At 43.8% G+C, this 288358-nt stretch overlaps 3 protein-coding genes and 1 long non-coding RNA gene across 14 annotated transcripts in view; 1 reads left to right on the forward strand and 3 right to left on the reverse strand.

Moving 5' to 3' along the window:
• Window positions 1-41116, reverse strand: part of LOC129397910 (uncharacterized) — a 162204-nt gene extending 121088 nt beyond the window's left edge. For 2 of the 6 annotated variants that reach the window (XR_008625536.2, XR_008625533.2), the window contains exons 1-2: window positions 40888-41113; window positions 39924-40111 (exon numbers count right to left, since the gene is read on the reverse strand). This is a non-coding gene — a long non-coding RNA (uncharacterized LOC129397910). Of the gene's footprint in view, window positions 1-39923; window positions 40112-40887 lie in introns of all 6 variants that reach the window. The other 4 variants (XR_008625534.2, XR_008625532.2, XR_008625535.2 and 1 more) reach the window with 3 other exon arrangements.
• A 28732-nt stretch (window positions 41117-69848) lies between these two features.
• Window positions 69849-172159, reverse strand: MYLK4 (myosin light chain kinase family member 4). 3 transcript variants are annotated; one of them, XM_063605121.1, is made up of 14 exons: window positions 171410-171511; window positions 170048-170165; window positions 167175-167267; window positions 155199-155469; window positions 98959-99034; window positions 95032-95137; window positions 91671-91764; window positions 91484-91593; window positions 89234-89375; window positions 86431-86501; window positions 85494-85622; window positions 81248-81326; window positions 77492-77567; window positions 69849-74115 (listed from the first exon to the last, which is right to left on the reverse strand). In XM_063605121.1, the coding sequence occupies exons 3-13, from the start codon at window positions 167258-167260 to the stop codon at window positions 77517-77519; spliced, it is 1215 nt and encodes a 404-aa protein (XP_063461191.1). In that variant the 5' UTR covers window positions 167261-167267; window positions 170048-170165; window positions 171410-171511; the 3' UTR covers window positions 69849-74115; window positions 77492-77516. The 3 variants fall into 3 exon arrangements, with proteins under 3 accessions (XP_063461191.1, XP_054969107.1, XP_054969108.1); XM_055113132.2 differs by lacking the exon at window positions 170048-170165 and having other exon boundaries at window positions 171410-172159; XM_055113133.2 differs by lacking the exons at window positions 170048-170165; window positions 171410-171511 and adding an exon at window positions 169055-170006.
• Window positions 170793-191803, forward strand: WRNIP1 (WRN helicase interacting protein 1). 2 transcript variants are annotated; one of them, XM_034961353.3, is made up of 8 exons: window positions 170797-170929; window positions 171086-172507; window positions 174759-174950; window positions 176187-176428; window positions 185331-185560; window positions 189463-189618; window positions 190385-190464; window positions 191065-191803. In XM_034961353.3, the coding sequence occupies exons 2-8, from the start codon at window positions 171686-171688 to the stop codon at window positions 191338-191340; spliced, it is 1998 nt and encodes a 665-aa protein (XP_034817244.1). In that variant the 5' UTR covers window positions 170797-170929; window positions 171086-171685; the 3' UTR covers window positions 191341-191803. The 2 variants fall into 2 exon arrangements, with proteins under 2 accessions (XP_034817245.1, XP_034817244.1); XM_034961354.3 differs by lacking the exon at window positions 190385-190464 and having other exon boundaries at window positions 170793-170929.
• Window positions 191804-237746: 45943 nt separating this feature from the next.
• Window positions 237747-246744, reverse strand: SERPINB1 (serpin family B member 1). Of its 3 annotated transcripts, none has more exons than XM_003805563.7 (7): window positions 246533-246744; window positions 245131-245306; window positions 243261-243398; window positions 242594-242711; window positions 240822-240964; window positions 240570-240737; window positions 237747-238735 (listed from the first exon to the last, which is right to left on the reverse strand). In XM_003805563.7, the coding sequence occupies exons 2-7, from the start codon at window positions 245296-245298 to the stop codon at window positions 238331-238333; spliced, it is 1140 nt and encodes a 379-aa protein (XP_003805611.2). In that variant the 5' UTR covers window positions 245299-245306; window positions 246533-246744; the 3' UTR covers window positions 237747-238330. The 3 variants fall into 3 exon arrangements, with proteins under 3 accessions (XP_003805611.2, XP_034817248.2, XP_008971005.2); XM_034961357.3 differs by having other exon boundaries at window positions 246317-246739; XM_008972757.5 differs by lacking the exon at window positions 246533-246744 and adding an exon at window positions 245928-246530.
• Between the last annotated feature and the right edge of the window lie 41614 nt (window positions 246745-288358).

Raw genomic sequence — 288358 nt, forward strand, 5'->3', positions numbered from 1 at the left:
TACCAAGTGGGGTCCCAGTGCTGCACCCCTGCCACTGGCAGTGGGAGCCCCATCACTAGTTGTAGGTTGGCTCTGGAGCAGAGTGGCAGTGGTGAAACTCAGACTGGAGGAGGCAGGGATGTCACAGTGATGGAAAGAAGGTACCAAAGGGCTCACTGTATCAAGTGTTGGAGGAATACGGAGGGACTAAAAAATTATAAGGGCAGTGGAATGGAAAGACTATTGCTAGAGGTGGCAGGTTCTTCAGAAAACAAGACGAAAGGCCGGGGAAGATCACGCAGCTGTGAATGGCTGGGCCTGAAAGCCAAAGGCCACCTTGGTAAAATAGGAGACACTTCCATGTGCTGCAGCCAAAGGGCGACAGAGGTGAGTGCCAGGCTCAGGACTCAACATCAGAAACACCAGAGAAAAGCTGAACTCTCAACCTAGGCCGGGCTGCTAAGCCAGGGTCAGGGACCCGCCTGGGGAGGAGTGGGACTCTAAGTCCTAGGTTGGGGACATTTGGGAAGAGGCACTTGGAAGTTTTGAATCCCCAGGTTCCTTTGAACCCTCTGGCTGCCAGAAGCAACCCACTTCCCCCTGTTTGAGGTGTGCACCTTCCCCTTGTGCAGTCGGTGCAGAGGCCTCTCCTCATGAGACAGTGCAGGCCTGCTCTGGATCTGTCCTGAGTCCCTCTCTGCACCTGGACCACTCACTAGGGTTAAGTCACAGCCTAATCTGGCTGGAGGTGTGCTGGTCTCGGGGAGCAGGTTAGGGCCTATTCTGAGGACAGCTGCAGGACCCAGCCAGTGTGAGCTGGCAGGGATTGGGAGAGTATAGATGGGACTGGATGCTGAGAAGGCTGGAGCCAAAGTTGGCTGAGGAGGACTCTATGGATACACAGGAATGCTTCCTGATTCAAGACTTGACCCTGGAGATGGTGCTGCACACCAGTGATGGTCCACGTCAAGTGAGGTGGAAAGACCCAAACTTCCACAGCTCATGGTAGAAGAAAGGATCAAAGCCTCAGGAAATGGGCCTGCTAGACTAGCCGCATTAGGCAAGGCCAGAAAACCCACCCGATGACCACGTTCTGCAGGAGGGACTTGAGGAGTCTCTGTTTAGGATAGTATTGAGGAATGCCACAGTGAGGGAACCAGCCTCCCGGAGAAGCTTGGTGGCAGCCCTCCTATCAGGCCAGGGATAACCCTGGCAGGGCTGTCACAGAACCGGGTTCCCTGATGACACTGGTGAGGAGGCCCCTGGAACAGCAGAGGCCAGGTGAGAGGGCTTCAGCATCAGTTATCCTAGGGAGTGGCAAGACTGGAGGCAGCCAGAGGCCTGCCCTGTAGACAGCTACTGTGGTAACAGAGGCTAGATCCCTGAGGCAAGAAGGCTGAGCAGCCAGCAAGAGCACTGATTGCTCAAATCAGAACAACAGACATCAAGGGTGGATAAGCAGGAGGCTGAGGACAGCCATCCCCATAAAAAGTCAAGATCTGGCTGGGCACAGTGGCTCATGTCTGTAATGTCAGCACTTTGGAAGGCTGAGGCAGGAGGATTGCTTGAGGCCAGGGGTTCAAGACCAGCCTGGGCAACATACTAAGACCCAATCTCTACAAAAAATGTTAAAAATTAGCCCAGTGAGGTGGCACACACCTGTAGTTCCAGCTATTTGGGAGGCTGAAGTGGGAGGATTGCTTGAGCCTGGGAGTTTGAGGCTGCAGTGAGCCATGATTGCAACACTGCTCTCCAGCCTGGGCAACAGAGTGAACAGAGTGAGACCCTGATTCAAAAAAAAAAAAAAAAAAAAAAAGCCCAGGCACAGTGACTCACACCTGTAATCCTAGCACTTTGGGAGGCCAAGGCAGGCAGATCACTTGAGGTCAGGAGTTCGAGACCAGCCTAGCCAAAATGGTGAAACCCTGTCTCTACTAAAAATACAAAAGTTAGCCGGGCATGGTGGTGGGTGCCTGTAATTCCAGCTACTCAGGAGGCTGAGGCAGGAGAATCGCTTGAACCCAGGAGGCAGAGGTTGTGGTGAGCTGAGATCGCACCATTGCACTCCAGCCTGGGAGACAGGGTGAGGCTCCATCTCAGAAAAAAAGAGAATGTCAAGATCCCCTTGCCTGCTTTCTAGTCTTGCACTCATTGACTGAAGCAGGGCCAGGCCAACAGGATGAAAACCTACAGCACCATGACAAGCGTGTATAATCATTTCCTGTCCTTCTGTAAAGGGAGCTATGGCTGTTCACTCAGACAAGTGAACACTGGGGAAATGGGAATGCCCAACTATTTTGAGGATGATTGTACAGAAGACCCAAATTGATGTTGATACCCAGGTATCCCGAATGTCATTATGTCCCACTGCTACCTTGATAGAGCAGGGCATGTAGAGGCCAGTTAATAAGTGGAGTCCTGGCACAGGTCTGGGCTACAGGAGTCCACAGGACCCACAGACCCACCCCGTAGTCATCTTCGCTGTCCCTGGGTGTATAATTGGCATGGACATATTTCATAACTGGCACAACTCTCATGTTGGTTCATGGGCCTGTGGATCGGCTATCAGGGCAGGAGAAGCCAAGCTGAACCCTCAGAAACTGCCCGTCCCCAGTGAAGGGAGCAAGTCAGAAACAGTATTGCATTTGGGAGGATGGCAGAGATAAGTGCCACCCTTCAAAACCTACAGGACTTGGAATTAATAGTCCTCTATCAAATCTCCATGTCACCCACCAGTCACTCCCCAGAAGAACAAGACAGGTCTTGGAAGACAGCAGTGAACAACTGCAAACTCTGCCAAGGCGCTCCCTGAGTGCAGCTGCAGTGCCAGATGTGGCATCTTGCAGAAGCAGATTAACAATACAGCCATTGATCCTCTTTTCTATGCCTAAAGGATTAGAAACAATACACATTCCTTTGGATCAGACAAGAATGCACATGTACGGTTCCGCCACAGAGCCATGATGTCTCTTCTATCCTCTATGATCGTATAGCCTGGGGAGGCCTGGACATTGGACACCTGCAGAAACTCACACTGGCCCACTGTGCTGATGACTGCTTGCTAATTAGAGCAGATAGGCAAGATATGGCAAGTATGTTGGATGCTATAGTAAGACCCATGCACTCTATGAGGTGGGAGATAAATTCCATGATAATTTAAAGGCCACCACATAAATAAAAGTTATAAGATCCAGCAGTCTGGGAATGCCAGGACATCCCTCCAAAGTTAAAGACACATTATTGCTTCTTACACCTCCCGCCATGAAGGAGGCATAGCACCTGAGAAGCCGTGGAGACAACATCCTTCATACCTAGCCATATAGCATTATGGTATTTCCTAGGACTGCTGTAACCAATCACCACAAACAGGGGGGCTTAAAGCAACAGACACCTGCTCTCCCATGGTTGTGGAGGCCAGAAGTCTAAAATCAAGGTGTTGGCAAGGCCATGGTCTCTCCAAATGCTCTAGGGAAGGATCCTTCCGTTCAGCTTCTAGAGGCTCCTGGCATTTCTTGGTTTGTAGAAGCAGCACTCCAATCTGCCCCCATCTTCATGTGACCTTTCCCTTGTGTATTTCTGTATGTTTCAGGTCTCCCTTTCCTTTCTCTTGTAAAGGCATTTGTCATTATGTTAGGACCCACCCTACATCCAGAATGATCTCATCTCAAGATTCATAATTTAATGACATCTGTAAAGACTATTTTAGGGTCACATTCACAGGCACTAGAGGTTAGGGCTTGGATACCTCTTTTGCATGGAGCGGACAGTTTAATCCATTATACCAAGAAAAGCAAAGGGATGTCAGCTTTGAGTGGGGTGAGACCAAGATGTGGAACAAGGAAGTGTCACTTAGCCATACAACCTTGCAGACTCTGTGGTATGGGGGTATCTGTGGGGAAAGATGCTACATAGAATATATGATAAGCCCCAGTAGGAGAATTCCAACATAGTCCCAAGGGCTTTAGACCAGGGCCGTGCCACCCGAAGAGGAGAATTATACACGTCATGGAAAACAACTCCCAGTAAGCTAGGAGACCCTGGTAGAGTGCCAAAGTTGTGTCACCAAGTGACCCTAGAGCCAGAACTGCCCATCATAGCTAAGTTCTCTTAGACCCCGCCAGGTTGTAAGGTTGGATGGGCCCAGCCAAGTCATCCATCATAACATGAGAGTGTGCAAGGCTGGAGGCATGGGGGAGCCACTTGGGCAGGTGCCCAGACCCCAGGCCGCCCACTGGGTGGCAGCAGTGCCTCTCCCTCAAGCACCTCTAGACCCTTATGGGGAGGGGTCCTTCCTGGCCAGCTCAAGAAGGAGGAGCAATGCTGAGATATGATCACACAGTGCATGAGTGTGAGCCAGAAATGAACTCCAGCTGCTCTACAGAGCTCTACAGCCCCTCTCAGGGCTGGCATCGAGAGACGGTGCCACTAGGTGAGCCACCAAGGCCAGCAAAGGTGCCCGGTGAGCATGGGGAATCCTGGAATGGGGAACACCTGTTGTTGCTTTCCCACCCTTTGCAGTGGCCGGGGCTGTGGTTTGTCCTTTTACACATTTCCCCCCAGGAAATCAAGCCCACCAGGCTCATGGAAATGCTGCCCTCAGATGTCTGGGAAGAAGTAAGGCCCAGCCATGCAAGGCTTGCCCTTGGCTGATGACATTCAGGGCTGGTGGTCCTTTGTTGTGGAGGGCCAGCTGTGCATTGGAGGGTGCTCAGCAGCCTCTCGGGCCTCTACCCACTGGAAGCCCTCCCCAAGTCATGACAACCCAAAATGCCCACAGACATTGCCAAATGTCCCCAGGAAGCAGAATCACCCTGGCTGAGAACCACTGCACCAGGCTGGAGGGCCGCCTTGCTGGGGAGCACACCTCCTTCCTGCCAACCTGCCTCTAGTCACTGAGCCCCAGCCACCCCGAGGGCCCTGCCAGCCTGCATGGGGGCCCAGGCACTCTTTGTGTGACTGCACCACCCAACCTGTACCTTGGCCAATGCTTGAGGACTCCCTGAGGATTCTCATACACAAACCCCCATGTCAGAGTCAGCCTCCTGAGAACTCTGGAAGCATTGCTCATCTTCCCCTCTTCCAGAATCGGCCTTAACTGAAATAACCAAGTTTGTCCTTGCTCATCTTCATGAGTTTATTCAGTAACAACTTTTAACAATCACTGTGTGTTTGCTGTCCACACGGTGCTGAGCCCGGGACACAACAAAGACAAGACGGACTTAGGTCCAGGGCCGGCTGCTTGATTTGCAGGGCCCTTAAAAAATTGCTAAGAATTTAAAGACAGGCTTATTTCAAGAATTTCATGGTGGCTCATGCCTGTAATCCCAGCATTTTGGAAGGCTGAGGCAGGTGCATCACCTGAGGTCAGGAGTTTGAGACCAGCCTGGCCAATATGGTGAAACCCTATCTCTACTAAAAATACAAAAGTCAGCCAGGTGTGGTGGCAGATGCCTGTAATCTCAGCTACTCAGAAGGCTGAGGCAAGAGAATCGCTTGAACCTGGGAGGTGGAGATTGCAGTGAGCCAAGATAGTGCCACTGCACTCCAGCCTGGGTGACAGAGCGACACTCCACCTCAAAAAAAAAAAAAAAAAAAAAAAAAAATTCAAGACAGCAACAGCAGAGCATTAAATCAAGTGAGGGTCCCTTCAGGGACCCTGTGCGGCTGCACAGATTCTTTGCCCATGATGCCAGCCTGCATAGGTCATGTTTTCATGAGACAAGTATTAAACCATTAATTAATTACACACACAACTGTTTTATTGCAACTGTGAGAAGTGTTATGTTGGAGAGATGCAGGCTCCATGCAAGCCAGTGAGAGAGTTACACCCTTATGGGTGGGAGGGGTTGTGGGAGAGAGAGGGATTAGGGGCCACGGAGACCACAGCCCCTCACCCCAATTCCTCATCACCTGACCTGCCTGCCTGACAATTGGCAAGCAGTGTTTTTTTATTTGAGACCACTCAGTCTCTCCAGTCAAAGAAAATGGACCACAGACATATGGCTTCCTCTAGATGCTATACCGCACTTCCTCCACGTAGAAACAGCTCCGGGGGAAAAAAATCATTAAAAGAAAAAAAAATGCTGTTAAAATAAAGTGAATGGAAACATAAGGAGGTCCTTTACTGCTTTAAGAAAATAAAGCCAGATCCAAAATATTCTGAGACACACATTAGAGAATTAGAGGGGATCAAAAAGTCCACACAAGGGCCAGTTATACGTCAGGTTCGGAGACTGATTTAATTCTACACTTAGAGCAAGGAGACCACAGTTCTATTCTCAGCACTCTCTTCTAATTCTGAGAAAGTCACTTCACCTTTCTGTTCTTTGTCTGAATATGAACAAAAAAAAGTGGGTCTGTCATTTTGGATTTCATGAGCATTATAATATTAGGAAGATTCTTTGAGGACACTTTGAACTAACTCTTGTGGAAGCACAAACACTGTATTTATTCAAAGAGAAGGCAACCTAAGTTTAGTGTCCACTGCCCAGCCACACACAGCCACAGGTTGTGTGTGTGTGTGTGTGTGTGTGTGTGTGTGTGTGTGTGTGTGCGCGTGCTGGGGGTCACCGGACCTTCCTCAGTGCCCATGCGCTCCCTTTGGGCAGGGCCTTTCTGAGCCAAGTGCTGGGGAGAGGAGCTAGCTTTTGGTGGCCTCTGTGTCTGAAGGCCTCGTCCATGGGTAGGATTGGTCCTGACATTTATTTTTGTTTTCTCTTAAGTGGAAATATTTTAAGCCATTCTTTTGTCCTGGTGATCATTTTTACTTGTCTTACAGACCTGGGCAGCCACACAGGCACACAGCAGCAATGGTGGCATGGGTGACATGACCGCAACAGGAGTGGCGCCGTGTGTGGCTGACCTCAGGGCCCCCTGCAGGTGGGTCTGCCCCTCACTGCTCCTGCCCTGTGTCCAACGCCAGCGCTGTTCAACCTCCCCACGCTCATGGTCACACCCATCTCTTCTGTGTGTGGTGCATGAGGCAACAAAGTCATGGGAGATTGGGGAGAACTATGGAAAGGAAGGTTCTTTGATGGTTCAGTGACACAAAATAACTTTGCAGGGTTGAGAGGATCACAGTTCCATGTTAGTCAGAAAGGGTGGGAATAAGCTTCCGGGAGACTGAACTCACTAATATCATAAGCAAAAGTGTGTGCACATACAACGGATGGGTGTATGGGTTTCTTCTGAGGACAGAGTATTTAATATTTACCAAATTTTACCTCAGAAATGCCCAAACACTTCTTCTGCAGCATCTCTATTGAGTGGCCTTGCAAACAAGAAATAATTGCCTCTTGTGGGGCCTCCTACATTAGTCAGGGTATTCTGGAGAAGCAGAACGGATAGGATTGCTTGCTCTCTCTCTCTCTCTGTGTCTCATCTATCTATCCATTGAGAAAGAAATTTTATTTTAAGGAATTGGCTCACACAGTTGTGGGGCCCTGCAAGTCTGAAGTTTGTCAGGCAGGCAGGCTGGCAATTCAGTTAGGAGATTGATGTTGCAGCGGTCAGACTGAATTCCTTCTTCCAGAAACCTCAGCCTTTCCTCCTAAGTCCTTCAGCTGATTGGATAATGCCCACCCACATCATGGAGGATCATCTGCTTTACTCAGTCTACTGATTCAAATCTTAATCACGTCTAACAGATGCCTTCACAGCAACATTTAGACTGGTATTGACCAAACAACTGGGTACCACGGCCTGGCCGAGTTGACACATGTAATTCACCATTGTACTACCCCATCTTGGTAAAGCTCTAGATGTCCTTAACTGCAATGAATAATTCCTATAATGACACCACCAGTTGACAGTTGGAAATGCTCTTTAATTAGCTCATGGTTCTCATGCTTACCCAAGGTCATGGCGTCCTTTCTTATATGGCCACATCCCAGCAAAGTCAGCAGTCACTTCTGGTGAATGATTTGATGAGCACGAAAAGGCAACATCCACCCCAACTCCCCCCAAAATATTTCTCCTTTTCTCTTCCAGAAACCTTAACATACTACATCACTCACTTTGGGGGTTAAATTGTGAACCACAGAAGTCTAAGCTGGTGGACATTGCTCTGGCAACGTGAGGGAGTAGGTGAAGCTGATTTTTTCAGAGCCAGTGGTAGTCATTGGTGCTGTTGCTCTCACTTCCAGTGCAGAGCAGGTTTGTGCCTCACCCTCTGTGAGTTAAGTATGGCCACAGGCCTGCTTTGGCAATGGAGGTGAGGATGTGGTGTGTGTTGCTTCTGGGCAGAAGCTGTGAGTGTCAGGCCACTATTCTTTACATCCTGTCCATGGCCAATGATAACTGTAGGAGCCTCGTCTTCCTGGGACCCTGGGGGACTTTGATGAGCACAGCCTGTCTATAATCCAGATAAGACATGGAGCGTGAGTGAGAAATTGTGCTTGTTACTGCAGCATACCCTGGGCCATCCTGGCTACACCAAGCTGTGTGTGGCTTTCACAGCATACACCTCCCCATCTTCATTGTGAGCAATCGAGACACAGGGCTGAGCTACTAGAACCCTCTGGCTCCTTAGGTTTCTCAACACCACAGGGTTGCATCTCACTGAGGCCTGGAGAGATGTCTTACCTTCTTCCCTCATTCTTCTTCATGTTAGCCATGTCCTCTATTGCTTTGGTCTGAAGGTTTGCGTCCCCCAGGATTCACCTGTTGAAATCCTAGCCTCCCAGGTGATAGTCTTAGAAGGTGGGGCCTTTGGGAGGTGATTAGAGAGGAGCCCTCATGATGGAATTAGTGCCCTTACCAAGAGAACCCAGAGAGCTCTTTATCTCTCTTTCTGCCTTTGAGGATACAACAAGAAGATGGCCATCTGCAAACTAGAAAGAGGGCCCTCACCAGGTACAGGATCTGTCAGCACCTCGATCTTGGACTTCCCAGCCTCTAGCACTGTGAGAAATAAATTCCTGTTGTCTATAAGCCACTCATTCTATGGTGATTTGTTACAGCAACCTGAACAGACTGAGACGTCTATGAACACAGAGGCAGAAATAAGCCTTCACATTTTGATAATTATATTATGAAAAAGAATTATGTATAACTCTGTGGTAATAAAATGGGAAATTGAAATGCAATTGAATTGAGAAGAAAGAAATATAGAAAATTAGAACAGACCAATACCATGGAAGAAATTGAGAAAAGATGTGAAATAAACTGCTTCAAAAAATTCTATAAACCACTTTTTTTATGGGCAAGTTCTTTTGAGTATTTAGGGAATAATAATAATGAATAATTTAAAAACAAGTAGAAATAGGAAAGTCACATCAGGTAATTTTACTGGCAGAAGGAGCAAAAAAGAAAAGAATCTATAAGTAAATCTAAACTTTGAATATCAATGCATAAACTCACACTTAAGTAGGGTTTATTCTAGAACTTAAGGCTGATTAATGGCAGCAAATCAATCTGTGTCTCTGATCAAACAGATGAACACAGGATGCCCCCATTAAGGGTCTTAGCGGATAGACTATAGGCACTTGGTAAAAGTCAACATCCTTTTAGAATGAAAACTTTCAGAAAGCGAAAACTGGATACTTCTTTAATATGATAAAGAATATTTCAAACCAACAGCCAACATCATACTTGATGGTGTCAGTTAGAGACAATTCTATCAAAGTTAAGAAGAGGAGGCTCATGCTGACCACTCCTATTTACTGTTGTCAAGAAGCAACAGGGTGAAGACAGAGGAGTAAATATTGGTGAAGTGACAGAAAATTATCCTCAGGGATAAGGAAATTCAGAGCTATTCACAGATACTAACAAATGAGTCGAACATTGCCTAAAATATTTTAGGACAATTGGCTCTTGTAATGAGGCATCTAGCTGCAGCAGAGAGTTATGAAAAAGAAATATGTTGAAAATGTTAAACAGAACTGCAAAAATGTTCACAATAGCTTTAAAAATGTGAAATGTCTGCAAATTAAACTTATTTTAAGAGGAAATGTAGAAGGTATTTATTTAGAAAAAAGCCTTAAAAACTTTATTTTATTTTATTTTATGAGACTGAGTCTCACTTTGTCACCCAGGCTGGAGTGCAGCGGCGTGATCTCGGCTCACTGCAACCTCCACCTCCCGGGTTCAAGTGATTCTCCTGCCTCAGCCTCCTGAGTAGCTGGGATTACAGGCATCCGCCACCATGCCCGGGCAATTGTTGTATTTTTAGTAGAGACAGGGTTTCACCATGTTGGTCAGGCTGGTCTCAAACTCCTGACCTCAAGTGATCTGCCCACATTGGCCTCCCAAAGTGCTGAGATTACAGGCGTGAGCCACTATGCCTGGCCAAGAACTTTATTAAGATTAAAAAAAAAAAAAGGCGGTAAAATGGAAAGGCAGATCATGTTGCTGAGTGAGAAGATATAGTACATCCATGTAAATTATCCTCAAATGGAACGTAAAGTGTTAATGCAATCTCCATTACAACCCCAATATTTTCTTTAACTTTAAAAATTGATTACAAATTTAAACTTGAGGAATAATTTGGGAGGAATAACTAAGAAAAATTAATAATAATACCTGAAAATGATGATGAGTGTATTTTCATTACATATTAATGTGTATTTTGCTACATAGTTAAAACAGGTTTCTGTTAACGTAAAAAGAGAGAGAGCAGATTTAGAAAGATCATTCAAAAATCCAGAAACAGGCACAAGTGCATATCATTATTTAATATACGATAACTTTGGCGCTTCGTATAAACAAGGAAAGGAAAGATTATTAAATGTACCAGGAAACCTACTTACCTATCTGGAAAAAATTAAGCTTTTTACCTTACTCCAAATATCAAAATAAATTCCAGATGGATTAAAGAGATAAAGTGTTAAAAATGAGACCTTACAAGTAGTAGAAGAAACTTAGCTAAATATTTATATAATTTGGGTGTTTGAAAGGCCCTTTCTAAAAACAACATTGAAGGCGGAGATTGTAAACTAAATTACCAGTATCTCTGACTGCATGTGATAAATTCCATAAATCTCCTGAGCAAAATGAAATGTCACTTCACAAAGCAGAAAAATACCTGCCATATGTATTCCAGATACACGACCAGCGTCCTTAAATATAAAGAGCTATTGCAAGCAGTATGTAAAAGACAGATTCTTTGGCCAACAATTCACTTCCTGAAGTTCATCCCAAGGAAATAAGCCCGGAGGTGGTCACCACAGAGCTTGCCCTTTTAAACTCCCTGTAGTGTTGGTCAGAGAATCCACCTTTCTCAGGAGAGAGCTTCAGCAAGACCAGAGTGAGGGGGAGTCAGGGGTGCTGATGATGGTCTACTGGAAAGGATCTTTTGGGGGCAACAGTGTACACCTCCAGTTGCTGGAGAAAAGGACACTGGGGAACTAAAAGAAGGCATCATGTAAATGGGGTGTCATGCTTGGAGGGATGTCAGAATCTAAGGACAAAGACTCCCACTTTGGGGGCCCAGTAAAAAATGGCAACACTTGGCCAGAGTGGCATAAAAGGCTGCAAAGAATCCTTGAAACAACCTTATGACTTACGAGTAGTTAGTGTCACCTCTTTTGTTTTTGTTTTTATTTATTTATTTATTTTTGAGACGGAGTCTTACTCTGTTGCCCAGGCTAGAGTGCAGTGGCATGATCTCAGCTCACTGCAACCTGTGCCTCCTGGGTTCCAGTGATTCTCCCACATCAGCCTGGCGCTAAGCCAGGCCCTGGGAATGCAGCAGTGAACGAGGGAACATAGACCCGTCCGCTAGGAGCTCTCAGATGTTCACCAACAAGCACCACAATAATGGTATAATTACGCCTGTGGCACCTGCCGTGAAGGGAATTCCGGGGAGCCACATGGGCATGTGGCAGGGGTCCCAAGTGCATTCAGTTAGCTCCCACCAGGGTGATAAATTTATTCAAGGACACAGATTGGGCTGGACACGGTGGCTCACGCCTGTAATCCCAGCACTTTGGGAGGCAGAGGCAGGCGGATCACGAGGTCAGGAGATCGAGACCATCCTGGCTAACACGGTGAAACCCCGTCTCTACTAAAAATACAAAAAATTAGCCGGGCGTGGTGGGGGGCGCCTGTAGTCCCAGCTACTCTGGAGGCTGAGGCAGGAGAATGGTGTGAACCCTGGAGGCAGAGCTTGCAGTGAGCCGAGATCGTGCCACTGCACTCCAGCCTGGGGGACAGAGCGAGACTCTGTCTCAAAAAAAAAAAAAAAAAAAAATTACTCAGATTGCCCTCATATCACCTGCTGTCCTGCTGTTTTATGTAGCTGGCCCAATTGGGACCAATAATTCTGATTTCTCCGTCTTGTCTCTCTAGAAGGAAGTCCCTTCCCATAGCCAGCCACTGCCATGCATGTGGAGTGACGGCAGAGGCCCACGTGGCCTGTGTGCACTGTGGCGTTCTCTGCATCAACATGGACAGAACGTGTGGGAAAAGTAAGAAAAAGAATGCGATGTACACCATAATGCCATTTATGTAAATTAAAGCACATACACATACAAAACAGCCCAATATGTTATGTAAAAAAATCCATGATTATTCGGTTATTTGAGGACTTGTATAAAACACCTTACACTGGGTCTGGGGGTAGAAGCAGGGGGATAGCCAGGAAATCAAGGGTAAAAGAGAAAAAAAAATACAGCAGGAGAGGAGCCTTGAACAGATTATACTGATAAATGCAATTGATTACATCTGTCTGTGAGGTCCCCAAAGTAAACAGAAGCAAGAAATCATTTGGCAAAGCAAATAGCCTCTTGTACTGTACAGAGGGTGATCTTTAAATGCTGGCCCTAAGCTTAAGGCAGAGAAGTTTCATGATGGGAAACCAGGTCAGGAAAGATAGAAGCAGAATGGAGGAGAAAAGAAAGAAAGAAAGAGAAGAAAGAAAGAAGGAGGGAAGGAAGGAGGGAGGGAAGGAGAGGCAAAGAGAAAGAGAGAGACACAAAGAGAAGAGAGAAGAAAGAAAGAAAGAAAGAAAGAAAGAAAAGAAAACACAGAGAGAGGAAGAGAAACAGTAGGAGGGAGGGAAGGAGGAAGGAAGGAAGGGAGGGAGGGAGGGAGGGGAAGGGAAGGAAGGAAGGGAAGGAAGGAAGATGACCAACCTAAGTGAACTCTGGGAACAATGGTGAATGTTTGCGTTTATATAAACATGTTACTTTAAGATGGTTAACTCCTTACAGACAAAGGCCATATTTTCATCACTTCCTATAAAACCTCTCTACAATACCCAACAAAGTGAGAGGTCCTTGGTGTTCCCAGAGCATTTAAGAGATAATAACAGTAATGTGCATGTGAGATCCTCGCGCTGGTGTGTGGTTTCTGAAGTGCATCCTGCAATGTGAAATGGTAGCTGCTATTCGGTGTTGATAACCTCAGTTCACTGTGGATCCCATCCGACAACGCGTGAAGTCAAGAAAAGCCAACTGCGACCCCACAGAGGGGGAAGCATCTAGTCTCTGCTTCCTGAACAGACTGTTCCAAAAACGGGGCTGTCGTTTCAGTTACTTGCAGTAATAAAACCACTGCGACCCCATATCCATCTTTCCACATTCCCCACCTCCCATCCTACCCAAGGTCATGAATATCAAACTTGGAAAGGAAAAGAATGAAGGACGTCTCCCCCAGCAATTAAAATTAAGTCCTTTTTCTTGCCTCCAACTAAAATCTTGGACGTGATGGCAGTTGCATTTAGCGGGATCCCAAATGCTGCTTTTATATGCCAGCATTCCATTCGGGGGGCTGATTTGTAGGTTTAAAAATATGCAATGTATGAAAGAGAGACTCATTTATTTATTTCCTCCCTTGACTGACCTTGGGCCTTGATTTATCTCAAAACCAAGAGAATTTTCCTCTTGGTAAAGGAGGACTAATTCTTTCAGTGAGTCCTTGATAGTTTCTGCCATCAAAAACAAACCATAAGCTGAATGTACAGAAATGCCCAGCATTTAAGAAAGATGATATGGGGAGTAGTAAAAGCAGGAGGAAGAGAAGTGTGAGAAGAAAAAGAAGCAGGGAAAATCAAGGGGAAAGTGATGTTGAACAAATCATGCACATTTCAAGATTTTTTGAAAAGCAATGCGTTTGGGGATGGATAGCTGTCACCCTTGCCACCTTGGAGGAAAGTTTTGCTGGCTAACTGGCTATTGTCAAGCAGGCTGGGGTGGTGGCCTCGGCGGGCTGGCTGACCTTCCCCTGACTCCAAGAGGAAAGAAATAGTGAGGCTCTGTGTCCTGCGAGTCGGGCCTTCCTGTGACCTGAGTGCAACGTCTCAGCCCCTCTCCGACAACCCTCCAGCAAAGCTTGCTGGAGCTCTTGGTTTATTTTTTCAGGTGAGTGAATGCCGTATCAAATACTGGTTTCTCAGTTGCTTTTAATTAGGCTTCTGGGTTCCACTCTTTCATCTTGCCTGAAATCTGCATCACTTTTCTCCAGCTATTTCAGGTTCTAAAGCCACGGGTTTGCTTTCATTCAGCTAATTGAAGGCACACAGGAAAGGAGAAGGGGGATAATCCCAATCATTGGACATTTTTTAGGGCTGTGATAAACCACACATTTTTTAGCAACAGAAAACCACTTTCAAAACGTTAACTCTGCGGCCTCTGCTCAGGGGCTGGAGGGCCTACCCCTGAGGCTTCAAGGTTCATGTCATGTGGGATTCTCTGAGACCCCTCGATGCAGGTAGAGAGCAGGAGGGCAGGTGAGATGCCGTGATGTGACCGAACAGGCCCCATCACTGTCCCTTTCTGGTGTCGAGCTACTGGGAACATCGCTGTTGAACTGTGTATCTGCAAAGCTCTGGGGTGGAGGCCCAGCGACACACAACATCGGAGAACAGAGCTGATGCTGATGTCCCCTGAAGTGTCAGCCAGCAGCCAGGTGCTTGCTTAATCCCAGAAAGGGCAGTATATATTTTTCAGTAAAATTTTATTAAATCCTAATAGCAGATCTTTTTTTGTGGAGCAAAAAACTCTTGAAAACTATATTCATGAGGTATGTATAATTTGTTGGTTTTACCAAGGCTTTTTAGTAAACAAGCTTTAGATCTTGCCAGAGTATTCAAAATAGGTTTATGCAGAGCAAATATTTAAATTTATCTGTTATTCTATTTTTATAATTAATGAATAGGATTATAGGCATTTAATAAAACTTCTACAAAATAGAGCAGGGTGGGGGGGTGAATCCTACTTATTTGCTACCAAAAGAATCAAAATAACATTTATATTTATATCTCAATATATGGTTCTTCAAGTCATTTCAGGAGATGAAACAGTATATGTTACCAACGGCTTTTAATTATAAAAACAAAGTGTTTAAATGGATCCAACACAGTCAGTTGGCAATAAATCTAAATTCCATGTTATACATACAATAAATCTAAATTCCATGTTATACACCGTCAAAGAACACCTGATACCTAAATAGCTCCCACAGTCAATTGAAAAAAGACCAACTATTGGGAAAATGACACTTTCCAGACAAGATCACAGAAGTTTAGATAGGTGAGAAGATACTCAACCTCACTCATGATAATTAAAATGCAAATTAAACTATACTGAGATTTCATTTTCCAACTCCCAGGTTGTTTAAAAAAAAAACAAACCTAACAGGTTAATATGCTGGTGGCAATGGAGTAGAGGAAAGACATTTATTAAAAGCTGAAGGGCCCAGCACTTTGGGAGGCCAAGGTGGGCTCATGATGAGGTCAAGAGATCGAGACTATCCTATCCAACATGGTGAAATCCCACCTCTACTAAAAATACAAAAATTAGCTGGGCGTGGTGGCGCACACCTGTAGTCCCAGCTACTTGGGAAGCTGAGACAGGAGAATCGCTTGAACCCGGGAGGTGGAGGTTGCAGTGAGCCGAGATCATGCCACTGCACTCCAGCCTGGCAACAGAATGAAACTCCATCTCAAAAAAAAAAAAAAAAAGCTGATGGGAACATATATTGGTTTCAATTTCTATGGGAATTTGGCAATACCTACTAAAATTATAAATGCAAATGCCCTTTGACCCAAACTTCTTTTTCTAAAAATTTATTCCACAAATACATTCACCTAGAGGAAAAGTTCCTCTATGTCCCCACTTTCCATATGGTGCTCTTTGGAGGGAAGTCATTATCTGCAGCCCACATTTACGGGGTGGGGAGTTAATACTCCCCATCCTTGAGGGCAGAGTATCTACAGAAATTATACGAAATTTTCTGCACAGAGCATTTGTCTCTTTTCTTCAATTCATTTATTTTTTCAATCATTTGTTGATATCAGTATGAGTTCGTGGTTATTTATTTTATACTTTATCATCCAAAGCTACTTTATTTACTTAGCTGAGTTTTTGATTAAATGGAATGATTGTTTTGGCATCCAGTAAAAATTGGCTTAGAATCCAGAGCTCATCACACAGCTCTGTGACCTAGTAGTCTCTCTGTATATGCTCATGGAGCACCCATGTCTCTAGTCGTTTATTGGTTTGTCAAGGGTGTACCATGTGCCCTTTACTGTGCTGGGGGTACAGCAGTGAATGGAAGAGACTGCCTGCCTGCCTGCCCATGGGAATTATCAACCTAATGTCTGATTGATTTACTGTATACATAGCATGGCACTAGAAAATCTGGGGCAACAGCAGGGGCAATATTATTCCTTTGGAATGATACTAGTCATCTGGGCAGGCTAGAGGGACATCCAGACTCACACAAGACTAGAGAGAAAATAGGTGTAGAATAAATATAAGCCAAAACACCAACACCTGTCTGGTGTGCTGAAGGATGAGGTGAATCAAAGACAGATTTCTTGAGATGGCATGGAATAGACGCTCTTATAAAAGTTTTGTTAAAAGGAACTAGGCAATCGTTGGAAGGATGGGGTCAGATGTAGATTTTCCTATGCAGCATTTAAAAAAATAGAACAGACAGACTATCCATAAAACGCAGGAAGAGGAGGAGGCCATAGGAGACTGAGGCTGTAGCTGAGAGGTCACCCATAGAGCAGACACTTCCAGCCACAGGAGGGGCAGAGGGTTTAGTTTTGGAGAGAGGATGAATGTGGAGAAAAGTAAAACACTCAACATTCAATGTAAAAGGGAATATGTATTGTTAGGCTCTCTGAGAGGCGAAATAGACCATGAATTCTTAACAGCTTCTTGTGTGTTGGAAAGACCTATGAAAAGTTTCATTAAGTTTTGGGGAAAAGCAGGTAGGGTAACTCCATAAATCTAATGCCGAGCTGCTGTGGTGTTTCTTTGAATGGTGAAAGATACATTTTTTCCCTTTAGTTTGCCAAATTTTACTGCCCACACTCCTACCATTGCTGCCGGGAGATCTGATATGTTGAACTCTTAACATGATGAATACATGTCTGAGGATGGAAAGAAAAGCAGTGGCATTAAAAATGTCAGAATAACAGCAGTGTAGTTTCAGTGTTCTCCATGAGCCGTCACTCCTAACAATGGGTTCTTGCTTGTCAAACCTCATACGTTGCTTTGTAGAAAGCAAATACACTGACTGGGATCTGCCTTGAGAAAAGAAAACAAAAAACAAGGTTGAACGATGGGCGTTTTCGTTTTCAGTCTGAGCTTTGAAGGTAAATTTCGTCCTTGATTGTTTTGTTATTTTCTTCGGGCTCAAACTCTTGGGCTCCATCTTTCTTTGGCCAAGTCCAAGTTTCTTGGGTTCTTTCCATTTTCTCCAGGATTATCCACACGTGTGCTTCCTTTCCCACTGTCTCTACTAAACAGATACTGGACGTAGAATTACAAAGTTACACAGTCTTCTTTAAGACTTTAATTTTTTAAAGCAGTTTTAGGGCCATGGCAAAATAGAGAGGAAGGTGACGAGATTTCCAATACACCCTCTGCACAGCCTCCCAGTGATCAACACCCCCACCAGAGTGGCATACATGTCACAGTCAATGAACCCACCCATATTCACACATCATCACCACCCAGAGTCCATCGTTCACATTAGGTTCACTCTTGGTATTTGGACCAATGTATAATGATATCATCCACTATTACGGTATCATACAGAGTAGTCGCACTGCTCTAAAAATCCTCTGTGCTCCACCTATTCATCCCTCCCTCCCCCTAACTCCTGGCAACCACTGATATTTTTACTGTCTTCATAGTTTTGCCTTTTCCAGAATGACACATAGTTAGAGTCACAGTATGGAGCCTTCTCAGATTGGCTTCTTTTAACTAGCAGCATGTACTTAAGGCTCCTCTATGTCTTTTCATGGCTTATTAGCTCATTTCTCTTTAGTGCTGAATAATATTCCATTGTCTGGATGTACCACAGTTTATTTATCCATTCACCCACTAAAGAACATCTTGGTTGATTCCAAGTTTGAGCAATTATGAATAAAGCTGCCATAAATATCTGTGTGCAGGTTTTTGTGTGGACATAAGTTTTTAACTCCTTTGGGTAAATACCAAGTAGCATGATTACTGGATTATATAATAAGGGTATGTTAGTTTTGTAAGAAACTGCCGAACTGTCTCCTAATGTGGTCGTACTGTTTTGCGTTCCCACCAGCAATGAATGAGGGTTCCTGTTGCTCCACATTCTCACCATTTGATGTTGGCCATTCTAACGGCTGTGTGCTGGTATCTCATAGTTTTAATTTGCATTTCCCTGATGACTGTGATGTGGGGCATCTTTCCATACAGTTATTTGCCATCTGTATACCTTCTTTGGTGAGGGATCTGCTAGGTCTCTTGGCTCATTTTCTAATTGAGTTGTTTTCTTATTGTTGAGTTTTAAGAGTCTTTGTCTATTTTGGATACCAGTCCTTTCTCAGATGTGTCTTTTGCAAGTATGTTCTCACAGTCAGTGGCATGTCTTCTCATTCCCTTGATAACTTTTTCACTTACAGCTTTGCAAATGTTAGTAAATGACCATAATAGGGCTCTGGAGCAACACAAGCAATGTCCTCTCATGAGGCTCCAGGTGGCAGTGATTGCTCTGAATCCCAGCATTGCTGCTGCAGCCTGGCCAGCAAGTGATTCATCACTGTCAATGTTTTCATATCTTAACTTCCTTCTGAGGAGTGTCTCAGAGTCTGGCAAATGGTACCATGAAATCTCCACCCTCAGTCCAGCTGGCTTCGTGTGGACCAGCTGAATGGTGTGGGGGACCAGGAAACTGGATTCCTACCCAGTTGTCATTCTGTGTCCAACGTATTGGTAGGAAATAGGCATCAACTCAAGAAACCAAATCCCCCTAAACTAACATCAATTAGTTTGAGATCAGCTCTCTCCCCTTCTCCAAGTGTTATAGGTACATTTACAGTTTTAGTTCTGGATTTTGTAAACTGCATTCTCCTGATCATAGGGGACAAGTTCCTATGCCACTTACTGATATGTGATGACAATCATGATTAAGAAGAACAATAGTGACAATTTACATTTCTATGCACATTAGACATACAAAGTGGCTTCACATGTTTCCTCATCTTGTGATTGTGGGACCTTCTTTACAAGCTTTGTCTTTGTAATGATCATAGTTAGCATTTATGGAGCCCTCATTGTGTTCCAAATTCTGTTCCATGACTTTTATTTGAACTAATTCATTTAACCCTTATAATAACCTCTGGCAGGTACTGTTACTATTCCCATTTTACAGATGAGAAGACCAAGCACGACACCTTGCCCAGAGGTTGTTTGTTTGTTTGCTTTGAGACAGGGTCTCACTCTGTCGCCCAGGCTGGAGTGCAGTGGCGTGAGCAGGGCTCACAGCTCACAGCAGCCTTGGAGTCTTGGGCTCAAGCAATCTTCCCGACTCAGCCTCCCAAGTAGCTAGGAATACAGGCATGTACCATCACACCCAGCCAATTTTTAAATTTTTTGTACAGACAAGGTCTCTCTATGTTGCCCAGGCTGGCCTTGAACTCCTGGCCTCAAGCAATCCTCCCATTTCAGCCTCCTAAAGTGCTGGGATTACAGGCGTGAGCCACTGTGCCTAGCCCTGCCCAGAGCTGAACATACCCAAGGCTGTCCGGTTTCAGTGCCTGCACCCATATCTGCTCTGCTACCCTGCTTGGGTTCAAATCTCGACTTGCCACTTACTCTCTGCATGAGCTTGGACTACTTATCTAACCTTTTTTATCTCAGCCCCTTCATTTAAAAATAAGGATAATAATAATATCAGTTACATAGGGATTTGATTGAATGGCATAATTTTTGTGAAGTTTCTGCTATGTGTTAAGTAGTGTTAGGTATTATTTTCATCCTGGACCATGTATTCTTCTGATAAACATTGAGCATACGTTCTCTGCCCGGTGCTAGGCTTACACTGAGGGTCCCAGGGTATATGAGTCTCCTACTGATGCTATAACAAATTGCCTGAAGCTTGGTGGCTTAAAACAACACAAGTCTGATTTATAATCCTTTGGGTATATACCCAGTAATGGGATTGCTGGGTCAAATCTTATTTCTGGTTCTAGATCCTTGAGAAATCTCCACACTAGACTGGATGAAGAAAATGTGGCACATATACACCATGGAATCCTATGCAGCCATAAAAAGGGTGAGTTTATGTCCTTTGCAGAGACATGGATGAAGCTGGAAACCATCATTCTCAGCAAACTAACACAGGAACAGAAAACCGAACACTGCATGTTCTCACTCATAAGTGGGAGTTGAACAATGAGAACACATGGACACAGGGAGGGGAACATCAGACACTGGGGCCTGTCGGGAGATGGGGGGCTAGGGGAAGGATAGCATTAGGAGAAATACCTAATGTAGATGACGGGTTGATGGGTGCAGCAAACCACCATGGCATATGTATAACTATGTACCAAACCTGCAAGTTCTGCACATGTACCCCAGAACTTAAAGTATAATAAAAATACATATATATATGTACATAAAGAAAAAAAAACATGAGTCTGTTGTGTGAGAGTGGAGGTCAGAGTCTGAACTGGGTTCCACTATACTAAAGTCAGAGCATCAGCAAGATGATTTTCCTTGTGGAGGCTCCAGGTGAGGATCCATTTCACTGTCTTTTCCAGCATCTAAAGGCCACCTGAGTTCTTCAGCTTGTGGTCCATTTCCTCCATCTGCAGTACCAACAATGGCAGGTTGAGTCTTCACATCCCATTATTCTAAACTCTGCTTCTACGGCCATATCACCCTCTCTGGCTCTGACCCTCCTGCCTCTCTTTTACAAGAACCCTTGTGATTACATGGGACTCACTCATACAGTCCAGAATCATCTGCCCCTCTCTGGAGCCTTAACTTAAGTATACCTGAAAAGTCCCTTTTACCACATAAGATAAAATATTCACAGGTCTCAGGAACAAGGATGTGGATATCTTTGGGGGCCATTTTTCTGCTTTCTGCAAATGGTAAATCAGACACTGTCTGACTTAATGAGGTTTGCTTATGATCACCAAAAAAGGTTAACAATAAGAGGTGAAATGGTTTGCAGAGGCCACTGAGAAGGCCAGGGTTGCTAAGCATTGTCAGACCAACTATTTTAAGATTTGGGAAATTGAGCTTTTACAAACTACTCAAGGTTCTTCTCTAAAAATATAACATCTCAGATTAAAAAGAAAGAAAAGAGAAAGAAGTTAGTGTTGTTAAAGATGTCTATTATGATACTCTCATTACCTGCCCTTTTAAAAAATGTTCCTGATACTTAAGATGTAGTGTTAATACACTCTGATACATTAACTCTGGAGGTGCTATTTCAGGAAGATTTTGAAAATATAACTAAAATTCTTCCTCTGAAGATTGTTTGAGCTATCTTACTTTGTTCCTAAAATTAGTCACATTTGCTCTCCTGTCAGGGGGTTTAATGTACAGATTACTTCACCACTCAGGTACTAAGCCTAGTACCCAATAGTTATTTTTTCTGCTCCTCTCCCTTCTCCCAGCTCCACCCTCCAGTAGGCCCCAGTGTCTGTTGTTCCCCTCTTTGTATCCATGAGTTCTCATCATTTAGCTCTCACTTGTAAGTGAGAACATGATGAATTTGGTTGTCTGTTCCTGCCTTAGTTTGCTAAGGATAATGGTCTCCAGCTCCACCCATGTTTCTGCAAAATACATGGTCTCATTCTTTTTCATGGCTGCATAGTATTCCGTGGTGTATACGTACCACATTTTCTTTATCTCGTCTTTCATTAATGGGTGTTTAGGTTGATTCCATGTCTTTCTACTGTGAATAGTGCTGCAATGAACATACACGTCCATGTGTCTTTATGATAGAAAGATTTCTATTCCTTTGAGTATATACCCAGCAACTGGATTGCTGCATCAAATGTTAGTTCTGTTTTTAGCTTTTTGAGGTGTCACCACACTGCTTTCCACAGTGGTTGAACTAATTTACACTCCCACCAACAGCATATAAGTGTTCCCATTTCTCCACAACCTTGCCAGCATCTGTAATTTTTTGACTTTTTATTAATAGCCATTGACAAGTGTGGGATGGTATCTCATTATGGTTTTGATTTGCATTTCCCTAATGATCAGTGATATTTGAGCTTTTTTTCATATGCTTGTTGGCCATATGTAAAAAAATAAAGTTCATAAAAGTGAGAGTCCCTCAGCCTTGCTGTACTTTGTAATGACTACAATAGCCCCTCTGCTATTGTTTGAAATCTCTGCACTGCCAGAATTATTCAGTTCTGCTTGTATATACTTCATGTAACTCCTTGTTTGTCAATTAATGTGATATTTTGACAACTCCTTCCAAAAGAACATTCTTGCTAAAGAAAAAATGTAGCCCATGACCTCTGCTTTCCACGCACTGAATAAACATGGACAGATTTTTCATGAAGCAGGCCTGCCACCGAGGGCCACAGAGACGTAACCACGCCAGCGTTTCCCTTTTGGTAGTTAAGATGCCTGGGACCTAAGAATTGGCTTTCTCGTAATAGATCCCAACTGACTTAGGTAAGAGGTTGCAGCACATAGAATACCATGTCCACAAATCAGAGGGCAACTGATTCTCAAGGGTGTTTAGTGTGTAGGTCAGTAAATTTGAGGAAATTGCCATTCAGTTAAAGAATTGGAAGAGATCATAACGATCATTGGCCTCTATTTTATTATTTTCTGAATGGAGTAACTGGGGCCCAGGAGGCTCAGGTGACTTGCCAGGGCCACCCCTCGAGTCAGTGGCAGAGCCAGGATGTGCCTGGGACCAATGACTCACATCACACTTTCCTGGGTTCTAAACTCAGTGGAGGAAACTCTTTGTTTTAAAAGTTAAATTTTTCTCTTTCAAGCTGCTGAACTTCCTGCATCTGTAGGGAAAATAACGTGTGCGTGTGTGTGTGTGTAGCCAAGAAAAAGTAGGATAAACAACACTCCATTTAAGAATTTTGATGATGATGTCAAGGACAAGAAGAAGAGTAGAGAAAGACTTTTTTTAAATTAATTTTTATGACATTCTGGAGAGAAGTAAAGGTTTTAATATGCAAACATTATGCTTCCTCAAGTTCATATCTGAAATGTACATTAGCTCTGTGCTCTCTTCTCCTTGTCCTGCTCCTTAGCCTCTACCTTTCAAATCCCATATTCCCATCCTTCCCTCAAAATAGGCTCCAGACATGCCTGACAGTAGTGCTCATCAGGTGGGCCACCTGTTTGCATTCCCATCTCACTAGATATTTTCCACTTCTCTGCATGAACACATCTCTTCTACACTTGCTGAATTCCAGCTCAAGCATCACCTCCTCAGTGCAGCCTTCCCTGATGCTGGGACAGAATTAATCAATCCCTCCCTTGTGCCACCATTGTACCCATCTTTTTTTTTTTTTTTTTTTTGAGATAGAATCTTGCTCTGTTGCCCAGACTGGAGTGTCTGATGTGATGTTTGATGTGCAGCCTCTCTAAGCCTCCAGTCTTTTCTCTTTGAAATGGGAGATTACTGAGAATGTTGAGAAAATGCAGCTAAGGCATTAAGCACAGTGACTGGCATACAGGAAAGTGACCAAAATGTTAAAAGCTAGAGAGAATAATCTGGTGACAGTCATGAAATAAATTTTCTATTTCTGAAGAAGCTAGTGGCTTGAAACACGTCTCTAGATAAATGAACTATATAACCAAGACTACTGAAATGTCAAGAAAATAATCCTTTTCTTATAAGTCATGATTAATGATTAATTTGCCTCTGTTAATTTTTTGGTTATCTCTGTGACTGGTAAACGGATTTTCTTGATATTCCAAGAATTTTGATTATCTGTTGCTGCATTAAAATACTGCCCCTAAACCTCAAAAGCATATTAGTAAGTGAAAGAAGCCAATCTGCAAAAGTTTCATACTGTGTGATCCCAGTTATACAATATTGTGGAAAAAGGCAAAACTATGGAGACAGCAAAAGGATCAGTGGTTGCCAAGGGTTAGAGGGAGGGAGGGACGAACAGGCAGAGCACAGAGGATTTTTAGGGCAGTGAAAGTGCTCTGTATGATACTGTAATCGTGGATACTGGACGTTATACATTTATCAAAACCCATAGAATTTTAACACAAAGAGTGAATCCTAATGTAAACGGGGGCTTTAGTGAATAATAATGCACTGACACAACCTCCTTAACTGTAATGGCTGTACTACCCTTAGTGCGAGATGTAATAATTGGAGAATGTGTTTGCAGGGAGCAGGAGGCCTGAGAATTCTCTGTACTTTCCAGATGAAAGCCCAGATTCTAAGGGAGAGCAAGTAGATTCCATTCCCAATATAAGGGGTGGCCAAGAGTGTGCGGCCATCTTCAACTGGCTCAGCAAGTTGGTTATGTCTTCAGTGAGTAAGGTGGTTCTGCTGGAAAAGAAGGTAAAAAGACAGAGTTGCTCTTCTTAAGTCAGAATAGGGCAGGTTTCCCAGGATGCTTTGTAAAAGCTCCAAAGTCACATTAAAGGACTCCTGCCATAACCCAGCATGACATAATGTACAGACGAAGGTTGATCAGTGTGTTTAAAAAATTCTGTTGCTAGAAAATTGTAGGAAAGTTGCATCGTTTCCAAATAGTTAGCAAGAAGGGTGATTTAAGTTAATGAAAATTCTGAATTATAGCCTCGTAAAAAAGCAATATTATTACTTTCAAGCAAGAGTAGTCATTAGACACAGGCTAATGGTATTTTTAATTAAGTCCTTAATACCGCAGCAAACATCTCTTCCATTAAAACTACTAGGAAGGAATTGGTGGGTCCCTCCCATGGCCTCCAGGACAGCTGAGCAGCTCCAGTTCTGGCCACAACAGGGGCCCTGGAGTGTTGGAGAGATACCAATGGCTCAGTGGCCCAAATGCACCATTCCACCTGGGGTCTCCTGGAAAACCTGCCGGTTCCCTCCCCACTGTGCTCCTAGCCTCATGGAGTCTCTTCTAGTCTGTGGGGGAATCTGTACATCATACACTCCAGCTCTTGGCCAATGCATTTGCCTGTATCCTAACTCTTTTCTTCTCTAATGACTTACAGTTTTTGTACTGAAAAGCCAAAAGTGTTCCTAGACCATTTTTCTTTGTGATTTGACATCACCTCCTTCGAGACAATGAAGATAGCCTGGCAGATATCTGCTAGAGTTGAGAGCAAGAGGAAAACACAGATGCAGAGGGGAGAAGCATGCATGGGTTAATATGTCAAAAATACCACATTTCCATGCACAGTTGTGTCAGGCTTTCCCAGGGAGGAAACATGGCCAGCTGGGACACTGTATCATTGCCTCACTAGGAGTCCATATTTCCAAGCCATGGGAATATTCTATCAGAGAGACGTGAGAGAGTGAACAGACCACGAGGGATGCATATGCTGCTGTTCCTAGACCACATGCCAACCCAGCCGAATGGCAGAGACTTGGAGCAGAGATGTAGAGAACGTTGGAATATCCCATAACATTCAACGCCATGAAAGGAAGAGACGCCAGGATGGACTGGGATGGAAAAATCCACTGGCCACAGAAGTAATGGAACCACAGGGCTGGGGGAGAACTTGAGTGCACCTATCAAAATGGGGCTCATTTCAGAGCTGACAAAAGGCTAAGAGAATCTTGAGAGGAAGAGAAGGCGGAGGAGGAAGAGGAGAGGACGGTAAGGAAGATAGGCAAACTCTGTGCACAGTAGTTGGAGGAATTCTAGCAAATTTTGACACAAGACAGTTTGAAATAATATGCTGTCCAAAAAATGCCTTCTTTTCCAGGGTGATAGGGGCCAGCAGTACGCAGAGAACCACGAAAGCAGGGCTGGGACTTCAGTGGCTGGGGCGAACGGAAAACAGCTAAAAGGTGAAGGACAGCAGCGAGGGCGGCTCTCAGGAAGCGTGTGCCCTGCCGACTGAATGGCTCACATTCAATGGTAAGGTTGGCACTGCGGCGGCTCCCTGCTTTACAACAAGGGACTCAGTACAGAAGAAAGTCACTGGGAATGCGGAGAGAAGAGAAAGACCATACATCCATCCCACCCTAGACCCTGTTTTTGGAAAGAAAACCTTTCCTTATCCTTTTTCTGGATGGTAGTAGCCAATCTTATCCAAAATAAACGAATGAAGAATCAAGCAGGATGAGCCGCCTTCTCGGTGCCTGAGCAGGCAGGCAGCAACAAGAACTTCATTTAATAAGCTCAAGGTTTGTAGTTAGTATGTGAACTACCTAGAGATGGTTTTCAATTGTTTAGAGTATTTTATTACTGTCAGTAGGTAGATATTCTACCACATTTACACTATTAACAGAGCCCCTTTCTTTGGAGAGAACAAAAGTAAATGTTAGTTAATGCTTCCAACCCAAATCTCAAATTTGGTAATCTGCACACTTTTCCTTCTCTTTGTACTATTTCCATTAGCATGATACGCACCTATGACCCATATCGCAGCGCAATCATCACGCATGTCACTAAGATATACTGCATGCTTTGAGAATATGCGGGAACTGATGCCAAATGGTATTTGTAACTAGCTAGTAAGGGGTTTGCCTCTGGAGCCCAGTTACTCAACTTCTGAAAATCACTTCCATGTGAGGCAGGTTTAGGGGCCGAGTTTGACAGGAGGGGAGAGAGTCAGCCAGTAATCTGATCTCAAAAGAAATTGTCACAATTATCACCTATGCCGGTGGTCCTGGCCCGGGTTCACACTGACCAGGAACAGAGAAATAATCCACTACTCTCCTTCGTGTTCTCAGAGGCATGGATGGGGTTTCACAGATGTAATTAAGGTCCCAAATCAGTTGACAAGATAGGGAGGGTGCCTGGTGGGCCTCACCAGCCCCACGAGCTTTTCACACCTGGGTGTAGAGGCCCGAGGTGGAGGGGGTCTGAAGTGGAAGGAACATGAGATTTCCGTGCGCCACTGCAGACTTAAAGATGGGGGGGCCACATGCAAGGAAGGGGCCTCCAATTGCAGAGGGCGCCCCCAGCTGACAACTAGCAGAGAAATGGGGCCTTCAACCCTACAGCTACAGGAACCAAATTCTGCCAGGCACGAGAAAGAGCCTGGAAACAGATTTTCCCCCAGAACCTCCAGACGAGAACTCAGTCCAGCTGACACCGTGACCTCAGCCTTTATCCTGGGCAGAGAACTTAGCCATACCCTGTGGATTTCTGATCTACAGAAACTGTGAGATAAGAGATGCTTCATGGTCATAAAGATGAAAATAATAGGCACTCAGGACTCCAAAAGTGGACAGTATGGGAGGGCAGCAAGGGCTGAAAAGTTACCTGTGGGTACAATGTTCACTGTTTGAGTATTGGGTACACTAGGAGCCTAGTGCCCACCAGTAGGCAGTATACCCATGTAACAAACAAGCATATGTGTCCCCCTAAATCTAAAATAAAATAAAATAAAATAAAATGGAAACAGATCCACAGAAACAGTTGAGAAAGAAGAGAGAAGTGTGTATTGCTTCAAGCCGCTAAATCTGTGGTCATTGATTACTCTGCAACAGAAAACAAACACAGCCACCTTTGTGTCTTCCTGTATTTGTCTTTCTCCTTCCACCTCACTCTCATTCTCTATCACTGATGTACAAAAAGCAAAAAGTAAGCCAGACACACAAGAATAATTTTGTCTGTCGAGGTCTAAAAGGAGAGCCCTTCATATGTTTTAAGATAGAAGTCATATTTACATAACAAGTTTTTGGCACTTAAGATTTTGTGTCTTAAGAAAAATATAACAAAACAGCTCGCTGACTGTGTAAAGTGTAAACAGGTGATTCCCAGTGATGTGGCTGGCTCTCCTCTGACACCCACAGCCTCAGCTTCCTGGAGTCAGGAAAGGTGTGGCTGGGACTGGGGTGCAATGAGTGAGGCACTTGCCGTCAGTGCAAAGTTTAAGGGAGCACCAAAAACTCAGTCATTAAGATAAGTAACATTTTTTAATTGCAGTAAAACATACACAACATAAAGTTAGCCGTCTGAACTATTTTTAAGTGTACGGTTCAATGGCACTAAGTATTCACATTGTTGTACAAATATCATCTCCATCTACCTCCAGAACTCTTTTCACCTTCCAGAACTGAAACTCTGTACCCAGTAAACAATAACTCCCAAGATTAAAGTTACTTTTTCTTAGGCTATATTTTTGAGAGCAGTTTTAGGTTCGCAATAATATTGGGCAGAAGGTATAGAGAGTTCCCACATATCACCTTCCCCAACATAGCACAGCCTCCCCCATGTCAACATCCCCAACCTGTGGGGTTCATTTGTCACAGCTGATGAACCCATATTGACACATCATGATCGCACAGAGCCCACAGTTTATAGCAGGGTTCCCTCTTGGTGTTGTCCGTTCGGTGGGTTTGGACAAATGCATAATGCCATGTACCCACCCATCGTACTATCACACAGATGTAGTCTCCACACCCTAAGAACCTTATTTGTCCCTTTCCGACTTATTTTTTACTCTTTGCTGATCTTTTTACTGCCTCTCTATTCTTGCCTTTTCCAGAATGTCATATAGCTGGAATCGTATGGTGTGTAGACTTTCCAGATTGGTTTCTTTCACTTACTCATATGCATTTACATTTCCTAATGCAATATTTTTTAAAGATCAAAATTAATGCCAAAAAAAAAATTCAGGATGAACAAAATACCATTAGTGTCTGCCCTGTCTTCACACTTTAGCTCACACTGCTATCTGATAAAGTAACAGGGTCTGTCCCCTAAGAAAACTGGGGCATTTCCCTTTGACCATTTGCTGCCAACATTTTGTGCTTATTTCAGGAGACCTTCTAAGTGAATTACTAGGTCGGCCGTGACAGTCTGGAAACAGAGTCTGGCGGCTGCGCAGACCCTGCCAGAGCGTTGGGTGCATTCTTTCTCGTTCCCACCCCTCCCCTGCTGGACGTTTCTGGGAAGTTTCTAGGTGGTGGGTGGTGTAGATTACAGCTGAGAAATTAGCTCAGATCATGCAAATAAATAAGAGGAATGGAGAATCAGCATGGAGCTCTGTCCTCGGCTTCCAGCACAAGCTCCCATCACAGTTTCCAGAGCTTTTACTGGCGTAACTTCAAAATAAGTTCTTTCTGAATTTCAGCAGAAAAGTGCTTTCAAGGATGAGAGAATTACTTAGTGATTGGGGAAAAGGAAAAGTACTGAGCCTTCACCAGCTGAGTCTTCTTCCTTTCCCACTCCGCACCCAAAGGGTGCCATCTGAGGTTAGGATCGAGGGGCTGCCGGTGCTGGCAGGTGCTCGTTCTCTCTTGTAATGAGGAGGGGCTCAGACCGGGATGACATCTTCAGCAGGAGACAGCCGTGGGGCCATGGCTCCCCTGAGAGGTGTGTGGGTCATCAGGCCGCACATTTCAAATGAGTGTGAGAGCTCATTGCAGTGAATGGAAAGAAAGGATGAAATTCCTTTTGAGCCTGGTACAGGGAGAGACGTCAGAAAGCTTCATTGCTAATCTCCCTCTGACGGAAGATGGTTTCTGGGCTTCTCAGATGGCAGGGAGTGGCCTGGTCACTGTTGATCTTGAAGGGTGTGGGACCCGTGAAAGTGAAGGAGGAAATGCTCCAGGCCTGACAGCAACCGCAGTGGGGAGATGGGGCAGGAACTGAGGGGTTGGGGCCGACAAGGCCGGACCCGGGAGGGGAGAGGAGCCTGTAGCAATCTGAGGTATGCTGTAGCCCCCGTAGAGCGGGCCTGGCCCCTGGCTGGCAGAGTGGCTCCATGCCATCAAATGCCCTTTCTCCCTCGGGAGACAGGGAAGCAAAGCACTTCCCCTGCTTCCAGGGAATGTTCCTGAAGAGATCAAGTGGATAGATCATCAGGGACCACAGGAAAGACCAATACCTGCTACTTTCTTATGTTGATTCTTCTATGTCCATTATGAATGTGCCAGTTTCAAAAGAAATGCATATCATTTTCATTGTTGATTTTCTGGAAATAGCGCTCAGCTTTTAGGGCAGAAGCTACTTTAATTTTATAGTATCTTATCAAAGGCATGGCTGAAAACCTTGCATCTGTCAGCTTTTATAAGTCTTCATGGGCTGTTGGAGAGATAGATTCCACATCCCTCCCGGGAGTCGTAAGCCACTGTAGGCCGTTCCTCAGAGGCAACTTCCCTGCAGAAAAGGGAGACGGAGGCAGAGCGTGGGTCAGAGCCACACGCCCGTGCTCGGGCACTTTACATTGATTTCATGTCTGCCCTAGACAGCAGATTCGTCTCTGGATTTTACTGACAAGCAGACGAGTGCTCAGAGAATTTAAAGTCAGACAGTGAACGACTAGCGTTGCTGGGAGCCCAGCCTTAGGAGGGCTCAGGCCTCTGTGCTGGCTGCTCCTGGAGAGTTGGATTTCCCAGAACAAGGGCAGCATGGGGGCGGGAGGGAGAGCGGAAGGGATCCAAGGGACATGGGTGCTTTGTGAATGAAGTCAAGTCACACAGTGCATTCGTCCAATATTCTAAGACTTCCTTTTGAGAAATGGAATATTTTGTTATGCGTAGTGCTGGCCTGTGTGCAATAAAATTAAAAGGGAAATCTGGGCTTTTGGTTATTTTTCCAGAAATGGCCATTCTGGGATTCTCAGGACCTAAATCAAACTGGGCCTTCCCTCAGAGAAAGCAAAGGCCTCAGAGATGCTGGTGGCTGATGCAGCTCCCCAGTGCCACCCCACGGCTCCCCATGACCCAATCCAATCCCACCAATGCCCACAGTCCGGAGGCAAGAAGCAGGACACTTTATCCCCTTTGATGCAAGTGAAAAATGAGGTTCAGAGGGGTTAGCAGATTTCCCCCAGTAGCGGGATTTCAGCCCAAGTTTCCTGACCACAGGTTTCTACTCTAGCATGGTGCACTGAGAACGGGCCACCTGTTCATCTCGAGGGCCTGAGAGAGGGCTTGTTGTTGAATGGGGAATCTGGGATCCTCTGAGTCTCTGTCCCAGGACTGAAGGATCCAAATTTTCTTTCCTGTTCCTGAGAGAAGAGCCCAGTGCAGCTCCCCAAGCCTGCCAGATGGGCCTAGACATAGGGCTGGGAGATCCAAAGAGCCCTGTGACATTGAATCCCTCCAACAAGGTGAACACGATGCATTCATGTTTCTGCAGAAGTGAAAACTCACCCTTGGAGCTGCCCAGGAAGCAAATGCAGTGGCTTTTTCCCCCTGGAAAATCGACCCATGTTGAAGTTTGTCATACAATGAGTGTAGCAGCATGCTGCCATTCATTTAATTAAAAATAGCAAAAATGCACCGGGCTCTCAATCATCTATGTTCCCAACAAGAAACTTCGCTGAGACAATCTTCAAAATGGCACATCCCTCACCGCCGAGATTATCTCTATTCCTGAACATGAATGGCAAAGAAAAGAAGCCAAGGCCAGAAGGAAAAGGGAAACCCTTCAGACCACACAGGTGTGTTTCTGTTTCATCCTCTTTCACAGGGAAGTTCGTACAAAAACAAACAGCACATAAAAATACAACCTCAAGACTTGTATGTTTGTTCCAGCTCTGTCCCGATTTGCATTCCTGTTTTGATTCGTCTTTGCAACATCCTGGGCCTATGATAGTGATTTTTCTTTTCTTCCTAGCAGATTTTCTACTCTTTTGAAGTTAGGAAATGTCCATGGTTTCTTTCAAGCATCTTTGGGTGAGATTTTTTTTCTTTTTTCTTTTTTTTTAAGAGTCAGAGCAGGAAAAGGCCATTCAGCTTATCTTGTCCACTTCCTGAAATCCAAACAAACTCTCAGAAAACTGCCTCACACCCTATCCATTTAGCATATGTCTCAGTACTTGGACAGGAGATTTCAGAGCCATTTCGACTTTATAAAAACTTTTGGAACTGGTTTGAATAGCCTCCAAAGACTTTGAGAAATAACTTAGAAAGTTTGAGACTAAAATTGGTGTGGTTAGTTCCCTCCTAAGGAAATGATTCAGAAAAAAATCCTTTCTTTTCTCAGAGAATTCCATCCAAGTTGGCTGCCCAAAACTTCCCAGCAAACTGATGGCTGATATTTTCAAACTCTTGTCCAAATTCTATTTACCCGTTGAGTGGAAGATCTCGGCCTATTCTTAGAGCTTCCTTTACCCTAACTGAAAAATGGGTTGCGTGATTTGCATGTGATAAAAATGAAGGCTCTTAAAGGAATCTATAATACTTGCCCGCATCAAGTAAAATGTAGCTTAGACTCATTTACAGAATATTAGCGTTCTCACTACGCAAAACAAACAAAAAAGGTAAGAATTTCAGCGCAAACTTCCCCACCAAAATAGTCAAAGCTATCTATCTTAAAAAGCAGTTACCAGAAAGCAGGTGATCTGTACAAACCAACTAATTTTCCAAACACAGTACCATCTCTTGGTGAATACTCAGTGCCTCTCCTAACAGATTTTTTCCCATTCCAATGTGGAAAAGCAAAAACGTCCAGGAAAGCATATTGCTAACGACTAGGGAGCGGGAAACAGACAATGACGAATTTCTCATTCGACAGACGGTCTTAGACCATACCTGCTGTGGTCTTGGGAACATGACAAACTGTGGGTTTGTGTGAGTAAGTTCTCAAAGCCACTGCCATTCTGATAAAATTAACTCAAACGGCCATGTTGCTGAATCAACGCGGTTACTCTAGAGGCCTGTGAGGGTTGTGTCCAGTGCTTGCCACCAGGAATCTGTTCGTTGTTATCAGTCCAGACAGTAAATGTATTCATCCATCAACCCTGGCTATTCATGTGGAAACCCTAAGCCAACACTCATCAGAGGAGTCAGGCTGGGCCTGGGCCACAGAGTGAGCCCAGCCTTACAATGTGGGATTTTTTTTTTTTTTAAATCACACTATCAGACCACAAGATTTGCAGCCATATTTCATTGTCAGAGTTAAAAATAAGACCCAATCCCCAAAAATCATGACATCCAATTCCTTCTATCAAAATATGATTGTTTGGTTTTTTTTTGAATGAATGAATTCCAGTGACATTTATCAAGCATCTTTGATGGAGGAGAGACTATTTATGAGTGAATCATTAAGATAACTTTTGCAAACTCTTGAAGGAGCACATTTTTATTTTTAATCTTAGAAATTTTGGTTACATTTTTTTTCCTGAAATATATTACAAAGTTCCTAACTCTCTTATGAACTGATTTCTTTATTGTGGTAAAATACACAAAACATAAAATTTACTATTCTCACCATTTTGAAGTTTGGAGTTCAGAGTCATGAAGTATATTCGTCTTGTACTACCATCACCACCATCCATAAGAACTGATTATTTTAAACATAAATTAACCTTGTCTGATGAGTTTTGTGCCATGATTACAAATATCCAGTCCTGTGCTGGGTCATTATGGCACTCACAGGGATGAATGAAGTGTTTCTGACACCTTATCCAAAATATGGGGTAACCTCAGGATGCTAAGCTTTCTGAGGTCTGGAGATGTTTTTGTATTGCCCTTAGATTTGTTGTTGTTCTTTGTCTTCCTCCATCAGGTTGTAGGCAGTCGTTTTTATCTACTTTCAATGCACTCGCCTGAGGCATCTACCCTTTCCTAATGACTGCAGGGGAAGCCAATAATCAAACTGGTTAGAATTATACTCAACCAGGAGTCCCAGTGTGGAGAAAGACTCCCTGTGAGTAAAGGTCAAAAATACCCTGGCAATGCACCCCATGATGTGCATCTGGGCACTTTGTAAAATATTTTTGCTTCTTTCAGGATCTCAACGTGGTCTCAGAGTGTAATGATTGACATATATCTGACCTGTGGATGAAGGAGGACTGATTCTTGTGTTATCTTGGTTGCCTTAAGCTTCCCTTAACATCAAAAGGCAAAATACACTAATAACATCTGGCAGCCTAGTCCCAACTGTGAAAGCAAGAGAAAATTCAATTTAAAAGACAGAAAATTTAAGCAAACCTCCCCTTTAGGTAGCTATCATTTCCTGCTGTAGAAATAAAAGACAGATCCTTTCTATATTTGCTCTCAATTTGTCATGAACATAATATTTTTCTCCTGAAACTACTCCTACATATGTACCCAGGTAGAGAAATAAACCCTGGCCAAAGCCTAAACATTCAGAGCAACCAGAAAGCAGCCAACACTAGAAGGGACTGAATCAGGTGGGTCAGCGACGCGTTCAAATATCTTCTCTCTTTTCGGTTTCAGTATTTGCTGGACGGACAAGTATTTTCTCTGAGTATCTGCCACCAGCACTTAATTTTGGTCTTTAATTAAGTCAGTGGTTCTCAACTGGGAGTGACTTTGTCTGCCCAGGGGACATCTGGCAATGTCTGGAGACATTTTGATTATCAGTGCTGGGGAGGAGGTGCTCTCGGCATCTCCTCTTGGTAGAGGCCAGGGATGCTGTTAAACATCCGCACAGGACTGCACCCGTAACAAAGAAGTGTTTGGCCCTGATGTCCGAAGTGCTGAGGGTGAGAAACCTCACTGAGCCGCCGAACTAAGCGAGCCAGGGAGTAGTAGGAGGAAGAGGTGGGAGCCGGGGGAAGGAGAGGAAAGTGGGCACCCTAGCACTAGGAGGAAGAGGTGGGAGCCGGGGGAAGGAGAGGAAAGTGGGCACCCTAGCACTATCAGTAGGTCACAGAGGTGCAGCGAGATTTATGAAATGTTTGTGGGTAGGAAGAGTCCCTAAAAGTTGATTTGTGAAGCTAGAGGACTATTGCTTATTGAGGTTTGATGCTCAGTGTGAATGTGAATGGTCATGGTAAGGAGTTGGGGCTGCAGGGAGGAGCCCAGCCGAACACTCCAAGAGCTGCCTCTAAGGGCAGGGGACAGACGTTGTCTCGGGTCTGGAAAAGGGACTTGACTCCAGCTTGATCTTTAAAGAATGTGATGCTCAGAAGAAACCCAATTAATCAATAATAATCAAAGAAACACTCAAGCTCTTCATAATCAAGAAAACACAAATTGAGAAACTGGAGTGCCCTTTTCACCCTTCAAATGGCCACATTCCTTTTTTTATTTTTATTTTTTTGAGACAGAGTCTCACTGACTCTGTCACCCAGGCTGCAGTGCAGTGGCGTGATCTCAAATCACTGCAACCTCTGCCTCTTAGGTTCAAGCAATTCTTCTGCCTCAGCCTCTCAAGTAGCTGGGATTACAGGCGTGCACCACCACACCTGGCTGATTTTTGTATTTTTAGTAGAGACAGGGTTTCACCATGTTGGCCAGGCTAGTCTTGAGCTCCTGACCTCAGGTGATCCACCTGCCTCAGCCTCCCAAATTGCTGGGATTACAGGCGTGAGCCACCGTGCCCCGCCAAAATGGCCACATTTTAAAAAGTCTGACAATATCAGTTTGTGTTGTTTGTCTCTCAATATGGTTTTGGTTTTGCAGAGACTGTGTACTTTTGTATTACTTGTGTACTGAAACAGTCATAATTGTTATCTACAGGATCAAGTCCATCTGACAAGTTATAAAATGCCAGTCAGAACCCACTACATTTATTTTGTGATCCGTTCACGTTCGTGAACCGTGGTCTGAAAAACACACCCCTAGAGGAATGAAACTTGTATGAGGACGTGGTTTAAATGTTGTGTTGTGTGATGGTTATTTTAGGTGTTCATTTGGCTAGGCCACAGTACCCAGACATCTGGTCAAACACTATTCTATGTGTTTCTGTGCAGGTGTTTTTTCATGGATTAATTTACATCAGGAGACTTTCAGCAAAGCAGAGTATCCTCCATGATGTGAGTGGGCCTCATCCCATCATTTGAAGGCCTTAAGGAAAAGACTGACCTTCCTTGAGCCAGAGGGAATGTTCCCAGCAGATGGTCTTTAGACTCAAAGACAACTTCCCTAAGTCCCCAGCCTGCCAGCTAAACCTGCACTGTGGGAACTTGCCAGCCCCACAATGGCATGAGCCAAGTCCTCAAACTATACTTCTCATCCTCTCTCGAATGTTGAATTTTGTTATGAAAAATACCTGGGTCACCTAGGATAGGATGCTAACATCTGTCCTTTCTAGACGGTGGTTGTAGTGGGTTGAATAGTGTCCCCCCGCAAAAAAAATACATCCACCCATAACCTGTGAATGTGATGATATTTGGAGTCTTTGCAAACATAATTAAGTTGGGGATTGGAGATGAGATCATCTTGGATCAGAGTGGACCCTAAATCCAATGACAAGTGCTTACCATCACAGACTCCAGTTTTGCTTCGAAAATTCTGAAACTATTCTAAAAAAAATGTTAATGTATTTGAGAGAAAATGAAGACACAACTTAAAGGTGTGATGACTCTATCTGACCTGCACAGCAGCCTTAAGCAGCCCTTGTCCCTCTTGGGTAGAATAAATTTATACAGTAGAATGTATACATTCTAGTTTATACATTAGAATATGGTCTTAGACCTTCCCGCCAGTCCTCTCACCCTCTCTCCCTCACTTTAGCAATGCTGGAAGCCAGGGGCTCCAGACGGCCCAGCTACAAGATGGAAGTGGCAAGGATCCCGCTCACCCGAGGAGAGTTGGCCTGGAGAGCTGCCTGACCCAGCCTTTAATGAGCAAGAGGTAAACTTTTCTTACGTCACTGAGACCTTGGGGTTTGTTTCCACAGCATGACCTGTTTTTCCTGACTCATACGAGCCCCTTGAAGCATCTGACTCACTCATCCATTGACCTTCTCTAACATCAGCATTCACGGATCCTGCCATCAAAATTCTTCATTCATTATGAGGGCTCAGTCAGCTCTCCTTAGGATTATTAAACCATTAGTAAAAGTGCATTAAAATCAGCTTATAATCTCTTCCAGTGGGATTTCACAAATATCACTCCATAGCCAAATGGTTTACCGTTCTCTTCTGACTCAGAAAAGCAGATTGTAATTAGAACACTTTTTGCACAATAATAAAAACAAAACAGCTTTCACAGGTTGCGCTGGATGTCAAACGTGGGGAAACCACTCAATTTTGAGCTCAGCTCGGCACAGGTTTATTTATTTACAGGCACTTCAAAAAGAAGGGGGTAGGCCACATCTACACAGCCCAGGGTGTGGAGTGTGGATGTGTCTGTCTGTTTGTTATGACTAAGTCTTGCTCAGTCCTAATTCTTCCTGGTCAAAAATTGTTATTTTTAAAAGACTCCTTGAACACAAAACCCTTCAGATGTGATGGAGATGTGGCCAAGGGAAGCAGGGAAGTGTGGTGATGTTGTGATGTGAATGCAGGCTCTGAGCCCAGATCCCAAATCCTGACACCCACCAGCAGCTGTGCATGTTTGAACTTATGAACCCATTTCCGCAGGTGGAAAATGGGCGAGTAAGCTTACCCTCGGCCTTGTCAGGAACATGAGAAGGCCTCAGTAGGGAGCCTGGCTAGTCCTGCCCCCAGGCTTAGCGGCGGCTCTTCCTGAAGTCCTGCTGACCAGAAGGAACGTCACAAACATCTCCTGCCCACAGGTGAAGGAGGCCTGGGGAAGATGGAGGAGGCGGCCCATCTCTAGGCACCTTCCACGCAACACTGGCCCCCACACGCCAACCGTGCAACAGCCCCGTCCTGGCAGCTGATCCCTTAGCTGTCCGGGAATTCCAAGCACATCTTTGGAAGAGCTAGTTGGGTCCTTTCTGGGGGCATGGAAAGGAGGACCAAGGTCTTATCTGACTGAGGTGAGGAGCAGACACCACGGGGAGTAGGGAAAGAGAAAACTGCAGCCCAGAAGGCGCTTCCTTTACAGAATCCCGAGGCCAACTCAGGCAAATGTCAAGAGCAGGAAAAGCCACCAACTACAATTCAATTAAATGCATAGGACCGACTTTCAAGAAGGAATAATCTGGGTATTGACAAGCTTGAATTCAAGTTAATGCAAGAGAGAGAGGTCTTGAAGGACATTCATTAAACTGTTTCTGGTTATCCCTGGATGGCGGCATTTGGGGTGATGTTCACATTTATTTTACAAAAGCAATTAAGCTACTTTGAATAAAGGAGGAAAAGGAAACATGAAAGAAGTACCCAAGTTCTGAGTCAGAGATCTGACTTCAAATCCCAATTCCACCACCACCAGCTGTGACCATGAGTGGTCCCAGCATTAATGAGGGCCTCAGTTTCTGCATCTGCGGAACGGGAATAACAGTATCTACCTCCTAGGATTATCAAAGCTTAAAGTGGATAATTTAGGATATGCCAAACATCTGGAATCGGGCTCAAAAAGTGGTAAAGAATTTTGAAGATATTTTTCTTTAACACTCCAAAACAACTTTCAGGGAAAGTCATTTTTCATGGAAGGTGCTGACTTTATTGGAGACTGACCATCTCCTCATCACAGTCTACTCCAGAAAAATCAGAGGGAGGTGGGGAATGTTGTACCCAACTTTCTAATGTCTCTAAGACGTGGGTGGCAAGGGTAGGCTGTTAGCACTCCAGAATAACGTTGCTATGCACCCATTCAGGGCTTAGCCTCACAGCCAAACTGAGATCCAGACCCCAGAGAAGCCGCGTGAATCAACAGCAACTCTGCAGCCCCCCACCCATGCAACCCCACCCCAGCCCTGGCGTCCCACTCACTGAGGCTCTGGCCAGGTGGCGGTGACTCAAACCTTCTCCATTTTAACTTGGCATCTCAGAGCTTTTGGACAGAATCCACAAATACATGAGACAAAAATAGGCCAGCATACCCTCCCTTGCCAGGCCCTCATTGTTGAGGGATGAGATGAGGGCTGGGCAAGTGGTTACACAGCCGAAACCAGGACCCTAGAACCCAGCTCTGCCAGCATGGGCGCCCCACAGCTCTGCCCACAGTGTCTGCTCTTTATTCTTGGTTTCTCCTCTGCTGCTCTTCCACTTCCCATTCTTTGTGATCCATCTTTTTCCAAAAGTTGACAGGTTGGCTGGAGACAATTCCCCCTGCCAGCTTTTCTGTCTTTTCCACCTTTAGTTTAAGTTGTCCATGAGGGCTGGTGATCCATTTTCGGTCCTCCATACCTTCCTGGGCAATCCCTCTGGGCCCTCACACCTCCACGCCCTCCACCCTCCCAGCTCCTTCCTCCCGGGGCCTCGAGCTTTTCCCTTTTTTCATCCTCTGTGCACTGTTTCACCCCGACATGTATGTTATTGTTTGATTGTGGCATCAGCCATTCTTGGAGACTTTTCCCAGGGCTTGCAATTTTGTAGCAGAGAGAGATTTTCTATCTAAAGCAAAATGCTGGTCTTGTTTAAATAAATAATAAGATAAAAGAATCAGGCACTGTAGGGGTATTTGGCCCACAGCCATCCTGTCTCAGCAGGGTCCTTTTCATTGAGGGAAGCATTTTTCATATCCATAATTTGCCCCTTTCTCTGACCCAGGGTGCACGCTGCCGTGGCCCTTGGTGACAATGTCCCCTGTGGCCTTCCTCCAAAGCTTGCTCCAGCAAGCTCTGACATGGTGTCCTCCCTCCCCTTCTGGGCTGCGGCTTCTCCAACCTCCCCCAGCTCCTGCAGACAGAGGAGAAACAGCAAGTCACAAGATAAGACAAAGACCCTCTAGGCCAGGCCACTCCTCGCTGCCACTCTGGGACAGCAAGGCAAAACGCAGACGGCCCCAGCTCTGGACACCTCTCCTCCTCTGGACCCTAACCCTAACCCTAAGCCACTGGAACACTCACGGGAGAAAGCTGGACCTGCTTTGAGGCTCACCTCCCTGCATGCACATCCATCCGGCTTCTCTCAAGAAGGAACCTGGTGTCTGAGAGCCGTTGAGTCTTCATGCCAGCTCTGGTATTTCTCTCATGTGGCCACATAACCTTGAATGTCTGACCTTCCATTTCTTCATCTGTACAGTGGTGAAGATGATCCCCACTTTGCTAGGTTGTTGTGAGCATTACCTAAAAGAAAATAGGTGCTATGGCGGCATGTTTGTTGAGCCAGGAGGACTTGGAACAAAATTAGCTTCTGCACCGGCTGTGCTGGAGCCAGGCAGGCCGCTCCGGTGTGGCCCTGTTTTTCCTGGTTTGTGTCCCAGGAACCTGCCAACCCTCATTGTCCCGGATTTTCCCTTTGACTCCAAAAGCCGTGTCTTTCTTATCAAGCCTCTTTATTTTTGTTATTATCCCGTCAACATACTCCCCTCTGATTCGCCCCCACTAATGACTCGCGCCCTTTCCAAACTCCCAGCACACCGTGCTTATAATCTCTTTCAGCTGTCCTTAAAAAGGATCTATTTGTCACCTCCGCCCCGCTCAGGGGCGCCCGGACCCTGGGGCCCGGCCTTCGCGGGCTCCCGGGTTCCTCCCATCGCTTCCCTCACAGGCCTGGCCGCAGGGCCGGCCCCGCGGGTTTCGCACGGGAGGGAAGGTTTGGATGGCTAACGCCCAGGGTTGGTCTTCCCTGTGTCTTTTATGGGAACACGTTCCTGCCTGCGCCCCACGGGACAGAGCCGTTTTCCCGCCCCGCCACGCCGCGCCCGCAGGCCCCGCTGCCCGCAGCCTCTTCCCGACGCCCCAGGCCGTGCGCCCCCTCAACCGGCCCACCGCGTGCTGTGCGGGGCTTCCGCTCCTGCGCACGAATGCTTCTGCGAGCTTTCTCGGAAGCAGCTGGGGGGCGGGGAATCTGCTGCGGAACGGCGCTTTATAAATCAAAAAATAATAATAACAGAGCTTACGGTGAGCACCGGAGGCTGGAAACGGGGTGGCATCCGCTCGGGGCGGGGCGGCGTCGCCAGCGAATGACAACACTGCCCCCTGGTGGCCGATGCGGCCAGGCCCGAGAGAGCGCAGGCCGGGTGCGAGCCAGGCTTCTTCACCACGCGGCTTCCCCACTCATCCCGTAGAAACCGTAACTGAGCAAATGACAATAATTCCCCAGGAAGCGTTAAGGCCAGGAAGCAGCACAGGAGAAAAATCCGAATCCCATTTTTTTAGAGTAGGGATTTATTTGTTGTCCCCAGATAGCAAGCTGAATTTCTGAATAGTTCAGAGCTCACAGAAGAAGTCAAGACCTTTCAGGGCATTTTATAATGTTGCTTTTTATAAACAAAATATTGAAACCATTACTATCACTGTTACTGGGGGATTACTGTTGAGCAGAAATGCTTGTGAAACTCCCAAAAGAAAGGGTCGTTTGTGCTTCTTTGGCATTAAGTAAAAATGTCCTGTTTGGTGTGTACACGTTTTCATATTTAATTATTCACACTGTGCACTTTATATATAAACTCAGCACTTAGGTTCTCTGTGAGCCAGAAACCTGGCTTCTGTGCTCCTCCATAGACCCAGTGAGAGCGTAGAAGCCAAGCCTGGTGGAGCCTGTGTCTACCAGAGTATTGCAGTAAAGCTTCTACCACTCCCTGTAAATATCTCCCATCGAGGCTGAGGAAAAGTTGTAGCATACTTGGAAATTGGGGTGGAGTATTGTCATCCAAAAAGGCGTATTTCTTTTGGTGTTTTCCATACCCGGCTGTGTCATTGTGAAGCCTCGGCTCTCCCAATCTCCCCATGAACTGGAGGAATCCTAGTGTTTCCTGTCCTGCCACATTATGTGTGGGAAAGATTTTTTTTTTTTTTTTTTTTTGAGACAGAGTTTCACTCTTGTTACCCAGGCTGGAGTGCAATGGCACGACCTTGGCTCACTGCAACCTCTGCTTCCTGGGTTCAAGCGATTCTCCTGCCTCAGCCTCTGGAGTACGGAGCTGGGATTACAGGCACCTGCCACCATGCCCGGCTATTTTTTGTATTTTTTTAGTAGAGACCGGGTTTCACCATGTTGGCCAGGCTGGTCTCAAACTCCTGACCTCAGGTGATCCACCCACCTCGGCCTCCCAAAGTGCAGAAAGAGTCTTAAGATGGATTTTTAGTAAGTACTCCAAGCGGCTTTATGAAAGCTACCGTCAGTAAAGTAGAAGACTGTATATGCACATATTTAGATATGGAGCTCCCAGGGAGGCAGTGCTCTGACAGGTCAAATCTGCCCCCAAAATAAGTTGATAGAACTTCAAGGAAGCATGAAAGCGGCCTTGCTGTGCATTTCACTTTATGGAGCGTAAGTGCCTAATAAATGAATGTGTGGGTCTGAAGAAAGTGATATTTTCTAATGAAGTTATAAGTGTCGCAGTCCGGAAAAGTAGAACCCAAACAAACACAAAAAGGAGCGTGCAAGGCCCAGGCCGCGCTGCACAGACTCTCCCCACCTGGTGAATGCTGACCTGGGGCCAGGCCACAGGCAGGGAGAGAAAGGTCGGCGGCATGAACACCAGGTGACCCCGTGAAGTGTGTGCTTCTGAGAGCAGGGGTCCCCCAAGTGAAGTGGGCGATGGCCTCCACCACCTTGAGAGCTCGTCTTCCACTGTTTTTAACACTGCCTTCTGTTTTGTTTTAGTTCTGCTAAGATACACCTAACATAAAATGGACCCTCTTAACCATTTTTAAGTGTGCAGTTCAATGGCATTAAGTACATTCACATTACTATGCAAGCATCACCGTCATCCATCTCCGGGACTTTCTCCTCTTCCCAGATGGAAACTCTGGCCCCACTACACACCAACTCCCATCTTCTCTCCCCCGTTCCAGTTGCTGTCTTTGTGAATTTGACCACTGGGAACCTCACACAACGTTTATCCTTTTTATCACAGGGTTACTACACTTAGCAGGATGTCCCCCAGGCTCATGCACGTTGTAGCGTGTCAGGGTTTCCCTCCCTGTTAAGGTGAGTCGCGTCCCATCATACGCACCCATCACGTCTTGCTTATCCGTTCATCTGTCCATGGATCCATGGACGCTTGGGTTGTTTCCACCTTCTGCCTAATGTGAATAACACTTCTGTGAACACGGGTGTACGGGTAGCTCCTTGAGACCCTGCTTCCGATTCCTTTGGATATATACCCGGAAGAGGATTGCTGGATCACGTGGTGATTCCGTTTAATTTTTGGAGGAGCCACTGTACAGATTTCCGCGCGGCCGCACAGCTTTTCCGTCCCACCCGCGGTTCTAAAGGGCCCACTTTCTCCACGTCCTCCCCAGCGTTGTTGTCTCTGGGTTTTTGACAGAGGCCATCCTGATGAGTACGAGGTGGTAGAGCTGCCTGCTTTTTGATTAATGTGACGATCACACCCTCTGCCTGGGAGTTTTACAGACTGGTGATGACTTTTTGTGGCATCTCAGGAATGAACATAACTTCGTGGACGTCCTTAGTCAGAATCTACTCAGTGTATCTACTCAGTATAGGCTCACATGGGCCCTCACCTCCCCAGGGAGTCACAACCTCTACTACACTTCTTCCTTCTGCTCTGCCCCCCACAAACGGCCCTGCCAGCCCTCACCACCTAGAGGGAGATTGGGAGCCGGTAGAGGAAAGACACCCTGAATCCCCGAGGTCAAGCAAAGCCCTGGGGAGGCGCCGTGGGATCCCTGCCTCGGGCCTGCCTAGACAGTATGTGAATGAGTATCCCAGAGATTCTCCCCGCTGTGACCTCGAGGGCCAGCCTGCCTGTGTGGCCGTGAGCTGCTTTCTTCCCAGAGGAACTTGCTTGTGGCAGCAGGACTCCACAGCCTCAGGGGCAGCTTGGGTATGTGTGTGTTCCTGTGCCATGGTTATATGTCCGTTTGGGTGTGTGTGTTTCTGTGTGTGTGTGTGTGTGTGCACGCGTGCGGGGGTGGGGGGGTGTTTGGCAGGACCAATGTGTCTTGTATACTCAAGGGCGGATTCTTTCAAGCCAGCCTTCTTTCTGATGCTCTGCTCCCTGCGTTTCCACTCGTGCTGTGTGGCCGGTTAACATTTGTTTATCGTGCGCTTCCCATTAAAATGTCTTTAGGCCAGCCGGGTGCGGTGGCTCACGCCTGTAATCCCAGCACTTTGGGAGGTTGAGGTGGGCGGATCATGAGGTCAGGAGATCGAGACCATCCTGGCCAACATGGTGAAACCCCGTCTCTATTAAAAATACAAAAATTAGCTGGGCATGGTGGTGCATGCTTGTAATCCCAGCTACTCGGGAGGCTGAGGCAAGAGAATCACTTGAACTCAGGAGACAGAGGTTGCCGTGAGCCAAGATTGCGCCACTGCACCCCAGCCTGGTGACAGAGTGAGTCTCCATCTAAAAAAAAAAAAAAAATTTCTTTAGGCCGTGGCAAAGTGGGGCGCTGCGTCCGTTGGGTGAAGGTCCAAATCACCTCCCCATCCCAAGGGGTCACTTGTCTACAGGGAATATGACACACACAAGAACCAAAACCCCAGAAGAGCTGCCTGTCCAGCTTCAAGAAAGGTTCAGACAGATGTCCAAGGTGGTGGATGGAACTCCGTTTCCCCTTTTCCTCTCCTTGCAAAATCTAGCCACACCATGGCCCAACAATGGAGAAGAAGCTGAGAACTTGGCAAGGATCTCTTTTCCTCCAGCTGTGGCCTTTCTGGCTAGGCCGCCGGTTGGGCACTCATTCCCAGCTCCACACGGCAGTGGCCTTGCTGCATTCTGCCTTGCTCTTTTTCTGTCTACACTGCCCTCACCCTTTTTCTGTCTTCCATGTTCCTGCTGGGCCTCAATTTTTCCTGATCTGGCTCAGGGTCTTCAACCAGCCACATTTCCCAGTTCATCCGGGATCTTTTTTTCCTTCTCCAAACCTCTCTCTGCATGGTTGGGCAGGTGGGAGGATCCTGGAGCTCTGGGTTTCCATATCTGTCGCCCACACAGACATTCCCTTGGTCTCCAGGGTTCAAGCAGACGGCAGCATGACCCTATTAGGATGAGCGGTAGCCAAGCGTAGCTGGCCTTTGCCTTCTAAGAAAGGTGGAGTTTCCTGGCATGTACAGTGCCTTCGCCACTCTTGAGGGATATCCAGCCCCTCTGCTCCCGGGTGGGACTGCCTCCCAGCACTAAGTCTTCTGACTGCCACGGATTTCACTGAGCCAAGTGGACTGAGGGTTGGCCTGCTGCAGCTGAGGGTGTGTGTGCTGTCACCAGCATAGGGGTGGGAGTGGCTGGCATGTCACAGGAACGTCTTAGGTCTTCTGGCAGGCATCCCTGAAGGTGGCTTGGACCCCAGTGTGGCCCTCTTGGGGTCCCCAGGTGTGCTTGGCCTTTCCTTCACTTTATTGGTGAGGGGGTCGTCAGTCTTGGAATGGCTCTATACCTCCTTGGAGACACACACTCACTCCACCTGCTAGCGAGCCTGGTCACAGCGCCCGCCTCCGCTGCCTGAGGGTGAGTTCCTGAGGCTCGGCACAGCAGGAGCCCTCTGTGGCAGTGCCTCAGTGTCGTGCTGCTGTGGCCTGTTTTTTCCAGGGTGTCGCCGGGATGGTCCTGGGATCTTAGGAGTCGCAGAGGGCCGACCAGGATGAACAAACGTCAATCAGAGCCCCAGTGATGCACTGCGGGATCCATGTCTCAGTCCTGCCTAGGTGATGTGTGGATGAGTCTCCCCTGAGATCGTCCCACTGTGACTTCGAGGGCTGGCCTGCCTGTATGGCCATGGGCTGCTCTCTTCCCAGAGGGGCTTCCTGGCAGCCGCAGAACCCCGCAGCCTCAGGGGCAGCCTGGGTGTGTGTGTGTTTTTATACCACGGTTGTATGTCCGTCTTTGTGTGTGTGTGTATGAGTCTGTGTGCATGTGTGTGTGTTTCTGTGTTTGTGTGGGGGGGGTTGTGTGTTTGTCATGTCAGGCAGGACCAATGTCGCTTGTATACACGAGGGCAGATTCTTGAAGGTCACGCTTCTTCCCGGTGCACAGCTTACTGCGTTTCTGCTTCAGCTGTGTGGCCGGTTGGCATTTGTTGATCTTGCATGTCCTGTTTGGGTTTGTTCAGGCCTCGGCAAAGTGGGGAGCTGCCTCGGTCCAGCAGGGGTCCAAATCACCTCCTCATTTAGAGGGACCACGTCTCTAGAGAGATGACATGCCAAAAACGGAAACCTCACAGGAGCTTTTTGTCCACCTGCAAGCGAGGTACAGACACGTTTGAGACGGTGGATGGACTTTTTTTTTTTCTCTTTTCTCTCTTTCCAAAATCTGGACACACCATGGCCCAGTGATGGAGAAGAAGTCGAGGACCTGTCAAGGATCTTCTTTCTTAGGAGTGGCGGAGGGCTGACCAGTCTCAATAAAGCACAGGGGGAGCCCCTGTGACCCAGCGTCTGGGTGGCAGCCTGTGGACAATCTGCAGCTCATCTGGATCATGCAGCTCAGCTGAACTCACAGCCCGAGGTCCAGCACTGCCCAGGGGCTGGCAGCCGTCTTGCTTGGGTGGGGCTCTGCAGGATGGGCAGCCACACCACGGTCTCCCTGGGAGCCTGGGAAAAGGGAGGGTTCACAGATTACAAGGGGACAAGACCCTGTTGGACAAAAATGACCAAGTGGGAAGCTGCCTGGCTCTGACCAGGTCTGGGAACACATTGGGATTGGAAGTCATCTAAATATAGCCTGTTTATAGACTGCGATCTGACTTTCTCAGGCACTGTTTGTATGAGAGCTGGTAACTATAGCACAATTTTTCTAAACTGGTCATTTTCAACACTGACTTTTTATTTGCATTTGAAATGATTTTATTATTGGCACCAGAGAACTAGAACCTCAGACTATTGCTGTGGCTGAAAGCTACGCACAGCTTTCCATGAAATCTTAATTTATCAGCCTGTTTGGGTGTTTGAACAGTTAAAGCAAGCAAGATAAAAGAATCTGAAGGGATTGCTTCTTTTCACATCTCGTCATTCATCCGGCGTTGTTTTTAACTGCTCAGTTCAGTTCACTGAAAGTCTGTATTAATGCTTCACCCATCCACAGAGGTGTAAATATGAATGACAGTGGGAGGAAGATAATCCCATAGTCTTGGGACAGTGGGGCATCCAAATACCTGCATGACAAAGGAGTAAAGAGACTTAGTAGGAAAACCAAGTTACCCTTTTCCCCCTCACTGCAGGCATTCCCCAGGTTTCAGGAATCAACGCCTGCATTTGCTTTCATCCTTTCTCTTAGCCAGTGGTCCCCTCAACCACGGCTATCTCTGAGAATCCCCTGGGCAGATTTTCAAAGTTCCATGCCCAGCCATGCCCAAGGTGCACCCCAGACTGGTCATCAGGTCCCGACCCTTGGGGTGGGTGTGCAAAAGCTCCCTAGTGGATTCTCAAGTTGTACCGGGTGGAGACAGCCGCCCAGCAGGCCATAGTACACGGAGCTCCAGGGTGAATGTAACCATGCAGACAGGGAACAAAAGCAACGAACATTTTAAAAGAAAATAATGGAGCAAAGATTCTTTGACTTTGGGCAGTGACTAGTGGATTTCTGAGAGAGTCGTGATATTTTAGGCAGTTCTAAAGTAAAAGCACAGAATATAACCACAAAGACCTGAAAGCCAAAACCGAGAGGAGAGTCTTCTGAAGCCCTTTCCGGCCATCTGGTTTCCTCCTCAACACTCAGTGCCCATGAACTTTCCTCCTCCATCCTCGTTAAGTACTGCTCTCCATGTATGAATGTAGTTAATTCACCCCAAAGAGTAAATCACCACTGAGAACCAAAGTGATATGTTTTCTGGAGTGTTCACACTTGACCCCTTCTCTCCACACTCATCAATACACATGCACACACCACACACACGCACAAACACACAGATGTAGGCCCACGTCCCCACACATGCTTGCACTCATACACACAAGGGTGCACGCACGCATCCATGTGTACACCATGCACACATGCATGCACACACACAGACAGGCACACACACACACACACGCACGCGCAAACATAACTAGGACAGCAGGCTGCTCTCCTAATCACCGTGGTATAAATCGCCTTTTTTCTTCAAGTCTCAGAAGGTTAGTTTCCTTTTTGCCTTTTTAAAACCATCTGCTCTTCCCCCTAAATTAGCTATATCCCAGGGCTCATCTCCTATAACTTCTCCTAAAAACAAGTCTATAAGACTTTTTTATTTCAGAGAACTTAAAAAAACAAAACAAAACAGGGAAATAGACAAGGTGGTAGGAATGACAAGTGTGGGAGAGGACAGAGAGTCAAAAAAGATGGAAATTTCTTTTCCCGTGGTTCCCACACTCCTAATTGCCTTTTCTAGGAGATTAGAAATATTCACCTACCTCTGGCTCCAGTGTGTTTCCTAGTGGCTGGCTGGGAAGCCCAGCAGCTTCAGGTCTTTCATTTCATTCCTGCAGGTGGAACTCACTCCTCACCCCACCCCATTCTCTTCCATTCACTCGTTCCTACGTCCTGCAGGATGTGTGTGTCACAAAGATTCCCTTTTTAGCATCTCTGCTTGCAATGTTAGGCATTTACTCCCACTGGGCTTACAGTTTCTAGTTAAAGGATCAACTCTACCAGGGCAGAAAGCATTTTGGCCATCAACCAAGAGGGGAAGGAGGATTGAGTGACCTGGACCTTTTCCATGTGCTCCCAGGATAAGGGAGGACAAGTGGAAAGCTTCCTTCCTATAAATGCTACATGGGCCAAGATAGTGGAGGGGAATACTTCACAGCAAGGTGACTCTCAACACTTACTAATTAAGCACGCGGCAGTGCCATTTATTAAGTCTGGTAGGAATGGTTAGAGGCTCCACAGCTTAAAAGAAAAAAAGTAGTAATATTGAATAGTTCTATTTATGTCAAACTATGACAACATATTAATGTCAAAATGTGCAGCCAGTCTGTCACCATTTGAGGTTACTAATATGTCTGCAAGGCCCTTTAAGAACAGTTGTTCCCAGCAGTGGAGAACATGTGGCCCAGTCTAGGAAGCTTCAGCCCCAGTTCTGCCAAAAGGAATGCAAGGCAATTGTGCAGCCACTCTGTGCCTCAGATCTTAACTGCAAATTGAGGGGAATAACATCGGCCTTAGGGTTGGTGCATCCCTGAAGAATATTTCAGGGCTGGGCATGGTGGCTCATGCCTGTAATCTCAGCACTTTGGGAGGCTGAGGCCAGCGGATGGCTTGAGCCCAGGAGTTCAAGACCAGCCTGGGCAACATGAAATGACCTCGTCTCTACAAAAAATACACAAATTAGTCAGGTGTGGTGGTGCATGCCTCTAGACCCAGCTGCTAGGGAGGCTGAGGTGAGCGGATTGCTTGATCCCAAGTCAAGGCTGCAGGGAGCCAGGATCATGCCACAGCACTCCATCCTGGGTGACAGAGCAAGACCTTGTCTCAAAAAAATAAAAGAATATTTCAGGATATTGCTTAACAACAATGTTAGCTGAACAGTAAGTGCATGAAAAGGTACTCAACATTAAACCACATTGAGATAGCACTATACTCCTACTAGAATGGTTAAAGTTTAAAAATTGAGTGTATCATGTGTTAATGAGGAGGAGGGGCAACAGGAACTCTTCTATACTCATGGCAAATTGGCACAACCACTTTGGAAAACTGTGTGGCCATATATACTTAACCATGACCCAGAAATTCACATCTAGGTATTTACCCAAGAGAAACGACTGCTAAGTTTATGCAAAGACTCAAATGCGAACGTTCATGGCAGCATTATTCAAATAAGCAAGAACTGGAAAGAACCCAGGGGCCCATCAGCTGTCAAATAAATAAAGTCTGGGATATCTATACAATGAAACTACTGGGCAATAGAAAGGAACACAGCATTAACACAAGCCACAGATGAATGGAGCTCAAAACCATTCTGCTCAGTGAAGGAGTCAAACACACAGCATTACATATCACTTGATTCCATTTATATGAAAGTCTAGAAAAGGCAAAGCTATAGTGGCATAAAGGTCCTTAACAGTTGCCAGAGGCTGGGGCCAGGAGAGGGGATCGGCTACAAAGGGACTCAAGGAAATTTCTAGGGTGATGAAAATGTTCCAGATCTTGATTGTGGTGATGGCTGCTTTATAAAATAACCAAAACTCACCATACCGGGCACTACAGTGTGTGTTAACTGTACCGTGTGTGTATTTCAAATGCCTGAATTTTATTATATGTAAATAATGTCTCAATAAAGCCAGAAAAACATTTAAATGAATTTTCCCTCACGCAACATCCATTTTAATACTATCATTATGGTATTATCTTTGGGCAGACCATATTTGCTGACTTCCACTCATGGCTGGTGTTACCTACTTCTGGGGCACTTGGTTGAGTTTAAGGATCACGTTGGCATGGCTCTACCACTTCTGTGCTTTCTAAGGGGGTGGCTGTGTCTTCCACTGGCCAGGGGAGCAACAGTAGTGTGACAGCCTTCTGTTTCCAGCAGAAGAACCAGCAGCTGCAGGACTGAAGCTGCCCTTTGGGTCAGTGCTCAAGGAAGAGAGGCTGGTGGTAGAGAGGTGTTAGACACCCCTTACTGTTCTCAGAGAGCTCTGGCCACTGACTTGGATGGCTGGAGCCTCACAGACAGACATGGTGGAAGCTGAGTGAAAGGGGAGGTCCTGAGTCAGAGATTCCCGAAGCAGATCTCAAATCCAATGGGACACATGCAGGGAGGAAAACCACTCAGAGGAAGCAACATTCATCCTCCCATTGCATTAAAAATAAATATAAGACCACCATTCATTCAAATAACTGGGCCCATTGTGTATTCAAATAACCACTGACTGACCTTCTCTTCCACTTCGTCGAGTGGTGGAGAATTAGCAGAAGCGACCTGGCCAACTGGTCATTTTGTTCACATGTACATAGGCCCAACCTCAAGGACATTGGGGTGGTATCTGTTTTGAGTTATTTTGAAAGCAAAGCCTGAAACACACGTGTGAATGCAGGTAGCTTCCATGGAAAGTAATCGCAGGAAGCAGTGGGAAACAGAAGACCAAAAGGGAAGAAAGTCAACATGGACTATGTTATCGGGCTGGCTACTGCAGTGGGCAACGCGGCTCAGCTCTGCTGGGGGCTTCTGAGGAACTGGAAAGAATATGCCTCATAGTTCTCTCTCCCAAGGGCAGAAAGCTAGGCAGTTCCCACTGACTTCCAGCTCCCCTTCATTGAGGGTCCCCATTCCAGGGCTGTGTGTGCCTGGACAAAGCTACTATCTGAGGCTTAGGAGAAAGTCCTGGGGCTGAAGAGAGACCCCTGACGCACACATGTGGGGGGCACGGAAATCAGGTTGGTGAAGTGGTGTGGCACCAGCTGCAGCACCAAGGTCCAAAGGAGGGTGGCTGGGGGTGACAACCTTTCTGATAAAATAGATGCAAACCCAACATCTCTGGAGAGGAAGGGGTGGAATGGACAGTTCACTCTGGGAGATGCTTTGGGTGCCCCTCAGCACTGCTCGGAGGAAGGGGGGTGAGCTTTCAGCCGTGCCTAGGTTGCCATTGGCCCTCTGATTCTCTTGGACCTTGGTGGTGTGGGTCTCCTCAACCCTGGAAGAAACAGAGATATGAGATTGTTGCCATGTGCCTGTCATCCTGAGACTCGGACCACGCCATTGCACAAACAAACATGTGGAGGTTTAATGGTTTAACTTTAATCATATCCAGTTCCCGCCAGGCAAGCTGGGGGCACACTTCCTGCCCTTCTGCCTTGCACCTGCAATGAAGGCCCTGGATCTAAGTGAAAGACAAGGTGTATTTGAGACCATCTGATACTTCAGCCTTATTCCTGGGGTGGGTGTGCACGGTATGCATGTGTGTAATAAGAGCTCCTGGGGTGACCAAACACTTGCCAAATGGCCTGGGGACACTCTGCTTTTTGAATTTTTCTCTGGAGACAGGCAAGAATCAGCAGGTTTCTGCCATTTTTGAAATATCAGCTGACAGTGCCCTGCCTGCTCTATAAAGGTCATTCCAGCTGGAGGTTTGAGTAAATGTCTCTAACTCTCTGAAAAGCTCACATCCTGGAACAAAACTCTTGCCTTCCCAAAGGAGGAGAACAAAACCCCCCACCCAGCTCACAGAGGGCAAATCAGAGGCAAGAGGAGGGATCTCAGATAAGCTCTTAATAACAAAAACCTTTTATTAACAATGGTGTTTCCCCGTCTCACAAATTTCCAGGACCTGGCTGAGCACGTTGGGTAACTGTGAGGCCAGCCTATCCCCAGAGTGTATTTGACACTCAATAAAAAACCTGCACTAATTTAAACAGCTCCAGAATAGCTGACAATATGGACAACATTTTGGACTGGAAGGAAAAGTAAAAAAGGAATGAAACACTTTCATTTTGAATGAACAGATTGATTTTCAAAAATAAATGATAGATAAAGTCAAGCTCACAGACACGTCTACAATGAGTAATTATCTGGTAGACATTGACCTAGTCTGGGAAAAAGCTGGGATATTATGTTAGCTCAAATGTGCTTCCTTGCCTTCCACTTGGAATGGTGGCCTTTCATGACAGGTGCAAGGCAGTGGCAGATTGTGAGTGTGTGTGTGTGTGTTTAAACAATTTTCCATCTCTAAGCCAATTTTACTGGATTCCAGTATTTTACCTATGAACTCATGATTATTTAGCTTAACCTTTATTTACATTTGCTCTGAGAGTGAAACACTGTGTGTGTGCATGTGTGTGTGTGTGTCTGTATAGTGGGTGGGTGTATGTGTGTGTGTAGTGGATGGGTGGGCATAGGTGTGAGTGGATGTCCGTGTGTAGTGGGAGGGTGGGCGTAGGTGTGTGTGGGTGTGTGTGTAGTGGGTGGGTGGGTGTACATGTGCACATGTGTGTGTAGTGGGTGGGTGAGTGTAGGTGCACATGGGGGTGTGTGTGTAGTGGATGGATAGGCTTAGATGCGAGTGTGTGTAGTGTGTGGGTGTGTATAGGTGTGCGTGGGTGTAGGTGTGTAGTGGATGGGTGAGTGTAGGTGTGAGTGTGTGTGTGTAGTGGATGGGTAGGCTTAGATGTGAGTGTGTAGTGTGTGGGTGTGTATAGGTGCGCATGGGTGTAGGTGTGTGTGAGTTGATAGAGAATAGAAAATAATAGCAGGGAGCATAGACATAAGGAGATTGTCTGATGCCATAAGGGCCACTTTGGTGCTGGCTGCTTTTGTGACCACAGCTACCATTGCTGCAGTGACATGGGTCAGAGGAGCAACTTTCCAGTAACCTCTAAGCAGAGGCATTTTTCAGAATAGAGAGATTTTCAAAATTTCTCAAATGATCTCTTTCACACGGTCTTTCCTGTGCCCCATGGTTTCGATGGCATTCTCACCAGGTCAGCGCCCACAGGCTGCAGGTATGCCTGTGAACAGACATTGGAGGAGATAAATGGAATGGCTTTTGGGTTAGAAAGTTCTTAGGGTAAATCTCAACTTGGTTGCTTTCTCACTGAATAAACTTAGCTGTAACACTTAGCTGTAAAAGACTGTTTCCTTATCTAGAAAGTTGGTATTACAGCAGGACATACCATTTTGCAAAGTTTGTTATAAAGTTTAAATTAAATAGTGAGGGTGAACCTCTCAGCACAGTGTCAGACACAAAGTGTCTGTTCAATTAATGATGATAACTAGGAACCCATGGTATACCAGATGATTTTTTACAAACAAGCACCAGTGCTTGAAACTGTCCTTGATTTGTTTGTCTTGGGGGCCAGCCTGCCTCTTTGGGCAGCACATTAGGACTTTATTTTAATATGGTACATGACAGCATGAAACTCAGCAACAGTACTCTGCCATGGATTGTTTCCAAAGGAGCATGGCCATGAAGGAGTTAATGCAGTTTTGCTTCCAAGGAGATGCCCTGGAGTGGATCCCATAGGCACTGCTACTGGGAGAGTGCTGGTATTTTGTTTTATATTGTAAGCTGGGTCGCTCCCCAACTGTAGCACAGACTACTTTGGGGTTAATGCTATAACAGGATTTGAGGAAATTATTAATGTTAAATGACTATATGAGAAAAGAAAAAATAGTTCAAATCAGTGATCTAAGCTTCCTCCTTAAGAAACTAGAAAAAATACAGCAAACTGAACCTAAAGAAAGAAAACAATAAAGAACATAATTCAATGAAATAGAAAATTAATACATAAAACCAATGATGCAAAAGCTACTTCTTTGAGAAGATCAGTAAAATGATTAAACTTCAAGTCAAATTAATCAGGAAAGAAGAGGTAAGTCACAAATTAGAAGTGAGAGAGGTGGCATCATCATAGATTCTACAGATGTTAAAAGGATCATAGAAAATATTATGAACAACTTTATGTCAATAAACCTAGGTAAAAATCAGTTAAGTTCCTTAAAGGACAGTAACTACCAGATTCACTCAAAAATAAATGGATAACCAGAATAATTCTGTATCTATTAAAAAAATTAAATTAAATTTGTAGTTTAAAAACCTTCCCACAAAGAAAACTCTAGACAAGATGGCTTCACTAAATAATATCAATTCTACATACACTCTTCCAGAAAATTGAAAAGAGGAAATGCTGCCTAATTTTTTCTGTCAGGTCAGCACTGCCCTGAAGCCAAAAGACAACAAAACTATAGTATAATATCTTTCACAAACATAAATGTGAAAATTCTAAATGTAATTTTACCAAGTCGATTCTGAGAACACATAAAAGGAGATAAACCATGACCAAGTTGAGTTTATTCCCGGGATGCAAGATTGGTTTAATATTTAAAAATCAATAGATGTAATTCACCATATTAATAATCTAAAAAAGAAAAGCCATATGATCATCTAAATAGATTTTAAAAAGTACTTGACAAAATCCATTGCACAGCACTAATGAAAACTCTCAGAAAACCAGGAATAGAAGGAAGCTTCTGTAGCCTGATAAAGACCATCTACAAGAAACTTTCAGCTAACATTAGGTATAATATTGAAGGAGTGAAAGCTTTTCTGTAAGATCAGGAATGAGATGAGGTTATTTGCTCTCACTACTTCTATTCAACATTGTACTAGAGGCTCTGGCCACCATAATAAGAGAAGAAAATAAATAAAAGGCATTCAGATTGGAAAAAAGTAAAATTGTTCTTATTCATAAGTGACATGATTTCTATGCAGAAAATTTAATAAAATATACAAAAATGTGAGAATTATTGGGCTCAGCAACATTGCAAGATATAACATTGCAAGATCAACATACAAAATCAAGTATTTCTTAAATAGCAAAAAAAATCAGAAACTAAAGTTTTAAAGATACATTTACTGTAGCACTAACAAATATGAAATACTTAGTGATAAAATCTGACAGCAAGAATGAAAGATTAGCACACCGAAAACTGTAAAACACTGGTGAGAGAACTTAAAGAAGATCTAATTAAATGTATAAATACACTGTGTTCATTTGTCAGATGACTCAGTATTTTCAAGGTCTCAGTTCTCCCCAAGTTAATTTGTAGGCTTAATGCAATCCCAATTAAACTCTAAGCAGATGTTCTTTGTAAAAACTAACAGACTGCTTCAAAAATTTATATGGAAATGTTAAGAACCTGAAATAGCTAAAACAATTTGAAAAAGAACAACATTATAGGACAAACAATATATGATTTCAAGATTTCTTATAAAATTCCAGTAATCAAGACAGAGCAGAGCAGTCCTAGCATCTAGGCAGACAAGTAGATTTATGGAGCAGAATAGAGAGTCTAGACCACACATATGGTCTTTTCTAACTGATTTTAGAGAAAGGCATAAAGTTAGCACAAAGCAGAAAAGATTTTCTCTCTGGAAATACTGTTGAAACAATGGATAGCCATAGGTTAAAAAAATAATAATAAGTAAATGACTTCTATCCATATTTTTCACCATGTGCAAAATTTAACTCAAAATGTGTTATAAAGCTAAATATAAAGTTTAAAATAATGAAACAGCAAAAACCATAGGATAAAATCTTTAGGATTTGGGGTTAGGCAAAGACTTCTTAGTTGTGGCACTGAAAGCACAAGTCATAAAGGAACAAGTTGATAAATTTGACTTTAAAATTAACTTTTGCCAGCTGGTTGCAGTGGCTAACGCATGGAATCCTAGCACTTTGGGAGGCAGAGGTGGGTGGATCACTTGAGGTCAGGAGTTCGAGACCAGCCTGGACAGCATGGTTGAAACTTCATCTCTACTAAAAATACAAAAATTAGCCGGGTATGATGGCGGGCGCCTGTAATCCCAGCTACTCGGGAGGCTGAGGCATGAGAATCGCTTGAACCCAGGGGGCGGAGGTCGCAGTGAGCCGAGATCACACCACTGCACTCCAACCTGGGTGACAAAGCAAGATTCCATCTCTAAATAAATAAATAAATAATAAATAACAAAATTAAATTAAGTTTTCCTACTTAAAAGATACTATTAAGAAAATTAAAAGAAAGCCACAGATTGATATAAAATATTCACACATTGTATATCTTATGAAGGATCTATAGCCAAAATATCAAGAACTCTCAGAACTCAATAATAAGAGAGGAGACCACTCAATAAAAGAGGACAAAAAATCTTATCAGACACTTTATTAAAGAAGATAGGCAGGTGGAACTTAAGCAAATGGAAAGATACTCAAATTAAACAGTCATTAGGAAACGCAAAATAAAATAATGATTTACCACTACAAATCTATTAGAATGACTAAAATTTAGAAGGCTGACCATAAGAAGTGTTGGCAAAGATGTGGAGAAACTGGTGACAATGCCAAATGGCACAATTAGTGTGGAAAACAGTTTGTCAGTTTCTTAAGAAGTTAAATATTCCTTTATTGTATGATTCAGCCATTTTACTCGTAGGTATTTATCCAAGAAAAATGAGGGCGTGTGTCTATACAAATACTTGCCCATGAATGTTCACAGCAGCTTTATTTCTAATAGCCAAAATGTGGAAACAATCCAAATGTCCATCAACAGGTGAATGCATTAAAAAGGTGGTATTTCCATGCTATGTATTAGTACTCAGCAATACAAATAAACTATTGACATCACATGGATGAATCTCAAAATAATTATCTTACATGAAAAGAGCCAGACAGAAAATGAATACATATATATGATTCTATTTATATGAAATTCTAGAAAATACACACTAATTCATAGTGACAGAAAACACTTCAGGATTTGTATTGGAAAGTGGACATGGATGTGATTTAGAAGGGGGCAGTAAAGAAGCCTTACAAAGAGGCTTGAGGAAAGTTTGAAGAGTAGTGGCTATGTGCGTTATCTTGATGTGATCATTTTGTGGATATATACATGTTTCAAAACTTCTCAAATTGTACACTTTATGTACAGTTTACTGTATGTTAATCATATCTCAATAAAACTCTTAAAATCATGAGTATATTGGTTGTCTTCTTTATGAATTGCCTATATGCATATTTTCAAAGCACAATGTGTATAGATTTTTATAAATCTTTTTTTTTCTATTTTGTTTATTCTGCTTATTTTCAAAAGTAAAATTTTGGCCGGGGGCAGTGGCTCACGTCTGTAATCCCAGTACTTTGGGAGGCCGAGGCAGGTGGATCACAAGGTCAGGAGATCGAGACCAGCCTGGCCAATATGGTGAAACCCCAACTCTACTAAAAATACAAAAAAAATTAGCCAGGCGTGGTGGTGCATGCCTGTAATCCCAGCTACTTGGGAGGCTGAGGCAGGAGAATTGCTTGAACCCAGGAGGCGGAGGTTGCGGTGAGCAGAGATTGTGCCACTGTACTTCAGCCTGGGTGACAGCAAGACTCCATCTCAAAAAAAAAGTAAAATTTTATGTCTGTTGATTCTAATAATGAAAAATTAGGACTCGTATTTTGAATGTCTTGTTTTTTCTCATTTTGTTAGTAATTACCTTTTTCTGTAATTCACAGACATATCAGTTTGAAATGCATTGAAAATTAAAACAAAGAGCACAAACTATAGATTGAAAAACACTATTCTAGCACAATTGCTCTCTATTGATCAGAATTGTGTCTGGAAGAGAGTCTGAAAAAGGAAGAGGAGCAACCAACTCCTTTCACAATATCTGGGGTCACAGCATCGAAGTGGGTGTGGCCCAGAATGATGAAATAAGGACTTTGAATATCCATTGCTTTGTTAATTTAAAAAAATCCAATAACTTTGGCAAAAATTGTCAAAATCAGCTTTTTCAGAACTCTGGAAATTAATAAAAGGCTTACAACTTTGCAAGATATGTTTATTCAAGAAGAACAGCTAACTATCATAAGAATGGTCAGTTTTGTGGCATTTTAACTCACACTATTCCCATTCTCCTCTCCCCACTTCCATGGTTGTCTTGAAAACCAGCAGCCACTATAGAGGGGAAAATGATGGATTTGAAGTTTCTCAAAAAGTTCCATCATGAGAGTATTGTCACTATTAGACCTAACAGCTTCTGGGAAAATCCCCAATGGAGCACTTGTTATTTGGCCTGACTCAGAGCTCATTCAGTAGGAAAAGCCCTATCCCCAAGGCATTTGTCAAAAACAATCAATGGCAATTATTCAACATCTCAACTGCCTGAAGTGATGTTACCAGTTGGCACAAACAAGAGACTGGCCAAAAAAGAATTAAAAGAAAGACGTGAGAAATAAAATGTTCATAAGGGTTTTGAAAAACTCTTTCGTATTCCAGGGATCTAGAAAGTTATGCATCTTTGTAGGGCTGTGTACATGCCTACAAAATATCTGAGAAGGCCCCAACCTCTCACCTCTAGCTGACCTTGGGGCCCCATGAAAACAGAAAATGAAGATCTAAACTGTTATTGCATTGAATATGTGCCCCAACACACAGAGAAAAGACCCTTAACAAAGGGTGGAAGGCTTATTGTTTAAGAAATTTATTAAAATCACTGTTCAATCAGTAAGCTAATTGAGCAGAGACTTAAGTGGCCATATATGACAAGGAATGCAGACTTTTCAGAATTAGTCCAAGAAAGCACTAAACAGATATTATCATCAACAGCAATAACAACAAACCCTGAGGAGGGAGAAATCTGATTTTCAGAGTAACCACATTATATTATTTAAAATGTTATTCTTTCAACAAAAAACTATAAAACACTGAAAGAAAAAGGGAAGTATGACTCATATAAAGGAACAAAGTAACCAATAGAAATTATCCGTAAGGAAGTCAGACTTGGGGACTTACTAGAAAGCTATTATAAATTTATTCAAAGAGCTAAAGAAAACCATGTCTAAAGAATTAAAGGAAAATGTGAGAATTATTTCTTGCCAAACAGAACATATTAATAAAGAGATAGTGGCCAGGCGCAGTGGCTCACGCCTGTAATCCCAGCACTTTGGGAAGCTGAGGTGGGCGGATCATGAGGTCAGGAGATCGAGACCATCCTGGCTAACATGGTGAAACCCTGTCTCTACTAAAAATACAAAAAATTAGCTGGGCGTGGTGGCAGGTGCCTGTAGTCCCAGCTACTTGGAAGGCTGAGGCAGGAGAATGGCATGAACCCAGGAGGCAGAGCTTGCAGCGAGCCGAGATCAGAGCTTGCAGTGAGCCAAGATTGTGCCACTGCACTGCACCCTGCTCGACAGAGCGAGACTCCATCAAGAAAAAAAAAAGAGAGATAGAAATTATTTTTTAAAATTGGTCATTCTGAAACTGAGAAGTTACAATAGCTGAAGTGAAAATTTAATGAGATGGGCTCAACAGCAGATCTGAATTGGTGGCAGAACATATCAGCAAACTGGAAAATAGATCAACTGAGATTATCCAGTCTGAGGAACAGAAGGAAAAATGAATGAAGAAAAATGAACAGAGCCTCAGATATCTGTGGAGATTGTTCAAGCATGCCAACATATGCTTAAAGGGAGCCCGACCTGAGAGAGAGAGAGAGAAAGAGAGAGAGAGAGAGAAGAGAGAGAGAAGAAGAAATAATATTTAAAGAAATAATAGCCAAGAACTTCTAAAATTTGATAGAAAACATTAAGATACTCAAAAGACTTCATGTAGAATAAACTCAAAGAGATCCACACCTACGAACATCACAATCAAGCTGCCAAAAGACAAAGACAAAGAATCTGGAATGCAGCAAGAGAAGGCAAGCAACTCATCACATACAAGTGATCCTCAATAAGGTTAACAGCTGACTTATTTTCAGAAACCACAGAGTCTAGAAAGCAGTGAAATGGCATATTCAAAGTGCTGAAGGAAAAAGACTGTCAACCAAGAATTCTACATCTGGTGATCTGTATATCAGAAAGAGTAAAACATTCCAAGATGAACAAAAATTGAGAGTATATATTACTAGCCAAACTTCCCTACAAGAAATAATAAAAAGAATCCTTCAGGCTGAAATGAAAAGACACCAGACAGTAACTCAAATTTATATGAAGAAATAAAGAACACCAATAGAGGTACATAGGTAAATATACTGTCTCCTGATTTAAAAGACAGCTGTGTAAAGTGATAATTATAAAACTATGTTAATGGGCTTATAGTATATAAAAACATATTAATAGTTTGCTTGATAATAAGAACATAAAAGAGAGAGTTGACATAGAGCTATTTGGTGCAAAGCTTTATTTATTATTAAAATTAAGTTGATGTTAATCTAAAATAGATTGTTGTAAGTCAAGGTGTTAATTGTAATCACCAGAAAAACCTCTAAGAAAATAATTCAGAAAATATAGCTAAAACTGGACAGGCATGGTGGCTCACACCTGTAATCCCAGCACGTTGGGAGGTCGAGGTGGGTGGATCACCTGAGGTCAGAAGTTCGAGATCAGCCTGGCCAACATGGTGAAATCCCATCTCTACTAAAAATACAAAGATTAGCTGGATGTGGTGGTGCACACTTGTAACCCCAGCTACTCAGGAGGCTGAGGCAGGAGAATCGCTTGAACCTGGGAGGCGGATATTGCAATAAGCCAAGATCATGCCACTGCACTCCAGCCTGGGTGACAGAGTGAGACTCTGTCTCAGAAAAAAAAAGAAAAGAAAAATGTAGCTAAAACTTTGAGAAACCAAAATGGTGCACTAAAAAAAAAAAAAAAAAAAAAAAAAATCTGTTTAATAAAAAATGAAATAGTAATAGAGAAATAGAGGATGGAAATGATATGACATATGGAAAACAAATAGTCAAATAACAGATGTATATCCTGCTTTATCAGTACTGACATTAAATGCAAATGTGTTCAATACTCCAATTAGAAGGTGGATATTGGCAGAATGACATTTAAAAAATATGATTACCTATATGCTGTCTGGAAGTGACAAACTTTAGATTAAAAGTCAGTTTGCATGAAAAAATATACATACAAACAGTAACCCAAAGAAAACTGGAGTGGCTATGCCATTATTAGACAAAATAGACTTTAAGACAAAAACTTTTGCTAGAAAAACAAAGGACTTTTCTTAATCATAAAAGGGTCAATCCATCAGGAAGACAACAATTATAATTTATATATGCATAACAATAAAATTCCAAAATACATGAAGCAAAAACATACAGAATTGAAAGGAGAAACAATTCACAATAACAGTTGGCGAGTTCAACACACCATTTTCAATAATAAATAAAACAAATAGAAGATCATCATGAAAATAGAAGAATTAAACAATACTTCGAACCAACTACACTTAACAAGCATCTGTAGAACACCACATCCAATAGCAGCAGAATACACATTTGCCTCAAGCCTACAAGCAACACTCTCCAGGACAGTTCACATGTTAGGCCAGAAAACAAGCCTCGATAAATTTAAAAGGATTGAAATTATAGAAATTATATTCTCTGATCACAAAGCCATTAAACTAGAAATCAATAACAGTAGGAAATTAGGAAAACTCACAAACATGTGGAAATTAAGCAACGCACTCCTAAATAACCGAGGAGCCAAAAAAGAAATCACAAGGAAATTAGAAAATACTTTGAGATGACTGAAAATAAAAACAAAACATGTCAAAACTTACAGGATGCAGCTAAAGCAGTGGTTAAAGGGAAACTTATATCTGTAAACACCCGTATTGGAAATGAGCGTGGTTACCATTATGGAAGTAACCTGCAAGTTACATCTATTCAGTTGTACTACCATATCTGAAAACCATTTTGGAACTGTTCCAGAATAATTTTTAGGGTAGCCATTATAGTTTTTAAAACATCTTGAATGATGATAGTTCTTTACATTTGAATGTTGTATGTAATTTTTGAAAGCATAAGTAATTTGGAGATGCATTAGTGAATAAGGTGATTAGTGAGGCTCATGATCCCTTTGTTGGGCTAAACACTAAGAGTGGTCATTAAATAAATTATACGGATTTCCAAAGAGGCGTTTACAAAACAGAACACAGGGTGGTTCCTGTAGAGGAATTTCAAATATGCCTGAAGTAGAGAAAACATAATCGGATTAAGTACCTAGCCATCAAGGATGACTATTTTGAGTACAAGTCATTCAAATGTATAGGTTTTAGGCATATTTCAAAGTAAGTATCTTCAAAATCTCATTGTTTCCAGGTGGTTATCATTATATCAGCCTCTATTGCAATAAACAGAAATTGGAAATGATGAGTAGGCAAGAATTGGTCTAGGAGTTTGGCCCTTTAATTCAAGTTTATATTGATTAAATCAGTTTCTATTTGATCTTAATTGAATTTTTCTCCACAGTTTTAACAGTAGACCTTCTATTCATAAGTGTAGGTATGTATGTGTATGTGCATAAGTTCATACAAGAAATACAATAAACTTTTTAAAGACAGAGGATCCACGTACCATATATACCCTCTAAGCCTGATTTTTTTTTTTTTTTGCTTCCCTAGGTGTCTCTGTACTGTTACTACACAATAGGTAGCAATCACTAATAAAAATGACTGTTAAGTTCGTATGCAATATAAACTACTGTATAAAGGCTAAGCAATAAACGATTTACTACTTACTCTGAGCAAATGGAAACCTCATTTTGCCAATATAAACAAGACCTCCTCTTATCCTATACTTTATAGTGGTATTATTTTGAAAATCATAAGTCCCAGTAGATTGTCACAACAGGAACAAGCATTATCTGATTTGTTCCTCTTTATGGTATTAACAATGTTCTAATGTTGTGAAGCACCTTAACCGAGCAACATCTGATGTTTTAAAAAACATTTGGATGTTAGCCACATTTGTAAGACAGCACAGCCTAGAGTGATAGAACTGTTGAGTGAGGCAGAAGGAAAGTGAAAACTGTTGCAGCAGAAGAGTGACCCAGAACGTGGAATCTGACTTAAGGGAAGTTGGCAGAAGGTAGGTTTGGCAGGGTAGCGAAAACCATGTTTCATCTTGGAAATCTGTGAGCTACTGCACACAAGACAAGCTGCTAAGTTAATCATGAAACAATAAGATTTGGGACAAATAGGAAGGTGAAAGAATTTTTTTTAAAACTATTTTAAAAGCATTTCTAAAAGCAGACCATACATGATCTTTTGAAACCTTAGGAATACTTCATCATTTTTTGAAATATAAAGTTCAATTTTATTAAACATATGGGTTAGCTTGAAATTATCCAGAATATTAAAATTAATTTGAAAATAATTAAAATTCAGAAAAACTTCAGGTGTGCGTCCAAGTTCTGGGTAGTATTAATATGATATAAAAATTGCTGAGAAAATTTACTGTGAACAGGTGTGTGAAATAATTGAGGGGGGAAAAGTTCAGACATTAATTAGCAAGAATTATGAATTTTCACGTTAGGTTGTTCTCAAGTTGATGTATTTTAAAGCATATATATATAAAGGAACTATTTTAAAATTGTGGATACACATGGAAAACAAAACATTATTCATAACATTCTGTACTTTTGTTATCAATCACCTGATGAGACATGGAAAGAACAAAAATGTCTAAATCAAAAGAAAAAATAATTCTAAACAGTTTGGAAGTTTATTCAATAAGTCTTGCTAGTAGTGTTGAAATGTTCTCATTTCAAATTCAGCAAAATAAAGATACGCACTCAAAGAATGTCTCTGTTGAGACTTGGGGGGAAAAGGGATGAATATGCCAAAAATAATACCCTAATTTCTGTACTCAAAGAATTTATGGTGGGGAGGGAAGCCAGGACAAAATTAAAAAGCATAATGTTAGAAAATAATGTGACAAATGCTATTAAAGTAACCTATATTAATAGGAGATGGATAAGGACATCAGGACTTTACCCTGGGTTGGGAAGGATGGTGCAATTTTGGTGTTTGTCAGGTAAGATTAGTGGACAATATTTTAGACAAAGAGAAGAGGATGTATAAAGCTTGAGAATTATAAACAAGACTATTGTACTGATGTTGTCAGGATTTGACAATACTCAGAAGAGTACCACCATAACAAAAACCTAAAAGGTGGGAGAGACATTGGAACTAGGCTGTGGAAATAAGCTGGAAAGACTTTGAGAAAAGTATTAGTGAAAGCTTGAAGAGGCTTGAAGAGTGTTTCATGACATCTTAATGATCTTTGAGGAGGTTGTGAGTGAGAGTTTGAAGAAAAGTAAAGAAAATTTTATTTGAAACTGGAGAAAAAAGATTTTTGTTATATTGGTGGTAGAAAGTTTAGCAACACTGTCATCTGCAATAATAGAGAAAGTAGAAAATTTACCTAATTAATTGTGTGATCTAACTAAGGATGTTTCCAGAGAGTGCTGAAACTCTTCCAGGTTTCTTTTTGCTGCTTATAATAAAATGTGAGAAGAAGGAGATAAACTAAAGGAAGGACTTTTAAAGAAAAAAATATATTAAAAAAAAATTCCAACCTCTAGGGCAACAAATGATGGTACAATTAAGAAATGACTTCCAGGTAAAGATCAAATCCAGGACACCGTAAAGAAAACATGGTCTAAACATGAAGCCAAGAATTTAAAATTATTTGTTAAGACTTCAGAAATATTCAAGACAGTGCATTAGAGAATTATTCAGTCAAACAATAAGGCTTCCAAGGTGTTTAAGGGTGTTGGCCCTCAACAGGCCCAGCAGAAGTCCAAGGTAAAGAAGAGCTTATCTTGAATGGTGAGTGCAGTCCTTTTCTGATGAAGCGAACCTCAGTAAAATTCGCAGGAGGTCTAGAACGTTTTGATTTACGTTGCTTGAAGCACCACCAGTTTGGACTGACACAGGCAACAACCACAAAGAGAAAAGAGGCCTTTGTCCTCCCAAACTATTCCACCAGCAGGAAGTAAGTTGAGAAACCTACACTGCCACATGCAGAGACTAGCCTTCATGGAAAAGGGAGAATGACTCAGAAGGTGAAAGCAAGAGTCCAGAGGGTGGATCCAGGAGTGGGTGACCGTGCCTTGCATGGAGAAGGACATGTGTCATTGGGGAGCTGGGGATAGACAATGATCACTGACCTACAAAGTAGTCCCCAGTGATTCTCACTTCCTGTTTTTCTTACCTTGTATAGTCCCCTCCCACATTGAATAGGGCATTGTGGAAATCAGAGAGTGTGACGGCTGCTTGGGGTTAGGACATAAAAACGTGGAGATTCCTGTCTTACTCTCTCCTCGATCACTCATTCTGAGAAGCCAGCTGTCACACGGTCAGCCCTATGGAGAGGTCCACCTGGTGAGGAATGGAGGCCTCCTGCCAACCACCTCAGCATCAATTTGCCAGCTATGCAAGCGAGCCATCTGGGAAATGGATCCTCCTGTCTCAGTCATGGTCTTTGCTGGCACTAGTTGTGATAAAGAGAAATAACACTACAAATTGTTCCGAAGCCTTTGTTAGTGCCTGAATATTCTAAAGGCATTCAAATCCGAAATTTCAGCAATCATGGTGTCCGAAAAGATCCACATCTGTAGGCCAACTTGGGCTAGGGATACCGTATTAGGACCCTGCTGGAGGCCTAGGACATCGTTCCTGTGTGTTTAGTGTGGAGCAGGATGGGAAACATGTGGCAAATGACATTGAAAAGTAAGGCCAGCTGCATGAACAGGCATCTTAAACATGACGCTAAGAAATTCAACATTTTTTGAGCCTAAGTTTCTGACCTTTAAAGTTATCTGATTAGATTTTTCTTTTAAAAATAAAAAGATCATCAGTGTGGAGGAGACTGGAGAAGAAAAACACAGCAGTCCAGTACACCAATGATGAAGTCCAGTGAGATCTATGAAGTATGAGTGTGTCCCAGCCAGGGCCCCCAACAACAAAATGGGGGATGAGGGATGGAGAAGAAGGAGCCAGACAGTTACTTGAGGAGGGTATTTGCTCATCACTAGTTCAGCTCTCCACAGAAAATCATGAGATCTTAGTTTTAAGAGAAATGGGAACTCAGAAGGGCCAGTCCTCTGGAAGGGATGGGCATGGCCCTAGATCCTTCCTTGCTGCTTCATAGCTGCTTGAGGGGCCTGCATCATCAAGACTGTTAAGAATGACAGCAAGTGCTCATATGGAATGGTTCTGTGGTGACTCATGGGTGCCAGCTGACTCTAGAAAGCAGACAGGCACTATAGGTAAAGGGCAGGGATTCAGACAGGCCTGATGGGCTTTCTGAGATGTGTGTTTTGGGGGAACAAGCCTTCACGGGAGTGAAGGAAGAGCAAAGAGATGTGTGGCCCATTCTCAGGGACTTGTGTGTTCCTCAACCCACTACCTGAGGGGCCAAAGGCAGAGCTGAAGAGCTTTTTTCAGGAAGGATTGTGAGGTGCTGTGGCAAACAGGATGAGTTTGTCCATGGTTTGTTATAAAATGCTCTGGCACAGAAGTTAGTTAGCATTTAAAGAATATCAACCTCATCAAGAAGGTACACTCCAGCAGCTGGTAGGTAGCATCTAAAATTAGCATAAGCAGACTGGGTTTTACAATCTCATCTTCTCTCCTTATGTCTAACACTGGAAAATTATAAAAAATAAGTTTTTTTTTAATTTGTGAAATATTAATAGTGTTTAAAGTGTGTGAATGGACTAGAAATGTTGTACAGATACCTGCACCCTGAAATGAATAATAAAAATGTAATAATAATAATAACATAATTTTAATATAATAAGAATCTGGCAAGCTCGGGAGCCTATTGTCTTGGGAGAGGTCCCAGGCCTTAGAATTCCATGGAGTCCTATGTCCAGCCATTTATAGGGGATGCTGTCATCTGATCCTACTAGACAGGTAGCTGGACTTTGTGATCAGAATTGCAAGCTTCACTTAGAACAGATATTGCCACAGCTGTGTCACCTGGAGCTTATTAAAAAGGAAGAGTCTGAGGCCCCGCCCAGAACTTCTGAATCAGAATCTTTTCATTAGCAAGATCCACAGGTGATTCTTACGCACATTGAAGTGTGAGAGACTGTTCCTGTGGGTAAAGGGCATGAGCTTTCGGGTCAGACTCACCGGATGAAAATTTCAGTTCCTCTACTGATTTGCTATATGTCCTTGGGTCTGTTACTCAACTTCACTATCAGGGGCTTATTTGTAAATTGGGTTTAACTGTCTCGCTGGCTTGTTAGTATTAAAGGAGGTAACATGGAGAAAGAGCTTAGAAACATAGTAAAGCACTTAAACATCAGTAGCTATTAGTGATTTGATAAATAATATCCTAGGATAATTTAGTAGAATATGAAAAGAGAGTGCAGGATATCATCAGGGCTGACCCAGCCATGAAGTGTGAACTGGTGACTGAGAAAAACATGGTCTCCGGAGTGCACAGGGCAGGAGTCAACCTTTCATGCAAGATGCTGTCAGAGGGGGCTAAAAGGCCAGAGAGCAGAGGCTTCACTAGGCTCCCCCAACAGTTTGTCTAACTGTGGCTGTCCTGACTACTCCTCATTTGGGTGTGTGGCAGAAGTCAGCCTGGCAGAATTCAACCTTGCCCTCATTGTACCAAACACCACCTAGCAGGCAGGTGGTGGGGGCTGGGGGGAGATCTGTTGCCCTCACTTCCCATGGCTCCGGAGAAGATTCTAACAGTTGTGATAGAGAGTTGACCTGGGTCTGTCCGAGCAAGGCTGAGCGGTGGGCACCTCTGCGCTTCTGCCTGGCTTATGCATGCAGCCTTAGCCTGACAGGGACTCCAGGAAATACAGCATCGCTGCTCCCTTGAGGGCCAGCCTCTTGGGGGATGCCAGGAAGCTGCACCCTTGTCGGGGGGGCTGTGTCTGTCAGGGTGGACCGGGAAAGTGGCCAGGGAGGTGCCCAGGGGGTGGGGGTGTATCCTGCCAGAAGAGCCCATTCTCTCTGACACACTGGATGCTAGACTTGTATTAGAATATTTTGGAGGTCTCTAGTAATAACCATGTGAGTTCTGAGGTCCTGAGCCAGCCAAATTCAGATGAGTATCTTTCATGAGATCCTATGTCCCCACAGTGCTGTTTGGAGAGTGCTGATTACAAGCTCTCGGGGAAACCCTAAATTAGGAGTGGGAGAGAGGAATGACTGAAGGGCGAGGACCGAGAACCAGTCTTCCTAATGGCTCAGGATCATGGGGTGGGACTGGTGTCCCCTTTCCAAATGGGGAGTGGGGAGGCGAGTGGTGAAGGGGTTCAGCGCCTCCCTCTGTGGGCATGGTGAGGGAGACCCCCCCAATCCACCTTACCCCGGGAGAGGCCAAGAAGGGCCAGGGAGGAAGAAGATGGCTGACCCTTCTGAGTCGCAGGCCCTGAAACTCCAGCACTGAGAATCTGTTCCTGGGAAAGGGCGTGGTCATCTGCTAGAACTGCACCAGTAATGGAGGGAGGCCCAAGAAGGTTTCCTCACTTTGGGGAAGATATCAGGATGCCTCACCTAGAAGTCTGAGTGGGAAAAGACTAGATTCAAGACGAGATTGCTTCATGTGAGAACACAAAGCTCCATCCCTCCCCACTGCTTGCAACATGGGCAAAGGAAAATCCGGCGGGCCTGCCTCAAGCCCCACCAGGGTGGGGGGTCTTGTTGCCGCTGGGAGAGCTGACCACTGCTGGGCTGAGAGAGGAGCGTTGGCCTAGATCCAGGTGTCAGCCACAGACTCACATGCAGGCCTGGGACAGAACAGTCCTGTCTCCAGACAAGAAACAGGCCCAGAAAGTGATCCTGTGGCCTGTGGTGGCCGCTTTATACTGAAGTCCTTCAGTGTTGGGACTTTGGAAGCAGACACTTTTCAGTGCTTAAGGAATAATCACTAACGGACATGAATAGGGTTGAATTGCTACTAATTGCCTTAATAATTTATTAAACACCCTCTGAAACTAGACACTTTACATAAATCTCAGTCAATATTTTTGTATTAATAGGGGAAAAAAAACACCCTGAACCTTGTCTTGGTACATTGGAACCACCATGCTTTCAAATGGGAGAGTTGTTTTTCCCCGACGTGGCTGGCCAGTGTCACCGTGGACTGCGCTGGGGCCCCTGTAAGTGTGAGGCTCTTTTAGGTAGCTTGGGTTCTGAATGTCACAGGAATTGACACGTTAGACCTGAAGTAAAGGAGTTTGCATTGTATTTGCCAAGTCCACATCTGATATGGTTTGGCTCTGTGTCCCTGCCCAATCTCATGTTGAATTGTAATCCCCATTGTCAGGGGAGGGGCCTGGTGGGAGGTGACTGCATCATGGGGGTGGATTTCCCCCTTACTGTTCTTGTGATGAGTGAGTTCTCACGAGATCTGGTGGTTTCAAAGTGTGTAATGAGTGAGTTCTCACGAGATCTGGTGGTTTGAAAGTGTGCAGCACCTCCCGCTTCGCTGTCTGTCTCTCTCTCTCTCTCTCCTGCTCTGCCCATGTGAAGACAGTGCCTGCTTCCCCCTCACCTTCCTCTATGGAGTTGCAAGTTTCCTGAGGCCTCCTCAGAAGCAGAAGCCCGGACAGCTGGCAGAACCATGAGCCGATTAAACTTCTTTTCTTCATAAATTACCCAATCTCAGGTAGTTCTTCATAGCAATGCGAGAACAGACTACTGCCATGTCTTTGAATGATTGAGTCCATTAATCAAAAGATAAATAAGGTCCATGTTTATTCTTCAATATAATACATATACATGATTGTTATACATCTTTAGAAAGCAAAGAAAAACAGCTAAATGGAAGTACGTTCAGAAATTTAAAATATACATGATAGACACAATCACCATGTTATGAATCCTTTTTTTAACTTCTTATCAACACCAATAAACCTAGTCAGAAAGACTCACTGACATCTATTAGCTGAGACGACAGCAAAATACACATTAGGTAACATATGAACGCTCACACAGCAGATGCTTTCTGCTCTTCTGAATGGGTAGTAGCGGTTGAGTTATAAGCCTTCATGGAAGGTGAAACTGCCCATAGAAAGACCACTTATACAAAGCACAGCGCACTAAAATGGAGCAAAAAGAAATATAGGACACTTCTAACTGAGAAACTGCAGACTCCAAGCCATGTGAGGAAGTCATCTTAATCCAGGGACCCAATATCTAATAAATCCAGCACCCACTTCCCTTTAGGACAGACGGAAAGTTGCCTCCTGGTAAGAAAATTTCTTAATCTCAAAAAGGCTTTCAGGGAGCATGGTGATGGATAAGAAGACAAACTTGGAATCGAACTTAAGAAAAAGGAAAGAAGTAAAAAAATGTAAAAGAGAGTGCAAAAGCAAAGGCGAAGCTTTGTGGATATTGAGAAGTAGGCCGTGGTGATGCTGCAGCACACAGGGATGACAGGACGGCCAGGGGACAGGAAAGAACCGAGTCTGAGGACCACAGCCCTCCAGGGGCCTGATGCTGCCTCTCACTTGTGCTTTTACACGCGGATTTTCAACCGGGGTTCTGTCATTTGGCCCCCAGCACACGCATGCACACTGGCACCCGTGCTGCATGGCTGGGGGAGGGGCAGAGGAAGCAGAAGGGACAAAAAAGGAATGAAATAAAGAGCAGATTCTGTTCCTAGTATCAAATCCATATTTTGATTCTTAAAAGAGAAAAAAAAATTGCTAAGCTAATTTCCATAAAATGGATAAAAATTAAGTATTCACACATCTTTCCAAACATACATCAAAGCAAGCCACAACAATGGCAACATGCCTACTTACGTTTTTGAGGAAAGAAAGCAAATTAATATCAAGTTAGAGGAAATAACTGAAAACAAACTTATGGCACTCAACAGACATGAGTGTTACCAGCTTCAACCTAGAAATTGTTTCCCCAAGTTAGTTCAGATGAGAGTCTCGTCCAAAGTTTGTAATGTAGCAAATGGGGACATGTGCCCTCCTCTCCCTGATTTTTAAATAGCAACAGATTCTGGGTAAGTGTTGGTGTCTTCCAAATTACCAATGTGGCACGCCTTCTCCTTAATAACTTGCGAGGTTTATTTCTCTCCAGGCAGTGGGAAGTGCTACATTGGTGCTTAATTTCCTCCATTTGCTAAAGAAAGTGGGAACTGCCTAGTGAGTGAGCAAAGCCATACCATCCATTAAGAGGGTGGAGGAGAAATACAGCCTCGCAAATCCTAATGACCTGTTGGAAAAATTGATCTCCATAGCCCTGGTCTAGCCAGACTCAGCTTTTCTGAGTTCATGCTCGCATCTGGCTTGATTCCTCGGCTTTGCAAAGCCCCCTTTCCCCATTAGAGCAGCAATCTACCTAGTTACCAGCTCTCGCTGGAGCAGGCACACAAGGACATGGAGCAGGGGCGGGATGAACACTAGACTGATAATCTCCCATTTCAAGTAACTCTAGACTGTAATCATGAACTCTGCAATGCAAACTACCCTCAGCACTCATATAAAAGGCACCCTGCTGGCATGGAGATGCCTTCCCATTCCAAATGTGGAAATTTAACTACAGAATCAAACAAGATCCATTTTCAAAGTACAGTCTCCTTTCTAAACCTCAAAACAAAACAAAAATCACACCCACTCACTGCAGGGTCATCAGTGCATTAACTTGGCAAAGAAATCATGCCTGTATTTGGCCTGAGCTGTCTCTTCCATGTGTGGCAGGGTCTGGGGACAGTTTATCTGCCAACCTGAGTCAGAAGGGAAGGTGGATGCAAATTGCATATCGTGCAAAAGATCTCCTGCTTGATTTGGTAGAGAATGCACACCACAGGACAGAAAACGCCCTTCCACGAGGGGCTTCAAATCAGACCCCTGTGTCCTGTTTAGCATTTGAGTGAATGCCAGCTCTCTGCGGTCTAACTAAGTATTAATGCATGCACTGGCTTGTATTTTTCCAGGCTCAATGAATATCATCAGCTAAAGATAGCATAGTAATATAACACTCCAGTCACAGGGGTGTGTGTGTGTGTGTGTGTGTGTGTGTGTGTTTTAAGCAAACTAAATTAAACATTTAAGCATAGTCACATCACAGGAACATAAGAAACCAACCTCGAATAAATGCAAGGCCAAAGGAGAAAAAGAAACGCATCATAATGTAAGAGCAAAGGCTGGAAAGGAGTCAGTTTTATAACTAACACGACCACAAAATTCGCATGTGGCCTTCACCAAATCACGTATTTCCTTCTATCTCTACTTCCTCCTTACCTTAAAGATGAGAATAAGGATGTTGCACACATTCATGGCATGCTGTAAGGATTCCTTCAGTGGATCTGAGAGATAATGGGGTAAAGCTGATGCAAAGTGAAACTGCCATCCCTCATGAGGCCACCAAGTAATTCTTATGCCTTTCATTGCTATTGCGACAACAGTAATTGAGACCATCCTGGCCAACATGGAGAAACCCCATCTCTACTAACAATACAAAAATCAGCCGTGCGTGGTGGCGTGTGCTTGTAATCCCAGCTACTCGGGAGGCTGCAGGAGAATCGCTTGAACCTGGGAGGCGGAGGTTGCAGTGAGCCGAGATGGGGCCACTGCACTCCAGCCTCGCAACAGAGCAAGACTCCGTCTAAAAAAAAAAACAAACAAAGAATAAAGGCATTAACACAGCTGATTCAACACAACAGTTATTTGGAAATGGAAAATGTGAGGAAAGCTCATGAAGCTGGTTGGTGAGCTTGGAGTTGAGCGGGTAACAGGAATTTTGTGGGGCTTTTCCTTGCCTCTCCTTCATGTGGAAATGACACACTTGTTTCGCTCTTTAAAGCCCAGTGCCTTTCTGGGCCCCATATGCTGTCTACAGTAGGGCCATTTCCTTTCTTACATATCTGCCATGAAATGGCACACGGGCTAGGCATAGGAACCTTCCAACTGGAACGTTCCAACATTCTCACGTCCAGCAGGTGAGCTTGCAGAGTTGCCCCCACCTCTGGTGTCCGATTGAGATTTCTTCACCACCATTGAGTCCCATGAGACAGCCCAGGCGAGAGACTGTACTTGGTCTTTGCCACTGTTTGTATGTGTTTACCCAGAAGCTTCAATGTTATTTCCCAAGTCACTTCAACGTTGAAAGCTCAGTGCTATCTTGCTCCAGGAGGTGCAGATCCGTCTCTTTTAGTTGACAAATGGGGCTTGAGGAAACCTGTTGTGACTGTTGACATTATTCCAAAGGTCGGAATTTCAAAGACCAACCATAAACAGATACTTTTTGCATCACCTCTCAAAACCAATGTGTTTTGTGGGGATGAACTGTCAGTCAGAAGGGTGCAGGGAGTATAGATGTGAAAAACAGAATCAGCTACATGGAAGAAAACGCGCGCTGGGGACAATTCAGAATAAATGAAAGACACAGTGGCTGATGCCTCTTGTTGGAGAATTGAAAGATGGCTTCTGTTCCAGCAAACAAATTATTTATCCATTGTAGTCACGTGACCACAGACCAAATCAAAATGACAGAGTCTGTGAAACTAAGTCTTCAAGGGTGCATGGGAGTCAGAATTCTCTCCGGCCATCTAATTGCCCCTTCCAAAGGCATAGTCTAATGGCTGGAAGTAGCTTTCTCCCTCTAAATGCATCCTCCAGTTTTAAAATCTCCAATCAATCTTAAGTGTCATGGCTGTAGTCATTTGAGAAATAGCAGACATAATGCACCCCCTGCCCCAGTGACTAAGATCAAAAAAATTTTTTTAAAAGAGTAAAAAATCTCATGATGGCAGGGAAACATCTTTCCAACATCACTACCACCGGGTGCAGGGATGTGCTTGCGCCCTGAGACCAGACGGCAGTGCTGGGTGTTCCTCTGAGCGCAGCAAAGGCACTCCAGTTCAAGTTCACATTCAGGGTCGAGGGCTCCCCCTGCTAAGACTACCAGTCATCATAGGGGTCAAGGCATCAGAACTGCTGATTTTTCAAAAAAAATGTCTCGAAGCAGCAGCAACCACAGCAGTTTTCCTGCAAAGCAAACAAAATATGAATCTTGTTAATTCAGCAGGGTTTTTAAAATTATAATTAGTTGGTTGTGCCCCTTAGGAAAACCACAGATGATTTTTTTTAATAACATATGTGTGTATATGAGTGGGGGAAAAAAAAAGAAACCTCTTGATGGATTCCACCACCAACCAGAGTTGGGCTTTTTATTTTTCAGTTTGTGCAAGACATTTTTTTTTTCTTTCCAACTTTTATTTTAGGTTCAAGGGGTACATGTGCAGGTTTGTTACATGGGTACATGTGTGCAAGATATTTTAGTACTATTTGCAATATTGAAGGACAAGGCCTCTTTGTTTCATCTGAAGTACAGCCACTCCGTCCATCTGGTCAGCTTGATTCCAGCATCAAAGTGAGAATGTAGCCTCAGGTGTGGGGACGTTTCCATGTGCTTTATGACCACGTCTGACCTGGGGCCCGCACACGGCTACCTGCCATCATTCCTGTGGATCTGAGGAGTACCCTAAATTTATATCCCATAAGTTGGCAAAAGATATGACAGAGGTAAGCAGAAACAAAATGCCACCAGGTTGATTTTGGGAATGTTTCCTCTAACAAATTGCAGGAGACATATATGCCTCAGTTGACATTGTGAATTATGCCTTATTTATCGGCCTGGAACTCTTTCTTTTTCCACAGGAATAATCTTCAGCCACCAGATTTTTAAAATCAATATTATCTCAAATTTGGTTTCCATCATAATACATCCTGCCATAAACCCATCTCATCCTGGCAGGGAATATTATCGTGAAGAATAATCTTTTTTTCCCTAACTTCTCAAATGAGGCTGCTCCCAGAGTTAAAATCTTACATTAAGTTTTATTTATTTATTTATTTTTTTAAGTAAGAAGGTAGGCGGGGCATGGTGGCTTATTCCTGTAATCTCAGTGCTTTGGGAGGCAGAGGCAGGAGGATCACTTGAGCTCAGGAGTTCAAGGCCAGCCTGGGCAACATAGTGAGACCCCATCTCTACAAAAAATTTAAAAATTAGCCAGGCGTGGTGGTGAATGCCTTTTCTCCCAGCTACTCAGGAGGCTGAGGTAGGAGGATCACTTGAGTCCAGGAGTTTGAGGCTGCAGTGAGCTATGCTGATGACACTGCACTCCAGCCTGGGTAACACAGCAAGACCCTGTCTCTAATTAAAAAAAAACAAAAACAAAACAGAAAGCAAACTAGGAAGCATCCAGATTGTGTGTATCTGAAATGATTCTTCCTTGGCCTGTGGTGTGACTCAGGTGAATTTCTGAGGCCAAATGGGGCTGAAGAGTGCAAGAAAGGAAGGCAGCCAGCTCCATGGCTGTCAGCAGCCCTCCTCAAGCAGTTCCAGCAGAGGCTGTGTCCAGCTGCCCCAGCGTGGCCAGCCCAAATGCTGCTGTCTACGTCCTCTGCACAGCCGTCACTTCGTAGGCTGCTGTGGTCTTCCATCACATTGGGTTCGAGGCACCCATGTCTGTGTGGAAGGACTCTACCCCCTCCCATCACCATTTCCTCCTCATTCTTCCCCCACCAGACCCTGGCAGCAGGCCCGCCTTGGAATGCAACCCTGTCACCCAGTGAATTCATTCCCACCAGGCCTCCAAAGTGGCTCCGGTCCTTATGGTGGGAAGGTGGTTTGTGGCAAACCCTCGGGGTTTGTGGTCGCTAGGGACAAAACTGCTTCTGGGGGTGAGGGTGAAGGCGAGGGAGAGAAGGAGTGGACACAGCCTGGTTGTCTGTGGATCCAGGAACTCACGGTGCAGGACTGGGGCACCTCGCTGAGTGCCATAACCTAGGCCTGGGGGCACGAGGGTCCTTTCTTGCTCCAGGTTGTCCTCACAAGAAACAACTCTCTCCTGCCTTATTGAGACTTTCATGTCCTTGCTGTTTTTGACAAAGAAGAATGGTCTTTGTAAATGGAATGCACAAGCCTTCCTGTTCACTTTTTGTGGATTTCTAAATAAGTGACAGGGCACATGTAAGCGTCCCTTCCTCCGAAGGCTAAGTGTTTTCCTAGCACTGATGTGTGGCCTTTACTATGAGGTACTGATTCATTTCTACCCCATCTTATTCTACAAAAAATTCAAGGCAGCTTACAACAATATGTACAATCAAAAAGACATGCAAAAACCTCAGGCCCAGAAACATACCTATCAGAAGAAAGGATTAAGACCAGGCCGGGCCCGGTGGCTCACGCCTGTAATCCTAGCACTTTGGGAGGCTGAGGCGGGCAGATCACCTTAGGTCAGGAGTTTGAGACCAGCCTGGCTAACATGGTGAAACCCCGTCTCTACTAAAAATACAAAACTTAGCCAGGCGTGGTGGCAGGTGCCTGTAATCCCAGCTACTCAGGATGCTGAGGCAGGAGAATCACTTGAACCTGGGAGGTGGGGGTTGAAGTGAGCCAAGATCGCACCATTGTACTCCAGCCTGGGTGACAGAGCAAGACTCTATCTCAAAAAACAAACAAACAAACAAACAAAAAACAGTGAGCAGCAAGAACTCACTCACAAGTCATCAACGCTGTGCAGTTACATGCATGGAGCTGTGAAAATGGCTGTGGACTCCCCGCCCAAGATTAGGGAGCTGACTTGCTGCAGGGTCTAGGCCCCCAGCAAGGACATGAATGTTGGGTTTTCTTAGAGTCCTTCATAAGTACATGAGCCTCTTAGTCTTCTCCTTTAGGGCTACATTGGGCTAGATTATTGATATCAAAGAAGGTATTCATGTGTAAACCCATCTCTCAATAATTCCAAAAACACCTGAGCTAGGCGGAGGCCCGCATGTGTCAGGGCGTATGGGAGGTGGTATTCTTTGGGCTCGTAGAGCAGGCCAAGATCAGGAAGCAGCTCAGGGGATTAAAAAACATGGGCTTCAGCTTCAGAAACACCCGAGGGAACCACACTCCACCCTTTACAAGCTGCATGGCCGTGGGGGTGTCTCTGAGTCTCTGAGACTCTGAGACTCAATTTCCCTATCTGTATAGAAGAGGGTGTCACTTCCTCTGATCTCACACATTGTCGTAAGGACTACCCCTAGATGGTTACCAGCACCCTCTGAGCTGGTTATTGATTCCTCCCATGCACCAGGCTCTGGTCTCGGGGCTTTGCTTGGATGATCTCATGGGAGCCACTCAACAAGCTTAGGAAGTGAGACTCTCCCCAACCCGCAAGTCAGGCACTGAGCTTCCTCCAGTAAGAAAGAGCAGAGCCAGGGTGCAAACACAGCAGTCTGATTTCAGGGCCCTCCACGCCAGCCAAAACGCTGCTCTTCTTCTTGCATAGTCTGTGAGCAAATGCTCCATTTCTTTCTTATTCCTATCTCTTAAGGCCTTCACAGACACCTCTTCAGGAGACCCAAGACTAACCTTCCAAATGGGTGCCTCCTGTAGACTATTTGGTCACAAAGTCCTGGGCATCAGAGCCACGATTCTTCTTCTTCTTCTAGGGAAAGCAGAAGGCATATGGGAAGGATTAGGACTGTTTCCTTCAGGTCCTGACTTATGAGCTCACATGAAAAGACAATCACTTGCTACTGAGTAGAAGGTGCTCTTCAAGAGAGGTTCTTGAAGCCTACATTCCCAACAACCCCCTGGCAGACACACCGGCCAACCTCAGAGTCCACTCTCCCCTGAGGCCCCTGTCACACGACCCTTCCTTCTCACTTAGAGTCAGGGCCAAACAGCTCAGCACCTCATCACACTCAGGTATGTTTTGCCAAAACTCACGCGTGTATAGCACAAGAATGCTCTATCACTTGCGATACTGGGGCTACGATGACTGCAAAGATGAGTCAGACACAGAAATGGCTTCGTCCAAAAGTTTTCAAATTGAGTAGACAACGGTAACGTGAATTCCACAAAGAGATTCAAGAAGACAGAGAAAGAGTCTCCAGTTTGAGGATTGGAAAAGCTGGGGCATTTAATACAGGCCTTAGACAAGTACTGACTTGTGGGCTGATCTAGAGGCAGCAGTGAAGACGAGGCTCAAAATAAGAGCTGGGGGTGTCCTGGAGCAGGCCCTGACTGCAACCGGGTTGGGTCTAGTGTGGACAATGGGGAACGCGTGAAGATTTTTTCAGTCAAGGTCTGAGCTGTAATTAAGGAATTAATGATTTGATAGATTAGGGAAGAGGGTGAGTAGAGGTTGGATATCAGCTCATGGGTTGTTTTATTAGTTCACTGAGAGGGCATGAGCCAAGGCCACAACACTGAGAATGGGAAGGAAGGGTCAGAGGCTTCTTAGCTCTGGGGGAAAGAAAACATGTCAAATTTGTGTCGTGTTCCTTCCTCTGGCCCCAGAACCCTGGCTAATTCTGCAGTAGGTGCTGAGTTCTAGTAGATTCCTAGTTTGGGAGTGCTTTGCCCCACCCCAGCTGAGAGCTGCTTCTGATGGAAACAGGTTATGCACAGAGGGCTGGGGACGTAAGAAAGGCTGCAAGCCATCGCATGTCACCTTGAGCATAATACAGAGGGCAGAGAACTCTCGGATGTTAACTTCTAAGAAAAAAAATCCTTCTTAAATTTAGTGACAGTCAATATGCTACTCAAGTGGTTACAAAATAGTAAGTGCTTTTAAGCTTGAAGCAAAAGAGACAAATAAAAATATACGAAAGACTCAAAAATAGAATTTAGATTGAAATGGTAAACAGTTTTGGATCAGAATTAAATTTTCAACTTAAAGGTAAATTCTGATTTTGTAGGACCAATATTAATCTAAAAATAAGCCTTCAGGAAAACTTTCGTCTCAATATTTCCTTGAAAAGTAAGATATACTAACTTTGAATATTGACTTTCAGTAACACTAAAACTGTATGGTACAAGAAAGGCTCTGGAAGCATCGCTCAGGTCCCCTGTACCCAGCAGCCCATCACCGGCAGGAGAGCAGAGTAGTGAGGCTCTGCCCGGACTCCAGAGCTCAGCCCTGTCCTGAGTGTTCTCAGCTACAGACACTAATGTGCCCATTTTGTGCGTTTCTATGAGGAGTCAGTGAGTTATTTTTTGTAAAGCAGTTAGAAGAGTGCCTCCACAATACTGTATAATTATAGCTGTAATAACTAGATTTATAAAATGAAATTTATTTTTCATTAAAAAAAACCCATCATCACTCTTGAACTATCTATTCACCTCAGGTACCAGCAGATAGATGGATACAAAAGGTGATTTTACTTGTTGTTATACGGTTTAAAAAATATTCTTAAACACTTTTTAAACTGTACAATGTCATTAATTATCTGCTATGGTTTCTATACTATCCTGCCATGTCAAAGTGTATTTGGACACCAATAAGCTTGGATAAAAATACATCGGTGGAAAATTGGCTCAAAATAGGTTAGTAACCCTAATAAGCAGTTTATGTAGTCTGGGTGAGGTACCCACTAGGTAATAAGTCTATTTTTACTTGACATCAGTACCAATTATCAAGGAAAGGTATATTCAGACACAAATAAAACTTAGTGCCGATGCTGAATTTAGAAGTAAAGTTAATTTCAATAAAAACTGGATGTGGAAAAAGTGAGTACCTAAGGCATAGTCATTCCAAGGTTTGTTGGTCAGTGAAAAAGTTCCATTCCAAAACCTCAGGAAATGGAGAGGATGAGGAGCAAAGGTGGAAGAAACAAAAACGTATCAAACCCATGCTATACCAGGGCAGGGCACCAGCCACCCTAACTGATGGGTACATCAGACAGGTCCTGGTGGGCCCGAAGGTTGGCATGGCGTCTTGCCTGTATATGCATCTTGCCAGTTGAACATCCTAGATGTTCAGTAAAGTTACTTGGGCATTACACATCTGTTTCTGTGTTAATTATATAATCCACAATTATTTGGATGGAGACAACATGAAGGAGGCAGAGAAGCCAGTTAGGAGGCTGCAGTCACTCAGGGGAGGCATGTCCCAGGCCACGGTAACCATGGGAATGGAGAGAAACAGACAGCTTCCAGAGGTAATTAGGGGATATCATGTACACAACATGGAGGTAAATTAAACATGAGATGGGGGCTCGAGGGAGAGGAAGGAAGCAAAGAAGATGCACGGGGGCTGGCTGGGGCCGCTCCACGGGCATCCTTCCCTAAGAGGATCACTGCTGGTGAAGCAAGGGGCAGGGAGATGAGATTAGTTTAGGGATGGGAAGATCCTGGTGGAAACATCTAGTACACAGATGGACATATGGATCTGCAGCTTAGGAAAGATATCTGTGCCAAAGAGACAGATGAGGAAGTCGGAATATAAACATCTGGTAATTAAGGCAATGAGAGTAGGTGAAGATTTCATTGTAAGAAGTTATTACAGAGAGTGGGCTAGGTTATTCACAATACTCAGTCTGTAGTCTAAGAGTCTCCTACACATAGACTTGTATAGATACCCGGACTAAGCTGAGTATTAGAGTTAAGATTTGGTGCCCAGAGCAGATCAAGCCAGGTGAGCACAGAATTTAGAATTCTGAATTCTGTTTTAAGGAGGCATATTTCTCCTGAATGAACATTACTATATATTCTCCAGAACTTTATATGTTTATAGGTTATATGTGTGTATGTATGTGCACATTAGACAATGAAGTAATTCATTTTATAATGGATACAATAATAATAAACAGTTATGCTGAAAATACTGTGTTAAACAACAAATACATTATTTTTAAAATGTAAACTGCTCAAAAAAGCATTTTAAGGCCGGGTGCAGTGGCTCAGGCCTGTAATCCCAGCACTATGGGAGGCCAAGGTGAGTGGATCACGAGGTCAGGGGTTTGAGACCAGCCTGACCAACATGGTGAAACTCTGTTTCTACTAAAACTACAAAATTAGCCAGGCATGGTGGCACACGCCTGTAATCCCAGCTACCTGTGAGACTGAGGCAGGAGAATCGCTTGAACCAGGGAGGTGGACGTTGCAGTGAGCTGAGATTGTGCCATTGCACTCTAGTTTGGGCAAGGAGAGTGAAATTTTGCCTCAAAAAAAAATTTTTTTTAAAAAGCATTTTAAGTAATTTAATACTGCACAAGATTTGCAGTCTGTGAGAAAAGGAATGAGAAAGAATCTTATTTAAGGTTAAGATGACTCTAGCATCTGATCTTCAAAAGACAGGCAGACAGGAGAAAAAGAGGAAGAGCAAGAAGCCGTGGTCACCTGGGCATTGAGTCTGGAGTGGAGCTTGTGGTCTGACAACCAGGGGTGCTTGAGAGCTTCGCTTGCACTTATTCGCCAACTAGAAGGAAATTCAGAAGGTGATTAGTAGAAACACACCGAAGAAGGCCTGTATCTGCTGTTCAATCTCAGCTCCAGCTTCTGCCTTCGGGAGACCAGATGGCCGAATGTCAAACTCATGGTCAATTCTGCCTTCTCTTGAATTGTGTGTTATCAATGATGGCATAGGTGACTATCGAATCCAATCAGGATAACATTAGTAAAGACAAACAAGGCAAATAATAAAAATTCTTGTTAATAACTGAACATTTACTTTCAAATATAAGTAACCATTTCTGTAGTATAACATCTGAGCTTAGTAAAGTGGATTCCTACCAGTCAGTTGAAAAATAAATATATATTTATTATTGTAAGAACAAAATGCTACAATGATTCTTGATGATTGCCAAAGCAATTTGTGTATTAAAACTTTTGAATAATAAATATTACTAACTTTTGAATTGAGAAGTTTTGAGTTAAATAGGTAGGGAAACAGAGTCGATGTAATTATTAAGAGAGGGACCATTAGATACTTTTATGAAGAAACAATATCCTTTTGGAGCCAGCAAAGGTTTATACGATTTTGGGAAATAATATGAGGAATAATAATATAGATTTACCATATTTAAATTCTAAGTTCTATACATTTGTTTGATGTGCTAACATTTATCACATTAAAACAAATAACCTTTCAAAATAAAAACTGTAGGCCAGGTGCAACGGCTCATGCCTGTAATCCCAGCACTTTGGGAGGCCGAGGCGGGTGGATCACGAAATCAGGAGTTCAAGACCAGTCTGGCCAAAATAGTGAAACCCCGTCTCTACTAAAAATACAACAAATTAGCTGGGTGTGGTGGGGCACACCTGTAATCCCAGCTACTAAGGAGGCTGAGGAAGGAGAATCACGTGAACCCAGGAGGTGGAGGTTGCACTGAGCCAAGATTGTGCCATTGCACACCAGCCTAGGTGACAGTGTGAGATTCTGTCTCAAAAAAAAAAAAACAAAAAATGAAAAAACAAACGAGCAAACAAACAAAAAACCTGTAAGTGAATGTAACAATCTGAAGTCAAAGAGGTAGTTTCAAGCAGTAATGAAGCTTCAGTTTGTAGGATTGCTTCAATGCAATCGCTTTATCAGATACCAAAATATTTAAGTATAAGATTTGAAGAGGAGATAAGTCTTTATTACAGTCAATGAATTGGTGACAACATCACCATTATAGTGCCAAAAACAGGCAGAGATAATTTTTAAAAACCTCTTGACCTCCATCAACCTCAGTTGGAAGTGTGGTTCTGCTTAGTGTCATAAATTTTCAGTACTGGATCTCCAGAGCATTCCAATGGCTGACCAAGGTGAAAAATGATGATTCTGCACTCTAGTGTCGAACTTCTTAAATCTGGCTATTAAAAAGTTAACAATAACATTGTACTAATAATTAAACTTAATAACATTTCCAGTTTATTTTTGTACCCCAGAAATTTATTCTATGATAGTGGTGTTTGGCTTTTGGCTTTAGTTTCATCCAAGCATTGACTGGAATTCTAAGCCAGTTGCCATCGGCCCAGATGGGTATCTGATGCTCCCTGGGCATTCATGAAGCCCTCAGACTGAAGGAGTGAGCGGCACTGGAGCCCACTGGGCCCACCTCTGCATCTGCTCTGAGATAGCCATGTGACTGCAGCACTGCTCTCAGCCTCAGTTTCCCCATGTGTAAAATGATGGTCTCCACAGACCACAGGATTATCCAGAAGCCAAATAAGATAACACATGAAAGTACACATGTAAAACAGGTTCACAGTAAATGTGGATTTCTCGTCCTCCAAAGATTTGAAAGGGTTGACAGTTTCCATCTGTTCACTGCCTTGGGTAGAGTAATGTGCTCATAATAATAACCTTGGCTGTTATTGTGCCTTTCCATCAAGGCACAATAACAGCCAAGGTTATTATTATTATTAATTCATTATTTGTGAATTGTCCCTCCTGTCGGACTGATACCCCCAGTCTGGCTAGGTTCTCTTCATCCTCTAAGGATGGCCTTATCTTTGTGTTAACCACATTTTATTACATCTTTTTTAAAAAATATCTATCCCTTTTATTAGATGGTGAGTTACTATAGGCAGGGACTGGATTTGTGCATCTATTCTTAGCACATGACACATTTCCTGGCACACAGTAGGTGATCAATACTTGAATGAAAGCATCTCCTGCCAAGCTGTGTGCCAGACCCACTGCCCACACTGTTTCCCCACTCCCTGTGACACCCTTCTACCTGTTGATCCACGGCCATGTGTATTAGTGACTTTAAAGCCATAAAGATAATAAAACGATAAGGCAAGTGCTATTGGCCCTGAAAATCTTAACTGCTTCAATCATTATGTGGCTCAGGTATAAAGCCATCTGAAACAGCGTGTTTGATGGGTTAATCACAATGCCCTTCCCCCTCTATGATTCTAAAATGCAAATCCCTATATTTCAATGTCACTCTTTTTCATTCACTGAATTTTGAATTAATGTGGTTTTAGCATAACAGAAAATAGAGGGCCATGTAATAAATAACAGCCAAGTGTGTGGCCGTTGGGGAAGGAGAACTATCTGTTTGAGCCTCCGTTCTGCCAATTACTGGCGGTGTGATCATGGGCAAACCACGTGGGATCTTCTACCCGATTTCTGCCTCATGGAGTTGGGGTCAGGGGTGGTAGTTAAAAGAGATGATGTCTACAAAGCACTTGGCATGATCTGGCCCATAGTAGTTTCCCAAATGAAATGGTAGTTAAAGATTCAGCTACACAGAACCATATACAGCTTAGTAGAGGTGAAAGGAATCCTAGAAATACTTCTCCCAAGCCTTCCATTTTGACAGTGAGTCAACTAAGGCCCAGCAGGAGTCCGTGGCTGGTACGGCCGCATGATAAATGGCAGGAAGAGAAAGGTTTGTGTAGCTTCATGACCAAAGCAGTCCCAGATCTCAGTAGACTGGGTCAAGAGGCTCAAACCTCATTCTATCCATGACTTTGCGCAAGCATCACAGATGTTAGTAAGAGAATAAATTCGAACAGCCCTGGTGGTAGGCCCTGCTTCCTTATCATCCCTACTGCGCCCGGAGCACAGGGCGAACTCGCGTTACCTCTTCTCCTTAATCAGAAGCTTAGAGATGAACCCCTTGGCCTCCTCTGAGATGTCCTGAGACTCTTCATCCTCTAAGTCCTACCTGCAGGCCAGGATGTTGTTCAGCGTCTCAGCATCATTGTCACCCAGGAAAGGGGACAAACCGCTAAGTCTGGAGGACACAGGGTCCAGAGTGAGTATTTTTTAAACAGCCTCAACCCCTTTCCATACAGATTGCTTTTCTGGTTCTGCCATTTAAAGGTGAGAGAAGGAAAATAACCTAATCCTGAAGCATAATTTTATAATATATTATTGGAATCAAGAAAATGCTTGCCACCCCCACCCAACTCCTAACTGAACAACTGCAGCAATAACACAATATGAATATGAATATCAGCTTCCTTTTTAAAGCACTTTTCAGCTTGCAAAGTGCTACTACATGCTCAGATGGCAAACGCTAGGCATGTCACCTCTGAGGGGTGAGGCTAGCCTGAGTCATTTAGGAGATCAGTTTTTTTTTTTTTTTTTTTTTTGAGACGGAGTCTTGCTGTGTCACCAGGCTGGAGTGCAGTGGCGTGATCTCGTTTCACTGCAACCTCCACCTCCTGGAAGCGATTCTCCTGCAGCCTCCCGAGTAGCTGGGATTACAGGCGCATGCCACCACGCACGGCTGATTTTTGTATTTTTAGTAGAGATGGGGTTTCACCATGTTGGCCAGGATGGTCTCAATCTCTTGACCTCGTGATCCGCCCACCTCAGCCTCCCAAAGTGCTGGGATTACAGGCTTGAGCCACCGCGCCAGGCCATGTGAGCTTTTTAAATTAATTTTTGGCTTTTAGGTTGTGTCCTAGGAGTTAAAGTGATTAATGAAGAGGACACACATTTACTTTTCCAAATGATGTGCAGGGAAAGAATTCACTCCTTTCACCCACAGGAGTCAACAAAACCTAGAAGGCAACTGAGGATGGGACAGTGTTATTTATTTTTTAAATACCCCAATTGGGGCTTTTATTTAAAGTGGCAAAACCTCAGAAAATATGCATGGAGTTGGAGAAGGGTCAGAGACAGAGGAGAGCTACTCACAGCATATAGGCGATGACCCCCACACTCCACATGTCAGTGGGAAATGAAACAAAATCATAGTTCACAACTTCAGGGGCGAGAAATTCTGGGGTTCCAAAGTTCACCTTCAGCTTCTCTCTGGGTTTGTATCTGCAATTTAAGAGACAAAGTGGAAGGGTGGACGTGTCGATCAAAAATCGTGAACACTGAAATGATGTAGTCTATGAGACAAAATGACTTCAGCCATACAGCAAACTTCAGACAAACAAACATTGAAGGAAATCAAACAATCAAGCAAGAGGCTCAAAAACTTGTAAAGAGGCCCCAGAAAATTTAAAAGTCAAAATTCATACTAGGAAACCTTAAAAGCTGAACCAGTTGTTGGAGAAGCTGCTGTGAATAATGAGAACATCTGAATTACAGAAGATGACAAGAGGAAAACTGATATAGTCATTGACATGGGGATGATGTGAATAAGCCTGTATAATGAATAAACACAGTACTGCAATAATTTACAACATCCATTTTATACGTGTCGTTAATGTGCTGAATTGTTAATGTGTCCACGTAAACTCTTTGTTCCCTGAAGAATCTTGTATGTGCCAGAACCCTTTGCAAACTTGTTTACGTTGTTAATATTTTTAAAGGAAATCTCTGTACAGATGGAACAAATATGAAAGAGGGACAAACTCTTGCAAATGCTAAATTAATGGCTTCTAATTTAATAAACTTCACTGTATTAGGTTTTAATTTTTTATACTTTTTACTGCATGCATTATAGAAACTTGTAAACACTCAAGTCTCAAATTTAGCAAGTTAAGGCCAAACATAATTTTTGTTAAATTAATTATAAATGAGATCATGAAACCAAAGAGCAGATCACATATATGTTTGCAAAGGAAGGGCAACCATCATGTCCCCCAGCTCCATTCGTACACCTATGTCCAAATAGACATACCTTCTGGCCAATCCAAAATCAATAATTTTTATTTGCTTAGCATCCCGATTCACACACAGGATATTCTCAGGCTGCCAGGAGAAAGAGACACATTAGCAATGAAAACAACCATCATTCACTCAAATTGTCCTTGAACCACAACTAAAAATACAACGATGCTCAGAAAAAACATATCAGGCCTTTCACTTCGGGGCGGGCTTGTCCGTGTGGGTACTTTCTCCTTTAATTATGTGGTGGATGAGGTTGCGGGTATCCTGCCAACCCTGCATTATCCAGCCTGTCCTCTGCACGGCTTCACAGTTCACCATAATGCCTGAGTTCAGGCAGAGGCCTTGAGGGGAGCAAGAAAAGGAGGTTGCTTCAGTCCTTCCCAAATGCGCTGTGGAGGCCCGCTCAGACCTGACATCTGCCCCTCTAAATTATTCAGTATGAATTTCCCCTTCTTGGAGAAATATTTTTCCCAAGATTGATGAGTTCCAAGGGAATTGACCTGCTCCATTCAAACAGCCACACTGAACATGCACTGTCACGTGAACGTTCCGGCCTCCAGAGCTTCCCTTTGCTCAACGCCTATGGGAAAGTCGCACGGCAGAGGAGGGCTTTTCTCTCCAGTCGTTCTTCAGTCTCAGCAGTTCCGAGGTTTTGCTGAGTTTGGTCTCAATGCCTAAAACCCCTGACTAAGTGTTCCCTTGGAGCTAGGCCCTGGTAAGACCTTAGCCTGCTGACCTGACAGTCTTGGGGTGCAGGGGGAGAAAATGGGGTGTAGTGCAGCCACTCAGTGTTCACAGAATGCCTTACAAGTGCACCTAATGTTTATTGGGGTAGAAAAACAGAGGTCTTGGGAAAGTAAGAGATTTGATTTAAAGTCAAGGCCATTTATAAAAGAGAAAAAAAGTTTTCAGAGTTAAGAACCCTCAGTCCCAATTCTTTACAAGCTGGAGGGCACCATCCCAGAAGCCAAATGCCCAGGATCCCGTTCCTCAGCCTTTAGTGGGATCAGGCTCCCCTCCCCAACCTGTCCAGGTGGAGAAGAGGTTCCAATGAGATCAGAAATTCAGAAACACATTATGAAATGACATAATGTCTCCTTATCAATATTCAATAGTACATTTGGTTGGGCAGAATATCTTTGGAAGCCCTTTTCTAACCTATCTCTAAAACAGATGTTTGTGAGTAAAAGTCATTATAGAGAAGGGGGTGCTATGTGAACCATTTGGTTTCATGCTTAAATCACTGATGGATCATGTATAAAGCTGTCCAATTGTGAAGGAGTACTGTGGCATCAAAAAGTTTGCAGGATATAGAGAAACCGTTTTGAGGGCATTTCAATAAGTTAGCCTTTTTATGACGATAAAATTAAAGAATGTTCACTGGATAAAATTTGCAAAACAGAAAAATATAAAACAGACTGTTTGTAAGTCACCTATAATCTCCCCCCACATACTGACAATCACTCAATATTTCTGGCCCTTTTCCTTCCAAGGAGCTTTCAGAAAAGCAGCTCCTTAAGGACCCATCCAGCTGTCACCTTTATGATGATCTTTGCATCCAAGCCATAACTAAAACTGCCCACTGCAGGTCCTCAATCAATGTTATGAAGCCTCATATGGAGTCATTTGACTTACAATAGGTTTGCTCCTAGTTCCAGTTGCCAATCAAAACCCTGTAGGGATATCTGCAGAATATCTACATTCAATGAAAATGCTCCATGAAAGCATGCATTATCAAACTCAGTTCATAGTGAGGGTTTTGCTAATGATTTTTAGCCTCTGACTTTGTCATTTTATAAACCACTTCCTCCTGCTCTCCTCCTGCTCAAAAGTGAATGGGAAAGGCAAGGCACATAAATCAAGACAGTGAGGGAAGCCAAGTTATAGGAAGAGAGGCCCATGGAAACCTATTTCAGGAGGCTAAATTTATTTAGCTATGCAATCCCTAGTGAATGCAATAGATGGGATGTTATATAGATTGTATATTTTATGTTACTGTCACGCTGTGCAAACAGGGAAATGAGAAAATGACCAAGCCACACAAGACGTACTTTATGATACTTAGTCCCAATATGGGACTCGATCAGGGTTGTTGGGCCTAGGTCTTTTATTGGTTGTAACTAAGACTACATACAGTCCGATTCTAGGAACTTCATAATGAGACATAATGAGAGAGGTAAAGAGGGAAGGGGCAATCAATAGGAGGAGAAAGAAAGGCGGCTTGGCTTCTGTGTGCTTTCCACCATTGGCAGTGGGGTGCCCGCCCCACCCTCTCTCCTCCTTAGCACTTTGGCCCCATCCTTCCGACTGTCCTCTGCTGCATTCTCCATAGGATTCTATTCCACGGGGCAGCAAACCCACAGAAAAACAAGTCCCAAAGTCCGGAGCTTCCTGAGTGACTCGAGGAGCTGCCGGCGATTCTTGGAGACCTGGAAAGGTTGACTACTACTTAGGGAATTCTGAGTTAGCTAAAATCCTCTCACCTACTTGTCCTGATGAGAGGGCTACCACGTGGATACCGCTGTGGTGGTGGTGACTGTTTTCATTCTAAACTTTTAGGGAAACCATTGCCATATAGATTTCCTTAACGCAGGCAAGTTACAAGAATCTGAATATCACCCCTGAAGATGGAACATGCAAATATTAGGGAGTGACAGAAGCTGAGAATAAGGAGATGAGGGTAACAATTCAGATGTTTATTCATTTCTGAAATGACTGTACCAATTTCCCCAGCTGGCATATAATAGCAGACAGGGCCCACTGTGCAAAAGCTGGGAAGGGCTTACGTCTCACAGCATACAAAACACCCTTACCTTCAGGTCCAAGTGGAGAATGTACATCTGATGCATGTGCCTTATCCCCTCACATATCTGCTTCATGAACAGGATGGTATCAAGCTCTGTCAAATTGTAGTTCTCATCGATGATGCGGTCAAACAGCTCCCCACCATCCACACTGCAGAGGGAAGAGGAGTGAAACCCTCAGTCCCGATTTCCTAACCACCATGTGCTTTTCTCGTAGTGACTTGTCGTGCAAGTTCTGCTACCTCTTCTGAAAGGTGTATGTGCAGTTATTTCTCTGCCTTCTTTACTATCTTACTTAGATGATTCTTATCTTGAAGGCCTGTATTTTATATACCTTTAATCTCACAAATGGAAATCCTCAAGCCAACTCCCCACCTTTTGTGTGTGTGTGTGTGTGTTTTGAGATGGAGTCTCGCTGTGTCGCTCAGGCTAGAGGGCAGTGGCAGGATCTTGGCTCACTGCAATCTCCGCCTCCCAGATTCAAGCGATTCTCATGCCTCAGTCTCCCAAGTAGCTGGGATTAGAGGCATGCGCCACCATGCCCGGCTAATTTTTGTATTTTTGGTAGAGATGGGTTTCACTGTGTTGGCCAGGCTGGTTTCGAACTCCTGACCCCAAGTGATCCACCCGCCTCGGCCTCCCAAAGTGCTGGGATTACAGGCATGAGCCACCGCACCGGCCCTCAAAGCCCCTTTATCCAGTGTCTTCAGCTCTGGGGTGAGCCCACATGTATCATGTTCTAAAGATGTTGAAGAGAAAGAGGACCCTAAGAACTCCAGGAGGGGAACTCCAAGCCCTGACTGAAGGTAGTCAGGATCTCAGCCCTCTAAGTCTCCAGACTGAATTCAGAGATAAAGTGCTTCTCTGTGGCTGGTGCTAGACACAGTAATTTCCCTTATCCTTGGGGACACCTTCCAAGACCCTCCGTGGATGCCTGAAACTGCGGATAGTACTGAACCTGTATATACTATGTTATTTCCTATAGACATATAACTCCGATACAGTTTAATTCATAAATTAAGCACAGTAAGGGATTAACAACAATAACTAAGGGTAAAATAGAACAATTATAACAACATGCCAGCTGCACTACTCTTGTGTCTTGGGGCCATTATGAAGTCAAATGATAGTTCCGTGAACACAAGCATGGCGATGCCTCCACAGTCAATCTGATGACCCGGTCGGCTACTAAGTGACTAACCGCAGGGAGTGGTGGAGACGCTGGACAAAGGGATGATTCACGTCCTGGGTGGGACCGAGCAGGACGGTGGGAGATTTCATCAGGCTACTCAGAACAGTGTGCAATTTAAAACCTGTTGATTGTTTCCTTCTGGAATTTTCCACTTAATATTTTGGGGCCGTGGGTAACTGAGACCATGGAAAGTGAAAGTGTGGGCAAGGGAGGACCACGATACTATACTTTTTATTCAAAATGCCTTATTGAGGAATGAAAAACAAAATGGAATCACAATATCGATTCAGTGTTGGAATTGCAGTTGGCCCTCCCTATTCGTGGGTTCTGTTTTCACAGGTTCAAACAATCGTAAATCAAAATGTTTGACCAAAAAACAATAAAAATTGACAATACAACAACAAAAATAATACAAATTTTAAAAAAATACAGTATAACAACTGTATATGTGGCATTTACAGTTTATCAAGTATTGTAAGTAGTCTAGAGATTATTTAAAGTACTTGGGGGGATGGGCATAAGTTATATGCAGAAGACTATGCCATTTTATGTCAGGAACTTGAGTGTCCTCCGGTTTTGGTATTTGCGGGGATCCTGGGACCAATCCCTCTCAGATACCAAGTAATGACTGTACTCGGTTTCTAACTAACCAGTCCTTATGTTTTTATAAAGGTGACTTTAAATGGAAGCTTCTTAGCCCTAATCATCACCAGTTTTTGACATGAACTTTGTATTAGTGAATGTGTTGAAAGTAAGATGTAGCTCAAAAACCACTTTCCTCCAGGTTGCCCTGGCTAATATTTAAGCTTGATTTTTGACAAACAGCGTAGATACAAAGCTAGATCTACTTGGTCCCACTACTTCTTAGCAATAAAATCCCATATGGAGATTTGTAACCCCAAGTGTTTCCCTTCTAGAACTGATGTGATTGTGTGATCCACGCGAATCAGAGTCTGCGGGGGCGAGCTTGGTTCTGGTCCCGCTACAGCAGGACGGAGCTACTGAGGCACGGTCACGGTCGTGAGTGCCCTTGGGGAGGTCAGGGAGGGGGCGGAGGGGATACGTACTACTCCATGACCAGGACAATGTCGTTCTTAGACTCGAAGGCATCGTACAGCTGGATGAGGTTTGCGTGATCCAGCTGGTTCATGACGCTGATCTCGTTCTTCACCTCCTCCTTAGAAGCAGGAAACAGTGCATTAGTGTGGTCAAGACGGGGCGGGGAGGGAGGGGACCACCTCCCACAGGCTGTACCTTGTCCTTCATGCCTCTGGTCTTGATGATTTTGGCTGCCAGCTTCAGACCTGTGGCCGTCTCCTCACACTTGTGAACCTGGCCGAAACGCCCTCTGCCAAAAAGAGGAAGCGGCGTAGCATGAGGCCCTGTGGTCAGCTGCCGAGTGGACAGCGCACAGTGGCCCCAGTATTTCTCCTGCTGAGTCTGGATGAGCAGCCGTATGAGGAGTTCTTTCAGTAAACTTCTAGAGCAGTATTTGTCAACATGTGGTCTGTGGGTCACTTGCATCAGAATCACCTGGGAGCTGTTAAGAAAGCAGGTTTCGGCCAGGCGCAGTGGCTCACACCTGTAATCCCAGCACTTTGGGAGGCCGAGGCGGGAGGATCACGAGGTCAGGACCAGTCTGGCCAACATAGTGAAACCCCATCTTTGCTAAAAATACAAATACAAAAAATTAGCCAGATGTGATGGCATGTGTCTGTAATCCCAGCTACTCGGGAGGCTGAGGCAGGAGAACGGCGTGAACCCAGGAGGCGGAGGTTGCAGTGAGCCGAGATCACGCCATTGCACTCCAGCCTGGGCGACAGTGCAAGAATCCATCTCAAAAAAAAAAAAAAAAAAAGAAAGAAAAAAAAAGAATCCAGGATTCTGGGCCCTACCCCAGACCTCCTGAGGCAGGAATCCAGGGGTAGGCCCCAGAATCTGCATTTCAGCACATTTCTTGGGTGATTCATATGCACCCTCACATTTGAGAACCACCTTTACAGACAATGCAGAATCTTTCTGAATACATATGAATGTTATGAGCTGGGCTTTGCCAGCATATGAACAAGAGAGCCCACCTTCAGATATATAAAATTATTTTTGGAAACTGCATATGTAACAATACTGCACATACATCCATATAGTCAAGACTGCATATTGCCAAGTCACCTATGAGCTTGAATATAAACATAAGACAGCTTCTTACCTACGTAATCACATACAGATGTGCACACTTGTGAGCAGTTTTAAATTTAATTTGCTTAGTTTGATTTCTTATTTAGTAAAATAAGCTAGAACACGTGTCCCTGCTCTGCAATGGTGGATGTCACAGTAGGGAGTGAGGAACAGCTTCCCTAGCAACACAGTGAACCCGAGGCAAGCCCTATGACAAGGCAGAGGACTTCAATGATGAAAGTCATGGCAACGCTGGGCAGATGCAGGGGCACTGGCGGCCGCTGCATCCTACTGTGGGGCTGCACACCCAGCACAGAGGCAGATGAATCTTGGAGAACGACACAGGATTACCATAAACGTAGCCACGGCGTGACTTCAATTCCAACCTCTGCTCCAGATAGAGTCTCTATGGGAACACACGGACACAGCCCCAGCCACCTCTTAATTGGTTGTTATGGAAATGGTTTTTCCCCTTCACTAGCAATGGCCGCAGAACCTCCTGAGCCAGCAGTGGTGCCCATCACTGTCTGACTTCCCGGCTCCCTCAACCCTCTGGCTCTTTCCCCTGATTTATTGTGCAAGGGCCCTGAAGGTTGAGGCCAACTCCCAGGATTCATGCTGGTTCAACACAGTGATAACCTTATGCTCATTGAACATGGCAAGCAGGGATGATGGATACCCTCAAGGCCACAGGGCAAGAGATGAACTCCCAGGAAAATTCAGGGGCCTGCCCCTGTGGGCAGGGTTTTTGGGATCCAGTGATCCTTGGCATGTTGCAATATTTCTGCCAAAAGTAAAAGATAAGTTGCTACATCTTGAACCTCCTACCACTTAAAAGGAGGTGCAGCACTTGGTGATGTCTGCATTTTGAAGGCATCCATGCACATTTGATCATGCTCCTCTCACTTACTTGCTGAGTGAATTATGGCTGCCAATTTTGGTGAAGCCCATAACGAGAGCTGATGGGCAGCTGGTCTAGACTGCAGTACCAAAGAGAAGATCCCATGGTGCCCAAACAGACAGAAAGGAAGTTTCAAAGGAGCAATTGACAAACCTTGACCAGAAAAACAGCACAAACCCTGGGAATTCTTTCAAAGCTTCTTCTGCAAATAACTATTCTCGGTTAGAGAAATAGTTGCTGGCTTGCCACTGATGTCCCTGAAGGCCCAAATACCTCAGGCTTCCATGGAGCCAGTTCATGCTGTGGAATTCCTGTTTCTCCCTCAGCCCATCCCCGCAGTCTCATGGGGCATTCTATGAGATCAGCCAGATCTGGAAGGGAAAGTCCAGGTGGTTCCATTCGGCACAGGGCAAAGAAATACGGAGTGGGAAGAGGAGGAAGGGACTTCACAAATATCAATGACTCCCTGAAGACCACTTGCAGACGCCTGAACTGCAGTAGCGATGCGTGCTTTCCTTGTGTTGGTGAGTACATTTTGTATGTATACGTGCAGATGTTCGGCTTTCCTCTTCCTATTTTACACAGACATGCCGATGGCAGCAAACGTTATAATTTAGACTTTGAGTTACAAGATATCACGGGGGGTTGTGAAAGAAGTAAACGAAGGAGAACACCCTCTCCCCGCCCCCAGCAGGAAGCGGGTCCCTGATGGACTTTAATTTTCCTTCTGGTTTTTTTTTCTTTTCTTTTCTTTTTTTTTTTTTTTGAGACAGAGTCTTACTCTGTCACCAGGCTGGAGTGTAGGGGCCTGATCTCGGCTCACTGCAACCTCCAACTCCCTGGTTCAAGCGATTCTCCTGCCTCAGCCTCCCGAGTAGCTGGGATTACAGGCATGCGCCACCATGCCCAGCTAATTTTTGTATTTTTAATAGAGACGGGGTTTCACCATGTTGGCCAGGATGGTCTCGAACTCCTGACCTCAAGTGATCTGCCCACCTCGGTTTCCCAAAGTGCTGGGATTACAGGCGTGAGCCACCGCGCAAGGCCTTTAATCTTCCTTCTTTAGGGAGAATGTGCATTTAAATGTCCCTAAAATAAGTTATTTGCTGAGCAAAGTAATCAATTGAAATGAATAATAGTAATTAATATAGTAACAACATAAATGAAAAACCAGCAGCAATGACAGAAAGACCTAATACAGGCCACAAAAACTACACGCAGTTGACTCATTTCTATCTTCTGTCTCCTGGAGGCTGCGCTATGGCTTTGGACAGCTGGTCAACCTTCTGGTGACTCACAATGGGTTTTTCTTTCTTTTAGACATTACAACATGGGAAGTAAAGCAGATAATAAATGTGGAGTTTAGTCACCACATTAACCTTTCTGGCATCAGTGACAATTTTCAGAAATGGTTACTGTTTCTTAAAATGTTTGTTTCTAACATTTCTAGTTCTCAGGTCAAGACAGGCAGACATTTACGAAGTCATTTGCACGCTCTCTTCTTTTGTTGAGAGAATGTTAACATTCAGCCTTACTCACCCTCCTAGGATTTCTGTCTTGCTCACAGTATAGAAGCTGTTGACCGCTCCTTGCTTGGCTGTCACAATACGATGATCAAATGGGGCCGGAGGAGCCGGGATGTCAACTAGAAGGTGAGAGAAACAGAAGGGCCATCTGTCAAGCAGTCTGACCTCGTTAAGGTGGCAAGCCTGGGCCTCATAGTAAAAATGTGCTCATTTAATAATAAAATACAAGGAGCCATCTGTTTGATTCCTAATGATCCAGGGATATAGATTTCCACTTGAGATTATGAGCTGTGACTCATAAAGGTGATCCTGACACCTCTGAGAAAGAGTGTCAGGGTGGCTCAATGGTTGTCCATACCATCTTCAGGATCACTTTTAGAAATGTCAAAATAGTTGAAAATTTCCAACCCAACACAGTCCAGACAGGTAATACTTCCAAGCCTGAGACCATTCAAATTCAAATATGAGAAATTGTTTGATTCATTTTTAAAATGCATTACTGATATAATCCATTATTTTAATTAAATCAGAGACAAAAAAGAAAAATGAAACATTTCTTCATGTTGTTGAAATGCTAGATATTATATATTACTTTCAAAAATCTCTTAGACTTTATTTAAGACACATTTAAGGCACAAAGATGAATTTTTCCTGGCTGGCTGGAAATAAAACACCCAATAAAACCAGGTAAGTGTGTATTCAACAGAGATCAAATTTCTCCCACTTTCTCCCCTTCCACCTTAAGTGTTTAAACGCTGGTCCACATCAGCACCAGCTCTAACATACAGAATTACTCAGGGATATTCCTCCCAGTATTCTTTCACCTTTCCATGACTACTGCTGTTGAAATTGGCTTGCCATGAACCTGCTCATTCTTTGCTAATTCATTTACTAAGCGGCGACTGTATGCATACAATAAGAATACAAAGGGAGGTAAGTAAATAACAGCTTTGCTTTCAAAACACTCTACATTTATTTGACATATGTTTCTTGAGCATTTACCTTGTTCCAGGCACTCTGCCAAGTGTTAATATTTTAAAAATTCAGATAATATAAATCTCTGGGAATCTGATTTGATATGGACATCACCTCTCAGAGCCTAAATATGCTGAAAACTGAAGTCACCAGAGAAGCATCTTGATAACATTCACTGTTTCAGATTAATAGAGGGAGTTAAATACACAAGCGGCATCGAAATGGCATTATATCTCCTGCAGGCTGTTAGACTAAATGAAATTTAGTCTGCAATGCTTGCTGGAGAAGGTTAAAAAGCCTTAAAAGGCCCATACAAAAGCCATTTCCTACCCAGTGGGGTCAGGCCATCTTGCCCTCGGGAGGTCTTCATCCCAGCAGACTCCCTGAGTCGGCCCTGGGAGCTCCTCAGCTTGCCTGGCTGCCTGTGTCTTCTGATACGTGTGTTCTTCCCCTGTGCCCACTATGTCTACTCTGCGCCTTTTGCTGTCCTCGTTGACGAGGCGCTCCTCTGCCACTCCACGCTTACTGCTGCCCGGGCACTCTGTCTGGTCGGCATTCCAGAAAATGGATCCTACTGCTGAACTTCCAGGGATTCGTGGGGGTAGAAATGGCCCTTATGCTGCTGACACACCTGGAAAGTAAAGTCCAGTTGCAGCTCTCAAAGTTTCAAGAAGAAAACATTCAGATGGTGGAAATTCTTAGAACGAAGGCTTTCTTAAAACAGTGTCTTGGTGATGAGGACGTGAGCTCCGTGACAGAGGTGACCATTTCGGTGCTGGGGGAGGAAATGGAGCAGCACGCTCCCCATCAAGTCTATGGGTGTAGAGAACCAGGGTCCCAGGGGATCTCACCACTGGCCAAATCATGACCCCAAGTTATTCCACTGGAACTTAACAAAAGCCGTCATTTTATGAATACCTAACTAATTTGATCTTCATTTTTTCACTTCCTTTCCTTAGAGAGAAATTATTAAATTATAGCATGATAAAAGAAGCAATAATCTCTCTGAATTTTTTTTTTTTTTTTTTTTGAGACCGAGTCTCGCTCTGTCGCCCAGGCTGGAGTGCAGTGGCGCGATCTCGGCTCACTGCAAGCTCTGCCTCCCGGATTCAAGCAATTCTCTGCCTCAGCCTCCCGAGCAGCTGGGACTACAGGCGCCCGCCACCACGCCCGGCTAATTTTTTTGTATTTTTAAATAGAGACGGGGTTTCACCGTGTTAGCCAGGATGGTCTCGATCTCCTGACCTCGTGATCCAACTGCCTCAGCCTCCCAAAGTGCTGGGATTACAGGCGTGAGCCACCACGCCCAGCCAATCTCTCTGAATCTTAATGGCAGTGAGACTAAACCTTTATCAGTGGAAGAATTGACCTAATTTCCATTTCTCAGCAGCTCTCGACCTTACTGAACACATCTGGCAGTGCTGAAGTTTCTTTCTTAGCAATCATTAATATTTATGCTTAATTCTTGGAAAATTAAATTTCTCCAAGATGTGGTTTCAGATACATTATTAAAAAATGAACTAAGAATTATGTTTTAAATCCCTAAAAAAGACCACACAAGTGGTTTGATACTTTTGGTTCCAAATAGATACTGTGATATGTGATTACTCATAACTTAGAGTAGTTCATTTTAATTGGCTATAATATTACCTGAATCTATAAGTGAAACTGTGTAGTTGAGAAAGAAAGTCATTCAATAATCTATGTCTTACTTCATCCTCACAGTATTTGGGAAAATAGGCAATTTATTATTTATAATGGAGTAGGTAAGCTTTTTCAGATTTAGGTTTTTAACTTACGGATAAATCTAGTCATTATTTAATTCTTGTCCTTAGGAAGGATATGTTCTGTATTGCTAAAAATGAAACTGTTTTACTTCATCTTTAAAAAATACTGATTCCTGTGGGCACTATTAATCATCATCTTTGTCTACCAGTTGGTAGAAAACATAGAAAATAACAAAATGCCTGAAAATATCACAGGCAAGAAGAAAAAATAATGGCTAGAAAATGTGGCCATGAAAAATTCATGTAAGCTGGAAAACCAAGTTATAAATCATTGCTTCAAACTCTCTTCATTTATCCTTTCAATAAGGCCTTAAACCACAATGGCACATAGCTCTAGAGAAAACATTGCTGTGGATACGCAATGCTGTAACCCTACCTTTCGTGAAATTGGTCACCATTAGTTTGATACACGTATTGATTTTTATTTTGACATTGGTCCAGCACTGTCTCATGTGCAGTTGCCAGTTCTCTTTTCTCCTCAGCTTCTTATCCACTAGTATCTTCCTTAGAATGAAACCCGTTTCTCTCTTCTTCAAACACTGGGTGTTCATTTTTATCCGCAGGGGCTTGCTGTCCATTCCCAGCACTATCACTTTCCTGTGTATTCAGGCTCTCTGTGCATGAAATGTCTGTTCCATCTATATTCTCTCTTGGATTTATAGAATTTCTTGGAGCAAAATCTTCTACTTTGTCTTGTCTTTTTGTGTGAAATATGGCAAAACTTCTATGAACTAGAGAGGCATTGGTCTTCTCAGCATTTTTCTTGTTGAGTTTATTAACCTTTTCTTTCTCAGAGGAGAGCTGATTCTTCTGGGTAGATCTCTCTAGAAGCCACCATAGGACACAAAATATTTTAATGGAGAATGCAGGTGATCAGTATAATTTTGGCTTTCTATAATGGCATCTTTATCCAGGTTTCTTTTTATCAGCAGATATAAGGTTTTAAAAGCTAAGTAGAAGGAAATATGACCAATTGGGTTCCAAAAGATTTTCTTGTTTGTAACTAGTAAGACCCAAACACAAGCAAAAAAAAAAAAAAAGGGGGGGGGGCATTTTTTTATAAACATCACTTCTTCCTGCACAGGGCTTTATGAATGTGCAACTTCCTCTGAATAACAACGGACTTTTATAACAGAACTTTCTTCATCCATAACTATCTAGTTTTCTAAAGATGTTACCTGCGAGGGCTGATGTCCTTTTGCTTTTGACGGGCATCCTTTCCGTCAGGTCGGCGTTTGACCACACCTCCTTCGCCTGTGGAGGCACAATTGAGTAACTGAAGTTACATATCACATCTGGGCTTTTCAACCTCAGCACTCCTGACACTTGCGCTGGATGATTCCGTGTGGTGGGGAATGTCACGAGCATTACAGGACAGCAGCATCACTGGCCTCTATCCACCAGATGCCAGTAGCACCCTCCCTCCCAGTTGTGATGACCAAAAAGGTCTCCAGAGATCTATAAATGGGGAGCAAAATCACCCGTCACCCCAGGCTGAAAACTACTATATTATATGATTCAAACATAGAAAAAAGCCCAGTAAAATTAATAGTAATGTAGAGGGCAGAACAGTCTGAATTAATGAAAGCCTGTATAGACTACAGTATCTGAAATGAGCTCACTATTTTCAAAGAAATTCTGTAAAACTGTCATTATGGGAAAAAGCCCATCTTCATGAATAGATGAAAGGATGTTAATGATGTGTGCATCACCCTTGACCTCTGTGTAAGTTGTCTTGATATGGTTGACATATAAATCAAATAGAAATGAGAGGATACATGTGAATGGGCTCTGTAAACCAGAGAGTAGGAGATGAAAGTCAGCTTTATAAATGGAACCTTTGCAGTGCTTAGAACAGATGGCCCTTTTCCTAAGTGGATAAACATTCTTCTCACAGTCCTGGAGTATCTGAATTAGTTGAGCAAACCGTTAGCTAATGTACCCCATATAAAAGGGAAACATTAGCCCAATCCATCCAAATTATCACAACTTCTAAAGTTTTGCATTATTAATTAATGACATTGTGTGGATGTCCAAAAAAAGTATTTATTTCCCCTTTGAAACAACATAATCTGCCTTCAGCTGATTTGCAAGCATGAAACACCATGTAAGTTCAGAGCAAGATATCAAGACAAATTGCAAATGTGCTTTTTTTTTTTTTTTTTTGAGATGGAGTTTCGCTCTTGTTGCCCAGGCTGGAGTGCAATGGCGCAATCTCAGCTCACTGCAACCTCCAACTCCCGGGTTCAGGCGATTCTCCTGCCTCAGCCTCCTGAGTAGCTGGGACTACAGGCATGCACCACCATGCCTGGCTAATTTTTTGTATTTTCAGTAGAGACGGGGTTTTGCCACATTTGCCAGACTGGTCTTGGACTCCTGACCTCAGGTGATCCGCCTGCCCCAGCCTCCCAAAGTGCTGGGATTACAGGTGTGAGCCAACATGTCCGGCTGCAAATGTGCTTTTACACAATGCAGGGGGCAGCTCCATGGATTCAGAGTATTTCCGTTTTTTAGATGGTGAACTTAAAACATAAAGGCATGTTTAGTAAATCTGTGGAAAGCCAAGGCTGGAAGTGAGAGCTTCAGAGTTTCTCTTTCTCTTAAAGTTTCTCTTTAAGTGAAAGTCCAGAGACGGCACTTGCCTACTTTTCCCTCTGCAGGGACAATGGGCTGCCGCCTCTTCAAACAAAGCCGATTGCTCCCTCCTCTGTGCTTGCACAGAACTCAGCACATATCCCAACCCCTGGTGTCCCCTATAACACTTTAAGCCTTTTTTCCTGTCAATTTCCCACTAGACTGTGGACTTCCAGTGGGCAAAAAGACTGGTTCATCTTTGACTCCCTGGTGATTACTTCAGAGACCAGTACGTAGTGATGATGATGATGATGGTAGTGGTCATGGTGGTGGTGGTGGTGGTGGCGGTGGTGGTGGCGGTGATGGTGGTGGTGGTGGTGGTAGTGGTGGTGGTGGTAGTAGTGTTGGTTGTGGTGGTAGTCGTGGTGGTAGTGGTAGTGCTGCTGCTGGTGGTGGTGGTGGTGATGGTGGTGATTGTAGTGGTGATGGCGGTTGTAGTGGTGATGGTGACGGTCATGGTGATGATGGTGGCAGTGGTGACAGCTACCATGTATTGTGCACACACATTATGTACCACTCTTCTAAGCACTTTGTTTAACTGGTTGCTCCTGCTAACAGCCCTTTAAGATAGATACTATTAGCCCCATTGTACAAATGAAGTTGGGTAATTTCCCAAGGTTATAAAGTTTAGAAATGGTAGAGCTAGGATTCTGACCCAGCTGTCTACTTCAGCCAGTGCACCTAACTACCACCCTATACTGTCTTTCTGGGGGAAAAAAAAAAGATAGAAAGACTATAGCCAAGTTACATGATTCCTATTTATTGAGATCTACTACATAGTTGGCACCACAGGAGATAAGAAAAATGATTAAGAGAGAAGGTCATAAATCAAAAACAAATTAGCAGAGTGAAGAGATAAATATTTGTCGAAAGATTACAATTAACATGGAAGAGAAGCAAAAAAAAGGAGAGAATTTAAGTCCAATTTTGAAAGCATATATCCAAATTAGTCGAATAAGACAGTTTAACAAACTGTGTTTAAGATGTTTTATAACTGTCTTTCAGTTCTTCCCTTTTGAAATGAAAACTTCTGGTGTATCAATAGACATTGTGCTTCTGGGTTTATTCTGTGTGGCATGAACGCAATGATATAAGCATACGTGGATTTAATAATGAAAACTGGTATGTATCAGTCAATTTCCACTCATAAAAGTATATAAAATTGAGCAGCTGGCTGTAAGACTCCATGGAGCACTGATAGATCCACGTTTGCCCCTGAGGCCATCTGAGTATCAGGTGGAAAAGTCCACATGCTAAGCCAATATTCTTTGGGTTCGGAGTTGGACTTGACCAACAGGAGAAGCTGTCAGTATTGAGGAATATAAGAAGCCAGCTTCCAAGAGAGGTTGCTTTTTTCTTTAGTAATTATATATCACATATGTTTTTCCATTTAAATAATGTAAGAAGGCCTTTATTCATTGCCAAAGGCTGTTATAGTTTCATTTCCCTATGTAATACTGACATCTAGAGGAACTTTGAACCGAAGAGTTTCCAACAAACAGAAGTTGTATTCTCCTGTTCTTTCCAGGACAGACGCTGTATTTCTCCTTTTCTTTTCAGGACTGCAACCAAAAATATGAAACATTTTTACTTTGTATTTCTAAGTTATGCCTAGAAGTTGCTAAAATAGAAAGCTCAAGTTTGTAGATACACCTTGTTTATTGTCCAAAAATGAAACATGTCTTCTACCGATTAAAGAGCACAGGACCAGTGCTCTTAAGCATTAAGTTTCTGACCCAATCCTGACCATCCCCAGTTAATGGGATGAAAACCATGTCAGTGACTATGTTTCTCTGCTGAATTCACATCGATGGCTGGGATGAACCTAAGGACCTCTTTCATGCAAATTCACTTAAAAATATTTCTATATTTGCATATGGATTACTTTGGAACTGTTTACCAATTCCTTTTATAATAATTTATCAGTTGATGTAGAATGACACAGGGAAGAAAGGCTACGTGGTCCAGATGTCCAAGTATTCAAAACACAGCTCAGCTCTCTCCACTCTGTCTGGCTTCCTAGACTGGTCTCGTAAGTGGGGTATACGTACCCAGGGAGTGTCCATAGTAGTCCTTTGGAGGGTATCAAGGACATGCTAGAACTCATTTCAATTTATTCCATTCCTTATGGATTGAATGTATCCCCCCTGACGATATATGCACACAAATTCATATATTAAAATCCTAACCCTCATGGTGATGCTATTAAAAGGTAGGGCCTTCGAAGTTGACTAGGTCATGATTGGAGAGTCCTCATGAATGGGATTAGTGCCCTTAGAAGAACCAAAATGAAAGTTTGCTCACTCTTTATGGGGAGAAGCCCACTACACACTAGTAACGGGGCCCTCGCCAGGCCCTGGATCTGCCAGTAGCCTGATTTGGGACTTCTCAGCCCCCAGAACTGTGAGAAATAAATGTTTGTTGTTTAAACCACCCAGTCCAGAATAATTTGCTATAGCAGCCCAAGCTAAGGCACCACTCTTTTAACATTTATATTTTACATATTTTTTAAAAATATATTGATACAATTGGACACATATAAAAGTATCTCTGACATATTAAATGTTATTTATAAAAATAAAAGTGCAGCCAGGCGCAGTGGCTCACGCCTGTAATCTCAACACTTTGGGAGGCCGAGGTGGGCAGATCATGTGGTCAGGAGTTTGAGAACAGCCCGGCCAACATAGTGAAACCCCATCTCTACTAAAAATACAAAAATTAGCTGGGCCTGGTGGTGCACACCTGTAGTCCCAGCTATCAGGAAGCTGAGGCAAGAGAATTGCTTGAACCCTGGAGGCAGAGGTTGCCGTGAGTCAAGATTACGCCACTGCACTCCAGCCTTGGCAACAGAGAGAGACTCCGTCTCAAAAATAAAATAAAATGAAATAAAATAAAATAAAATGCATGTAGTGGTTATCAATGTATATAATTATAAATAAATATATTGCGGAGTGCTTTAAAATATTTTACTGATGGCAGCACAAAATCAAAATAATTTGGAGACAATTGTAGATAACACCGTGCTTCACACACTGATTTTCTGAAGTGTGTTTTGGAGCAGGATCATTCTAATTAGTCGGTTTGAGTGCAAGAACATAATTAGAACTATCAGCTCAATTCTTGCAAACTCTTTTTCTCCTTCTGCAAAGTACTGCTTTTAAGAGTTCAGTATTCATCGCTTGCGTGCCAGTTTTGATTATTTAAGCAATTTTGAGTCAGCACTTTATCCTCTTTTCTCCGTTAACCATTACATTTACTGCCATAGGATCCAGATTCGAACAGCAGGGCGGCCTCGGTCCACAGGCGCGTGCCGGCTACCTGGGCATGAGTGCACTCTCGCCCTGCGTTACAGACCTGTCCCAGTACTACATCAAAACCCTACTTTTCCTGAGAGTGGCAGAATAGCTGAAAGGGAAATTCATTCAACTGAACAACATCGTCTAATCCTTCTTTCATTCCAATTCAATAAAAATCATTTAAAAAATCAATGGTAAAACGGATTTGTCCTTGAAAGAACATAAAGGCTGAGATAAGGGCTGCTCCTCTGGACCTCAACAATGCCACCATCGTTTTCCGTGTTACTGCAGTGTTCTCAATGTGTCTGTCTGCCCGCTGGCATACGGACCCTTCTCTTCCCCTTCGTTTCCCCAGCACCGAACAGAGGGTAAGGTTCTGAAGTGCTTGGTGAAGCAATGTGTGATGAAGAAAACAGTGCTTTCTGGAATGGCACGTTCACTGTGAGAACACTCTGTCATCAGGCTGCACCCCTGAAAAGCCAGGCTGCCCTGGGGGCCATCTCAGATGCATCCCTGCCACGGTGGCTCATATCCACAGCCCTGAATTTACATAGCCGATGGCCAGCAATATCAACGGCCATGCATTTTGGGATTACAGTTGCTGCAGAAAATTGTGTTCATAACATAACATATAGAGAATTCCTGGTTCTTTTTAAAACTGTTGCAAACAGGCCAGATAGAAGAATGGAGGAGAACAAATATTTGTAATAATTTGTAGCTGTGACCCACAGCCTGGACTCTGATGGTGGCAGGTAGATGTCAGAGGTCGGCCACCCTGTCCTACAGCTCTGTCCTCTACTGCCAGGCTCAAGTGTTGGTATTTTCAAACCTCCTCAGCTCTGAACGTATCACCTACATGGCCTTTCTACAACAAGGGGGTTATCAGGATAAGAAAACTCGGAAGTGTATTTAAATTCTAAAAGTTCAGTGTCAAAAAGGAATAGCCTAATGGAATAAATCTGACCAGTCCTGGGCTCCACAGTCTTTTCTTGCTAGCAGAGGACGCTGGGTCATGTACCCTGAATAACAGTTTTGCATGTTACTGTTTGTGGAAATGCCAAGATGAACAATTTTTGGCCATTTTACCTAAGTTCTAGAAATATCTAAACAAAAGTATAACAATTTATAATGACTTTATTAAACTTGGATTAGATTCCTAATGGGGGAGAGAACAATAAATAAATCCTACAAGAATACAAAGAGATGAATTTTCAGAAGAAATATGAAAATATTTTCTTGCCTGAGCATAGAAGATACTTCTAGAGATTGTTTGTAAAGCAAATCTATTTCCCTTCGACCTCAGCACACACTCAAACTCTCCATGTATGAAGCGAGAAAACTCTGAAGTCCTGGGTGATAAAAGGAATTCTCACTAAGCAAAGCCTGTTTCATGGTCTGTGGGGACTGGCATGGCTCAAGGCAGGACAGAATCTGACTGACCAAATCCAGAAAGGGAAAGTGTTCACCTGTTCTCAGAACTCAGTAAGTGGATCCTCCCCAGGCTGCTGATGACATCAGGTGGAGTCAGTCACCTGAGAAAATAACCCCACCAGGAAAATTAAAGCCTTTCCATGCACACACAATTATGTGCACAGTGCTTCACTCGGAAGCCAAGTAAATGGGACCCTCCAAGTACATAGACCAAGAAAGGGCCTGAAGTTAAAGGTGTGGATTTAGGAAAGCCTAACTGGATCATCCATTGAATGAAGATGCACAGATAATTTTACTTTATTTTATTATAATATACATTGAGCTGTATCATAAGAGAAAGCATGCTACTACTTTTCTTTTCTTTTTTTCTTTCTTTTTTTTTTTTGATATGGAGTCTCTCTCTGTCGCCCAGGCTGGAGTGCAGTGGCGCAATCTCGGTTCCCTGCAACCTCCATCTCCCGAGTTCAAGCAATTCTCTGCCTCAGCTTCCCCAGTAGCTGGGATTACAGGTGCCCCCCACCACACCTGGCTAATTTTTTTTTTTTTGTATTTTTAGTAGAGACGGGGTTTCACCATCTTGGCCAGGCTGGTCTTGAACTCCTGACCTCGTGATCCACCTGCCTCGGCCTCCCAAAGTGCTGGGATTACAGCTGTGAGCCACCATGCCCGGCTGCTACCACATTTAACAGCCTCTGCTAGCAAGAAAAGACTGTGTGGAGCCCAGGATGGTCAAATTTACTCCATCAGGCTATTCCTTATTGACATCAAAACTTTTTATAAATATACTTCCAAGTTTTCTTATCCTGATAACTCCCTTGTTGTAGAAAGCGTTATATGTTCGGAGCTGAGGAGGTTTGAAAAGATCAGCGCTTGAGCCTGGTGGTAGAGGACAGAACTGTAAGATGGGGTGGCCAACCCCTAACATCTACTGGCCACTATGGGGGTCCAGGCTGTGGGTCACAGCTACAAATTATTACAAATATTCTCTCTCCTCCATTCTTCTATCCAGCCTGTCTGTGTAAATTTTAAAAACAACCACTTAAAATGAACAAATTAAGAATCTTCACCTACCTATGTGGCCACAGTGAGTAGTTCGATAACACAGATTTTATTTTCCCCCATCTTATACCCATTGGATGTGCTGACACCTTATAATGAGTGTGATATTGTTATTTTCTTCCCACTGCCACCTTACCTGTCCTCCCCACAGAGAAAACGCTGAGTCCTCTGACTTGAGGCCGCTCTTTCTTTCCCTCTCAAACTCGCATTGCTCACCCTGCCGCCCCACAACCCCACCTGTTTTTGTTATCCAAACTGTTCTAAGTTCTAATATGTGGCTCTCAACCATCTGGGGATGTTGGACACTATTAATGCCTGGGTCCTCCCCTGAAGATTCTGATAAACTGGGTCTTGAGTGGGGCCAGAACACCAGTGTTTTTTAATCCACCCACACCCCAGGGATTGTAAAGTACTAAAAGGGAGGGGACCCACTTCCTCTGTCGCCTCCGGTCACTCTGGCCTTTGTTCTGAGGCCTTCTTACCAGCCAGGCTCCCTCTGGTCACAGATTGGAGCAATTGTAACAACACTGGAACCCCTCTTCCTCCCCCCGATAAGCAAGGTCTTTGATCCTATCCAGGATGGACTATCTAGCAAACCACTGCCTCCTCCTTATCCTCCACCCAGGGATACGTGTGTGGAAATGAGGCCAAGGTAAACGGCCCTGAGACCCATAAAACCTCCCTCCAAAAATGATCTATGGGGCATCCTGGGAGGGCAACAAATAAAAAATCCAACGTTGCCAACCATGCCTCTGGTCCTCTGCCTGAAAGCTTTCTGCCTTGCTTCTTGGCCAAAATTTAGTAATTGAAAGTGATTTAATTCCTCCATTAAAATGGAGGTAAGCAGAAGAGAGGAGGACTCAGGCTGAGGTGGAGAAATATCACCTTTCAGGGCATAGAAGTATTTATAGCACTTTGCGTAAAAGTATATCTAAAAACTATACATCAAGGGATGCTTTGCCTTCTTGGGATTCCGTCACCAGAATAGCACCTGAGCACTTCAAAAACCGTGCAGTGAGGCTACTAAGAAATTGAGAGCGTGAGTGCGTGTGTGTGTCAACCGACTTCAAATGGAATCACAGCTCCTCATGTTCATTTCATTAAAATGAGTCTTACTTTGTAAAATTTCCCTTTCATAACGCAAGTCCAAACTTTGGAATGTTTTCGCATGAAGTTTACAGTGTTTCTTCATCACCCAATAAAACTCTTTGATTTCTTCCCGCCGCAGACAGTTTTAAGAGCCTTCATTTCACATGGGGTTCTCGGTATGCTTTTTAATTTTTATTTTAAGATCATTTTTTATCACTTCATCTCCTGTCTCCCACTCTGAGCCTAAGTTCAGTTCGGCCTCCCCGAGCCCCACTGCCTCCCTGCAGTGGGGCGCGCCGGCCGAGGCTCAGAGGGGCTTGGTGTTTCCTAATGTGAGGCGAGGTGTGGTCCCCTGGACTGCAGGAATATTTAGAGATCTGCGCTTAGACTCATGGAGCAAAATGCTTAACCTCCTAATGGTTTACCTTTCTGCATCTTCCCCTACACAGGAAACACACACTGCAAAGCAAAGTGACTTTTGAAAAGCTACCTCTGAAAAGCAAAGAGATACTACAAAGCTCTTAAAAAATGTCTCTGAATGAATGAATTTGTCTGTAACACAAACTGCGTAGGTAAAAAACTAATCAGTTATGACTGTCCCCAACATTTAGTCGCCTGGTCCAGTCTATGCAAAGTGGGCTGGTGAACCCGCAGCAGCAGCATCTCCTGGGAACCTGCTAGCAATGCAGAACCTCAGAACCTCAGCCCCTCCCCACCACCCACCCAATCAAAATCTGCTCTTTAACCAATGGCCAGGTGGTTCCCATACATGTTAGAATTTCAGAAGCGTTGACCTAGTTAATATACTTCACGAATTGGTGTGAAGAAGCATTTTACAAAATATGTGTCCCAGCCTTGTGTGTCTATTTACATCTTGCCTCCATCCACAAGGCGTCTGAAGAGCGAATCTCGTACTTGGGTAAACTCAGAGGGAAGCCAGTGAGGAGCGGGGAGGGAGTCGAGACAGCATTCACTGGGGGCCGCATGCCGCTGGCCTTGCTGGCAGCAGTCGGTGGAGACCCAGCACTGTGTGGAACATCCGTGAGCTGCTCAGGAGGCCCAGGACTCCCGCTGGAGCTCAGGGAAGAGCATGCATGACTAGGTATCATGTGCCTGGAACTTTCCACTAATCTCTGGGGTTGACAGATTGCCCAAACTCAGGCCTCAGAGAAGAGCAACATTAAGGCCCAAAGACAGGATGAAAACCAAGGCAAACCAAGTTCTGGAGAATTAGGAATGTATTCTGATGGGCCCCAAAATGCAAATTATGCAGTCAGGATTAATGCAAAGAATACAGTTAGAATTAATACAAGTGCTGTAACCTGGCTACAATAAAGGTGACTATCAACTTGAAAGAAAATAAAAGTATTGTGTCTAGCACAGTTCTTACAAATCAAAATTTAGAGGTTGAAGGGTGGGGTGGGGGAGGAAGGCGGAAAGATGAGCTGTTGATTAAAGGGTACAAAGTCTCAGACTGGAGGGATAAGTTTTAGTGAACTACGGTATGGCTTGGTGACCACGGTTGTTAATAACATACTGTATGTATTTCAAAATTGCTAAAGGAATAGATTTTTAACATCCTCACCACAAAACAGTGTTAAGTTGGGGAGGTGGTAGATGTGTGAATTAGCTTGATTGACCCTTTCTACAATGTATACATAGATCAAAACTTCACACCGTGCCCCAGGAATATACACAACTGTTATTTGTCAATTAGAAATAAATTAATTAAAAATGTTAAGTACACAGCTAGTACATACCCTCCAACACCCCCGATCGGTCTGTGTTTTACTCCTAAGATATGCTTAAGCCCTCAATATATGAAGAACATGAACACCAAGCTGAACTCTTCGGGTTCTTGTCTCATTGTCCTTTGTTTGATTGTGGACGTGGGGGAAATATTCAGCTGGTATGCTGGTACCATCCTAGTTATTAAAACATGGAAATACCTCCAGGCTGGCTGGTAAATAGGGGATTTTCTGAGACTCCCAGGAGCTCCTCCAACCTCCCGACCTCACCTCCTTTCAGCCTCAGGACCATCCTAAGACCAGTAACTATAGGGTCAATATCTAGCATGGAGGGGGCCCCCAGGACCCTTGTCCAATGCAGTACACCTTGATACGTGAGCAACTGTGGACTCCCAGTTATTAGTGTACAGACCAGGGAAAAAGAGTATCATATGAAGGCACGTGGCCACAACAACAGGCTGTTGGCCATGTAATATTTAATATTTAAATAAGTTTTTAAAAATATTTACGCTATCCCTGCAAGTTCATTATTAGGTACGGAATCAAAGTGTGCTTTGAAAGTCAAGGAGAGAGCAATGGACAACAGTGAAGAGAAGTAAAAGAGTTACTACCAGCAATGCCTTTACCTACCTTAGGCCCTGGGACGGTGGCCCTGAAATTATTAAAGTTCCTTCCCCAGAAATTCTTAATCTGTGGGTCTGGGTTGAAGCCCAAGGACATTTTTCATGAGCTCTGGGAGTGATTCTGATGCACATGGTCCAGTGACCCTACTTTGAGAAAACAGGTAGAACTCCTACCCATTATTCAAGACCCAATTCAGGAAGGTTTCCCTTTGTGAATTCTTTTTTTTTTTTTTTTTTTTGAGACGGAATCTTGCTCTGTCGCCAGGCTGGAGTGCAGTAGCACGATTTCGGCTCACTGCAAACTCCGCCTCCGGGGTTCAAGCGATTCTCCTGCCTCAGCCTCCCAAGTAGCTGGGACTATAGGCGTGTGCCACCACGCCCACCTAATTTTTGTATTTTTAGTAGCGATGGGGTTTCACCATGCTGGCCAGGATGGTCTCCATCTCTTGACCTCGTGATCTGCCTGCCTCGGCCTCCCAAAGTGCTGGGATTACAGGCGAATTCTTTCTTAAACACTCCCCTCCCATATGTTCTACCTAAAGAGGAGTCCACCTTCTCTCTGCCTCTGTTGGCCACACATCTTCGTGGATTTATCACACTGTGTTGAATGATTTGTTTGCATTTCTGACCCCCTCAAGGCATCTCAGTATCTCTAGAATCTAACTCAGTGTCAGCTCATGAGAGACACTGATTGATTGATTTGTTGATTAGAAGGTCGGGTGGGGGGAACTGATGCCAGGCTGCATTTACTGATCATCTCAACCACCTGTATGAAGATTTTTGTCAAGGACTGCCATTACATGCCCTTTATTACATCCTCCTCAGCATCATGCTTTGATGTCCAGCTCCCAGACTCCTGTGGTACCTACGAGTCCCACGTCCATGCAGCGCAATCTGTTGTCCTGGACCTCCAGAAGAAAAGCTAAGTCTTCTCAGACCTTTGTAGAAATTCAAATGTTTGTGTCACCAGCAGCATCTGAAACTCTATCCTCAGTATGGTTTTTGAAGTAATTTACCATTTGATCACCTTCTCAAATTTCTTAGACCTACTAAAAATCAGAACATGTACTATAAACATTCATTTGCTTAGTGTATATATTTAAGATCTATTATTCATATTTCTGCATTGGCCGTAACTTCTTTAGCATGCTTTAACATGTTTGCACAGAGAGATACTTCATGAATACTTTTGATCATGGGAAATGAGGTTAGAGTTAGGGATTGTTGCTGCCACATTTTACTTTATTATGATTATGGAAACTAATTTTTTCCAGAAGGCAAGAGCAGGGAGTAGCTCTTTCCTTTGAAATGTCTGATTAAATTTCTTTGTACATCTCCTAGCCCAACATCAAATCAGGTGCTAAATAATGTCTTTGCATTTTACTATTAAAGTCCTTTACAATATATTTCTAATGGCAACTAAGTAGCCAGTCCAATTATACATCATATCCATCACTCTAATGTCCCCTCAGCTTTAAAGTTCTAGGATGTCACAGGAGCTAGAAGAAAGCTTAGCACAGCGAAGGAGCATCCTCAGAAGCTTTATATGGTTGCAAGACACCGCTTCTTGGGTGCTTTTCCAAATATCTCCACCCTTGGAATCTGTCTTCTGTTGTGATTATGATTTAGTAGTAACCAGATTGCTAAGCAAAAATGTCTTTATAACAGATCGCAGAAGAAAGCAAGATGCTGATTTGGGTGGCTGTGTGCTGCTTATTGATTTATTTAGTGTTTTCAGTTCTTCCCCATTTCTCAGCAGGTGAGGCCTTCACTTGGGTTCAGTTCTTAGGTTCTCCTTACTGCATTAGGAACTGTCAACATGGAAATCGTTCTACTGAGGACTTTCTCAACAAAGTTTCCCATTCCCCTTTCTACAAAGGGAAGGGAGGGTGATGGGAGTAGTCTCAAGGTTCTTCTCAAGTTTCTTCTCAAGCATTGCTTGGAGGTAGTAATGAGTGAAGCGGGATGGGGGTATACAGAGTCTGAGTTTGTAACACATGCCCCTCCATGTCCTTTTCAAATTCCTGGTCCCAGTCATCCATGGCAATGAGCCTGTGTTCCCTGTTTAAGCAGGGAGCTTGATTTATTGATTCAAATAAGAATAACAATCTCTTATTCTCCAAGGCAGGATATTGCTGTTTTGGTGAATGAAACCAAAACAAACCCAAAAAGCAGCATTTTTTGTTGTTGTGTAAATCAGCCATTTATTTTCCATGTTGGCTGAAGGCAGAACAAGAAGAAATCTGAAAAAACAACTTAGATTTAACATCGCATTTAAATTTTATATTACAAAGAAATTACGGGAATGGAAGGAGTTTGCCTCCCAGTCCATTGGGTTAGAAAGGTAACTGTTTTGTATTCCCAACCATACAATTTACCACAAAAGAACATAGTATTTTAGAAGCTCAAAATAAGACAAAGAAAGGGAAAATTTCTCAAATTATGTAATCCATTTGAATTCGGGGGAAAAAAAAAAAACCTTAAAGAGCACTGTAGCCCAATCAGCTCAACTTGAAATGAGATTCTACCCAATTTCACCTAATTACAGGAAATTTTAATAATGTTTAAAATGTTCTTGCCAAAAGGGATGACCGTCGATAACACTGAATAATATTGATGATCTTTTTCCACACTTTCATCTTTAAAAATGTCATACGACATTGCAATATATGATCTTTTCTCTCATTAAACATCCAGCCATCACAATGCATTTTTCAAAGACACACAGCTCTGAATATTCTATCTGTTATTGTATACTAGTTTTCTGTGATGTTTAGAAGAGTACGCAAGTATAGATTAATTTGTGTTAGGTATTTGTATAAGCATAAGAATTAATTTATGTTTTGGTATCAGGTTGCTATAGTGAGAAGCACGTTATTCGTCACTCTAAAGTGACTTTTTTTTTTTTTTCAGAAAAAAAACCCCACAAAAGAACAAAAGGACATTTTTGGAGGTGATGGATAAGTTTAGTAACTTGATGGTGGTGATGGTATCACAGGTGTATGCATTTGTCCAAACTCATCAAAATGTGTATATTAAATATGTGTAATTTTTTGTATATAAATTTATACCTCAATGAAACTTTTTTTAATATAGATATAATAATGGACAAGATTATGAAAACTGTATTAGCACCTCTGGTATCTAGAGAGAAACTTTAGCTTTGGACTACACAGCGTGTGGGAGCCAGGAGGGGCTGGCTTACTTCCTTGATTGGCAGAGGGCCCCACCTGAAATTCTTCGAGGAGGAGAGAGGTACAGTATCACCCAGGGCGTGCATTTCCACAGGAAGCCACAGCAATGCAGACTGGCTCTTCCTCCTTCACGGAGAACATGCTAAACTACACTCAGAGCAGTAATAAGTAAATCAATGCCTACGACGAGGTGACAGTTGGCCTGTGCAGCAGAAACACATGATCACAGATGGAAAGTTCAATTATGGGTATTCCAAGAACAGAATTAAAGTCTGTTTTCAGTTAGGAGCCCCATATAAAATGGGGCTCCATCTGTATTTACTACATGCAGCTGCATCTTTCTCAAAGTGCTTAATGAACTTTTTCTTCTTTGTGAACGTCCACTTGCACATAAAGGTAGCAACCTGAAGTAAATATCACAGGAAGATACCTGCACAAAGCAACACGGGACAGTATACGTTTTTCTTCCTCTGTTAACTGAGAGACATTACATACTCCATACTCAGGTCCTAAGCTATTTCACCCAACTGCAGAAAATAGATCTAAACTGTGAAATTAAAAAAACTGCTTTAAGAATAGTAACTTTTTCCAACTATTCTGGCCATATCTCATTATTTTCATGTATTAAAATTTAGGCCACAGTATAAATATACTTGAATTTCACATTTAATGAGATCAGTTCAATTTGGCATTTAACAATCACTGTAAAATTTTTCATTTTGATTTAATTCAGTTATACAGCAATATATTTTCAAACCGATCTCATTATTGGTGGCGCACATTTACACACACACACAACTTACTACAGCAACATCAGTCAAATCGCAACATGAAAAGTTCACATGCTATTACTTTGCTGTTGTTCATTTTCTATTCACTCCCACAAAATTAATCATACTGGCACGAACTTCTCCTAATAGAGAAGTAGTGTTATTTAAAATAAGTAAGTTCAGTTCCCAGGTAGATGCTATAAAAAGTGTTAAGCACATTTTATGAATTCGACTTTCAGTTAGTATCACCCCCAAATTTTTCTCCACTAAAAGTTGTGACAATAAATGTCAAAGTCAAATGTGTTTTTTCTTTTGAATTTTAAAGAAAACAAACCAAATAAGGATTACAACACCTAAGAAAATCTGCATTCTATAAAATTGAGACTTCGGATGCAAAAAAAATCAACAAATCAAAATCCTAAAATCTACTTTTTTCAAGTGATTAAGTAACTAAGACTAGTTTGTTATAAAATGTGGATATGTATTTTTAGTGAAATAGCATACCATTCATAAGCGTCATATTTTTATTAAAATATTGCTCCCATCAATACTCATTTAACCATATTCACATTCACAGAGTATATATAATCTTTTCCCCTGGATGATTTAATATCTTCATTAAAACTCAAAAACAGGAATTTTGATGGTATTAATCTCAACCTTATATGGAAACACACTTTCTCAAAACAATGTTTTATTTTAATAATTAATAATGTTAAAGTCAGTTTCATAACTAAGTTCAAGTAATAATCAAAGAACACCAACTCCAAAATAAAAGTTGGGAAAGTTGACACTGAATCTACAAACATATTCATACTCAGAAATAAAAATGTGTGCTTCTGAGTACTATTCCCTGATGAAAACCTCAGTTTTAAAAATTTGCCTTTGAGCATTACATTTTGTTACATTCTCCTCTACTGGGTTTGGGAATGATTTTTCAGAGAATACCAAAGTGCTGATCTTTGTTCATCAAAGTTCATCTTCACAGATTTGCCATACAATGTAACCTTCATCATCATTTTGGCTATGGGAGAAAAAAAAATCGTGGCTCACCCTTCCATTTCCTCTGCTAACAAAGTAGAGAAATTATCCAATCTCAAAAAACTTATTTACTTTGACTTAAACTGTTAGTCTCAGGCAGCCCCAAAGTAAATCGGCTATTCTAGTATGCTTAGGGATTCTGGCAGCTCTCAACTCTCACAAAGGTTGTTGTTTTGGTTACACCCAGGACTATATGTTCTAGTCTACTTAATCTTTTGGCCTATCACTTTGTACTCGACTCATAACTAAAAGTCCTAGTTCCCATGAAGAAACATCGTTTCTTCAAGGCAGAAGTCAACATTATAGGAAAGCCTGGGTTCATCTTCTGCCTTTTGCGTCTCCGTATATTCTCTCATAGCCTTGAACACAGTATCTGATTTCTTTCTAAATAAGCTACTATTTTTAAAATTTGAAAAAGTTTAACCTCCCTTCTCAAGCCATGTACCTATAAAATTTCAGATTGTCCCCATTCTTTTAGAAGATATTTTGCCTTCTTCAGCTTGATAATAACAGAATGATCATGGTTGCTATGGCCTTTATCCTGTTAGTGGTACTCATCATTTATGTTTAATCAGAACAACTCACTGCTATTTGACATTTCTTCCCACTTTGGCCATCATATCCCTCTATCGGTCATCTCATCTACTGTCTACTAGTCATCTATGAACAGTGAACTGAGATTTTTTCCTCTTGGAAAACTCATGAGCCCTTTCTATTCAACTCTGCACCAATCATTCCAAAATTTGGTCTTTATTTCTATCACACAACGATGAGCAGATCTTAACATCTGGTCATGCTGTAAGGATCTCAAACTTTACATATCAAAAAGAAAACATCATTTTACATCAACATCTTAACACTCCATATTAGCTTGCCTTCCCGTTGTTTCAATTTCTGTCAGTGGTGCCATGAGACTTGCGTCTTACTTGTGGATCTGCCCGTGAGGCATGGCGTCCCACTCAAAGCCATACACAGCCAGATCTGTGCCTTGCACCTTCCCACTGGGCATAGCTCACAAAGGAGGTTCACCACCTTAGAATTCAGGGCCACAGCAAGCCCCAGGACTGAGGTTCATGAATGGCACCAGGAATTCAACAAACAAGCAAGTACAGCACATGGCAACCCAGAGAAACGCTGTTTGCAATTCCATTTGAACTAGTGTTCTGCACGTTTTTCTTTGGCAACCTATGTGATTCCAACATTCAGTCACAGATTGAATTGAGTTGAGAACAATTGCCCTAGGGTTAGCTTGCTAATGTACGATCTCTCTAATTTGTAAAGCTTGTGCTAAATGGAAAGTGAATTCTGTAGCCCCAGCCAAGATTTCCCTTTCAGGTTTGGTTAATGATGGTTTAATTCACCAAACTTTAAGAGTAGGTGTTGGGAGGTGCTAGGATTTGACAGCAGAGAAATAAACCCAAAATACTGTCTCTGTCCCCAAGAAACTAATAGTCAGGAGCTGAAATAAAATAAAATCTTCCATACTTGAATATATATTTTATTAAAACAAGAAATCATTTCTTTAAAATATAAAAATATTTAAGTAGTAATTGGCTATGTTAACATTTCTGCTTATGAGAGATGTCCATTTGGAATAAAACATAAATAAAACCCTTTTACATGGAGGCATCAAAAATATATTCTTAAAAATTAATAGCTTTTAAGTACTAATATAAACCTTCTCTCACTTGTAAGTTTTCTGACATTGAATGCTGCTTCCGGTTTTCAATGATGCCTCACTCCTGCAGGCTGCGTTGAATAAACATAGAAATTGATCCCCCAACATTGGTATTAAAGCTCTCAAGCCATGTGGTTCCTTAGGAGATTGAAATCGGCCCAGTTGTCCCACAGAACTGATGTTCATAGTGTCTTATTAGAAATTTACAGCCCCCACTCCCTCCCCAAGTCTTAAAACTTAAAAAAGTTACATTTTTCTTCTCTGAGTTCCTTTCTCAGGAAACCAACCATCAGGTCTCCCAGACAGTATCAAAGAACTAAAACTCACCAGGTCACCACATCTGGACAATGAAATGCCAGACTCCTTATCCATCATGATTGCTTAAACAACCACCTCCTTCCTGTTGACCAGCTCTGCTTCCTTACCCCTCCCTAATTCCTGTTTTACATTTCTTCACTGCTATAAAAACCCCTAATTTCAGCTGGTTGAGGAGATGGATTTGAAACAGATCTCCCATCTCCTTGGCTGCAGCACCCAAATAAAGCCTTCTTCCCTGGCAAGACTCAAAGTCTCAGTGACCGGCTTTCTGTGCTGCAAGAAACAAGACCTAGACCAAACCCCTGGTGTTCCGGCAATAAAATTAGACACATGGCTTTCAGTGTTCTTTAAAGTTGGTGTTTAAAAGCCTGAACAGGATGAAGGGCTGTGTCATAGCACAGACTGTCTTACAGTAGCTTATACTATCACCAATAATTTGTTATCAGCAATGTCCGAGGTAATAAAATTTGCCAGCCTTTCTTTTTTCAAATCAGTGGTTTCAAGTTTATTCCTTATAATAACATTTCTTGCACTCACTTGTCTCCAGGAGTGTTTTCCTGAGTGGGAGACACAGGGGAGGAACTGTGGCCATTCTGCTGGCTTACGCATAACCACACACAGCTGTGTACATGAGACCAGGGTGGGAACATCCTCCTCCGTGTGTGCCACAACAGAAAATGGCAAGAACTGCTGCTCAGGTTCATATCAGTCCATTAATTAACACATATCAGTGCCACAGTTTCACCCAGCTGTTGTTATCCAGTTTCCATGCCTCTGAATTTCCCACAAGGACATGGTAAGAAACTCAATTGCAGAAATTAATCTAATCATGGTATTACCATCAACAACTAGTTTAGTAACCATGGAGAAAAGGAAGTAAGATGACTTTAGCATGATATTTTCTTAATGAACTCAAGTTACAAATTATTGTTAGTGCTCTGGATGTGTTAGCATCCTCCTACCTTCACACTCAGGTGGTTCCATATTCTAAATATTCTTAGATTCCAATTACTTCAGAATCTCCTCATTAAATGTTCTTGCCTATGGCTCAATAAAGATAAAATGAAATGGGGGGAAGATGCTCCTTGTATTTTCAAACTTTGCACTACTATGACATAGGAGGACAATTTTCTGTTTATCCTGCATGAGCTTTGCTATGGGGTGTCAGCCCTACGGAAGGACCACGACTGCACAGCAACACACTTTAATGGGGCAGCACTTATCCCATAAGCTAAGAAGTGCAAAGATGTTTTGGAAAGGCATCTGAGACACACATTTAGTATGTGACATTATCCATGAACTGAAAACAACTTTTAACAATGCTAAAGTTGGGTATCTTTTTTTTTTTTAAGGCAAATTTTAAGGTATATAACTTTAAAGTAGGCTCTAAGCATTTCATCCAAAAAAGCAACATACAAATGATAAATGTTTTTCAAAATAACTAAAGCTCTTTCCTCCAACCATGATATCCTTGACAAAAGGTGCTTCTGTAAAGATGTAAATCATGAAAATACAAGTTATACATTATGCAGGTAAATATGTATCAGGATATATTCAGAGCTGGCCATTTGAAGTAGATTTTTCTCATCTTTTGTTTTAAAGCAGAAGAGGGACTGCTGTTAACTGGTCTATTCAAAAAAAGCACCACGTTTCCACTAATGCTCACTGTAATCTAAAGTCCTCAAGCACGGATGCCACTCTCCCTTAACAACAGCTTCATCATGTTCTGGGGCTCATGTTCAGCAGAGGCCACCTGAGATGATAAATGACCTTTGTGGAGAGAAGCTATAAATCTAAGCTGGCTCCCTTTTGTCCATCAACGGCAGTCACCAGCTGTGTTCAGTAGCACTCACGTACTCTCTCTGACATGCAGGTCCTGGCTAGCAAATTCCAGAAGATAGGCCACATATGGGTAGGCTTGCCCAGACCCATGTGTCTACTTCAGGCCCTTCAAACTCAAGTAGAGAGCCAACAGGCATTCAAAGTACATCGCCAGTGATGTAAAAGGTCATCTCTGACTTGCACTAAACAGAACAATGGTGACAATGAAAACCCAGCAAATTCACTAGTCTATGACATTCATGTTTTGAGAAACAGATTTAATGATCACAAAAGTCATAAGCAATAGCTTCTAAACTTAAGCTAAGCAGAATCAAACAAACAGAACCTCCAATGATTTTGAGGTACACTAAGTGGGACCCACTGAGGTTCAGAAGGCCCAAATGAGATGTGCCTCTCTTCACAGAGCCAGACGGCTGCATCGGGCTTTCACACATCAAGACTTCATGGAGAAAAAATTGGACACAAGCTACTCTCTGCCCCTACTCAACAGAGTACCTTGCTTCAAGCCCTGAAAAGTCCTGAAGAAAGCAGGCCATTTAAATCCACAAAATGTTAACTCCTGGATGGGATCCTCTCTCTCAAAACCAAGGACTGATCTACAGCCAGGATGCTGGGTTCTCATCCCATTTCTGCTAACCAGACATGTACCCTTGAGGAAGGCATTTAACATCTCAAAGACTATGCTTCTCTGTCAAATGGGCATAGTTTCCATTGGATCCAAAGATTATTGTGAGGCCAAGATACAGTGACACATGTGAAAGCGCTTTTGGAAAAAGAAAAGCAACATAGTCCCGGCATGGTGGCTCATGCCTACAATCCCAGAACTTTGGGAGGCTGAGGTGGGTGGATCCCCTGAGGTCGGGAGTTCGAGACCAGCTTGACCAACACGGAGAAACCCCATATCTACTAAAAACACAAAATTAGCCAGGCATGGTGGTGCATGCCTGTAATACCAGCTACCTGGGAGGCTGAGGCAGGAGAATCGCTTGAACCCAGGAGGCAGAGATTGCAGTGAGCCAAGATTGATCGCATCATTGGACTCCAGCCTGGGCAACAAGAGTGAAACTCTGTCTCAAAAAAAAAAAAAAAGAAAAAAAGAAAAGAAAAGCAACATAAATACTAACTTGATTTAGTCTTTCCTTCAGCAAGCATTTTCAAGTTCTGCACAAATGGAGCAGTGCACAGAATCCTTTCTCCATGGCCAAAAGAGAAGGTTCTGTGTGTGTCTCAGTGTGGAGTCTTTGCCACTGCTTGGTGAAATAGGAGTCGCATCCATGCATGGCCCTGATACTTGGAACAACGCTGTCCCTTTACGTAACAGGAGGCACAAAGCTGCCCTGGTATTACGTTAAAGAGAACTCACTCCCCATCCCATGAGTCAGGGCAGGATTTAACTGTTAGCAATGCCCTGGGGAGGTCATTGAGGACCAGCAGGGCCAGGTGGTACAGCCAGTACCTTTTAAAGGTTGTATCCCATATTTAGGCCTACGCATAGGCTGGCAAAGCTGCCCTGAGCTCCCATTCAGTAGAGAAACCGGCTTGGTAAAAATTCCTCTTCAAAACACAAATAAATCATGGCCACTCCCACTCAAACCCAGGATGAAGAATGATTTTTCTTGGGTGAAAAATAATACAAGCCCAAACCACAATGAGATGACACCTTATACCCATTAGGATGTCTACTGACAAAGAAAATAGCAAGCGTTGGCAAGGATGTGGAAAAATGGGAACCCTTGTGCACGGTTGTTTGGAATGTAAAATAGTGCAGCTGCTACAGCAAGCAGTGTGGAAGTTCCTCAAGAGACTGAACATGGAATTGAGGTAGGAGACCAGCAGGACTTGTTTCCAGGACCCGGTCAGAGGAAGTGAAGAAACCAGCCAAAACCAGCAGATGGCAACCAAAGGAATCCCCAGCTGGCCCCATTGCTCATTAGCATAACACATCTCACCAGCCCATGACTCCATGACAGTTCACAAATGCAATGGCAACGTCCCAGAAGTTACCCCCCCTTCTTAGAAAGTTCTAAGTAACCTGCCCCTCAATTTGCATTAACTCACCCCTTAATTTGCATGTAATTGAAAGTGGGTTTGAATGAGTGTAAATACAGTTGCCAATACCCCATACATTGCACTCTGGATGCACTGCCTATGAGTCAGCCCTGCTCTGCAAAGAGCAGTACCATTCGATTAAAGATTGCTGACTAACGTCACTGGCTCATCCTTGAATTCTTTCCTGGGCATAGCCCCAATTTGGGGGCTCGCCTGTCCTGCATCAGAATTATCATATGACCGAGCAATTCCACTTCTGAGTATAGATCCATGAGAACTGAAAGCAAGGATCTCAAGAGCTATTTGTACACGTGTGTTCATAGCAGCTTACTCACAATAGCCAAATGGTGGAAACAAACCAAGTGTCCGCAGACAGCTGAATGGATAAACAAGATGTGGTATATACACACAATAGAATATGATTCAGCCTTAAAAAGAAACGAAATTCTGATCCATGCTACAACATGGATGAACCTTGAAGACTTTATGCTCAGTGAAATAAGCCAGACACAAAAAGATAAATACTGTGTCATTCCATTTACAGTAGTCAAATTCATAGAGACAGAAAGTAGAACAGTGGTTGCCAGGGGCTGGGGTCAGGGAATGGGAAGTTGGTCTTTAATGGGTACAGAGTTGGCTGGGCGTGGTGGCTCACTCCTGTAATCCCAGCACTTTGGGAGGCCGTGGCGGGCAGATCACCTGAGGTCAGGAGTTCTAGACCAGCCTGACCAACATGGAGAAACCCCGTCTCTACTAAAAATACAAAATTGGCCAGGTGTGGTGGCAGTCGCCTGTGATCCCAGCTACTCAGGAAGCTGAGGAGAATCACTTGAACCTGGGAGGCGGAGGTTGCGGTAAGCTGAGATCCTGCCATTGTACTCTGGCCTGGGCAACAAGAGCAAAACTCCGTTTCAAAAAAAAAAAAAAATGGGTACAGAGTTGCAGTTTTGTAGGAAGAAAAGAGTTCTGGAGATGGATGGTGCTGATGGGCTGCACGACAATGTGAATGTACTTAGCATCATTGAATTGGACACTTAATGGTTAAAACGGTATTTTATGTTATGTGTCTTTTACTACAATTTTTTTAAGTCATAAAAGCCAATTTCATCTATGTCGCTGTTTGGAACCTTTCTGAGAAGAAAATTGGCTGATCCAAACAATGTTGGGCAGAGAAAAGCGTGGTGTTAACATTACCTGTTGTATGAGCGGAGGTTTTTCCCTCCTACCTGAGTACAGGGGACTTGTTCGATCTAGGGGAAAGGAGCGCCTCCCTACAAGACATCTAAATCAAAGTTGACTTCCAAGAATTAGCTAGTCCTGCTTCACGTGTCTGGCTTACAGGTGAGGGTCAAAACCGCTAGCAAACATGCTTGTCTCAGGTTCATGAATGCAGAAATTCTTGCTGTCTCCCCATTTCTGAGAGAGGGGCCTATTTGTAGCATATGGAATATGAAAGGGTTTTCCCTGCCAGAGGAGATGAAATGTTTGCATAGTCAAATAACTCAGAACACGTGTGAAACTCCAGGCCCTTGGAAAGTCCAAGATTTATGGGACCTGTTCCGTGCTGACCAGGATTCCACGGTTCCTCGCGCACTGCCACCACCCAGGCTACCACGACTGCTGCCCCAGGGATTCCAGAACCTTTGCACTCTGGTCAAAGCTCTCTGCTGCCTATTTTTTTTTTAAACTCCAGTAAATGTTTCTTTGTAAATACAGAGTAACAGACAATACAGGAAGAATCCTTTAATGAGTCTGAACATTGTGGACAAGCACATTGGTTAAGACAGATAATTATCTCTCTTTCCTAATTTATTTCCCTCATCACCAAAGGATTTGAGGTTACTATCATGTGGTCAGGACAACTATTTTTATGGACACAAAATCAAAGGATTTTCAAGTATCATAGTTAACCAAAACATCATAAATCACCCCTTCATTGGGTTTTCACTTTGTCAGAAGTTGAAAATTATCTTTATACCTGTATGTAGTAGCTAGGAGCAGAATGTGTTTAAGTGTGATCCTGTTTGGGTAAATCCTTTAAGGAAAATACATATATGCTGGTGTGTGCATTAAAACATCTCAAAGAAATCACAAGAAGCTATTGACTGTGTTTGTTATGCAGATAGAAACTTAAATCGGGGGCATCGAGTATTCTATTTCAGTATTTTCTGTAGTTTGAATTTGTTAGCACGTGCTAGTATGTGGTATTCATTCATTCATTCAAGATACGACCTGGCTATGCTCAGAGGAGTAAGACAGAGCCCTGGCAGAAAACTCCTTACAACCTAGTAGGGGAAACTGATCCACACATTATCAGTTACCATGTGTGTACTGTAATTGGTCAAGAACCTAGGTTCAAATCCTGACTTGGCCATTTCTTAGCCATGTGATCTTGGACAAGCTATACCTTTCTGTACCTCAATTTTCACCTGTAAAATGAGGATAGTAGTTCCTATCTGACAGAGTTTTTATGAATATAAAATGAATGAAAATATGTAAAGCAGTTAGGATGTGCTTGGAACACAGTGAGCTCTCAATAATGCCTGATGTTACTATAGTAAAGATAAGAGACAGGCATTACACCAACAGAAGAGGGATTTCTTCAGTCTGGGCCCTGGGGTATCAAGGCTCTAAAGTGGAGATGCTGCTTGAGCTGGGCCTTAATGGAGAAGTGGTGTTCTGCCAGGTAAGAGGAGGGAAAGGGCATTCCAAGAGAAGGGGACAGTATGAGCATAAACAGGTTGGTATGACTGCCTGGTTAGCAGCCACCGCAGGCAAGGTGAACTCCTGAACTTTCCTTCCAGGAGCGTCTTGAGGAAATGAGAAAGAAAGAGCAGCTTTGTTCGTTTTGAAAGTCCAGTACGTAATTTGTGTAAAGTCTGACCCTTCCTATGCCATTTCAGACTCACTTGTTAAATTTCCTTTTTACGGTCTTCTTGGTAGAAGTTCACACCTGATCAAACATCTGTAAATGAGCTAGTATAAAAAATGAAAATCCTGAAATATAAAGCAGGTCCCTAAGCAGACCTCCAGAGCAGACATGCAGAATGCAACAGGCCTCACACCTCTCGAAATCCAATTGACACCTGCTTCTGGGGCCAGGGAACGTACAATATGGCTGTTGGGCGTTGGGAGATCCAGTTCAGCACCCCCTAAGTGGGGCTGGTCCTGAAGGTCACATTTCCCTGGCTCTCCCCAGATTTGGGATTAGACTGTAATCTTGGGCTTCTCAACCTAAGGTCACACTGAATAAACACCTATATGTTTGAGATAGTGCACTAAGACGCCCTCATCCAATCCTCAGCAGAAGCTTGTGGGTAGACATCATTTTTTCCCTTTTATAGGAGAAAAACTGGGCCTCTGAGAAGTCCAGAAATTTGCCTGAGTTCCTGATAATAGTTCAGGATTTAGATCCATGTCTTCTGACTCCACATTCAGTGCTCTTTTCACTGCTACATGCTGTCTCCTCTGAGAAGTGCTTTAAACTCAGCATTCCAGGATGTCGGCTTCATAGAATCATTGTGTGAGAGATATAAGAAATCCTAGACATCGGCCGGGCGCAGTGGCTCATGCCTGTAATCCCAGCACTTTGGGCGGTCGAGGCAGGCGGATCACCTGAGGTCGGGAGTTCGAGATCAGCCTGACCAACATAGAGAAACCCCGTCTCTACCAAAAATACAAAATTAGCTGGCCGTGGTGGCGCATGCCTGTAATTCCAGCTACTCCGGAGGCTGAGGCAGGAGAATCATTTGAACCTGGGAGGTGGAGATTGCAGTGAGCCGAGATCACACCATCGCACTCCAGTCTGGTCAACAGAGTGAAACTCTGTCTCAAAAAAAAAAAAAAGAAAAAGAAAAGAAAATCCTAGACATCTAGTGCTGCGGTCTCTAAACCTATACCAAGAATCCCCACCATGCCCATGATTCCAGATGCACTTCCAACATTGTCTACAGACTGAGTGAGTCATAGATTGCTAGTAGCCTAGCCAATATCCTTCTCCCTTCTTCTATTCTAACAGATACCTGGATAATGTGCTCTCCAAAAAAACTACATCCTTTAGCCTCTTTTGAAGAAGGGGTAGCCATTGGTAAATAAGCATAAAAATTATAAAAACCTTTCAAGGAAAACTCTTTGCCCTTCCATCATCCTTCCTTCTTCAAGCTGCAGGAAAAGCAGATATGGTAGGAGCTCCAGCAGCCACTTTGGGACCATGAAGAAAAGGTCAGAGAATTTCAGAGACCTTGGCTATAAACCAACACCTCTGGACTTCTTTATTGTGAGGGCCGATATCTTTATGTATAATATTTAATCCACCAGGCATAGAGCTCTGTTTCTAGAAGCTGCATACAATTTCTAACTAAATATTAGCACTACTGAATGTATTACCATTGTTCAGATGTTTGTTTATACTGGTGTGGTTAGTAAGAATCAAATTTATTCAAAAGAACAACTGAATAAAAATAGCTACTAGTCATATAATTTCTCAACAGGAAATAACAGAAGTATGGCTGCGATGATAAGGAAGTCTGTGAATGTTTTTCTTTTACATTAAGACCGCCTTTAGATATGGCTAGAAGTCACGAGTCTCCTTTGATCCATAAAGTAACTTTCTAAGGCCAGTTATCTGGACTCACGATGTGGTCCTCTTTCCACCATCCCACTGACATTACTTTGGACTGTTCTTGCAGACAGACCATATTAGCAAGGAATGAGGGAAAATGGGGCGCTCATTTTGAACAAAAGTCCTAGGGCTTCTTAGGGAAAGCTAGAACTCTCTACAAAAGGCTCTTCAAAGGGCAGGACGTGCAGCTAAATCTTGGGTTACATTCCTGAATCACATCCACCCACATACACGAAAAAACACTCCCGTCAGCTTCACTCATAAAGACCAGTACATTGAATTTTTATCAGTGAGAAAGGTGGGGAGGGGAGGAGGACCAGACCAATGGTATTAAAAAGAAACAAACCAGCAGCATTTCTGTAAACTGGAAGGGTGAGGCATAATCCCCCCAACACACGCACACAAACATCTCATGTTTTATAATAGTTCTTGAAAGAGTCAAAAGAGGGCCACCCTTCCACAGGTAAAATTACGAGTTTGAAAGCAACTAAATACAGTAACTTCCTACCCAGCTACAGAAGGGTCTGTGCCAAATAATTTACTATTAACTGTCTGTGAAAATGTGTGGCATTTTATAGCCCTTGAAGTTTGTGCCTCTGTTTGGTGATTTATTAATTATAAATGGCATGATATATCTCACAGTTTGTCTTTCTGTTATTTTCATTAGCGTAAACCCTCAACAAATCCAAGTTCAGGTAGATTACAAGTCCATTAGAAAAAAAGTATGAAATTTATTTAAAAAGAAGCACAAATTGTATTCCAGGCCTGTAAATTCAGTAACACAAATTAATAGCTAACAAAGTGAGGCTCAAGTGTGTGCCATATCAGAATTCACATCAACAAGCAGCATTTGTCATCAGAAAAATTAGTCTGGGCTGGATGTGGTGGCTCACACCTGTAATCCCAACACTTTGGGAGGCTGAGGCGGGTGGATCACCTGAGGTCAGGAGTTCGAGACCAGCCTGGTGAACATGGCAAAACCCCGTCTCTACTAAAAATACAAAAATCAGTCCTATTCCCAGAGATTATAATTTAATTTACCTGGTCCTTAGAATTTTTAAAGATTTCCCAGGTGATTCTAATACACAGACAAGTTTAGGGACCACTGTCCTAACATTTTTTTAAAAAAAGCAGAGACTAGGCTGGGCGCGGTGGCTCACGCCTATAATCCCAGCACTTTGGGAGGCTGAGGCGGGTAGATCACGAGGTCAGGAGATCGAGACCATCCTGGCCAACATGGTGAAATCCCATCTCTACTAAAAATACAAAAACTTAGCTGGGCGTGGTGGCTGGCACCTGTAGTCCCAGCTACTCGAGAGGCTGAGGCAGGAGAATTGCTTGAACCCGGGAGGCAGAGGTTGCAGTGAGCCAAGATCGCGCCACTACACTCCAGCCTGGAGACACAGCAAGATTCCATCTAAAAACAAAAAAAAAAAAGCAGAGACTAAAACTAATGAAACAAAGCAAGTTGGAGACAACAGAGATTATGCAGGGAAATGAGAACTTTAAAAATTACTCATTGATATTAGGCTAGTGCAAAGGAAATTGCAGTTTTTGCCATTAAAAGTCATGCAAAAACTGCAGTTACCTTTGCACCAACCTAATATCTTCAGGGAAATAAGAAAATGTATTAAATCTATGTCACAAGAATAGGATTCGTGTAAAAGAAACATTCAGAGAATAAAAAGAAATTATTGGAAATTAAGACTATGATAGTAGATAAGAAAATTTAAAGAAAGTTTCCACAATAGAGTAAAGAAGTCTCCCTGAAAGCAGAGCCACTAGATATAGAGAAGAAAAATAAAAGCAAAAAGACAGGAAACGTAAAGGACTAGACTAAGAGATCTAACATCCAAATATTAATAATAGGAGTTCCAGAACAAGAATAAGAGAATGTGGGCTGGGCGTGGTGGCTCACACCTATAATCTCAGCACTTTGGGAGGTTGAGGTGGGTGGATCACGAGGTCAGGAGTTGGAGACCAGCCTGACCAACATGGTGAAACCCTGTCTCTACTAAAAATACAAAAATTAGCCGGGCGTGGTGGCACATGCCTGTAGTCCCAGCTACTCGGGAGGCCAAGGCAGGAGAATCGCTTGAACTTGGGAGGCAGAGGTTGCAGTGAGCCAAGATCACGCCACCGCACTCCAGCCTGGGTGACAGAGCAAGACTCTGTCTCAAAAATAAATAAATACATAAATAAATAAACAATAAGAGAACATGAAACTATCCAAGAAAGGTTCCTAGACTGAAGGATGTGAGCACCCAGCAAATGTCCAGCACAATGAATGAAACACTCATACAAAGCCTACCACTGTGAAATTTCAGAAAATCCAGATGTTATGAAAATGCATTCTGGGTACGTGACCTCAAAGTGAGTTGCAGGACACAGTGACTGGGGGACCAAGATAACTGCTGCTGCCAGGAATATCTGCCCCTGCTTTAGGAGTGTTGATCAGATTGTAGGGGATCCAATTTCTTTCAGTAGAAAGTAAATAGATTAAGAAAGCAACTGATGGTTTAACACACCATCTATGCCTTTTATTTTCTTTCCCTTTTCTTTTTGTGTTATAAAAGGTTAGAGAGGCATGCATCGCAAGCTCAGAGATCTACCCCTTCTTCCTGCTACCCAAGACTGCCTCATATGTAAGTTCCTCCTGAATAAACCTTTGACTACCTACCAACCTAGAGTGGTTTTGCCTCTTTCTTCGGTCTGAACTTCCCTCCACTTACGGACAGTGGTTCTTGGTTCTGGCAGAAACTTTTCCCAATACAAGGACAAATAGAAGGTTTCCCAAGTTGCTAGAGAGAGAAAATATAGGCCACACAAAAAAGATCAGGATTCTGAACTTGTTTGGACTTCTCAACAGCTGCATGAAAGCTAGAAGACAATAGAAAACAAAGTCAAACTATCAATGTGTACATGTAAAATTAAGACACTTTCAGAAATGTAAGGTCTCAAAAATATACAATCCTCCATCATTCTCAGAAAACTACTGGAAGATGTATTACATCTAAACAGGGAGTAAAATAAGAAAGGAAAGCAAAAGATATCTAACAGAGGTGATGCAACATAAAGAGACAGGGTCTTTCCAGACTGTTGGAGAGTTGAAATCCTCAGATACCAGCTGTGCTTCAGACTTAGAGGGCAACTACTGTGGAACAGAATAAAGCCCAGATTGGTTAGAAGTCTCTTGGAGAAATTTCTTCAAGAAGATAAAATTGATAGAATATTTAATAAATCTGAAGGCATGTAGAAAGGATTTTGACAATTAGTATATAGTGTGGTTTAGAGTAGGAGATGCGTCTTTCAAAAATAAGCAAGTTTTTAAAAATCAAGGCAACCAATAACTCCAGGGAAAAGAAAAAGCTGAGCAAGAAATAAAAATTTATAGTAGTGCTTTACATAGCTTTCAGCCATGAATAATAACATTTTCAAAATCACAATCATTGAAGCACTTTTTATTTAACCAAAAATTATAATATAACTATGTTGAGAGAATGAGAGCAGGAAGTAGGACATAAAAGGAGTGTGTGTGTGTGTGTGTGTGTGTGTGTGTGTGTTGGAGGTGGAAAATAGAAGAGACCTAATCCTCATCTTTCTCTCTACAGAAGTCAATTTTCAAAACCCAAATATGAAAAGAAAAACGAACACATGCATATTATTTAGACACATGGAGGTAAATAACAAAAGAATCAGATAAAGGAAATGAAAATGTTTACCTCTGGTGAGGGGGAGTGGAGACAGAATGGGTAGGAACTGCTGTGTCTTAGCAAAGGCTTTGTAAAACGTTATAACTCTTCAAATTATATAAATGGATAACGAATATAAAAATACAAAGATTTTTAAGTAAAAATATTTTATACACCCTATATATAATGTTTTAATTATGAATGAATTGCCCCAATTCTTAGCATGACAATTTGAGAACCTATTGTATCACCTTAATATGCATTTTTTCAATAATATACCAGCTTCTCATATTTTTGCTTTTTTAAGTTTTTTTAAAAAGCTGAGTCTGGGCATGGTGGCTCACACCTTCGATCCCAGCACTTTGGGAGGCTGAGAGGGGAGGATTGCATGAGCTCAGGAATTCAAGCCCAGCCTGAGCAACATAGTGAGATCCCATCTCTACAAAAACTCAAAAAAATTAGCTGGGCATGGTAGCACATGCCTGTAGTCCCAGCTAATCAGGAGGCTGAGGTGCAGTGATCACTTGAGCCTGGGAAGTCAAGGCTGCAGTGAGCTGAGATCACGTCACCGCACTCCAGCCTGGGTGACGGAGTCAGACCCTGTCTCAAAAATAAAGAAAAGAAAAAGCTATGTGAGTGCTGATAATTATTAAGATAATTCAGTAAGGTTCTAACTGAAAACTTTCTGTTCTCCATATTTGTGAAACATGGGGAAGAGTTTATTTTAAAGCTCTAATTTGAAACAAATTTGCTGAAGCAATTGAGCATTCAAATATTGGGGAATAAAACAGATGCAAAGATCTCTCAAAAAAACTGCTGACGTCCCTCACACTGAGTTACCTTGAGGTTCTCTCGCCCTCGCTGGCACCCCAGGGTCTGCGTTTGCTCTTTCACTTAGAATCAATTTTCCATATTTCCTTTTCACTCATGGCCCCATCAGAGCACCTCGTAAACTTATGGTTTTGGCTTTTTGCATCCTCAATAAGAGCTCAGGTAGAAGTGGTCGGGCTGTGGGTAGCTCTGCCTCCAGTCATCTCTGGCTAGAGAGACACCCTTCATTAGGTTGGCAGCACTTTGGAGCCCCGCTATTTCTGGGATCTAAGACAACTTGGTTGTCTTCTACACAGTTATTTTGTCAGTTTCTAATGCCCTTCACAACGGCTTTGGTGATTGATTATTTTATTTTATTTTATTTTATTTTATTTTATTATTTTTTTTGAGACAGGGTCTCACTCTGTCACCCAGACTGGAGGGCAGTGGCGTGATCTCGGCTCACGGCAACCTCCGCCTCCCAGGCTCAAGTGATTCTCCTGCCTCAGCCTCCCAAGTAACTGGGATTACAGGTGCGTGCCACTACCACTGGGATAATTTTTGTATTTTTAGTAGAGACAGGGTTTCACCATGTTGGCCAGGCTGGTCTTGAACTCCTGACCTCAAATGATCCACCCACCTCAGCCTCCCAAAGTGCTGTGATTACAGGCGTGAGCCACCATGCCTGGCTGATTGATTATTTTAAAGATGACCTTGTTTTCCCTCCCTTACCCAGCATCTGCTACAGATGGGCGATACACATAGAGGACTTTCCAGTGACTGCTTAGTCATTGTCACCAAAAACCCATGTCTCCCAGTGTTCCTGCTCCTGAGGTTCCCAAAAAGAGTTGTCCTGGATAGGGGCACATTAAGAAATCCCAGAGGGTTCAGATCTATAGGAGCTATGAAAGGGTTCCTCCAGCTGGATCCGGCCAGGGAGAAATCAATCACTAACGCAGGGGGAAAGGTATGCAGGGACCTTTCGTCACTTGGTGCTGGAGAAAGGAAGTGTGAAGGGTCGGTAAAAGCCAAAAGGGAAATCATGAAGGGAAGGATAAAGCTTTTTACTCCCAAGTTAAAATCACACTACAGAAATCCATCCTTCAGACTTTTATGGTCAGTTGCTAAAAAGTCCAAGACATTTGAGCCTACTCCAAAGTGCACTTCTTGCAGGATATTTTGAGGGAATTCATTTCGTAACGATGCGGTGAACACAGAGCCCAGCCGGGTCTGTCTCTGAATATTGTACATAGCACAGAAACACACAAATAGAAAATCAGCGAATGTCTTGATGATTAAGATCATGTGACAGGGAGACCTCGTATTCTATTAATTCAAGAAGCACAATTTTCTAAGTTAAAGCCCATAACACAACTCAAGCATAGTAAAACTATATATAATTAAGAATAGGCTGGGCATTTTGGGAGGCCAAGGTGGATGGATCACCTGAGGTCAGGAGTTTAAGACCAGCCTGGCCAACATGATGAAACTCCGTCTCTACTAAAAATAGAAAAATTAGCTGGGCATGGTGGCACACACCTGTAATCCCAGCTGCTCGGGAGGCTGAGGCAGAAGAATCACTTGAACCTGGGAGGCGGAGGTGGCAGTGAGCCGAGATAGCCCCACTGCACTCCAGCCTGGGCAGCAGAGTGAGACTCTGCCTCAAAAACAAACAAACAAAAATAGAATATGGGGCTAAGCATGGTGGCTCATGCCTATAATCCCAGCACTTTGGGAGGCTAAAGTGAGAGGATTGCTTGAGGCCAGGATTTCAAGACCAACCTGGGCAAGATAGGGAGACTCCATCTCCACAAAAAGAATTAAAACAATTATCCAGGCATGGCGTGGTGGTACACCCCTACAGTCTGAGCTACTTGGGAGGCCAAGGTAGGAGGATCGCTTGAGCTCAGAAGTTCAAGGCTGCAATGAGCTATGATTGCAATGATTGCACTACTGCACTCCAGCCTGGGTGACACGGTAAGGCCCCATCTCAAGAAAGAAAGGAAGAAAGAGAGGGGGAGAGAGAGAGAGACAGAGAGAGAGAAAAAGAAAGAAAGAAAGAAAGAGAGAGAGAAAGAAAGAAAATTTTTAAAAAGAATATCCTGTAGATAAGTAGAATGTAAAGCTTATCGTTTAACTATCGATAGGCAGAGCACTTCTTGAAATAACCTCATGTGTTCTGGGAGAATATACATCAGAATTCAAAGTACGTCCAAATTTAACATTTTTAAAAATCAAAGAATCCTGCAGTCTGGAAGGACACGTGAGTGCATCTCACTCAGCCTTCTGTGATATTAATAACATACCTGATAACTGATCATCCAGCCATGAGCTCTCTATTTCATAAGGCGCTCTAGCACGGAAAAAGCTCAGTGTTTGGAAGGTCTGTTTTTATATAACAAGGTGAGTAAGATAACCCTGGTCTCTTATCTTTAAGACAGACTTTGAGGGGTTTTCCAAGGAGTAAGCAGTGGCCAACAGCGCTGAGTCATCCCTTTGTCTGGCTGACTTCTCTTGTTATCAGTTGCAAACATCTCATGGAGTTAAGGCATTAAAAAGACTGAGAAATAATCTACATATCCAGTGTGTTTGGAAAACATATACTGTTATTAAAGTCCAAAGATTACCTGGAGACTCTCTAACAGCAAAATCGCAAAAAAGGAAAATGTTTTGGGTTATAGACCAATGTAATAAAAAGCAGAAAGATGTAGTAGGTGAGAGGAGAGAAGGAGCCCAGGGCCAGCAGAGTCGTAGCCATTTTGCCAGGAAGTAGCTTTAAGTGTTTGTGGACTGTTAGGCGAGTAGCTGGCCTGAAACCAGATCTCAGCGTTCAGGGGCTGCTTCCGTCAATTGCATCCTTTCAGTCATTGAGAAAATTACTCACTCCAACTTAGAGGAGACAAAAACCATGCCCAGAGTTGTTAGGTCATTACCAAATATGAGAAGTCAAAGTGAGAAGCCAGGGAACTCCAAACTAAAGTAGCTCCCACATCCTTAGCTGTGTGCCTACTATACAATTTTTTTTTTTTGAGACAGAGTTTTGCTCTTGTTGCCCAGGCTGGAGTGCAATGGCGGGATTTCGGCTCACTGCAACCTCTGCCTCCCGGCTTCCAGCAATTCTCCTGCCTCAGCCTCCTGAGTAGCTGGGATTACAGGCGCCCGCCACCATGTCAGGCTAATTTTTGTATTTTTAGTAGAGATGGGGTTTCACCATGTTGGCCAGGCTGGTCTTGAACTCCTGACCTCAGGTGATCCACCACCTCAGCCTCCCAAAGTGCTGGGATTACAGGCGTGAGCCACCGTGCCCGGGCACCTACTATATAATTAGCCAAATGATTACCTGGGCTAAAACAAATTTCTGTGTAAATATCTTAAAACTGTATTATTATCTCACAGCAGGAGAGATCGGTTTTGTGACACAAAATACTTTGACATTGTGAACGTGTCAGATTCTGCCATCTGAAAGGTGGCCTTTTTCAGCCCACTGTGTGGCTTCAGAGATGCGGGCAGAACAGGTGGAATCCAACTTACAGGATTTGCTCTTTCTGGTCTCACTGTCAGTTTTCACAGATCTTAAAGAAGTGGCTGCATTAACTAAGTCAATCAAAGCCTGCTCCCTTTTAAAGCAAAATGAAGCCACTGCTCAGCCTTCAACATAAAAACTTGGATTCTACTACTCTAAGATTCTGCCCACAAGGAAAGAGAAGACCCCGGAAAGCCCTGCAGTGCTGTCAGCCTTAAATGGAAGTTGGGAGAGCTGGAGGAATGCCACGGAAAGGGCTGCCCAGAGCTAGAGGCCGAGGCACTGAAAAACTCTGCCTTCTCCTCTAGAGTCTCAGGAGGGGCCCTGATCCCTGCCCCCATGCACAAGTGAGTGGGAACCCCCCCAAAGACAGCCGCTCTTCATAGAAAATGACAGTCATACTCCAAAATTGTAGAGTGCCTACAAACCGCTCGAGGTTGCATCTGGACAGAAGGATCAGAAGTTTTAATTTCATAGACCTGGAACAGGGTTCTAAAATAAAAACTAATAAGACGGTTCATATCTCATCATCATCATTATTATTAATAATAGCTATCATTCACGCCTGTAATCCCAGCACTTTGGGAGGCCTAGGTGGGTGGATCACGAGGTCAAGAGATAGAGACCATCCTGGCCAATGTGGTAAAACCCCGTTTCTACTAAAAAGACAAAAATTAGCTGGGTGTGGTGCGCCTGTAATCCCAACTACTCAGGAGGCTGAGGCAGGAGAATCACTTGAACCCGGGAGGCAGAGGTTGCAGTGAGCCGAGATCACACCACTGCACTCCAGCCTGGGCGACTGAGCAAGACTCCGTCTCAAAAAAAAAAAAAAAAAAATGCTATCATTTACTTAGGGCTTACAGTAGCCCTGGTATAGCCCTTTTTTAATGCTCACCTCAACCTTGTATGGGCTCCATTTTCCCCCATTCTACACACAATTAAACTGAGGCACAGAAAGGATAAGTAATGAGTACAAGGTCACTGAGGTAGTAAGTAGCAGAGCTGATATCTCTATTTTTAAAAGTGATCCAGGTACCACAGTTTGAAAAACAAAGTCCCAACAAATGGCATCAGACATTGGGCAGCAAATACTGCTGCAGGACTTTGTATATGTTTCTCCTTATTTGTCTTTAGGTGTTTTTCGTATGTAAGACACAGGCAGTGCAGGGGAACCTTACTGTTTTCTACAGAATGAGAGGGGTCTGAGTCCCTGTCTCTCTGAAGAAACCACTTTTGTGTCTTTTATTTAACTCATCATGTACTGTCTGAAGAGTTTTATTAAAAAAACAAAACAGTCTGATGATGCCCAGCCCTGGAGAGGTGGGAGCTCCTTTGCCAGGATCTCTGTGTCCCACAGCCGACCTGCCTTGGCATCCTTGTCTCCTGCCACTTCCTGTTTTACCCCATGTGCTTGCTGGTCCCTGAATTCTCTTCCATCCGTCTTTCCTCATCCTCCTGGCCCCAGTGGCTCCCCAGCCATGCCCAGAGAGGTTGGCACTCCAGCTGAGGCTGCAGCTGGGAAGCCCGTGGAGGCCACAGAATGTGTTTTCCTTCTGTCCTTCTGTCCTGGTTATCACAGTGACCAAAATTTCACCAACCTGGAAACCAAGCACATTTACATCTGCTTTGACTTGATCTGTCAAACCAATCTGTCAAGCACCCACCTCCCAATCACAGGGTCCCTGGCATCTCTTCCTTCTTCCATCCACGCCCACCCCAAGAAGCTATCTCTGCTGCTGACCTCAGAGGAAAGAGAGCTGAGAATCTCCACAGTGGATGGCAGATCCTGGCTTTCTGTGTCTCTGCCTTCTGTTGCTACCTCCCCATTTTGCTATCATAGGGCTTGGCAATAGAATGGAGTCTTTGCTGGTTGCTATGTGTACCCACATGCCATGGTTCAAGGAGATACCCACTCCCTCCTGGCTCACTGTCCACCAACTGTGCTCACGCTTGGGCTCCCAAGGTTCCAGCTCTTTAGCTCACACTCCTGCAAAGCCACAGTTATGACACACACTTCATGTGCCAGCCCCACTTACAGGCCATGCCCCTATTATCATGCAAATAAAAATACAGGATATGCAGCAAATTTCAAAGACTCCATTCTATTGCTCAGCTATAGTGCCAACCTCTCTGGGCATGGCTGGGGAGCCACTGGGGCCAGGAGGATGAGGAAAGACAGATGGAAGAGAATTCAGGGACCAGCAAGCACATGGGGTAAAACAGAAAGTGGCAGGAGATGAGGATGCCAAGGCAGGTTGGCTGTGGGACACAGAGATCGTGGCAAAGGAGCTCGCACCTCTCCAGATATGCAACAAATAACTTTGGTTTGTGTGCCGATTATTACAAACTTATACTAAACACGATCCACCATTATCTGATATTCCAGTTTCACCAAGGGGCCCTGTGTTTTTTCCTTAGTTCCCCGACCCTAAACCCTGCCTGCCGCAGGGGGCCAGGCTCCCTCAAGGAGTGTTTCTCTTCTGCCTCTCAGGATGCTTTCCAGACCGGACTTTAGTGGATCAGATGTGTTTTAGTGACTTTGAACCTCACTGGGGAGGGGGTGAAGGCCTCATGCCGTTTCTCTCAAGGAGGCATTTTTCAGCATTTACCCACCAAGACCATTGGGAGAGAAGTTTCTGACAACCTACAAAGAACCCTGTTAGGACCTATATGAAGGCAGTGGCTTCTGTGATCTTTTTTCATTTACATAAGCAAGAAGGGTGGCTGGAGCAATCCCTCCCAGCTGGGCCACTGGGCCGAAAGCAACTTCTTCCCTCCAACCAGACAGAAACACAGTTGGCAGTCTTCAAACGCTGGATTTTCTCCCTAAAGCACATCGCCTTACTGAAAAACTCACTATACTTCCTTTAAAACTTCATGATCTGGGGTCTTTCAGATAAAATGTCAGTGGTTCGACAATAATGAATGGACAGGTAGCTAAGAACAGCGTGCTGGGGAAGCGTTCCGCAGGCCATCTGCCTGCAGCGTGTAGTTCACACCCTCCACGGAGCTGCCCTTTGGGGAGGTGAGGGGCTGAAAGCAAGCGTGTGCTCCCTTGGCCAAACCCAAGGAGGGGAAGCGCTGTCAGCTGGCCAAGATGTGAGCCAACAGGGCACGTAGAAGGATATCCCTCCCAATCTACTGCCCCCAAGGGAGCCCCTCTTTTAATTTTGTGCCTGCTGGCTTGGAGTGATACATTATTCTTGGAGAATTGTCCAGCATAGCGGGAGGAAGGATGCAGAAACAGGGGCAAGTGGTTGAACCTGAAAATTCCAGTTTTCCTCCATTGCAGCATTGAATGAGGGGCTGTAAGTAGCCACAAGAGCAGGTCCCCGTGTGGTTAAAGGCCCCAGCATTCACTTAACAGGCGAATTTCCAGGCAACATTCTCTTACTCAGCACTTTTAATCAAAATAATCAGTCCAGTGTCTGAGGAGGAATGAATAGGGCAGTGTAGGAATCCCCTGTTGCTAATGAAACATTTAAAAATCCAGGACAGTAATGGCCTGTGCTATTTAATACAGAGGAGATGCTTACCACAGCCCCCCCATACCCTGTTTTTTTTTCTTATTTGCAAAAGGAAAAGAAAATAGAATTTATTCATCTTAAAAAAATACGAAGTGAAAAATTATCCATTAGCACAGCAAAGACCTATTTCCAGGAAACGAGTTTTAAAAAGAAAATTCTTGACGTCCTAAGGTTGAAAGCGGGAGGTGTCATGACTTTGAACGTGAAGGATGAAAGGGCCACTGTGTCCAGGTGCAGTTCAGCCTGGCCTCGTTCCATCTGTTACGGGAGGCTGCTTAAACCCCTGGTTGTGGTCCAAAAATATCCTGGCAGTTAGCATCCTGCATTAAAATTTATAAACCACGAAAGACCTTTTCTTACAGAAAAGCTAATTCAGGCTGGATAGCCTTTTTTAAAAAAAGATTTAAAAGGGGTAGTCATCAGAAGAGGTTATATGGAAAACTAGAGGTAAGTAAGGCTTTTCAGTCCCCCAAAACATACTAAAAATACAGCAACAGTAATTTCAGAAGGAAGGGAAATGGTACCAAGCATAATTTCGTTTCTAAGAAGTCCCAGGAATGAATCCTGGAACTGCTAGAATGAACTTTTAGGGGTGACAAAAAATGGTTGGAATATTATCAGGAAATGGGAACTCACAAGAGGATGGAAACAGGCTGCACCTTGGTGTCTCGGCTCTGGGGCTGGATAAGGGGCCCCAGTTTCTCCGGACTCTAGGTAGGCAGGTCTGAAACCTGGTCACTGAGCCATGGCTGCTGGAGGTGCTTCTCCCTCTGCCTGGCCGCATTCCTTCACCCCATGCTGAGCCTTTGCTGAGCGCCTCCTATGTGCCCTGGCTTTAGTCCCTGCCATGCTTCAGGTGCAGATGAAACTTCACCTGCTCAGAGATACCTTCCTTAATCCCTACAGATTAGATAAAATTCCCCTGCTCTGGACTCCTATGGCACCTGCTCTGGTCTTAACCCTGAGCACACTTTTCCACTGCTGAATTCTCTCTAAGATTGGTGGGGGAGGGGACTGTTCCTTTCATTACTCATTGTATTCAACCTCCCTTACTCATCCAGCCCACACCCACCCGTTGGGTGCTTAATGAATACTGGTAAAATGAATCAATGCTATTTTCTGTGAGTCCAGTTTTATATGCCTAGGTTATCTTTTATTATAAAAGGACCTGGAGATTTGGCTCCAAAGTTGACATTTTAAGGAGACTGGTGAGGAAGAGCAAGTGGCAGCAAGTAGGTGACCATGGCATCATTCTTTGAGTAGTGGGGAGGCCATCCACAGGCAGTCAGTCTGACCATCTCCAGGGAGCAGAGAGTGCACTCCATTTCTGCAGAAACTTAAGTGAGAGGGAGGAAGCCTAAACAGACCTGGAAATTGACCTGGACCAGCCTGCTCATACACCTGCAAAATGCACCTGGAGGATTATAGCCTCCAAGACGCATGCTGGCCTTTGGCCAGCCTTGTTTTCTTCCTGATTCACATAATCAGACATGCCAGCTTCCACAAAATGATAAGCTTCTGGAGTGATGGTAACAATACCATTAATAATGATTTTAGCTACCATTTAGTGAGTGCTAACCTTGAGCCAGGCACAGTCCAAGCCTTTTATGCACAGTATATATTTACCTGCACAGCAGCCCACATGAGAACAATGGCGCTAACCCCATATTTCAAATACCCACTCAGCAAGCTGCAGAGATTTACATAGGTCCAACAGCTCATCGTGATGGGCACTGGAAACCCCATTTCTTCGGCCTCTGCTACAGATCCTAGTGGATACCTGGGCACTCAGGAAGCACTCAGTAAATCCTCTCAACTTAGCCAGAGCAGGGTAGAACAAGTCCTTGTATTTCTGTTTACAGAAGCTTCCACCTGGGTCTACACATACAGCCACAGAGTTGGCCTGAGTGGATCCTGGGCTGACAGAGTTTATCGGCCAGCTCTGCAGTGGCCCTAGGAACATCACACTGTGCCTATCATGCCAAGTGACCCCCGAGACCCACTGGAGCTGAGAGAGCCTGAGGAGGGTGTCAGACCAACATCCTGGGTGGTTGCTGTAGTTTCCTCTGATGCCATAAAACTGAAAATCTAGAGGGTTTGCAGGAACGACCAAAGGGACTGCACTGTGCTTTCTTTCTGCTGGGAGTGACCCTACATCACAGAGAGTTTGGGCTTCACTCCACCTAGCCCTGGCTGTTCCTTCCAAACATTCTTTCACTCACAACCTTCCTTGACCCTCTGTCCCCATCTGCTCCCTTGATCTATTTGTGGACGTGCTTAGAGCTAAATAACACTGGAGTTGGATTTCATTCAATTTCTCAAGTCGATTCAAGGAAGGTTGACTTTATTATAACTATTCAGGCAGAGAATGGCCCTTCTATCTGCTTTCACACAGAACAAAAATGGTCTCAGCTCTTCTTTAAACTGTCAAATTATATCCTTCTTCTTTTTGAATTATTTATAATCTGTTGTTTTTACCCTGCAAAAATGGGCTTTTGCTACTTCAACCACATACTAGGTCTTTTATGCAAACTGTAAAAGAAGCCAGCCTTCTGTCAGAGAAAGGCTTCTGACTTCACTAGGTATAAGAGAACCAAATTTTTATCCCCATAAAATTTTTCCCATTTCAGTCATAGCACAGCTGATGCAAAGGCAGAAGAGTTATGGTGGAAATGGAAATACATGTGTAAAAACTACAGTCCCTACAGTTTTCTGTGAATTCATAATCCCCAGAGACCAACAGACCTCAGAAACCAACCAAGCAATGGGAGGAGCCAGAAACTCAATGGTATCAGCCAAAATGAGCATGGAGTGTTCACTCAGAACGAGGAACCACCGAGGAGGTGTGCGTCATCAGCCTCACTCACAGAGAAGGAAGCCTGCGTGGTCACAAGACTGAGCTGTAAGAGGGAGGGGCAATGCGTAGCCAGCCCAGATAGAGCTCAAATGTTTTAAAATTTAATACGTTTTTTATTATAAGGTCTAACCAATCCCTAGCAATGACACAATATCACTCTCTCAGCTGTCAGTTGGCACCTCCTGGTAGGAGTGAGTTTAGAAGGGTGAAGGAGGAAAGGGAGAGGATAGCAATCAAGTGGATTCCCTTCAACAGCACGAACCACACTTCTCATGAGACCCCTGGAGGGTTATCCAAAGCACAGATTCCCAAGCTTCGCCCGCGGAGACGCTGCTTTGGTGGCGCTAGGGGAACCTCGGAATCTGGATGCTAACCTAGTACCCCAGGTGATTCTTATCTATGGTGGTTCTCATCCCCGATACATAAATAATAAATGTCAGCGCATCCCAAAACTTGCTCAAAGTCAAGGTCACTTATCTAACGTGAGTGCCAAAGCCCAAACGGACCACAGACTCCAGACACTAGTGACCTTTCCATTCAACCCTGGGAACGTATGAGCCAAAAAACATGCTAAAACCAGCAACAGTAGAATGCAATGGTATTCAGCTGCTCCATGCCACACGTACTCATGTCTGCAAACCCTTGCTAGCGGGCACCTGCCAGAAGCAACTCTGTTACAGGATGGAATCTCGCAGGTTGTTCCCCTACCCAGCACATATGCGGCTTTCGCTAAACCATCTGCTGCTTTGCTGACAAGGACAGACCAAGGAATTTCCATGCTGCGGTCTGTCAGCATCTGTCACAGGGCCACCACCCTTTGAATGGGCGAGGAACTTGGAACTGAGACCTGCCCTCCAGGAGACCAATGTGACCCTCCCAGGGCAGAGGGAGTGCTGCCACTTCACACGTCCTCTCACCCGGGCTTATCTAACTGGCCACAGGACAAGTTCTGTGTTTTGTCGGCCTGGGAAATCTAATGGAAAGGACTATTATTAGAAATATTTATCTTATCAAGGAAAATATGCTCTTAAAATGTTCAAGAAAGGATGCTGCCTGGTTCCCAAGGAATAGCCTGAAAGACTATATTATATATAATATACACTCATACACATATACATATTATACACACACATACACATACATGTATATATGTGTGTGTATTTAAATGTAATACGCATATGAATATTACTTAGGTAAGCATATATTCACAACTGCAGTAGTATCTGTTACCTTTATTTTTCTTTCAGCAGTTTTTTGAAGTAAACTTCATTATCTGACCGCAGGGGTTAATGAATATTCTAGTGCTTCTCACACTGTGATGTGCACATACATGAGTCATTCAGGAACCCTGATAAAATGCAGATTCCTATTCAGCAGGTTGGATGGGGCCCGAGAGCCTGCATTTGTAGCCAGCTCCCAGGGAATGCTTGAGGCCCAGGCAGGAGCCACTCTGAGCAATCAGATTCCAGCTTGTGATGATGTTTGCCTCACACATAAAACAGCACGTGTCAAAGCTTAGAATATGTAAAACAAACAAAACTAAGTTCAAATTCAGGCACTCTTTCTTAGATGATTCAGAAGGAACTTCAGAATCCGGGCAATGCCTCTTAGCCATCATTACAAACAATTCTTCCCGTCTTAGAGCCATTTCAGTAATAACAGACAAGTCCTGACATACAAGAATCAGGTTGCCTTCTTCTTCATAAGGGGACAGAAAGCACCCAGAACTACAGGTATTTTTCTCTCATTTTTGATACTCTGATCTGAAGGTAAATGAAGAAAGCCAGGGCATGTCAGGCCACTTTGACTGCTCAAAATTGATTCTGCCAGTCTAGAAATGATTAAAATTCCAATCTTGGAAGCTCTTGGGAAAAAATATACAAACGCTATATTATTCCAAATATTCTGCTATATGAAGGCTGGCCCTATTCATCACATTGTTTAAACATTTGAAATAAGTACATTAATCATTATCCTCACTTCTAAGACATCAAAGACAAAATTATGCCTAAAATGTATTGGTAATAACTAGTACACAATTGAGAATGGACATGTCTCTTGTGAAGGATACAAAGAAATACAGAGAATGATCCCCATGGGGACGGAGCTGCAGCTTTTCAGGAATGGAGGTCCAAACCCATGACATAGTATTTATCACACAGGGCCCCAAAACTATGCACACACCTGGCTCAGCGTATGTAGTCAATGCAAACTGGGGAGGTAAAATTAGAATCAACTGTGGTGGGATTTAAATCTGGCATAAAGAGGAGAGAGAATGAGAGCAAGTTTGGGGAAAAACAATGAAGCGGAACAGAAATTAAGGTTTTGGATCACGTCTCTAACAGACAAATTGCTAATTTAATCCTCCCAATAATCCTGCAAGGTTGGCATTATTACATCAATTTGGTGAACCAAGAACTGAAACTCAGAAAAGCTAAATGACTTAGGTCACACAGCCGGTAGGTGGTCTCCAAGGGGATTTGAATTTGGGCCTATTTGATATCAAAGTCCATCATCAGTCCACCCTAAACCAGCACGCCCCAAAGCACATCTCATAGCTCCCTAAAATGTTAATAATGAGTCAGGAAAAAGAAAAGGTCAGAAGTCAAATAAATTTTGAAAGCTCTCAGGATAAATAATAATACTGTTACGGATATAAGTTAACATTTATTACATGCTTCCCATGTGCTTGGTTTAAAATATTTGTTATTATCGTTGTTGCTGTTGTTGTTTTTGAGATGGAGTCTCGCTCTGTCACCCAGGCTGCAGTGCAATGGCGCGATCTCGGCTCACTGCAACCTCTGCCTCCCAGGTTCAAGCAAATCACCTGCCTCGGCCTCCCAAGCAGCTGGGACTACAGGCACCTGCCACCACACCCAGCTAATTTTTTAACAGAAACCTCTCAGAGCCTTTAACACTCTAATCTGCATTGAAAATCTCTAATATTATGTGTTGGAATAATATTAAAAATCTCACATAAGAGAATATTGATCATGCAAAAACATAATACTGAAATAGAATAATGGGAAGTAGACTCTGATGGGTTTCAATGATAAGTCATTATGTTATGGTGAACTAGCTTCAGAGCTAGACTGTACGCCTGGTGGCTTTCCATTCTTCTTGACATCCCCAGCTAATTTCATTTAAAAATACACTCTAACAGACTGTGGCAATTCTCAGGGGAAAAGGACAGAGACTGAAGGTGGAAACACAGCTTCTGCTGTGGTATCTAACAGCTAGGTAAGTCAGGTCTGGTGGTTCGGCATTTGACACATTAAGAGACAAAGGTTCTGGACAAGACACCAAAGGAATCTCTCCTGCCCCTTTTGTTAGTAACTGTTGTAATTTCCTAATTTATAAATCTTTGTACACTGTCTGCATCAGGTGTAAAGTAGCCATCCATCACCTGGCTCTCATGACATACTGAGTTGCATTTGTCCAATAAAATAGTCTCTGCCTTCTCTCATGTTCTACGAAGCCTACGTTGCTAAGTTCTTATGCACATCAAATAATACACCTGTAATCCCAGCACTTTGGGAGGCCGAGGTGGGCAGATCACGAGGTCAAGAGATTGAGACCATCCTGGCCAACATGGTGAAACCCCATCTCTACCAGAAATACAAAAACTAGCTGCGCATGGTGGCGCCTGCCTGTAGTCCCAGCTACTCGGGAGGCAAAGGCAGGAGAATCGCTTGAACCCGGGAGGCGGAGGTTGCAGTGAGCTGAGATCATGCCACCGCACTCCAGCCTGGCGACAGAGCGAGATTCCATCTCAGAAAATAATAAAAAATAATAATAAAACGATCCTACCATTAAGCCTTGCTTAATGCTTTTGATTTTCCAAGGCATTTTCACACCTGTGACCTTGGTAGTACATGGGCATCTTATTCTTGCTGGACTGGATGAAGTTCCATTCTCCTTCTTCAGTCTCTGATGGTAACTCATCTGTTCACATCCTTAGAGGACAGTTGGGGTGGGGAGGAACGAACACATTCTGCAGTCATACCAGTAGGAATGAAAAGGAGAGATGTGAGATACATTTCAAGAAATCATGTGCAGAATTTGGTATCTGACAGAATATGATGGGGAGGGAGGGGGAGTCCATAGCTCCAGGCAATGTGGCATCAAGATGCTAGGATCCCAGGCCAGTGCCTGAGAAACCTGACAGCATCACCCACAGAAAGAAATTAAGTGTGGAAAGACATGAAAGAAGAAAATGTCCTTCAGGAAACTAGATCTGTAGGACTCTGAGCAGGAAAGATATTGGGTCACAGACAATATGCCCTATAAATTACTAGAACGGTAGATGGTGTAAAGTTTAGCTACATTAGCAGTAAGAGTGTATTGTTTTGTTCATGTAGCTTTTTTTTTTTTTCTCTAAGCCAAGCACTGTGTTAACTGCTTTATACAACAACTCTGTTGGGGGCGGGGGGGCGGGGGGGGGTCATTTTATTAACCCCAGATGAGGAAATACTTGAGAGAGGCTAAATAATATCCTTGATGTCATAGAAGTAGCAAGAGGCAGAAATGAAATTCCAGCTGGTGGTCTTATGTGAAACTAGATTGCACAGTAAGAATGTGTCACATTATAACTTCTCATTATTAGGCAAAACGTGAGTAGGCAACCCTGCAAAACTAGCAAGTGGGTGACACTATAAAAAGCTAAACAGGATAAATTTTGGATTACCCACCTTCCTGATCTATCTTTAGTGAAATGTCAGTTCCACTCTGTAGTCAAGACTTATGACTAACAAAGTACTGAGCATAGGAAACATCTTAATACATTGTTTAATGAAACAAAGTATTTTAGAGCATGCTGGCAAACTGCATTTAGTTTATAATCTTCCAGCCTTATTCTATATGCATGAGGGAATCATTAGTTCCAGTGTAGTCTTTCCTAGCAGCTTCTGTGTCTACGAACAGAGAGCTGAGAGTGGCCTGACATTCGTTCCAACAATTAGGATTAGCTTAAAATGCTGGGACTTCACTGCATTGCCGCAGTAACTTTTGCAACTTTTCCCCACTGGAGGTCACTGTCACCTTGCAGTTGCAGAGAAGAACCTCAATCTGTGGTGGTAAAGAAAGTGGACGTTTTCATCTATCTAGGCTGGCTGTAGTTGCTTAAAGAAATCAACCAACCAACCAAAGCAACAATCATTAAAACATACTTCAGATCATGTGGCAAAAAACTGTCCTTAGAAAATTCATCACTGATAGCGCTTGTTTTCAAATAATGTTTCATCTTGACACTTTTTAATTTTTAGGTTACTATAACAGTAGATACATGTTATTATATATTTGTCCAAACCCACAGAATGTGCAGCAACAAGAGTGAACCCTAATGTGAACCATGGACTCTGAGTGATAATGATATGTTAATGTAAGTTTATCCATTGTAAAATATGTCCCACTCTACTGGGATTGTTAATAGTTGATAAATATTTTGAATTCAGTTAAAATTTCTACAAAGAGACCTAAGCACCTGTTTCATATGTTGGGCAAGCGAATGCATTCAAAGATCAGATGGTATATAGCTTCATAACTTTGAGCCAATTCCTGACCTCAATAAGCCTCAGTTTGCTCACCTACAAGGTAGAGATAAGAATTCTACCAACTTCGGCCAGGCACAGTGGCTCACACCTGGAATCCCAACACTTTGGGAGGCCAAGGCAGGCAGATCACTACTGGAGAGCCTGACCAGAACCAACACAGTGTCTTTTGTGCAGTGGTGGCTCAGTAATGATTTGCTGAGTAAATTAATACAGAATCTAGGCATAAATATTTAAAGGAAAGCTGAGACACTAAGGAATCTTGGGTGAGTCCATCTGACTTTTCCTGGACTTTCAGTTTCTCTTCAGAGAAGGGTTTGAATGAGCTGACCCCCGAAGTTCCTACACATTAAGGTCCCTAATCTTTGAGTTACAACCTGTGGGTCAGAGCACAGCCTTCAGTGTCCCATTCACTATGGAAACGCCATGACAACCTGTGTGAATCTGAAACCCCAAGTGGAGGCAGCCATGAGTCATGGATTATGTTTATACTGGTATCCAATTGAGCACATAGCATACTATCACCCTCAATGGACTGGCAAATCAGATACTTTTCCCCATTAAAAATGGCAAATGAGGTTTTAAAAAATCATTACAATTAATACAAAATGCCAGGAGGCACTGTACAGGTTGTATCTCCATATTTAAGAAGGCCTAGGGCCTAAATATACTTAAGCACATAAGAGAAATGTACTGATAGCAGTACTAACGTACTGCACTTTACATTTTACACAGAACTTTCACACATGCATGGTACTTTATTTGGCCCTAAGAGCAACCCTGTGCAGTAGATGGGGCTGCAGAAACTGAACTGCATATACTGCTGTGTAAAGAACTTAAAGAACTCCACTGGGAAGGCAGAGCCAGGACTGGAAGCTGCATCTCCTGACCCCAGTGGTTCAGCTTGAATAGGATATTTAACTGTGAAGCACGAAGTTGGGTATAGCAGGACAATCCTTCATGGTGGCATAGAGTGCAAGCTAGGGGCCCACCATGGGGTTCAAAGCCCAGCTCTTTTGCATGTGGGTTTTGGGCAGGTCAGTGAGCCTTCCTGGGTCTCCACTGTAAAGTGGAGGAAATAGTACCTACCTCATGGCTGACAGTGAGACTTTAAAGGCATCAGAATAGGTGCACCTCTCCTTGTCCTCCGCACATGCTCTCCCCCACCTCTGCTCCAGCCAGTACTGTGGCAACCAGCTCCATAGAGGTGTAGTCTGAAAGTGCTTCACCTCAGGCCACTGCATTACGCCTTCTTCCCAGGGTTCTCTGGCATTGCTGCGGGACCTTCTTGGGAACTGGCATTTATGCATATGCAACTGAAAATGCCAGGGGGATAGTCACTCCACAAGACCCCCCGATGGTGGAGATGGCGCCTGGGGAATCAGTGCCAATTGCCTGCTTCAGTCCTATGGGCAGGTGGCTCTGAGGTCATCCTGTCTGAAGTAGCCAGTTTGGCAATTCAACCTTGTTGGGGCTTCTTTCCTTCCCTGTTTCACACTCCTCAAGCCCCCACACCTATTCCCTGGAGTCAGTTCACAAAACAAGCCACCCTCATGCATGCTTGGGATCTGCTTTCTGGTAGGAACTCAGGTATGACATCGTAGAGACATGGTGCTGGGCATATAAGAAATCCTACATAAACTTTACCTGTTCCTCATTTTCTATACTAAACGCTGCCTACGATCAGTCTTCTCCATGTCTGCTCTCTTGAAGGAAGTGGACTTTGTTGTTGTCACCATGTGGTGGGCAGAAAATGACAAATAAGTGAAAGGGCCAAATACCACAGGGCAAAGACCTGGAATAGCTTCCTGAGTCAGATGTCCAGAGACTGACTTTGGGCCACTTCATTGCGAGAGACTTCAGGTGGTTTTAGATCATACAGTAACAAACCATTTTTAAAACTTATGTGTGTGTTACTGTGCATTAGAAATCTATAAACAAAACATCAAAACCATGATTTCACTTTATTTTTGCTTTGGCTAAAAATGTTTTAAATGACTCAACATATGAAAAATATTAATAGGAATAAAGATAGCATGTAAATATAGCAAAAATCACGATAGTGGTGTGTGAAAAAAAGATCTGGGAAACTAATAGATAAATGTGCCTTTTATAACCATTATGTTTTAGGTAAGTGGATAGGATTGTAGTTTGGGCATCTATATTTAGGCATTTTGTTATCAAGTATGCTAACCATTCTCTTACTTAGGTACACAGACTTGATTTGCCACATTTGTATTTTTGACGACGTTGTTCTAACTTTCAGAGAGAGCAAATAAAGGTCTTTTTCTCATATTAAAACAACAGAAATGGCATAAAACTATCATAATTTTAATTACTCTAAGAAGCTGAAACAACATACACATAAGTTGACTCATCTGTGCATTTGGTCAAGGACACTCAGAATTTACATGGGCAGGTACCTATACACAGTACATTGGAAAACCTTTTTACTGCTCTCTGTCTTGAATGGAGATAGAGCACATTCATATCATAAATAGGATTCACTGATACTGCTACAAAAGACAGTTCTTAAAACTGCTGTGCTTGTAGATATTTCAAAGACAATAGTTTGCTCACATTTCTAAATATTCATTAGCAATAAGAAAAGCTATGAGGACATGTTGTACACTCTAATTTAAGAGAGATTTTCTTTATGGCTAAAAAGTTGCAAAAACATTCTGAAATATACATCCACAATACTCCTAATTAACTCACATAACTTGTTGGCCTTTTCACTGGGAAATGCCCTGAGGGCTACAATCTCATCGCTTGAGTGAGTAACACATTCTTTTCCACGTGGAAGATGAAAGCCCTTAGTATTTCCCATAGGAGAAATGTAGTCCTCTTGGCATCTCCCACACGAGATACGATAACCAGCGAAAAATGATTAACACTTGGGCAACAGCGACTGCCTAAAAACACAGACTTAACTATGATGTTAGGTCAGACCTAAAGAGAATTATAATGTTTTATGATTTCTTACTTAAAAAAAAAACTCTTCCTTTCTTCCATCTCTTTCACTTTGTCCTCAACTAAGACAGATCAGATGATTGACAAGCCATTCCAAGATTGGGCAATTCCTCTTCATATGAACTTGATGCTCCAGAAATATTTGCTGTGGAAAGGTCCCCGGGAAAAGGCGCAGGCCATGTGGAAAGGCCGACTCCTAGAGCTCTCCGACTTCTGAACACCAACAAGATGCCGAGTTGGTGGCTTCTTGTTGAATAAGAATAAATAAGGCATTTGACTCAGCCATCCCATTACTGGGTATATACCCAAAGGACTATAAATCATGCTGCTATAAAGACACATGCACACGTATGTTTACTGTGGCACTATTCACAATAGCAAAGACTTGGAACCAACCCAAATGTCCAACAATGATAGACTGGATTAAGAAAATGTGGCACATATACACCATGGAATACTATGCAGCCATAAAAAATGATGAGTTCATGTCCTTTGTAGGGACATGGATGAAACTGGAAATCATCATTCTCAGTAAACTATCGCAAGGACAAAAAACCAAACACCGCATGTTCTCACTCATAGATGGGAATTGAACAATGAGAACACATGGACACAGGAAGGGGAACATCACACACCAGGGCCTGTTGTGTGGTGGGGGGAGGGGGGAGGGAGAGCATTAGGAGATATACCTAATGTTAAATGACGCGTTAATGGGTGCAGCACACCAGCATGGCACATGTATACATATGTAACAAACCTGCACATTGTGCACATGTACCCTAAAACTTAAAGTATAATAATAAAAATAAATAAATAAATAAGGCATTTATACACAGGTGTAGGGATAGATTGTCTAACTCCCCTAGAGAAATTTTTTTAACTGCATGCATTGTCAATGGGGCAATAGCACCCTAAAGGAATGAAAATTGGTTCTTCTGGGGGCATGTGAAGAAAATCTTACTCTTTTTACGTATAAAGCACAGAGATACAAACAATGCATCAACAGCTATGCAGTATACATGTGGTATTAAAATTTAATGGGAGGAGTCAACTAAGGGGAAAAAACCCTAAAAAGTCTAGGAGGGGGTGGATGATAATGAAAAAAAGGCTGAGAAACACCGCCATAAACCCACCTTCAGACAGGAACAATGATTCAGACTGTTTTCCATAGTGCTTTCTAAACTGTTGTATATTGTTTTAAAAATAATTTATCATATGCTAATTGATAAGAGAGTTACATATGTGCAAAGAGCTGTCTTCCCCAAAATGAATACCCTCTCTTGAAAAGTGCTAAAATTCTTAGAATAGGAATGATTTGTCTTCTTCCAGAATTCTGCTACGCTTCTGACTGAATTCCATTCCTGGAATAGCTATGGTGTTACATGAAACGCATTATCAGGAGACAGCTCAAAGGAGAAAGCAGAGAAGGCTATGCTCAGAAGGGCTGATCACTGCAGGTGCTGTGTTTGCAATCGATTTCTTAGTAAGAGTAGAAGCACTTTTGCTTATGTTTTATTTTCTTTTCATAAGTCATGTAAGAAGTAGGAGAAGGAAGAGATACGGACATTATTTTTAGCTCTCACAAACAAAAACAGATCACTAACTTTAATATGCACAGGGAATCCCTGCCCGTGAGGTTCCCCAAAAGTTGGTGCAAGTGTTTGAAAGGTTGAAATGTGCCACATGCCACTATTATTACCTCAACTGCCCCTAAGACCAGGGTCCTGGGCAAAGATTCAGCCAGGGCATGCATTCCATTTACTTTGGCAAGCGTCACTCCCAGGTTGGAAACATTCAAACAAAATCAATCTGTCTTAGATAAAGGTGATTTTACTACCTGCACGTCCTCAAGAGCAGGAGTCTGCCAGTGGCCTCCCCGGGTCATCACGAACCGGATGAAGCGCCAGAGAACTGAAGACGAGAGAAGGCACACGCTACCTACAACCCAGACGTCTTTTCTTCTGAGTGTGAAGTCCATTCTTTGGGAGCAGCTGTGGATGTCGCTTGGCTTATATGTTCCTTCCCTGCCCTGATCTAGCACCAGCACTTCTCAAGCAGTGTCACCCTTTGCTCTGCCCTGAGGAGTGGGTGTCACCGAATTACAGAGGGTTCTTGCAGAGTCCTGCACTGGACGTCTCCAGTTACGTGATCAGCAAATAATCTGCCTCTTTAAAAGGAAAAATACGATGGCCTTGAGTGACAGATCTGAAACAGGTGTAGGGGCATTGGGAGACTGCTGGCAATAATTTACGATGCTGTGAATGCGCATTTGTTCCCAGTTCAAGGACAATTAGCACGACTGTATCTGGCAACTGCTGGCTGCCGAGGCTGGGCCACTGCCAGGGAGCTTTCTCCTGCCCTTACAGGGTGAGGAGCACAGGGATGGGGGTGGCGAAATGCAACTTGAAAAATCACAAAACCTCTGCCCTCAGCCTTGTTATTTTGAGATCTAAGTTATAGTCATTATGGATGGTGCTGATGGTACAATTTCACAGCAGATGGTCAGGAAATGCCACCTGGTGTTAAATCCACCAACTGCAATCAAAATAGGAAAATCCACACTTTACTCCAACTCACTCTGTCCCTCTGCACATCCTGTTAATAAATATTTTGCTTTGTTTGGTCTTGGGAGCATTTGTACCGGGCATTTAAACACTCCAGGGACAGTGGGGTCCCGAGTCTGCTGGGGCCATGCTTGTTTCTACCCCCACAGCTTTGGGATATCCCCTGGTTGGGATATGGAAGAACTTAAGCCAGGTTTTAAAAAGGAGTTATTCCCTATGAAGGAAGGCTTTTAAACACAAATCAACAAGGGTTAGGATAAATTCAGAAATGATTTACTTAGGGGTCTTCCAGGCGCGGATGTGGAACGGTGGGCTATGCTGACATATTTTTGTAGAGTGAGCATTCACAACCTGTGTCCTACTTTTATACCCTACTTTTATACTTGGGACCATGCCTTTTGGATGGAGGATGAGTAACTAGGGGTGAACAGGCAGGTGGGGAAAACCAAGGGAGGAGGAGGTGAGCACAGACAACCCCGGGCCTCAGGAGCAGGGATGGGGGTGGTACACGGAGGAAAGCAGTGAGAAGCACGCAGGGCCGAATGGTTGGCTGAGAATATCACCGGGCACATTTGTGTTTCATTAAGCAAAGGGGTGTGGGGGTGTATATGAGACAGAGATCCTACTAAATATTCAAGTAAATCTGAGGGAAATACAACACGAGGGCTATTTACTATATAGATAACAGAGAACTGACAAAAGAAAAAAAACCCAGATTCAACTGTACAAAAATAATACTAAATATAGTTATGAAACCTGTTCATCATTTATAACTTAATGGTATGGACACAGTAGCTATCGAGCTCATCACTCATATGAGTCAGACCAATTTGGTCTTGTAAATTTTACTTGATTTCAACACCACACCGTGTACGTATGTTTAGATCTAGTTTATTATGGCATATGGTTATCTGCTGAAAACTTTTAAAATTTTACACGGTAGGTAGAATTTAGGTGATTTTGAACAGCCTTTGAAACATAATAGAATAAGAAAAGTCATTAGAAAACAGAATAAAAAGGAAAGTAGGAAAAATAGGCCACACACAGCAGCTCATGCCTGTAATTCCAGCACTCTTGGAGGCCAATGTGGGAGGATCACTTCAGCATAGGAGTTCAAGACCAGTCTGAGCAACACAGGGAGACCCCTGTCTCTACAAAAAAATACAGAAAGTAGCCATGGGTGGTGGTGCATGCCTAGTCCCAGCTACTTGGGAGGCTGAGGCAGGAGAATCACTTGAGCCAGGGAGGTCAAAGCTGCAGTGAGCTGAGATCACACCACTGCAATCCAGCCTGGGCGACAGAGTGAGAACCTGTCTCAAAAAAAAAAAAGAAACAAACAAACAAGAAAAATTAAAAGAACAAGGCCGGGCACGGTGGCTCACGCCTGTAATCTCAGCACTTTGGGAGGCCAAGGCAGGTGGATCATGAGGTCAGGAGTTCAAGACCAGCCTGACCAATGTGGTGAAACCCTATCTCTACTAAAAATACAAAAATATATATATATAAAAAAAATGAGTCAGGCGTGGTTGCGTGCGCCTGTAATCCCGGCTACTCAGGAGGCTAAGGCAGGAGAATTGCTTCAACCTGGGAGACGGAGGTTGCAGTGAGCTGAGATCGCACCACTGCACTCCAGCCTGGGTGACAGAGCGAGACTCCGTCTCCAAAAAAAAAAAAAGAAAAAAAGAAAGAAAGAAAAATTAAAAGAACAAGAACTACTTAAGTAGAAGGAAGAAAAGAAGGCTATGAAGTGTTTCATAAACTCAGTAAAACATAGAGGAAAGAAGGAAGATGGCTAAAAATAAATTCAGTAGAAGAAAAATAAAATAAATAGAAAAATCTGATTAAGAGCAGGAAAACAAAAAGAATCTGAGTTTTATCAAACTATTTTAACAAATATAAGTTGTTAAATCTATATAAAATTCTTCCCCTATTAGGACTGGAGAGTAGTTCCAGACTCTAAAGAAACTGCACTGCAAGCTTCCAGAACAAAGCTTTCATGTCACCAGAGTCTGAAATTCAGAGCACATTCTTTCCAGTGCACCACAGGGGATGTTTCTACTATGATTAGCCGTGCTAATCCCCTCAAAGAGAGAAGGGATGAGAGAGAAAGGGGAATAGGTGGAGAAAATCGACAAGCATGTTTTTATAGTCCCTGGAGAGAAAAGCGTGGCATTTTAAAGGTTTACTGCTGCCCCAGCAGAAGATGAAGACGTGTTAATCTAGCTCTGTCTGCATACCTGAAGACATCTGAGCTGCTGGAATGTCCTTCTCCACCCACCCGCTGCCAAGCCTGCTGGCTGCCCTGGCACCCACCAACTGGGCAGGCAGGGGCTCCAGGCCACAGAAAGGAGAACTCTGTGCCTCCGACACGTGCACCTACGCATTCTCCACGTGGACGGAGAGAGACAGGGAAATTTATTGCAGACATCTCTAGGCCCTTCTCCGTTTACAAGTAAGAAATTGAATGGGACACATGGAGCTCCTAGTGATTCCTTCCCACCTTCCACAGGGTGTCAACTGCAGGACCGAAGCCAGGAGGCCCAAGTTACAGAAGGGATACGAGACTTACTACAAAGGACATTCTCTGACGGTTTCTAGGGGTTAAATAACAGTCTCAATTTTTCCCTCAAAAACACCCTAAAAATATTTAACTTCCAAATCATCAACTTCTGGATGTAGTTGGCTGCACAAAAGTAATATCCCTACATATATTTATGTTCCAACTTAGCACTATCACACTCTTTTTTTTTATCTTCAGAAACAGGGTCTTACTCTGTTGCCCACGCTGGAGTGCAGTGGTGTGATCATAGCTCACTGCATCCTTGAACTCCCGGGCTCAGGCAATCCTCCTGCCTCAGCCTCCCAAGTAGCTGGGACTACAGATGTGTGCCACCATGCCCGCTATTTTATTTGTATTTTTTTATTTTTGTAGAAATAGACATCTCACCATGTCACCTGGGCTGGTCTCAAACTCCTGGCCTCCAGTGATTCTCCTGCCCCAGCCTCCCAAAGTGCTGGGATTACAGGTATGAGCCATGTGTCCAGCTTATCTCACTCTTCAGAGTGTTGCCCATTGATAAAAATTGTATCATAGAATTTGGAGGAAAACAGTGCTTGAAAGATAATGAAGTTCATATAAACTACTACAGTTAGTTGATGATTTCAAAGTTATCCAAGAAGAATATTTTGTCTTCTCTGTCCTACCGAAATTAATAAACAGAAAAAATTATCCTGTTTGTACCACGGAAAACCCTAATAAGAAAGTCATGTCTCACTTAATTTTGCCTGTAGATATTTCTCCTTGGTCTATATTGAACTCATGGGGAAAGCAGAGGTCTCAAAAAAATCTGTTTCAATCTGACTCATTTATTCTCTCCAGCACATTTTGTCATTTCTTATTCACTTACAATAAAAAGCCTCCTAGACCTTGTATATACAATCTCTCTATTTCATTGTCTATTGCATTGTTAGAAACGCCCTTCCTACCTGAATAGTGTTTTTTAGAACAGTAGCTGGGCAAAGAAGGATGTTTTCCAAACCTGCCTGATAAGAATCACTTGCTCTGATTATCAAAAATAATGGTTCCCAGCCCTCAACCAGAATTCATTTAAATAGATCTGTGCGTTCCAAAAACACTTTTGGTGCCTATTTGTTCCCATTACTGGGAAAGCAACTGAGAAAACATGAACAAATAACACGAGGTTCCCCAACCTTAAGGAGCCTTGTCTAGAGAAAGGTGATCAACATGTTCAAAACCACCGCATGTGCTGGAATGAAGGCACGGGCAAAATGCTTGATGCTCCCACCGGGCAAGGAGCCAACGGATGATGGGCAGGAACTGACTGGGCCAAGGCAGGGGAGGTAATTGCTGCTGCTGCTAACACATATTAAATGCTGACTCTAGTGACAGATACTAGGCGGAGTGCTTTACAGACGTGATCACACTTAATTTTCACAATTGCTATTATCTCACTAATTCAGATGTGGCAAGCCCTTGGTTAAATTAATATTTTTCCCAAGAACGAGCAGCTGGAATGGGGCTCAGAACTCTCGTTCTGCACAGAGGAGGATACAAGCCCCACCGTCGTGCCATCAGCAAGTCTTTCTTGTCCCTTCTCTGGACTTCACTATCAACAGCTCTGCTGTCTACCGCGTGAGGAACTCAAGATCTGAAGGAAAGGAGAAACTTCTTTCTGCAGAACAGTGTGCCTCTCAGAGCCCTTTCCTGAATTTCAAGCCCAAATCCATCATGTTAAAGGATTCTTCTTCATTTCTGCAAGCTGGCTGTATAACTCCTAAGCCACTAACTATAAAGTGAAGTCGACTGCTGGCAGAAATGCAGTTTCAAAGGCCTCCTAATTATTTACCAAACACAATTGTATAGTCGACACACACAATTCTCACTGAAGCAAAATGGAATCGTGCCTATTCATAAACTTTCCTTAATTGTACTCACAAGCGGCTCCATGACATTAGAAAAGATAAGATAGAATGAATACTTTTTAGGAGACTAAATTAGAACATGATTACCTCATTATGTCCAGATCTTGAATCCTGGTCCCCAGAATTTTCTTCCAGAAAACACTTCACTTTCTCCACCTCTTCCCTGCACTGAAAAAAGGCCATTTTCTCCAGCTGGTTGCTGTTATAACACGTGTTGAATTCTTCCAGCCTCTTCACTTTTAACATCTTAGTAGTGAGTCCGATTACGCTACTTTCTGGAGTGTGGTTTTCGTCTCCCTCTGTCTCCGATTTATAAATCAGGACACAATTATGACTCTTCAGTGCTTCTTTCTCTTGACTGCAAAGAAAGGAAACACAGAAAGTTCTCATCACGTATTCATGCATTTGACTTCTTGAGAAAATGACCAGTGAGAATTTGGAAGTCCCTTCTGTTTAAACTGGAGAGAGGATCCAAAATCAGGAAAAGAAATACTAACATTCATATTGAGTTTCCAACTTTGGAACTTTAAAAGGAAAAAAATTTTTTTCGCTTTAAAACTACAAAAGCAAACAGTAAGAAGCAATGTCAAGATTCCCTGGGTGATGAAATATGGTCCTCATTGCACAGAACAAGCTGTAGATCAAGTGGCCAGCTTGGATGTCAATTATAAAGTATCTTTGGGTTTCATTGGAACCGCAGGTTTTGCAGCCCCGTGGGAAGGGCTTATCACAGAAGGGGTCTCTCTGCTTCCCCTGGCCTCCCTCTCCAGAGGGATCGCTCCCGAATGAGTCCTTTTCCAGAACTCTTCTCTACCTATGCCTTAAAATGTGTGGTGTTTATTTGTGAAAAGAAATTTATTTCCTTACAGTCTTCTCACGTGGACAGCACTCCCAGATACCTTTCCTTGCACCTGCATTAACAGCTATGTACCGAGAAGTTCAGAGTCTTTTCACTCTCCTTAAAATACTTTCCTCACAAATGAAGTAATGCAGCATACATAATTCGCTTTGATACTAGAGACATATACGCATGTCTATATGTACACATCACTTGATTGCATAGAGAGGCAGGGAGAGGGAGAGACATTTGAATTTGTGCTAGTTCCGCATGGCTGACAACTGAGGCCCCCTGGTGGAGATTTTCTGAAAAGCGCCTCTTCGAGCATTTTCTCCGCTTAAAAACCGTATTGTGATTCTCATCAGAAAACTTAATATTTTGTTTTGTCAGTTCCTATAGTAAAATGATACTCTTGAGTTCCAAAGTGTTTAAAATTCACTGCTCTAACAAATTATACTTATCCACATAAAGAGCTTACATTCAAACAAATAAAAATGCAAATATTAATACTATCAACCAGAGCTCTACAGATATATTACAGATCATTCTTAGCATTCTTTCAAATTGCCCTGAAAAAATTACTAAAATAAGGAAAAAAATGCATGGCTATTTCTAAGGCAAACTACGACTAAAATACTATGGTTAATTGCTGATGAAACTCAAGTTGGATCAGGAAGCCACACAAAATTAATGTATTAAAACAAAAGCTTAGGATTAAGATACAATAATTTTGCAAAGAAATATTAAACATTAAGCTCTACCTGAAGTTTGGTACAATTTGTTACTGAAGGTAACTTAGAAAAAAGGGAAGGAGATTTGAGAGGTTATAACAATAAACAAAGATAATTACCATTGATAGGATCACATCGAAGAGCTTGAGCCACTGCAAGTGTAGAGCATACATTCCAGAAGATAAAGAGAAATTTTGCAGAATTCAAACTGACTATGAAAGTCTCTGGTAAAAGTTTTGACTCTCAGTCATATAAATCTTCTGAAAAGACAAGTGTCCACTACGAGAGGAAGTATCTTCTCTCTCAAATGCCACTTTGAGCCCCTGTTTAAATTAATATGGCTCTTGATCTCATGTTGCTCAGCTGTTGCCTTCTTAGTCAGATGGGGAAGAATATTAATTTTAGACACCAGGCTTTTCAAGGCCAATGGCTCCATTTCAGAGGTCAGGTAAGGAGAGGATGAACCGGGAACACTGGGTGAAATATCACCTTCACCTTTCCCTAGTATCATTGTGTCAATACTCTTGGATTTACAAAGCTAGATTTGTTCTCGGCAATCATCTGCCTGGACCTTCTGCCCCTTTCAGACTCAGGATTATTTAAGTGCTCATTAAATTTCCCCCAGTAGGGAAAATGCCAGGTGTGGCAACCCCACAGCCACCTCTGTTTGCCCATCTTACGCTTTGAGCATATCCAACTGCAATACAGAAGATCTTCTGAAAGCAGTTAGCAAGTTTGTTTTGTTTTTCTCAGTTCTTAAAGATGTTTGCAAAGTCTCCAACCATTTCTAGCTCTAGGGAAAGGTCAAAGCCACAGGCATCCAGGAAACAGGAATAAATTTTTCATAAATTCTCCTTAAGCAACACTAGGACTTCATCCGTAGTTTTTTGCACAGACCAAGAAAGGGGAATTTCAACCCACCTGCCCGACTCTCACAGTAGTGCATCCCTAGATTCACTGAAGTGGCATAAAACTTTGATTGCCCAGAGGCTGGACTTTGCAGTCTTGACAACCCTGCAATTTTTCAGGGCCTGGCCAATTGTCACCTCTTATTTGGAGCCTGTGTTAGCCCCTCTATGCCCCATTATAACACCAGCCTCTGCTGCTCTTCTGCTTCTTTTTTAAAAAAACCTTATTTTTAATTCAGATCGATGCATTCCATGCGAAATAAAAATACATATTTTTCCATTTTATGTAGTATTAATGAATTACAGCAAAATCTTTTTTAAAACACAAAACGCTTGTTATTTTTCAGATTGGAGAGCTTTGTTCTTCAGCAAAAGTAATGAAGTGGAACTATAAATTTGTGAGAGATAAATTATCTGACAAAAGTATTATACAAAGACTAAGCTGGTTTGAGGTTACCAATTTTGTTAGTATAATTAAATTGTGTAGAAGTACTGATAAGGCAACAAATGCCCTGCCAGAGGCAAAATGTGTGTGGGCTGCTGCTGATCCAACCACATCCTCCACCCAGACCACCACGACGCAAAAGCAGACTTTCTATCTCCTTGGCTCCAGCAAACCAACCACAGGCTTGAGTGAGCCAGAGGCCAGGAGAATCTGCTCCTTAGCTTATTTTTTTGTAATAAACTTTTCCTTTTAGAGTAGTTTTACATCTACAGAAAAGGTACAAAGGTAGTTCAGAGTTCCCCTTGCCCTGCACCCCGAATCCTCTGTTTTTAACATCTTACGTTGGTATGGTATACTTGTCACGATTAATGAACCATGGTGAATGTTATTATTAACTAAACTCAATACTTTATTGTTGCTGGGGTTTTTTCCCCCAAATGCCCCTTTTCTGTTCCAGAATCCCATGCAGGATTCCACAGTACATTTAGAATCAGTAGGATTTATGATAGATTGGGTATGGGGTATGAAAGAAAGATGGTAGACACCTTTGCAAATTTTCTTCTGAGCACTTGAAAGACAGAGTGAACATTAACTGAGATGGAGACGGCTGTGGGAAGGGCAACTCTGGAGGGAAAGATCAGGCATGAAGTCTTTGGCAAGTCCATTAAACGTTCAAGTTGAATAGGCTGTGGAGATAGAAACTGGAGTTCTGGGGAGGGGTGTAGGCTGGAGATAAGAATTTGGAAGGCATCCACATATAGACATTTCCATGCACAATATACATTCAATACATATTTGATTAATGACTAGATAGAATGATCTTTAATTGTGTCTACTTGCCCTAAAAAGCAAGTCAATTAAAATAATCCATGCTAAAAGTGACTGATTGTCTGGTTCTGCTGCATCACACTGTTCCCAGCTTCCGATGGCATACAGGACAAGCACACTGCTGGCACAACCCTTGACCACAAAAAAACAGGTTATACATGCATACTCATTCTGGTCTATCAGCCTAGCCTCAGGATCCTAAGTCCATACCCATAAAATGTTCTGCATGCTTAAAGATGCTCTTATACCCGGAAAAATTCATTAGTGAGGAATATGAGCAGGCCCAGGAACACTTTTCCAGTATTTCCATATTTTGGAGTTATACTTCTTTAAAAAATACCAACATCAGGAAAACAGCACCCTACAGAGCCATGGAAAAGAATCCCTTGATTTTTTTCAAGGGACATTTCCATTAGCTGAGTAAGAGACTGTGTTGTCAAAGGAGCCACATGAAGAAACATCGTCGACAGCTCTTGTCTACGGGTTGGCATTGAAACCCGGCTGGATTACACTAAGAGTTTTTGTTTCTACACAGCATTCTGAATGTTTCCAGAACAAGACCTCTTGAATGTTTACACACAAAAGCGGAGCAACAGTACAAATACCCAAATGCAAATAAAAAGCTACTGCATCCCTGTTATCCACATTACAATAGAACTTCCTTACTTTGAAAAATCACCACTAAATACGACCCATAAAAACAAAGATTGATAAATTGCACTTCTTCAAAATTCAAAACGTTTGCCTTTGAAAAAACACTATTAGGAAAATGAAAAGACACTATTATGAAAATGAAAAGACCAGCTACAGATGTATAGAAAATACTGTGAAGTCACATATTTGACAAAGGACTGCATCTAGCATATACAACTTAATAATAGTATGACAAAACATTTCAGTTTTTTAAATGGACAAAAGATTAAAACAGACCTCACCAAAGAAGATATAAAAATGGTTAATAAGCACATGAAAAAAAATGCTCAAAATCAGTCATCAGGGAGATGCAAATTAAAACCACAAGGAAACATCATTTCACACCCACTAGAAGAGCTGTAATAACAACGAAAAAAAATAAAAGATAGGTTGGGTGTGGTGGCTCACACCTGTAATCCTAGCACTTTGGGAGGCCAAGACAGGAGGATCACTTGAGTCCAGGAGTTTGAGACCAGCCTGGGCAACATAGCAAGACCCCATCTCTACCAAAAAAAAAAAAAAAAAAAAAAGACAGAGAAAAGCAAGTGTTGACAAGGATGTGGAAAAACTGGAACTCTCATCAAATATGTTGATGGGAATATAAAATGATACAGGTGTTTTATAAAAGAGGTTGGCAATTTCTTAAAAAGTTATTTCCCATATGACCTAGAAATTCTTCTCCTAGGTATCTACCCAAGAGAAATGAAAACATATGAACACAGAAACCATGGCACATGAATGTTCACAGCAGCATTATTCACAATAGCCAAAAACTGAAAACAACCAAAATGTCCATCGGATGATTTGGGGACTGGGAAAAGATAATGTGGTATACACATACAAATGGAACACTATGTAATTAAAAGGAATGAAATACTGGTATCTACTACAATATGGATGAGCGAAAACACTGTGCTAATTGAAAAAAAAAAAGCCAGAAACATAGAGCACAGATTGTATGATTCCATTTGTATAAAATGCCCAGAAAAGACAAATCTATAGACATAGAAAGCAGACTGGTGGTTGCCTGGGGCTGGGTGCAGGAATGGGGGTTAATTGTAAACAGAATCTTACCAGATGATGTGTGGTAGTGATGACTGCACAACTCATTCAGTTTCTTAAAACAATGCAGAATTGTGCACTTGAGATGGGTGAATTTTATAATATGTAAATTATACTTCAATAGAGTCATTAAGAAAAAAGAAAACCCAATAATATGATTAACAAAAAGTAGCTTGTTAAAAGGAGAGGAAAAAACTGAACACTTTGTGGCCATCTGTCCCCAATGACCAAGGCTGGGATCCAGGGAAACATAAATTATATTCCACACTTGCCAGGTCACCTAGGGCCAAAGAAAAGGAATGGTGAGCAGGAGACAGTTAAGAGTCTCACGCTTTTCTTCTCCTGGCATGAATATCATGCAATATAAGATTTTGTAATTAATAGAAAAATTAATAGTAATTTTAAAAGTAATTTCTATCTTTTATTTTCTGCTTGGAGATAGGATACTTTGGGCAAGAAAGATAATGATGTTATAGAATATCCAGATTTTACAGGAAATTTTGATATTAGACCATTAAAACTTCTAAGTGACAGCAATTAGCTAAGTATTACAAAATACAAAAATGAAAATAAAACAGGTTTTAAAAATTAGATAAAAATAAGGATTGGATCATTTAAAAATTAATATTTTTCAGAAATATTACATAATGTTTCAGTTTATTACCTCTACAGTGGCTACACAAATTGTTCCTTTAATTATATCCCTTAAACTTTCTAAGGGATATTTGCAAGCATAGTACAATGAATACCTATACATCCTTCACCCATATTCACCAACTGTTAGCATTTTCCATGTCTGCCCTCTCTCTCTCTTTTGCGAGTAAGATGCATATCTCATGAAACTTTACCCCTATATGAATTGGTATATGTTTCTTGAGAAAAAAGACACTTTCTCACATAACAGAATCTACTCAAAAATTACATAGCGCATTTAATCACCATGTCTTCTTAGTCTCCTTTTATCTATTTAGGAAATGGTCATTCCGTTTATTTTATTTTATTTTACTTTTTGAGACAAGGCCTCACTCTGTTGCTTGTGCTGGAGTGCAGGGGCGTGAACACAGCTCACTGCAGACTTGACCTTGGCTCAAGCGATCCTCCTGCCTCAGCCCTCCAAGTAGCTGGGACTATTGGCAGGCACGACCACACCAGGCTAAGTTTTGTATTTTTTGTGGAGATGAGGCTTCCTAGTCTCTCTCTCTTTTTTGTAATCCTTCATGACATTGATATTTTTGAAGTCTTTGGACAAATTGTTTCATAAAATGTCTCTCAATTCTAATTTCCTGATTTCCTCAATTCTAACTTCATGCTTGGAACCAGGTTATACCCGAGCATGAAAACTACAGAAGTGACACTGTATCTTTTTCAGAACATCACAAAAGGTGGCACATGATGTCGGTTCGTGCCATTATTCGTGATATTAAATTTGGTGATCTGATTAAGGTTGTGTCCACCAGACTTCTCAAATGTAAAACTAACCCTTTTATTTTTGTGATTGATAAATAACTTGTGGGAATTTATAGGTATCATGTTCCCCAACGATGCATCACCCAACGTTTCTCAGTATCTATTCTTGAGAATCAATGATTACCACAGAGACTGTGAAATGATTTTCTAATTCTGCCATTTCTTCTATACTTCTTAATTGGTATTCTTTTATAAAGAAGAGCTTTCCATCCCCATCCTGAACCTCACTCTCTTTAGTATCAGGATGAGCTCATGGCCTTTTAAAAATGGACATACACTCCCTACATTCTTTATTTTGAAGCTCAAATTGTCCCATATTGGCCAACGGAAGTGCCTTCGAGCTGGCTCCTATGTACTTTTGATATGTCATTATTATTTTTTGAGTACTTCCTTACTTTCAGTACTATTTTCACCCTGTTTCTGAATTCTGCCATTTCTTCAAGGAGCCCTCCTTCCTCTTAGGCAGAATGGTATTTAGAAATCAAGCCCTGGGCACCAGGAGTGTTTTTTACTACGGGGGTGTCACTGTAGACACTTCAGAGGACAGAGAGAGGAAATATAATTCTTTCTAAAAAATCATGAGTTCACACTCATACTGATATATTTCTATTTCCAAACCAGCACCATAGGATTCTTTCCGCCCTTTCCCTATACCACATATGTAACCCCCTCCCACTGATACCTTAAGCCTAAAAATTTTAAACATGAGAAAACACAAAATAAAATGCTTGCTACAAGGTAAAATTCATACTACTGTTGTGACTATCCATTCTAAACAATTGAGGAAACTCTAAGGATATTCATTTCCAATATTTAAAAATCCCATGCTACAGCATGAATCATCATTTTCTACTTTTAGGAACTGGAGGAACAATGTTTATGTTTATGTTCTCGGGAATGCTCTCCTACCTTCTAAATTGGAAGTAGATTTCAGAGCTAGAATAAGCTTATGATAGTAACAAGGCATGAAATTACAGAAGTGCAAAGTCCAAGTCATGCTCTTCTGACCAAATGTTGGCCTCCTTGTCCCAAGAGGGTAAGGTTGAGAGGAGAAATTTTCCACATGGAAAAACACTGCCATAGGGCGTGCATTAATGGCTGATGGGCAGTTTGGTGAACTCTCAGAGGTGTGTTTTTTTTTTTAATTAAAGATAAAAGTTGTATTTTTAGGTAGAAAATAAGTTGAGCTATTATGTAATGACTCATAATAGGTTGCTAGCTTTTATTCTACATGTCCAAAAGTATTGAAGAATCTGGGGTACAAAAGGACCATGGCAGCTCGTAAAATTGTAAAAAGCATTATAAGCACCAGTTAGTGTATGGAAAACATCTTCAGTGTGAATGAAGCCTGGGAGGCAGAGGGCAGATAGGCAGCCTTGTATACTTCTGGTTAAAATGCATATTGCTCTGATTTTTATGGAAGGCAACTTGGTCATGCCCTTTGACCCTGCAATCACATTTCTAAGAAGTTTACCTCAAAGAAACAGAGTTGTACGCAAAATATTATCTCTGAAGATATCATTATAACATTGTTTGTTATATATAAAACACTGAAATAGAACCTATGTACAAGAGTTATAGATAGGATACTTCCATAAAAAAAAAAAAAAAAAACACTAGGGTTATTGGTCATGTGTCAATTTCATAGTTAGGGAAAAAGGGACAGATCTGGGCACAGTAGATGCAATAGGATCCGAATTTTAACTAAAGAAAGATGCACTGTCAATACATAGCAGATGAATGATAATACAGAGATCCATAGCTAAATAGATAAGATTGCTATACCAAATATGGTTTGTGCTTTCCTGGAATTATCCATTTTTCTAAAATAAACATATATTTCCTTCTTAATGTAAAAAAGTTGCCAAAATAAATTTCCCAGCCTAGTGGGAAAGTCATGGGCATTGGAGACACATAGCCTAGGCTTGAGTTCAAGCTCTACTAGCTGTGTTGACTCAAGAGCTGCTCAGTCTTCCCGAACCTCAGTGCTTCCTATTTGTTAAGTGAGGATAACAACATTTACCTTATGGGGTTGTTGAGGGGTAAACAATGAGATAAAAATGGTTGATGCATTAGAGAAACTTAATAAATAATAGCCTTTATGGTTATCATTGGTAATATTATTGTTATTCATGTTATCAGATCTCCTAATAAATAAAAGATTATTTGGCTGAAAAACTTAGAGCCAAGATTCTAAAGACGAAAAATATTCTGGAGTAGCTGTTTTCTTAATCAACAGTGTAACATCACTTACTGTTATTGTATACCAGGGCCTTAACAACTACGAAATGAAGTCACAGTAATTTATAATATTTTTTCTTTTATCAGGACATATATATTACGTACATATGAAATACATATTTTTGATAATATAAATAACAAAAATGTCATATAAGTATACATGACATATAATATGTAAGATATATAACAATAAAAGATATATGTATCTTTTATTGAAAGATATACATATGGAAAGTATATAAAAGCATACACTATTTAATAAATAATTATAAAAGCAATACTCATAAAGCCACCACCAGGTCAAGAATCCCCAAATTCAAAAATCCCATCCTTTTGTCCTTCCCAAGCTAACCACTAATCTAAATCTTTTCAATAATTTCCTTGATTTTCCTTGCAATTTTATCATTTACATGTGCACTCTAAATATATAGCTTCGTTTTGGCAGTTTTAGTTTGTTTGAATGTATTCATACTGTTTGTATTATTTTCTTAGTTTTTTTCCGAGTTAAAACTGTCTGTAACCCATCATATTGTTGTATATAGTGTGTATAGATGTCTCGGTGAGTTTTCATTATTATATAATATTTTGTTGTATGAATATTACAAAATGTATGTGTTTATTCACTGATGGACATTGGGCTGTTTTCCATTTAGGGCTGCTATGAACACCAATGTGCATACATGAAGTACACACACTTAAATGTATACACCAGTTTACACTCCCACCAGCACTATAAGAATTCTCCTGTTGCTCTATAGCTTTAAAAACACTTAGTTTTTGCTAATCTATTGGGTGTGCAATAGCATATCATTTATAAATTCAAATTGCATTTCTCTGATTACTAAAGAGTTGAAGGGTTTCTTTTTTGTTGTTATTTTTAGAGACAGGTCTTAATCTGTCACCCAGGCTGGAGTGCTGTGGCACAATTATAGCTCACTGTGGCCTTGAATTCCTGGCCTCAAGTGATCCTCTTGAGTAGTGAGGACCACTGGTGCACAACACCACACCAAGTTAATTGTTTAAAAAATTTTTGTAGAGATGGAGGTCTCACTTTTTTGCCCAGGTTGGTCTTGAACTCCTGGGTTCAAGTGATCCTCCTGCCCTGGCCTCGCAAACTGCTGGGATTACAGGCATGAACCACTGTGCCCAGCTAAGATGTTCTCAAATACATATTTGGTCACTTGGTCTCTGTTTTTTATGAAGTACATATTTATGTTCTTTACTCACTTTTAATTACATTTTCTCCTATTTTCTTATCATTATGTAGGACTTATTCTACATCCTACACACTGTGCTTGATAGTAATGTGTGTTTAAGATGTCTTCTCCCTCTCTGTGCCTTGTATTTTCACTCTTGTAGTATCTTCTGCTAAATAAATAGATGTTGATTTTCATGTAGTAAGATGTATTATTCTTTTCCTTTTATGGTTAGTGCATTATTTTTTAAAAAATAAACCTTTCCCCTCATCAATGATGTTTTTACCATTCAACATGATAATGGTGCTGGTTTGAGGGCAAAAACAAAAATCATCATGTTAAGAAGATAACTTTCTCTATTTTACTAGAGATTTTTTAAAATCAATAATTGAAGTAGACTTTTGTCAAATGTCCTTTCACATTCCACTTTATAAGATACAGAGAACTGATCTTTCCAATAATTTGACAATACAGTTGGCCCCCCATTTCCACACGTTCTGCACCTACTCATCCAACCAACAGTGGATCAAAAATTTGGGAAAAAATTAGAAACAGCAGTACAATTAATAAAAAATAGGACAAATAAAAAAGCAATATAGTATAATAGCTATTTATATAGCATTTACATTGCATTAGGTATCACAAGTAATCTAGAGATGATTTAAAATATATGAGCATATGTGCATAGGTTACAAAAAATAATACAAATAAAAAAGCAATACAGTATAATAACTACTTACATAGCATTTACATTGTATTAGGTATCATAAGTAATCTAGAGATGACTTAAAATATATGGGAGTATGTGCATAGTTGTATAAGTTTTATTATAAAGGAGACACATGGGTGAGGGGCAGGAGGGTCCCAGACATGGAGCTTCCAAGCCCTCTCCTTGTAGAATCCAGGCACACCACCCTCCCAGCACATCAGCATGTTCACAACCAGGAAGCTCCACTGAGTTTCTATGTCCAGAGTTTTTATTGAGGTTTCATTGTGTAGGCATGATTGATTAAATTGTTGGCCAAGCAATCAAATTCAATTTCTAGCCCCTGAGATTGAGCTGGTCCCAAGTTCCAACCTTAGGGAGCCACTAGGAGTTGCTTCATTAGCATTATATAGGCACTCCTAGCACTCAGGAAATCCCACGGGATTCTGAAGATCTCTGCCAGGAGCCAGGGAGAAAGGCTGAATATACTCCTTTTTATACTATGAATATCAATGGAAAATCACCTAAAACGAATAAGAGTTCACAAAAAGGCCAAGTATGAAATAAATTAACAAAAAATCAATGCATTTCTTTCATACCAATAAAGGGCAGTAAGAAAATAGAGTAAATAAAAGGTTCTACTTACAATAGTAAGGAAATATATAAAATGTGTTAGAATAAACAATACGAAATGTGGCATAGATTCCAGAAGATGTAGTGGAAAGTCAGGAAGAGAGAGGAACATGAGTTTGGGTTAGGGGGCAGTAATCAGAGTAGGAAGAGTAGATAACCATACGACTAACTTTTAAGATGCTGACTAAAGATGGCAGGGATGTGAGTCATGTGGGGTTAACTGGACTCAACTGTCCAGCATACCTTAGGTATGAACATGAAGGTGCGCAAGATCATGCCCAAAGGTTCACTAGTAGTAGATGGCTTATAAAATACCTGCTCATAGGCACTGCAGCCAGGCTGACTCTACTTGTCGTTACTGACAGGTCTATTTGAGTCACCACCGAATCTATCCTCCCCATTCTGACTCTGGGGAAGGAAGACAGAGAAGATAGTTACACACTTAAAAGTAAACCACCGAGGCCAGCTGCAGACAATTAAACAGGTATTAAAGGAGAAAATGGAAGCCTAGGTTTCTGCTTTACATTGATTTCATTTCCTGGGACCTTATACTATACGACTTTAAATTTATTTGTATTTATGCTGATCTGAAAAGAAAGTTTAAATTTGATTGGCAAAGCAATCTAAGAGGAGGGGTCATTTTTGAAGTACGTTTTTTTCATTTATTTTTCTACCATCACCACCTAGTGGAGAAAACCTTGAACTTCAGACAGAGGGGACTAGGGTTCAGGAAAAAATATTACTACAGGACCTACCGGGTGCCAGGCACTTTACTAAATACTTTCACATTGACAAGTTCACTTAATTCTCACGACAGACTGTGAGGTAGGCATTCTTATTCCTCCTTTAGATTTGGAAATTGAGTGTGAGAAGTTATGTAGCTTGCCCAAGGTCACACTATGGACAGCTCAAAACCCGGGTTCTTGAAGTCAAGGTCTAGAGTCATTTTCACCTCATAGGTCATCCAAACAGCTCAACTTCATCCATGTATGTAGCTGTGGGAGTCACGCGCACACACACACAATCTTTGCTTTGTATTTTTCCTTATTATGTATATAATATAGGATAGAATAGCACAAGTAGAAAAAGGAAATGGCATTATACTATATACATTAGGTTTTGTTTTTGTTTTTTGAGACGGATTCTCGCTGTCGCCAGGCTGGAGTGCAGTGTTGTGATTTCGGCTCACAGCAACCTCCACCTCCTAGATTCAAGCAATTCTCCTGCCTCAGCCTTGCAAGTAGCTGGGACTACAGGCGCGCACCGCCACACCCAGCTAATGTTTGTATTTTTAGTAGACAGGGTTTCACCATGTTGGCCACGATGGTCCCCAACTCCTGACCTTTTGTGATCCGCCCGCCTCAGCCTCCCAAACTGCTGGGATTACCGGAGTTTATATTGTCTCTCTTAATTTTTACTCCCATAGTACACAAGTTTCCCATGACAATACTTTTGAAAACACTATTAGTTAACAATAAAGCTGGACATAAAATTATGTCTATATGCAACTATACTGTCTAATCTTGAAACACGTCCTAAGAGACTTAAGGTGCTGAAATACTAACGATTACAAGTAGATTTGTAGATTTTCCACAGTATTATTTTTTGAAAAAAGAAATCTTAGGCCTTACATTAAGAGATTCAAAAAATTTCAGCTTGTTTCCATTTTAAAGTTTTTTGGATGGGTTAAGTGATCATGTGTCCACGTTATCTCTATAAATGTTTAAAATCAGTGTACTGTATTTCCGCATTTAGTAACACTTTTCTTGAAAGCCTTGCTTTGTCAGCCCTAAAACTTGTTTCGCAAGTATTCACTTCTATGATGCTCCTGCAATAATCCTTATGTGCTCGCAATTGATGAATTTTTACTCTCATTAACTTGATGAATAAATGCACAGACCCTCACGGAAACTGTTAACAGTTCTTAAACACAACACAGTCCAGAGTTTCTTCCTTCATGGTGGCTTCCCGATCTCACTGGCTCAGAAGTCAACCGGCTAGACCTTCCCAGAGACCATGACAACTCTTAACTCAGCACCTCTGAAATTAGCCATTCCTGCCAGTGGGTTTGTGGTCTGACTGCCTTCAAAAATAAAGCTACAAGTCTCCATAGTGAGTATCACCACTCATTAAAGCAATTCAAACCCAAACAGCAGCAAGCTCTAAAACAAAAAATAAAACAACAAAGTACCCACCACACTGAAGAAAAACCGAGGGGGTCGCCACTGCCCGCTCCAGCAGCCTGCTTTTATTCTCTTATCTGGCCCCACCCACAACCTGCTGATTGGTCCATTTTACAGAGAGCCCATTGGTCTGTTTTACGGAGAGCTGATTGGTCCGTTTTGACTGGGTTCTGATTGGTGTGTTTACAAACCTTGAGCTAGATACTGAGTGCCGATTGGTGTATTTACAATCCCTTAGCTAGACATAAAGGTTCTCCAAGTCCTTACCAGACTCAAAAATCCAGTTGGGTTTTCCCACTAGATTCTGAACTGAGGCTGCAGTTGGAGCTGCCTGCTAGACCCGCGCAATCGCCTGCATTGCTCAGCCCTGGGGTGGTGAATGGGCCTGGGTGCCGTGGAGCAGCAAGCGGCGCTCGTCAGGGAGGCTTGGGCCGCGCGGGAGCCCCTAGTTGGGGGGAGGCTCAGGCATGGCAGGCCTGAGCCTTGCGCTGCGTGGAGGCAACTAAGGCCCGGCGAGAAGTGCTGGCCCAAGTGCTAAGCTCCTCACTGTCCTGGGCCGGTGGTGCAGGCCGCTCCGAGTGCGAGGCTCACCTGAGCCCACGCCCACCCGGAACTCGCGCTGGCCCGCAAGCACCGCGCGCAGCCCCGGTTCCCGCCCGCGCCTCTCCCGCCATACTTCCCTACAAGCTGAGGGAGCCAGCTCTGGCCTTGGCCCGCCCAGGAAAGAGCTCCCACAGTACAGCGGCAGGCTGAAGGGTTTCGCAACCACGGCCGGAGTGGACGCCAAGGCAGAGGAGGCGCTGAGAGCGAGCGAGGACTGTGAGGGCTGCCAGAATGCTGTCACCTCTCACTGCTGAGGGACAAATGAAAAAAAAAAGCTCACGGCCGGGCGCAGTGGCTCATGCCTGTAATCCCAGCACTTTGGGAGGCCGAGGTGGGCGGATCACCTGAGGTCGGGAGTTCGAGGAAGAAACCCCGTCTGTACTAAAAATCCAAAAAAATTACCTGGGTGTGGTGGCAGACGCCTGTAATGCCAGCTACTCGGGAGGCTGAGGCAGGAGAATCACTGGAACCCGGGAGGCGGAGGTTGCCGTGAGCTAAGATTGCGCCATTGCACTCCAGCCTGGACAAGAGTGAAACTGCGTCTCAAAAAAATATTAATAAAAGCTCACGATCCTCTTTTGGTAGTTTCAGATTATATGATGATTAAAGAAAGTTAATCTCGTTTCTCTAGCGTTTCTATTAATCTTATTTTTGAGCCTTCCTTTTTTAGTTAGAAACAAGTCTTAACCATCCAGCCAGGCGTGGTGGCTCAGTCTGTAACCCCAGGACGACTCCAAAGGCTGAGGCGGAAGGGTCCCGGGCGCCCAGGAGTTCAAGGCTGTGAGCTCTGGTCGTGGCCCTGCACTCCAGCCTGGGCGACAGAACGAGTGAGATCCTCAATCTGCTCTTGCCCAGATGAAATAAAAATTCCACTTTTGGCCAAATTTCTGAAAAGTCTTCATTCTCCCTCAATTCATTTACCTCCTCTAGTTACCAAAAATGCATGTTTTGAGATACATGTTTTAAAACGGGAGACTTACAGAAAAGCAAAAAATAACAACATGGTAATTCATTCAAAGATGCAGAATACCACACTTGTTTTAATCTGATATTCTTTCCATTTCTATCCGTCCACGACGTAATTGCACACGGGCGCCTCCCATCATTTGGTTGCTAAGGAGACAGAAGGCTGGTGTTTCCGATTTGCCACTATTACACAGCAGCCCGCGAGAAGCATCTCTTGGCTCGAAGCGCGCTGTAGGTGAACCGCCCTTGACTTAAACGCCAACACATCTAAAAGGGGGCGAGGGACGCTTTATTTTCATTTCCCTGACCACTACTGAGGTGAGCATTTCTTTCACTCGCGTGCTTGTTTGTATTTTTTCTGCTGTTCACGTCCAATAGAACACTGGTTTTCTATTGGAGGCTTTTGGGTTTTTCCCCCCATTTCCCTTTCGTTACAAACGACCCGCTGCGGCCTCCTCCTGCTTGTCCCCACAGGCCCATTCAACAGCCCAGCGCGGAAGGCCGGGAAAGCGGCGCTCGCCGCTCCAACAACCTCGCGCAGTCCGTGGCTCCTCCCCGCCCTCGCGCGACTCGCAGGCCTGGGCGGAGGGCTGCGTCCGCCACCGCGCCACCTCGCGCACGCGCACCACGCTCGCCTCGCGACCCCCCCCGCCCCCGCCCCCCCAAAGGCTGTTCTCAGAGTCGGAAATGGACGCACGGCAGCTGGGGCGAATGGCCGCGGACTACACTTCCCGAAGTGCCGCGCGAGGTATTCTCGGCGGTGATTGAGGCAAACGGCCACGGACTACACTTACTTACATGCCGCGCGAGGCGCCTCCACCGCCGGGGCAAACGGCCACGAACTACACTTCCCGACAGGCCGCGTGAGGCGCTGCCAGCGGCCGGCCGAGGGCGGGCGGACGCGGGAGTTGCGGACGTGAGGCATGAGCGGCGCCCTCCCCCGGCCCGCGAGCGTCCTGCTGGTTCCCCGAGCGAGGGTCGCGCGGCGCGGGGCCTAGCGGAGGGCATCGGAGGCCTCCGCGTGCGCACGGGTTGCTGCGGCCGCGCCGGGCGCCGGGGAGGGCGGCGGCCGCCATGGAGGTGAGCGGGCCGGAAGACGACCCCTTCCTTTCGCAGCTGCACCAGGTGCAGTGCCCCGTGTGCCAGCAGATGATGCCCGCCGCGCACATCAACTCGCACCTAGACCGCTGTCTGCTGCTCCACCCGGCGGGGCACGCGGAGCCCGCGGCCGGGTCGCACCGTGCCGGGGAGCGGGCCAAGGGGCCCTCGCCGCCCGGCGCCAAGAGGCGGCGGCTGTCGGAGAGCTCGGCGCTGAAGCAGCCAGCCACCCCGACGGCAGCCGAGAGCAGCGAGGGCGAGGGCGAGGAGGGCGACGACGGCGGCGAGACCGAGAGCCGCGAGAGCTACGACGCGCCGCCCACACCCAGCGGCGCCCGCCTTATCCCCGACTTCCCGGTGGCCCGCTCCAGCAGCCCCGGGAGGAAGGGGTCGGGGAAGAGGCCGGCGGCCGCCGCCGCGGCGGGGAGCGCGTCTCCGCGCAGCTGGGACGAGGCGGAGGCGCAGGAGGAGGAGGAGGCCGTGGGCGACGGCGATGGCGACGGGGACGCGGACGCGGACGGCGAGGACGACCCGGGGCACTGGGACGCGGACGCTGCCGAAGCCGCCACCGCCTTCGGGGCCAGCGGCGGGGGCCGCCCGCACCCCCGGGCGCTGGCTGCCGAGGAGATCCGACAGATGCTACAGGGCAAGCCGCTGGCCGACACGATGCGTCCTGACACGCTGCAGGATTACTTCGGGCAGAGCAAGGCCGTGGGCCAGGATACTCTGCTGCGCTCGCTCCTGGAGACCAACGAAATCCCCTCGCTTATCCTGTGGGGGCCGCCGGGCTGCGGCAAGGTGAGTGCGGCCTTGGCCGTTGGGCTTCCGTAGTTATCTCGGCGGTGGATGCAGCTAATGGTCGGAGAGCCGGGTGTGCTGCCCTCGAAAGAAGCCGCCTGCCTCTCCTGGATAAGAGGGTCCAGGGGTGCAGACTTGGGCTGGGCTGGGGCAGTGCCTGGTCCACAGGTGGAGTCTGTGATGGGTGTGAAAAGGGCACACACCCCCAGATTGGTAAGGCAGGCTTGCCGGGTTTTCAAAAGGACGATGTCTGTGAATCCATAGTTCTACAAGATGTGGACTCTTAGATTTGATCTGCCTTTATCTTCCATCGGTCTCCCCGCCCCCTCCCCAGACTTTGATTTAGTAACCGAATTCGCAAGGAATCAGCATGTTTAAATTGTAAACAAACATTTGTATATTCCGTTTGTACATAATAACGGATTCAGCTTTGAAAAAAAAATCAGATTAATTCTGTTGTGTTTCCTTCCCTTTCCACTAGTTGTTGGTTTAACAGACTGGTATTTATTCTTGAGAATAAGTTTATTTAACATTCTTATATTCTTGAGAATATATTGATTTTACTAAATATAGTCATGTATTTACAAAACATAAAAACTTTTTCATCTGCAAGTCATTTTCATCCGGTATTTCCGTAACTTTTCTCATAATGCCTTGTACTCTAGAGAAGAAACATCCGTGCATTTTGGTGTCCAGTTCTGTGTCTCTTCGTGAGGCGTTAGCGTTCCAGACGAGGGCAGTTAGGATATTGTGAGTCTAGAAAGCATGTCATTGGAAAAACACTTGAGAAAAAATGGAGGAGGTGAGCCAGGAAACAGAGAAAGCTAAGAAGTGCTTAAATATAGGATGCTTTTATCCATAATAAGGGAGAAGAACCAGCATCAGGGAGGGAAAGGGAGAATTCAGGGATCAAACTGTAAAGAGTTCTTGTAGCTTTGAGATTCAGACTCGTTTGCACACAAGGCTTTTATGATTTTTCTCCTATTTTTCTTTCTAGCTTTATCTCCCACAACTTAACCACACCCCCTTTAACTCCAGTTCCTGGAATGAATTGCCCTTTTTGTGCCTTCTTGTTTGCACTCATGCCTTCCCTTTGGCCAGGAATAAACCACATCTATCCCAAATAACGTTTTATGATGATGGTGGTCGAATTGTTGACGTCTGTCCCCATGGATTTAGTTGTTAACCCCATTTAAGGGATTGAGCAGTATCATTCTTAGTAATTGTGAAGTCTTTACATAAGATCATGAGAATGGATAATCAGCTGTTGGTGGCCCCAGACAGCAAGAAGGTCCTTAGGGAGACGAGTGGGTGAGCTCATCCCACCTACCAAATGCCAGGCAAGAGGTTTGGGTGGTCCAGGCTGCTCAGTGAGATGGGCGTTGGTCATTTGCAAGCCTAGGCATCTGTGACTTGCGAGCCTGATTCCAAAAGGCAGGCAGGCGGGGATTTCTGAAAGAAGCAGCCACAGAATGGGTGCTCTACAACTTTTAGAAAACAAAGTACCACCTTTCCATTTAGGTGCAGGTTTGTCCCACTCATTAAACAGTCTTCAGTTTTTCTTCTCATCCTTTAGTACTAATAACAACGTTCATATTAATAACAGCATATACATATTTGTTGAGGACCCATGAAGTGCTTTACTTGGGTCTCCTTGGTTTTCTAGTAATTGCTAATGTGACCACAGTGCTGCCCTTCATCTCCTACCAGAGTGAACATGCAGAAGTGGCCTGCAGTCATCTCAAATGCTAGGTGGATGTCATTGGTCTCAAGGCAAATGCTCCCTCACTCTCCTTTTCTCAGCTGTCCTGAGCTTCCAGTTCGGGCTGTGGTTCTGCGATGAGTTCTGCACCTAGATCCTTCCGTGCTGTCTCGGCTAGAGGAGGGAGAATTTTCTCTTTGGTGAGAGGTCACAGCTGTCACTCTGCTAAATCAAGACAGCCGTTCTTTACTGGGATTCCAAAGATCTTAAAGAGTCCCCCAAAAAGGAATCAAAGGTGGTTAGGGACAGAGGAGAAAAGGTCAGGATTAGCCTAAGGTTTAGCTACTTTCCTGTTTTATTTATAATATTTTTTTTGTTGTTGTTTTTAAATGTCCTGTGGTATTTTTGATTGTTTCTGTGCTGCTCAGCATTTTTCCGAGTTCAAGTTGCTTTTGGTAAATAGTGATGCTGCGTGTGGTGATTCCTATGGGTGCTGGTCTCTCTGTGTCTTACCAGCTTTTCAAACTCCATGTATGTCATCTTTTCTAGACCACTCTGGCTCACATCATAGCCAGCAACAGCAAGAAACATAGCATAAGGTTTGTGACATTATCTGCAACAAATGCCAAGACAAATGATGTGCGAGATGTCATAAAACAAGCTCAAAATGAAAAGAGCTTTTTCAAAAGGAAAACCATCCTTTTTATTGATGAGATTCATCGGTTCAATAAATCTCAGCAGGTATATTAACTTCCTTCTACCTTTTGGTCGTTGTGAACATCAAACAATATAAAGTGTGTGAGATCACTATACAAATGCTAGAAACTTATTATGAGCTTTGTTTACAAAGAAGCGTAGGCTTGTCAACCCATCTCCTTCAAGCCTATTTCCCCATACATTTCTTAGTGTTTTTTGGTAACAAGAAAATGCTTTTTCTATCTGATAAATGAAATGGTTGTTATATCCCTGAGCTATACATATCAGAAAAGCAGCTTTGAATCAAATTTCCAGTTTTAGGAATTTTTAATCTAAATACTAGGAGTCATTGTGAACAGTAAAATAATGATTTTAAGGTCATTATTTTAATGGGTTTTTAAAAGTTACTTTAACAGTATTTTTATTTTGAAAATTAAACAATCGGTATTTTCTGTAACTCCAGGCTCTCTTGAAGGTGAGTGTTGGAAGAGCTAATGATTACTGTCTATTTAAATGGCTTTCTGAAATAAAAGGACACAAGCTATTTTTATAAACAAAGCCACTTAGGGATTTAAAAAAAAATAAACATTAAAATTTTATTGGGCTGAGATCTGAGAGCTATACTCTAAATAAAAAAAATTAAATTTTTAGGCATAACTTTTTAAAAAATTTTTTTTAACTTTTTAATCATACATAGACTATTTCACAAAACTCTACTGAGCCTTTTTTGAACCTTTTTGAATAAAGAGACCCTTTTAAAGTTTTGACGAGGTGTTAGCATTCTAGGTTTCATATTGGACCACTGACTAATCTTAGTATTTTTTCCCCATAAAACAGCATAATAGGAATAATAATAATATGATTGAGTACTTGCAGTGGAAGAAGATTCTGGAAGTGTTAATGTTTTTGTTTGTTCTTGTCTATAAATAAATAGCTGTTACATATAAGCTATGTGCCAGTTCAGCCTTTGGTAGAAGATGGTTTTCTGAGTAAAGAAATCATTTATGTTGAAACTAAGCTAGAATTCTACTTAAAGCTATTAGTCTACCAGCAAGAGATCAGGCTTAGACGGTCATTCCAGAAGATGTGTTTCAGACTTAAAAGCAAGAGTTGTACTCCCCCAAATATTGCATCTATATTCAGTGAATATAAGGCTGCTGCTATTCCTGAACTCGAAAGATAAAAATGAGGAAAAGGAAGGAAGGGATAGCCAACTTACATAGGATTCTGCAGGTGGCTGTTGACTGGAATCACTTTTTTCTGTTTTCCTCCCATGATTAGGACACTTTCCTTCCTCACGTGGAATGTGGGACGATCACTCTGATTGGGGCAACCACTGAAAACCCTTCCTTCCAGGTCAACGCTGCTCTTCTGAGCCGCTGTCGAGTGATTGTTCTTGAGAAGCTTCCAGTAGAGGCAATGGTGACTATTTTAATGCGAGCGATCAACTCCCTGGGAATCCACGTCCTAGACTCTAGCCGTCCCACTGACCCTCTGAGCCACAGCAGCAACAGCAGCTCAGAGTAAGTTGACAGTGTGCAGCATCCTGGGGGCACACACCTCCCAGAGAGTCTCGTGGCAGGGGGCCAGAAAGGGCCGGGCGTCAGTGAGGAGAGGGTGGGGACAGAGAAGAAATATTGATCCGCCAGTAATGAAAATAAAAGAGGAGGGAAATGTTCGATTATACCTAACTAAGGTATCCCTGCACACTTGAAGATGCATTTTCCAGCCTCTAATGTGTGTTTCTATAATTCTTCAAGCTTTAACTTTGCTTTGTTGTTTTGGTTCTTGGGTGTTTGCTTTTGTGCTTAGGCTTCTATGGGAGGCCTTATTGATGATTTGAAAGGCTTTATGTCCCTCATTGAATAGAACAAATAGATAGATAAATACTTTCTAGACTTACCATACAACTCTTTTGAGCATTGTACTCAGGTTTCAATTTCTTTTTAACCTGCAGTTTAGCATTTTGTTAAAAAAAAAATCAAGTAAAAATTAACTTGTAACCTTAAAATTATGTAATCCTTTTTGCGTAGCTGAAACTCAGTTTCATGAAAGTAAAGGAATGTTAACTGAATATGACATTATAGGCTGTCGCTATCCTTTTAGTGACCTATTTCTGCATCATGAGTACCACATGAGCTCATTAATGCACCAAGTGTATATCATAGATAATTTGATTTCTTGGGTCAGGGGTTTTCCTTTTTCTTATATTAGAACATATTCTTCAGATGGTATTTGTTCATATGTTGGCTGAAATACTGCCATGGAACATAATCTGGTCTGATGAGAGGCTATTGCCCACCTCCTCCTGCTGTGGACTCTGCAGCTGCTCGTGCCTGCCCTGAGGCCAAGTTGTGGAGCCACTTTTCTGTGAGGATTAAAGTACAAGGCATAGTTTAGGCTCAGGGTTTAGGTTTCAACAGGCTCTCCCTATGTGTCTGGCCCCATTTGCTCCTGTCTGAGATGGAGGGAGAATTCTGCTGTGTCTAATGAAAGCCTTGAAACATTTGGCCCGTGGACCACTGGGTAGGACAGAGTGGCCTTGTTTTGGAATACCGTTGTGATGGGGATAGCCATTACATCTGTGGCCACAAGCAGTGTGTGGAGCCTGCTAGTATCAGCCACATGGACTCATACTCAGAAGCGCTTTATGTGGTGGGCATTTGTCAGAGCCTAAGAGGGCTGCCAGCTCCTCATATGTAGTACAGGTTGAGTATCCCAAATCTGAAATCCAAAATGCTTCCAAATCTAAAGCTTTTTGAGCACCTTCATGATGCTGAAAGGAAATGCTTATTGGAGCACTTCAGATTTCTGGATTTTGGGTGCTCATCTGGTAAGTATATAATGCAAATATTCTAAAATCAAAAAAATAGGAAATTCAGACCACTTCTGGTCCCAGGCACTTCAGATGTAGGATACTCATGTGTAAGTTTCCCTTAACAGAATTCTCATTACAGACGCATAGAACCACATGGTAAAGACAAATTGAAAGAAAAGGGGGGAAATCCTAACATGTTTCATGTTTCTGTGTGTTCTTTGCTCTGTGTACTGGTTATCGTAATGTATCTGCAACTCAATATTCTGCATGTATACTTGTCTGGGGTGATTTTTATTGATTTCATGTCATCAGTTCATGAAATAGAACATGAAATCAATAATTAATATTGATGACATGAAGTCAATAATAATCAGTTGTTACTCAGATACCCTCAGGTTTTTTCACCTCTCCCCAGTCACTGCCATGCAGGAATTTAAATGAAATGAGAAAGGCGGCAGCCAAGGAGCTCATCCTTGTGAGAAGAATTTCTGTATTTTATTATTAAGAATCCTCAGGTGATTTGCAGGCACATTAAAGTTTGAGAAGATCAAGTGAAATAATTAAGATTTAGTTATTGAAACTGATATAAAAATGAGCTAGAGATTGTTAATCTGCTAAAATTGCTTTTCAGAGAAAACTTCCCATATCCAGTAAATGATTTACTATTTCCACTACCACTTGCTTAGAATTGATCCCAATTATATTTGCTATCTTGTGTCCCCCACTTTCCTGGGAAGACTGTGAGGGCAGAAGCTTGTCCCTGTTCATATCCCCAGCACAGTGCCTGGCACACATTATGTGCTTTGTGAATGGTTTGGAAATGAATAAATCCTAGCTTTCGATATGAGAAAAGTAGTTTAATATGTTTTGCATTATCCAGCATAAGGGATAATTACCCAGGTATCAAGAGCCTTTTTCTTTAATACTATTGCCCTTTTCATCAGCAGCAAGCAGAGTAAAATGAAAGAATATTAAGCTTAAATCCATTAATTGGTCAACTTGTTAGCAATTCTACCAAGAAGTTAAGTTAGGAGATATCATAGGCCACAGAAAGAACTCTTACAAGTGATTTCCGAATACAAGTACCTGCCACCCCAACTGTCAGGGATAATTAAGAGTGGATTGGGATGTCTTTTAGTTGTTTTAGGTAAAATTTTGCTTTCCAGTCCCTGTTGACAGCTATATATACATCCTTGTGCATATAAATCAGATTTGGTGACACTAATCTAGTTGAAAGAAAAGACTTCCAACCCCATATACTTACTTTCTCTCTCTGGGAAGCTGTTGGTGTGCATTTGTATTCTTGTGTCATGTTTTGGTGCCCTAGATAGCAACTAGAACATTTACAGAGAAGTCCCAGGCTGTTGAACTGCACGTGAGAGGAGGTGAGCAGGGCACTGGATTTGGAAACTAATCAAGCTGCCGCTTAGCCGTTCTTGATTGCACTTGAGGAATTGTGAGTTGTCACACAGTATACTCATGTAAGTGATCAATTCCCATTAAAGTGAAATAAGTGTTCTTTTTTTAAAAAAAAATTCCCTCCTGTAGTTATTATTCAGTCAAAATCGAAGCTCCTGCATATGCTAGGCATTGGCTGAGGGTTGAAAAGCTTGTTCCTGTGCCTTCAGAGGGAGCACAGTATGATGAAGGCTACGGGAGCAGGTCCACTTCCAGTGCCACGCTTATACGCCAAGTGCAGTGGGCGTAGAGAAGCAGCATTCAGAATATGTGAAATCCAGTATTTCACCTCCTAGATGAGGGGATGCAGAGTTGAGTTTTGAAGGATAAGCAGAATTTAACTGAGTGAAATAGAAAGCTCATTGTCTATGCCATAGTTGCTTTGGTTTGTATGGCTAAGCAATAGTGTTCAGGTATTTTGCTCTCCCAAAAATATTTGGATCACATGATACAAACAGTGAAGATTCTGTCTGCTCTGGGTTAATTTTGGAGGCCAGGAAAAAAATGTCCATGATTCATGATACGAAGAATAAGCTTGTGCTGCTGAAAATGAAAAAGTAAGCTAGCATTTCGTCATCCTGCAGTACTTGCTGCTTTGAAGGAATATAGATTCCTAGGTCATAGAATATATACATAGTCAAAAACACTCCTAAAGAATCAATTATTTGTGAACCAGATAGAGTATACAAGTCTTTGGAGATTAAGAGAGTGAAATGAGAAGCCATAACTGCCCTCTGCCTAGCTAGGCTGAGTTCCGAGAGGTGGTTGGAAGACAGAAAGTGGCGTCTGTCCCTGGGTAAGGGCTGTGGCGTAACTGGGTGTGGGGCTTTTCTCTAACATCTGGAGAGGAGAGCCCCTGACAAGCTGGCCCCCAAACAAGGTGTCTATGGATTCTTCTTTTTATAAAAGTTTAAATTGTCTTAAATAACCTTTTGTGCCATTGAATAGAAAGAAAGGTAGTGGAACTCCAGAATACAAGGGATTGGCCAGAATAAATGGTTGGTATAGAGTAGATGTCAATATTTTTATTTAAAATTTTTTTAAGTACATTAATACAGTACATTAACATAGCTGTTTTAATACAAGGGTGCATTAAAATAATGCCATAAAAGCACCAGCAGCCAGAACCACAGATCTCATGGTCCTTGGATGCACTTCCTGTGGCTGCTGTAACAATTGCCACAAACTGGGTGGCTCAGAACACAGAGCTTTATCCTCACAGTTCTGAAAGCCAGAAGACCAGAATCAAGGTATCAACAAGGCCATGCTCTCATCCAGCATCTGATGGCCCTTGGCATTCCTTGGCTTATGACTATGTCACTCCAGTCTCTACATCCATCTTCACATGGTGGCCTTCTTCTCTGTGTCCTTACGTCTTCTCTTTTTCTGTGTTTTGTAAGGACATTTGTCATTGGATTTAAGGTACACTCTAAATCCAGGATGATTTCATCTTGAGATCCTTAGTTACATCTACAAAGACCCTATTTCCAAATAAAGTCACAGTCACAGGTTCCAGGGATTAGGACTTACATCTTTTGGGGTCACTATTCAACCCACTACAGACCCCTACCAAGTATAATATAATTTGGAAAGACATGTGCCTCCATGGGATTAAACAGAAAGACGTCGTCATCTGAAATGTACCTTCTCTCTTTGTGGAGAAAGTCAGTTTTGTTTTGCTTTGCTTTCACTCTGATGTTACGGAAGCGGCAGCATCTGGGGCTCTCCCTTGAATATGTGCAGTTCTGGAGAGTATGCTGTTGCACAGTCTGATGAGGGTGATTCTCCTCGCTGTTGATACCAAAGCAGTATTTGTCGAGTCTCATGACATGGCAGGCACTGCTCTAAGCATTCCACGTGTCTTAATCTCATTCAGTCCTCAATACAGCTCTGCAAAGTAGGTCTCGTTACCTCCTATTTACTAGATGAGGAAACTGAGGCAGAAAAAGGTTAAGTAACATGCCCAAGACCAACCAGCTTCAATGTGATGGAGCCAGTGTTTAAGGCATGTCTCTGTCTTCTCAGTGACTTCAAGTGCTACAAGGGGTGGAGGTGCCAAGTTCACAGAGAATGGACCCACTGCTCGGTTTTTCTGTTCTGACTTTTCTCTCTTGGCACTTCTTTGTGTAAGAGCAGCAGGAGAGCCTTTTAACCAGATCTGCACATCACACTTCCCTGGGATACATTTTAGAAACATGCCTTGCCCAGGGTCTGCCCCTGGAGATTTGAGCTCAGTCTATGGTAGGTAAGGTACATGTGGCTGTATTTGTGTCTAACTTGATGCATATCCCTGGTTGAGAACTTCTACACAGCAGTTACCACCCTGACCATGAAATGTTCCTTTTCCTTAGTGAAAGAGATTTGTGGGGTTTGGTTTGTAATTTAGAGAAGGAGAGTTTAACCAAGCCATGCATATTCTTTCGTTCTGCTTTGAAATAACAGGTACATTTTTACTTACTGCACTCCTTCTCCAACTTACACATCCAGCTGTCTAAGTAGTATCCTCCAAATTCCAGTATTACCCAATGTGTAGAAAGCTTCAGGATTTAGGCACCTGGAAGAGGAAAGAAGAGAGCTTCCTATATTGTTCTGTTAAAATTAAAGCCCTTCTCATCAGTTGGAGAAGCCAAGCTCTCTTAAGTCTGTTTTTATCTCTAGGTTTTGTTAACTAGAAATAGAATCTTTTCCAATGCATTTATTTTAACCAATTTTCCCTTATTATGAATAGTGTTTTATTATAACAACATAATTTACTTCCTATTGTTTATTTCCATGTAGGATGTTATGACATTTTGGGCAGTCTATCCCCAGAATAGATTTTACCTCTTTTTATTGTATTCTACCTTTGGAAGGTTATTTTTAAGTGCAAAACACTTTATAAATATATGCTTAATTTTAATATATGCTTAAATTTAAAAATAATTGTAAATTCTCTAGACTGGGAACACTCTTTCAAAATAGTTTGTGCTGCAGTTTGCTGAGGGATTTTGCCAATATCAATACAACTATCCCTTCATCATTCTTGGCATGAGTTCTCTCATGGGCTTCCCATTCTAAGATCTCAGGGTATTTTAGTATATCTTACTTTGTTCTTCAGAACTTAGTAAATGGGAGTTCAAGATATATTGGGTGTTTAAGTGGAACCTTTCCCTGCTCAGTCGTCTTCACAGTGAATCTCCATTTTGTAATTTTCTTGTGTGATCATTGTGAGTGCTGTCAGCAGGTCCTGTATTACTTGGACAGAGTTGCCGACAGATTGATCTGGGCCTCGAAATACTTTCTTCTTTTGGACGGGGTGAAATTTAAAATGTGGATTATACCCAAGGGGAGGAAGAAGAAGGGAGTGGCGCGAGCTCGGGTAGCTTTCGTTGTGGCAGCACTTCCCTTCCCCATGACTCCAAACCAGAAGAGTGGAACCACTTGTACTTTGGTCAGGAGTTTAAAAGCCAAAGGAAGACCTTATTTTCCAACCACATAAAATACATAATCATTGCTAAAGACTTATTCACAGCATACTGTTGATAAATCAATGGAGTAGACGGCTAGCTGGCTTCTGTCCTAATTAATAAGGCCTGCCTCCCTGTCTGTATATGAGGACTAATGGAAATGAGGCAGTTTATACTAGTAAATACCATGGTATATAAGGCTGCCCATCTCGTCACTGTCCAAAGAGCATGCCATGCCCCTAAATACATACAAAAGACAAATTCATGGAGAAGGGATACATACCAAAATACTAACGTCAAGGTAGTCTAGCAGAAGGTGAATTTTCTCCCTTTGTCTATTTTTAAAATTTAATGTAAATTTTTTTAAAGTAAATGTTGACAGGTCTGAGTAGCTTGTTTTTCAAACAATTATTTAATGGTTAAGGATGTAAAACTATATAAAATATGGTCCCAATTTTTGTTTTAAGTTAGCTGTAAGGTTGATGGTTGCATCGGTGAGTGGGTCGTAAATTCAACACTTGACACATTAGCTTTCATTGTGCCGTGAAATATCAAGTACATTTTTATCTCTCAGTGCTGGAAATATGGATTCTTTTTGTTTTCTCTATACTTTCCATATAATTTATAAGAAGTAAAGGTTTCACTCTGAGATTATGATAAAACTGAAGTTAGTCCATTTATTTTGCAAATATTGGATGCCTATCATCTACCAGGTCTGGGAATACAAAGAATAAAATATTCCTCTCCTTGAGGTGCTCCGCATAGTAGGGATGGAGAGATGATGAATGTAATGTAATCAACACACAATCCAACCCATGGTGCAGGATATAGGGTGGTTCAGTCTGTTAGGATCCAATGGGGCTCCTGCTTTGACTCCTTTTTCTTCCCTCAATTGTCCTGAAGGCTTTTTGTTGCTAGGCAGCTTTCCAAGGAGAGAGAATCCATTGTTTTTACTAGTTCTGAGGCAGAAATGAGATGCCCAAGCAGTTTCTGTTCTCCCTACCTGTCTTCCCAACAGGTTGAGTGCAGTAAGGGGCTGAGAGTGTACCCTTCCCTCTCAGGCATGTCACGTACTGCTACACCCCTGTGATGCTGGTCCTTCCCCATACATTTTCTTTAGTATATGTTCTGTCCATCATTATCTTCTAAATCATCTTCCAGAAGACTTGCTAACTAATTTCTGGTTGAGAAGTGATCCCCAGGCTTTATAGAGTGCCAGTGACATGGCCTCGGTGTTTGTTTTTTTGTTGTTCTGGTGAGGTCTGCTGAGAGAATGCTACCATCAGGAGAGAGGAAGATGGGTCTCCAGGCTGCACCAGTGGCTCTGGGGCCCAGGCAGTTGGCATGAGTGAGGAGAGAGTCATTTGTTGTAAAGCTGGGGCTGGCCAGTTGTCTTAGGTGTGGTGAGAGACCCACAAGGAATAACTGGAAATCAACTTTGGTAAATATGGGGGTGAGATGAGGCATCTTTAAGGCATTGGGAACAAATCCTTCCGTGAATGAAATGCAGATTGGTGTTATTTGGGTTACTCAGTGAGCAGAGTAGTGTCAGTGAGTGGGTGTATGCTGAGGAGTTCTGCATTGATCCAGCAGGCAAGCTGGGTCCCCTTCGGAAACTGCCACCCCTCCCCGGCCCAGCCCCGTTGGTGCCTGTACATTGTTTTCCAGGTAGCTGATTCGGACAGTCCTAATGGGCTTATTATTTACTGTAGATGTTCTCAGCTGAATGTTGATGACATGGGTGAACTGTAACTGAAAAATTTTATTTTTTTGCTTCACAAATGTGCAGCTAGCAGCTCAGCCAGGAATAAGACCCCACTAAGTCATGAAATGTGTTAGATGTCTTGTTTAACTCAACTAGGGATAGAAAATTTTACTGAGTCAGCCTTCTGATCATAGTTAGATCTTATTTATGAGGGTCCAAATTTAGAAATGTGACTGTAAGTTTTAGTCCTGATGTTCAGAGAGAGGTTAGGTGGCTTACCCAGGGTCTCATGGCTATGTACCAGCAGTCTTCTTGTCGCTTCCCAGGCTAATGACCTCTCTGCTACCCTGTGCGGATTTTGCATGATTAGTGCCCACTATGAGATGACCTACTGCAGCCTCCAAGATTCCCCAGGCCAAGATTCCTGAGACCTGCTTCTAGGACCTGCTGTGCTCAGAGTAACTAGGGACCCAATTTGTTGTTTTTAAAATGAAGGAATTGAACTGCATGATCTGGAGCCCTTCAGAGCTAATATTCAGATGTAATGCTGACTCTCCCCTGTGTGGAAAGTGGTCTAAGCACATCTGTCTCATCGGATGTAGGCTGCATTTGGAACATGTTTTCCATACACGGTAATGAGGTGCTAGCATTTCTAATAAAGTTTTCACCGTTCTGCAGGGTAGAACCAGAGAGACCACCTGTCAACAGTGACTTTCCAGGCCAGTCAGTGTCTGTTTCACACAAACTTAGATGTATGAACCTATGCAGTGAGATACCCTCGACACTCATAAGATACAGGGCGATAACCTGGTGACTTAGGAGACCCGGTCAGTTCGTAGTCTTGATGATGCTTAAGCACATTGACAAAGGTGAGAATAAGAGGCAAAGGCCTTGAACTCTTCAGTGTCCTTGCTGAGAAGTATGAGTTTCTAAGACATGTGCAGAACAAGAAGTATGCAGCCTGAGTGTGACCGTAACTAACCCTGCTTGTGTTTCAGGCCCGCCATGTTCATAGAGGATAAAGCAGTAGACACCCTGGCTTACCTCAGTGATGGCGACGCCCGAGCTGGGTTGAACGGACTGCAGCTGGCGGTGCTGGCTAGGTTAAGCTCTAGGAAGATGTTCTGTAAGAAGAGTGGGCAATCCTATTCTCCCAGTAGAGTTCTGATCACAGAGAATGACGTGAAGGAGGGCCTACAGCGATCCCACATTTTATATGACCGGGCAGGTAAGTAATTCACCTGTGGAAAGAGTGAAGCCATACGGAAAGAAGTGTGTGCACACATTCTCATTTCCGGAAGCCTGACTGGGTTCTGGAAGCATTCCAGCTGGGTCCAAAGCATTCCAGTGGTTCTCAGGTGGATCTCCATGTTGGTATTAAGCCTTCTACACAGGGCTGACCTTTCCGAAGAGAGGCATGAAGCAGAAGCTGCCCTGTTGAGAATCTAGAGGAGTTTTGGGGTTGGAAATGGCAGGCTGCACATTCACCTTAGAAGGTAGTTGGCTATTCCCCACCTTGCAGAATACAATCACCTTTGAAAGCCTGTGCATTCACTTGACAATGAATATGTTTTGTGATCATTTACAACGGCAGTAAATAAAAAGAGGACTTTTGTCATAATGACTTATTAGTTTTAATTGAGAATTAAAATGCTTTATTTCTAGAGTCTATACTAAAAAATAGTCATGGATCTTGAAGTTTTTATTTTATGTAGTAGCTTTTTCAAAAATTTAATTTTGCTGTGTGCACTTACCTGTTTGTGTAGAACTGCATTTACAGATAGCAGATTTGATACCAGCTCTTATTAAATCTGTGACTTAGCAATATTAAATGTCATTAGCACAGCACATTTGCATCTTTTTATAAAAGAAGTGGGAGATGAATATAACATACTGTAGATTAGCAAACTTCTGCTGTTTGAGCATTTGTGGGACTTTGGATGGAATCATGTTGCAGTAACTGTGGAATATAATTTCCACACTTTTCAAAGCTCTGCCAGAAAAGGAGGCTGATAATTGAATGTTCCTGATCTCACGTAGGCTGTGCCACGTGACAATGGAGAGTCCTTACTGGTTAGAGAAGGGGTGGAGGGGCTTAAGAATGACTTTGGTTCCAAGCGCTGCCTCTTCGTGGGTGAGCACACTCGCTGCATGACCTAGGGGGGCTGACCAAAGCTTTTTGGCTTTAGCGTGCCTCAGCTGATGGTAGCTCAGGGGTGTTCATTAGTGCTAAGGACACACTGGCAAGTTGAATAAACAATCCTGTCTACATTGTGACGTGAATGTGCCTCAGCGGGGCCTGCTCAGATGGCTGGCTCTCCCTAGTGCTCTGGAGCATGACGTGAATGCTTGCAAAGTCTGAAAAGCAACACATTCTAGGTGTGTAGAGCCCTGCTTGACTTTTGGCCAAATAGAAAAAATGTAGATATGAACAAGAAAAAAGATTTTAAGACATTAAAAAAATCTCACCATGCCGGGATCTCCATTGTTTCTGAGGTGCAGCAGCAGCGGTCTCTCTCTCTCTTCTTGTAAGTGTCCCAAAGGATTTGCCTTGTTTTGATTGGAACGACTAGGACTGTTCTTTGACATTTTATCAGACTGTCACTTGAGATCCATATAACATGGCATTCACTAACACTCAGCCATTGAGTATTTTATAGGTGTATTCGTTTTTTAAATTCTCAAAATCGCTTTATGGAGATAGCTATTCATATTACCCCCATTTTAAGATAACAAAGCAAGTGGTGAAACTGACCCGTAAATCCAGGTCTGACTGGTTCCCAAGACTGTCCTTCCCCCCGTCCGCATTTGCCTCCACACCAGCCTTGCCATGCTGTTACTGATCTCACCCATTACATCATGCTCCTGAGAGGGGTCACCCGTCCATGCACATACAGAGCGGATCTTGGAGGGGTTCAGTCCTAGGAATCCCACTTCCTGAGCTCCACGTTGCAGAGCTCTGCACAGTGGGGATCACCTTGTCTATAGCTTGGAGCTGGGGGGTGGTGGAGGCTGCCTAGTGCCACCGCCTTAAGAACCCCACATCCTATACATCTTCCCAGTATGAGCGTGTTTACACACCCCACCCCACTGCAACATGTCTGCCCCACAGTGGATCCGCAGACACATAAATATCATTCAGATCTTGGAGAAAGCTGCTTTTACAGGCTTTGCTCTAAAAATAGGGATAGTGGAAGCATTGCCCTGGAAACCTGTTAGCTTATACTCTTGGGCCTTTTTATAACTCCAGTGAGACAAAGACCCACCCCCAGAGTTGTGATTATTTTTTTATATGCCACCTAGTTCATAGTTACCCACTAGTAGGATCCAGTGATGTTTCTGCATCAGAGTGAAGGAATTTCTAAATGAGAGCAAACTCTCTGCCATGCATTGACATCGGGGTTCTATAGAAGTCATCAAATTTCAGGTTATAAAGCAGTGTATAATAAAAGCAAACATGGAAGGTAGCATAGAATAATACTAGTATCTATCACTGATGCAAAAGAATCTTTTTACAGTGCCTGCTCTGTGCCAGGCGTGTGTTATTTAATACAGCCCTGTGAGGTAAGTGGTCTCGTTTTTCCCATTTTACAGATGAGAAACCTGAGGCACAGTGAGGATCAGGAACTTGCCCATGGCCCATGAGCTTGGGGGTCCAGCCCAGGCTGTCTGGTCCCAGAGCCTGTGCTCTTGTCCATTATACTGGTGGTATTGCCCCTGGCATTGACAAAGTGGGAAAAGATGACTAACCTGTGTAGGGGGAGTTTAAATTTGACATAAAGTGGTGTGGGGAGTTTCTTCCAGCCCCCATGCCCGTGAGTTTAGCCAGGCCTGTTACCTGCTACCCTCTTCCCCGCCTTCCTCCACCCTGCAGAGGAGCAGAGCGTAGCCTGAGTGCCTGGGCCAGCAGGGTGAGAGAGTGGGCCAGAACCATGCAGATGTCATCCAGGACACCCTCTTGGCCAGTGTCCATAGCACTCTGACTTCACCAGGGGAGCCCTGCACAGGAGACACTCAGTTTGTTCTCAGAAATCCAGTAGCTGGGCTGACCCATCCATCTGCCCTGGCTCTCAGAAACCAGAATCACTCAGGCTGAGCCGTGGGTCCTGCAGGTCTTTCCCCTGTGGGAGGCCAGCATCTTCGCTTGCTCTCTTCTCCACCTGAAGACCGACTGTCATCTTACCAGCGAGCTCAGCTGCCAGGATTTGTGGCTGGCGCCAGTCGTATTGTGGACATGGGCTTATGCTGAGCACAGACCAGGTGCTCCTCTGGGAGGAGTGAGACTCACGGGAACACCATCCTCCGCTTTCTCGTGAGGAGGGTGCCCCCTCCTTGAACTTACCTAAGGGACGATGGCCAGAGAATAGTGAAATGTATGCAGGTGCCACTGCTTAGTTCCTGAGAACTGTTTAGCTGTCATTTTTTTGCCCTTAAATATGCCTTTTTTTAAAGCACATTTCACTGATTTCATGTGAATCTAGGGTAAAAATGGGGTAAGACCAGGCGGTGAGAGAGTGGGCTTCCGTCCACTTCAGGGCGGAAGCTGGTTACTCCATGTGTCGGTCCTTCTGGGACCCTGCCACACAGGTGTCCCCACACCACGGCTGGCAGAAGGAGGTTTAAATGACCACAGGCTTCGGATATCAGAAAGGCAGCTGGAAATGACACTGAGGAACAGATGGGCTATAACAGCTGCCCTTGCCACTTGGCTCTGCATCCTCCTGGCTCCGACCAGGCCACCGTTGCTTTTCCTCCAGTAGATGGTGGGCCACAGGATAGAGCCAGAACAGAAGACTCGCCCCCCCCCCCCCCCACTCTTGTCTCTGGCAAATCCACCAGCTGGGAGGACCACCTTTCCTCCCTCCCGCCTCTGTGCATGTGCGTGCACTCCATGTCGACAGCCACAGGTTTCTGCTGCAGCAGCCTCTTCCCCTGAATAGGACTGGGATTAAGCCCCAGCAGCTGGTGCACCCCACTCAGAGCACGGTTAAGGCAGCTGCCCAAACCTCTCCTCGGCTTTCTCAGGGCCTTTATTCGTTCAGGCTTCCTGGAAGTCAGCTGGCGGAGGTGAAGATGGCTTGGGCGCCCCTCCTGTGAGCTCTGTGTGAGTGGTGCTCTTTGTGATGTCAGGTGAGGAGCATTACAACTGCATCTCCGCCCTGCACAAGTCCATGCGGGGCTCAGACCAGAACGCCTCCCTCTACTGGCTGGCTCGCATGCTCGAGGGAGGAGAGGACCCACTCTACGTGGCACGGAGGCTTGTCAGGTTCGCCAGCGAGGACATAGGTGAGTGTGATGGGAGGGTCCTGGAGTCCTATGTCCATGAGGGTGGGGAAATGGCTAACAGTTACATCGTGGCTTTTTTTTTTTTTTTTTTTGCAGGGCGGGGTGGGCGGGGGTAGCAGGAAGAATGTCTCAGGGCTATGTGAGACTGGCAGGAGAAGATAAGACTTTATGCCTGAGCTCAGTCGTTTATTTCCTGGTGTATGTGCTTTTGAATGTTTATGTTCATAAAGTCACCATTTTCTGTTTCCTCTTCGGGAATGTTTTTACTAACATGAGTGGCTATTCAGAGTATTGCAATAGATGAGCTGCTTTTAAATTTGCTTTAAGTCAGGTGTTCAAGGTTTTCTTTGGACAGCTCCCAAGGTAGAAATGGAAGACTCTAGACACTATATGAAGAAAAAGATCAGGAAAGCTCTCCTCTTCTTTGGTCTTAGGGGATGTTTTGTTTTTAGTGTTTCCATCCTGGTGAATGTCTCCATAGCCTTCACTTCTTATGTTTGTTATACAGAGACTCATGTTTTTCTAGATGCAGAGATTTTATCCACAAGAAAACAGTTCTTAACACCACACAGTAACCACTCTCTAACTATTTCTTGCATAAGTTCATGTGATCAGAGACTAGAGCTAAGTCAGGCTGTTTTGCTACATGGGATTGTTTTGGTCACCAGGTGTACAAGCAGTGGTGGTCTGTGGTCGCCTGCACATAGGCCAGGAGGACGGTGTGTGTCATGACTGAAACTCTCCTTTGTCTCTCTGTGTGTGGCAGGTCTGGCAGACCCGTCTGCATTAACACAAGCAGTTGCTGCCTACCAAGGCTGTCATTTTATAGGCATGCCCGAATGTGAGGTAAAGTAATCAGCTCAGTTCTTGCAAATCACTTCTTTTCTCTCTTGTGCTCTGTCCCTTTGTAGATTTGAATAAATGTCCCTCCTTCACCATTGGTGTATTGGGCCCACTGAGTATGCTGCTTGGCTTTGGAATTCCAATTGTAGACTCTTAGACTCCTAGAGAGGGAAACCTTCTGTGTCAACGAGGTCATGTTTCAAACTGTCCTCGGGATTCTGGGGTTCAGAGCACATGCTCCATATTTTCCAGGGAGCAGAAAGGTTAAAGGAGCTGAACGGCAAGCCTCTGCAAGTTCGCCCCCAGAGCAGCTTCATATTCATCTCTTTTATATATTGAGGGCTTAAGAAAAATTTAATTTAGTAAAAAGTCCTTCAGTTAAAAAAAAAAAAAATGAAAACCACTCACCTGGTTTGCGTCTCACCTCATGAGAATTTCTTCTGTCTGTCGTAGGTGGTTATCCAGACTGTAGGCACAAAAGGGGGATAATAAAAGCATGTGGGGATCTTCTCAGAATTACCTAGAGCTGTGTATCAGAAGGGGCTCTGCAGAACAGAAGCTTGGCATCTTGCTAGTAAAATGTGTCCTCTGTGTCATTGGTAGGTGCTTCTGGCCCAGTGTGTGGTCTACTTTGCCAGAGCCCCAAAGTCCATTGAGGTGTACAGCGCCTACAACAACGTCAAAGCCTGCCTGAGGAATCACCAGGGGCCACTGCCCCCCGTGCCCCTGCACCTGAGGAACGCGCCCACCAGGCTGATGAAGGATTTGGGCTATGGCAAAGGCTACAAGTACAACCCCATGTACAGTGAGCCTGTGGATCAGGAGTACCTGCCTGAAGAATTGAGGGGAGTAGATTTCTTCAAGCAGAGGAGGTGCTGACTCCTCAGGGCATGACAGCAGAAGGATGTTGCTTTTTTAAGGGAGGGCCAGAAAGAAAGTTACTGGATTGCGAAGTTGGTTGCCTGGTGGAAGTTAGAACAGACAAATATTTTGTGCCAGAAATTTAAGAGTTTCATAGGTGGAGGCGCAGTTCTTTCAACTAAATGTGTAACTTTGAAATTGTGTTCATTTGCACTTGGTGCAGCGGTTATGCTTATGAAAATACCTGGCAGCTTTGTGCAATGAATTAATGTTATAAGGAATTATCTATTTTGTCATAGTATTTAAGTCATAATGTCATTTCAGAATTCAGTTCTGTAGGATTTTTTTTTCTTTAAAAAATGTATATTCTGGGTAGTTTTAATTGGTAAAAAAATGTAATTGTGATTTAATACTGCATAGTGTTTTGGGTATTTTTTTTATATGCAAAGGTCTTACGAGCCAATAAAACTATTTCAAAGTACTCTTCGATTCTGTCATGGTTTTCCTGCCTGGATGCTGGGTACCAGCGTTGTCACCATTGCATTTGGTGGGTGGATACTGGGAAGGAGAAATCACCCCAGATGGGAAGAGCGGGGAGCTTAGTTAAGAAGTCAGTGTTATCTTGTTGAAAGTTAACTCTGATCTCTTTAAAGGAATACATAAAGGAATTCTTTAAATGGCTTGTGGAAGACTCCAGTAGTCCCATGCCCATTCTTTCCCACTTGTCCTGGTTTCTTCTTACAGCTCCATATTTCTAAACAGTCGTTTTTCTTTTACTTTGTGTGTGTCCTGAACACAAAATATGCCACTCCTCCTGCTCAGTTGAGAGTTATTTGTCCCTACTGCTACTTCCTCTCCCTCTCTTTAGTCGCATGTCGTGCATATTCCCACAAGGATGGCCCCTTCAGGTAGTCGGTTCTCCTCCTGCCATTGCGTGATCCCTCCTGGGGTCCTCCTGCCATGTCTGGAAGGCTGCCGGCTGTTGGCCTGGGACGTCCTCTGCCTTTATTCTGAGTGAGATGCCCATTTTCTGGATGCTCCATCCCGCCTTACTGGTTTGTTCCGCTATTTCAGTGCAACCCATTCTCTAGTAGTTTTATCAGGCCGGAGGGACTGTACGTTGCAGAGGGTTGGCCCGACTGGCCTCCCTCCTTCTGTCTGGAGTGGTTGCACTGTAGTGTGCAGTTGCCATCCCCAGAATCTCCCTTCATCATCACCCTGGAGCTTTCCTTTGCTTCTCCCTGCACCCCATCTGATGACAGGACTGACTGTGCTTTCTGGCACAGGTGGCATGTACCCTCTAGTAGCTTTATGGAGCAGGGGTGTGTGGAGGAAAAGTATTTTTAGACCTCAGGAGACTCAAAATGCTTTTATTCTACCTTCAGACGTGTCTGAGGGTTTGGCTAGTAATAAATTGTAGGTAAGAAATTACTTGTGCATTGTTTCACACTTTCCCACATTGTTGTCAAGTTTGAAGGCATCCTGATGTGTGTGGTCTTTTGTTTGTAACCTCTATCAACTTGTAGACTCTTCTGTCTTTGCTCCCCGTGTTTTAAAAGTCTGCACTGGGTACTTGTTGGGCCATTCAATCTGGAAACTCCTTTCAGTTCTAGGGAAGTTTCTTTTTTTATTCAATAAATTTATTTATTTATGAGACCAACTCTTGCTCTTTTTCCCAGGCTGGAGGGCAATGATGCAATCTCGGCTCACTGCAACCTCCACCTCCCAGGTTCAAGCGATTCTCCTGCCTCAGCCTCCCAAGTAGTTGGGATTACAGGCGCACACCACCACACAAGGCTAATTTTTGTATTTTTAGTAGAGACGGGGGTTTCACCATGTTGGTCAGGCTGGTCTCGAACTCCTGACCTCGGGTGATCCACCCACCTCAGCCTCCCAAAGTGCTGGGATTACAGGCGTGAGCCACCGCACCCGGCCTCAATAAATATTGAGTGCCTGTTTTATGCTGAGCATTCTTGTTGATGTTAAAACACATCAGTGAGCAGAAGAGACCAAAAATTCTGTGTTCTTGAAGCCTATGGTATGAAAAATAATATGTTAATATGCCAAATAGTGATAAGTGCTATGCTAAGGAGAAAATGAATGAAAGATTGAATATGGAAAGGGTTGGGAGGTATGGGTGCAGTTTTAGTAGAGTAGCCAAGGTGGGTCTCACCAAGTAAGTGTTTGAGTCCAGACTTCAAGGAAGTGAACGTGCCTTTCAGACACCCGGGAAAGGATCATCCCAGGCAGAGGGAAAAGCAAGTGCAAAGGCCCCGAGGGAGGATGGAAGGCTGGGTGGGTTCAGCATCCAGTAAGGAGACCAGTCTAGCCGGAGGGGAGGAAAGAGTGGTAGAAGTCGAGGCCGAGGATCATGGAGCTTCAGATAAGGTGGGACCTTTTAGGTCATGGGAAGGACTTGGGCTTTTACTCAGGGTTTCCCTCAAAGGAGTGTCATGATGAGACTTTGATGTTATAGGGATCCCTTGCCGCAGTGTTGGGACTAGACGGTAGGTAGGGTCAGGCTCATCTTTTCGGTCAAGTAGGTCAAGGCGTGGCTCCCTGCGTTCTCAGTGCCAGGTGGGGAAAGAGGAAAGTCGTCATACGTCACTCAGTATGTGCCTACCACTTTGATCTTCTGAGTGAAATGGTACCCGAGCCCCTGGCTCTATCTGGGCCCCTCTGGTTCAGAGATCTTCCCATGGCCTGGAGTAGGAGAGGGTGTCTGGAGACCCATCTTCCTCTTCCTTACCTGCTGCCACCTCCCAAGCCTCTGAGACGTCTGCCACGTTGATGCCTTGGCATTCCCCACTCGACTTGCCAGGTCAGTTACCATTTGCCTGCGATGTTTCCACCTCCAGCATCATGTTGCCATTATCTCACTCGTTCTCCTCACTTTTAAGGATTGATGGCTTTTAAGGATTCCTTTACTGTATTTTTGGTGGAGGCTTAGGAGGAAATAAAATTACATGTGGGTCCAATCTATTATCTTCACTAGTATTTCATTAAGAAATGTATAGCCCAGTTTTGTCTTGATTTTTTTTTTTTTTTTTTTTTTTTTTTTGGAGACGGAGTCTTGTGCTCTTTTGTCCAGGCTGGAGTGCAATAACGCGATCTTGGCTCACTGCAACCTCCACCTCCTGGGTTCAAGCACTTCTCCTGCCTCAGCCTCCTGAGTAGCTGGGACTACAGGCACACACCACCACGCCTGGCTAATTTTTTTGTATTTTAGTAAAGACAAGGTTTTACTGTCTTGCCCAGGCTGGTCTCGAACTCCTGAGCTCAGGCAATCCGCCCGCCTCAGCCTCCCAAAATGCTAGGATTACAGGCATGAGCCACTGTGCCTGGCCAATTTTGATTCTTTAAAAATAACATTTTTACAGGCCAGGCGTGGTGGCTCACACCTGTAATCCCAGCACTTTGGGAGGCCAAGGCAGGTGGATCACGAGGTCAGGAGATCGAGACCATCCTGGCTAACACGGTGAAACCCCGTCTCCACTAAAGATACAAAAAATTAGCTGGGCGTGGTGTCGGGCACCTGTAGTCCCAGCTACTCGGGAGGCTGAGGCAGGAGAATGGCGTGAACCCGGGAGGCGGAGCTTGCAGCGAGCTGAGATCGCACGACTGCACTCCAGCCTGGGCGACAGAGCGAGACTCCGTCTCAAAAACAAAAACAAAAAATTTTGTTGGGGGATGGAGTTACTTCCAAATAAGAAGTGTGCTTGTGATGTAACCGGAGGTGACATTAACTCCTCAACAAGCTTTTCCGTCATGACTCACTCCTGCCAGTTTCCCAAGGGACGGATCCCAGTGGTGGTCAAGGCACAGGTGTGAATTTATGCCAGGACGATATGTGAGCATCGTAACTCAAGCCAACAAATAAGTGATGAGGGCTTTTTGAGATCCATCATCCTATTAGACATGCGGCCCTGAACACAGTGTGTAACGTGGACACGGGGCCTGTGCTGGAGCACGCGGTGCCGGGGAGAGCCTGCAGCACACTTCCTGCTGTATCCAGCAGCGGGGCGCTGAGCAGCCAACTTTCTGTAATCGTAAAATCAAGCTTGAAAGTTTGCAAATGCTTGTTTTTTGGTTTCAAAGAATCTTATTATGTGAAAGCAGATTTTTAAAGTTTTTAAAGCAGATATTCACTGCCTGAATGAATACCTCTCACATACCGCAGTGAGCATGACTGAAAGTTTACACCATTAGCTAAACCCTGGGAAAAACTAACGCAGTGAGTCAGAGTTTCTGCTGAGGGAGGCACATCTCTTGCCTGTTTACAGTAGTATTCAACAATTGGGGGCAGCCCTTCCATATGATGCCATTTAAATACCACAAGTTACGGGCCAGGTGCGGTGGCACACACCTGTAATCCCAGCACTTTGGGAGGCTGAGGTGGGCAGGTCACTTGAGATCAGGAGTTTGAGACCAGCCTGGGCAACATGGTGAAACGCCGTCTCTATTAAGTATATAAAAATTGGCTGGGTGTGGTGGCGCACACCTGTAATCTCAGCTACTCAGGAGCCTGAGGCAGGAGAATCGCTTGAACCTGGGAGGTGGAGGTTGCAGTGAGCCGAGATCGCGCCACTGCACTCCAGGCTAAGTGACAGAGTGAGACTCCATCTTAAAAAATAATAATAAATAAGTAAATAAATAAATATCACAAGTTATGTACTGATTCTGAAAAAGCAACATAACCACCAAACACAATTTGTTCCTTATGTTCCAAGTGTATTTGGTAGTTTTGTTCACCCTCGTACAGCCAAACCTGAGTTTAAGAACAGTAAGAATAGTGACTTGCAGAGATTTGTTCCAATTGTTACAACAAGAATGGATGTTAACTCATCTTTTCCAGATACAAGTCATCAAACCTGGACAATGTTATCAATTAATTCCAAATGAGAGAACTGGCCTTTTGATACTGATGTTATATTAGAAAGGATGAATTTCCTATACTTTCATATAAATGCCATGGATATCTTACTTTTTGATGAATTAACCTTTGTGTAGCGACTACAGTTTGAAAGCACTACTACACATTCATAGATGCAGTTCCAGGCAGTTTGAGCCCACAAAGGCATTTATAACTTAAGCAGAAACCAAGCAGAAGTAAATATTTTTAATAGAGTTAACAAATCTTCATAAAAACCAATCATTTAAAACTAAATGTTTTGAAGCTCTAAAGCCAGTCAGGCTCCGGGGAGGATGCAGATGATCCCCTCAGGCCACTGAGAAACTTTTAATCAGGGATCGCAAGTATTAGAAAGGTATAGGAGAGGTTCAGGGGACCAACACAAGGTGAGAAGCAATTCCCTGGCAAGGCCTGAGAGGCAAGGGGTGGGAGCAGGCAAGGAGCCCTGGGAGAGCAGGAGGTGGCCGGCAGCCTTCAGACAGGAACTGCGGCCCTGAGTGGAGGCAAAGAACTCAGCAGCTGCTGCACCTCTTGAGTAGGGAACCTGGGGGTAGGAGGAGGAAATGCATGGTCTGAATCCTCTCTCTCTTGCCCTCATCTCCTGCCAGTCCCTCCCACTAGCAGGACCAACCAGAAGTTTCCCTGGTTAAAAAGCCAGGCGAGAAGAGTGGAGAATACCCAGTGTGCACAGATCTCTGAAATGAGAACTACTACTGCTCTATTTCAGGAGAAACAAAATTCTTTCTGTGTGATTGTATACCTTGAGAGCCAAGAAGAAGAGTCCGAACAGCTAACAGTCCAGTAAAGTGGCCACATGGAAACAACCCATGAAAATCCATAGCTTCCGGGCCACTACTGTAATCAGAAAAGACACCAAGAAGAATATTCCATTCTCAGTAGCAACCTGGAAAGAAACTGAATTGTAACTGAGGAGTAGGACTTACATGAAGAAAACGACCACACTATACCCTACTATTGAAACACAAGAAAATGCGAACGAAAGTAGAGAGAAGCCGTTTTCCTCAAAGACGTCATCTCAAATTTATTTTTACATTCCCATCATGCTTGGCATGTAGAATGTGACCAGTACATATTTGTTGAATGACAAAATGAGGGGATAAATAAACTTTCCCTAAGATGTGTATGTAGACGTTTGAAAATAGAAGTCTGTCGCTGATGTTTCTGTCCACCAGGAGTCAGGCTTCAGCCAGGAGAGAGTGAGCCAGTGTCTGAGCTGTCTCTCACCAGGCCTTCCACCAGCTCCAGGTCACCAGGTTCAGGCCAAGACTGAGTTTCAGTATTTGTCGTTAACCTGGTAGATAAATAAACAGTTTTAAAGTAGAGCTTATGTATTTGTCTGATTGCAAAAGTAATACATGATCATTGCACATAGGTACAGGAGCAGATGCAAAAAAAAAAAAAAAAAAGCAGATAAAAGTAAAAACCTTAATATTTAATATTTTTTCTCAGTGATAACCACTGTAAACATTTTAGTGTATGTCCTTTGGGAATTTTTTCCAATGAGTGTGTGTGTGTGTGTGTGTGTGTGTGTGTGTGACTACACCATCTGTTTATAGTTTGCTGTTTCTCACCCCCTCACGTGATTTCTTACATGCAGAATTAGTCTCTTAGCGTGTGACTTTTCATGGTTGAGTTGGAGCCACCACTAGGGAGCTGCACCCTTCCTGTGCTGCACCCCACCAGCCGTGCCATCCACAGAGGGTAGGACACACCAGACACCTAGTAGCTGGATTTATTTATTATATTTTATTTTATTTTTGAGATGGAGTCTCACTCTGTCGCCCAGGCTAGATTGCAGTGGTGCAATCTCGGCTCACTGCAACCTCTGCCTCCCGGATTCAAGCAGTTCTCCTGCCTCAGCCTCCCGAGTAGCTGGAATTACAGGCACCTGCCACCATGCCCAGCTCATTTTTGTATTTTTAGTAGAGACAGGGTTTCACCATGTTGGTCAGGCTGGTCTCGAACTCCTGACCTCAGGTGATCCACCCACCTCAGCCTCCCAAAGTGCTGGGATTACAGGCATGAGCCACCGTGCCCGGCCTAGAACTGGATTTAATCAGAGAAACAGAGAGCCTCACACCACTCTCCCCTCCTTCAGCATCCTGCCTCCAGGGTTCTTTCAGCTTGCTAGCCAACCACACTTGGTGAGGCGTGTGGGTCCAGGAGTGTGTCTGTTTGGGTTCAAATCCTATCTGAGCCACTTCACCCCATGACCTTGGTCAAGGTTATTTTCTTTTCCCTCATCTTTAAAATGGGTATCAAAATATTACTTAATCACAATGGAGATTACATGATTCAAATCTGGCATTGCTTAAAGTCATGTCCGGCACACAGTCCATACATGTTGGGTATTGCCATGACTCATTCTCCCCACCCCAGTTCAAGCATCGCTTTCCTCTCAAAGCCTGCGCTGAGCCCTCAGGCTCAGCTTCCCAGCCCAGTGCTGTGCAGCCCCAGGTGCTATTGCTCACCTGGGCTCTGAGCCATTGTGGTGTTCCAGGGCCTTGGGTGGTTATGGACCGGGCACTGCTCTCTCCCTCTGGGCTCTCCCTGGACGCCAGCCTGCATCTCTTTCATTTTCTTCGCTCAGGGGACAGGCTGAACTTGGGGACTGCGGAGGCCTGCAGTCTTCCAAGCACACTTGCTGCTTCATTTTGGCTGGCAGCAGTAATTGCAAACATGTATCCCCTGCCTGCCATATGCTGGGCACCATGCAAAATGTTTTCCATATGTGATCTCAGTTTCCAAAAAGACTATATAAGCCGGTGCTGTTAGTATGTCTATTTTACATGGAGAAAAGGCGCACACAACTTAAGATGGCAAAGTGACTTCCTGAGAGTCAGCTAGGATGGAAACCCCCAGAGCCGGACCTGCCCGGCCACCTTGCCAGTGGCTCCAGGTTCTTACATGCATCAGAATCACCTGGAGGACTCGCTAAAAATCCCAGAATTTCTAATTCAGTCCGTCTTCAATGGGGCCTAAGAATTTGTGTTTCCAACTATAAGTTCTCAGGTGGTGCTAACGGGGCTGGTCCACACGGACCACACTTTGAGAACCACTTCACCGTGCTATGTGACCTGCCATCAATAGCCTAGAAATAAGTTTTTGGTGGCAAACAGGCTCTTTTCAGACTCATCTCCTGCCTCCCTACCTGTAGCTGTCATTTATCTTTTCTTCCTTGCTCTAAACACATTCAGTGACTTATGAGACCTTAAGGAGGTCCTGAGTCTCCATGCCACCTGGGCTTGCCTCCTTTGTCCCCTTCGCCTGTCATTCCTTCTGACACCAGCTGCTGCTTCTCTCCAGGTGTTTGTCATCCACACTTGAAATTGCTGCATGGGTGGGGAACTGGCTGCTGTGTGGCTGTGTGGACAGGGCAAGGCCCCGGGGGCCTGGCTGAGGGCCGACAGTGAGCAGGCAGAAATCCAGAGGACAGGATGTCTCTTTCTGTCTCACAAAGGCACACATGGGCTAGCTGGGCTCTGAGGAAAGAGAGAGGCTTTTGAGCAAGTCCGTTTATGCTTCTTGCCTATTTTGCTTTAGCTTGTGGCTTCCGGTGAAAACACGCCTTCTTACTCATTTGGCTCCTTACTGAGGAATAAAATATACGAATTCCACTCCGTAGCCTGCAAATTCTCTACCTGTCTCATCGCCTCCTCACTGTTGCAGGTAGTTGAGACAAGTACAGTGGAACAGAAAGTCTGTTGGGCCAAAAATACACTTTCTGGTATGAGATTCCCCAAGTGTGGGGAATGGTGAATGTCAGAAGCTTGAGTAGCAAGTGCACACATGGGGCGGGTCTCTTGTCACTTGTACTGGTTGTGCTCTAGTCACAGCAGGCTCTGAGGAAGCCAGGGTCCATGTGGCCATCTGCTTGAGCAACCTGCAAAGTCCTGGGTGTGGTATTTCTTTACTCTGCATGAAGTTACTCAACTGCCATCTGTATGACTAGCCAACTTTGAAGCAGAAACTATCTGAATTAGAATTCCATATTTCTTCCATTCTCTAACTTTTTTGAAATTCTGCCCCCATGATCTATAAAAAAAATGTGAAGTCTTCACCTAACCATCCACTTCATTAAGTCTCTCCTTCCTCTGCTCACATCACACTGCATAGGTTCTGTCTTTTTGGCTGTGGGTTATAAGCCTTCTGAGGGCAAGCATAGTCATAGTCATGTTCATTCCACAATGTTTGGCTCCTAGTAGCTTTTCAGCAAGTAATTGCTTAACTGACTTTCCCCGCTACAGAAGACGATGCTTTTCAAGAATAGACAATTCCATGTCACAGATAGTGTAGGTGTGAACGTCCCCAGGCTCAGGGCAGTGGATTAGTCATGAGCCGAGATCATTTTTCATGCTCTGGTTTGCACAGTGGAATGACTGGAGTAGCTTAGGATGTGGTATGAATTTCCTACTAGTGCACTAAAAACAGGATTCACATCCCTTCTGCCTTATGATTGTTTATGCAATAACCTCATTGCAAATGTCGTGTTGCTGTACCTTCCCATGATGTTTTAATGAAGTAGAATTTTAAAATATAATTAACGTGCTTAAGGTCATAAATCATAAAACAGATTTGGACAACTTCTGGATCATAGTATTTCAGCCTCTCTAAGCCTCAGTTTCCTTATCTCTTAAAGGAGGATAGATTACAATAATCTCTACAAACTCATGCAGTTTAAAAATACATTGTTGTTGCTGAGGCGGGTGGATCGTGAGGTCAGGAGTTCGAGACCAACCTGACCAACATGGTGAAACCCTGTCTCTACTAAAAATACGAAAATTAGCCAGCCATGGTGGCGTGCACCTGTAATCCCAGCTACTCAGGAGGCTGAGGCAGGAGAATTGCTTGAACCCGGGAGGCGGAGCTTGCAGTGAGCCAAGATTGTGCCATTGCACCCCAGCCTGGGCGACAGAGTGAGACTCCATCTCAAAAAAGTAAATAAATAAATAAACAAAAAAACCAACAACAACAAAACATAGTTGTTATCTGTATCATAAGAACTACTTAAAGGAAAATCTCCATTTTGCTAATGAGTCATTAAATACATATTTTACATCCTTCCAACAAGCTTCCATGTTGAGAAAACTGGCTTTTGAGACAAGGCCATTGTTCAATCTCTGGTAAGTCACTTCACTCATTCAGGCCTCGATTTTCTCAGCTCGGAAGTGGGTATAACAATGACTTCTAGGTTCACTTTTATTTTTTGGCAGGGCCACTTTTACATTGGAAGTTTCTTATGAAAATCAAGTAAGATATGCAGATAAAAATATACTATCAACTGTCAAGTGCTATTTAAATTAAGGCACGATTATTTTGACTGTTTACGTGGGAAAGCATTAAGAAATATTAGCAGTTTTCAGAAGCCAGATGCTATGGAAGTCAGAATTGTTTCATTAGCTCACATGATATTCAAATGGGTATGGAATGAACTCCAGTGGGAAAGTGATCAGTGTGCCCTGTGCCTTCCTCTCCCCTTGTCTCCTTTTCTCCCTCTTTGGAGAAACCTTGGCTCCTTCCTCCTTGGGAGAGAGCAGACCTGGATGGCCACAGATTTTGATGGACGTGCTGCCTTTTGTAAGCAGGAGTTGTCTTGGCCTCTTTGGTAGATTTAGAAGGGTCTGTTACTGCCTGTCTTCCCACTCCATCTGCCCATTCCAGTAACCAGAAACAGGCTTGATTGAGAAGCTAAATTTAGAGAACTTAGGATCATCAAAGAATACTGCTGAACCCGGTGATGGTGCGGAAATCGTGAAATAGCAGAGGAGAGGAGCCCTCAGGACAGTTCATACCAGAAACCTCTTTTCTAGTTTCCTCTGGCCTGTGGGTTGTCACCGTGACACAGAACTGGAAAGAGAACAGACGGGGTGTCACAACAGCGAGGCTTATGAAATCTTTGCAAAACTTTCTGCAAGTCAGGCTTGAACTAGGAGTACGAGCTGCCCTCCAGGTGGGTGACACATCTACGACCCTGCAGGACTGCCAGCCCCACGCTTTCAGCCAGTGCTGCCCAGGGTGTGGTGCCCGGACCAGCAGCCAGCAACCTGAGCCCATGAGAAATGCAGAACGCGACGCCCAGGCTCGGCCAACTCAGCTGGAATTGCTAAGGAATCTGTGTGAACAAAAGCTCAAGAGATTTTTTTGTGCCTCCTTCATTTTAAGAAACAATATTGGCTGGGCGCGGTGGCTCACGCCTGTAATCCCAGCACTTTGGGAGGCCGAGGCGGGTGGATCACCAGGTCAGGAGATCGAGACCATCCTGGGTAATATGGTGAAACCCCATCTCTCCTAAAAATACAAAAAAATTAGTCGGGCGTGGTGGCAGGTGCCTGTAGTCCCAGCTACTCGGGAGGCTGAGGCAGGAGAATGGTGTGAACCCAGGAGGCAGAGCTTGCAGTGAGCCAAGACTGCACCACTGCACTCCAGCCTGGGCGACAGAGCAAGACTCCGTCTAAAAAAAAAAAAAACGAAACAATATTGTAAGTTATGCTCAAAGACTTTTGTGTCAGAATGTCAGGGAAATGGATCACATGGTTCAGTAACTGTCAGATGATTTCAAAACAGCACATCACCTTCCCCAGGCTCTTCTCTTTCTCCTCAAGTGCCTCACTGGGACTGTCCTTCTCTTTTATCTGGAAGCAGAGGCCTTACAAGGGCTGGCTGATCATCCCACAGTTCCAGCGTTTGCAAGGCAGCACTGGGCATTTTGAAGGGCAGGAAGGAGGAGGGGGTGGGCTGCTCTTGCACCTCCCCTGTGCCCACCTCCAGTCACCAGCCCAAAAGCTGCTCTCTAGAGAACAAGTCCAGTCCTCTCTCATCTCCCTGCTGTTCCTCAATTTCAAGTCTCTTTCATAACGAAATGTCCAAAGCTCTCGAAGGCTGGATGTCTCTCCACTGAGAAGACTCTTACTCAATTCAGATGTCTATGAGGAAATCCCATCACACCTTTTGCTCTGGGCCCACCCATTCCTTCTGGATTTAGGGCCCTGGCGTAGGGAAGAGCTGCGTGGGACAGCCACACATGGTAGAGCCCGCAAGGGCAGCTCCAGGGTTGTGCTCTGTCTGCAGGACCAAGGACACAAGGGAAGCCCCTTGGGGCAGCAAGTGGTCTTGGTGAATTGAGAAACTGAGGCCTCAGCACAGAAGGAAGGAAATGAGAGGAAGCTGGCCAGGTGTGACTCTGGGCTCAGTGGCCTGGAGGCTCAGCACCAGATCCATTCCTGCAGCTTCCCAGGCCTTCGCTAGCTCCTTCCAGCCAGGAGTTTGAATGCTGGGTGGACCAAGACACCTGAAGTTTCCTACAGTGGCAAGGGTGGGAGAGAAGGGGGTGGCCCTCAGTGATGTAGTCCCTGGAAACTTAGGCAAGAACTGAGAATGAATGTGTCCTCGGCAGTACTGTGCAGCTGTTCTTCCCTCCCTGCTCCCCTCCCAGAACATGTGACAGGTGAAGTTCACAAGCAGCACATTCTTCACAGTTCCCAGTTCCCTGAAATCCCTTGAGACAGCCAACAGCAAGCAAGGTGGGGAGGGACGAAGTCCCAGAAATGACTTCACAAGAATGTACACAAACAACGAAGCCCCAATTTGAATCTCACGGGTTCAGCCCTGGCCTGATCTCACCCAAGGCAGATCTCCTACTCCTCCTCCTCTTCCTCCATGCTGCCCTGGACAGGCTGTGAGAGGAGATGGGGAGAGAGCTGCTGTCACTTTAAAATCAACCTCTGCTGTGACTTCAAGCTAATCCATCAAACTAACTTCAAATGAATTCCTCCTCTCCATTCAAATATGTTTAAGCTCACAGTTTCTTTTTCTTTTTCTTTTTCTTTTTTTGCATCAAGAAGATACTTTTAAATAAATAGTTGCTAAAATACTTGTGAGGTAGTGATAACTTTGAAATAAATACTATTTTAAACAAAATTCACAGAAAGCCCCCTATTGATTGGAATCATTGCGTGCAGTGAGTTGCAATATATTAAATAGATAGCTCCTGCTGCATGCCCGGTGATGTGGCCCCTCTCCTGGGCCGTGGATGGAGACACATTTGCAGAGATCTGCTTGCTTGGCTACCGCGGGCATGGAGGATTCGCGTACGCATGACAGCAACCCCTTTCTCCGGGGACATTTACTCTTCCTCCAAGTGTGTGATGTGAGGGGAGCTGTGGACTCCTCAAGGCCCAGGCTGCCCCGCCCAGCACAGGGAGGAACACTCCCTCCAGGTGGCCTCCTCTCGTGCCCCTTCCTCAGGCCCCAGTCACTCCGTCCAAGGACAGGCTCTTGGTCTAAGTTCTTCCCTGGGAACACAGGAGCAAGCCCTGACTCTTTGGTCATGACGCTCAGAGATGTGAACATGTGTTTCCCGCTACGTGAAGAAGCCAGTGTGAGGAAACACGGCTGGGAAGAACCCAGCCGAGAGGAGGAGACAGCCAGGGCCCATGCCAGGCCTAGTGACAGGTGTTTCTGACACCCACCACACCCCTGCCATTTCTGTGGTAGCTTGAAACTTCCAAAAATCCCTTCTTTTGTTTCCTCTTAATCCAGTTTAAATTGGGTTTCAATAACTGGCAACCAAGAGGAGTTATGACCAATGAACAGCAGGGCTAGTGTGGGGGCGGAGCCGGGCCAGGTGGGTTCCAGCCATGCAGAGGCCCATGAGGCCACGGGTTCAGTAGCTGTCGGGGTGGGTGGACCACAGCCCCAGAAACCTCATACCCATTAGGGTACCTTGGTTTATTGGGAACTTGGGCATTTGGATTTTCTTTTTTTTTTTTTTTTCTTTTTTTTGAGATGGAGTCTCACTCTGTCGCCCAGGCTGGAGTGCAGTGGCATGATCTCAGCTCACTGCAACCTCTGCCTCCTGGGTTCAAGCAATTCTCCTGCCTCAGCCTCCCAAGTAGCTGGGATTACAGGCACACACCACCACGGCCAGCTAATTCTTGTATTTTTAGTAGAGAGGGTGTTTCACCATGTTGGCCAGGCTGGTCTCAAACTCCTGACCTCAGGTGATCTGCCCTCCTCAGCCTCCCAAAATAATGCGATTACAGGTGTGAGCCATTGTGGCCAGCCTGGATTTTCTATTGAAAAAGGAAACTCAAAATGTATTTTGAAATGGAGGTAAGCAGAGTGTCTTTGTCTTCAAGAACTATAAAAGTCTGGTGGGAACGTCCTTTTACTCTAGTTCTTGTTTGTTTGTTTGCTTTAATTTCAATCAGAAGCAGCCAGGCTTGGCAGCTGCTCCTCCCTTACCTCTGTCCCTCTCCATCAGGCCCCATCCCCTGATACCACATCCCTCACTAAGGGGCTGAGGCTGTGGAGAGAGCATGGCTTTGCACTTAAGCCTGGTTTCCAGTCCTGGCTCATTGCAGCCACATCCTGAACCTCCATCCTTCATTCGTACAACTGAGCAAATGACACCTACATGTAGGACCAGAGAGTTCAAAAATGAATACAAAATGCATGGCACATAGAAGGTGTTTTGCTACAGATCTTGAAAGTCTCCTATATAATAACACTTTCTAGTCAAAGTAAAGATTTCTCTTTCTGATCCTGAGTATTTTTAGAAGTGGCCAGGATCATACTCCTGTGCTGGGGCCTGGACAGATGTGGTTTTCTGTCCACCTGCAAAGTCAGGAGTGTCAAACACTCGTTCTGGGGCATTCGCTTCTGGAGGTCCTTTTTCCTGTGTTGTTAAAACATACATAAGTAAATGGAGCTGGGTGACGGTCTGCGTTCGAGCCCTAAGATTAGACCACTTGCAGATAATCAACACCATGTCACATAGCATCACAGGACTGGAAAGGAACTTCTGAGTCACTTAATCCAATTTCCACAGTAACCACGTGTCACCCACTGACAATGTGACCGAAACACCATGATGGGAACAGGAAAGATCAAAAGCAAAGATCGTTTGGCAGATAATGTGTCCGATCATAACTTTTTCCATTAGTATAGCTAGTAAACACCAACCCCTAATCTAATCAGCTCGATAATACCTCTGCCTGCAAATAAAAAATGGCACATTATTTTTAGCACAGTGACCATAGGTTACAGATATGGAGAATTTAACTGGAAACCTGACTGCCTTCACTAAGTACGTGAGTAACAGACCAAGGTAGCTCCTCCGCTGACCCTATGCCTTCCCGTGATATTCCATTTAGTTCCCTCGAAGTTTCTGTGGATGGTCCAGGCTCACTGGAGAAAGGTCTAGAAGGGGTTTGTGAAGCAGTGTCACTGGGCACTGTTTATGAACGTGTCTGAGCCTGGTGAGATAGAACACAGTCAAATTCAGCAAGCACCATGAAGTGGATTTCTTACTCACAGATGAACGGCAAGGGACTGCAGAAGCCATGGCTCCATTGCAAGCCGGTCCCCAAGGCTCAGGAAAGCTGCCCGGGGCGGGTGGAGTCTCATCTGTGTGTACCCCACTTGCACCACAGTTGAGGGACCCCCAGAAAGCAGCCTGCCCTGGTTTATACCCTGGGGTCACAGGACACACTGGGCTGCAGTGTTGAAGGACGTCCTGTTTCTAGGGGAGACTGGGACAGAGCCCAGGCAGGCCCAGTCAGTCCCTCCCTATCTCGGGATGCAGCATTCCAGCATATTCTATGATTATTCTTGACAGCTATGAGTGAGAAGTGGGGCAGAACTGGGTTAGTCCACGGTCACCTGGAGAGCCGTCCTGCAGTCCACCTCCCAACCCAGGTAGCCCCTTCCACAAAGCCAGTCCATTGCCTCTGCCCTCCGACCTCTCCAGATCTGGAGACGGAGGTGTGTCTTGTCAGATCAATGTAACACCTTGACGGACACAGGCTCAGTGCAATGTCATTGAGCCATAGCCAGGTTACACTTCACCAGGGGACCACAACCACAGCAGGATGGCCAGGCCTGCTGGGAGCAGCAGTCTGGCCCAGGATCCCAGCGATCCAGGTAACGAAGTTGGAGAAGAGTCCTTAGGTGGCCCCACTGTGACCCAGTGGGTCTGCCTCCAGATCTCCTCTCCTTGTGTCTCTGCAATCCCTGACATGCACACTCTTCTTGGTCAGGGAAGACAGTCTTGAGCAATCCTGTCATCTGAAGCAGCCTTCCAGAAGGAGCCAAGGGCTGGCGGCTGGCTGCCCAGGCAGAGGCGGTGGAGGCAGTGATACCTGCCACGCTCAGGGACAGGTTTCTTATGTTTTTCATGAGCACTGACTCCTACGATGGTACCAGAGATCCCTTAGGGGACATAAACCCGGTCTGTTACTCCTCCTGGCAGGTCCCTAGCAAGTCTGGTGTAAAGCCCCAGCTTGTTGGCCCAATGGTATGGCCCATTCCCAGGGGTGATAGCCAGGTTGCTCCCAGCACACCCAGTGTACAGGATCCCACCATCTGCCAGCTTTGCTGGCATGACATTGCCCATCCCAGGGCTGCCCACAGAGAAAGGTGTAGCCCTTCCCCCACGTTATTGCTCAGTGCCTACGGGGGTGTGGAGGCGCTGGCACTCACCAGCCAAGCCTCATGGATGCAGAGTTGCGGAGCTCAGTCTCCCCTGCACAGAGGGCTGCTGCTAATCCAATTCTTATTTTCTTTATTGCACGGGGACACCTCCTTTCCATGGAAACAAAGGAGTGTGGTGTGTCAAAGGACCAGCCCATGGAGAGGCTTATTAGTTGTGTTCATGCCATTTTGCTGCAGAATCGGTTAAGTTAAAACATGGCACCTCCAGCTCCCTCCCATGCCTGGGTGCCAGAGCCTCCCTCGGTCAGCCAGGGCTCAGGCCCTGTTGGGTACGTGGTGGTGTCAGGCACACAGATGTCATTCACCACTGATGGGATGAGAGGGTTGCTCTGGTCAGGGACAGAACGAGGTCCAGAAGGGCAGATCTAGCAGTTTGCCAGGTTGCCTTGGAGGGCTGCAGCTCAGAGAGCCTGACAAAGGCATTGGGCTCCTGGGCGTCTGCTCCCACGTCTTTGTGGAAAAGCAGACACATTAGTGCCCCTCCCCCACTCGCAGTTCCAGGTGTTCCCACCTGTGGACAAGGCTGGGCTGAGTTGCTGCAGTGACCAAGTCTGTCTGCCCCAGCCCAGGCCACTACCTCTGTGGCGCCCATGGCCCCTGTTGCATGACTCAGACCTTCAGGCCTCAGTCATCTAGTCCAGGAAAGGGTGTCACGTCCTGTACAAACAACATGTCCGATAATGTTGCCCACTCTAGTGGAAAATCAGATGTTCCCCCTGCCACTAGAGAGACCCTAGCACCTTGGTATTCCTTGGTCCCATCCCCACTCCTGTGGGACCCCATAGAGGGAAGACCCTCAGGGGAAGTATTGAGTCCAGGTTCAAGTTGGGGGCCCTGTCTGGGGTACTATGGCAGCCTGAACCACAAACCACCTTCAGGACATGCACTCTAAAGGGAGAAGGGAAAAAGAATGGTTGGGAATGCTGAGATTGGGATTTCACAGGTGCAGCCTAATCAGGTGGCTGCCTGCCGCCCCCCATCACCGTCACCCTTACAAGCCCAGTGTCTCTCAATGTGCCCTGCAGTGTCACGCTTCCCTCTAGCGCCGCTGGGTTAGGGTCTCCCTGACCGAGCTGGTCTCGGCACTTCCCTTGTGCGGGAGTACAGAGTTTAGGGTGCATAATGCCCTAGTCAGATGGTGTCACCCCGCTAGCAGGCCATCTTGATGTCCTGTCTTCGGTTTCGTTGTGGGCAATGGTTCCATCATTCAGCAGCCCCGCTGGCCTGCAGGTGACAGCGTGCGTGGAAAGTCTATCCTATTTCGTGAGTACGCACCCACTGTTATACTGCTAAGGCAGTGAAGGATGTTCCTTGGGCAGAGTGAGGTTCCGGGATATCCAAAAACATGACAGAAGCTCCTCTCAAGGGCGGCCATGGTAGTGTCAACATCCACTTGAGTGACATCTCTGTGTCCCTTCCAGGCAGCAAGCTATTGTCATAGTCCTTTAACAGGAAATCCTTTAATAGTCCAGCCACTCAGTAGCCATTCTCCTGAACAGTCATGTAGGCTGTTAGCCACAGTCCATGAATCAGTGAATATCTAACAAGATATGGTGGTGGCTTGCATGGCCATCACCCCGACTGTGGTCCAGCCCGTTGGACAGAACATCCATGTGCAGTCTCGATCGAAAGACAGCCATTCACTGGCTGGACAGTGACCCTGTGGACCCTGTGGACACTGTCTGCTCGTTGTTTTGCAGAGCTCTCAGTAAACCATGCCATATCATAGGCAGTCCAGTCTCTGAATCTGAATCTTGGGTCCCAGGTAGCCCCAGGAGGAGCTGAAGCACCCCTGTCAGCTCACGTGGTACCTTCTGTCAAGCTAGCCATTATTCATGAAGCCCACCGGCCCCTTGGGTCCTGGCTGGATCCAATCTTAAAGGTACTATTTTCACTTAACAGTTGAGCTCTGATGAGCCTGTTTGATTTTATTGGTGGAATTTGTAAGCATTCAAGTTGGGCAGTTCAGGTTGCAACATCACATGTGGATCTCCAGTTTCCTGCACTGCCCAGTAGCAATCAAGCGGTTGCCATTCAATAGATGTACATCTGGGGGCTGCTTTAGGAATTACATGTCCAAAACCTGAGGCCGGTGCACCCCAGTGGCAGTTTCCTGTTGCAAGAGGCTCCAATTGGCACGTGTGGAGATGGCAGACACCTATAATTCCATTGGGCTAGCAGACTCTAAAAGTTTTAAAGGCTGTGCCCGAGACAAAAGTTGTTAAGTGACTTCCAAGTCCTGCTATTATAAAGGGCCCTGTTCAAAGTTGGCAGCTTTGCCCATCACCTTGACTAAGGGGGGCAAAAGAACACAAGGTGGGTATATGCTGTCTCCAGCACTCAAAGAGACCTGCCTGCTATGGAACCTCCACTTGATTAGGGGATGCTGCCAGGCCAACAGTTTTTGCTTGATGGCATCTGGGATATTTCTTTGGCTTCCTGCCCAAGTGGCCTTGGCGTTCAGCCTGCAACAGTCTGTTGTTGGTCTCCATCCCCTGAAGGTCTTTTTGACCAGCCAAAGTCAACCGTCACATTGCGACAGAATGGTTTGTAACATTTTTATCAGAATTAACGCAAAGTCCTGTTCTCCACTTTGCATTCAGTACTGCTTTTGTTGAACACCCCACTGGGGCTTGGGGAGCTTAGGTGGTTGGCAGGAGTGGATCTGCGCCGCTGTTGCTGTAAGGGCATGCCATCTAGGTGGTGTGACGTTCTGTGCCACAGCAGCCCAAGTGTCGATGCCTATAATGCAGAGGTCCTCAACCATTTTGGCACCAGGGACTGGTTTTGTGGAAGACAGTTTTTCCAAGACAGTGGAGTGGATGGTTTCAAGATGATTCAAGCCCATTATATTTACCATTACCTTCTCGTAAGGTGCACGCAACCTAAGTCCTTCGCATGCACAGTCCACAGTGGGGCTCGTGCTCCTGTGAGAATCTAATGCCGCTGCTGTTCTGACAGGAGGCGGAGCTCAGGTGGTGATACTCCCTCGTCCATGCTCTCCTCCTGCTGTGCGACCTGGTTCCTAACAGGCCACAGATCAGTACCAGTCTGTGGCCCAGGGGGTTGGGACCCCTGTTACAGTGCAGAGGTGGGAACCGTGGTCACTGTGCCCAAAATGGCCCAAAGGGCCCCACCCACAGCAAATAGGCACTGTCAGTCGCCATGTCTGTCCTCAAACCTGCCGATGGCATCAGTTTAATTTTTCTCTTCTTTGACAGGAGCATGGTGGGGGCCTGGAGACCTTGTCCCCACCCTTAATTGCACCATTTCTTCTGTCCTGTCTCATCAGCTATCCCAGAGAGCCACGACATGGCCTCCCCTGCACTTTGCCCACATCTATCCCTTAGATCCAAATTCTCCTTTTCTGTGCAGACCCACATTGCGCATACGGGTTCCCTCTCGGGTACCCCGGGGTCCACCTGCGTACCCACTCCTGAACTCTCCAGCCCCGGGAATGAGGGATCACATGAGTGCCCAGCAACCAGGGGGTTGTGTGCCATGCTCTCATTTCCATATTCTTTTCTCCCCATGTCAGTCCCTACAGCCAGCTCTCTCTCATCTGTGTGTGTGTGTGTGTGTGTGTGTGTGTGTGTGTGTAGGGAGGGTGACCTCTGTTCCACTTATCACCCTTCCTTCTCTATAAAACTTCCAGCTTCATGTCCAGCCCCCTGCACCCCCAGGCTGATGTCTCTGCCTGGGCTGGGTACTGAGGGGTACCACCCTCCCACTTTGCCAAGAAGCCATGGTCCTGTCAGACCAGACCCTGCTCACTGGGCCAGTTTTGTGAAGTAGGTTCACAGGGAACTGGTTAACAACTTGTCTGAGTCTGGTGAGACAGAACACGCCATCCCCACCCCACCCCAAATCTAGTTACATGAAGTGGGATTCTTGCTTGTAGATAGGTGGCAAGAGAAAACAGAAGCCCAGAGTCCATTGTGAGCCAGTCCCCCTGAAACCACCTTTGCAACAATTATAACAGTGAGAAAATCGTGGCAGTGAAAGAAATCTGGTTTCGCCAACTCCTTTCTTGCCTTTAGCCTTCAAACTGCCCTTAACTATTCCTGGGCTTGGGCCAAGCTAACTTTGGGAGATATTTAGCTTATAGTTTAAATGATAATAGTCCTTCTCCAAACAAAATTGCTTTTGTAAAACTAATGAAAGGCCACCAAGCTGGGAGGATGAGAGGAGCCCAAATTCTGCTAAGGTGTAGACATAAATTATTACCAGACATTATTGCGGAGTTTACAAGGTGTGTAACTTCCCCAATGACTCCTGAAGATAACATCACTATTGTAGAACCTAAGATTGGCCTTTTAAGATGTCTTTTCAGGTTTTTTGCATGTCTGACACTGATGGCCCCACCTGGACCCACCAACCCCTCCTGTGGCTCCAACCAGAAGTGACTCAGCGCCAGGAGAACCATTTCCCACAGCCCAGTGATGGCAGCCTTGACCAATCAGCAGGAAACACCCAGCCTAGCCACCACTCCTCTCTTACCCCAAACAATCTTTGAAAAACCCTAACTTCCCGACTTTCAGGGAGGTTGATTTGGGGAATAATAAAACCTTGACCTCCCATTCAGCCAGCTCTACATGTGCAAAACTCTTTCTCTGTTTCAACTTCCTTGCCTTAATAAATCAACTCTGTCTGGACAGCAGGCAAGAGGAACCCACTGGGCACTTAAACTCCAAGGCTCAGGAAGGCTGCCCAGAGTAGAAGTCTGGAAAGAGTAGAACAGAGGGTCTTTGGCCTATGTGGAGATTAAGTGAACCTGTACATATAAATACCAATGCAGAAACTCACTTCCTTCTTCCTCACTTGCTTCCCAGAACATTGGCAGCCAGATCTTTAATATCTAGGCAGGAAATTGGGAGTCTCCCCTGGGATTCTAATCAGTGAAAGAGGAAAAACCTAGAGACCCTGAGAATGGCCCATCCTAGAATAAGCTGCAAGCTGACGATGACCGCCTAGGTGCGCAGAGCTTGTAATCAGTTGTCTAGTCCCCCACTCTTAGCCCCAGGAAAACCAATTGTCAGACGCCCAAGAAAAATGATATTTCAGAATACCGAGCGTAAAGAGAATGTGTTTCAAATTTCCAAAGAAAAAGACAGGTCACATACAAAGGATCGGGGACTTGCAAATGTCAACACTGGAAAAATAGAAGGCAATGGAGTATTGCCTTCAAAACCCAAAAGGACAATGATTTCCCAAGTAGAATTCTAGCCACAACTATCGAGCAGATCTGATGGCAGCACAAAACAGGTGCAGACATGTAAGTTCTCAACAACAACAAAAGTAATTGCCCATATCATTTTCCAGGAAGCAGCCAGAGGGTAGCTTCCCCCAAAGAAGAGAATGAGCCAAGATAAAGGAAGACATGGAATATAGAATATTAAGAAGTCCAACCTAGAAGGAAATGGAAATCTCTAGGATGATGTAAATCTTCAGCTGAACAACAACAAAAAATTCTGCAATGACAAATAAGTGTAGGGCACAGCGGGCACCCCAGCCAGAACAGGCCGTGTGACTCTGAAGCAGCACGCCGCTATCGATGTCACTGCCCCCTCAGCCTCGTGCCACCTCCTCCCTGGGATGAAACAATGGGAGGATGTGCTCCAGCAACCAAGGAGATAAAGTCAAAAAATAGGAAGATGTGAGATCCAGGAAACAGAGAATCCAAGCAGGAAAAAGGCAGAAGGAATTCCATGAGTTAAAGTAAAAAGATTTGTTCATCGTATCTAAATACAGCTGGGGGGAAATCAAAAGATAACAAGTGGCCAGATGTGATGAAAAGGAAACATTCCCACGGTTGACGGGAATGTAAACTGGCACAGCCACTATGGAAGACAGTATGGAGGCTCTGCAAAAATGAAACTAAAAATGGAACTGCCTTATGAGAGGCCGGGCACAGTGGCCCATGCCTGTAATCCCAGCACTTTGGGGGACTGAGGCAGAAGGGATTGCTTGAGGCCAGGAGTTCAAGACCAGCCTGGGCAACATAGTGAGACTCTATCTCTACAAAAAGTAAAAATATTAGCTGGACATGGTGGCACATACCTGTAGTTCCAGCTACTCAGGATGCTGAGGCAAGAGGATTGCTTGAGCCTGAGAGGTCGAGGCTGCAGTGAACTATGATTGCACCACGGCACTCCAACCTGAGTGACAGGTCATCTCTTAAAATAAAAAAGAAAAGAAAAGAAATAAATTCCATGTAATCCAGCAATCCTTCTTCTGTGTATATATGCAAAGGATGTAAAAGATCTCTGCAGCCCCATGTTTATTGCTGCATTACTCACAATAGCCAAGATAATGAAACAATCTAAGGATCCAGTGATGGACGAATGGATTAAAAATGTGGTATATATAAAATAAGATGTGATTTATCCCTGAAAAAAAGAAAAGAAAATCCTGCATTTGCGACAACATGGATAAGCCTGGAGGACATAATATTAAGTGAAATAAACCAGACACAGAAAGACAAATACTGCATGATCTCACTTATATGTGGAACCTAAAGAAGTCCTGGAAACAGCAGGTGGAATGGGGATGGACAAGGGCTGGGAAGCAGGGAAAGGAATGGTGAGACATTGGTCAATGGGTACAAACTTGCAGTAGTAAGATGAATATGTTCTGGGAATCTAAGTACAGCATGGTGACTACACTTAATAATATACTGTACACTTGAAATTCCACACACACATAACTATGTGAAGTGACGAATATATTAGCTTGATTGAGGAATACAAGGCATACATATGTTATTTACTTTATGTATATACATATTTTATTTTATTTGACAATCATACTTCAATAAAGCTGGGTTGGGGGGATGTAAAGGGAAGTCCCAGGATGCGACCTATGCAATCATTCCAGACAGAGGAGCAAAGAGGTTTGCAGGAGGGGATATCTCCACAAACAAAGTGGACCCAGCTGATTAACTGAGGTTATTGACCTTGCTGAGAATAGCACTGAGAGGCTATTGAAAAGCATGGGGGGAAATTACAGGCGCAAAGAAACGGAGCAATGAAAAACACGGCAACTATTAACCTCAGGAAAAACGTTAAAGCAAGAAGGGACCAATCAGAGTTTACCATGCTGCTCAGTTGTGAATAACCCTTGTGTGATTATAAAAATGTTAATACCAAATATTATTTAATCCAAAATTATAGCCAAAGAAGATGGTGATAGGAAGCAAAGGGAATAGTGGAAGCCGAGAGCTAAATCCTCACCCATCCTAAGTGAAAATCAAATCTCTACCGACTTCGTTCTGTTCAACTTCCATTGACCAGCACAACCTCCCCTTCAAGGCTGATTCCCCATATAAGTCCCTCTATTCAGGACTCTGTATGCACCCAGGACTATGGGAGGACAGGCTGTCCAAGGCAATGGACTAGTCTGAGGACAACTTGGCCCAAGTTATCTCTGCTCTCTGGTTCCTCCACCCATTTTTACTGCACCGAGGACCTCACTCACCTGACTCCTTTCTCGCCTTCCTCAGTTGTGCCAGTTCCTCCCCCACCACTCACAGTATCTCGTCTTGCAGCCCAGGCCAGTCTTAGCAAGGGTTTGTAATCAGAAAGACTCAAATACGCCTCCAAATCTTTCTACTTCAGGCTGCGCTTAGAAACCACGGCATCAAAGTCAGCAGTTTTTCATCTTTAGCTTTGGTTTCCTGGACACCAGGGGTTTCCCTGGGTGTGGTGGGAGAGAAGACCGAGGAACACCTGGTGTGGGGAAAACAGATTAGTACTTGGAGTTATAATCGTGCCCTAGTGGTTGGTAGGTAATGGAGAGTCATGGAAGGTTTTCAGTCAAAGGAGCAACTTCCTTGGAATAGAATTCTGTATTGTGAACTGCGGCTGCAGTGGAGTTGAATCATGGGCTGTTCCCGTGGGCTGGGCAAGAGAAGGTGAAATCTCCCATGATGAAGGCGGGTGAGGACAGAGCGGGATTGACAGATTCTGGGGTTTGGCCAGAGGAGAATTAGTAAGAGGGTGACTCAGGTGTCTATCCTGGGGAACAGGTGCTACTCATGAGCCGGTAAGGCACAGGTGTGGTCAGGAAGTTGCTGATTAAGGATTTGGGCATCTCCCTCCCTCCCTTCAGTCTCTGCTGAGACAGAAAGGAGTCCAGAGGTTTTTGAAAGAGGGGAACTCCCAAGAGGGATGGTGAGGGTAATTCTGGGAACTCTACAAACTTATGCTTGAGGTTACAGTTGTGTAATGGAGGTGGCTGACTGTCCTACGGGTTAGCTTTTCTTACTCTATGAAAGGGAGTGCCTCTCAAATATGTAGAGACTGTTCCACAATCATCATAACATAGTCAATACTGCAGGCCTCAGTGACCCCCCAGCTAGGCAATGCTATGCCTTATCACCCACAGAGGCAGGCTTCGGTCATCATTCGGACATTGCACTGTGCTCTATAATTCAGGTGTGGTCCTTAATTTTATAAAACCTAGCATCAGAAAAGCCATCACCCCAATTAACTTAGCAGTATTAAGGATCCCTAAATACACAGGTTGGAAGCTTAAACACTTTCACACATAACTGCAAAAGAGTTGGTACTTTGTCAGAAAATTTGCTAGGAACAGGGCAGTTTCAACGCCATCTCCTAGAAGTCTTCTGACCAGAATTAATCTTTTTGTACAGTCCAATAAGGCTAGTACAGTATCTTTAATATTCTATTACTTTTCATGGTCTGCTTTGTATTTTATTAAATTACTAGGATCTAAAGAAGGTACAAAGATAAGCAAGAAGTGGGTATTTGCCCTTGTGGAGTTTACGGTAAGTCTATTATATTTTCAGCTTTAAGACAGAAACGCTAATGGTAACTCAAAGAAGTAATATGTGGTGCATGTTAAATAGCAGTGGAGGGCCAAGGACATGAGTGAGGATGCCTCTCCACCAGCAAAAGATCCAGGTGCAAAGAGCACTGAAGGCATCTTGGAGGGTAAGCAGTATTTCAACAGGTGGAGATGGAGATCAGCATTCCAGAAAGAAGACAGGGCATCCACAGCTCTTCTTCAATAGAGGAAATGGTTTCTCAGCTGCAGCATGACTGACATTTTGGCCGGATAATTCTTTGTTGTGGGGGCTGTCCTGTGAGCTGTAGGCTGTGTAGCGGCATCCTGCTGTCAACCCACTGGATGCTAGTGACACTCCGACCCCAGTGGTAACAACCAGGAATGTCTCCAGACATTGCCAATTGACCTTGGGGTTGGGGGAAAAATCACCTTGGATGAGAGATACTGATACAGAATATATATACACACAGACACATATATGAGGATATGTGTGTGTGTATATATATATACATATATACATATATACACATACATATATACACATATACATATATACACATATATACATATATACACATATATACATATATACACATATATATACATATATACACATACATATATATAGTAACTGTCCAAGGCACTTTGACTTCAAGAGAACTGATAATGTGCAGCAAGTCCTCCAATAATATCATTTCATTCATATCATTTTGTTATAACATAACGGAGAAAAAAACATGATTTTGTTATACATTGTTTCACTTAAAATTGCAGTTTCCAAAAACCTATTGGTGAAGTGAAGCCTTACTGCACATATATGTATGCGTATGTAATATGCAAAACTGTACATGTATCTTTATAAATGTATATGTACACCAATATATATACACATATATAGTTGAACCACTTGAAATTGTCCACACTTCACCATTTTTGACCTACAAAAATGGCACCTTTATATGGCTTAACAATGTAGACCCTATAAGATATAGGTAGTGATAGACACAGCTAGAAAGATGAACTAGAGAGCCATTGTGAATGTCCAGCGGCCTAGATTACAGCAGGATGGATTGTAAAGAGGTGATGAAGGGTCATACAGTCAGACAGACACGGGGTTTTTCTGGTGCTGCTGTGCAAACTTGGGCAAGTCCTGCCTGAAAACGGGGATGAGGGTAATAACACTGACATTGAAAGATTACTGAAAAGATTAAATAAGATAATGTATGTAAAGTTTCTGGCACATAGAGCTATCATCATTCCTTAAATCAGTGGATAATAGGAGTTGTTGAAGATTTTGGAGCAGGCCGTTGGTGTGCTGGTATGTTGGTATGGCTGGATTTTAGGAAGCTGGATCTTGTGGCAGCGATGAATGGTTGATTGGAGGGTGTTAAACAGTAAACAACAATGAAGGTGTTAGCAGAGGTGGGGTATAATTAGGGCCTGAACATAGGATAGTGTCAGTGGGAAGGGAAAAGAAGGAATGGTCTGGGCATGGTGGCTCTCGCCTGTAATCCCAGCACTTTGGGAGGCCGAGGCGGGTGGATCACTTGAGGTCAGGAGTTCAAGACCAGCCTGGCCAACGTGGGGAAACCTTGTCTCTACTAAAAATACAAAAAGTAGCCAGGTGTGGTGGCACAGGCCTGTAATCCCAGCTACTCAGGAGGCTGAGGCAGGAGAATCATTTGAACCTGGAAGGCGGAGGTCGCAATGGGCCAAGATCACGTCACTGCACTTGAGCCTGGGCCACAGAGCAAGACTCTATCTCAAAAAAAAAAAAAAAAAAAAAAAGAAGGAAAAAAGAAAAGAAGGAATGGGTTGGAGACAGAGATTTCTTTAACAGCTTTGTTGAGGTATATTGACATATCGTAAACTGCCCATATTTAAGGTATATATTTGCTGAGTTTTGACATATGTATACACCTGTGAAATCATCACAATCAAGATGGCAAACATATCCCTTAGCCCCCCAAATTTCTTCATTCCCTTTTATAATCCCTCCCTCCCTTCCCCAGTCCAGGCAATCATCGACCTGCTTTCTGTCACTGCAGACTAGTTAGCAATTACAAGAATTCTATAATATATACTCTTTTCTTGTCTTTTTTTTTTTTTTTTTTTTTGAGACGGAGTCTTACTCTGTCACCCAGGCTGGAGTGCAGCGGCGCGATCTCAGCTCACTGCAAGCTCCGCTTCCCAGGTTCACGCCATTCTCCTGCCTCAGCCTCCCGAGTAGCTGGGACTGACTACAGGTGCCCGCCACCACGCCCGGCTACGCTTCCCAGGTTCACGCCATTCTCCTGCCTCAGCCTCCCGAGTAGCTGGGACTGACTACAGGTGCCCGCCACCACGCCCGGCTAATTTTTTGCATTTTTAGTAGAGATGGGGTTTCACCGTGTTAGCCAGGATGGTCTCAATCTCCTGACCTCGTGATCCACCTGCCTTGGCCTCCCAAAGTGCTGGGATGACAGGCGTGAGCCACCACGCCCCACCTCTTTTCTTGTCTTGCTTCTTTCACTCAACATAGGTATTTTTGGATTCACACATGTTGTAAAGTTTATCAATAATTTTTTTTTTTGCTAAGTAGTATTCCACTGTATGAATATATCACAATTTGTTTATTCATTCGTCTATTGGTTGACATTTTGGTTGTTTTTGGTTTTTGGCTATTGCAAATAAAACTATTAATTTGTGCATACAAGTCTTTGTGTGGGTCTATGCTTTCTTTTCTGGTAAACACCTATTAATAGAAGTGGAATGACCGGGTCACATGTCAGGTATATATTTAATTTTTTAGGAAATAGTTTTCCAAGCCAGGCACAGTGGCTCATGCCTGTAATCCCAGAACTTTGGGAGGCTGAGGTAGGAGGAACACTTGAGGCCAGAAGTCCAAGACCAGCCTAGGCACTATAGCAAGACCCCATCTCTAAAATAAAAAAAAGAAATTGTTTTCCAAAGTGGTGTACTAGTTGACATTGCCCCCAGAATATTCATTTAGTGTGATCAATCTTTTTAATTCTAACTATTCTAGTGGGTATACATCTCATGGTGGTTTTAATTTGCATTTCCCTAATGACGATCATTACATGACTAATGATGGTCCTTGCCTTGTTTTTTATCACAGGATGAAAGTATGGGCATCATAGGACGAAAGTAAAGTACCATTAAGTATGGACATATTTTCATGTGCTTATTTACCATCTATATATCTTCTTTGATGCAGTGTCTGTTCACATCTTTTGGCCATTTTTTAAAAAGTGCATATACATTGACATGCAGAGTGGATTAATAGATATTGGAGACTCAGAAAGGTGGGAGGTAGGAAGGGTGTGAGGAATGAAATACCACGTATTGGGCATAATGGACACTATTCAGGTGATGAGTACACTAGTAGCCCACACTTCACCACTATGCAATAAATCTGTATCACACAACTGCATTTGTACCCCATACATTTATAAAAATAAAAATTAAAAACATAAATAAATTGGCTGTTTGTCTTCTTATTATGTAGTATTCTTTATACAGTCTACATACAAGTCCTTTGTCAAATATATGTCTTGCAAATATTATCTCCTGGTCTATGGCTTGCTTTTGAGGAGAAAAGAGTTTTTTTGTTCTGATAAAATCCAATATACTGTTTTTAAAAAAAATAGTTTGATTGTTTTATGTCATACTGAAGATTTCTTTGACAAACCCAGTGTCACTAAGATTTTCTTATATATTTTATTCTAGAAGTTATGCTTTTTTAAGCTCTTGCATTTGGGTCTATGCTTCATTCTGTAGTTCATTTTTGCATATTAAAATTATACACAAGGAATAGTGTTGAGATTCATATTTTTGCATATGGCTGTCAAATTGTTCCAGAACAATTTGTTGACAAGATTTTACTTTCCCCATAGAATTGCCTTGGCACATTTGTTAAAAATCAATTGACCATATATGTGTGGGTCTATTTCTGGACTCTCTATTCTGCCCCATGTGTATATATAATATAGAATACATATACATATGTGTGTATATATATATCCTTAATCTCAATATCACACTACCTTGATTACTGGATCTTTATAACATGTCTTAAAATAAGGCATTTTAGACTGGTCACAGTGGCTCATGCTTGTAATCCCAGCATTTTGGGAGGCCGAGATGAGAGGATTGCTTGAGCCTGGGAGTTTGAGACCAGCCTGGGTACCATAGCAAGACCTCGCCTCTGCTAAAAATAATAATAATAAAATATTGTATAGCCTCTAACGTTTTACGTCTTTTTCAAAGTTGCTTTGACATGATTATTCTAGGTCTTTTGCATTTCCACGTAAATTTTAGATGTAGCTTTTCAGTTTCCACAAGTAGCCTGCTGAGATTCTGATTGGGATTGTATTAATCAACAGATCAATTTGGGGAGAATTCACATGTTAACAGTATTGAATCTTCCAGTCAACAGGCATGGTAATTCTCATCATTTTTGTTTTGTTTTCTTTCCTTTCTTTGAGCTGTTTTGCAGTTTTCAGTGTACAAATCTTACATATATTTTGTCAAACTTTTAATAAGTATCTTATATTGATGCTGGTGCAAGTGATATTTTTAAATTTCAACTTCTGACTGCTCATTGTGAATGTATAGAAATAATGATTCTATGACTGATGTTTTGCATATTGCCCTTTCATCCTGAAACTTTGCTAAGTAGCTTTTTGTATATTCCTTAGGATTTTCTACATAGATTGCCATGTTGTTTATGAATAAAGGCTATTTTAATTCTTTCTATTCAATTTGGGTGCCTTTATTTCTTTATCTTGCTTTGTGGCACTGGTTAACCCCCCCCATATGATGTTGAATAGAAGTGATGAGAACAGACATCCTTGCCTTGTTCTCGATCATAGGGTGAAAGTATTCAATCTTTCACCATTAAGTATGTTAGGTTGTAGGTTTTTTGGTAGATGTTCTTCATCAGGTTTAGGAAGTCCTCTTCTCTTTCTTTCTTTCTTTTATTTATTTAGAGACAGGGTCTCAGTCTGTCATCCAGGGTGGAATGCAGAAGTGCAATCATAGCTCACTGCAGCCTTGAACTCCTGGGCTCAAGCAGTCCTCCCACCTCAAATTCCCAAGTAGGTAGGACTACAGGTGCAGCCACCATGCCAGGCTAATTTTTAAAATTTTTGTAAAGAGAGGGTCTCACTGTGTTGCCCAGGCTGGTCTCCAACTCCTGTCCCCAAGCAATCCTCCTACCTCCACCTCTCAAAGTGCTGAGGTTACAGGTATGAGCCACTAGAAAGAGAAGAGATGCCCTCTCTTCTCTTTCTAGATTGTTGAAAGTAGAGTGTTAGTATGAATAAATGTTTAATTTTTGAACACTTCTTCTGTATCCAGATGATCATATTGAGATAGTCATGAACATAGTATTTTGTTTTTAATCTGTCAATATGGTTAATTGCCTTCATTTTTTTTATTGTGCTTTGATTGATTTCTGAGTGTCAAACCAACCTTGCATTCCTGAGGTAAACCCCATTGGATCACCAGGTATTATCTTTTTGTATATTGCTGTGTTTGACTTGCTAAAATCTAACTAATAATTTTTGCATCTGCATCATAATATATCTTAGTGTCTAGTATTCCTTTCTTGTAATGTCTTTGGTTTTGGTATCATGGTAATATTGGCCTTGTATAATTAGTGGGAAGTGTTTCATTCTTTTCAACTTTCTGGGAGAGTTTATATAAAATTATTATTTATTCTTTAAATTTTCAGTAGAATTCAGCAATGAAAGTATCTGGGCCTGGAGTTCTCTTGATGGGAAGATGTTTAGTTACAAATTCAACTCCTTTAATTGATAGTTAGGTTATTGATTTATTTTTAGTGAGCTTTGGTAGTTATGTTTCAATAAATGTACTCATTCATCAAAGTTGTTGAATTAGTATTAGTACAAAGTTTGTAATTATATTTTCTTATTGTCTGTAGAATATCTTGTGATGTCCTTTGTTTCACTTCTGATATGTGTAATTTGCGTCTTTTTTTCCTGTTCAGTCTGGCTAGAGATTTATCAATTTTATTTATATTCTTAGAGAACCAGCTTCTACCTTTGTTGATTTTCTCTATTTTTTTAGTCTGCTTTCTATTTGATTGACTTCAGCTCTTATATTTATTATTTCTTTCTTCTCCTTACTTTGGGATTATTTTTCTTTTCTAACTTCTAAGCATAGAAGCTTAGATCATCAATTTGAGACCTTTCTTTTTCTATCATAGACATTTGATACTTTAATTTCCCTCTAAGCATTACTTTAGCTGCATACCACAAATTTTGATATGTCATTTTTTTCACTTTAAAAATTAAATTCACTTCAAAGTGCTTTTTGATTTATTTTCATTTCCTCTCCTGTGGGTTACTTTAGAGTGCATTGTTTGGTTTTTACATAGAAGATTTTTCTAGATATCTTTCTGTTACTGATTTCTATTGTAATTCTATTGTGGTCAGAAAAAACTTTTTATGATTTGTATAATTTTAAATGTATTAAGACTCGTTTTGTGGTCCAAAATATGGTGTATCTTGCTCAGTGTCCCATGTACCTTGAGAAAAATGTGTATTTTGCTGTTGTTGGATAGACAGAGTGTTCTATACATGTCAATGAGGTCAATTTGGTTGGTAGTGTTGTTCAAGTCTTCTGTATCTTTACTGATTTTCTGTCTGTTTGTTCTTTCATTTATTGAGAGACATGTACTACAATCTCTTACTATAATAGTGGGTTTATCTGTCTCTTCTTTCAGTTCTTTCAGTTTTTGCTCGATGTATTTTGATCTTTTGTTATGTGCATGGACTAGAATTGGTTTAGGAGGAAGAGAATCTGTAATCCTTTATAGCTTTGTGGTTGATGAGGATTGGGTGCTGGTGAAGAAGAAGGAGGAATCAAAATAAGTCTGTATTGTCTGGTATCTGTGCATTCAGGTATTTATGTAAGTCATTAGAAAACTAGGGTGCTCAAATTAGGGACAGTCTTAGGGCCAGTGTTTTCTCCAAAGTCTGTGCTTCAGGCCTGTTATTTTGTTATTTTATCCAGAGTGCAGTGCCTTCATTCTGCCTTTCTTGCCACTCATATTTCACTCTCAGATTCTTCATTCCTAAAAAGATATAAATGACTAATCTTTACTAAGATGTAAAAGGTGGCTAAAGACCATCATTCCTGTAGTAAGCATTTTTATAGTAAAGAAGACTCAAGATTTTAAGGTAACAGGGTGTAGCTTAGCCATGGAATTTCAGGCATTAGTCAGAGTTACATAAGCAAGATCTCCCGAAGCAGAGGAACTGGACTCCTCCGGGAACAGCTATAGACTATCAACATTTCTTCTTGGCTTAGATGAGCCTGGTTTCAGGTACCATAAACACTCAGTGTTCCCAAATCCTCCAACATTTTTACCACTATAAAAAGGAAACACGCCTTGTTGATTTGTGTTGAAAATTCAAAGGTTATCATAACCTTCCTGCTCTCCAGGAAAATCCAGTTCTGACCAAATCACTTACAGCACATGAACCTGAACGCTGAAAGTTTATTTTTGCTTTCCCCCAGTATAACTGCTTGCTCTGCCACAGACCTCACAGGTGGCATTTTCAAAAATCATTAGGAATTTTGACCCATAATGCTTCAAACTCAAACCAAAGCTGAGACTGCAGAAATAGCAGTAAAATATCCAGCATCTTATCTTATAATTAAGCTTGATGAATCTACCACTTTTTACTTCTGCTGCCTCATAATTCAGGAATGTAAAGGGACTTTATTTTGTGTGGGAGAGAACAGAATATGGATAGATTTGCTGAAGTTACTGAGACAATGATAAGAGGAGAAATGAAATCAACAAGGAAGCTGTTGCCCGGCAACATGGTTGGTTTCAAAGAGACAGAGCAACCTTCGGTAATAACCATGAGCAATCTATGAAAATAACTCATGAATCCCTGAGTTAGAAAATATATATGTTGTTATTGGGTTAGGCTAAATACTTCCCCCAAAGAACCAAAGCATCTAGCTGTCCCGTTCTGTTCCATAAATATGAACTGTGCTTCCTGCCTAGGATCCCTCCCATTTGGAGTGCAGTCTCTGCCAGCTGGGACATTTTGTGGCTTTTGTATTTTTATATTTTGTTTTTATTACAAACCTGGTCTGTGTGTAATATTTTTACTCAGCACAATGAACTGCAGTGATGTGATGTATCCAAATTATGCCAGATACCTTGTTTTGCCTGCCTGGTGAAGCTTTGCTGGCTTGATCACCAGCATTTGGCCAGTGTGTCCCATCCCTTAACAGGACCATGAACACTAGTGAGGACCACAGGGTGGTATAGCTTGAAGGACCCTTACAGAACATTCTTCATTTTTGCCCATGGGGAATATGGCTTCTATGTCTGATACGCTAACGGCCATCTCCTTTTGCTCTTTGAGTCAACAGCTCCAAATAGAATCTGGTCTTTATGTCATACCCTGCCCTGTCTTTTTCCTCTGTTAAAGGACTCCTTGCCAGCAAGGACTCCACTATACTTATTCCTGGTCCCCAGCCACGAGCACAGTTTCCAGTATTCAGAAACATTAATACGTGGATCTGAGCAACAATCTTCAAGATGCGTAGTAGATTTTGGTCTGCCACAGGCTGCCTTGAGCACATGAAGAAGTGTCACACCTCCCTCACCAGCCTGAGTTATGCTGGGGGCAGTAAAGTGGGTAAGAGCACAGACTTTGCAAAAAACAACGAATGCTGGTGAGGCTGAGGAGAAAAGGGAAAACTTATACACTGCTGGTGAGAATGTATATTAGTTCAGCCACTGTAGAAAGCAGCTTGGAGACTTCTCAAAGAACCTAAAACAGAACTACCAAGTGACCCAGCAATCCCATTAGTGGGTATATACCCAAAGGAAAACAAATCAATCTATAAGAAAGACACGTGCACTCGGATGTTTATTGCAGCACTATTCATAATAGCAACGATATGGATTCAACCCAGGTGCCCATCAACAGTGGATTAGATAATGAAAATATGGTATACACACACCCCAAACCTAAGTATCATGCAATACATTCATGGAACAAACCTGCAGATGCACCCCTGAATCCAAAATAAAATTATTTTTTAAAGGATGAAAATAAATAAGTAAATACAAATTAAAAAAAGAAAAGAGCACAGGCTTTGGGGCCAGACAGTCTACGTTGAACCCTGGCCCTTTGTGACTGTTGGCAACGTGCCTAACACCGTGTGTCTCAGTGTCACCGTCCGTAAAATGAGGACGCAGGTCATACCCAATTCATCAGATTGTTGAGAGGATTAAATACGCTCCTAGAACTTAGAAAAGTTCCTGTCACTTCAGCACTTTGTAGTATGAGATATTATCTTCCTTTTAGAGTTCAATCTATGTCAATGTCATTGTTGATCATGTCAACGCAAAGCCTCCTCAGGGTGACAGATTGGAATTTGGAAGGGCTGTGCTCAAAACTAAAGCCAAAGGAAACAGGGAGTGGGTAGGTTTGGGGGAACACAGGCACCTTTCCTTTTCTTTAGGGTTTTTACTTTCCTCCCATGATCCATTTGATTGCTGGCTTGGTGATTCTTAGCAAAATAAATTAAGCAATTGTTTGGCTTTTATTCACTGGGGTTTTCTATGTCAGTGCTGATTTTGACATATAATAAAAGTAAGCTTTTATTTTTTCTAAAAAGTAACAAGCAAAGAGGCCTTCCTGAGAGTTTGACGGATCATCATGACAAAACTGTGGTTGAACTGTTCAGGAAGAGAATGGTTTCCTGCTTAACTGGTGCTGGATTGCTCACATCTAGAAGGGTTTGTTAACATCCAAGAGAAAACAGCAGGCTAGGGAAAGAAAAATCAAAGATGGCTAGAATTTGCTACAAACTCGTATCCACCTAAAAGCCAAATACAGAACTTTAGTCCTAAAGGATTTACTTTCTTCACAAGGGTAGTTGGTCATTCAAAATAGATTGATCATGGACGCCACACACATGTATACACAAAATATAAGTAAGAAAATTAAGACAGTATATAGATAAAATTCCTCTAAGCTCTTTAGAAGGGGTCTGTGGCCTCTGAGGTGCTGGAAGAATTGGATTTCTTGATCTGGGTGCTGAATACATGGGTGTGTTGATTTTTTGTTTTTCATTTGTTTGTAAAGAGCTTTCTAAGTTTCGTGAAGTCAAATAAAGGCATTCCCTTACTAGAAAAATGGATGCTTGCAATGATTAAATAAAACAAACATCATCAAAGAGCAAAGAGGGCCAGGTGCAGTGGCTCACGCCTGTAATGCCAGCACTTTGGGAGGCCGAGGTGGGCGGATCACGAGGTCAGGAGATCGAGAACATCCTGGCTAACACCGTATAATCCCATCTCTACTAAAAATACAAAAAATTAGCCAGACATGGTGGCGTGCGCCTGTAGTCCCAGCTACTTGGGAGGCTGAGGCAGGAGAATCGCTTGAACCCAGGAGGCGGAGATTGCAGTGAGCCAAGGTCAAGCCACTGCACTCCAGCCTTGATGACGGGGCAAGACTCCATCTCAAAAAAAAAAAAAAAAAGCAACAAAGAGTGTTGTAGTAATGTGTGGAACCAAGTTCCAGGCTTAACTGACCTCCCCAGGGCAAAGTAAGTCACTTCCCGCTTTGTGCTGCAAAATGCAGTGGATGTCCCTGCCTCCGGCTTATGGTATTTGTCTCCCCAGATAGATGGCCACCTTCCAAAGGAACCATCTTTTCTTACTCTTATGTTAATCTTCAGCATCTAGGGCAATGAGAGGTGGACCGAGGACTTACCATCTTGGTCCTGGTGAGGCAGCTTCCTGGAATCACAGGACCACAGGGACAAAGGCATCTGAGGGGTCGTTCACACAACCTTCTGTCCCCGATGGCAGGACACAGTGATCGCTTCTCCTGGCACATGTCTCAGGGATACCACGCCTTTCTTATACATTGTGCAATTATTTTATATGGGTAGTAGACAAAATTTATGAAATCAAATCTTTAAATTTCTACTTTATGGCTAAATTTCTACTTTCTGGATCTTTTGTCTTGTTTGAGAAGTCCTTTCCCCACTCAAAGATTTAAAATATATTCTCCAGTATCCTGTTCCAGTACTTTTGTGGCTTTGTCTTCTAAATTTATCACTTTGGTCTATCTGAAATTTGTTCAGGGTACAAAGTAGAGAACGACTTCTTCCCGAAGAACAGCCTCAATACCCACTTAGTCCATCCTTTCCCCAAATTTGAGGTGGCTCATTAATCACACAATGAACTCTCACAGATTCTCACAGATTTTATTACCCGATGGTTTTTTACTCTATTGGTTTGTCTATTTCTGAGCCAGAGCCACAGTTTTTAACTGTAGGACTAATTTTCTCATTTCCCCCTCTTTCAAAAATACTTTTCCTATTTTTACTCATTTACTCTTCCAGAAAAGCCTTAGAATCAGTTTGTCAAATTAGGATTGGAATTACATCAGAACTATGGATTAATTTGGGGAGATTGGTGTCTTTGCCATGTTAAGTCTGTCTTCTAATAATGTGGTGCTGTAGTCATTGTCTTCCGTCTCTTTCGCTAAAGTTTCGTCGTTTTCTTCCTACTCTTGCACCTCTATTAATCTCTAGATTTTTTTTCTGATATGGTAAATGGGATTTTTTCCAATTTCTACTTTACCACTACTGTTACATAGCAAAGCTACTAATTTTTGAATAGTTACCTTGAATCTTGCTATCCTATTGGTCTCCTTTATTCGTTATAGCAGTTTATTAATTGATTCCCTAGTTTTCTAGATATTTTCTTTGTCTTTTTCTAATATTGGTACTTTAGTTCTCTTTCTTGACTCATTTCACTGTCTGCTATATCTAGAAAAATTTATTGGTGTTGGTGATAGCAGGTATCCTTAACAACAGGTCTTGACTTTAACGGAGATGCCTATAATATTTTACCACTAAGCATGATGTTATGGGTTTCCAGCAAAAGTTCCTTATCAAGTTAGGGTGTTAAGTGTTTCCAAATGCTTTTTCACCATTTGTCATATGATTATAATTTTTTTCTCATTATATTGTGTTTCTTCTTACTAGATCATCTAATGCTGAATTGTATTTGCTTTCACGGCATAGAGCCAACTCAATTACGTCCATTAAAATTATGCAGATAATTAAATTACAGTATATATCTAAATGCTGTGATCTAAATATTTGTGTTCCCCTAAAATTCATGTGGTGAAATCTAACCCCCAAGCTGATGACATTAGAAGGTGTAACCTTCAGGAGGTGATTAGGTCATGAAGGTAGAGCCCTTATAAATGGAATTAGCACCTTTATAAAAGGGACCCCAGAGAGCTGCCTCCCCGCTTCTTCCACATGAGGACACAGCAAGAAAGGGCCATCTAGGAACCAGTAAGCAGGCCCTTGCCAGACATCAAATCTTCCTGTACCTTGATCTTGGACTTTGTGGCCTCCAGCACTGTAAGCAATAAATTTCTGTTGTTTATGAGCCACCTGGTCTATGGTGATTTGATACAGCCACCGAAACAGACTAAGACACAATGAAATACTATCTGGTGTTAAAAAAGAATGAACTGACACGTGTAACAACATGGATAAATCTCAAAAGCATGCCAAGGGAAAGAAGTCAAGCACAAAAAGTGCTTAGTATACGGTTCCATTTCTATAAAATTACGGAACAAAGAAATCTACAGTGACATTTAAAAATGAGTGTACTCCTGGAGTGACAGGGTGTTCTATATGTTGACTTGGGTGCTGCATTCACAAGGATATACACTTATCAAAGTTCATTGAGCTTTATGCTTAAAGTGGGTGATGATATGTAAACTATGACTCAAGGCTGATTAATAAGAAAAAAAATCTATGCTAGTGCCACAGTCTTGCAGCCAGAGTTGGGCTATGTACTCTTTAAGCCACTTCAACTTGGCTTTCGTCCCCACCACTCCAAATACATTTTCCTTGCTGAGGTCCCCAGTGACCTCCATGTTGCTAACTCACCTCGCCTGACCTCTCAGTAGAATGTGATACAGTTTATTCCCTGAGCTCTCCCATCTCCTTCCTGGGCCACTTCTCACTGGCCTCCTTGGTCATCCTCATCCTGTTCCTGAATGGTGGATCTGAATGGTGGATACCTCTGGTTCTCTTTTAGGGGCCCTCCCCTCTTCACATCCTACACGTTCTCATCCATGCAATATTTTTTTTTTTTTTTTTTTTGAGACAGATACTTGCTCTGCTGCCCAGACTGGAGTGCAGTGGCGCAATCTCGGCTCACTGCAAGCTCCACCTCCCGAGTTCACACCATTCTCCCGCCTCAGCATCCCGAGTAGCTGGGACTACAGGCGCCCGCCACCACGCCCGGCTAATTTTGTTTTTGTATTTTTAGTAGAAACAGGGTTTCACCGTGTTAGCCAGGATGATCTCGATCTCCTGACCTCGTGATCCGCCCGCCTTGGCCTCCCAAAGTGCTGGGATTACAAGTGTGAGCCACCGCGCCCAGCCTCATCCATGCAATCTTATAGCTCTGTGGTGTGGGTAACCAGGTTGGCGTCTCTTCCCAGACCTCACTTCTGAGCTGCAGATCCACATACCCAACCACCAACGTGGCATCTCCTTCTGGAAGACCCACGTGTTCACGACTACACTCCCAAGTTCCACCAGAACTGTCAGCCTTCTGGGCTTCTCATCTCAGGGGTAGCATGTGCATTTGCCCAACTGCTAGAAAGCTGAAGGAAAACTTTAATAGAAAATTCACTTTCTTTCACCCTCCACAACTTATCGACTGCAAAATGCTGCTGTCCAGTAGGTCTCACGTCCATCTCTTCATGTCCACCTCCTCTGGCTCCTGGTGGAAGCCACTGTCATGACCCCTGAGTGACCCCACAGCTCCCACTCCTGACTACCTTGCAATTATTCTTCAAGTGGCAGGCGGAGTCAGTGTTTTAATGTGAATTTGTTTATGTCACCATTGGCCATAAAATGCTTCAGCAGCCATGAGGCTTTTTGACATTAAAATACATATTTTTTAATATATATATTTTATATATTATAGGCGGGTGGATCACTTGAGGTCAGGAGTTCGAGACCAACCTGACCAACATGGTGAAATCCTGTCTCTATTAAAAATACAGGCCGGGCGTGGTGGCTCACACCTATAATACCAGCACTTTGGGAGACCGAGGCGGGTGGATCATGAGGTCAGGAGATCGAGACCATCCTGGCTAACATGGTGAAATCCCGTCTCTACTAAAAGTACAAAAAATTAGCTGGGCACAGTGGTAGGTGCCTGCAGTCCCAGCTACTGGGGAGGCTGAGGCAGGAGAATGGCATGAACCCGGTAGGCGGAGCTTGCAGTGAGCAGAGATCGCGCCACTGCACTCTAGCCTGGGCAATAGAGCGAAACTCTGTCTCAAAAATATATATATTTATACAAAAATTAGCTGGGCGTGGTGGTGGTGCATGCCTGTAATCCCAGCTACTCAGGAGGCTGAGGTAGGAGAATCACTTGAACCCAGGAAGCGGAGGTTGTGGTGAGCCGAGTTTGGGCTATTGCACTCCAGCCTGGGCCACACAGAGCGAGACTCCGTCTCAAAAAAAAAAAAAAAAAAAATTACCCGGGCATACGTGGTACATGCCTGTAGTCCCAGCTACTCAGGAGGCTGAGGTAGGAGAATCACTTGAACCCAGAAAGCAGAGGTTGTGGTGAGCCGAGTTTGGGCTATTGCACTCCAGCCTGGGCCACAGAGAGAGACTCCGTCTCAAAAAAAAAAAAAAAAAAAAATACAAAAATTACCTGGGCGTGGTGGCACATGCCTGTAATCCCAGCTACTCGGGAGCGTGAGGCAGGAGAATTGCTTGAACTCGGGAGGCGGAGGTTGCAGTGAGCCGAGATGGTGCCATTGCACTCCAACCTGGGCAACAGAGAGAGACTCCGTCTCAAAAAGAAAATCAGCTTTGTTACACAACACATGTAAGATGTCACACTATAAGTTATCCTTGGGCAGAGTGATTTGGGGTTTAATTCATTCACTCCACACCACTCTTCCACAACCTGGGTATTCAGCTGTGGCCACAGCAGCTGCTGACTGGTTTTTCAGATCAGAAGTCTCCCCAGCATTACAATTCTGCCATTTTAAATATATGTAATTAGAACTCTGAAAGTTCAGCTGAAGAAATGCTTTTTTACTTTATAATCTGTAGATGTTTCTGAAGCATCACCTTCTCCAAGGTTGAAATATAACAGATCCTCCCTTAGTCCTGAATTTTTTTTTTTTAAGTCAAATGTATCCTTTAGTTTATTTCTTATCCCCAACCAGATGTACAAGCTTTTGTAATGATCTTGGCTCTTGGCAGTGACAATGGAGGGAGACAAGGCTGCTGAATTTGTGCCATGGAAAGATGATAAATCAGCAGGTTCTACTGAAATGTGTCATTTACCTATGTCCAAGCAATTCCCAGTCTACCTGGTGAAGAACAAGTTTATAGAAGATTCCAAAATTATCAAAGTTTCCATTTCCATTGGCAGAGTTTCACAGTGAAAAGTGAAAGGATAACATTAATATTGAAGCACCCAAACCTCTTAGGAGAGCTTAGAATGTATTCAACCCTCTGACAAAATCCTATGGTGAAATTCAGGGACTTCTGCTCATGACGAATCAGGTTGATTTTTGCCCTTCAGAGCAGTGAGACCAAGTCTCCATTCTGCTCTGAGATCATCTATAGAATGAGGATAATAGCACCCTTTTCGGGAGGTTGGTGTTAATAATACTTAACAAAAATACAAATATCAGATTCCAAGTGCCAGGCTGGCCCCGTGTTATTCCTCACTAAATATTAGCGAGTTCTTCCTGCCCTAAGCTGGAAGAAGAGCTATGGTGGGATAAGAATTCTAGGTTACAATATACTGATTATTTTTCAAGTAAGGAAGAATTTAGAATACAAGGACATAGGCTGGGTGCAGTAGCTCACACCTGTAATCCCAGCACTTTGTGAGGCTGAAGTACGTGGATCACTTGAGCCCAGGAGTTTGCGACCAGCCTGGGCAACACAGGATTACAGGCGGGAAAGCCTGTAATCCGGGCACTTTGGAAGGCTGAGGCAGGTGGATCACCTGAGGTCAGGAGTTCGAGACCAGCCTGGCCACTATGGTGAAACCCTGTCTCTACTAAAAACACAAAAATTAGCCAGGTGTGGTGGCAGGTGCCTATAATCCCAGCTACTCTGGAGTCTGAGGCAGGAGAATTGCTTGAACCCAGGAGATGGAGGTTGCAGTGAGCCGAGATTGCACCACTGTACTCCAGCCTGGGAGACAGAGTGAGACTCCATCTCAAGTAAATAAATAAATAAAATAAAATAATGTAATAAATGAAATAAAAATAAATAAATAAAAGCACCCAGATTTTATAACACTCAACCAGATCGCCCTGCTCTCCCACCTTAGAATTGGCCCCCACTTCCTTTGGGTCACCTAAGGCAGTGTTTCTGAAATATTAAAAACTCGGAAGATATTTGGAAGCCAGTTCTCCAAAGTTGTGACTACATAGAGCTCTCTCTGGCTGCCTTCACTACTTTTTTTTTTAATCGGCAGCTTGGGAGATCACAGAGTGAAGTGGGAAAAGCTCTAGAATTGGAATGCTGCCAATGGAAACTCTCAGAGCCTAGCTAGATGTTACAGCTTCTTAGGGTATTGGCCTACGTAAACTACCCCTGAGGCTCACCATTTCACTCCTCAGTGCTATGTTTTGCAGAACTAAAGTTCTTAATTTTCATTTGGTCCAATTTAGCATCAAAAAAGTCCATATGCCTCGGACTAAATGTAACAAAACATGTGTGTGCGTCTTCTTAAGAAATCTCTCTCCACAAGTTCATGAAGATAGATGCTTCTATTATCTCCTGAAAGCTTTATTGTTTTTCGTTCACAGTTAAGTCTACAGTCCATCTGGTATCAATGTTCCTGTAGGTTGTAAGGCAGGAATCAACTTTAAATTTTTTTTTTATGGGTTCCTAAATGTCCCAGACAAATTATTGAAAAATTTCCCCATTAATTCTCGACCCCGAAATGCTGCAATTGTCATAAGTATAATGACGATAGGATTTATTATCCAAGTGGATTAAATTTTGAGAGTAAAAGATAAAAGATACAAAAGTACTAATTACATTAGGACCAGAGGTGTAAACAGGCTGTTTGGGGTACACTGGGACGACGGTCCTACTCGTCATGAAGCTGGGTTCATCGTGGGAGGCTATTTCTAGCCTCTCTGTTCTAGTCCGTTTCTGGTCATACTTGCACCAAAACTGCTTTATCTTATTTTCTGCAGCTTTAGAATAAGTCTTGATTCAATTAAGTCTATCCTCTTACTAATTCTTCTTCCAGATTGTCTTGGGTGTTTTTGGCTTTTACATATTTATATAACCATTAGAACAACTTGGCCAGGTGCGGTGGCCCACGCCTGTAATCCCAGCACTTTGGGAGGCTAAGGTGGGCGGATCACGAGGTCAGGTGTTCGAGACCAGCCTGACCAACATGGTGAAACCCCATCTCTACTAAAAATACAAAAATTAGCCAGGCGTAGTGGCGTGCACTTGTAATCCCAGCTACTTGGGAGGCTGAGGCAGGAGAATCACTTGAACCCAGGAGGCGGAGGTTGCAGTGAGCAGAGATCATGCCACTGCACTCCAGCCCTGGTGACAGAGCGAGACTCTGTCTCCAAAAAAAAAAAAAAAAGAAAAAAAAAAGAACCACTTGCTTGCCATATTTCACCGAAAAGAAGACCAAACCAAACAAAAATAATTATTGCATTTTTTATTGGGATTGCATTGATTCTATAGACCAATTGGCTTTTTTTTTTTTTTTTGACAGAGTCTTGCTCTGTCACCCAGGCTAGAGTGGTGCAGTAGTGTGACCATAGCTCACTGCAGGCTGAAACTCCTAGGCTCAAGTGATCCTCCTGCCTCAGCCTCCAAAGGAGTGGGGATGGGCACGTGTCACCATGCCTGGCTAATTGTAATTGTAATTGTACTTTATTCCCTTCCCAGACAATGCAAGGACCTTAGAACTTTTGACTCCATTTCCCTCCCCAACTTCTGTTATCATTTATTTTAATTCTGGATATATTTGAAACTTTGTAGACATCATTTCTGTTTTATATGGTCAATATTCATTTAAACTTATTATATTTACCAATTTTTCTTGCTCTTTTTTTGTTGTTGTTACAACTCTGACATTTCCTGTGCATAAAGAATCTCCTTTACGCGTTTTCTCAGGGGAAGTCTGCTGATGGTGAACTTTCTCAGTTTTTGTCTGAAAATATCTTGAAGGATGTTCTTCCTGGGCATACAATAATTCTAGGTTGGCCAGGTATTTAGATTTTGTTTTTTCCAACATATTGAGAGAATCATCCTATGGTTTTCTGGCTTTTATTATTTCTGTTGACATATGTGTTGACATTGTAATCGCTGCCTCTTTAAAGGTACTTTGGCCTTTTCTTCTGTTGCTTTCATTTTATGATTTTTCCCTTAGTCTTTGGATGAGTGCAGTTTAACTAGGATATGTCTGGAGATGGATTTCTTTGTATTTTCCTACTTGGGGTTTGAGTAGGGTTTCCAAACTCTGTGAATTGACATTCTTTATCTGTTTTAGTATAAACATTTGAATGTTAGATTTTAAAATATGATTCTGATGCCAGGTGTGGTGGCTCATGCCTGTAATCCCAGCACTTTGGGCGGCCAAAGTGGGAGGATCACTTGAGGCCAGGATTAGACACCAGCCTGAGCAAGATGGCGAGATCCTGTCACTGGAAAAAATAAATTAAAAATTAGTCAGGTGTGGTGACACACTCCTGTGGTCCCAGCTACTTGGGAGGCTGAAGTGAGAGGATCACTTGAGCCCAGGAGTTCAAGGCTGCAGTGAGCCATGATTGTGCCACTGCACTCCAGCCCGAGAAACAAAGTGAGATCCTGTCTCTAAAAATTAATAATTAATAATAAGTAAATAAATATAATATGATTCTGCTCTATAATTTCTCTTCTCCCATTAAGCATCTTCTTATTGACTACCTTGAGTCTCTTATCGTCCCTTTTGCATTTTCCATTCTTTTGCCTTTTGAGGTTTTATTTATCATATTAGTCTTCCTGGGAGAAACTATGAATAATTTCTTTGAATTTTAAAATTCACAAATTCTCTCTTTAGCCGTCTAATTTTTTTGTTAAATCTTATCTATTGAGTTCATTTATTATTGTATTTTTGAGCGCTGGAATTTCTGTCTTATTTTGATTCAAATATGCAGTGTCTCTTTTAAGTGTCCAATTATCCGCTGAAATGTTAAACCTGGTCTTTAATCATCTTGATCATAGAAAACAGTGTTCTTTTCTAGTTTGTGTGTGACAATTCTAATATTTGGAGCCCCTGTACTGGCGTTTCTATTGTCTATCTTTTGTGCTGGTTTTAGTTTACATTGTCACGGCTCCTCAACTGTCCAGTTATCTTTGATTATGTGCCGGATATCATATTATAAAAGCTGATGATAAACATGATTTGAGGTTTATGGGTAGTGTTCCCCAAAATATGATTTTTGTTTGCTTCTGCAATGTGCCCCTGGGTAGCAGCAAACCAGGATGAAAATAATCTACTTCTAGGGATTGGAAAGTTCTGGGCTGTCCAATGACTTATAGCAGGGCTGCATTCTGAGCTGACTCTGTCATACTCATAGGGCATAGCTCTTAGGATGCCAAACAAAAGCAGAGGCAGTATCATGGGGCCCCCACTCTTGACAGGCTCAAACTCTGTCTACCACTTCTCATTTCCCTCTTCTGGACTGGCAGATGGCCCTGGGGCAGAAGTGGCCCCAATTTCCAGATTCACTTTTCTGAATTTCCAATTTGTTCTGGATCTTGGCCCAATAATTCTTTATGTTCAGATTAGCCCTCCCTTGCCTTTGGGCTGATGCTTGTTTTATTTGTTTGATTTTTAATTGACTTCAGAGGCCTGAGGTAACTATTTCACCATTACATAAATTAGATGCTCTCCACATAAAATACGAATTGGATTCTAGTCTCTGCCCTGGAACTCACCAATTGTTTTGACCTTCAACAATTTACTTACAGTCTATAGGCCTGTTCCCTCATATATAATTTGAGCGGGCTCACTTGGGCCCCTACAATTCAGTTTCTACACAATTAACATGATTTACTCCAAATCAGAGTGGATTTTAGGATGAGGAACCAAAAGAGAAGACTTACAGAAGGCAGAGTTCTTCCTGAGAGTGAGAAAACCTGGAATATGGTAAGTATTTTAAGAAAGGGGGGGAAAAGAAAGTTTGTTGGCAAAAGAGTTGCTAAAATTTTGTTGTTAACATGTGGAATTCCTCTCTACCAACAATGTTGTAAGGCCAATAATCCCCACTTGTAGTCTTAACTTGTCTAGGGATAGGGGGCAATAAGAAGAGGCCTGAGACCAGTCTGGCTTGCAGAATCCTAGGACGTTTTATTAATTCATGATGCCCACTATCCTTGTGGGAGCAAGAACATGCGGCGTTTCAAGCTCCATTCAAAGAACTACATTTGACAAAGTTTTATATTAGTCCAAGAGCCCTCACCCCATCTCCCCACACAGCCTTGCACAATGCCATCTTAGTGGCATAACAACATGTATGGATGAAGGAAGTCAAGAGCCTTCATCAGAAAACACATGAGAAGGCCAGGCATGGTGGCTCATGCCTGTAATCCCAGCACTTTGGGAGGCTGAGGTGTGCGGATCACCTGAGGTCAGGAGTTCGGGACCAGCCTGGCCAACATGGAAAAACCCCATCTCTACTAAAAATACAAAAATTAGCCAGACCTAGTGGTGCATGCCTATAATCCCAGCTACTCAGGAGGCTGAAGCAAGAGAATCACTTGAACCCAGGAGGCAGAGGTTGCGGTGAGCTGAGATCGTGCCACTGCACTCCAGCCTGGGTAACAGAGCAAGACTCTGTCTCAAAAAAAAAAAAAAAAAGAAAGAAAGAAAGAAAGAAAGAAAAAGAAAAAGAGAAAAGAAAACACATGAGAAGGTGGCTAACAGTAAAACCTTTGTTCAGCAGTTTATCTTACTACATGGTTATTTTTGTAGACTCTTGGTATCTTTTATCCTAAGACACCCACTTCTTGATTTCATGCAGTGCCACATGAACTATATATTATACATAAAGAAGAACAAAAAAGGGAATGCAGGTTATAACCATTGGCCCTTTAATTGAAGAGTCTAAAAACTAGAGGTCTGTAACAGAATACTAATCCTGCAGAACAAGGGACAGAAAAGTCAGGCGAGGCAAGCTTGTCTTCGTAACCTGGGCTCTCAATTGGGGTGCTCTCTTACATTTCAATTGAATATCTGTTTTTAAACCTCCCTTCAACAGTCAGGGTGTCTGTCTATTTTGCGGCTTCCAAAATTCTAACTGCAAAATAAATGACCATCTTATCATGTTTTCCCATGGCTATCAGGAGGATATAGCAATTTTATAGATAACTACATGGTCAAGAATCTACGCATCTGATGTATTGTTTTCTTCTTCTTTACTTGATGCATTAAAAAGCAACCACTGGATTTTTTCAATGTAAAAAAGAAAAATAGATACCCATGCCAAAATTCATGGGTGTAAACAGCCAACAGAGCCAAACTTACAAAGAAAATGAAAGACTTGTTTCTGGACAGTGGTTTTATTGGTAAAGATATAAGACATATTGGCTCTATTAAAAACTCAGGTAATAAAGCACTAAGCTTGATTTTTGTATTGCTACAGTCTCTTTCTTCTAAGGGGAAGAAAATCTGCCCAAGAATAGGATGCTACCTGAGGAATTATGCCGAATAAAGAAAAGAAATGGATGGTCGGCAGTGAAATTTTCTTCGGGCATCAACATGCAGAAAGTGGCGATGCCTGCTGTGGCAGCTGCCGCCTCTGTTCCCTCTTCATTCACTTCCACAAATGACTTGTGGACAATTTTTGATATAAAAATATCTCTGGCTCCTGACATGCCAGACAGATCAGCCCTGCTACTGTTAAAGAGATCCTGCACACCTAGGCGGGCGAGGTCGGAGTTGAGAGTGTAACTCTCTTCCAGTTTGAACCTGGGCAAGCTGACATTAACTTCAACGAAATCGAGATTCTCAGGTTTAGTCCACTCATGCAACTTTTCCAAAGTCAACTGTTCCTCAATCTGCAATTGAAATGAGGCGAAAGAGGAAGTGATATCAATTTTACATAAGTAAGGCAATAAAGTATTATTGAATCAATGGACCCATAATATCAGTTGCTAGTTAGTTTCCTTCATGTTTTGTGCCAAAACAGATTCCATTTGGAGCATTTTATTTCGTTATGGCAATTGATGAAATAGGGCAGAGGTGGTGTTCCAAGTCATCAAAGGTTCAAGGGATTTGTACATTGGGTCCATCATCCACTCACCCACCCATCCACCCATCCATCCACCCATTCGTCCACTCATCCATCCATCCATCCATCCATCCATCCACCCAGCTACCCAGCAACACAGCCACCCATCCATCCATCCATTTATTCACCTATCTACCCACCCACCCATCCAACCATCTATCCACCTATTCATCATCCATCTACCCATCCACCCATCCATCCATCCATTCACCTATCCACCCACCCACCCACCCAACAATCTATCCACCTATTTATCATCCATCCACCCATTTACTCATCCACGCATCCACCCATCCATCTACCCATTCATCCATCCATCCATTCATCCAGGGTTTACTAAACCCCTACCACAATGGATTACTGTGATAGGTCATGACAGCTGCTATTACTTCCAGGTTGAGTAGTGCTAGAAGAAATTTAAAATATTTCTTCTATTTAGTCTGAATCCCACTGAAGCTGAAGTAATATCTAATAACTTTAGCTCCTAGGTAAAAATTTTAAAGGCAGATTATGCACTGGAGCTAGTTCCTCATCTGAAATGTGATGTGGACATTACTTATATCTACCTTATAGATTGTTGAGAGCATTAAATGAAATGATGTATATAAAGTGCTTGGCCCATAGTGCTACATAAATGTCAGCTATTATCATTACTATTGTTATAGCTATTGGACTGGAATAGAACCATCACTCTACTTCTTCTAATGGTGCTGATAATTCCTTTTAAGAGGCTAGAGATTTTCACTTTACAATCAGAAAAAAAACTAATGCAAAAATACAACCAAAAGAAAGGCCACATTGATTTTTATACAATGTATTAAAAGTCTGTACATGCAAATGATTAACATTAGACCCCCTTCCTGATAGCAAGGATGATGAATAGGTGGATAGGGAGGAGACGGAGAGCACAGAGCAGGCTAGAGTCCCTACATATAATGGAAACCTCATGCAAAGATCATACTAGTAAATAGGCCTAACATGTCACATGAGGCTTTTTCTGTCTTGTACCCATTGAAAATTTAATTCACTATCTATATGAATTGTGATGAGAACGAACAGTGTAATAATAGAATTTTATAGTACGTGATGAAGATATATGCTACACTATTTGGGGCTTTTCAATCTTTTTCCTCAGTAAAACAATCCTCATCTTACTGTAATTTCCTCTAAAGCTAATTCAAGAGCCTTTCCATGAGCTGCCACTAACCAGTATTATATTTAGTATAGATCTTTAATGACCCTATCACAAGTGTCCACTGAAAGTAGCTGGCCATCTTTCTTGAAAAATGAAACGTTAGCCGGGCACAGTGGCTCACAGCTATAGTCCCAGCTACTCAGGAGGCTGAGGCAGGAGGATTGCTGGAAGTCAGGAGGTCAAGACCAGCCTAGACAACATAGTGAGACCTTGTCTCTATAAGTAAATTGAAAAAAAAATTAACTCTGGGCTTTAGTGTAGTAAGTGTTGATGGGCTACATTTACAAAGGAATGACAAACTACTGGAAAATGCACCATCAGTGAACACTTAACAAGCACCTACCTACCATGCGACACACACATGCAAGAGGAACCACAAAGCATGAAGCCCAGGAGCCATACATACCTTCTTCAGGCCCGTGGACTCGTCCTCAATGTCATCCGGCAGCAGGATGACCATGCTGAGCTCCTCGCCTTGGTAAGGCAGTTCCAGCACACGGCACTTAAGGTCCTCGATGTAGCCATATGCAAATTTTTTCTTCTGATACATCATTTTCACAGTTTTTCTGTCTTTCTGAACAGTTTTAAAAAATCACTGAAATTATTCTCTGCATTCTTTTAGAGCAATGCATGACTCTGTACAGTTACCTCACCTCACCTTATTCAATCTGAATGGTGCATCCGTCGTGGCTTCTTTCATGAATTTATCCTTCCAGTTTCCCTTGAAATAGATGGCATTTACTAGCACAAGTTTGGTCATGTTATCAACCATGCCCGGAGCCAACAGTTCCGGAATTTTTCCTAAAAAAAAAATCAAGTTAGCGTAAAAAAAATCCAAATCAGAATTCCAAATTTGAACTGACAATATATTAGCATGGAAATGCAATTCAAATATATAATTTCTACTTAATTTTCATTTAACAAGATATTAACTTAGGAAAGCCCTACTCACTAACATGTCTCTACTTTAAGTATAACAACCTGTGGGGCAGACCAGGATGACACACAAACTTCCCACAGGGACCTGACATTTTAAACAAGTCAAATGTGCCGAAAGACAAAAGACAGGAAAATTCTCCTTTTCTGGACTGTATGATAAACAATGAGCCTTATTTTGTAACAACCATTCTTTTTTAGAAAAAAAAAATTCTTAATGAAGATATCTTTAGTCATCAGTAAATCACTTCTTCAAATCGCTGAGTAGATGCCTACTCTCACAAAAAAAGATTTAAACAATATCCAAAAGGCAGAACAAGACCAAGCATGGTGGCGCACACCTGCAGTCCCAGTGCTTTGGGAGGTGGAGATGAGAAGATTCCTTGAGCCCAGGAGGTCAAGGCTGCAGTGAGCCACGATCGCACCACTGCACTCAAGCCTGGGCGACAGAGCAAGACTCTGTCTCTTAAAAACAAAAAACAAACAAACAAACCAAAAAACCCAGCAGAACATACTCCATGGAAATAAAGGTCACCTTCGTGACCATAAGTATGGCTGGGAACAATTCCCATAATGGAAGACAGGTCTTCTGGAGTGGGTTGACTAATACAGGGCTATGTAAGAAGAGAGACGTAGTAAAGAAATAAATTGCACCCTAAGAGCAAGTCAGTCCCCACCTACCACAACTTTTTTACTGGACAAAATGTTGGCAAAAAATTTACAACCACAGTAGTTTGTGAATATTGATTTCAGGTATTTCCATGAAATTCCAGGACATTTCTTTCCATATGAGTATTAGGTAATTTTTGGCAGGCTGAATTCTCCTCAAAATTTTAATTCCTTTTTTGCTGTATTCAGTGTTGGTTTTAACTTTATTTTTTATTTTTTATTATTTTTATTATTTTTTTTACGACGGAGTCTCGCTCTGTTGCCTAGGCTGGAGTACAGTGGCATGATCTCGGCTCACTGTAACCTTTATCTCCTGTGTTCAGGAGATTCTCCTGCCTCAGCCTCCAGAGTAGCTGGGATTACAGGTGTGTGCTACCACACCTGGCTAAATTTTTTGTATTTTTAGTAGAGACAGGGTTTCATCATGTTGGCCAAGCTGGTCTTGAACTCCTGACCTCAAATGATCCGCCCGCCTTGGGCTCCCAAAGTGCTGGGATTACAGGCATGAGCCACCGCGCCTGCCAATGTTGGTTTTAACTTTGAAATGCAACTTTAAAAGTTTTGGGGAGCTGATGAGAAAAAAGGATTTAGCTGCTTGAGTTAAATCATGTTTAAGTTTCCACTCTGGTGAACTTCGAACATGTGAGAGCTGTCCAGCAACGTGCAGTGCAGACTTCACGCACCGGCAGCGTCCTCTGACTGTAACCATGATGTGCGCCAGGACTGTGGGAGCTGGGGAGGGAATAACTGCAGGTGGGGAAGGCGGACTGAGGAAACGAATGACATGACCAGCGCATAATGATTCCATTCTGCCCAGGCTCTCACCTTCTGTCTGTCCTTTGACCCACTGGTTTATGGTCTTCCTTGCATCTTCAGAGGCATGCTGAAAATCCACACTGGCCAGGTCAGCACCATATGTTTTCTGAGTCGAAGCCAAGAACTCCTATTAAAAAAAAGAAAAAGGAAATATATATATAACTCCTACTACATATAGAAATTGTTTTCTAAAATCCCAAAAAGCAACAGAAATTGTCCTAAAAGGCTACAATTCCATGTAACACAAAATTTCTAACTCTTATAGTTTTTCTTATAGTAGTAAAAATCATTTAACATTAAATTTACGATCTTAGCCACTTTTAACTGTGCATTCCAGTAGTGGTAAGCCTAACCCTTATACTGTTGTTGTTATATAGAAATTACCACTCTTTTCTGAACTTTGACTAAGATTTCACAAACACTGATTGTACTCTTGCTTCAGTAAAACCTCCAAGAGCTATCTTTTCACTAAAAAGACTGTAACACAAAATCACCATGTCAATTAAAGTTTGCATTCTGTCGTGTTTGCCTTCCATATTGTTTTTGCCATGTTTGCCTTCTGTATTGTTTTTCTGAAAGTTTACAAATATTAAAACTGACCTCCATGACTTGACTGTGCTGGAAAATATCTGCACTGTCTAGTGGGGTTTTAGAATGTGAAGGGCAAAGTACTTACAGGAAGGAAATTGTAAGTTTTCTCTCCATATAATCTACTAGCAAGTTTCAGAATATAAGACGCTCCACGTTTGTTGATATCAGCATTCAGACTCTGGAATCTTGAATGAACCTCTTCAACCGTGTTGAAATGAAAAGTCTAAAATAAAGAAAATCTTCTTTCTACAACCATTTATTTAGAAACTATTAAGTGATTCCTTGGTGTTTCCTTCTATCACATTAAATTAATGTGTTTTTATTACTAATTATTGATGATCCCAAACCCAATACTTTATTAATTTGTCATTGCAGAACAAACAATAGGAAATCCAAAATTTATGGCTTTGTGAGACAGAATGATTACAACTTTACACATTGCTTTTATATCACTCCTTGTTATACTTGCAGTTCCACAAATGTGGGTGGTTAAGATACTAAATATTTATATATGTCTGCCTTTTCCAAAGAAAATAATAAATGGTATGTTCATATTTATATTCTGTATCAAATATAATTTTACTGAAAGTTCTCAGAAATAAGCAGTAAAAATAGGATTCATCCTCTATTCAGAACCACAAAGATAGTACAGACTGAGGCTTTTAAAATTTTATTACCCTATTAACATCAGTAACTCACTTATTTTAAAATAACTTCCTTAAACTTAACATTCTGGGAAAAGTTTAATTCCCCATGTATCAGTTACAAATCAAGAGGCCCTTTGTGGTTTTATGAGACCTAGGCTGGTTCCTTTATGATTAAGACACAAAGAACAAAATTGCATAGGGTACAAAGTCCACGTTACTCACTGAGATACGGAATGTTTGCACTGTGCCTATGCTCCATCTGCTTTAATGGAAATGGGGGAGGAGTCCTTAAAACTATTCTTTGCTGAGGTTTTAAAGTCCCTGGAAAGCCTCAAGCTAGGAACTGATATAACCCTGCAAGAAGCAACTAACAATTAGTAACAGAGGTTTTTTTTTTAATGGATTTTAAAAAAACATTTAAAATGCTTTCATATCTAAAGCAATGAGTAATAGAAGTTTCGCAGCCCCTTGAACTTGAATCCCAGGCTGCACCTTGCCAAGGAACAGGTGCAGTGTCATTTGCGGCAGGTATGTTAGAAGAGCCTCCACTTTTACTACTCCTTTCTGCTGAGCTTAGAGAGAGAGAGAGCTAGAGTTCTCTTCTCAGAATTAAAGAGTACCAAGCACAGAAGTTCCCTCCATGTCCATTATGGACAAGAAGGAAGGCTGGGCATGAGAGTGACCTGTCACATCGCCAAGGGCTGGGTCCTGCTCCTGAAGCTGCCGGGTCTCCCCCCTCACCTCCCCTGCAGGGCATGCTATGCCACAGCCCACTGAGCCATGCTCAGCACCCTGGGACTACAGAACCACAGGGTCACTTTTTCTCTTTTCCTTGCAAAAAAGCAATGCCACTATCTCCACTATAATGCATTCCCTATGTCTTATTCCTCTCATTATGCTTGAAAGTAGTGTTATGTAACAGGCAATATTTATGAGTTGCATATCATCATATGCAAAGCAAAAACTGGAAGCTGCTAGCTCAGGAGGATGTAGCATGCCTTTCGGAAAAGCTGTCAGATTCATCCACTGGAACAGAAGCCTCGCCCTGCAGGGATTTTTGTCAGCTTTGCTCACTGCTGTCTCCTCAGCAATACGAAAAACAGTTCCTGGTACGTGGTAGGTACTTAGGAAAAACCTGATGATGAATGAAAGCCTGCATACAAGTGTGACTTTTCTGAAAGTCTGATCTCATAAAAATACAGTTCTGAAAACACAAGGTAAGAGCTCAAAGGCACAACCTTTCCATGCAGACTGTCCATTCGTAGGGAGATGGGAGGAAAGCAGACCCTTTTTTTTGTTTCTGCTGACCTTGGACAGCTGTGCTGCCGTGTTACCTCTGGTCCCCAGAAAAACCATGGCCATAGCAGATGAAATGCTGAAGGGAGAGATGAAGATGTTTCCAGCCGGATTGTTCTCACTCAACGCCAGGAACAGGTCCAAGGCGAAGCGGGTGTTTGCTGAGCTCAGCTGCTCCATGGTGAAAACTGCAACACAGAACAGAGTCCCCATGGTGCCCACTGCCCACGCCAGCAGATTAGGCAGCACTATTTCTCCAGAAGCTTCCTCAATTTCTGCCAACCGCCCTGAGGCATCCTGGATCTTGTACTTTCTCCCCGCTTTTTTATTCCAGCAGGGCAAGAACACTTTCCCAGGCCCACAAACGTGGAACTATTCTGGCCAAGGACTCAGCAGTTACAGGGGATTTTAGGGCACCCAGGGTGCCCTAAAGGGCTCTGACCTTGCAGACAGGTGAGTCTGGGGGTGGGGTGGCGGTAAGGCAGGCCCCAGCCACCCCAGCTTTAGTGGGGTGGGAGGACCCACCCAGCCCTGGGTCTTCCCAACCTATGTGTGGGAGCGCACGTGCTTCTGAGCCTTTGATTCAAGTCTCTGATTCATTGGGCAATGAATCCATTGCCTACCTTCACCTGAACTAAGAGCCTTCTATCAGAGACTCAGCTACCTACTATGCATTAAAACTCCAGCAAAGGTATCACTGTAATTATTATAATAATATAATTCTTCCTTATTTTTGAGGTTCAAAAGGTATGAGGTCCAGTGCCCACAGTCTCAGAGCCGGTGTAGGATGTGCCAGTTTGGAAACCCACCACAGTCCAGGGTCTGGCGGTGCAGCGTCCCATCCGCCACCCACTAGCCCATCTCGATCTCCACTCTCAGAGCCCTGATTTCCCCCGAGGACAGGCAAAGAAGAACTGTGCTGGCTGCTCGGCATGTAAGCACAGAGCTGATTTCTCCTTGTCGTGAAATCGTCTCTAGAATCGCACGGGGTTCCTCCTCTCTCTCCCTGCAGCTGCAGATAGGAGCCGCGGCTTGGCCCTGGGCTGCCTGGAAACTGTCACAAACAGCTCTGGGAGGAAGGGAATTCAGGGAGAAGGGACAACATTCTGATCTCAGGTTTCAGTCTTGCCTTCCGCCTGCATCTGTCGTCCTTCCTCCCTCCCTCCCTCCCTCCCTCGCAGGCTGGCCCGGCCTGTACCCAGGCGGGGGCGGGGGATCAGAGGTCTTCCGTCTCAGACGGGGCGCCCGGAAGGGATGGGGGCGCGAAGCTGGCGGGGAGGCGGAGCGCAGGGAGCTGCGGGTCTGATGGGCCTGAGCCTGGGGGGTGGGGGGTGCTGGGCTGGAAGCTGAGCGAGGGAGCCTGGCCTCTCCCCGCAGCCCGCCCCCGCGCCACCGCTCCGAGGCCCGGCCTTACCCGATAGGCCGCCGAGGCACGCTCCGGGCTCCGAGCTGGGTGCGAGGTCAGGAAGGAGGCACCAAGGGCCGCTGCTCTTATAGCATGCGGAAGTGTCACCCGGGCCAGCAGCCGCGGGCGGGGCGGCGGCCCTTCCCGGTGACTGCGTAGGAGTCCGAGCTCCCGAGGTTGCCTAAGTGCAAGCAGAAGTGAGCGTGGCTTCCGGGCAGCGCCCTCCTCAGGGGAGCGGCGCCTTTCTCAGTTCAAAGCCTTTCCCCGAATCTCTGGCAAGGACCTGAAAAGCTTTTTCTTACTAAGGTGTGAATGACTGAGACGACATATTGTGACACCTCTTAGAGGGCAAATGACTCCCTTTGAGTCCCATCTATATTGGGAGCTTTCTTTGAGAGAAGGAAGCAAATTTGGGGATCTTGCACAGGGAAAAAGAGGGGCCCCCAGAATCAGATGAAACAGAACCAGTTCCAAACACCTGCTCTGTGTTTCCAAGATGACAGCTTGCTGCTGCGTCCTCAATGGTGGAAAGTGGAAGGGCAAAAGGGGCCAAATCTCATGTGAAGTCTCTCGTATAAGGGGCCAATCCCATTCATGAGGAAGGTGCCCTCATAATCCAATCACCTCCTAAAGGCACCACCTGTTAGTATTGCATTGAGGATTGTTTCAGCATGAATTTTGCAGGGAACACAGACATTCAAAGCATAGCATTCTGCCCCAGCCCTCCAAATTCATACCCCTCTCACATGCAAAATGCATGCATTGTATCCCAGTGGCCTCCAAAGTTCCAGTATCAACTTTAAAATGTAAGTCCAAAGTCTCACCTAAATATCTTCTAAATTAGAAAGGCATAAGATTCAAAGTACAATTCATCCTAAGTGAAATTCCCCTCCAGCTATGAGCCCGTGAAATCAAATAGGTTACAGGCCTTCAAAATACAGTAGTGAGACAGGCATAGGACGTACATTCCCATTCCCAAAGGGAGAAGCAAGCAAGAAGAAAGGAGTTTCTGGTCCCAAGTAAGTCCAAACCCAACAAGGCAAACAGCATTAAATCTTGGGGCTTCAGAATAATCTTCTTTGATGCTGTGTCCCCCATTCCGAGCACATGGGGGTGGGGACTGGGTCCCCTAGGGTCCAGGGGATCCACTCCCATGGATTTGCCAGGTGCAACACATGCAGCAGCTCTCACAGGTTGAGGTCTAGGCTCTCCCAGGATAGACTTGCATGCTGGTGGCTGGACAGTTCTGGGTTCTCAGGGACAGCCCTGTTCCCACAGCTCCACTAGATATTACTCTAGTTGGGGCTCTCTGCAGTGGCCCCAATCCCACTGCTCGACTAAACATTGCCCTAGTGAGGGTTTTCTGCAGCAGCCTCACCTCAGTGACAATTCTCAGACTGGGCCCCCAGGGTCCCCAACACATCCTTCAAAATCTAGGTGGAGGTGGCTGTGTCTCCACAGTTCGTGCACTCTGTGCACCTGCAGAGTTAGCATCACGTGGACTCTGCCAAGGCTTACAGGAAGGGTGGCCTGACAAGGGCCTGCATAAGCCACACCTGGGATGGTGGCCAAAGAGTGCTGCACCAGAATGTGGGGGGTGGGGGGGCAGAGACTTGAGGCAGCCCTAGGCAGCAAGCCCCAAGGTTCCATGGTGCCCTGAGTCCTCCCTTAAAACTATTCTGCCCTCAGGGTCCTGGCACTCTGGGACAGGGATGAGAATCCAGCACCAGTAACCTCAGAAATGCCTTTGGGTTCATTCTTCCATTGTCTTGATAAATAGCATCTGGCTTCCTTCTACACATACTCATCTCATTATCAAATGTGAACCTGGCAGCACTCTTGGTGTTCCCTCCCAAACATGCCTTTTCATTCTTTACATGGCCAGGCTGAGAATTTTCCAAAACTTTAAGCTCTGCTTCCCTCTTGATTATAAACTTCGTCTTTAATTCATTCTCTCTGCTCACATTTTACTACAAGCAGTCAAGAGAAGCCATGCTGCACTCTCAACGCTTTGCTCAGAGATTTCTTCCATCAAATATCCTAGTTTATTGCCTTTAAGTTCTGCCATTCAGAAAACACTAGGACATAGACACAATTCAGCCAAGTTCATTGCCACTGTGTAACAAGGATGACCTTTCCTCCAGTTTCCTTTTAAGATCTCATCAAAAGTGTCTTTACCATCTATACTTCTAACCGCATTCTGATCAAGACCAGACCACTTAATTAATCTCTAAGATGATTTAGGCTCTCCCTACAGTTCTCCTTGTCTTCTGAGCCCTCACCCTTAATTTCCCTTAAAGCTCTGTTCATGTCTATACAGGCTTTTTCCAGCATGCATCTCCAAATTCTTCCAGCCTCTACCCATTACTCAGTTTCAAAGCTGTTTCCACATATTTAGGTATTAGTTATAGCAACATCCCATTCTCAGTATCAATTTCTGTCATAGTCCATTTGTGCTGCTATAAATAAATACCTGTGATTGGGCAATTTATTAAAAACAGAAATGTATTGCTCACAGTTCTGGAGGCTGGGAAGTCCAAGAATAAGGCACCCACATATTTGGTGCCTGGTGTGGGCTGCTCTCTGCTTCCAAAATGGCACCTTGTTGCTGCATCCAAGGGGGAAATATACTGTATCTTCACGTGGCAGTGGGAGGGGTGGAAAGGGATGAACGCACTCCCTCAAGGGCCCAAATCCCACCCATGACGGTTCTGCCCTCATGACTTAAGCACTTCTTAAGGCTCTACCTCTTAATACTATCACATTGGTGATAAAGTTTCAACATATGAATTTTGGGGAGACACATTCAGCCCATAACATCTGTTCTGTCAGGTGAGGACACAGCATTTGTCCCTTCTGCCTTTCCCACCAAATGAGAACACCGCAAGAAAATGCCCTCATCAGACACTGAGTCTGCACCTGCAGATCTCGAACTTCCCAGCCTTGGACTTCCCAGCCTCCAGAACTGTAAGAAATAGGTGTCTAGTGTTTACAAGATGTTTTGATAAAGCAGCAGGAAAAGACTAAGACAGGGGCTCTTCTTGAGAAGCCGGCCTTGTTCTTATCCCTCTTGTCTAGGAGAAATGTGTGGACATGGCCACATTACTGCCCCCGAGTCTTCCTAGCCCATCTCATCCAACAATAATATGGAGAAGTGTCAGTCTCCTAAGCTTTTTTCCTTATTCTCCTCCACCTTGAATTATTCCTGAATTATTCCTCCTGCCTCCAGCTCCTGAAAGTAGAACTTAGACTTTTTCTGGCTCTTCAAACAAGCTGCTACTGATCACCCAGAACTCTCAGAAGCATCTTGAGAATTTTTTTCTTCACTCTTCAAGTCATTTTGAATTAGCTTGTTTTCTTGTTCAGTTTAAGAAACTGCTATTAAGTGAATTGTGACACTTTTAATAAACTTGCAGCATGGTGAAATTAAAAGTCTCACAATAGCGTTTTGTAAATATGTTAAATATAATTCTTGTGGGTAAATTATTTCCATGTTGTGCTCGCTGGGTAATATATTTTATTTTAGGTACTAATATATTTTATTTTATTATTTTATTTAGGTAAAATAAAATAATATATTTTCTTTTAGGTAATATATTTTCTTTTAGGTAATATATTTTATTTTATCCTCAAAAGATAAAATGTATAGTAATCCACTAGCAGTTCAGCAATTGGAAATATTTTAAACTCAAAAAAAGCAATTTTTGTGTGCCATAGCCTGTATTTACTATAGCAAAGGAGAAATATGAAAATAATTATTACATTTGTTTTTAATAAATAATTTTTTCAGCCTAGGCAACATAGGGAGACCCTATCTCTAAAAAACTTTAAAAATTAGCTGGGTGTGGTGGTACACACCTGTGGTCCCAGCTACTTGGGAGGTTGAGGTGAGAGGATCACTTGAACCCAGGAGTTGCATGAGGCTGCAGTGAGCTATGATCGCGCCACTACACTCCAACCTGAGTGACAAAGTGAGAACCTGTCTCAAAAATAAAAAACAAAAAACACCAAAAAACTAATTTGTAACTTATAAACACAACTAGAAAAATAACACAAAATCATTTTACAGATAATGTTTTCTTATAATAGTCTGAGAATTTTGGGTGAGACTAATTTCATGACAGTGAATAATTTTGGCCCCTGGACAGTGGTTGCAGATAACAAGATGCTTCCAGGAAAGTCTAAAATCATTTACATTTTCCTATCTTAGGCAGCTTACGTGATTGAAATGAGAGAAACAGATAAAATAATCTCTCAGGGTTTCTTCTTTTTTCTTTTCTTTTTTTCTTTTTTTTCTTTTTGAGACGGAGTCTCTTTGTGTTACCCAGACTGGAGTGCAGTGGCACGATCTTGACTCTGCTCACTGCAACCTCCGCCTCCCAGGTTCAAGCGATTCTCCTGCCTCAGCCTCCTGAGTAGTTAGGACTACAGGTGTGCATCACCATACCCAGCTAATTTTTTGTATTTTTAGTAGAGACAGGGTTTCACGATGTTGGCCAAGCTGGTCTCGAACTCCTGACCTCAAGCAATCTGCCCGCCTCAGCCTCCCAAAGTGCTGGGATTACAAGCAAGCCACCGCGCCTGGCCAGGGTTTCTTTTAGTCCTTTCATTTTCTGCCAAATAATGGAAGAAACCTAGCATTAACATTTCAGCTGTGTAACACAGCTTCATCCTCCAGAGGGCAGAATTCCATCATTTATAAAATACAAATCACTGGCTTCCGCTGAGACATAAATGCCAGGACATCACGTAATTTCTCCTTTTCAGTCCAGCTTGGTCCTCCTCACTGGGGTAGCTCGAATGTCTATAATTTAATTTTCTCTTGCAAATATCCATGTAAGCAGTCCACTGGGGACTTCCTCTGACCTCGCATCCTTCTTTCCCCCTCATTTCACCAGCTTCCTTTCAGTGTCTCACCTTAGAAGGCTTATTTTCTTTCAGGTCTTTGTCCCTGATATTGCCTCTTTCTAGATGACTCACCCCTTCTTCTAATTCTGGTCTCGGCTCAATGCCACCTCTTCCCTGAGACCTTCCCTGGCTTCTGTTCTCATCCCGAGTTACTTTCTGTTTGCTTTGTAGCCTCAGTCACCATCAGAAACTGGTTGCCTATCTCCTTCAATGGAACATAACATCAGGAGAATAAGGCTTTGACCCAGTTGTTCACTGCTGCATCCCCAGTATCTAAAACACCTGGCATATAGTAGTTGTTTAGGAAATTTTGCTGAATAAGTGAATGAAGGTTATAGCTCAGAACAAACCAAGCCATGTGGACAGATGATACAACATTGCTCAGTTCAGTTTCTTGATGAATGATAAGGAGAATAAAAAGCTCTCTAAACTGCATGGATAGAATAACTATAATTTGAATGAAAATGGAGCCCCAACAAGAGGAATTCAGGTCCCAGTATAAACAGCAAGATACAGGAAGCAAAGTACATGACAGAAACGATCTGCATGGCATAATCATGGTGCAAAAAAGTTTGCCTGGGAATTCAGAACGAAGAAAGAGGCGTTCACCGAAGCCTCCGATTATTACTCTGAGGACAAGATAAACAAGAGTAAGCTTATATTGTAATAAAGGATTGGCCGGGCACGGTGGCCCACGCCTATAATCCCAACACTTTGGGAAGCTGAGGCGGGTGGATCACCTGAGGTCAGGAGTTCGAGACCAGCCTGGCCAACATGGAGAAACCCCGTCTCTACTAAAAATACAAAATTAGCCAGGCGTGGTGGTGTGCACCTGTAATCCCAGCTACTCAGGAGGCTGAGGCTCGAGAGTCGCTTGAACACGGGAGGCGGAGGTTGCGGTGAGCCAAGATCGCGCCACTGCACTCCAGCCTAGGCAACAAGAATGAAACTCCGTCTCAAAAAAAAAAAAGGATTGTTAGCTGGCTATAAAAATGACCTAAAATTGCCAGGTGCGGTGGCTCATGCCTGTAATCCCAGCACTTTGGGAGGGCGAGGCGGGTGGTTCATCTGAGGTCAGGAGTTCGAGACCAGGCTGGCCAACATGGTAAAGCCCTGTCTCTACTAAAAATACAAAAATTACCTGGGCGTGGTGGCATATGCTTGTAATCCCAGCTAGTTGGGAGGCTGAGGCAGGAGAATCGCTGGAACCCGGGAGGTGGAGTTTGTAGAGAGCTGAGACTGCGCCACTGCACTCCAGCCTGGGCAACAGAGTGAGACTCTGTCTCAAAAAAAAAGAAAAAAAGAAATGACCTAAAACTGTGGCTCACTTGGGAGGGAGGTCTCTCAAGGTATGCCACAGGGCTCTGCCTGTGTGTGGTCCTGTCTCACCCTCTCACAAACAACTTTGATGGAAGCATAGAGGGCCACAAAGAAGAAATTTTCAAATAGCACAAGCCTATTGCCATGGATGACAGAATCGAGATTTGAAAGAACTCCACTAGGTGAAATGTCATCCCAGACCAGTATGAAGAAACGTAATAATGACGATATAGATGCTTTAAATTTAGATGAAAAAAAAATCAATTCTGCCAATGCCAGAAGTGGGAGGCCTATTTTAGTAGCACTTCACATGAAGAAAAATCTGAAATTTTAACTGACCACAAAGTCAATATTCACCAATATGGCGAGGAAGGTTTTAGCACTGGTAGAAGCATAAGCAGCTACATCCAGTAAGGGGGTAGGGGCCATGCCCCACACTCTGGCCTGACCTGTTTAGAGATGGCTTTCAGATGTGGGTGCCACCCATAGTCCGAGGGAGATGAGGGTGATATTCTGTGGCGGAATTTCGGAAGGAATTGGATTTTCTTCATTCAGAGGATAAGACTCCGAAATGAGAGAAAACCATCAGGTAGATCTGGACAATACAATACGGAAATTGGAAGGAAGCTTTCGTGGCAAGAGGACCTGGGTCTGAATCCCAGTGCAGCCTCTTACTGGTTGGGTCCTTGAGGTGAATTTCTCATATCCTCACAGACCCAGCCGCATCATCTATGATTGGAGATAGTAATGGCAATCTCCTAAGGTTTTTGGGTAGATTAAATGAAATGTCTATAAATGTTAGGATCAATCTAGATACAGTCCAGGAGGTGGTTAAGAGCATTTGCCTCGCCTGTAGTACACGTGCAGTAACTGGTTGTTGGAGCTCAGGCTGCCTAAGTGTGTTTCAGGTATGGCAACAGGAAGCTGAATGCAAATGAGAGCACGTCCCAGGAGCCACAACCTCTAGCCCACCCACTAGCGACGCACAGTACAATTCGTGACAGACACTTACCAACCAGTAAGACTGGATGAGAGACCAGAATGCTTGTTCCAACACACCTGGGTGGGGAACACCTAGTCAACCTTCCACAAGTGTAGGTGCTGTCGCATGGAGCACTGTGTCATGGACAGCAGGCTGCTTCTGCATGGCTCTGGGGACTAATGTGGATGTGTCGGAAGCAGTGTGATGTCCAGAACTTTCTCATACACAGACGGGAAGCCCTCCATGGAAACGCGATGCTCGTTTTTGTCACCGAAGCCAACTTGATAATCTGCTCAGGGATAGTGAAAAGGAAATTTCTACTTTGGACCAAAGAATGCATGAGTTAACATCAAAGTTCTAAATGTTGTTCTTAATTCTAAATCGTCTGTGAATTCAGCAAGTTGGGCTACATTTTTGTAAGGAACCCGCAACAGCCCAGCACTCTGGACAGGTTCAAGGGACAAAGCAGTGGCAGAGGCATCTGCTTTTTAAAACACCTGAGGCCAGGCGCAGTGGCTCACGCCTGTAATCCCAGCACTTTGGGAGGCCGAGGCAGGTGGATCATCTGAGGTCAGGAGTTCGAGACCAGGTTGGCCAACATGGTGAGACTGCCCCCACCCCGTCTCTACTAAAAATACAAAAAGTTAGCTGGATGTGGTGGTGCACGCCTATAATCCCAGCTACTTGGGAGCAGGAGAATCGCTTGAACCCAGGAGGCAGAGGTTGCAGTGAGCTGAGATCATGCCCCTGCACTCCAGCCTGGGCAATAGAGTAAGACTCCGTCTCAAAAAAATAATTAATTAATTTAAAAAATATATATATATGTATATGCACCTGGGAGCCTTGATGTAGGACTCTGTGTAACAGCTGCATTGTAGGGGATGGCTCAGACCTGAGCTCCACACCAGGGTTCTCAGCTCCCACCCCAAGTGTTGACCTGGGGATCTGCCGGGGGACAGCCTTTGGGACCCTTTCCCCGACTCTTCTGACATTTCCTTTACAGGAAAAGCAGAGCAGAATATGTAACTCATTTCATTTCCTTAAGTACTCTCTCCTCAGTATATGTTTTTTAATAGTTTTTAATTTTTATTTTAGTTTTTTGAGACCAAGTCTTGCTCTGTTGCCCAGGCTGGAATGCAGTGGCATGATCTCAGCTCACTGCAACCTCCGTCTCCCAGGTTCTAGCAATTCTCCTGCCTCAGCCTCCCAAGTAGCTGGGATAATTTTTTGTATTTTTTAGTAGAGGCAGGGTTTCGCCATGTTGCCCAGGCTGGTCTCGAACTCCGGACCTCAGATGATCCACCCACCTCGGCCTCCCAAAGTGCTGGGATTAGAGGTATGAGCCACCGCGCCCAGCCTGTTTATGATATTATGAATTTCAAGGCTACTTAGAGTTTCAGTAAGTTATAGCTAAAATGTAAAAATTTAAGTCCTCTTTTTTTTTTCTTTCTAGAGACAGAGTCTTGTTCTGTCACCCAGGCTGGAGTGCAGTGGTGCCATCATAGCTCACTATAGCCTGGACCTCCTGAGCTCAAGTGATCCTTCTGCCTCAGCCTCCTGAGTAGCTGGGACTACAGGTATACATGCCACTGTGCCTGGTTAATTTTTTTTTTTTTTTGGAAGAGACAGTGTCTTGCTATGTTGCCCCAGCTGGTCTCAAATTCCTGTGCTCACGTGGTCCTCCCACTTCGGCCTCCCAAAGCACTAGGATTACAGGCATGTGTCAGCCACTGTTTCAGGTCCCTATACTCATTTTAAAAGAGAGAGAGAGAGGGACAAATAAAAGTTAGCCATGTAAGCAGGAATGAACTCAGTGCCCAATCCCTCTCCCCTCTGCAGAGGTCGGGTGGGGCTGAACATTCTAGCCCTTTAAATATGGACTTGATCTCTCTGGCATGGCCAGCCCCTCTCTTGAAACTCTCTAAAGGCCCACTTTGAGGCACCTCATTGGCATAAGCTCAGGCATGGTCAGAAGGAGCGCTTTACAAATAAACAGACACCCTTATCACTCAGGAAATTCCAGGAATTTTTGAAGCTCTGTGCCAGGAACCAAGGACTAAGACCAAATATATTTTTATTTTTATTTTATTTATTATTTATTTATTTATTTATTTTTTGAGATGGAGTTTTGCTCTTGTTGCCCAGGCTGGAGTGCAATGGTGAGATCTCTGCTCACTGCAACCTCCACCTCCTAGGTTCAAGGGATTCTTGTGCCTCAGCCTCCTGAGTAGCTGAGATTACAGGCACCCACCACCACGTCCGGCTAAGTTGTTATTTTTTGTTTTTGTTCTTGTTTTTTTGAGAGATGGAGTCTTGCTCTGTCACCCAGGCTGGAGTGGAGTGGCAGTATCTCGGCTCACTGCAACCTCTACCTCCCGGGTTTGAGCGATTCTCCTGCCTCAGCTTCCCAAGTAGCTGGGACCACAGACGTTTGCCACCACTCCCAGTTAATTTTTGTATTTTTTTAGTAGAATTGGGGTTTCACTATATGTTGGCCAGCCTGGTCTCAAACTCCTGACCTCAGGTGATCTGCCCACCTCGGCCTCCCAAAGTGTTGGGATTATAGGCGTGAGCCACCGCACCTGGCCAATTTTTTGTATTTTTTGTAGAGACGGGGTTTCACCATGTTGGCCAGGCTGGTCTTGAATTCCTGGCCTCAGGTTATCCGCCTGCCTGGGTCTCCCAAAGTGCTGGATTACAGGCATGACCCACCACACCCAGCCCAAATATATTTGTATATATATATATATATTTTAATATCCCACGCCCTACACTCCGGGATAACTCAGCTCTTACAGGCACTAATCATGGGTCAGACCGGCCATTATCCAGTTCAGCCCATTTCATTTGACAGACACCTGGTGAATAGAGACATGCAGGGACTCTTGTCCACATTTGCCCAGTTGGCTGATAGCACAGTGTACAAAGTCTGTCTGCAGCAGGTCATAATTTCACAGCTCTGCCACATGCATGTATATCACTGTGCCAAGCATGTTCACATGGTATGGTGCTGACACATGTTGACGGGGTGTGGTACAGACCCTCTGTGTGAAGCGTGTTCACACAGTGCGGTGCTGACTCTCTGTATGAAGCGTGTTGACACGGTGTGGTGCTGACCCTCTGTATGAAGCATGTTCACACGGTGCAGTCCTGACCTGTATGAAGCGTGTTCACCTGGTGCGGGACAGACTCTCTGCATGAAGCATGTTCACATAGTGCGGGGCTGACTCTCTGTCTGAAGCATGTTCACACGGTGCGGTGCTGACCCTCTGTATGAAGCGTGTTCACATAGTGCAGAGCTGACTCTCTATATGAAGCGTGTTCACACGGTGCAGTGCTGACTCTCTGTATGACGCATGTTCACACAATGAGGTGCTGATCTTCTGTATGAAGCATGTTCACATGGTGCGGTGCTGACTCTCTGTTTGAAGCGTGTTCACACAGTGAGGTGCTGACCTCATGTATGAAGCATGTTCACACAGTGCAGTGCTGACTCTCTGTCTGAAGCATGTTCACATGGTGTGGTGCTGACCCGACCCTATGTATGAAGCGTGTTCACACGGTGCAGTGCTGACCCGTCTGAAGCGTGTTCACATAGTGCAGAGCTGACTCTCTATATGAAGCGTGTTCACACAGTGCAGTGCTGACTCTCTGTATGACGCATGTTCACACAATGAGGTGCTGATCTTCTGTATGAAGCATGTTCACATGGTGCGGTGCTGACTCTCTGTATGACACATGTTCACACAGTGAGGTGCTGACCTCATGTATGAAGCATGTTCACACAGTGCAGTGCTCTCTGTTTGAAGCGTGTTCACACAGTGAGGTGCTGACCTCATGTATGAAGCATGTTCACACAGTGCATGTGAAACCAGAACCAATAGTCGAACCCAAGCAGAAGTCTTGACCAAGCACTTCCCTCCTGGGAATGCACCATGATATCACCACATCAAAGGCCAGGCTGGCAAATAGGGACATTTAAGTGACATTTAAGCTCGTGGTGGCCCTATGAGGAGTCATTGCTGACTGAGATGGGATTTTAAGGTGTTGCCTGCCTGTGTGTTCTCAGACCCTCTCCTGAAGCCCCACCCCTTCCCCTGATCCTCTCCTGGGACCCCCCTCCCCTCTCCCTGACCCTCTCCTGGAGCCCCCTCCCCCCTCCCTGTCCCTCTCCTGAAGTCCCCTCCCCTGACCCTGTCCTGGGACCCCCTCTCCTTTCCCTGACCCTCTCCTGGAGTCCCCTCGCCTTTCCCTGACCCTCACCTGAAGTCCCCTCCCCTTTCCCTGACCCTCTCCTGGAGCCCCCTCCCCTCTCCCTGTCCCTCTCCTGAAGTCCCCTCCCCTGACCCTCTCCTGGGACCCCCTCCCCTTTCCCTGACCCTCACCTGGGGCCCCCTCCCCTTTCCCTGACCCTCTCCTGGAGCCCCCTCCCCTCTCCCTGTCCCTCTCCTGAAGTCCCCTCCCCTGACCCTCTCCTGGGACCCCCTCCCCTTTCCCTGACCCTCACCTGGGACCCCCTCCCCTTTCCCTGACCCTCTCCTGGAGCCCCCTCCCCTCTCCCTGTCCCTCTCCTGAAGTCCCCTCCCCTGACCCTCACCTGGGACCCCCTCCCCTTTCCCTGACCCTCTCCTGGGACCCCCTCCCCTTTCCCTGACCCTCTCCTGAAATGCCCTGCCTGCACCATTGTCTTATATTTTTCTCATGGTTAGACTGGGGTTATGGTTTTTTCTGGGAAAGGCCACAGAGGTAAAGTGCCATCTCACTGTGTCATATTCAGGGTCCATGCCATCAACATGACTCATCAGTGCTGACGCGGTGATGACCTGGGGGACGCAGTGTTTCTCAGGTTCCCCCACTGAGCCTCCGCAACTCCAGTAGTGACAAACCGCTCCACCCCCCGCCATTCATTTTCGTAATTGTTCAATTGCTAGTATCACATTTCATCAAGAGACGCATAGCAGAGTCCAACCAAGACTCCATGATAGAGAAACCAGGCAAGAACTACTGTCTCGGCGCAACTGGAGGAGACATTTCTTGCCTGGTTTCCCTATCGTGGGAACTGAGTCCCCCCCCAGTTTCGTTTCCTCCATCGAGCTAATTACTGAGGCTGCTTAGCAGCCTCCGGAGTGAGCACAGCGGAAACTATCATTAGGGAACTTTGAACGTTTCTGTGAAATGCCAACAGGAAATGTTTCGGCATTTTCAAAATATTTAGAAAATTCCCTGTTCAGTTACAAAAGTGAATCTGAATCTTACCCTGCAGAAGTTAAACTGCTCCCTCTTCCGGATGAAATTACCTTTGTAATTTCTTTTTACAACCTACAGCCTATTGTGCTTGGGTTTCCAAATAGTTTAAAGTTCCCTTGTCCCTTACTTTGTGTCAAGGGGGTGTTTGTGCCTTAAAGGGAAGATCCTGTGCCTTAAAGGAAACCAGAACTGATAGTCGAACCCAAGCAGAAGTCTTGACCAAGCACTTCCCTCCTGGGAATGCACCATGATATCACCACACCGAAGGCCAGGCTGGCAAACAGGGATGTACATGCAGGGGAGACGAGAACTTCTCCCGTGAGAAACAGCACAGTCCAGCCATATGAACCCGCAGCTCAGGAAGTATTGTTCACTTTTACTGTTCTCTCTTAGGGAAGGGCATTCTCAAAACGTTTCCGCACAGACCATCCCTTTTATTTTCCCACATCGTCTGTCTCCTTTCCTTCTGCTTTCAGAATGTCTCAAGAGTATTTACAAGAGTTGAGCAACACAGGCATCTTTATCTGGGGTCTTTATCCACAGAGCAGAGGACAGGAAGTCGTCACTACAGAGACGAAGCGATGTATGGTTTGACCCAGTGGAGGACTTTGTTAGGGTGGAGGTGTGAGTGTGAATGTGGGACATCCAGGGCAGTGGAGGGTAACCACTGGAGAGGAGGTCTGGGGACAGTTTGGGAGCAGCCAAATATAAAATAAGCATTTCTGTTCTAAATCCAAAAGAACATTCTACGCTGCTGTAATCTCCAGTGTACCTCAGAGATCCTAAAGTGTCCTGAAGTTGTTTGGAAGTCACGGCCGATGTAAAGTGAAAGCGCACACATATCTGTAAGCTCTGAGCTCAGGATTTCACGTGAGGTCCTTTGTTCGGGAGGCAGGGGGGTTCTCCCTGCTGCTGGCTGAGGTCACTGCATTCAGTGTGACAGGAGACAGCACAATACAGCAAAGCAGCTGGAGGGATTGCCTTGTAGAGTGGAAGAACTTCCGCAGAACAGAACGCTCTCTGTCCTGTTCTGCTGGAGAACGAAAAGGGATGGGTGGCCTGCGTGAAACCTCTTTATGGGGCTTGTGCGTTCTGACACTGTGACCGCCGAGGCCACAGCTGCCTTTGTTTCTTCCTCTCTGACCTCCATGAAGGGCTAGCGCACAAACTTGGACAGGGACGGCTCTATCTCTTGGGTGATATTCTGGAAAAGTCAGTCTTGACTTAGTCAAAGGCATCAGTAATTCCCCAACAGCTGAGAGCAGACTCCATGCTGTGGTTTTCTTCTAACTTGAATCGAGGAGACTTCCACATCTTTGCTATCCATTGCGCCTGGCTTTGTCCACTCGCTGACTTCTTCATATATAAGCTCGTTTTCCACCTGGAAGAAAAGAGGAGAGAGCCTTAGGGCCCCAGCATTGGGTCCGCACCGAGGCCTACACTGCTCCCCCCATTCCCACCTAGGACCATGGCATCCGAGTCCTCTCTCCCTGTGGGAGGCTTTCACAGAGGTTCACATGGGCCCAGGCCACTATGATTTTCTGAGTCTCCTTGTTTAATAAAGAAAATGAAGTGCCAAATATTGTGGTATGTTTTAAAATTTTGTATTTAACAAGTGATCTTTCAAAAATGCAATGCAATCTAATTGTGCTATTCCGAAGTTAAGCATAGGATTTAGAAAACATTCTTATGGCATTTCTTTCATGGAACATGAGCTTAACTTTTATCATTAAAGTAATTTCTGTCCATCTTTTCAGTGTATCTGTCTCTGTGACTCTAAGTATAGTAAGATTACTAGGAAATAATTTCAACATTTTAACTTTGAGGCCCTATGTGAGGCCCAAGATAAGCCCCACGCACCCCCATTCCCAGCCACAGGCTCTGCTGCCTGGCACCTCAAGGTCTGGACCCTGTACAGGGCTCCCACATGTCGACACAAGCTCCCATGTGTCACCTGTGCCTAGTAGAGAGGTGTATATTGCAACAAAAACTACAAATCAAAACAGGGCTGCAGCTCAAGAATCTTCAAGTTTCCTGTACCTCACCACTGGTTTAAGACAAGGATCAAGTTCATTTCAAGTAACTTATTAGTTACTAGTTAGTAATTGGTGGTAATTTCTTTTTTTTCTTTTTCTTTTTTTTTTTTTTTGAGATGGAGTCTCAACCTGTTGCCCAGGCTGGAGTGCAGTGGCACGATCTTGGCTCACTGCAAGCTCCACCTCCCGAGTTCAAGCCATTCTCCTGCCTCAGCCTCCCCAAGTATCTGGGACTACAGGTGCCTGCCACCATGCCCGGCTAATTTTTGTATTTCTAGTAGAGACAGGGTTTCAGCATGTTGGCCAGGCTGGTCTCGAACTCCTGACCTAAGGTGATCCGCCCACCTTGGCCTCCCAAAGTGCTGAGATTACAGGCATGAGCTACTGTGCCCAGCCGATAATTTCATAGATTATCAGCTACCCTGCACATATTCATGTATTGCTTGTCAGTTGACAGGAAAGAGTCTTATCTTATTGGCCAAGAATTTAGCCGGCATCTTTGATCCCATCAGCAGTTTTGCACTTGATATTTGAGGAGTTTCAAAATGCTAGGAGGCTTTGATATTTTCTTTCACCTCAAAACGAAAATGAAACATGGTCCAAAAAGTTTGTGCTAAGACCAAATGGCCAGTGCAATTTGTACAAAGAGTTAACACTGTCCTTTTGGATTTTCAGAAAAAGAGCAAGTAACCTTTATGGAGACTGAAACCATAGCCATTTCCATGGAAGGTTGGGGCAAGAAGCCCTATTTTCAATTTGCTCACACGGAGGCTCTTCATGGGAAGGCCAGACTGCCATGGATGAAACATACAGCGGGGATGTATCCGAACACCGTCTCCTGGCCTGTGAAACAGACCAAGAAGTCCCCTTGGAGCTAGAGGGGCCTCTGTGAGCCCTGAGAGATGCTGGAGCCCAAGGAAGACATGGGAGGAGGCACTAAGCAGTGTCCCAGAAAGTCACATAAAGAAAACATCACTGGCTGCGCTGCTGCAAATCTGTGTCTGGGAGTTTGGGCCAGGGTGAGAGGGTTGCAGGCTCTGGGCGAGGTTTAGGAAGCAGGAAAGAGTGGACCCGCTGGAAGCCAGAGGACAAGGTGGACGGGGTACAAGGAAAGGGGTCCGCCAAGGGCAGCCTGGGAGGACCCTCCTTGATCATGAAAAAAATGAGCAAACGGACACAAATGTCTTTTCAAAAAAGATGCCGAAGGTTGGCCTCAGCAAAGTCCCCTGAAGCATCCCCTTCTTGCTTTCCCTGAGAAGCTAGATTCTGCATGTGGGGTGGGGCATCCGGACTTGGTGGCTTTCCTTCTGAGCTTTCCCCACCTGAGTCATCTGCAAAGGGCAAGGCTGCAGGCGGGAGAGGCCGGTGTGACGTGACCGCCAGCCGCGGTCCCCACACCCCTCTCTGAGGGCTGTCCCCTCCACCTCATGCCATGACAGGAAACTTTATGACCTGTTCACCAAAAAATCACTTAAGGATTGGAAAGCACCTGTCTATAAATAAAGGCAAGGGGGCTGCCATTTTAAAATTGGGGGTGAGACTGGTCGTGTGCTCTCGAGTGGGCGGGGACTTACAGTAACTCAGAGGCAGGGCAGTTCAGGAGCTGTACATGAGCAGAGGCCCGGGTGCTTGGAGGCCGGCCCGCGTTGGTGGGCCTTCCTGAGGACAGGGTATTTGAGACATACAACAACAGACATAAGCAAGGTTATGATAAAGCTGCAAACCGTTTTCCTGTTTTCATGGGGGCGTAAAGCTAAAGCAGCACTGAATTAACTCTCGAAGTGGGAGGAGAGATCACTGTTGAGGCAGGAGAGGGGATATGGAGAAGTCTGTGTTAGGACTCAGCTGTGTCTGCCGCCAAGGCAAGGGTAACTAATAGATAACAGGCCTTAAGAATTGGTATCTTTGCTTCTCTTCCTGTCTCCCCCTCTCCCTCCCCCTCCCCCTTCCTCCCTGTTTCTCCCTTCCTCTCACCCCCTCTCTGCTTCCTGTACTTTTTTTTTTTTTTTTTTTGAGTCAGAGGCTTGCTTTGTTGCCCAGCCTGGAGTGCAGTGGCGGGATCTGGGCTCACTGCGACCTCTGCCTCCCGGGTTCAAGCAATTCTCCTGCCTCAGCCTCCCGAGTAGCTGGGATTACAGGCACACGCAACCATGCCTGGCTAATTTTTGTAATGTTAGTAGAGATGGGGTTTCACCATATTGTTCAGGCTGGTCTTGATCTCTTGACCTTGTGATCTGCCCACCTCAGCCTCCCAAAGTGCTGGGATTACAGGCATAAGCCACCATGCCTGGCCTCTTCTTTCTTTCATCTGGCTTCTAGAAAAAGAAAGTTCTGCCTCAAGGCCTGGGAAAAATAGTTTGGTTTCATTTTGTTTTTCTCCAGCTGACAGTGGTTCTCTGAGTGCATGCCCCTTTCTCATGGCCCCACCTCTGTTTGACCCACCCAACTCTTCCCCCACACCCAAACCAGCCTCCTTCTGCTGCCAGATCATCCTCGGAGCCAGAGATCCCCGCTGGTTTGGACAAGAAACATTTGTTGTGCACTTTCTATTACAGTGCCAAACATCAGGTTAGGTTCTGGGGAGATGAGAAAGGATTAAGCAGTGTCCCAGCCTCCCAGGAGATCATGTGACTCCACTGATCATAAATGATGGCCCTGGAAAAAGTTCCAACTCCTCTTCAGTATGGCTCCAGCTGAATGGCTCTGTCCCCTGCCCCTTCTCTGTCTGGGCTGGTCCCTCTGGTAACTGTCTTATGGGTCTTCTCCCTCCACACCGTCGCTCGTGCAGGCCCTTCAGCGTAGCACAGCCTCGCAGATGCTCAGCTCAGCAGCCCTTTGCTTGAGCTTTTGGGTTTAACCTCCATCCTCTTCCTGTTGTCTGTATCTCTGCGTCATCAAACATCTAAATTTAAGTCTCCTATCTGTGTGATTTAGACAAGTGTCGTCTAGTGGACAAAGGTTTCTAAACCTTTGTCCTCCATTCCTCATTTGTGAAAGGAAGGTAATGGCTTCCGCTTTGCCCATGGCTTAGAGTTGTTCTAAAAATCAAATAACATGATAAATAAATTTAAAAAAAAAACAAATAATCAAGATAACAAGGGCTGGTCAGGATGTGGAGGAAGGGAACACCTGCACACTGTTGCTGGGAATTTAAATTAGTACAAGCATTCAGGGAAACAGTATGGAAGTCCCGCAAAAAATTAAAAATAGAATTACCGTATGATCCAGCAATTTCACTACTGGGTATATCTCCAAAGGAAATGAAATCCTTACCCTGAAGTGGTATCTACACTCCCATGTTCATTGGAGCACTATTCACAATGGCCAAGATATGAAAACAAGCCAAGTGTCTGTCCATGAATGAATGGCTACAGAAAGTGTGGTATACATATATCTGGTGGAATATTATCCAATCTTAAAAAAAAAATGTCATTTTCGACATGGATGAACTTAGAAAACATTATGCTAAGTGAAGTAAACCAGGCCCAGGCACAGAAAGACAAATACTGAATGATTTCATTGATATCTGGAATCTAAACTAGAACTCATGAAAGCAGAGAGTAGAAGGCGGCTTGCGAGGGGCTGGGGAACACGGGAATGGGGAGACGTTGGTCAAAGTGAGAGGTGACAGCGTGCTGGCAGTCCTCAGAGCCCTCACTTGCTCTCGGCACCTCCTCTGCCTGGGCTCCCACTTTGGTGGCATTTGAGGAGCCCTTCAGCCCCCCCACTGCACTGTGGGAGCCCCTTTCTGGGCTGGCCAAGACTGGAGCCCACTCTCTCAGCTTGCAGGGAGGTGTGGAGGGAGAGGCACGAGCGGGAACCGGGGCGCTTGCGGGCCAGCTGGAGTTCCGGGTGGGCGTGGGCTTGGCGGGCCCCGCACTCAGAGCAGCCGGCCAGCCCTGCTAGCTCCAGGCAATGGGGGACTTAGCACCCGGGCCAGCGGCTGCGGAGGGTATACTAGGTCCTCCAGCAGTACCAGCCCATCGGCGCTGTGCTCGATTTCTCCCCGGGCCTTAGCTGCCTTACCGCGGGGCAGGGCTGGGACCTGCAGCCCGCCATGCCTGAGCCTCCCACCCACTCCATGGGCTCCTGTAGGGCCTGAGCCTCCCCCACGAGCACCACCCCCTGCTCCACGGCACCCAGTCCCATCGACCACCCAAGGGCTGAGGAATGTGAGCACACGGCACAAGACTGGCAGGCAGCTCCACCTGCAGCCCCCGTGCGGAATCCACTAGGTAAAGCCAGCTGGGCTCCTGAGTCTGGTGGGGACGTGGAGAGTCTTTATATCTAGCTCAGGGATTGTAAACACACCAATCAGCACCCTGTGTCTAGCTCAAGGTTTGTGAGTGCACCAATCGACACTCTGTATCTAGCTGCTCTGGTGGGGCCTTGGAGAACCTTTATGTCTAGCTCAGGGATTGTAAATACACCAATCAGCACCCTGTGTTTAGCTCAAGGTTTGTGAGTGCACCAATCGACACTCTGTATCTAGCTGCTCTGGTGGGGCCTTGGAGAACCTTTATGTCTAGCTCAGGGATTGTAAATACACCAATCGGCACTCTGTATCTAGCTCAAGGTTTGTAAACACACCAATCAGCACCCTGTGTTTAGCTCAAGGTTTGTGAATGCACCAATTGACACTCTGTATCTAGCTGCTCTGGTGGGGCCTTGGAAAACCTGTGTGTCGAAACTCTGTATCTAACTAATCTGATGGGGACGGGGAGAACCTTTGTATCTAGCTCAGGGATTGTAAACGCACCAATCAGCGCCCGGACAAAACAGGCCACTCGGCTCTACCAATCAGCAGGATGTGGGTGGGGCCAGATAAGAGAATAAAAGCAGGCTGCCCGAACTAGTATTGACAAGCTGCTTGGATCCCTTTTCATGCTGTGGTAACTTTGTTTTTTGCAGTAAATCTTACTGCTTTTATGAGCTGTAACACTCACTGTGAAGATCTGTAACTTCACTCCTAACCACAGTGAGACTATGAGGCCACCAGGAGTGAATGAACAACTCCAGATGCGCTGTCTTAAGAGCTGTAACATTCACTGTGAAAGTCTGCAGCTTGACTCCTGAGCCAGTGAGACCACGAACCCACCAGAAAGAAGAAACTCCAAACACAGCTGAACATCAGAAGGGACAGACTCCAGACGTGCTATCTTAAGCACTGTAACACTCAGCACGAGGGTCCACAGTTTCGTTCTTGAAGTCAGACCAAGAACCCCCTAATTCTGGTCACAAAAGGGTATAAAGTTTCAATTATGGGCAGAGCATTCTGGCTCACACTTGTAATCTCAGTACTTTGAGTGGCTGAAGTAGAAAGGTCAGTTGAATACAGGTGGTGGAGGAAGTGAGCTGCGATCACACCACTGCATTTCAGCCTGGGTGACAGACTGAGACTGCCTCAAAAAGTTTGTTACTCAAAGTTAACACATTTTGGAAATCTAAGGTGTACAGCATGGCTCTGAAAGTTCATGAGAATGTATGCTTGAGATTTGCTAAGAGTAGATCCTGAATGTTCTCATCACACACAAATCATAAGTAAATGTGGTGGAGGATATGTTAATTTGCTTGACTATAGTGATCATTTCACAATGTATCTGTGTATTTATGGTTTAAATGTTTGTCCCCTCCCAAACTCATGTTGAAATTTAATTACCACTGTAACGGTATTAAGAGGTGAGACCTTTAAGAGGTGATCAGATCATGAGGGCTCTGCCAATATGAATGGATTAATGCATTTATCTGGGGAGTGGATTCCTTATAAAAGGACAAGTTGGGCCTTCTTTTGTCTCTCATCCTCTCTTGCCTTCCACCTTCCACCATGGGATGAGGCAGCAAGAAGGCATCACCAGATGCCAGACCCTCAATCTTGGATTCCCTGCCTCCAGAACTGTGAGGAAATAAATTTCTGTTCTTTATAAAATACCTAGTCTGTGGTATTCTGTTATAGCAGCACAAAATGGACTAAGACATATATCAAAACATCACATTGTACATTGCAAATGTATACAATTTTTGTCAACTATACCTCAAGAAAGCTAGAAAAAATCAAATAGTCAAATGGATCTAAAGTGTTTCTAAGTAGCAAAAGTGCTTTACACATCTATTTTGTTACCATGTTCTATGTCATATTGAAGGTGGACTTGCCTTTCCACCTTTGGAGTGGATCATAAACTCCTTGAAGAATGGTCTTCCCACAGTATTCAGCACATAGGAGTACCCAAGACATTTGTATAGCGTTCCTCTGAATTAAAGCTGATGTCAACAACACTTCAGATGTCACCAGAGGGTAGGCAGGGCTGCAGAGTCACCCACCTTCAAGGATGATGCTCCAGTCATACCCAATGTGAAAGGTGTCCCCTGGAGCCATGCAAACAAATGAGGTGGCCCCAAGAACAGGATCCTAACATCTCAGGAAGTCAGTCGGCCTTGCTTGGCCACAACTTGAGTTGCACTTAATTTTTAAACTACCACTAATCCCCCAAAACAGGTGGTGAGAAGGTATTTTATATATGAGTGTAACGGCTTTGTTCTCATTCTAAAAGAAAGCAGATGTTATTCAAATCAGATGACCACAACCAGATGATGGAAAGGGGAAGGCAAAATGTTTTAACTTATTAAAAATATAAACTTGACTCAGAATACTCACATGATTCAGCTAAAGAGAAAATCATCTCTGGTGTTTAGGCACTCATTTGCATTTAAAAACCCAAAAGGAATCATTGTGATGAATTGTTGATATTAATATTTGTATTAACTGTCTAGGGCTGCTGTACATAACAAAGTACTTTAGGCTGGGCAGCTTAAACAACAGAAAGGTATTTATTGTCTCAGTTCTGAGGGCTGAAAGTCTAAGATCAAGGTGTCAGTAAGGTGGGTTCCTTCTTGGGACTCAGAGGGAGAATATGTTCCAGGCCTCCCTCCTTAACTTGCAGATGGCCCTCCTCTCTCTATAGCTCTTTAGTGTTTTCCCTCTGTATGTGTCCGTGTCCAAATTACCCCTTTTATAAGGACACCAGTCATATTGGGTGACCTAATGACCTCATTTTGCCTTAATTACCCCTGTAAAAACTCTGTCTCCAAATACAGTCACATTCCAAGATACTGGAGGTTAGGAATTTAACATATGAATTGAGGGGAGTGAAGAACAACCCAATCCAGCCCATGACAGTGTCCTAGTGTTTCAAGACAGTTTCTGCACAGATAGACATGGAGACATCGTTCTATCCTTACCTTGCTGATTTTAAGACTCCCTACCCCACACACAAGTTGCTGCTGTTGTTTATTTAATAAAACTGTGTAGATCACTTTCCTTTGAAACACTGATGCACAGCTGTGGAAGGTGGGGTATCTGGGATTACATGCCGACATCCAACCTCGCTGGACCTATCCTGCCCCAGGCATTGCACCAAGGACTCAGATACACTCGTGGATTTAATCATCCAAACACATCTCCTAGGAGGAAGGCCATACATGATCCCCCCAGGCTGAGGCTTCTTAAGGCTCCCCAAGGGGAGGTGGACTTGACACACTGAATGCAGGATCACTCCCAGTTGCCCAAAGAGCTTACAGGGCAGAATTACCTTTTCATCTTTATATCCCCAGGGCCTGGGCCAAAGTCAACATTCCTACATGTTTGTTAAACTAAGCTGAACTGGAAGAAACTGCTCCAAATACCAGTGGATTCTTTGGCCGCCATGCCCTGAGCTATGTAAGGCATATGCCTCCTCCATCATTTAGTAAGAGATAACTAAAGAAATGTTTGGGCTGGGTGCAGTGGCTCACACCTGTAATCCCAACACTTTGGGAGGCCGAGGCGGGTGAATCACTTGAGGACAGGAGTTTGAGACCAGCCTGGCCAACATGGTGAAACCCCGTCTCTACTAAAAATACACAAAAAAATTAATTGGGCGTGGTGGTGCATGACTGTAATCCCAGTTATTAGGGAGGCTGAGGCAGGAGAATTGCTTGATCCCAGAAGGCGGAGGTTGCAGTGAGCCCACTCTGTCTCAAAAAGAAAAGAAAAGAAAAGAAATGATTTGCTGATGACTATTGTTCTAAAGTTTTTTGTTTTTCGTCTCCCAGAATAATTAAAAATTGATTGCTTTTCCTTACCTAATAATTTTCTTATCTACCACATAACAATTTATATGTAGTAGAAATAGTTGTGGAAATAAATTTCTGTCCTTTATAAAGTACAATGCTGTTAACAACAGAAAACATAAAAATTAAAGACCCCACCCTCTGTCGCTTTCACCACCTAAGCAATTGTGTGTGTTGCAGGGACACCGCTGCAGCCTCTGCAAAGGACGGCCCCTCTGGCTTGGCCTGATACAATTTCTGGCAAGATTCTTTAAAGTTTTGGGGGAAAGACCCATCCTTCTTATGCCTTCATAGGAATGAGAATTCTATTCATTGCCACAATCTTTCTTGTTTCTCCATAGTCAACAACTTTTCTGAGAAATGAAAACCCTAAAAATTGTCCTGATGAGAGAGTCAGCTACCAACAATCCCAGAGTGTTTAGGAGAAGAGAGGGCAACAGCAGCAAAGGACCAGGCATAACCAAATGGAGACGGGGCAGCCTGTTGTGGGGAGGGTCAATCGTAAAATAGTCGGCCCATTTGTCCATTGTATTCCATGACCAGATTTTAAGCTCCCTGAAGATGGGATTCTGTCGTGATTTTGTGACCCCCTCCCTTCACCTTGCAACACGTAGGATAGAACTCACTGAGCATTTGTCTCTGAAGAAGAAAGGAATCTTTCTTTCCCTCCCTCCCTTCCTCTCTCTCTCCCTCCTTCCTCCCTCCCTCCCCGCTTCCCTTCCCCTCCTCTCCCCTGCACTCCCCTCCCCTCCGCTTCTCTTTCTCAGGATCTCACTCTGTCACCCAGGATGCAGTGCAGTGGTGTAACCTCAGTTGACTGCAGCCTCGACCTCCTGGGCTCAAGCAAACCTCCTACTTCAGCCTCCTGAGTAGCTGGGATTACAGGCGTGTGCCATCACGCCCGGCTAATTTTATTTATTTTTTGTAGAGACAAGGTCTCACTATGTTGCCCAGGATGGTCTCAAACTCCTGGCCTCAAGTGATCCTCCCACATTGGCTTCCCAAAGTTCTGGGATTACAGGTGTGAGCCACCAGTCCGGGCCAGAAAGGAAACTTTTTATCTGAGGAATATGAGCCCCTTTAAGTCATCAGGTCCAGACAGGCATTGAAATGTGACAGTAGTCACATCTCACTCACTGAGCTATGTATGTATGTAATCTGCCTGCTATGTGGACTCTTGACCCAATGCCACCACCAATAGCTATAAATTAACCTAACGATGGCATATGCTGGACAACATAACTTATACCCTATAGTTCAACTATAGCCAATCACTAATCAATGTTATTTCTGTAAACCAATGAGAATTCTTAACCAACAATGTTGGTAATTGCCTCCTCTCCTGATTCATCCTTTGTTCTCCGGGCACTTCCCAAGACAACTTGGAAGTGTTTCCCAAGCAGCTGTTCTCACCCCTGACCCAAATAAACTCTCATATTAATTTTGCCTCACAGTCGACAACTCCTAACTAGTTATTTTCATCCCTTTTCAAGCTTCCTAAGAGGTTACTTTCATTTAGGTTCGTGATATAATAAAAAATATATCTGGTGTTTATCCCCAGTTCCCGGCACAGAGCTCCTAAAACCCTTGGAATTTCCCGAGTAATGCGAGTGTGTTTTGCTATTCAAAATGAGCTGCTTTAGCTACACCTGAGCTTATGCTGATGAGGCGGCTCTTGGTGATCCCCTGAGGAGGGAAGAAGGGCTGGGAATTGAGTTCAGCCACCAATGGCCAGTGAATTAATCAATAACACCTATGTAATGGAACCTCCATAAAAATCAAAAAGACCAGGTTGAGGGAGGATGTGGGTTAATGAACAGACAGGTGCTGAGAGGGTGGAGTGTCTAGAGAGGGAACGGAAGCTCTCTGCACACACCCCCCACCCCCCTTAACTTGCTCTCTGCATCTCTTCCACTGGTTGTTTCTGCATTGCAGCCTTTATAATAAACTGGTGATAATAATAAAGTGCTTTCTTGAGTTCTGTGAGTCATTCTAGTAAATTATTAAGCCTGAGGGAGGTTATGGGAATCCCCAAATTTGTACTTGGCCAGGCAGCAGTGTGAATAGCCTGGGCACCCCATTTGTGACAGGTGTCTGAAGAGGGGGTAGTCTTGGGGGCTGAGCCCTCTAACTGGACGTTAAGTACTGTCAGAATTGAATTGTTGGACACCCAGTTGGTGTCAAAGAACTGATTGGTGTGACGGAAAAAAACCTCTTAAAGGTCTTTACTCCCACTTACTGGTAGTGTTGCTAAGTTCATAATGCCTTTTTCTTAACACTCATGGCTTCATTCGGCTTGACTTACTGGTCTTACTTGCCTAGATTGGTCTTGAACTCCTGGGCTCAAGCCATCTTCCTGCCTTGGCCTCCCAAAGTGCTGGGATTGCGGGTGTAAGCTACCATGCCCAGCCTCAGTATTTTTAATACACACAATAAAACTTATTACCTTAAAAATTAAACTTCTCATGTTAGTCTAAAAGAAGTTCCAAATGAGTTAATGCAAAAACACAAAATTATAAAAGCTCTAAGGAAAAAGACAAGTGAATATTTATATAATCTGAGTGTCAAGAAGACTTTCTATGCAAGACTCTGGAGGAAGAAAACAAAAAAAATACTAAAGTGGACTATTTAAATAAAAAAAGTTATTTACTTAAAATATTAATAACACTAATATGTAAATTAAAAGCACGGGAATTATCTTGCAATATGTATATAACATTAAGAAAAATCTATTGGTAGAGAGTGCTTAAAAACTGCAAGACAAAAAAATGAATATCCCAAGGACAAAAGTAGGCAAATAAAAATAGGCTAATTCTAAAAGAAGTATGAGTGACTAATAAATGAAAATTTAAATAAAGACATGCAATTTTCCTCCCATCAAATTATCAAAGTGATATTGGTAATGGTAAAAATATAAATAGCTGGAATGTCTGTTTTTACATGATTGAATAATACATTATGGTTAAGTTACCTAATGGATCACAAGGTAGCCATTATAAATGATGCCAGAGAGATGTATTGACATTTAACAAAGTCCAGGCGATTTTCTGTTGCATGAAATATGCATAGGCACGAGACCTCTGATTTAGCAACTAAAAACATGAAGATCCAGAAATACTTTATTTCATGCATCTTTTCTTCTCCCAACCCTATTCTGGCTGAAATCGACTAAAATGAATACCACTAGCAACCTTGTTCGTGGGATATTGTACAAGAATCAGCTCTTAAATCAATGTGTCAGAAAATGAAGGAGACACAATGCTGAGGTGGTGTTCTGGATTAAAAGAATTTTAAGCAACATCACAATGAAATTTGATGCATAACCCTTGAATGGATTCTTGCTCAAATAAACAAGCTATAAAAGTATCTCCAAGACCGATGGAAAATTTGAATATGGACTCAGTATGACAAACTAATTGTTCATTTTAATAAGTATGAGGTATTACGGTTACATAGGAAAATGCCCTTTTAAAAAATAAAAAATGCACATTTAGGGGTATATAAAAACGTATTTAGGGGTAAAAAGTAATGATGTATATAATTCACTGATTTTTTAAAATGTCCAATCCAATATTAAGTTCATCTGCCAAATGTTTCATTTTAAATGTTTTAGAATTTTTTTTGAGATGGAGTCTCGCTCTGTCGCCCAGGCTGGAATGCAGTGGCGCAACCTCGGCTTACTGCAAACTCCGCGTCCTGGGTTCAGGCCATTCTCCTACCTCAGCCTCCCAGTAATTTTTTTTAAGTTTCCATTTTTCTGTTGAGGTTTTCTATCTGTTCACTCGCTATGCCATCTACTCCTTAAATCCTTTAACATATATGAGTTGCATTGCAGTCTTTGTTAATTTTAACATTTGTCTCACTTTCGTGTGTTTTTATTGACTTTTTCCTGGTTATGGGTCATACTTACACTACGTAGGTTTAATAACTTTTTAAAATATGCTAGACATTTCAGCATGTAGTTGAGAGTCCAGAGCTCTCAGGCCTCAGAACTAGGGCTAGTATAGCCCTAAGAGATTAAACTATTATCTAATAAAAACTAAGCTTCCACAAGATCAAAACCACCCACCAGTTGTTTCATATACATTGTCCAGTTTACAGTTAACAATGGGAGGATAACTGATACTTGTTACTCCACCTCGGCTGGAATTAGAAGTAACAAATTAGGCTCTCAGCTTTGTTACCACCCGTGGCATGAGGAGTTGGGCTAGGTAAGTGCATGCATCAAAATCACTCACCCGAAAATGCCCATTCTCAAAATTCCTAGTCTCAAATGGGGCTTGAAAATTCAGAGGTCTCACGAATCCTAACAATTCTAATATTGCCCATACAGAAAACCACTTCGAGCCAGATTTGATTCAACCCCAGTAGGGCACTGAAACCACCTGAGAAAGTTTTAAACACCAATGCTTAGGCTCCAATCTAAAATAATTAAGCTTCAGTGGAAAATAATGTCTGAAATTTGTAGATTCTTGATCTCACCTAAACTAAGAAAAAAAGCCACAAAAACCTCGCAGTGAGCGTTACAGTTCCTAAGACATCCACAGCTTATTCCTTTTGACGTTCAGATAGGCAATTTTTCCCGCTAGCTGGTCCATGGCCTCATCAACTTCCAAAGTTAACCCACAGACTTTCGCGTGAAGTGTTACAGCTCCTAAAAACACAGAGCCCCAGAATCAGAAAACAAAACGCACCAAAGTCTAGCCTAAAGAACAGAAAAAAACTAAAGCCACCCCAACACAGAAAACAATCCCAGCAGTTTGTGCCACCAGTTCAGGCAGCCTGCTTTTATTCCCTTATCTGGCCCCACCCACCTCCTGCTAATGGTCCATTTTACAGAGAGCTGATTGGTCCATTTTACAGAGAGCTGATAGGTCAATTTTACAGAAAGCTGATTAGACCGTTTTGACAGGGTGCTGATTGGCGCATTTACAACCCTGAGCTAGACACAGTGCTGATTGGTGCATTTACAATCCTTTAGCTAGACATAAAAGTTCTCCAAGTCCTCACTCGATTAACTAGATACAGAGCACTGATTGGTGTGTTTACAAACCTTGAGCTAGACACGGAGTATTGATTGGTGTGTTTACAAACCTTGAGCTAGACACAGAGCGCTGATTGGTGTATTTACAATCCTTTAGCTAGACATAAAGGTTCTGCAAGTCCCCACTAGATTAGCTAGACACAGAGCACAGATTGGTGCATTTACAAAGCTTGAGCTAGACACAGGCTGCTGATTGGTGTGTTTACAAACTTTGAGCTAGACACAGAGTGCTGACTGGTGTATTTATAATCCTTTAGCTAGACATAAAAGTTCTCCAAGTCCCCACTGGACTCAGGAGCCCAGGTGGTTTTGTCTAGTGGATTCCGCTGCTTTGGCTGAGCTGCCTGCCAGTCCAGCTCCAGGCACCTGCACTTCTCAGCCCTTGGGCAGTGGATGCTACCGGGCGCCGCGGAGCAGTGGGCGGCGCCCAGCAGGGAGGCTTGGGCGCGTGCGGGAGCCCACCGCCGCGGTCGGGGGGCTGGGGCATGGCGGGCTGTAGGTCCTGAGCTCTGTCCTGCGGGGAGGCCCAGCGAGAATTCTAGCGCGGCGCGCGCGGGCCAGCAGTGCTGGGGGACCCGGCACGCCCTCCGCAGCTGCTGGCCCGGGTACGAAGCCTCTTACTGGTCGCTCTGAGTGCAGGGCCTGCTGAGCCCGCCCACGCCTGCGCCCACCTGGAACTCATGCTGGCCTGTGAGTGTGGCGCGCAGTCCCGGTTCCCACCCGCGCCTCTCCCTCTACACCTCTCCTCTCCCTCCACACTTCCCGGTAAGAAGAGGGAGCCGGCTCTGGCCTGGCCACCTCAGAGAGTGGCTCCCACAGTGCAGCAGCGGGCTGAAGGGTTCCTCAAGCGCGGTCAGAGTGGACGCCGTGTCCTGAGGAGGTGCCCAGAGCGAGTGAGGGCTGCTAGCACGTTGTCACCTCTCAGTGGGATTTTTGTTTGTTTTTTAATACAAGAGCAGTCTTTAAAATTGTCCCATTCATGCTCACTACTGTATCTGGGAGGCCAAAAAGAACTGACCTCATGTGTATACATAATTTTCTTTTTATTGATTTAATTATATTGGCTATTAAAACTACATGCAAGACAAAAATGCAAACACTGCAATGAGTACACTGAAAAAAGAGAAAATATCAAGGCCTAAATAGAATTAATAGCTCCCCCAGCGATTTTTTTAATGTAGCTAAAGTTGAGAACCCCTGGATTGGATAGTCTCTAGTATCCATTCAGCTCTGACTTCCTACAATTCCATGACACACAGGATGGAATTTGCAAAGGGAAAGGAGGGACAGGGAAGTTGCTCATCTGGGGGAGGGAAAGCAAGTTGATGGGACAAGGAAGGTTTGTCAAGTAGAATCCCCAGTTCCAAAAGACAGAACATAGGAGCATCCCAGCAGAGATGGCATCCAAGAGAGGACTCTCAAAACTGTATCAGTTTCAAATTAGGCAGAAGGTCCTCAGAGTCCTGAAGTTGTCACCTACAGTGTATGATTGCCCATAGTTAGAATTATTTCTCAGGTCAGGCACACTTTCTCCATCTACAATTTGAGTTTCCAGTGTAAAAGTTGGATTCATTCCCTTGAATGTGCTCTTACGCAATCACGCAAATTTTTTGAGCTAGAAAATTCTCCAGAGATACAGCCAACATTTTCTTGCTACTAGACAAATATATTACAGTTTATAAAGCACTTTCACATGCATATTTTGCTGGATTACAAACACCTCATGTGTGATAGGCCAAGCTGATATTTTCTCTCTTTTATAAGGCTCTGAGAAGTTACGTGGCTTAGGAAAGATTCCACAGTGAATCAGAGGCAGTACCCGGACTTTAAAGCTCATAGGGCCGGGCGCGGTGGCTCACGTCTATAATCCCAGCACTTTGGGAGGCCAAGGCAGGTGGATCACAAGGTTGGGAGTTCGAGACCAGCCTGGCCAACATGGTGAAACCCCGTCTCTACTACAAATACAAAAATTAGCCAGGCATGCTGGCGCATGCCTTTAATCCCAGCTACTTGGGAGGCTGAGGCGGGGGAATTGCTTGAACCCAGGAGGTGGGGGTTGCAGTGAGCTGAGATCACGCCACTGCACTCCAGCCTGTGCGACAGAGCAAGACTCCATCTTGGGAAAAAAAAAAATAATAAAGCAAAAAATAAAAAAAGCTCATCAACTCACTTGAAGCCTACTGCCTTCCCACAAGGCAATGAAACCTTTGAGTTTATATAAAAAAAAAATGAGCCATGTAAGAAATTATCACAGGTGTGCAAAGTCCTAACACATTTTTCACTTCCTTTCCTATTCCAGCAGCACTGGCATAGTCGCTCCATAACCTGTGGAAGAAAATATCTAATCTGTATCAGTCAGGAGAAGCTGGATACTCTGTGGTAACAAAAAATCCCCCAAATCTCAGTGGTTGCAGATAACAAGGTGTCATTTGTGCTTCAGGCTACAAGTCCATCATGAATAAGCAGGGACACTTGGGGACCCAAGCAAGTAGAGTAGCTATCACCTCGTATGTTGCTGATGTCATGCCAGAGGGACAAAAAGAATTCTAGAGGACCTCAAACTTTCCATTAAATACTTCAGTGTGTGTCACTTCTACACACAACTTGTTGGCCAGAACTGGTCACAAAGCCCCAAAAGGGAGCCAAAAAGAACCATCCTACTGTATTAGTCCATTCTTACGCTGCTAATAAAGACATACCTGTTCTCATGCTGGGTAATTTATAAAGAAAAGAGATTTAATTGACTCACAGTTTCATATGACTGGGGAAGCCTCAGGAAACTTACAATAATGACCGAAGGGGAAGCAAACACATTCTTCTTCACATGGCAGCAGGAAGAGAATGGGAGAAGTGCAGAGCAAAAAGGGGAAAAGCCCCTCACAAAACCATCACATCTCATGAGAACTTACAATCATGAGAACCGCATGGGGGAACCACCCTATGATTCAATCACCTCCCAGGAGGTCCCTCCCCTAACACGTGGGAATTAAAGTTTGGATTAGAATTCAAGATGAGATTTGGGTGGGGACATGGACCCAGACCAATGTGGACCCAGATCACTTACCATGTGCTGGAAGGGAGGAAATCCAGAAATTTCTGGCAAACAACTCTAATGGCTACAAACAATTCCTCCTCCTTATGCAGTGGAGGTCTCCTTGCTTGGGCCATTTGGGCAGCCACATTTCCTTCCACTCACAGGAAGAGCATGGCCAGAGCAGAGGAGACACTTGGGACAGACAAAAGCACATTGCATGAAGGGTTTTCTTTGTATGGCTTCTTTAAAAGATGATGGCTGGAGCCATTTGCTTCAGAGAGGGCGCTCATGGTGGAGGGTCTGGCAACAGAGCACGGGGAGGAGTGTTTGACAGTTTGTCATCCTCCAGGAGAACAAGCAGCTCCTCAGATGGAGCCCGCAGAATGTTAGAGGGGTTGGGGGAGGAGGAGTAGCTCTTGGCCGTTGTACAGCCCAGGGAATTCGGGGGAGGAAGGGGTGACTGAGAAGCAGACTCCTCTCTTCTTCACTCACAGGCAGGGCAGAGGGACCACTAGACAAGGTTGGGTGACAGGGAGGCAGGAGGCTATGCTTGCCAGGGGGACAGCAATGCAACTGACAGCTTCCAGAGGCCATCTGATGTCAGGGAGGAAAAGTAAGGTCAGTTAGAGCCAAAATCACTGCTCCTTTTTCTCCCCACTCACTTGCAGCCATACTTCTCCCTGCCCTGCCCAGCACTCAGGACCTTCCCTTACGCTGCCTCTGCTGTCCAAAGACACCTCATCACATGCTCCAGAACCATCGCCTCTGCCCCAAACACCTGCATTAACTAACTCATTAATTAACTACTTTTTTCTTCCTCCTCCTACTTCTTTTCTTCACCACCTTCCCGGAAAATTTCATAATCCACTCTCTGTAGCATTAACTGTGCATTAAGAAGACAGCAATCTGATTAAACTAATTTTCAATAATCACAAACTAGGCCAGGCGCAGTGGCTCATGCCTATAATCCCAGCACTTTGGGAGGCCAAGGTGAGCGGATCGCTTAAGCTCAGGAGTCTGAGACCAGCCTGGGCAATGTGATAAACCCTGTCTCCACCAAAAATACAAAAATCTAGCCAGGCATGGTGGTGCGTGCCTGAAGTGCCAGCTACTCAGGAGGCTGAGGTGGGAGGATCGCCTGAGCCTGGGAGGCAGAGGCTGTAGTGAGCCAAGATTGTGCCACTGCACTCCACCTGGTGTGACAGAGTAAGACCCTGTCTCAATTTTTAAAAATTAAAAGAAAAGAAAAAAATAAAAAAATAATAATAACAAACCTAACATTTATGTTGAGCCCTTACTACGGTCCGTGTACTGTTGCCTAAGTACAGTATGTCACAACCCTAATTCTAAATACAACCCTTTGGGGTATCCTCCCAGATGAGGAAATCAGGTGTGGGGAGCTGTAGTCATTTAACTAAGAAGGTTTAATTTGTAAGTGGCAGAATGAGGGCCAAACACAAGCCCTCTGGCTACAGAACTCACACACCTAACTGCTATGCCACCTCTCAGCCATGCTGATGTCAGGTAGACGTTAGGTAGCATGACAGCTATCATCAAAACACTCCCAGGGGATCTTGATTTCCGGAATTCCAGGCCACTCGGTGGGGACATTCTAGAGCAGAGGTGTGCTCATGCCCTGGCAGAGCATTCTCAGACCAGGGTCTCTGGCAAACCCCAGCGGGCCTCTTTCCATGCCCAGGCCCTTCTTCTCTTTGCCTTAGGTAAGCCCAGAATTTCTCCTCATCCTTGTCTGTCCAGGACCTGTGTTCCTCCCAGCCCTGGCCTCCATCCTGGTCCTCCTGGATGGCTTTGATGAGCTGATGCCTGGCTGAGGGCTCCGCTTCCCCAGGCTTTGGCCAGAGACACAGGCTCTCCCCTGGGGACCCAACTCTGGGCTGTCATCTTCAGCTTGTGTCTTGGGATGCTCCAACTCAGGAAAGGGTGCCTCCTAGGAGATGGGAGGGGGTCACAGAGGGGAGCCCCAGAGTAAAAGTATCCTGGGCACTGGCCAGTTAGAAGAAACGTTGGTGATAACACGGCCAGTGAGGCCATACTGGTGCATATTTGTGAAAGGCTGGCCCATCAGTCAGTCTTCCCCCAAGGTGACATATCTTCAGTATCAAAGTCACTGCTCATGCCAGGACATCACATCGTGGCTCTCATGGCCTCCCCATCCCAGCCCTCCCAGCTTCTACTCGGGGGTTCTCTCTGGCGACTGGGCTCAATAAACAGGAATCGAGACAATGGACACCGATGAGCCGTCCCCGCTGGTTCACCTGTAGTTACACACCCAGTTACACATCCAGTTAGACACTCTGTATCGTTATTGTCTAATCTTAGGCACACACTGTATTCCTAGACCCATTGGTCTTTCCTTGCCCTCCCCCAAGGGCAAAATGAATTTAGGGTCCCAGAGATCCCTGGGGAGACACGCAGCGGAGGTGACCTAAACCCAAAGCAATGGTCTGGCCCCCTCTCCCTCCTAAGCCTTCCAGCTAAGGGTTCTGCTCTTCCGGGGTCAGGGCAGGCCCCGGGCCGGTGCGCTAATCCGGCTAGGAGGCTTCGGGCGAGGCAGGCTGGAGACGCCAGGGCAGCCCCAGGGCAGCGGCTCCTGTCCCCAAGTCGTCGGGCCCTCCTCCAGCCTCCCTTCTCCGCGAGGGCGGACGCCGCAGCCAGCTCTGGCGCAGCGCTGCCCAGGGCGGCGCAGGACCCTGGGGGAGCTCGTCCCCCACCGCCAAGCTGCTCGCGCTTCCCCGTTCGCCGCCTGGAGGTTCGGGAAGGAGACACGCCCGGGCCAGGCGCGGTGGCTCACGCCTGTAATACCAGCACTTTGGGAGGCGGAGGCGGGCGAATCACCTGAGGTCGGGAGTGCGACCAGCCTGGCCAACATGGCGAAACCGTGTCTCTCCCAAAAATACAAAAATTAGCTGGGCGTGGTGGCACGAGTCTGTAATCCCAGCTACTCCGGAGGCTGAGGCAGGAGAATCGCTTGAACGCGGGAGAGGCTGCAGTGAGCCGAGATCCCGCCATTGCACTCCGGCCTGGGCGACTAGAGCGGCTCAAATAAATAAATAAATAAATAGAAGTCACCCCTGTCCGAACCTGGCTGAACTCCAGGCGTTCCCCACCCGCAATACTGCGGGGTGGTGCCCCAGGATCCATCCCTCCTAGGAGACGTCCCGCTTCGGAGATCCCAGCTACCCGCGCCCTCCCCGAGCCCGCCTCCCCAGAAGCCTCCGAGCAGTTGGGACGCATTCGTGTTTGAAGAACACACGATGAAGCGCCTGCAGCGCTCGGTTTCCCCCGCGGGGCAGCGCGGGCGCGGGGTGCGCGTGGGCGGGCGGCCGGGGAGGGCAGGGGACCGAGGGCAGCGGGCGCCGCAGGGGGCCCCCCCATCCCCCCATCCCCCCCTTACCCCCCCCAACTCGCTCTGAGTCCGGGGGGTGCCGGCCTAGGCTACAGGTGGGGAGGACTCCCGGTGGCCTGGTGGAAAAGCTGCCCTCTCTCACCCAGGCACGCCATGGACACCAGCACCGCAAGGGCTCTTTTGTGAAAAATGTCTCTGCCAGCACGCTCTCAAAAGCTTCTCTCTGAATCCGCTCATCTGAGGAGTCCAGAGGATCTGGGCCATTCTTTTCCAGTCTGCACAAGGGGAGGGAGGTCAGCTGCACCCTCCCTGTGAAGGACGCCGCCCCCTTTCCTTCCCGCAGCCCTCGCCAGAACTCTCTCGGGCTGCCTGGCGGCGCCCTGGCACCGCGCAAGCGACAGCTGTACAGTGAGCCTCGAGTGACCTTCAGAGGCCAGGCGCCCACAGCATCCAACCTGACACACTGCTGACCAATGAACTTGGTTCTGCCCCAGTCAGAGCACCAGAGTTCAATGTTTTATTGACAGAACCACTAGAAGCTGCCTTTTCCCAGCCTTTACAAAACTCAGGACTCGGCCTCTCAGCATATTTCTCAATGAACAGCTGACTGTGCCCTGGAATGTCAGGTCAATCGCCTTGGCTTTGTTCTTTCTGTTATGACACATCCATTGTATGGGTGTTTGTGGCGAAACTGAAACAGAAAGATTCTCACTTTAACATCCTGTTGTGAGGATTTCAGGATCGCGGCACACGGGAGGTAGGACTAGATTGCAACTCTGCCCAGAGCAGCATGCAGAGGCTCGCACTGTGAATTTTAGCTCCGGATCAACTGCAAGAACAAACCAGCAATCCTGAGAGGATCCACAGACCCCCCGAAGGAAGCAGACTGCTCCTGCAGGACCCGGGAGACACCCCAAATACTGAGTGCCCCAACTGTGGAAGTGGGAAAGGGAGACCCTCCTCTCCCCAACACACACTCCCGCTGGAGAAGCTGAAGGTCTGTTTGCGGAGAAGTTTCCGGCTTTACCCGGAGCAGAGTCAAGTTGGAGAGCCCAGCGGAAAACGGGGAGAGGAAGCAGCAGTAAGGCCCTGGGAGCTTGCTGGGTCCCCTAGCAGCCCATTCCTGTCTGGCACCACAGGGATCCTTTGGGAGGGTGGCCTGAGGAGCAGGGGGTAAAACTCCACAGGGAGAAGGAATTCTGTAGCTGAACTTTGTAACAACTTGAACCCCGCGAGAAGCCTCCTGGCCAGAACTCAGGAGAGGGCTCGAATCCAGCGTGCAGACTCCACAGGCGGGGGAAGAACTAAAGCCCTTTTCTTTCTCAGCTAGGAGGTGGAAAGCCTGCGACAAGTTTTCAAACCCATCTTGCTCTTCACCTGGAAACAGATGCAGGGCTATTGTGGAGGGCACAGTGGAAATGAGACCAGCCCTTCAGTTTGCATGGGAGCTGGGTGAGGCCTGTGAGTGCCAGCTTTCCCCCACTTCCCTGACCCCTGCATGACTCAGCAGAGGGAACCATAATCCTACTATTTACACAACTCCAGTGACCTGGGAATCTCACCCCCATTCCCCACAGCAGCCACAGCAAGACCTGCCCCAGGAGAGTCTGAGCTCAGACACGACTAACCCTGCCCCCACCTGCTGGTCCTTCCCTACCCACCTTGTTAGTGGAAGACACAGGACATATAATCTTGGGAGTTCTAGGGCCCTGCCCACCACTGGTCCCTTTCCACACTACTACAGCTGATGCTTTCTAGAAATCACTACCTCCTGGTAGGAGGCCAACCAGCACAAAAATAGAGCATTAAACCCCAAAGCTAAGGACCCTCATGGAGTCCATTGCACCCTCTGCCACCTCCACCAGAACATGTGCTGGTATCCACAGCTGAAAAACCCATAGATTAACATCACATAGATTAACCCATAGATTAACTCATAGATTAACCCATAGGTTAACATCACAGGAATCTGTACAGACAACCCCAGTACCAGCCCGGAGCCAGTTAGACTCGCTGGGTGGCTAGACCCAGAAGAGAGACAACAATCACTGTAGTTCAGCTCACAAGAAGCCACATCCACAGGAAAAGCTGGAGAGTACTACATCAAAGGAACACCCCATGGGACAAAAAAATATAAACAATAGCTGTCAGCCCTAGACTTTCCTTCTGACAGAGCCTACCCAAATGAGAAGGAACCAGAAAACCAACCCTGGTAATATGACAAAACAAAGCTCATCAACACCTCGTGCCCCCCCAGAATCACACTAGTTCACCACCAATGCATCCAAACCAAGAAGAAATACCTGATTTACCTGAAAAAGAATTGAGGAGGTCAGTTATTAAGTTAAATCAGGGAGGGACCAGAGAAAGGCAAAGCCCAATGCAAGGAAATCCAAATACTGAAGGAAATAGATAGCTTAAAGAAAAAAACAATAAAAAATTCAGGAAACTTTGGGCACACTTTTAGAAATGCGAAATGCTCTGGAAAGTCTCACCAATAGAACTGAACAAGTAGAAGAAAAAAATTCAGAGCTCAAAGACAAGGTCTTCAAGTTAACCCAATCCAACAAAGACAAAGAAAAAAGAATAAGAAAATATGAACAAAGCCTCCAAGAAGTCTGGGATTATGTTAAATGACCAAACCTAAGAATAATCAGTATTCCTGAGGAAAAAGACAATTATAAAAGCTTGGAAAACATATTCAAGGGAATAGTCAAGGAAAACTTCCCCAGCCTTGTGAGAGACCTAGACATGCAAATACAAGAAGCACAAAGAACACCTGGGAAATTCACTGCAAAAAGATCATTGCCTAGGCACATTTTCATTAGATTATGCAAAGTTAAGACGAAGGAAAGAATCTTAAGAGCTATGAGACAGAAGCACCAGGTAACCTATAAAGGCAACCTATCAGATTAACGCAGCTTTCTCAGCAGAAACCCTACAAGCTAGAAAGCATTGGGGACCTATCTTCAGCCTCCTCAAACAAAACAATGATCAGCCAAGAATTTTGTATCCATCGAAACTAAGCATTATATATGAAGGAAAGAGACAGTCATTTTCAGACAAACAAATGCTGGGAGAATTTGCCATTACCAAGCCACCGCTACAAGAACTGCTAAAAGGAGCTCTAAATCTTGAAACAAATCCTGGAAACACATCAGAACAGAACCTCTTTAAAGCATAAATCACAGAGGACCTATAAAACAAACATACAAGTTAAAAAGCAAAAACACCAAAATGAAAAAAAAAAAAATTAGAGAGGCAACAAAGAGCGTGATGAATGCAATGGTACGTCACATTTCAGTACTATCATTGAATGTAAATGGCCTAAATGCTCCACTTAAAATATACAGAACTGCAGAACAGATAAGAACTCACCAACCAACTATCTGCTGCCTTCAGGAGACTCACCTAACACATAAGGACTCACTTAAAGGAGGCAGAAATAGGCATTTCATGCAAATGGACACCAAAAGTGAGCAGGGGTAGCTATTCTTATATCAGACAAAACAAACTTTAAAGCAACAGTGGTTAAAACAGACAAAGAGGGATGGTATATAATGGTAAAAGTCCCTGTCTAACAGGAAAATATCACAATCCTAAACATGTATGCATCTAACACTGGAGCTCCAAAATTTATAAAACAATTTTATAAAATTTATAAAACAATAGACCTAAGAAATGAGATAGACCGCAACACAATAATAGTGAGGGCTTCAATACTTCACTGACAGCACTAGACAGGTCATCAAGACAGAAAACCAACAAAAAAAAAACAATGGATTTAAACTATACCTTGGAACAAATGGACTTAACAGATATATATGGAACATTTCATCCAACAACCGCAGAATACACGTTCTATTCAACAGCGCGTGGAACTTTCTCCCAGATAGACTATATGATAGGCAATAAAATAACCCTCAATAAATTTAAGAAAGTTGAAATTATATCAAGCACTCTCTCACACCACTGTGGAATAAAACTGGAAATCAACTCCAAAAGGAACCTTCAAAACCATGCAAATACATGGAAATTAAATAACCTGCTCCTGAATGAATATTGGGTCAAAAACAAAATCAAGATGGAAATTAAAAAATTATTCAAACTGAATGACAATAATGACACAACCTTTCAAAACCTCTAGGATACAGCTAAGGTGGTGCTAAGACCATAGCCCTAAACGCCCACATCAAAAAGCCTGAAAGAGCACACACAGATGATCTAAGGTCACACCTCAAGGAACTAGAGAAACAAGAACAAACCAAACCCAAACACCAGCAAAAGAAAGGAAATAACCAAGATTAGAGCAGAACTAAATGAAATTGAAACAAAAAATAAAATACAAAAGATAAATGAAACAAACAGCTGGTTCTTTGGAAAGATAAATAAAATTAATAGGCCATTAGCAAGATTAACCAAGAAAAGAAGAGAAAATCCAAATACCCTCACTATGAAATGAAACAGGAGATATTACAACTGGCACTACTGAAATTCAAAGGATCATTCAAGGCTATTACGAACACATTTACGCACATAAACTAGAAAACCTAGCAGAGATGGATAAATTCCTGGAAAAAATATAACTGTCCTAGCTTAAATCAGGAAGAATTAGATACCCTGAACAGATCAATAACAAGCAGCACGATTGAAATGGTAATTTTAAAATTACCGACAAATAAAGTCCAGGACCAGAGAGATTCACAGCAGAATTCTACCAGACATTCAAAGAAGAATTGGTACCAATCCTTTTGACACTATTGCACAAAATAGAAAGAAGGAACCCTCCCTAATTCATTCTACAAAGCCAACATCACCCTAATACCAAAACCAGGAAAGGACACAACCAAAAAAGAAAACTACAGACTGATATCCCTGATGAACATAGAGCTAAAATCCTTAACAAAATACCAGCTAACTGATACAACAACATATCAAAAAGATAATCCACCATGATCAAGTGGGTTTCATATCAGGGATGCAGGGATGGTTTAACATACACAAGTCAATAAATGTGATACATCACATAAACATAACTAAAAACAAAGTTCACATGATCATCTCAATAGATGCAGAAAAAGCATTTGACAAAATCCAGCATCGCTTTATGATTAAAACCCTCAGCAAAATCGGCATACAAAGGACATACCTTAATGTAACAAAAGCCATCTATGACAAACCCAAAGCCAACATAATACTGAATGGGGAAAAGTTGAAAGCATTCCCTCTGAGAATGGGAACAAGGATGCCCACTCTTAGTACTCCTCCTCAACATAGTACTGGCAGTCCTAGCCAGAGCAATCAGACAAAAGAAAGAAATCAAGGACATCCGAATCGGTAAAGAGGAAGTTAAACTCACTGTTTGCTGATGAAATGATTGTTTACCTTCAAAACCCTAAGGACTCCTCCAGAAAGCTCCTAGAACTGATAAAATAATTTAGCAGTGTTTCTAGATATCAGATTAATGTACACAAATCAGTAGCTCTTCTATACACCAACAGCGACCAAGCAGAGAATCAAATCAAATCAAAAAGAGGAAGTGAAACTGTCACTGTTTGTTGACAATATGATCATTTACTTTGAAAACCCGAAGGACTCCTCCAGAAAGCTCCTAGAACTGGTAAAATAATTCAGCAATATTTCCGGATATGTGATTAATGTACACAAGTCAGTAGCTCTTCTATACACCAACAGCGACCAAGCAGAGAATCAAATAAAAAATTCAACCCCTTTTACAATAGCTGCAAAAAAACACAAACAAACAAAAACCTTAGGACTATACCTAACAAAGGAGTTGAAAGACCTCTCTACAAGGAAAACTAAAAAAAACTGCTGAAAGAAATCATAGATGACACAAACAAATAGAAACACATCCCATGCTCATAGATGGGTAGAATCAATATTGTGAAAATGACCATACTGCCAAAAGCAATCTACAAATTCAATGCAATCCCCATCAAAATACCACCATCATTCTTCACAGAGTTAGAAAAAACAATTCTAAAATTCATATGGAACCAAAAAAGAGCCCACATAGCCAAAGCAAGACTAAGCAAAAAGAACAAATCTGGAGGCATCACATTACCTGATTTCAAACTATACTATAAGGCTGTAGTCACCAAAACAGCATGGTACTGGTATAAAAATAGGCACATAGACCAATGGAACAGAATAGAGAACCCAGAAATAAACTCAAATACTTACAGCCAACTGATATTTGACAAAGCAAACAAAAACATAAAGTGGGGGAAAGACACCCTTTTCAACAAATGGTGCTGGGATAATTGGCTAGCCACATGTAGGAGAATGAAACTGGATCCTCATCTCTCACCTTATACAAAAATCAACTCAAGATGGATTAAGGACTTAAACCTAAGACCTGAAACTATAAAAATTCTAGAAGATGATATTGGAAAAATCCTTCAACACATTGGCTTAGGCAAGGATTTCATGACCAAGAACCCAGAAGCAAATGCAATAAAAACAAACATAAATAGCTGGGACCTAATTAAACTAAAGAGTTTTTGCACAGCAAAAGGAACAGTCAACAGAGTAAACAGACAACACACAGAGTGGGAGAAAATCTTCACAATCCATACATCTGACAAGGGACTAATATCCAGAATCTACAAGAAACTCAAACAAATTAGCAAGAAAAAAAGAAACAGTCCCATCAAAAATTGGGCTGGCATGAATAGACATTTCTCAAGGCCAATCGCAGTGGCTCATGCCTGTAATCCCAGCACTTTGGGAGGGCAAGGCAGGCAGATCATGAGGTCAGGAGTCCGAGACCAGCCTGACCAACATGGTGAAACCCCGTCTCTATTAAAAATACAAAAATTAGCCGTGTGTGGTGGCATGTGCTTGTAATCCCAGCTACTCAGGAGGCTGAGGCAGGAGAATCGCTTGAACCTGGGAGGCGGATGTTGCAATGAGCGGAGATCGCGCCACTGCTCTCCAATCTGGGTGACAGAGCAAAACTCCATCTCAAATAAAAAAAAAAAGAAAGAAAGAAGAAATGTTCGAGATCACTAATGATCAGGAAAATGCAAATCAAAACCACAATGTGATACCACCTTATTCCTGCAAGAATGGCCATAATCAAAAAATCAAAAAGACATTAGATGTTGGCATGGATGCGGTGATCAGGGAACACTGCAGTGATCAGCAAACACTTCTACACTGCTGATGGGAATGTAAACTAGTACATCTGCTATGGAAAACAGTGTGGAGATTCCTTAAAGAACTTAAGGTAGAACTACCATTTGATCCAGCAATCCCACTACTGGGTAATGGGATTCCCTCTACTCAGAGGAAAAGAACTCATTATTCAAAAAAGATACTTGTACATGCATGTTTATAGTAGCACAATTCACAATTCCAAAAATCCTGGAACCAACCCAAATGCCCATCAGTCAATGAATGGGTAAAGAAACTGTGAGATAGATAGATATATATATATATATATATATATATATATCAGCTCTGCATACTGGACACCTCATTTTTTATTTTTTATTTTATGTGAGCAAGAAATAGATTTCCATTGTGTTACACTATTGAGACTGCAGGTTTATGTTGTAGCAGCTAGGATTACCTAGATTTACTTTTAGGAAAGACTTCTCTGCAAGGAATGTGGAGAATGGGTTGGAGGAGGCAAGAAGAGGAAGGAAGACAAGTGAGAATACATGTGTTGGAATCAACTGAGTGATTGCTATAGGCAACCTGTAGGCAGTATCAAAAGGTGCTATTTAAATTTGCATAACAGAGTGACGGGGGAAGAAGGTGTCT

Source organism: Pan paniscus, chromosome 5 (assembly GCF_029289425.2).
Source record: "Pan paniscus chromosome 5, NHGRI_mPanPan1-v2.0_pri, whole genome shotgun sequence".
Lineage (NCBI taxonomy): Eukaryota > Metazoa > Chordata > Mammalia > Primates > Hominidae > Pan > Pan paniscus.

Coding starts and splice junctions, on each gene's coding strand:
- MYLK4 (XM_055113132.2), bottom strand. CDS start 167,260: ATGGGGAGGATAGATTCGGTGGTGACTCAAATAGACCTGTCAGTAACG. Junction 91,765..95,031: donor AAGACAGAAATCCTAGGAGG/GTGAGTAAGGCT, acceptor TCTTTTTGGCAG/AGGGCGTTTCGGCCAGGTTC. Junction 86,502..89,233: donor TTCTCCACTTGGACCTGAAG/GTAAGGGTGTTT, acceptor TTCTCCTGGCAG/CCTGAGAATATCCTGTGTGT.
- SERPINB1 (XM_003805563.7), bottom strand. CDS start 245,298: ATGGAGCAGCTGAGCTCAGCAAACACCCGCTTCGCCTTGGACCTGTTC. Junction 243,399..245,130: donor CGGCAGCACAGCTGTCCAAG/GTCAGCAGAAAC, acceptor TCTTTATTTTAG/ACTTTTCATTTCAACACGGT. Junction 242,712..243,260: donor AAACTTACAATTTCCTTCCT/GTAAGTACTTTG, acceptor TTTTTTTAATAG/GAGTTCTTGGCTTCGACTCA.
- WRNIP1 (XM_034961353.3), top strand. CDS start 171,686: ATGGAGGTGAGCGGGCCGGAAGACGACCCCTTCCTTTCGCAGCTGCAC. Junction 174,951..176,186: donor GGTTCAATAAATCTCAGCAG/GTATATTAACTT, acceptor TCCCATGATTAG/GACACTTTCCTTCCTCACGT. Junction 176,429..185,330: donor AGCAGCAACAGCAGCTCAGA/GTAAGTTGACAG, acceptor CTTGTGTTTCAG/GCCCGCCATGTTCATAGAGG.